General features: G+C 44.5%; 3 protein-coding genes and 1 long non-coding RNA gene across 7 annotated transcripts in view; 3 read left to right on the plus strand and 1 right to left on the minus strand.

Annotated features, from left to right (window-relative positions):
- Positions 1-7,145, plus strand: part of SLC22A4 (solute carrier family 22 member 4) — a 54,733-nt gene extending 47,588 nt beyond the window's left edge. The window contains exon 10 of the mRNA XM_084637420.1: positions 1,827-7,145. Within this exon, the coding sequence (XP_084493546.1) occupies positions 1,827-1,908 (82 nt within the window). The 3' untranslated portion in view covers positions 1,909-7,145. The remainder of the gene's footprint in view (positions 1-1,826) is intronic.
- A 12,514-nt stretch (positions 7,146-19,659) lies between these two features.
- LOC311525347 (organic cation/carnitine transporter 2-like) lies at positions 19,660-64,917 on the plus strand. The gene is made up of 10 exons (XM_084637419.1): positions 19,660-20,116; positions 39,831-39,934; positions 42,980-43,134; positions 44,177-44,348; positions 48,903-49,029; positions 53,157-53,257; positions 55,831-56,045; positions 57,473-57,655; positions 58,402-58,537; positions 59,513-64,917. The coding sequence occupies exons 1-10, from the start codon at positions 19,724-19,726 to the stop codon at positions 59,598-59,600; spliced, it is 1,674 nt and encodes a 557-aa protein (XP_084493545.1). The 5' UTR covers positions 19,660-19,723; the 3' UTR covers positions 59,601-64,917.
- Positions 64,918-74,970: 10,053 nt separating this feature from the next.
- On the plus strand, positions 74,971-139,964 carry LOC311524622. 2 transcript variants are annotated; one of them, XR_014712590.1, is made up of 3 exons: positions 74,971-75,285; positions 135,270-136,941; positions 138,747-139,964. It is a non-coding gene; the product is annotated as an uncharacterized lncRNA (long non-coding RNA). The 2 variants fall into 2 exon arrangements; XR_014712591.1 differs by having other exon boundaries at positions 138,750-139,964.
- A 33,827-nt stretch (positions 139,965-173,791) lies between these two features.
- On the minus strand, positions 173,792-183,290 carry IRF1 (interferon regulatory factor 1). Of its 3 annotated transcripts, none has more exons than XM_084636658.1 (10): positions 183,163-183,290; positions 180,113-180,204; positions 179,047-179,146; positions 178,676-178,852; positions 178,154-178,203; positions 177,897-178,032; positions 177,538-177,660; positions 176,538-176,581; positions 175,601-175,733; positions 173,792-174,997 (listed from the first exon to the last, which is right to left on the minus strand). In XM_084636658.1, the coding sequence occupies exons 2-10, from the start codon at positions 180,197-180,199 to the stop codon at positions 174,891-174,893; spliced, it is 957 nt and encodes a 318-aa protein (XP_084492784.1). In that variant the 5' UTR covers positions 180,200-180,204; positions 183,163-183,290; the 3' UTR covers positions 173,792-174,890. The 3 variants fall into 3 exon arrangements, with proteins under 3 accessions (XP_084492784.1, XP_084492785.1, XP_084492783.1); XM_084636659.1 differs by lacking the exon at positions 183,163-183,290 and adding an exon at positions 182,883-183,127; XM_084636657.1 differs by lacking the exon at positions 183,163-183,290 and adding an exon at positions 182,879-183,127.
- Between the last annotated feature and the right edge of the window lie 46,569 nt (positions 183,291-229,859).

Here is a 229,859-nt window from a genome sequence, read left to right on the forward strand (position 1 = left end):
GAGCTGGATTCATTGAAATCAGGATAGAGTCTCAGGCGTGTTTCAACTGCTACCGCTGAATTGCTTTGCATCATCTAGGGCAAGTCACCACGCCTCTCTAGGTGCCTTTCCCTGCATCTTTAAAATAGGGATAATATTTTCATCCCTCACAAGGGTGCTGTATTAATTAGATCATGTGTATATTAGAGAGACAAGGTGGGTGAGGTAGCACACAATCCTGTGTAGAGAACATTACCAAGTTTTTGTATTTTCCCTTGTAGTATATAGAAAGGCTATTCATTTAATAGGATTGTTCTTGTTTCATTTAAATAGCGCTTTGTTTTTCGAATAGAAAGGGATTGGGCTCTACTATGAAAACAGGATTTCAGCATTTATAGTTCTTTTCTTTTGGTGGATAAAGAGCTGCTGGTATAATCTGAGACAGATTACCCACCACTCCCACCCCCTGAAGCTCCTTCATGTAGTTATTAAGAACATGCAGTGCTCTCTTGTTACACTGGACACTGCTGTTTGGGTCACCCTGTACAAACATGTCCACTGAAATCTTATGCATGCATGCACACGTGTGGAGATTTGGCACATAGTATCTCCAGTTGGTTCTAATGTTTGTTATAACTGTTTTACAGGGACGGTTTGTGATTAAAATAAGGTAGTTACAGAATGCTATTCTGTAACTGTTTCCCATCAGACCATTAAGTACTACCCTAACCTACTGCCCATGTGATTGCAATGCATCTGCAGAGCTGCCCACATACTGGGCAGTCCGTTCTCAGAACTCCTAGCATTCCAATGAGACACCGATACTTAATATAGTGCTCTGCCGCAGCAGGTGCCAATGGGGATGGGGAGAAAGGGCTGTGTGGTGAGGCAACGTACCTATACCTGAAGAGAGATGTAGTACTGTACTTTGTGTATTGTGGCTTGTGCTTTAAGTGACTGTACTTGTGCATCTTGCAATTGTAACATTGTAAGAGGCAAATCCTGTCTTCCTTCCCCAATGGGTGAAGAGAGCCCTGGATGCACGTAACTCTGCTGTGTGGGCTGAAGGTAGGGGAAAACTGATGAGCCTGGACAGATATAAACCTCTTGTGCTCCACCAAAGGGTTTCCAATATGCTGCAGTTGAGGGGACATCTGAGGTGAACCCAACTATGCATATGTGCTGGCCATTTTCTTTCTACCTCCTTCCGCCACCAGGGAAAGAGTGGGCCTTTGCCTTTGGGGCTGTGGTAGCCATGGTGCTACTCCCCTACCACACAGCCATGTTATTCTGGCTCAGCGCTGTGGGCAGATTTGCACTTAAGAGCAATAACTATTTGGAGAAGGCTGGAACTGCCTCTAAAAGCCTACCCATGATGGGCATAAGGGCCTGTAATTCTTGGGGAATGAGGTGCTCCTGAGGAAATGTCTGCTGCTCCTTGTGACTGTTAGGGGTTTCCTCAGTGTCTGATCAGTGATTTGTAAGTTCTTAAATTGATAAAACCTGAACTTCAAATACGGGGCACAGTAGAAATTTTGCCATGAGTCTCATGCACACACTTCCTAAACACATGCTCTTTGTGTGGTGGATGAAATGATCTCCATTGGACCAGTGAGTGTTGACACGCAGTGTCGCAAATGTTGTTCATTTTCTCATCTCTTCAGTCCAGAAGAGGGTCCCTTCTAGAGCATCACATTCCAGTGTAGTCGGCTTTTCTGCAGTTTTATATCGGAAGCCGTTTTCAGTGGTGCAGCTCGGTTATTTTAGCCGTTTCGCTTGGGAGCAGAATGTGTCATGTCTGGTTCCTATAAAATGTTCTGTAGCCATCAAATTTTATTCATTTTCAGATTCAGAAACAGACAACACACCAAACACATAAGGAGTTCAAAGAAGATTGAAGATTCCAAGACTCAGATAACACCGCTATGATAAGGCTCTGCATCTCCTGATGGGCTGGAAAAAGAAGAAGGACTGCTGAATGCATTTCCTACCAGAAAAAAATCCTGGGTCAAAATTACTGGTGCCACATAGTTCCGAACCTACAATCTACAGTACTATTGTACTAAATATAGTGCTGTGAAGATGCCATCTATTTCCATAGGATTCCCCATAATTTATCCTCAGTGACCTGTTTTTCAGCGGTTTTGATAAGCTGTAGCTTCTGTTAAGTAGGGAGCTATGAGCGCTCAGCACCCTTTTGAAAATCAGGCTATAAAAGAGCATTAGGAACAGTCACAGCGCTGACTCAGTGGAATCTTGCACTCAAAAGCTGCTTAAACATGAATTGAAATACCAAAGTAGTTCAAGATTCTAATACCGGTATTTTCAAATGAGAACTATTTCAAAGTCTTAATGCTTAAATGAATATTAAAAAAACCCCAAAACCAATATTAGATGAAGAGTCAAGTGAAGCGCTGCTTACAGTGCAATACACTTTATACTTCTGCTGTTAGTTCCCGCACTACAGGCTTTCGAACAAATACTGTGGTAGAAGAAAACAGTGTTATAATGCTTTCTTAACAAAAACGATATTTTAGTTGCATATGTACTTTGTGGCCAGATTAAATCTGTCTAGCCTGCTGGATTGATAATGGCGAATCATTATTCCGAAGGTCACATTCCCCTACTGTGCAGAGGACCAACAAAAGGAGTATGCGCCATTTAAGTCTCAGTCTGAAAGCTTAAGGGGAATTTGAGTGCTGTATTTGTCTTGTGCTGGCCCTCGGCACAGGAGTGAATTTCACCTTAGTAAGTTTAAACAAAGAGAGAAACTTCATAACTTCTCACCTGTTTAAATTGTGTAACTGGCATGCACTGCCCTCTGGGCTTCATGAATCTTTTTTGCTTTCACGTTGAAGCCAGTTGTGGCTGAGACACAAGTGCAACACAGCACATGGTAATGGCAGAGCAGCAGCCGTTTATGAAACTGAATCTATCGGGCAAAGGTATTCAAACAGAAATTCAGTGTAATTGCAAAAGACTATTTGTTTCAGGCTGAAAGACTCTGGCTTTGAAAATCAAACCTTTCTTTTGCATAAATGGTTTTGCCATATTGATAGTGTAGCACAAGGCAGCCATTGTCCTGGGCCAGGGTTCTGTTCCATTGCTGCTATCTCATCTCTTTTCAAACAGAGTTTTCTTAATAAGGCATTTGCAATATTTAAAGATTTGATATAGCTGATATTTTTTTTTTAATATAGAGGAAATTCCCTTTGGTCTAACATGTAGAATAACTGTTTAGATTACTTCAATTAACATTCTCATCCAACCCTTGATATTAGCATGGCATGGAGCTGTTTACATGAGATATGGGGATTGGGCTTGGTATATCATGGCCATATTTTTATGAAGATACTTTCTATAAAAAAGGCGGTACTTATTCTCCTTTATGTGATCAGAGACTTGGATATTTCTGAAACCAACTGAAATATTTTTATACTCCTGTAACTTCTCAGGATCCCAGAAAACTTAATTTTCCATGTTTTTAATTAAAAAAAACCAAACAAGTTTGTCTGTGTTTTTGACAGCTTGTCTTTATCAGTCCATTTCCTGGGCTTGTAGCACTGCTACATCTCATATAGTTTAAGTGTTAGCAGCCTTATTTTTAATGAGAATGTTTTTGACGTTAGGGGACTGTACTCAGAAGATTGTGAAATTGTTCTAACAAGGACTTTAAATTGTGTCTATACCTAGCAAAAAAGGAGTTACTTCACCCGATGGAGCATTTGCAAGAAGACATTCTGTCTTCTAATAAATCTCTCCCAGGTTTGAACAGTGATGCCTGAAGAAATCCACAGAGTGTGAATCTATGGAGGGATCAAGAGGAGCAAAAACTCCAGTTTCTGGCACTATTATTTTATTTATTTTTTCTTAAATTGTAAAGCCTTCCTAAGAGAATTGCATAGGCTTAAAATGCTGCTGTACAAGTTTTAACAAACACTTGGTTTGGCCTAGCACTGCAGTCTTCATGGTAAGTTGTCTGTCATATACAGTCCTAATTGTAACATTTTTCAAATGAGTTATAAGTTGGGGCTCAATATGGGAGCTGTATATTTATGAGCAGTCAGGGTACCACTTGTAAAGCAGTGCTTTGGGGTTGGGGAAGGAGAGGATTATTCCCATTGACTTTGCTGGGAGCTGTGTTATTCCTCTTGTGCACAGATAATTGCATATACCCTGCTGTCTCTGTATAATCTATCCTCAGCAAGATCTGAAGCTGGCTTATTGGAGCTGCTGAAGTATGGATGAAAGTGTGGCAGTTGCCATTAGCTTGTTTTTCTTTATTATAATAAAAATGTGCACTGACTTATTATATAACCTACTTTCTCTGTGGACTATAACTGAAAAGAGTGACGTCTCCTATGTGTATTAAAACTTTGTGAAAGGAAGTCTTTCTTTAAGACATTGACAAAATTATGTTTTAGTAACTGGCTATTAAGGTGTTTTGAATCTGTTTGAATAGGCTCAGAAGGTGTGGGGAGTGGAGGGGAAATACAAGTGAAATCTAATCTGCAAGCAGGTGGGAAAAGTTTTGATAAAGATAGAAGTTCGTTTCACAGTCTTCTGCACCAGGTTGGGCTTGGTGGAACGTACTTTAACAATAGAGCCCCAAGAGAGAGCCCCTGCTGCAGCCAAAGAAGGCTTGTTCTTGGTATTAAAAGCCTGTGGTATTTGCAGACTTCTTTAAAAGTTTGCAGAACTCTAGTGACTGATGTCTGAGACTAGATCTCCTCATTATAAATTGTTAAATGCTCTCCAAGTCTTAAAAGGACGCTGTCTAGACCAGGGGTTCTCAACCATTTTCTTTCTGAGACCCTTCCCCTCACCCCCCACCCCCCACACACACACGCTATAAGAGCTCCATGGCCCACCTGTTCCACAACAACTTTTTCTGCATTTCCAGTAGATTAAAACCCAGCGTTGGCATTAGGGGTCAGCAAGCAGGGCAATTGCCTGGGGCCCTACACCACAGGGGACCTGCAAAGCTAAGTTGTTCGGGCTTCAGTCCCAGCCCCAGCCCCAGTGAGTCTAACACCGGCCCTACTATCTGGTTTATTTTGGCAGACCCTCTAAAAGCTGCTCGCAGCCCCACAGTGGGTCCCGGACCCCTGGTTGAGAACCACTGGTCTAGACAAAGCCCTTTTTGGAAGGGTGACAGGAGAGTGGCTTTACTTTGTCTTATTCTTCAGACTGCGGTGAGGAGCAGCTTCCTTATTGCTACTGATGGATGCTTAATCAGAATGTTATTAGAGTTTAAGCAGATATGTCTGTCAGGGCTCCTTCCTCACTCTGAATTCTGGGGTACAGATGTGGGGACCCGCATGCAAGACCCCCTAAGCTTATTCTTACCAGTTTAGGTTAAAAACTTTTCCAAGGCACAAATTCTTTGCCCTTGGAGGGTATGCTGCCACCACCAAGTGATTCAGACAAAGAATCAGGGAAAGGATCACTTGGAGTTCCTGTTCCCCCAAAATATCCCCCCAACCCGCTTTCATGGGGAGGCTTGAGAATAATATCCTAACCAATTGGTTACAAAGTGAACACAGACCCAAATCCCTGGATCTTTGGACACTGAAAAAAAAATCAATTAGTTCTTAAAAGAAGAATTTTATTTAAAAAAAAAAAAGAAAAGAAAGGGTAAAAATCCCTTCTGTAAAATCAGGTTGGAAGATGACTTTACAGGATAACAAAAGATGCACAAAACACAGAGGAACCCCGTCTAGCCTTAGCTTCAAAGTTACAACAAAACAGGGATAAACCTCCCTCCAGCAAAGGGAAAATTCACAAGTTGAGAAAACAAAGATAAAATAATACGCCTTGCATGGCTGTGCTTACAATTTCTGTAATATGAGAGACTGGTTCAGAATGGTTTGGACAACATGGATTGATGTCCGGTCTCTTTTAGTCCCAAGAGCGAAAACAAACACAGAAACAAAAAACCCAAAACAAAGCCTCTTTCCCCCAGCCCCACCCAGCCCAGCTTTGAAAGTATCTTTTCTCCCCATTGGTTCCTTTGGTCAGGTGCCAACCAGGTTATTTGAGCTTCTTAACCCCTTACAGGTAAGGAGGAGTTTTAAGCTACCCTTATGGTTATGACAATGTCTAACTCACTTGGGGCCCAACATTTCAACTTTGTAAGACACTTTTACCAAAAATAACCCCTAACCCCAGGTGTTTTAATGTTTGAATTGCAAACATTGCAGAGGGCATATGTTTAAAAAAAATAAACTGTTTTCATAGAGTATGTCTATTGGTCACCTGAAAATGAAACTGACTAAAGAAAAATGTTGCAGACTGACTGCACTGACATTCATTATCCAAAGTGAGACGAATGTAGGAACCAAACAAACAACATAAATAGCGGAAAGTAAATTAGATTTTTTTAAAAATTAGAAGAGTTTTAAAATCCAGAATGGTAAAATAGAAGGAAATATATTTAAAATATAACGTAAGTGGACAGTAACCCTATATGTGTATGACATTCCTTGAAAATGGGGGATGTTCCCCAGCTTATTATTAGACAGGTTGAGAAGTCATTTAACATTTAGTTAGCATGGAATAAGTGGCGGGGGGGGAGGGGAAATGGGAGTACTATGGTAAGCTCTTCCCGAATAGAGAACTATCAAGGTAGGGCAGTCTTTTGGCCTAATAACCTTAAAAGAACACTATCAGTGTAACTGATTCTTAAGGCCCCAATCCTGCCAGCTAATTGGTGTAGGTGCACTCCTGCGTTAACACAGCGCCCCTTGGAAGTCAATGGGGCTCTGACTGGGTGCAAAGCCTCTGCCTACATGGATCTATTTGTAGGGTCAGGTGCATCCTTTCATGAAATTTTAAAATAAACATTCTGAAATACTAATTTTCCATGTCCATTTAATTTCCTTTATGGTGATTAAGTGTAAATAGATGTTCCCCAAGTTGAAAATGTTCTAAAGGGAAAGTTTAATATTCAGTGTAATATTTTTCATGTTTTCATTTTCTTTTTGGGGATGGGGAAGGAGGGTTCTTCTAATTATTAGTTGCCTATGGTGCTTGATGAAACACATGTAAGTTGTATCTAATGTTTGTGGAACTATAGTCTGTTTATATGTGGTGGGGTTTTTTGGGTCTTCTCATGATTTGTATCTGTCATAAAGTCTGGAAAATAAAATCTTATTGGCAACAAGCATCAGTGAATGTGGTTTTTACTATGAATGAACTTGCTTCTAGGGCTAAATACAAGCATCTGGTTACTCAGATTTTTTTTAAAAACTGAACAAATATTCCAAAGTCATATTAACGAATCACTATTGCCTGCTAGCCTTTTCCAGGTCATGTCACAGCTTTACTGGTTCTCTGAGCAGAAGGCACTCACTGAAACTGTGAACCTGATTAAGGAAAATGGGCGGAAAAGCAAGGGCCCAGGGGCCTCAAAAATGAAACAATAAAAAAAATAGACGCAGTAGATGGCTCTAGTGTGAAATTCACATTATTCTGCAGGTTTTGGAATTATGACCTTATTCTGAAGGCAGGTTTGTTTTGTTTTTTTGCTGACATACATGATATATTTTCACTTTCCGTGGAAACAGATCTTGAGGGAAAGCACCTCCAAAAGGGACTATCAATCTTTATCATTTTCCTGTGCCCACAAGACCTGGTGCCTTCAAGGAGGCAAACTGCAAACTGCTGACAAACTGCAGATTTAACCCCATCCAGACTGTTGAGATGTTCCCTTATGCATTTCTAAGCTATTTACTATCCCACATAGCTTTTTCTGAGGATAATTCACCCTCTCTCAGTGCCCAAATTGATTAATCGATGCCAGTGCCATGAAGATTAATCCTTCGAGAAAAGGGCAGCGCAATTCAGATTCCATATCAGAAGAAGGCTCCTTCCTCATGCTACTGAAAAGTCCTCATGCCCCAGCTGCTTATGTTTTCATACCTTACTGATCTAACTGCCTGTACTCAAGTGTTAAATTGCCTCCCAACCCCACGGATATGGAAGCTTGGAACTTGATGGAATAATTAAATCTTGATAGCTAAATTTCCAGCTGGAATGCAATTTGTGCTGTGATAGATGAATGATTTTAATGGAAAACAGCCAAAACAAAGTGGTTTACTCCACAATATTATTTTTAACATTCTATCAAATATAAGCAATTCACTGCTCAATTATTTGACTTAGTGGGATATTTCCCACTGAAGGAAGCATAGGTTAGTTCTTGAAACAGAAGACTGGGAACTAGGCAATTTGGTTTTAGTCCTATATGTGACATGGGCCTGGTCTACAGTAGGGGGGTATCAACCTAAGATATGTAACTTCAGCTCCGAGAATAGCGTAGCTGAAGTCGACGTATCTTAGGTCAACTTACCTCGTGTCCTCACAGCGCGGGGTCAACTGCCGCCACTCCCCCATCGACTCCGCCTCTCACCACGGTGGAGTACAGGAGTTGACGGCAGAGCGATCACTACCCGCCAATCCTGTGGGTAGTGTAGACTACCGATGGCTTGCTGCGTGACTTTGAGCATGTTAGCTAATCTCTCTTCTTCATTTCCCCATCTAAAGTGTGACTATATACTTCACTATTGAATGGGCTGTGTGGCTTAATTTATTTTGAATAATGTTTTTAAACTGCATAGATGTCCTAGGATAGAAGTGCAAAGTCTTACTATTATTGCTCCCAAAGAGGAAGGCTTTTCAATTTTTAGTAGATAGGAGTTTTCTGTAGTTAGGTTTTATAATGGTACTGACCAAAGTTCAGAACTCTTATCACAATAAGCTTAATCACTGTGACATAAATACAGTTGTGAAAGAAGTTGCTGTTGCTTTGAGTACGTGTCAGTATGCCAAGTGCACATGACCAGAAATCTTGGAGTAACAGTGTCTATCAGGCCCCTGTACACACTCTGGCCTCCTTGGACTTCTGTACAAGGGCATAAAGGGCAGAGTGGCTGCGACCTTCCCTCAGTTCCCTCTGATTGCCGGGGCAGTGAGATGGAACCTGGCGAGTGTCCGACCACTAGCTCTTAGCTTCAGCTAAACCTTACCACAAACCTTCTGAATTCTTCAGAACTCCTTGGCTACCTTTATCTTTGACCAATATACTGGCAGGGGGGAGGAGAGGAAGAGGGTCTAGCCATCTTGACCAAATGAGGATGGCTAGACCCCACCCCCTCTCTCCCCTGCACATCCTGGAAAGACCTCCTGTACAGGGTTCCTTAGCATGGTAAACTCAACCTTCATGCTTCAAGCCATGCCAATCCTGTGATCGACTAATACTCTTGTAAGATAGACACAGAAGGTGCCTTTCTACCTAGGGGAATTGCACATACCTAGCAGTTGCTCAGTGTGTCTGTCATTTTTTGCCAGAACATGTAAGTCACAAGACACAAGGCTCAAACGCCACTTTTTGGCACAATCTATGAATGTTTCATCAGACCCTGAGGAGACAAGCTCTCAAATCCTGCTAGTGGACAAGCCAGTGTTATCCAGAAGACATGCTACACCCAAGGCCCGGGCAGAAAAGATGGTACCAAGAAAGGAGCTAGTACTGGCATCAATGCCAGCACTGCGCCTGACACCTACATCATCTGAGATCGTAAGTGTCTGCTTTAACACACAGTCTGGCATCAACAGCACAGAGGCTGAGGCTCCAGGCAGAGCTCAGTGTCTTCTCATAAAGAACAGACAACGCAAAGCCTCTGGAGAGAAGTCCATCAGGTGTGTCACACTTGATCTTCTCACATCCCACAGTATCAAAAGTCTTAACCTCTGTTTGGAGACCCAGCTCCCCTTTGGGACCTCACTGTCAGTCACCTGAAGCTTATGCAGCCTCCCTCAGAACCACTGCCAGAATGTTTGATGCACCACCTTACCATTAAAAATGGTCTTTCTGGGGGTCACCCCCTCAACTCAGAGAGTCAGTGAACTCCAGGCTCTCATGGCTGGAGCATATTTTACAATCTTTCATAGAGACAGGAGGTGCTCAGACCACTCCCCAAGTTCACCCTTAAGGTGGTCTCAGACTTTCACCTAAATCAATTGACTGACAAGGTAATCTTCTTCCCAAAGCTGCTCCCTGAGAAGAAACTGCACACCCTGGATGAATCCAGAGTGTTACTGTATTACCTTACTGGGCCCAAGTCCTTTTGTCTTTCTACCTGTCTCTTTGTGTCTGTATCTGGCCTGTCCAAACACCAAGCTATCTTACCATGGAAAATGTCCAAATGGATCACACACTGCATTCGTACTTGCCATCAGCTGCCAGGTAAGCCTTTCTCTTCTAACATCAAGGCACACTCCACCAGAGCACAGGCTGCATCTAACGCCTGCTTCAGTAATGCTCCAGTCTTTGACATCTGCAATGAGGAGTAATGGAGTGACTTTCCTGAAACATTATGCACTTGACATGGGTGCCAGGGCAGATACCAAGTTTGGGACAGCAGTAACTCCAATCACTATTTGATACAGCTAGAACACCTCACTCCCACCGTCCGAGGAGGTTACTGCTCACCCGTCACCAACAGCAGGATCCACGCTGACACATAGTCGAAGAAGAAAGAATGGTTACTTACCATGGAATAACTGTGGTTCTTCACAGAGTACTTTGGTATGGATCCCACAACCTACTTTCCATCCCTGAGTCCTTAGTTATGACAGGGTTTCAACTGCAAGGGAACTGGGTCACGGTTGCAGCTGCTGTTCCCTTTATACCCTTGCACATGAGGTGGCATAAGGCACATGCCGGGGCCCCAAAGATGCTGCTACTCAAAAAGGTCCCATCTCACAAGCATGAGGCATTTGCACCCCTACATTGGGATCCACACTGACTATAACATCTCAAAGAACCACAGTTACTGTAGCGTAAGTAACTGTTCTAATTGGGACCTTTTAGTCTAGAATTTTAAAAAATATGGTTCAGTTTAGTAGTAGAACGCCATACCCATAATTAAACTTTATTAATGTCTAGCACTCTGTCCCAGAAAGCAGTATGGGAATCAGACATCAATCCTACAGCAGCAAAAGTAAAACTCTAATTGAATAGACTTTTAAACAAAGATCACTGAAAGAGTTAAACAAATTTGCAGCATCAACCCGACATAAAAGTCCAATATACCAGTTAAGCCATGTTTTTTGATGCTATCTGCAATGGGAGTTTGAAATTGGGCATCTTAATGAACGTCAAAGTATGGGGTAGGGCTTATATCACTAAAAACTAGCATTTCCTATTTAAAAGCCTGATGAAATTGTCAGCAGTTGGCAGGAAATGGGTTGGGGAGCAGAGGGGCAACTCGAGTAATTTTTTAAACAATTTCCTTGCATGATGTGAGCCTTGTACTATTTCTTTGAAAGTCTGTGAAGCTGCTTTAGTTGAGTTCCTGTAACTCACTGCTTCATATTCTAAAATTTGCAGTCTATAAGGCTCTTTAAAAACAGAAGAGGACTGTTTATTTTTAAGGTAACCTGCACATTGAGAGATGTACAGTAACGTTTGAGTTACATGCTGGATGTCATCAAACAGGTGAAGTCATTTTGCACCTGCACTCATTTTAAAATGTTGTCTTCCATTCCAAGTCCTCAATCTGCAGTTTTTGTATGGTTGCTGTTTGGTGTAATACACACATATGGACTCTACCAGGGCCCAATTTCCCAAGTCTTTACATGTACATGTTCGCAGAATCAGACGCCTGGTCATGTCCTACTACCCTTGGAGATCACTGGAACATTCAGACTGCCTGTGAATGATTTAGGTATATTCATATGTTCTCCACACTTTGAGTTTTCTATGACTATTCCACAGACTTTACAAATGAGAAAAGTGAAGCACAGTACACTGGGGAAATGTATGCAAAGTTACCTGAAAATTCCCTTTGTGTGATAAGATCTGCTACAATAGATGATTTCAGCCTGCTTACATCTTGGGGGCAGAACAAGACCTGTTAGTTACGGGCAGCGGGGAAATGCACCACCCCTGAAGTTCTGTTCAGTTGAGATTACTGCCACAGCTGGGCTAGTTCTATCTGGCTTTCCTAAATGAGACTCGATTTGTTTTTTGCAAGTATAGTTAGCACAAAGTTTCTCCAACAGTGTGAGCATGGGCACAGTTTCCCCTAATGACATAAACCGGAAGCTTTGGATGTCAATTTTCATCACTGTCCTGACTTGTAATGATTCCTCCATTTTTAAGGTGGGCTGGATTTATGGAACTTACCACTTAAAGTTGTTTTTCAGGTAAAATCTCATAAATTTTCCATTCTTGGTTGTGCTAAGGCTTGCAGATCAATTACAATGTTATTTTTTTACAGCTATATGTCTCCAATGTGGGAAGCAAGGTCATCTTTTTAAATATGAACAGATGTAATAGAATGAGATACAGGAGAGGAGGGGGAAATAACTGGATAAATTGCATATGAACTTTGGTCTGCTCAGTGCCTCAGTTTCCCCATCTGTAAAACTGGGATAATGATACTGACTTTCTTTATAAAGTGCTTTGAGATCTACATGCTATTATTTTTTAAGTACATCATTGCATGAGACAAGTGTTTCCAAAAGGCTCCAATACAGATTGGATTTTTGTTTCTGTAACTGCACTTGTTTTCCTTTTTGGGTGTTTTTTTGTCTTCTGTTTACAATCCTCTGAAATGAGATCTTCTGCCTGATACTCTGTGACTGATTTTCCTGGCACCACATCTATTCATTGTGTCTACTCTGAAACCAAGATAAGCCAGAAGCTGTCTCATTCTGTTTGTTTCTTCTTTCTCTTGTACAGAACTGCCCAGGAAGAGATGAAAGGGAATTTCCTTCATCCTTAAAGCTAATATTAATACTCCTATGATCCTAGAAGGATTTGCCTTATAAAATGTTAATGACCGAAGTTGAGAAAATGGGAAAGCAAAGATAAGCCTCGTTTAAGACTTTTTTCAGATGTTTCAGACAGAGCTATATTCTCATTTATCTCTGATTCTCTGAGACTAAGGATAGGAGAGGGTACAGCCCTTTATGGGGAATGGGTTGTTTCCCTGCTATCTGAAGTAGATGGCTGGTTTCCTCCATATATCAGCATTTCTGTGGGTTGATAAGTAATGGGAATGGGACAAAACCGTGCCTGTGATTCTTGCACATCTCCATTAAATACATCCTGGGAATAATGTCCAGTAAATTCATTTTGATCCAAGCTGTGGGTAATCGTTTGGTCTCAGCATGAAAGAGCCTGGCACCAGTCTGGGGGTCCAACGATAGCCAGGCCTGAGTTACAGTCCTGCAAATTGCCGCAAGGCTGCTGAGGGCAGCTCTTGACCTTGCCTCAGCACCAGCGAGCACTCACAAAGTGATATTCTCTCCCGTTCTACTTCAGGGACTGCTTCAACTTGCCATCTGGTATTCCTTTCTGTGGAGTCGGGCGGGGCCAGGCATGGTTAAATCTCTACTTCTCTGATTAGCCTCAACTTTCTGAAATGTTCCCCACTAGAGTACTAAGAGCCAGGAACTGAGCTGCCTGGGCACCTGTTCTCTGGGAGCACCGTTCCCTATACCGGCATGAAACAGATTTGTGTACCACTATCTTTTCCAGAGAGGGAAGCCCTTTAAACAGTGGGATTTTAAGTTAAGAGGGACCATGCCTGCAAAATCATCCACCCATGAAAGCACTGCTTGTGCAAAGTCTACAGGGGCCTTTAAGGTCTCAGACGACATCTCTTTCCTCGTTGTGCTAAGGTCCACAACTCCACTACAATGAGTACTTCAGCCTGAGGGAATTCCAACCCTTTATTCCAAATGTCAGACTAAAATTCAGCTCAACGATTTGTCTAATTCCAAGCCATGTCCTGGGGTTGCATTTGACTTTTGAGGAGACTCTCCTCTCAGCTCCACTTCCTGCTCTGAGGCACTTACAGCAGATGCTGCAGGCTTCAGGGAGAGAGCCAGACTGAGAAAGCCAAAGGCAAAAGGAAAGGCCCGTGTCTCCTGCTTCCTCCTCCTTGTTGAATAATGTCTCATTGGGGAGCTTAGCCAACACTGGGGTCAGAATGCAGTTTACCCTTGAGAAGGCAAGACCGCAGGAAAAGAGCCTGGCAGGAGTGGAAAATTTTGGCTCCAGGAACAAGGTTCAGACACTATTTCAGCAGCCTATTGTGGGTGGGGTTCCCTCCCCCTGTAGAACCCTCCCTTTCCCCTGCCCTGATCAGGGTTTGGATGTACCAACAGAGCCAGCAGAGAATCTCAGCAAAACTAAGAAAGATTGTGCCTAGATCCTGTGCTGGGTGTGCAGCTCAGCTACCTCCTCTGTCTCCACCTCTACTCAAGTTGCAGTTGGAGGGTGTGCTACAGGGCTGCTGGACTCAGTCCCCTGCTTCCACCTCAGCAACAGGCTCACAAAGATTCGCTACTGATATCCTAGGCTGGACTCTCCAGGGGAAATGCAAACCTATTTTGGTCATATGGCCCCTACACAGAAGAGATGACAAGCCGTGTCCTCTTTCTGACTGCAGGGAGAGTCCTCATCCCCTGCAATATTTTTGGAGCAATCCCTGTGCCAAATCTCACTCCTCCTCTTAAAGCAGAATCATAAGGATAAGTTCCCAAATGGGAAATAAAATTAAAAATAAGCAAATAAAATCTGCACCTAGAACAGCTGCTCACCTTCATAGAGAGCAGCCTTGTAGATAAACTCAGGAAAGACCAAGCCACAAACCTGTGCTGATTTTTTTTTAAGGGAGCCCTGAACAGAACAAAAAGAAAAGGAGTACTTGTGGCACCTTAGAGACTAACCAATTTATTTGAGCATAAGCTTTCGTGAGCTACAGCTCACTTCATTGGATGCAAAGCTTATGCTCAATTAAATTGGTTAGTCTCTAAGGTGCCACTAGTACTCCTTTTCTTTTTGCGAATACAGACTAACACGGCTGCTACTCTGAAACCTGAACAGAACAGAATCCCTGTGCTTGAAGCCCTAGGTGGTGTTTTCTTCTATGTTTTAAGTAATTATTCTAAAAGACTTACAGGCACTTTTTTTTAAATACAGTACTACCATAAAAAGGTCATGCCCAGGGTCTGATTTAAACTTAGAAGCAAGGCAACTCAGCTAAGAGCATGAGCCATTTCTTAGCCCACTCTGTTGAGCCTTACCTACTGAATTAGGGCTCGTCTTCTCTGGCAACGTCAAAGCACTGCTGCGCTTTATGGTGGCTGTGTAGTCACAGCATAGTGCTGGGAGAGAGCTTGCCCAGCACTATAAAAAAAATCACCCCATCCAGGGGAATAGCTACCACCGCTGGGAGCACGGCTCCTAGCACTGGTACACTGGCACTTTACAGTGCTGAAACTTGCAGCACGCGGGGGGTGTTTTGTCACAGCCCTGAGCAAGAAAGTTGCCGCGCTGTAAATTGCCAGTGTAGACAAGCCCAGAGATTTAGAATTGCTGAGGCCAAATGCCCGCACCAACAAAGTGGGGGACAAGCAGATCTAATAAGGGTAGACTCCACAAGGAAAGCCGAGGCTACCACATGGTGCAGCATGCTCTGCTGCTCCTTTTAAAAAAGTAGGAATGTCCTGGGACTTGGGCCGTTTAGTGCTACTGAACGCAGCCAGCTGTGGGGCGATGACTGTACAAACTGCCGGCTGGAAAAACCACACTCTATGGGGCCATGGTGTTTGGGGAAGTTCAGCAGCCTGTCTCCTTTCTTAGCATTTTCTGGAGCCCTAGGGAGAAATTCTGACTCTTGGTCCTTTTGGGGGACAGTGACTGAGTAAAAAATACCCTGTTTTACCTTTAACACACCAACAGAGCAGAGCGGCGGGGCTAGGCCCGGCCTACATTCAAAAGTTAAGTTGACCCAGCTACGTCACTCGGGGCTGTGAAAAAAACACACATACCCGAGCAACATAGTTAAGCAGATCTGTCTCCCGTTTTAGACAGCGGTAGATTGACGAAAGAATTCTCCTATCAACATAGCTACCGTCTCTCAGCGAGATGGATTAACTACGCCATTGGGAGAATCTCTCCGGTGGCTATAGTGACTCTACACTGAAGTGCCTCAGCCACGGCTTTCCTTGTGGAGTCTACCCTTATTAGATCTGCTGGCATAGACCCACTCTGAATCACATACTGGGTGGAATATCTAGTGAGGTGGTAAGTCTGCTTCTGAGTTCTCCTTTCCCTTGACTTTGTGACCTTTCATGTAAATTTACTCTGTGTAAATACAGGTTCTTAAAGTTTAATTGTTTTCTTACCTGATAAAAGTTAAATTTTCATCAGAGAGATGTGTTATTGCTGTCTGAGATAAAATATGGTTATGTTGAGAAGTAGTGACTGCTTACATCACAAACCTCTTTGAGTGTAACACACTCTTCAATTAACATAACTGCCAGGATAAATTAATCACAAGCCCCCAACCTAAAACAAAAGGGAGGTTGTGAACCAACCTGCCCAGAAATTTTTGGACTGAATAGGCAGAAGGGTTTTGCTGAGTATTGTTTTGGATATGTGCATGCATGAGCAGAGACAGCCTAGTCACAAGGAGCAGCCGAAAGCGGGGTATGACCCTGGAAGAAACCTAAGGAGAGATTTCTTGGGTCAGAGGTTCAGGCTGAAAAGTGTGTTCTTGGGGCTCTGAGCAAAAAAACCTGTTTCCTGCTATTTGATACTTTCTGCATTGGGAGTCACAAAGGTTTTTTTAAGCAATATCTATCACTGATTTCTACTCCCAAATGGAACATTTCCAGGGCCCCAACCTTTGATTAGCCACTTGGGTGACAATATTTAACTGCTAAGTGAAGCTGCTTTACCTTTGACTCAGATACTGTAAATGAGAACTGTGGATAAGATTGCAAATAGTTGCGCAACACTTCAAGGTTTATTTGGTTTTGCTCCATGGCAGCTTCTGTCAATTGCCATGAATGGTTTTTGGGGAACTACATTATAGGAAATTAGGCCTGCAGCAGCACAGGAAGGGTCTTCTGCAACACTCCATAAATATCTGAAATTAGTGTTACTATACGCAACCCAGCCCTGTTGAATTACATGTGTGGTCCATGGAATGTGCCATTCATTTCAGGGGAGGGCAGATGCACTGAATCACTCATATCGCACCCAGGGTATTGCCCCTGCATCTATCTCCCACCTCATCTGCCTCTGAACTCCTGGGGGCTGCCGCCATCCCCACTCACTGTTCCTACTCCAGGCTACTGATCCACTGAGTCCTATGCCCCGATCCTATCTGTCCCTGGGGTTCTCCCACCCCATACCGTAAGCCCCCTTCTCTAGCATCCTGCTCCATTCCCCAGCCCATCTGCCCTGTGGTCTGCTCCCTGTCCCATATCCCTAGCCTTCCCCACCCATCTGCCCTTCCCCATGTTCTAGTCCCCCCTCTCTATTTGTCCCCCACTGTGTTCTGAACCCCACTCCATCTTTCCTGTGTCTTCATCTCCTTCTGGGTCCTGGCCTGGACTCTATCTGTGTCCAGGCTTCAGTCCCCCTCTAAGGGTTGTCTACACTACGGAATAAGGTCGAATTTATAGAAGTCGTTTTTTTAGAAATCGGTTTTATATATTCGAGTGTGTGTGTCCCCACAGAAAATGCTCTAAGTGCATTAAGTGCATTAACTCGGCGGAGCGCTTCCACAGTACCGAGGCTAGAGTCGACTTCCGGAGCTTTGCACTGTGGGTAGCTATCCCACAGTTCCCGCAGTCTCCACTGCCCATTGGAATTCTGGGTTGAGATCCCAATGCCTGATGGGGCTAAAACATTGTCGCGGGTGGTTCTGGGTACATATCGTCAGGCCCCCGTTCCCTCCCTCCCTCCGTGAAAGCAAGGGCAGACAATCGTTTCGCGCCTTTTTTCCTGAGTTACCTGTGCAGACGCCATACCACGGCAAGCATGGAGCCCGCTCAGGTAACCGTCACCCTATGTCTCCAGGGTGCTGGCAGTTCCTGGCTGTCGGGAAAACCGGTTTCTCCGCTTGCTTGCTGTGAGCTATCTACAACCTCCTCCTCATCATCATCTTCTTCGTCCCCAAAACCTGCTTCCGTATTGCCTCCATCTCCATTGAAGGAGTCAAACAACACGGCTGGGGTAGTGGTGGCTGAACCCCCTAAAATGGCATGCAGCTCATCATAGAAGCGGCATGTTTGGGGCTCTGACCCAGAGCGGCTGTTCGCCTCTCTGGTTTTCTGGTAGGCTTGCCTCAGCTCCTTCAGTTTCACACAGCACTGCTTCGGGTCCCTGTTATGGCCTCTGTCCTTCATGCCCTGGGAGATTTTCACAAAGGTTTTGGCATTTCGAAAACTGGAACGGAGTTCTGATAGCACGGATTCCTCTCCCCAAACAGCGATCAGATCCCGTACCTCCCGTTCGGTCCATGCTGGAGCTCTTTTGCGATTCTGGGACTCCATCATGGTCACCTGTGCTGATGAGCTCTGCATGGTCACCTGCAGCTTGCCACGCTGGCCAAACAGGAAATGAGATTCAAAAGTTTGCGGTTCTTTTCCTGTCTACCTGGCCAGTGCATCTGAGTTGAGAGCGCTGTCCAGAGCGGTCATAATGGAGCACTCTGGGATAGCTCCCGGAGGCCAATACCATCGAATTGTGTCCACAGTACCCCAAATTCGAGCCGGCAACATCGATTTAAACGCTAATCCACTTGTCAGGGGTGGAGTAAGGAAATCGATTTTAAGAGCCCTTTAAGTCAAAATAAAGGGCTTCATCATGTGGACGGGTGCAGGTTTACATCGATTTAACGCTGCTAAATTCGACCTAAAGTCCTAGTGTAGACCAGGGCTAATATCCCCCCTTGTTCCACCCATGTATTACATGCCCCCCCCTCCAGCCTCATATCAGGGACCCCCCTGTATCCTAGGGTGCCCTCCAGACGGGTTCACTGGGAGGGGAGTCTCCTTTCAGAGAGGACTGGATCACAGCCCATTAAGGAACTGCCAATGCGGGTTAGCACGGTGCACCACGTGGACAGGGTACGGCAGGCTGGGATGTGGCAGATGTATCGTGCATGTTGGGAGGCATTTGACGCTAAATTCATCTCCTGTTAAAGCACATTGCCTTGCGCTGTCTCCGCTCTCCTCATCTTTCCTCCATTATTCTCCCACTCGTTACACTTCGTCTTAAACTCGACTGTAAACGCTGCAGGGGAGAAGTGGCCCCCAGACTGGCTGAACCCGCACAGTGGAGCTAGCCTGGGTCCTTACTTTGCACGGGGGGCAAGCGGCCACACAAGGAGGAAGGAGATTCAGGCCAACTGGGAGCAGGACGCGGGAAAGATGCCAGATCCATTACACAACCCAGGGGCTGCATCTTGTCTCCTACCCAGGGCCAATCCCTGTGGCTGCAGGGCCCGGCTGCTCCCCTTCAGCCCGGCGAAGACAGGCCGTGTCACCGCCCCCGGCTGCGGCTGGAGCCCCTGCCCGGCTGCCACCGGCTTCCGCGCCCATTTGCTGGCCTGGGGCTCCGGAAGCCGGACGTCTCCGCGGCGCGCCGGGCTGGGGGCTGCCCCAGGGACGGGGCCCAGGAGCTGAGCTGGGCTCGGCCGCGGCCCCAGGATGGGCAGCGCCAGGGCTCGGAGCCTGTCGGGGGCGGGACGCCGCCAGCCGGCGCCTGCCAAGCCACGCCCCCGCCTCCCGCAGCTCCTTCTGCGGCGGCCGCTCGCTCTCCGCGCCAGAAGGGGCCGCGTGTAGCCGCCGCCGCCGCCCGTCAGCGCCGGACCCCAGCGCCGCACCCCAGCGCCGCGCGGCCGCCGCTCGCCGGCGGCTCCCCGCCATGCAGGACTACGAGGTGGTCACCGCCTTCCTGGGCGAGTGGGGCCCCTTCCAGCGCCTCATCTTCTTCCTGCTCAGCGCCAGCATCGTCCCCAATGGCTTCACCGGGCTCTCCATCGTCTTCCTGGCCGGCATCCCCGAGCACCGCTGCCGGGTGCCCCCCAGCGCCAACCTGAGCCGCGAGTGGCTCAACGCCAGCATCCCCCGCGAGCTGCAGGGCGGCCGGGAGGGGCCCAGCAGGTGCCGCCGCTACCGCCTGGAGTCGCTGGCCAATTTCTCCGCGCTGGGGCTGCAGCCCGGCCGGGACGTGGACCTGAGTCAGCTGGAGCAGGAGAAGTGCCTGGACGGCTGGGAGTACAGCCGGGAGATCTACCGCTCCACCATCGTCACCGAGGTGCGCCCGGGCGCGGGGGGCCGCCCTGGGGGCCAGGGGCGAGAGGGGTGGGGAGTGAAGGGGTCTTGGGGTGATGGAGATGGGGAGAAGGCTGGGGGGTGGGGCCAAGGCGTGGGATGCTGCTGGGAGGGGTGTTGGGAGGGGGGGGCACCGGGAGTGGGGTGCCCAAGCTGGGAGGTGCTGGCGATTGGGGGTCGGGAAGGGGGGTGCCAACCACGTGGGGCCAGTGTAGGAGTTTGGAGGGCTGGGGTCAGGGGTCTGAGTGTATCGGTAACCGCTGGAGGCACTGGGGACTAGCCTGCCCTGCCATGTTGATGATGTGCTGATTTGGTGCATAAATGGTCAGTAATACCGAGAGATACTGTGCTTTGCTTCCTAGTCCCCGACACATGACATGGGACAGAATTCTACCTGTCAGTCCCTCTGTCACAGGATGTGGGACCTAGTGTCTACTCAATTTATTTGAGCATAAGCTTTTGTGAGCTACAGCTCACGAAAGCTTATGCTCAAATAAATTGGTTAGTCTCTAAGGTGCCACAAGTACTCCTTTTCTTTTTGCGAATACAGACTAACACGGCTGTTACTCTGAAACTAGTGTCTACTGACTCCAGTAGCTACTGTTTCAGTTGAGATGTGGAGTGGATGGGAGCTCTGAAACTTGGTGGAAGGGGAAAAGTGGGCCCATGGTTACCTAGTGTGTAACAATAAGTATGCTTGCAGGAGGGGAGACTGCAGGCCATAAATACACCTGTCCTCTAGGTTGAAGTCCACTACCTACACACTTCTGGGACTGCATATCCAATACTGGGCGCATTACTCTGGGGACCTGTTCATCTTGAGTTGCTTACTGTAGCTACATCAGCCCTACACTTTCCCCTCTTGACTTTTCTCTGACTGTTCAGGTCACTGAATCTATTTCCTTCCTCCCTCCCTCCTTCCGAAAGTTTTAACAGGTTAACTAATCATTGCTATGTAAATATGAGAGACCAAACTAAAATCATTACAACAGTGAGCTTTTGTTTAGAGAAACATTATACAGTAATACAGTCATCAGCTCTCTCCATTTAACAGGGTGCTATCAAATTACAGAGACTTTTTACAAAACCCAGGACATATTGTTTTTGGTGATCTTATTAAATCAAGTGAAACTTCTGATTACACATTTATGAAATCAGATATGCCTACCAAATGTTAATATTAAAATAAATTGGACATTCCCTAGTGAAGCAAGCCACTTTGCACAGAGAAGTTTGTGCTGGGCTTTGCTGATGTCTCTTTCTTAACTGAAGATCTGGGTAGGTGTTTGCAAAGGAACCTATAGTTGGCCTCTGCAGCCTGCCTGTTTTTATATTGTGTCTTAAATGTACATGCTGTTTTTAAAATAATTTGGAATGCCAAAGTGTGTGTACTGGAGAGCATACAGTTTAATGTAGATTATTAAAATATACAGGACAAGAGTTCAGGTTAGTGTTGGAAGCTATTGCTGAAGGAGAGACTTGGAAGAAAAAAAAGTTATGTCATCTCTATTTAAGCTGCTGGAAATGTGGCTATGAGGTAGAACAGTGATATTGTGAAAGTTTCTGTCTTTTTTCCCCCCCGCACATCATATGTAACTTTGTCTGTCAAGCTCTTGTGATATTTTTCCCCTGCTGAAAGCTTCTACAAGAAATGGAAAGAGACCTTTTAAAAATAAATAGCAGGAACAACATGCACCATTGTGCTTCTCTGCAGCAGTGCCTACGAGATTGCTGTAACAAAGGAAGTTTGAGCCTCTTTTGATGTAACCTGCATACTTCAGTGGCTTAGGATTTTGCTGTCCCAGTATTAAAGTTGGCACATGAGATTTTTTTTTTTAAAGAGAAGGCCCATGATGATTTTTCACACCACTGTACCAGCCAGTGTAGACAGGGCAAAACTTTAATTGGTTGTTGGCACCTGTTACTGAGCTTTGGTTAACAAAAAAAAAAAAAAAGAGTACTTGTGGCACCTTAGAGACTAACCAATTTATTTGAGCATAAGCTTTTGTGAGCTACAGCTCACTTCATCGGATGCATACTGTTCATCGGATGAGCTTCGGTAGTGACTGAGGCTTGAATGATTTTCACAGCTGATTTTAGTGAAGTTTTGTCATCTCCACACCAGCTTTCACCATTCAGCACTGATGCATCACCTAAATTGCTTTTTAAGATCTGCTTTAGACACTTAACTGTTCTGAACTTCTTTCTGGACACCGCCCAAAAGCACTATTGCAAAGGCCTAAACTATTATTGTAGAGAACATAAAAAACGGAGTCTTTTTAAAATTATTTCACTTCACATGACATTGTGTTGTTTTTATTTTGAATGCTTCAAAGCTCAATGGCTTGGTGGTTTAGACATGGTTTCAGCTTATAATTTGTCTCCTTGCTGACAAAACCGTGTACTGAGTTTCAGCCCAATTGCAAATTAAACTGGCTGAATTTTAAACTTCAGAAAGCTGGAGAGTCTGGTAACAAACTGTAAGAATAAAGGAAGCTGATACAGTGCGTGACACTAGAATTTCAAGAAAACACACTGTCTGTGCAGTTTGGCTGATGTTTTGTTTGAAACTATATTTTGTTTGCCTGATCCCTGTGTCTGCGGGAGTTAACTTGGCAGTCCCAGACTTCATGCATCATGACTTCTTTTACAAATGTTTATGCTTCTGGGTGAGTTTTGCAAGAGCTGTGGCCTTTCACCCACTTACAGGTTTTCAATGTTAAACTTGTTTAACTCTCTAATCTGTTGGCTCATTCCTGCCCTTTTATGATTCATTAATCTCATGTTTAGCTGTATATCTCTCTCTGACTTGTCAAGATGGCCAAGAGGACCTTTGTCCCAGATTTCAGAGTAACAGCCGTGTTAGTCTGTATTCGCAAAAAGAAAAGGAGTACTTGTGGCACCTTAGAGACTAACCAATTTATTTGAGCATGAGCTTTCGTGAGCTACAGCTCACTTCATCGGATGCATACCATGGAAACTGCAGCAGACATTATATACGCCCAGAGATCATCTCTGTGTGTATATAATGTCTGCTGCAGTTTCCACGGTATGCATCCGATGAAGTGAGCTGTAGCTCACGAAAGCTCATGCTCAAATAAATTGGTTAGTCTCTAAGGTGCCACAAGTACTCCTTTTCTTTTTGTCCCAGATCTGGCTTTAACTGAAATCTAGGAAAAAAAAATGTTGCCTGAAGCATCTTCTGTCTCATGTCACATGACCACAGTAAAGGCCCTCACTTATGTGACAGTCTTTAAGGAGCAGAAGCAGTTTAAAATGCCTTTCCTTTGCTTCTTCCTATCTAAAAGCAAATCCCTTTTTCTCATGTCAGTCTTCCTAGTGTACATTTAATAACAGAAGATTGCAGTTAGAGATGCTGGTATATTTGATCATTTTATACATACTGTAACTGCTTTTTGTATTTGTGAGTCATTTCAAACACTATAAGTGGAGAGGTGAATAAAACTTCATGCCCTCAAGAAAACATCCATGCATGTAATTCTTATTCCTTTTTTATGTAAGTAAGTGGCAGAATGAAATGGTAATAAAAAGTGATATATGGCTCTTAAAACACTTAGAGGTGTGATAATTAAATGAAGGGCTAAATTCCTCTTCCAGTTACATCTGTTAAACCCTGCTATCTTCAGTGGCAGTGAGCAGGTGTAACTGGGAGCAGAATTTGGCACTGAAATAGAATGAGACAAAGGGACTGTAGAGGAGGAACAAAGAGGAAGTAGACTTGTCTTGGATAACGCAATGGTCTTACATATTTTGGCCAATTTAAAATGTGCTCAACTTCTGGTCTGCTATTCTGAAAACCTCTGTTCAGTCACTTTCTAAGTGTTAAGATGGTAGGAGTAATTGCTGCATGCCAGGTGGTAAGTATCATAATTTTATGTCATATGTGTGTTCATCCTTAAATTTTTCAGTTTTTTTTAGAATATCCCGTTGCAAAATTTACACTAGTGGGAATATGAAATCAAGTGGTTAAGGGCAAGATTGTACATTTTTGTTTGTTCCTTTAACAAAATGCAAGCATTATTTGACTTTAAAAAAAGAAACTTTATTCTAAGCCTACCTCTCTCTTTTATTCTTGTTGTTGTTGGAATTACAGTAGTGCCCCACGGCCTTACTCAGTATTGGTACCCTATTGTGCTGGGCACTGTACAAACCTATAGGAAGAGACCGTCCGTGCCCTCCAAAATTCACAATGTAGGGCTCTGATCATGTAATTAGCTCTATGCAGGCAGACCTCTGCACCTTTGTAGAGCTCATATGAAACAAATTAACAGGGGGTGTGTGGGAAAGTGGAGACAATGGTACCAACAGTTGGAATTGCCCACGGAAGCATAGACCAGCAATGTGCCTAAGTTCCAGGTATTCAAGTTTACTTTTTTTAAAGAGTAAACAGGAGAGATTAATGAAACTGCACGGCCTTGTTTATATAACAATGCAACCAGTGGCTGAAGTTCAAATCAAAGCTTTCTCTACCAAGTTAAATATTTACTGACATCGACATGCATATTATAGTGGTGGTTGAGCATAGCAAAAGTCATGTCCGGACTCTCATTAGATTTCCTCCTCTTCACATGTTACCAGCTTTCTTAATACATGTGCTCTCTGTGTGTATTAATTTGTAATTAAGATAAACAGAATTAAGGGTAGAATGAGGGTGTCCACATGGGTTAATGCCATTTAACTAATCCACCTTTTGTTAATTTGGATTAATTTTCCTGAATGTCCCTGTGTAAACAAGACTTTAGTTAAGCTTTCTTTCATAGCTAGGCTACTTCTGCAGGGCAATCAGAAGTGAAAAGCAGTCCGCACTTCTGTCAAAAATGAGCAGATATGATACTGACTATACACGGAGAACAGATGTATTCATTGGGAAAGCTACTAACATATGAAGATGAGGAAGTCTAATGAAAGTCCTGATTTCAGAATCTTTGTTACTGGTCATGTCAGAGCAAGAAAAACATTTATCTTGGCTTTCAAATTACAGGCTGAATATGCTCACAATTTGAAAAGACATCCTGTTTACTTATATCCGGGGACTGCAACCTGTCAGAAGTGGTGTGCCGAGACTTCATTTATTCACTTTAAGGTTTCACGTGCCGGTAATACATTTTAATGTTTTTTAGAAGGTGTCTCTCTCTATAAATCTATATATTATATAACTAAACTATTGTTGTATTGTAAAATAAACAAGGTTTTCAAAATGTTTAAGAAGCTTCATTTAAAATTAAATTAAAATGTTGATCTTACGCCGCTGGCCCACTCAGCCCGCTGCTGGTGTGGAGTTCTGTTCACCTAGGCCGGCAGCGGGCTGAGCGGGGTCTGCAGCCGGGACCCCAGCTGGCAAGGGGCCAGCAGCCAGAACCCCAGACCGGCAGTGGGCTGAGCAGCTCAGCCCGCTGCTGCTCAGGGGTTCCATCCACTGGCTCCTACCAGCCTGAATCCTGGCTGCTGGACCCGCTCAGCCCGCTGCCAGTCTGAGGTCCCGGCCCTACCCACATACAGTGGGTACCTACCTTCTCCTTAGTTCTGGCCATTCTCTTCCTCTCTCTCTGCACTGAGCTGAGGGTGGGAGTGCACTGAGCACAGGGCTGGGGGTGAAGGAGCAGGCTGGGGGTTGGGGTGCAGGGTCTGGCCAGGAGCTAGAATGAGGGAGGGGGCTCAGGGTTGGGGCAGGAGGTTTGGGTATGGAGCGCTTACCTGGGCAGCTCCCATTTGGTGGGAGGGGTACAGGTGGGAATGTGGGGGGGATGCAGGAGCTCCCATTTGGTGCTCAGGGTGGGGGTAGGGATTTGGGGGGTGCATGGGGTGTGGGGGGGCTGGGGATGTGTGGGGGTGCCAGAGTCAGGGCTGGGGTTGTGGGGGGGGTGAAGGAGTCAAGCAGAGGGCTGGGTGTGTGTGAGGGGGGTACAGGGCTCAGGGCAGGGGCCTTGGGGGTGTGCAGGGCAGAGGGCTGGGTGTGTGTGTGGGGGGGTCAGAGATGGGGGCATGAGCTGGGGTTGTGGGGTGCTCACGGCAGGGGGCTGGAAGGGATATGGCCCGCTTCCCCAAGGCCTTGCCCCTGCTTCTTCTCTGCCTTCCCTCTGACTCTGCTCCTCCCTTGCAAGGGCCATCAGCTGATCGGCTGGCAGGGACAGAGAGGAGGAGGAGGGGCAGGGACCCAGCACACTGCAGGAAGAGGCAGGGGAGCTGTTAAGAGGCAGGGGAACCTGCAGGACCAAGCTTCTGTGCCTTGCCCCCTGTTCCCGCGGGAGGGGGCGGGGAGCGGAGAAGAGCAGGCCGGGCTGGATTTTTAATGGCACCCTGCTGCCTGCCGGCACCCCGTGCCATTAAAAATGGGCTTTTAAAAAGGAATTGCACTTGAAGGATCTTTTTGATTCTACAATATTGGATCATAGAAATGTAGGGTTATAAAGCATCACAAGAGGTCATCTAGCCCAGCCTCTTGTCCTGAGGCAGGACCATGTAAACTTCGACCATCCCTGCCAGGTGTTTGTCCAACCTGTTGGCTCTTTTTAAGAGCAGGTTAGACTTCCAGTGATGGGGATTCCACAACCTTCCCTAGAAGCCTATTCCGGTGCTTAACTTTCCTTCTAGTTAGGAAGATTTCTGAATATGTAACCTAAATCGCCCTTGCTGGTCTTGCTCTACATTCAGTGAACATGATGAATGCATTATCACTGTCTTTTTTTTCTAACCGCCCTTAACATATCTGCAAAAAGAAAAGGAGTACTTGTGGCACCTTAGAGACTAACCAATTTATTTGAGCATGAGCTTTCGTGAGCTGCAGCTCACTTCATCGGATGCATACTGTGGAAAATACAGAAGATGTTGTTATGCATACAAACCATGAAAAAATGGGTGTTTACCACTACAAAAGGCTTTCTCTCCTGCTGATAATAGCTTATCTAAAGTGGTCACTCTCCTTACAATGTGTATGGTAATCAAGATGGGCCATTTCCAGCACTATTCCAGGGTTTAACAAGAACATCTGAGGAAGTGGGGGGGGGGGTAGGAAAAAACAAGGGGAAATAGGTTACCTTGCATAATGACTTAGCCACTCCCAGTCTCTATTCAAGCCTAAGATAATTGTATCCAATTTGCAAATGAATTCTAATTCAACAGTTTCTCGCTGGAGTCTGGATTTGAAGTTTTTCTGTTGTAATATCGCAACTTTCATGTCTGTAATCGCGTGACCAGAGAGATTGAAGTGTTCTCCGACTGGTTTATGAATGTTATAATTCTTGACATCTGATTTGTGTCCATTTATTCTTTTACGTAGAGACTGTCCAGTTTGACCAATGTAAATGGCAGAGGGGCATTGCTGGCACATGATGGCATATATCACATTGGTAGATGTGCAGGTGAACGAGCCTCTGATAGTGTGGCTGATGTTATTAGGCCCTGTGATGGTGTACCCTGAATAGATATGTGGGCACAGTTGGCAACGGGCTTTGTTGCAAGGATAGGTTCCTGGGTTAGTGGTTCTGTTGTGTGGTATGTGGTTGCTGGTGAGTATTCGCTTTAGGTTGGGGGGCTGTCTGTAGGCAAGGACTAGCCTGTCTCCCAAGATTTGTGAGAGTGTTGGGTCATCCTTCAGGATAGGTTGTAGATCCTTAATAATGCGTTGGAGGGGTTTTAGTTGGGGGGCTGAAGGTGACGGCTAGTGGCGTCCTGTTATTTTCTTTGTTAGGCCTGTCCTGTAGTAGGTGACTTCTGGGAACTCTTCTGGCTCTGTCAATCTGTTTCTTCACTTCCGCAGGTGGGTACTGTAGTTGTAAGAATGCTTGATAGAGATCTTGTAGGTGTTTGTTTCTGTCTGAGGGGTTGGAGCAAATGCGGTTGTATCGCAGAGCTTGGCAAGGTAACCTATTTCCTCTTGGTCCCCCCTTCCTCAGACGTTCTTGTTAAACCCTGGATTAGTGCTGGAAATGGCCCATCTTGATTATCATACACATTGTAAGGAGAGTGATCACTTTAGATAAGCTATTACCAGCAGGAGAGTGGGGTTGGGGGGGAGAAAACCTTTTGTAGTGGTAAACACCCATTTTTTCATGGTTTGTATGTATAAGAACATCTTCTGTATTTTCCACAGTATGCATCCGATGAAGTGAGCTGTAGCTCACGAAAGCTAATGCTCAAATAAATTGGTTAGTCTCTAAGGTGCCACAAGTACTCCTTTTCTTTTTGCGAATACAGACTAACACGGCTGTTACTCTGAAACTTAACATATCTGAAAGCTTATCAGTTTGCCCTTCAGTCTTCTTTTCTCAAAACTAAACATGCCCAGTTTTTTTTTTTAACAGTTCCTCGTAGGTCAGGTTTTCTAAACCTTATCATGTTTGTTGCTCTCCTTTGGACTGTCTCCAATTTGTCCACTTTTTTCTTAAGTGCGGCATCCAGAACTGGATCCAGTTCTCCAGCTGAGGCCTTACCAGTGGCAATTAGAGCAGGATAGTTCCTTCCTTTCTTACATATGACAATTCTGTTAATTCACCCCAGAATATTAGCTTTTTTCACAACTTTATCACATTGTTGACTCATTCAATTTGTGATCCATTCTAATCTTTTCAGCGGTATTACTGCCTAGCCAGTTCCCCATTTTTGTTGTTCATTTAATTTTTTCCTTCGTAAATTAAGTTCTTTGCACTTCTCTTTATTGCATTTCATCTTGTTGATTTCATACAAGTTCTACAATTTGTCAAGATTATTTTGAATACTAATCCTGTCCTTCAAAGTGTAACTTTGTGTTATCTGCCAATTTTATACGCATAATTTTCACTCCATTATCCAAGTCATTAATGAAAAGATTGAATAGTACTGAAACCAGGGCTGACGCTCTGTGGGACCTCACTAGGTGCATCTGCTCATTTTGACAGCCAACTATTGATAACTCTCTTTGAGTATGGTCTTTCAACCACTTATGCATCCAATTTATGGCAATTTAATTTATACTTAATTTCCCTAGTTTGCTTATGAGACTGTCATGTGGGATTGTGTCAAAAACCAAATCAAGATATGTCCCATCTACTGCTTCTCCCCTATCCACTAGGCTAGTAACCCTGTCAAAGAAGGAAATGCTGTGGGTTTGTTCTTGACAAATACATGCTTGCTATTTTTTATAATCCTATTATCCTCTAGATGCTTACAAATTTAATGTTTAATCATTTGTTCTAGGTACTATATTTGCCCTTCTCCAGTCCTTTGGGACCTTACCTGTTCTCCATGATTTCTCAAAGACAATTGCTAATGGTTCCAAGATTGCTTTAGCTAGTTCTTTAAGTAACCTAGGATGAATTTCATTAGGCCCTGCCAACTTGACTGCATCTAATTTTAGATAAATATTCTTTAACTTCTTGTTTCCCTATTCTGGCTTATGTTCCTTCCCCCTTATTGTTAATATTAGTTGTGTTAAGTATCTGGTTAGAATTTACCCTCTTACTGAAGACTGAAGCCAAATAGGCATTGAACACCACAGCTGTCTTGATGTCACCTGTTCTTAACTCTCCTTCCCGGCTAAGTAGTGGACCTACACTTTCCTTCATCTTTCTATTGCTCCAAATGTATTTATAAAACCTCCTATTACCTTTTATGTCCCTTGATGTCCCTTGCTAGGTGTAACTCATTTTGTGCCTTAGCCTTTCTGATTTTGTTTCTACATGCATGTGCTATTCTTTTGTACTCATCCATAGCAATTTGTTCATGTTTTTGCTTTTTGTGGGATTGCTTTTTGATTTTCAGTTCATTGAAGAGCTCCTGATGGAGCCTTTTACAATTCTTCTTATCTTTCCTTTGCATCAGGATAGTTTGCTGTTGTACTTTTAATATTGTCTCTTTGAGAAACTGCCAAGTTCCCAGCACAGAAAAGTGCTCCTTTTTTGCCTCTCAGTTAATCAATAGCAAAAAGCCAGAGATACTTACCTGAAGTAGCCCATATTTGTATAGCTCAGTAGACAAGCATTTCAGCTCAGTAGACAAGCATTTCAAGTTGTTGCAGTGAAAATGAAGACATCACCACCTTAGACATAACACAGACAATATATTTATAGAGCTAATGTTTCCATGACTCTTTAAAACTAATTTTAGCATTAAAAAAGAAGTTGCTGGCTAGTTCACAATTATATCCATGCTCCTTTCTCCACCACTCCTCCCAAATTCACCACCAGCACCATTGTTTTGGGTTTATTTTATTGTATTGTATTGATTTATAAAGTAATGAAAAAGCTTGAAATTTCCCCATACTTTCTGTACGGATGAGACCCTTGTAAAGGCTTAGCACAACTTCAGGAGAAGCAATTCAAGAAATATACTGTATCCTTTTGTAGATGTGGATCTGGTTTGCATTTTTGGATAGTTTATATAGTGTAATAGCGCACCTTGGGCGTTGGGCACTTGATAAATGTAAATAAATAACACAGAAACGTGTGTGATAATTCTCAGAGGGACAGGTTCTTCCTTCACTTATGCCCATGTTACCCCATTAAGTGTAGTGGTTTGCATGGGTATAGCTAAAGGCAGAATTTGGTTCAAAGTTCATAAGTAGTGAATGGGGAGAATGACAGGTCACTTGAAGGTTCTGCCTTCATTTACAGGGTAGCAGATGGGAGGGAAGCGCAGGGTCGACCAAAATAAAACCGTTACTATCAGCTCAGTTTTAAAAAGGAAATTTTAGCATGTAGAATACTTCCAATTTCTTGTTGTTTTTTATCTTTTATGTTTGCCCGTGCTGGGATCAGAAAACAATAAATGGCATAGCCTGAAACTGCAAGATTCAGAAAAGTCTTCCTTATATAACGGGTGAAACTGAGCAAGCCTCTAGGGGAAGTATTTGATATTTGTAATGGTCTATCTATGTTTGGTGTCTGTAGGAACACTCTTAAGGAAATAGAACCTCATTAATATCGGAGTAGTGCTTCTGTAGTGGAATAGTTCTTTGTAATCTCATAGACGTTAAGGCCAGAAGGGACCATTATGATCATTTAGTTTGACCTCCTGGATATTGCAGGCCACAGGACCTCACCCACCCTCTCTGGCTGAGTTATTGAAGTCCTCAAATCATGATTTAAGTACTTCAAATTAGAGAGAATTCACCATTTACATTAGTTTAAACCTGCAAGTGGCCCATGCTGCAGAAGAAGGCGAAAAACTCCCAGGGTCTCTGCCAGTCTGACCTGGGAGGGAAATTACTTCCTGACTCCAAATATGGTAATCAGTTAGACCCTGAGCATATTGGCAAGACCCAGCAACCAGACATGTGGGAAAGAATTTTCTGAAGTAACTCAGAGCCGTTCCCATGTAGTGTCCTATCACAGGCTTTGGAGATACTTGCTGCTAGCAGTCACAGATCAGTTACATGCCATTGTAGGCAGTTCCATCATACCATCCCCTCCATAAACTTATCAAGCTCAGTCTTGAAGCCAGTTAGGTTTTTTGCCCCTACCGCTCCCCTTGGAAGGCTGTTCTAAATTAATCTGAGAAACATGTCTACTTCGTGGGGAGTAATAAATTACAAACTACTGGCTTGGCAGTTACTTCTGTAACTTTCCAGGCATACACAACAGTGGTGAAGCTTACTGTATGCATAGTGGTACTATATAGTAAGATGTTCTCAACCTCCATGGAAAAACTCCCCTATAATAGAATTGCAATTTACATGTTGTAATGCATTGAAAAATTTGTAGTGAAATCAGATCGGAAGTTTGTTATAAGAAGGTTCTCCTATCACTGTACGTTGGTTGGTTGATTTTGATTTTTTGAAAATGGGATACTGTCATATTATCTTGTAAGTTATGGAACGGCTGCCGTCTGAGGAGAGATTAATAAAACTGGGACTTTTCAGCTTGGAAAAGAGATGACTAAGGGGGATATGATTAAGGTCTATAAAATCATGACTGGTGCAGAGAAAGTAAATAAGGAAGTGTTGTTTACTCCTTCTCATAGCACATAGGGGTCTCCAAATGAAATTAATAGGCCACAGGTTTAAAACAAAAGGAAGTATTTCTTTACACAACGCACAGTCAACCTGTGGAACTCTTTGCCAGAGAATGTTGTGAAGGCCAAGACTATAACAGGGTTCAAAAAAGAACTAGATAAATTCATGGAGGATAGATCCATCAATGGCTATTAGCCAGGAAGGGCAGGGATGGTGACCCTAGCCTGTTTGCCAGAAGCTGGGAATGAGCGACAGGGAAAGGTTCACTTGACAATTCCCTGTTCTGTTCATTCCCTCTGGGGCACCTGGCACTGGCTACTGTCGGAAGGCTAAATGGACCTTTGGTCTGACCCAATATGGCCGTTCTTATGTTTGTATGTTATGTTCTTAGGAGGTCTGACAGAATCACAGCACAAGCTGAGCAGGGTCAAGCCAGGTCATTGTCTGGTTGGGAGTCTTAGGGTTTGTCTACACGGTGCATTAGTCTGCACTAGAGGGATATACATTGTAGCGTGCACCAGCATGTTGACACTAACAGGCTTGCATGAATCCTGCTGGTGCACCCTAACAGTTCCCTACTGCATGCTAATGAAGTCCTGTTTTGTGACTACATTAACAGTATAATTTACATCCCACTAGTGCCGACTAATGCACCATGTAGACAAGCCCTTAGACACTGCAGGATTTGGTCATGTTAATTTACAAAGTGTTGTTCTTCCATCTAAGTTAGGTAGGATTTTACAGGGGTAGTGGATGCATGTAAAAATGTGGTCTTGACCAGTTGAGGTTACTGAAGATCTCACAAAACTTTTCATAAGAGTTATTGTGTTAACCTCAGTAGCCTGGCCAAATTTTCAGTTAAGGTAATTACAGTACATTCTTCTCTACCTAAACTTCCCCTGCATTTCTGATTTGGTATGATAGTCTTCTTCACTTTTTGTCTTGAATGTTATTGTATAGCTTGGCTGTACGTGTTTTAAAAATCGTAGTATTTCATCAGAGTGTTACTTTCATTCCATTTGTGATTGAAGTGCTATTTGTGAGGAGTTTTCAAAGTTCATTCCTTTTATTTAAAAGGTACTATGTAAATTTTCAGATCATTATTTGATTACAGGGCATATGATGAAAGAATAAAGGAAATGCGAGTTTAACAGGTTGAATTCTCTTATTACTGCTGTGATAGTAATCCTATTTAAGTGTAAAATTAAATTTTTTAAATACTTTTCATTGTTGAATTAAAGGATTAGAAATTCATAATGACTAAATTCATTAAAATGCTTTAAGTTTTGGACCTGAGTTTCCTATAATGCTAGGAATTTGGGGGTTTACTTTGGTTCCAAATGCCCAACTTTAAACAAAACAGGTTGTAGAGAATTTTGGAAATATTCTCCAGAGAAAAGCATTAATTACTACTACAAACAAATTAGGGCTTTGTACAGAGAACAAATCAAACATCTGATAGTGTGAGGGATATTAAGTTCTTTCCACACCCATTTTATTATTTGGCATATAAACAGCAAGGGTGGGTTATGGACTACTATCAGATGAAGAGACTGGGAGTCAGATTACATGGAGTCTGATTCACAGCTGTCCCACAGACTTCTGTGACCTTTGTCAAGTCACATGACCTGTTTGTGCCTCTTCACCTATCATTAATGGAGTGTGACACTCACTTGCCAAGTGTGTTTTGAAACAGATCAAATGTGTAAAATTGTTATTGTTTCACCTACTCTCTCGTTATGACCTTTGCTTTTCCAATACATTCTGTGTGACCCACCTGACCGATATCTTGAAGCTGTTTTTGACTCTGCAGTCAATCGGCCTGACAGTCAGCTTCAAATAATGCAATGTTAAGAGTGTCTGGGAGCTGAAGTCTTGTAAAATGGTAACATTTAAATAAAGTATGTTCTCCAACAGCTTTAGATCACTATACAGCAAGAATACTCTGTGCCCGTGGTTTTGAGTGGTAGGATTCATCATGTTCCTAAACACTGGTGTCTAACATATTAGAAAGCAGCATTTCTGGCAGTTGTTTCGCTCACTGCAGCCTCTTAGAATCCTCAGGAGATTTGATTACTCTGTTGCTAACATTTGCATAGAAACGAATGCTGGATTTGAAGACAAAGACCAGGCAGCTTGAAAGATTTATACAAAAGGGGGGTGGGGGTGGAAGGAAGGCTTTTTTTATGAACTTATTTTGCTTTTGATGTAACTGGGCCCATTCTCCTCTGCTACGTGGAGTGGCTCTGAGCTAAGAAAAAAGTGGGCAGCAGCTGCCCAGGATATGCTTGGAACCATTGAGAAGACCTTTTGGGAGCCTGGGATGACTGTCATCCCAAGGGAAGAGAGCAGAACCTCTAAAATAGATTTTTGCATGTTATCGGGACAGAGGAACTGAACAGCAAGAGAAGATGGGAGCATGGAAATAAGAATGCCTGTCCCTCTTCACTCCACTTCTGACATACCTGCTATGCCCGATACATAATTGTAGGCAAATTCCATGAACTCTATTAACCTTGTTGAAAGGATATTGGGGAATGAAAATTACTCATTTCTCTGGTCTCAGACATTCTATATTCAGTCCTGGACCAATGCCAAGCAGCACTTCTAGTGGAAAGTGACAACCCAGGTGACCTTTAAGTATAGTGGTGCAGGCTTTGCGTTAGTTACACCTCAGAGCTTTAGTCCCTGCAAGATATCGGGACTGGCTACACCCAGCAGGAAACATGATTCCTAAAGAATGGCAATACTTCGTTATTGTGACAGCGGTGGCTTTGTAGACCACAGTTTATGAACCATTTCCATATGCCACTAGAAAACTGAAGACTCCAGACTTCATTTATTGTGCTCATTCATGACCAAACAAGTCATGAGATATTGGACCTTAAGATTTCAACATTCTGATTGCTATCTGGCCCACACTTTTATTGACCTACTTAAAATGACTTTTTTTATTTTTAACCACTGATGTTCCACAAACGGAGGGCCTTGGAAAGCTGTGATTCCAAGTTGCTCTCATTGGTTTCTGCTTCTAGCAATTCTCAGCATTACAACTCCTAAACTGCTTTATTAGAGTGGAAGAAAAGCCAAGATGGTAATTGGAGTGGCATTTTAATATTGGATATCTCTCCATCTGCTAGTGTAAGTAACCGTTGGCAGAATAGTATGAAAACTTTTCAGTACTGTGAACATTTCCAAGAAATGGCCCTGGGCCAGTGACCAGAAGAAAATTTTAGTCCCTGGACACACACTGTAAGTGGACAGCATGTTATCCATAAAAGCAGGTAGCTAAACATTACTTCATATAGCTAATTCACAAGTACAATAGGACAAGTTGAGAATAATCACTTATGTTTGGACTGCTTTTGCCAGTGACTCTATAAATGGCTTGACACAATCTTTGGCCAATTGGATCTTTGCCCCATGTTAGTAGTAATGTATTTAAATAGATGCCCATTTCCATTGGTTGCTGTAGTAGGTGGAATGGGTGAAGGGGAGGGTCTTTACTAATGTAGGATTCGAGATTGGTATTTACTATGCAGGGGGTGGTGCTTTATTGGTATATTTAGTAATAGTCAATTGTAGGTGATTTGATGGATTCAATTTGTTTGGCAATGGCCACTTGCTGTATATTTTCAAGGTGTTAAATGTGCTGTGCTATGCTAAGATTTCCCAGTCAGTTTAGGCTCCCTAGTTTTGTTCAGTGACAGGAATGTAATAGACGCTTTTTTTTTTTTAATTGTTTGCCGTGTATGTCTGATAGACTCTGAACTAAAGAAGAATTCAGAGATTAGCAGTGTGCTGTTTCCTTGTCAAGATAGAATGGCCATTTTTTTTCCTGTGACTTCTGTGTTGTATTATGTAGGAGACATCGCATGTTAGGACATGGAGTGAAGCCATGTTCAGTGAATTCTGACTGAGAGAGAACTTTAAAAGAACAATCTGTATTGCAAACTCCAGTTTGTATAAATGGGACTGTTTCAGGCAAGATTGGTGAAATTTACATTCGCATTGGGTGTGAAAATGGTCTAATCCACTGTTTAGTTCAATATGCAGAATTATTAAAGGGAGTCTCACCAACCTGTTCAGGAAAAGGTTTTGTGTCTCATATCAATAATGGAGAATGTCCAATTTTTAATCCAGTATTCCACTGAGCATCTTTTTTGCATTTAATTTGAGATATTTTTGGAGGACATACCAAGGTTAAAGAGTGGGTTCTTCCAGCATCTGCTGTAACACTTAAAGTAATGGTTTGTATGCAATAATAATGATTAACAGTGCAAAAAAGGCAATAAATATTCCTCTTCTATATCTGGAAAGTAGCTGGACAGTGCATTAATATCTCTCTATTGCTACAGTAACTAGAGTGGACATTTAACTTTAGTAGATGCAATTTGAAATTTTAAAATCTGCAGGACCAGATAACTTGCACCTAAGAGTTTCAAAAGAATTGCCTGAAAAAATATGAGGTATTAATGTTGATTTTTTTTAACAAATCTTGGCGCACTGCGGAAGTTCCAGAGGACATAAAAAAACTAATGCTGTATTAGTATTTTAAAAGGGTAAACAGAATAAACCGGTTAGCCTAACATTAATCCAAGACATAATCATGGGTCATCTGATATGGGAGGAGAACAGAAAAGAATTGAAGAATAGTTGCAGAATTGGAAAAGTTCAGCAAAAAGCTACAAGAATGATCCATGGTCTGGTAATTTGCCGTATGGTAAGAGACCAGCTGAATCTATTTAGCTTATCAAAAGGAAGGTTAAGTGGTGACTTGATCACACTCTGTGGGTACGTCCACACAGGGATAAAAAATCTGCAGCTGGCCCAGGTCAGCTGACTTGAGCTTGCAGGGCTCGGATTCTGGGCTGAAAAATTGCTATGTAGATGTCAGGGCTCAGGTGGGAACCTGAGCTCTGGGATCCTATGTGGGTGTAGGGTCCCAGAGCTCAAGTGTCATCCCAAGCCTGAATGTCTACACAGCAGTTTCTAGCCCCACAAACTAGGCCCCAGCCATGGCTGTGCCGCAGGTCTTTTATCTGTGTGTAGACATACCCTATAGGTACCTACGTAGGGAGAGGATTCCTTTTACTAAAGGGCTCTGTAATATGGTGAACAAAAACATGGAATGATCTCGTGCCTGGAAGCTGAAGCTAGCCAAATTTAGACTGGAAAGAAGTTACAGATATTTAACAATGAGTAATTATTGGAACAGCTTACTTAGGGATATTGTGAATTTTCCACCACTCAGAGTTTTAAAATCAAATTGGATATGGTTTAAAAACATGCTCTGGCTCCACCAGAAGTTTATAGATTTGTACATTTTTAAGGCTGGAAGGGACCATTGTGATCATCTAGTCTGACCTGGATTGTTGGTACCAGAGGCTCAGTGGCATGGGGATCTTGGGGAGCCAAAAGGTACCGGAAGGAAGATACTGGACCCCTGAGATTTACCCACACCCCAGAAACAACTTCACTTACAGTCTGAGCCTTTCCCCTCTTTGCCTTCAGACTATTTACCTGTCAGGAGGCAGCGCTTCGTCAGCCCTTAAGGAACTAATAGCGAGTGAAGATGGATCGGGGCTGGATTTTTCCATGGGGGTTCTGGGCCCACTGACAATGCAGTGCTGGGAAGGAGGGACGCTATCTCTCCATTGTGAGCTAGGACTCTAGAGTGGAGCAAATGCTGCGGCCCCTAGATTCCTACTACTCCCTGGTTCCCACTGACCATCCCTATTCCCTGCAAGGAGCCAGTAGTGGGAGGGTAGGCTGCACAGAGAGTAGAGGCAGGGGGGAGCTCATAGCATCTCTGTGCAGGGTTGTGGGACCAGCAGATGAAGAGTGGGCCAGTGTAAGGCTGTTGGCTGGATGATTGTGGGGTGAGTTTCTGCTGATCTGCACTGAGGACAGTTCTTACTTCTTTATGGAAAGGGAGTGGGGTAGGAAGGAGGGCATTTGTGGAGGAGGTTATGGAGGTACTGAAGAGGACACCTTAGTACACAGCAGAGAGGAACAACTGCAGTTCTCTAAAGGCCTGGATGCTGGATGTTGTCAGCTGGTTTCCTTGAGGAGGAAGCATCTCTGACTTGAGGTTGGTACTCTGCTCTGGGCCCCTGGTTTTCTCCCTTCTGTTGTGCAGGCCTGCTAGTCTTTAAGAACTTAGGACTCTGCAAAGGGCAGTTATCAAGAAGAAGGGGAACTACTGGCAGCTCAAGAGACTGCTTCCTTCTCTGCGATGCAAAGCTCTCCCTTGGATTGCTTTGTTCTCTGACTCTCCCTATTAGGCAGCAGGGTCAGGATCCACTCTTTAAACAATCCGTAGCATTTGTATCAGTGGAACTCTATGGATGAGTGAGACAAGCAGGATTTGGCCTTGCCTCACAGGCAGAGGTGGAATTAGAACTCCTGAGTTTCTGGCTTCCAGTCACATGCTTGGCCTACTATTAAGCGCTCCTCTTCCCCAAAGCTCATTGGTCCTCTGTTAAATCTCTTTAACAAGCAAACTTCAGCAGGGAGTGAATGCCACAACTATTCCTGTGGAGGTGATAGAACAGCTAGCAATGGGTGACTTGGCTTCCCTGCTGGCTTCGTTTTGTTTGGCTCTAGTAAACAATTTTTTTAAAAAAAATTCCAGATAATATGAATAAAATTAAGCCTCTTTCATTACTTACTGTTAATATGTCACTGTAAGATTTAAAGTGCTTTATGAAGGCTTTATTAGTGCAATAACATCTGTTCAGCCTTCCCTGAGCTACGTGAACAGTTGTGAACTATTGCATGCCTTTGTTGATTGGATAATTTTTTCACCTTTCCTTTTCCCCACAATATTTGTCAGTAATGAGACTCAAACACTTGATCTTTTTACTGTATGTGTGTGTGTTTGTGTTTGCATTTCTTGGAAGGGAAGTTTATGACCAAAAATTCCCAAGCAGAATTTCTAGAGCACTGTATCTTTTGTTTTCCCTCTTTTTGCATATATCCTTTAAGCCTAGCTGGGGGGTTTACAGGAAGAACAGTATCTGGAAATTCTGCTCCCGAATAACTGCATCATCTGTACTCTTGGATTGCAAAGCAGAGCAAAACCAAAGTGTTTAGGAGCATATCACAAAACCCAGCTTGCATAACTAGCCACAATGGATAGCTTGTTCTCTGCTCAGTAGAGGCCTGTCTCTACTTAATATTGTTTTGAGGAAGACAGTGTTAAGGTAAGAGAAGTTTCCGTTGCAGTTCTCTGCATTTTGCCCCAAGACAGAAATCCAAAGATCTAATGGAAGACTTTTTAAATTATCCTTTTCTTTTCTTTACTTTAATAGGATGTTTCTTTTGTCTTTCGGGGGAGTTAGATAAGGCCCATAAAGAAACACTGTCACACTAGTTGATTTATCTTTGTTTCAAAGAAGAAAAATCCCTTACGTCAACTTTGGGGGTGGAGGAACTACATGTGACGTGAATAATATATTGTTACTGAGGCCCCAAGTTTTCCAAGATGACAAGGAATTCACCCCTGCTGCAGAATTAGGCCCTGGATTCCAATTATGCCATTTAAATGATCTTTCGTGAAGTTATATTTTGGGGCCTAAACAGGTTGACTTTTTTGTTTGTTTGGTGGGGGCTTTTTTCCTTTCAGAGTGTACGCTTTAATCATTTACCATCAAAGTATTTGGATTAACTTTGGTTAATTTAGAAGAAAAATCAAAGTGTTATTGGTAAACGTTTAATGTTAAGGCTCGCTCTTTTTCTCTTGCAGTGGAATCTGGTATGTGACGATGACTGGAAAGCTCCCTTAACTACCTCCTTGTTTTTTGTGGGTGTTCTGGTTGGATCCTTTATATCAGGACAACTCTCAGACAAGTAAAGTATATACACCAAAACTTATAGTTATCTATCTCTGATTTTCTAAAAGCACACTTAAAAAATTAAATGAGCCAGTGGTGAATGCCTGACCTGTTCAAACTGTAGCAAAGTGGATATACTCTTAGGTTGGGCCAACACTGATGAGAAATGGTCACCAAAAACACTATGGTTATAGCGTTGATACTAACAACGAGAGCACTAATGTGGATTGACTGCTGGCATTTTTACCCCAGACGATCTACTCTCATTGTAGACAGAGCCTTAGCCTGGCATAAAGTCAGCTACCTTAATCAAAGCAAAATACTATTATGGGGCTTATTTTTTTTCCCCAAAAGCCTTTTTTCTGTATTTCAAGTCTTTTTGCAGCCACAAATTAAAACAGACAGTAACAATTGTTGGGTAGGTTACATAGAACTCAGACCTCTCACTGCCTGATGTGTTGGAGGAAAATTACGGGCTGCTACTGAAAAAATCAGGCCAATGTTCTACTATTTGATTTAACGTGGACTATCTCTTGTTATGGGTACTTACCGCAAACATGTTTTCCTTTCTCTAGCTCAGTTCAATAACTCCCTTTGTACAAGCTTTCATAGTTTCTGTTGTACCCTATGTGGTCAGATTTAAGGTCTAAGTCCAGTAGTTTGTGTTTGTGGAAGCTAGAAAACACGAATACTGTTCACCAATCTCTAATAAAGTGGCTTATTGACCCAGCTACTAGAACCATGGGCTGTCTTGTTTATCAGCACCAGGGTGAAAACAAAATGGAAGCATTCTTGTATTTGAAAAACCCAGTTTTTTTAGTTTCTTGCATTTCAAAATATCTGAGATCTAATGTGCAATACATTATGTGGCATCTACCTGGTTTCCAGTGAAATCACATGCCACCCTTCTACTTTTCTGATTTAATAGTAGTACTCATACATGTTTAACGTCTGGTCTTTTGGGGCCAAATCCTGAAGTTCTTACTTGGACGAAGCGCCCGCAAGGATTTAATAGTTTGCCTGAGTAAGGTATTTAGAATCCATCCCTCTCTTCTTACAACAGGGAGGGACTCTGTTGTCGGGCTGTTTAGGAGTGTTTCATCATGCACTCTTAGGGTATGTGTATGCTGTGATAAAACCCCACCACACCAAGTCTCAGAGGCTGGGTCAGCTGACGTGGACTCATGGGGCTTGGAGTGCAGGGTTAAAAATAGCAGTTTAGGCCTTTGGATTTGGGCTGGAGCCTAGGCTCAGAGACCCTTTCCCTCTTGCGGTGTCTTAGGGTATGTCTACACTGCAGTTAGACACTCATGGCTGGCCTGGGCAACCTGACTCGGGCTAAGGGGTTGTTTAACTGCAGTGTAGATGTTCTGGATCTGGCTGGAAACAGGCTCTGGAACCTTCCCACGTCAAGGGTCTGAGACATCCACAACATCTACATCACAATTAAATAGCCCTTTAGCCTGAGTCTCCTGAACCTGAGTCAGCTGGCACAGGCCAGGCATGGGTTTTTACCTGCAGTGTAGACATGCCCTTAGATTCCAGGCTCTAGTGCAAGCCTAAACATCTTCGCTGCAATTTTATAGCCCTGCAGATTGAGTCCTGTGAGCCTGAATCCGGGCCATCCACAGCCCTCATCCGGGCCATCCGCAGCCCTGCTGTGTGTCTTTTATTGCAGTGTAGACATACCTTTAGGTTATGACAATCCTGAAGCTAGATTCAGCTCTCTTGCTACCTTAATGATTCCCGAGGAAACATTGCTAAGGAGCCCAGAAACATAACCACTGGTATAGGTACAGAGTGTCTCTTCCAAATGCTAATGTGATTATTGTACCGAAGCAGGCATGATGGACAGCCACACGTTGTCCCAGGAGAGACTAGTTTGGCATAGTTTTGCTCCCAGGGGATTTCTCCTTTATGATATGTTTTACACTCTAGTGCCATCAAGCAGTGTGCCTCAGAAACAGTGTTGCAGACATGTTGGAATCTGCTTTCCTCCTACAGAGCAGGCAGATAGTAATCTGAAAGGCAAGAGTAATGGAGTAAATGGAGAAATAGCAGCTCAGAATGGATTGGTGAGGAAAGGCCTTTTTCTGGTTCATCTGTGCATCTTATCCCTCCAATCTGTCGAAGTCTTATACTGCACTTTGTGGTATCTGGGCACCATTGTTGTCACTCTCTTGACCAAGTTTAATTTTGAAGTAGGGTTACATGAAATCTGTGTTAAGCAGGATTCCCTGCATCAAAGTACATTGTCTGGTACTCTGCTCCTTGAATAGTCCCATTGGAAATCAGTTAGGTTAGTCACAGAGCAAGGTACTCCTCAGTGTAACTGAGTAAGGTTTGCAGAATTGGGGCCCTTAATGACTATAGACTGGCACGGGGCCAGAGTTTTTCCTCTTCAAAAGACTCCACTTCTCTGCCTTGTGTTTACTGTCCCACTCTGGGGCATGGAAGAAAGCACTACTTTTGAGTCACTGACCCCTCATGTTTTGCATTTTAGCGATAATTCACTTTCTAGGTGTTTGCACTTGTCCACACCCATTCCATCATCCCTGAAAAGAGAACCTCCCACCACATTCTCAAAGAAATCTCTTAAGGTACATCTGCACCACAGCTGGTAGCATGCTTCCCAGTGTGGAAAGACAGACAGACACGTGCTAGATCTGCTCAAGCTAGCATGCTAAAAATGGTGGTGTGGGCATGCCAGCAGCTTGGGCTAGCTGCCTCAGTACAATCACATCTGTTGCCAGCGTACTCGCCCAAGACAATGCAACCACGGTTATTTTTAGCAGTGAGCAGAGCTAGCATGTGCCTGTCTACCCAGTCTGAGAAGCGAGCTCCTAGTGTAGACATACCCCGAATTGCAGCGCATAAAATTCTTCCACTTTTGGAGTGGAATTTTTAGCTTGTCTGAAATATTTGTTTACTTGTTCCACTTTCTGAGACATTTTTTTCGTTATAAAGACCCCCTATGTGCAAAACTAATTCACTGATCTTGCTGTTATTTTCATGACTGTTTCTTATGTAACCCTTTCATTTTTGTCTTTGTTCACGAAAGGTTTGGCAGGAAGAAAGTTCTGTTTGTGACCCTGGGGGTGCAAACCTGCTTCAGCTTCCTGCAGGTCTTCTCTAGCAGCTGGGAGATGTTTTCAGTGCTCTTTGTCATCGTCGGCATGGGACAGATCTCTAACTATGTGGCAGCTTTTGTACTTGGTATGGGAGTTTGTTATGCATAGCACATTTTCAGTGTTGTTGTTCCCCTGCTCTCCTCATTTACTAATGGTTTGTTTTTTTATTTTTTCCCAAGCAGCACTGTTAATAAGAATATAACCTGACCAAGCATGGCTAACTCCTAATCCATTTGAAAATTTTCCTTTTCGTAAAATAGCCACACATCAAAATAAAATGCTTTGTTTACCAAATACTTAAATGAGCAAAGGGAGTAAATCAGAACAAGTCTTTATCTGAAGCAAGATCTCTCCAGTGGGAAGATGCAGTTAGATGCACACTCATAGTCATATGTCGGAAGACGTGTAGAATGAGTTGTGCCCAGTTGCTCTGGTGAACTGCTGTTTGGATCCAAACACATGTAAATTGTACATATGATATTGTAATTTTTGATTGTGATCAAACATGTAAGCACAACTTAAGACTTCTTAAAACAATCTGTGATAAAAGTTAAACTGTCACATGGATTCTGTCATTGCATCCATTCTATGATAGCTAAGCAAAGGTGTCTGATTGGAGGACAAGTAAGACTGACTATGAATCTGTTTAAGAGAGATCTCTGAATGCTTTTGTTTTAAAAAGCAACTTCACTGTCTAGAGCACTGAATTCTTTGTGGCCATAACAAAGCCCAGAACAGTTCTGAAAATGGTGTTTAGCTAATTGCTGCAGCAGGCAAAAAACGTGGTTTATTGTTGTTGGTTTTACCAGACTGGTGCCTTTTGGTGTGAGTCCTTTTGGAATCCAGAAGGCTTTTACTCATTGAGTTAGAACAATTTTAGGGTCTAATCACATAGTAATTTTATGAATAAAAACTACCTTTTGGTGCAGAATCAGGCCCTAAGATAGATCTGGCAGCACCTCTTTAAAACAGGAAAAACTGCAACTGATATAGTGCTAACAATTGTAGCATGTGTGAGGAACAGTTTTGCTAAAAGTAGCATCCGTTCTTGTATAGTGGTAAAATATTTGGCTGCTATTATTTCTGATAAGTTAAAATGCTAATCCACATTCTCCTGTTTTGAACAGGCACAGAAATTCTTGGCAAAACAGTTCGTGTTATATTCTGCACACTAGGCATTTGCATATTTTATGCAATGGGCTACATGTTGCTGCCGCTGTTCGCGTACTTCATCAGAGACTGGCGGACGCTGCTTCTGGCTCTTACTTTACCTGGGCTGCTTTGCATTCCACTGTGGTGGTGAGTGTAAATACTTTAAAAGATGTTTGGCTTCAGAAAGGTTCACCTACAGCTGACAGGGTTCAGACTTGAGGTTAACATAACAGAAATGTGGAATCTGATTCAATATTGGCCTTTAGCAAGAGGTTATGACTGAAACAGTATGAGTGTGTCTGACGTTTCTTTGGGGGTGTTTAATAGAATCATAGACAGTAGAAATCTTTAGTTTTCATTTCTTCTGCCAGATTTTGCCATTGTAGTACAGAATCTTAAATTTCTTTTTTAAAAAAAAATCTTTAAAAAAATGTATAAAACTACTTTTAAATTTAGGGCTGTCTGGCTGTGAAATTAAGGTTGATTCTTGTCTCAATAGCTCTGGATTTACACTGATGTAACTATGCTGGCTTCATACCAATAGCTGAGATTGGAAACTGGTCTATAAGGGTCATAGAAACACCCAAGTCCTACCTACACTTAAAGCTTCCACCAGTAGTACCGCATCAGGGGAGAATTACTGCTCTGAAGTTGGTTAACGTGGACCTGTGGTTTTCAACCTGTGGTCCCCGGCTCCCTGGGGTCTGCAGACTATGTCTAAGGGATCCGTGAAAGGTGACTATGAAAATAAAGTTTCAGGTCCCAAAAAAGGCATTCCGTTTTTCTTACCAATCAAAAGTATGTGAATAACCCCACCGACAGGTCAAAACCCAGAAATATTATCATTACCATAGAAACCCACAGTTAGCCCTTCCTCATGTTGTGTCAAATGTCATGCCAAGCAGGTGCAGCATTAAAAGTTGAATTGTATTCAGTCAACTTTCAGCCTGGTGGCTGAACTTTGTGACTTTGTCCTCACCCATAATTACTTCACACTTGGGGACAATGTATACCTTCAGATCAGCGGCGCTGCTATGGGTACCCGCATGGCCCCACAGTATGCCAGCATTTTTACGGCTGATTTAGAACAACGCTTCCTCAGCTCTCGTGCCCTAAAGCCCCTACTCTACTTGCGCTATATTGATGACATCTTCATCATCTGGACCCATGGAAAAGAAGCCCTTGAGGAATTCCACCATGATTTCAACAACTTCCATCCCACCATCAACCTCAGCCTGGTCCAGTCCACACAAGAGATCCACTTCCTGGACACTACAGTGCTAATAAACAATGGTCACATAAACACCACCCTATACCGGAAACCTACTGACCGCTATTCTACCTGTGTGCCTCCAGCTTTCACCCTGACCACACCACACGATCAATCGTCTACAGCCAAGCTCTGCGATACAACCGCATTTGCTCCAACCCCTCAGACAGAGACAAACACCTACAAGATCTCTGTCAAGCTTTCTTACAACTACAATACCCACCTGCGAAAGTGAAGAAACAGATTGATAGAGCCAGAAGAGTTCCCAGAAGTCACCTACTACAGGACAGGCCTAACAAAGAAAATAACAGAACGCCACTAGCCGTCACCTTCAGCCCCCAACTAAAACCCCTCCAACGCATTATTAAGGATCTACAGCCTATCCTGAAGGATGACCCAACACTCTCACAAATCTTGGGAGACAGGCCAGTCCTTGCCTACAGACAGCCCCCCAACCTGAAGCAAATACTCACCAACAACCACATACCACACAACAGAACCACTAACCCAGGAACTTATCCTTGCAACAAAGCCCGTTGCCAACTGTGCCCAAATATCTATTCAGGGGACACCATCACAGGGCCTAATAACATCAGCCACACTATCAGAGGCTCGTTCACCTGCACATCTACCAATGTGATATATGCCATCATGTGCCAGCAATGCCCCTCTGCCATGTACATTGGTCAAACTGGACAGTCTCTACGTAAAAGAATAAATGGACACAAATCAGATGTCAAGAATTATAACATTCATAAACCAGTCGGAGAACACTTCAATCTCTCTGGTCACGCAATCACAGACATGAAGGTCGCTATCTTAAAACAAAAAAACTTCAAATCCAGACTCTAGCGAGAAACTGCTGAATTGGAATTCATTTGCAAATTGGATACTATTAATTTAGGCTTAAATAGAGATGGGGAGTGGCTAAGTCATTATGCAAGGTAGCCTATTTCCCCTTGTTTTTTCCTACCCTCCCCCCCAACGTTCTGGTTAAACTTGGATTTAAACTTGGAGAGTGGTCAGTTTGGATGAGCTATTGCCAGCAGGAGAGTGAGTTTGTGTGTGTGTCTGTGTCCCTGGGAAAAAGAAAAAGGGGGGGGTGTGAGAGAGCCTGGATTTGTGCTGGAAATGGCTCACCTTGATTACCATGCACATTGTAGGGAGAGTGGTCACTTTGGATGAGCTGTTACCCGCAGGAGAGTGAGTTTGTGTGTGTGGTTTTTGGAGGGGGGTGAGGGGGTGAGAGAACCTGGATTTGTGCAGGAAATAGCCCACCTTGATTATCATACACATTGTGAAGAGAGTTGTCACTTTGGATGGGCTATTACCAGCAGGAGAGTGAGTTTGTGGGGGGGGGGGCGGAGGGTGAGAAAACCTGGATTTGTGCTGGAAATGGCCCAACTTGATGATCACTTTAGATAAGCTATTACCAGCAGGACAGTGGGGTGGGAGGAGGTATTGTTTCATGATCTCTGTGTGTATATAATGTCGTCTGCAGTTTCCACGGTATGCATCCGATGAAGTGAGCTGTAGCTCACGAAAGCTCATGCTCAAATAAATTGGTTAGTCTCTAAGGTGCCACAAGTCCTCCTTTTCTTTTTGCGAATACAGACTAACACGGCTGTTACTCTGAAACCTTTCAGGATTCTAACTCTTACCTTCCTGTCTGTATGCGTTGGTGTGTGCTTTTCCCCTTGTGACTCCAGGTTTAACTTGTTTGTCTTTCTTTGCATTTTGTTGTTTGGTTGGGATATTTTACAGATACATTGTTTATGTTTGTCCATGAATGGAGTATACTAAAGTAAATATCGACTTATCAGTTTTAAATCTGTGTATAGTATCATCAGTCAAATAGCTACGTAAAAGGACTTACAGTCCAGATACACCCCCAGCCCTGACCCCTAAACCCCCCCTACACACACTCCAGCCCTCTGCCCTGACCCCTGCACCCCCCTACACACACCCCAGCTCTCTGCCCTGACTCCTGCACCCCCCTACACACACCCCAGCCCTGACTCCAGCACCCCCCCACACCCTATGCCCTGACTCCTGCACCCTTCTCACACACCTCCAGCCCCCTGCCCTGACTCCTGCACCCCCCCCCCCCTTGCCAAACCATGGGCCAAGACTAAATAAAAATGCTATCTGTGTGCAGTCTGTGCAGCTGCAGTTTATGGGACACTGTCAGATCAAATTTTACCCAACATTTGGTTTTATTTTTAAAAAAAATTACTAGAAATGCTTCCATCAAATTGAACAAACAATTCAATACAAACAAGCTTTACGGAATAAATTGTCATTCTCCTCTGCAGCGTTTGCAGCCTGAACAATGCAGCACTGTGCTAGTTTGTGAGAACCGAATATCGAAGTTGACCATGCTGGGTGAAATGCGGTTTGTAGCAGGAACAAAATTAGAACTTTAAAATGTTAACTTTTAATAAACGTAATTATTTGTACCATAGGAAGGGAAATATTTTTCTCAGGACTATTCTGTCATCACTGCTGCTGTCAGGCAAACAAGGAATAAACAAAAAGTCATGTTAGTTCAAGGTCCATTAGAAATAATCAGTCAGATCCTAACCCCTGGCTTCCACCGCCTTTGCACTAGGTGGGCTGATCAGGGGAGGAGAGTAGAAAGGTGGTGTAGAGCTACTTCCTACTCCAAACCTGCTCCAGAATCCTGTGCCTTGCTTTTTGAAAGGCCAGGTCTCGCCTAGCATTTTGGACACAAGGGAATGATTTGCTCCTTTTCCCATTGAAGTCCATGGACTTTATTGAGAGTAGGATCAGGCTAAGAAAGGCAGAACTAGAGACCACTGGTAGCTGGGAGATGAGTTGGGATTGAGGTCTGTGGAACTTTTATTCAGAAAAAGTAGCATTTGGGCATCTATATGATTTCAGAATTTTCCTCCACTGAATACTGTTTTTATGGAATACGATAATCCTTAATAGTCCACAAGGTGGAGCTACTTCTCTTCCTACATAGTAGAAAGTACAATACATAATTGAGTCGACTTTCTCTTGTGAAGGCAGCTTGTGTATAGGTGTCTCATCCCATACTGATATCTACAGTTGTTAACTTATATGTATCACTGTCCAAATGTTACCCACCTACAGCACAATGTCATGCGCACAGTTTCACACTGCCTTCGTTTCTTTTGATAAAACATTTTCTTCCTGTACTTCGCAAGTTTGATTTGTAGCTTAACTTTTTAGTCCCTTTTAAGTCCATGAACAAATTTCAATCTGTTTTTCACAGTATATGCTCATCTGCTTTGCATAAATGTGTGTTGTGTTTTTGTTTTTAATCACTGCAAGGTACAGCACATTTAAAACTATTTATGCCTGTGGCGATAGGTATGTGTGTCTTTGCAGCCGTGGTCAGTGTGGAAATGCAGACGTTGTTGTTGTTCTGAAACTTGTTGCAGGGTCATTCCAGAATCTCCCCGGTGGCTGATCTCTCAAGGAAGGTTACAAGAGGCAGAAATCATCATCCGAAAGGCTGCAAAAACAAATGGTATTACAGCCCCAGATGTAATATTTAATCCTATGGAGGTAAACTTTCATGTGTATTAAAACTGTCTACCTGATCCTCCCTATAACGTCCTAGGCACTTTCCAAACAGATGTTCACCCCATATCCTTCCTCTTCGTAAATCTTCTGAACCTCCTGTGACTTCCATTCCAGGACCACTCCAGCCAGAAAGAAAACACATCTCTGTGTTCTGCATTGTACCTGTTTGTGCCTTTTTGATTGTAGTCTCTGTAGGGCAGGCTCTTTAATTTGCTTCACAGTTTACTTGTTACTCTGTGGCTTGTACATACCCTGCACTAAGTAGACTATCTGAAATGCTGTCTTATCCTCTGTAATGCAGTAAATCTTCTCCCCCTCATGAGAATGGACTCTGCTTCTTTATATGAGACAGCTGACACATGCCTGTGAATTCTCACTTCTCAGAGTGCTGGAGCCTGGCCATATGGTGGGGAGATTCCTGAGATATCATATAAGATGGACTTCGCTTTCAAATTTCCTCCAGCCATTGATTTTTGAATGTAAAGATCGTTGTCCCAGATACAGATGTAAAGGCCCCCTCCAATGGTGAAACAGAATAAGAGAGCAGATAGCAAACAGGCAAAAACCTGGCCTTAAACTAAAGGGATGAATGAAAACCCATGGATCCCTACATGCTATTTAGGACCATTCCTAGAGAAAGAGAGCCCTACTCAAATTATTTGAGGACTTCCCCTCAAAACTAAAGTCTAGCTATTTGTTTTAGTATTATACAGCTCTTATGTGGTCAGGGCTCTATCTTCCCTGAATAGGACCAAACCCAAAAGTCTGCCAATGTCACTGGGGGCTGGTGCTGAATGTTAAAGGGAGAGACTGTAACTCCTCAGATTGTAAGCACTTCATTGCAGGGATTGGGTCTACCTCTGTGCTTGTATAGTGTCCAGTCCAGCACAGTCCTGATCCTGGTCAGGACCTCTGGGTATTACTGTAATATAAATATATCCAAGCTCAGCATTACTCTCAAAACCCTTTAGGGCGGAGTCGTCATTATGCACTGCTTTCCTCTTTCTTCTTCCCTCAGCCCCACCAATATTCTCCCCCCACTCCTGGAAGTTTTCTTTCTGTCTGAGCTGGGCTAAAACAATGTAGGATTTGAGGTGGGAAAAATGTGTTAATATCCAAACTTGTCTCACTTTTGGAGGTCCCACGAGCCCATTTGGGTGCCACTGATTCTGGAGGATGAGGGACTCCTGGACTCTGTTCGGTTAAGGAGCAGTAGGGTTTCAGATTAGAGAGTTACATTCAAAGCATCATTTCTATCTCCTAGCAAATGACCGGCCTTCTCAGCCACTCCCATACCTTCCTTCTGGGACCTGCCCCATTGAGGATTTCATTGTCTGTGTATCCAGCTACTAATGGGCAGAGCCTCTTCTCACAGATAGCAACTGTTAGAACTTACACTATGTTCCTGTTTTTAAGTTTCCTGTTTGTTGATTTCTTGGCAGCTAATGGTGACACAACTGTATAGTTCTTAATAAAGATCATATGATTTACAAGAAAGGGTGGAGAGCTGCACTGCTGCAAGCAGTTGACACGTGACATATATGTCTTTAGGGGGCAGCACATTTTCAGGAAAACAAAAGCTCTAGTTCTTAATGCTACTAAAAATGTCAGGCTTTTTTTAACGGACTATGATTTATAAAAACAACAAAAGGACCCTGCGAGGTGATGAGCTCCACAGCTTGGGCTGCAGCCGAAGCCCAAATGTCTCCACCACAATTAAACAGCCTCTTAGCCCGAACCCCATGAGCCTGAGTCAGCTGTGACGGGCCAGCTGCAGGTGTCTGATTGCTATGTAGACGTACCCTCAGAAATAGTGTACATTCACCCACAGTAGCTTTATCAGCCTTATTGAAAAGCTGCACTCACACTAGATCAGATACAATTTACAGCACATTGGTGAGGGTTTTTTGGTGTTGAGGGGTGAAGTTTAGGGCTGTTGTTCAAATTAGTAATTCTTATTCATGCAAGTAGTTTCTTTGATTTCAGTGGGACACATTCTGTGTACAAGGATTCCTCACATTGGAGGCAGTTCTGCCACTATTTTTCATGTAGAAAGTACTTTACTCCACTATTTTTCCCGTTGAAGTCAATGAAACTTCTTTCGCAGTAAGGTAATATTCTGCGAGTAAGGGTGGCAGATTCAGGCCCAGTAAGATTGCAGGATTAGGCACTATGTAACTTTTGACAGTTTATTAGGGTCAGAAGCTCCAATGCAGTTGGCTTATAGGGACTTGATTTGGTATTAAGTATTTTATACATTCTTACATTGAGAACTAGGGAATGCGGTGTGTGTAGCTACTGTTACAACAGCCTCAAAGATAACACATTCCTTCCATTCTCTGCATGTGCAAACCTCACATTTATTTACATGCATTTCTATGCTTCAGCTGCAATTTAATCTCAGAATGACCTAGCTGAAAAGGATGTGGACAAACCAGGCATTTCCTCTATCTCCAGGAACCAGCTTGTTGTAAAAACAAGAAATGTAGAACTGAGGCTGATCAGGAAATTGGTGTGGTGTATCACAATATAGGGTTGATCAGATGATAAAACCAGTGGTTGGATTGTCCAACATACCTCTTGAGTGTTGATTTGTACGGATTAAAGTAGTGAATGTTGTACCCCTAAAGTAACCTAATGCTCTAGGAGAAAATGCTTCTAAACAAAAACTTCTGAAATTTACAGTAGCAGAGTATGCTATAACATCATCTGTCTAGTGCAAGTTAAAACTAGTGTTTGAAAGGTACTATTGAAGTGCCAAATATTGTTTAGTATTATTACTAACATGGTTAGGGGGTTCAAAGAACCAACATAAATTCTATCTTTAGAATTTGCTGTCCTCGGCCATTTTGAATTTAACTTGAGAGGAGAAAGGAACCTCCTACACAATTGTTTTTGCTTGCCTTCACTCAGTGTTAATCTCCACATATAGCAGTTTATGGAATGAAGCTAACGTGCAAAAAGCTCTTCTTATTGCAGTTGTAGAAATGGAAGTTTTCACCTTAACATAAATTGCCAGGGTGGATAACTATCATGATTAAAAATTAAATCAGATTGTTTCTGTGTTGATAGTTCTTTACTTCTCATTTCATAGTCGTGAATTGCTAAAGTGGATACTTGAACTTATTCCCTTATTTGGTTTCCTAAAAAAAAGACCAGTCCAGCATTATTGTTACTTTGAGAACCACACAAACTCGGACATGAAATTGTGAAGTAAATACCTTGTGCTATATTTCCAACCAACACCATCTTCTGATGTATCAAACGCCCGCAAGTCAAGGATGCTGAAATGCTTCGACCAGGCTATTAAGCTCCATCAGGGTTTGCAGTTTGAAGTCAGTGGGACTTATGCTCCTAAGTCACTTACATGCTTTGGAAAATCCTTCCCTTAGATATTTAAATATAGGTTTAGGAGTCTAAAGTTAGTCAGAAAAAATTAGTTCACAAATAACTTTTCTTTGTTAACACTGAAGCAATTTTGTTTTGAAGTGACAAAATTTGTAGCCAATAAAAGTAGTTTTGAGTAGAAATAGAATTTTACCCTCTGATACTGCAAACACTTGTGCAGATGTTTAACTGTAGTCACGTGAGAAATTCCATTGAAATCAAGGGACCATTAATGTAACTAAAGTTACATACCTGCTTAAGTGTTTGCAGGATCAGAGCCTTAACTTTCAATATTTTGACTCTTGCTAATAGCAGTTTTGTTAAGAGACCCTACCAGTAATGACATTTTAAGAAAGCATTTTATAAATTAATTATAAATTTTAATTTAAAGTTGTAATAGCACAAATTTTCAAATTAGTTTTACAAAGCCTGAACAAGATTTAAATCAATGATTTTTTAAAAATCCTATGATTTAAATAAAGGGATTTAAATCATGTAAAAGACTACCACTTCTCTTAGTAGTTTGTTCCAATGGTTAATTATCCTCACTGTTAAAAATTTGTGCCTTTATTTATAATCACCCTGATTTAAATTTCTCTGCCTGTAAGGTGTCCTAAAGCCTCTCAAGATGTTTACTGCAGTCCATATTGCTCATTCAGAATAAACGTTTTGCAATACAGAATTGGCTGTATTGACAATGTGTCCATGTATTTTTCCCCTAGCTACAGGAAATGACTTCCCAGAAGCAGCAGAGGCACACCATTTTGGACCTAGTGAGGACCCAAAATATCCGATTTGTCACTATTTTGTCAGTGATTCTTTGGTAAGCAAAAGTATGCTCCTAGAACGCACGAATACAAAGGCCGCTGAATGATAAGCACCTGCTGTTAGAAACTGCTGTGAAAAAAAAAAATTAAGAAAAAAGGAGGCACAGACAAAGTTATTAGCATAAAGTTCAAAGGCCAGTAAACTTCTTGCTAATGCTACAAGATTCAGATTAAACAGGTTGGTTTTTCATTTAAGGTTTACAAGAAGTGTCTTTTTTCAGTAACTAATAAAAAAAGACTTGTGAGAAGAGCGAATATTGACCAGTGTCGAATATTGACCTGTGTGTTCTCACTGCTCTTGAACTTCTTGCAGGGATGTCTGCTGCCATTGTAAAAAGTGCATGGCCCACTCTGCCCTCCAACTTCACTTCCAGCAGCCACCATAGAGTATCTCTTAATAACTTGGAAAAACTAGCTGGCATCTCCTGCCCTATAAATAATGTGTTCTGTATGTTTCGGGTATTAGTACTAGGAATAGTATAGTATAGGGTAGCTGCAAATAAAGGGGTGCATAACCCACCACACATCTCAAACTATATGAGATGAGTCTGTTGCCTCTGAACAAGTGAGAGCCCCCTAATCAAATCCCTTTGCCAGGCTCTAGGAGGTAGGGTGGAAGTCTGAGGCCTGGTCATCACATAGTGTGTAAATCCCCCTACAAGAATGTTCTTTGAGCATCCATATCTGAGCATTAAGCTTTTCCAACATGACAGCCTAATGCAAACTGCATTGGCAGAGGGTGGCCGGTCTAGATTTGATGATGCCTTGAGCTCAGTAATAATTTTTGAAAGCACAGATTCGAATATATGGCAGAACAGCTGGGAATTCAGGATTCAAAGGGATAATTTGTGATAAGAACCATTCTTCTATCTCATTAAATTCTGCCAAACAATTATTGTTTGTAAATCATAGCTTAGGTTGCCAGGTCACACCAGAAAATCTGCATGGCTGTAGTGACTTAAATATTTCCTTCATCATGAGGCTTTTCCTGGTACCTTACAGATGGCACGTTTACATCTCCACAGGTGCACTGATAGCTTCTTATTTTGTTTTAAGCAATTGAACCATGAGCATTTTTTTGCTGTGCACGAACCCAGCAAGAAACAGATTGTCTTTTGGATCGCAAACTCGTTGGTTATTTATTACGTGTGCAGTTAGCATTATAGGGCTTGACCTCCTTGAGGCTCTAGGCCAGGGATCGGCAACCTTTGGCACACGGCCAATCAGGGAAATCTGCTGGCGGGCCGGGACGGTTTGTTTCAGCCGATCGCAGCTCCCACTGGCTGCGGTTCGCTGTTCCAGGCCAGTAGGGGCTGCGGGAAGTGGCTTGGGCCAAGGGATGTGTTAGCTGCTGCTTCCCATTGCCCCCATTGGCCTGCAATGGCGAACTGCGCCCAGTGGGAGCTGTGATTGGCCGAACCTGCAGACAGTGCAGATAAACAAACCGTCCCGGCCCGCCAGCGGATTTTCCTGATGGGCCGCGCTCCAAAGGTTGCCAATCCCTGCTCTAGTTCTCGATAAATAATAATGATAAAGGTGAGAGCTCTGTGCCTACGTGATTCATTCAGAGATTTCCCAGTACAATAGCTGTGACCTCCTCATTTCTTTAATGGATGTCTCTTGTTGGTGAAATGTAACCTTCCCTGGTCAATGTGTCTCAAGATATTCTAGTTCCCTAGTTCTTTACATGCTCTCTTGTTGCAGAGCCGCAGTGAAGTCCCAGTTTTCTTTTTCGGAGTACAGTTCTCTCAGCACAGAGCTCCCTCTCCCATTCCTTGTCTCTAGCTAATAATATCTACTGTAGGCCTCATTTTAATTTTGGAAACAGATTGAGTTCAGTTGTCTAGATTGTTACCTTTCATACTAAGACTGCTATTATTTATTAGTAGTAGTATGATTATTGTAATCACTCTATATGGGTGCACTGCTGCCCTTTACTTGGTGCAATTGGAAATGTTCAGCTGTATGTTAGAAACTCTCTGCCAGCAACAATCAGAAGTTCTTCAGACAATGTAGCAGGGATCCAGTCTAAAAGTGACAAATGCATGAATCATTTTTGCTAGATCTGTATTGGAGAGAAATTGACATGGGCATCTCGTCAGTCGAAGGTAGTGGAAGCCATGTGTGGCCACTGTTGCTACAGGGGCAATAGTGAGGGTCCAGTAGATTGTGCTTACATGGACTCATGCATCAGCAGGGCTAACAAACGTCTCTGGAATCATCTAGTCAGATTGGATTCATTTTTAAACTCAATGGGAGTTTTTTGTTTTTGTTTTTGTTTTAAAGTTGCTTTAAATTCAGGAAAAAATGGAAAGATCAATTCAGTATCTGGAAGGCCTTGTCTGAGTCTGTTACACCACTGTGTACAGCAATAAATCTACCTGATACTAGCTTCAAAGCTAAGAAAGCCTGGTAGGCACTGACATTCCCTACATAGACAAATCAATTTTAATATTTTGCAGAGTAATTATGTGAGAGGCACTTGGCAGTCTGTGACCGTAGGAGGCTGAGGGAGAGCAGGAACAAGTCTGTCTGTCTGTCTGATTCTTTCCTATTTTGTGCCTTTCAGGATGATAATCTCTGTAGGCTATTTTGGCCTCTCACTTGACACTCCTAACCTGCATGGTGATGCCTATGTAAACTGCTTCCTCTCAGCGGTTATCGAAATTCCAGCCTATATTATTGCCTGGCTGCTTCTCCGAAATCTCCCCCGACGGTATTCGATGGCTGCTGCATTATTCTTGGGAGGCTGCGTCCTTCTCTTCATTCAGCTGATCCCTCCATGTATGAACTTTTTAGCTGATATCAACCAGATTTTTTTAATGGGTAAATTCCAGTGCCTAGCACTGGACAGCTATGTGAAGTATTGTGGAGGAGAAGAATCTTTCTCCAGAGCTGTAGACCAAAAGCAGATTCTCCTTACCCATCCTTGCCCTTTCCCTCCATATCTGCTTGCTGCTGCACAGGGAGCTCATGTGACACAAGGGGTATGTCTACACTAGAGCTGCAAGTGTAGTTTCCAGCTCGGGTAGACTTACCTGGGCTAGCTCTGATCGAGCTAGCATGCTAAAAATAGAAGCACAGCTGTGGTAGCACAAGCAATGGGGCAGCCTAGAGGGATGGTATGATCATGTCTGAAACCCTAGGTACATACTCGAGGTAACTAGCTCCTCCTCCCACCCATGTTGCCATGGTTCCTCTTCTACTTTTAGCACACTAGCTCAATCAGAGCTAGCACAGGTATGTCTTCCTGGGGTGGAAATTACACCTTCAACTCTAATGTAGACATACCCAGTGTCAGACACATTCCTAAGCCTTTTCTTTCTCTAAAGTAAAGATAGTTTGTTCTCTATGGTCTGTTAAGATTCAGACTCTAGTCTGGTTTTGCCCTAATTTACACCCTGGTGTCCCAATAAATTCGTGGTGTGGGACAAGGTTTAGACCAAATGGAGTAGTCAATTGGGTGGCATGGATGGTACCAGGACCTGGCATAATCCTGCAGAACTTGTCTCCAGAAGAACCAATTGTCAATAATGTTTTTCCTACTTCGGTCTCATTAAGAACTTGAATTTCGGGAGAGCTATTATGTAGCCTTTGTGATAAATAACAATACTAAAAGTAAGCAAGTGTAGATACTTTTTTTTAAAAAGTGAATGTTTGCTAATTAAAAAATATTTGAAGGAAGGTATCTCATACTTAGAATCTGACCATTAAGTAGCCTTCTGCTAGGTACACTAGAGATTATCATACTGATCTGTTGATGGCTTTGACCATGTGCTTAGGGCTTGGTGTATAAGCATGTTATTGCAAATCAAAGAATAAATAAATGAAAGGGAGAACTGTCTTGCTTATTCTCCAAGAGTGACAGTGGGTTATATTATTTGCTACTCCTGATCTTTAAATCACCTGTACATTGGTATGTGTTTTATTACACAGCTAATCCTACTAGCTAGGGTGAACCAGGATCTTAGAAATACATTGCCAATGTGTTTCTCCTTAAGCTGTCTCTCTGTTCTCAAACTTTATAGGTGACAGGACTGGATGACCTTAGGAGGAAGATTGTTTTATTAAGAGTCTTTATGTTAAAATGAATCAACCAAAAAACCCCAACACTGGAATTAAGTTGACAAGAAGCAAAAAATAAAAATGGGGTTAATAGATGCAGTGACTTGTTACAGTTTATTGATGTTCTGATTGGATCTCCCTTTCAGACCTTCATGTCCTGTCCATTATCTTGGTGATGCTGGGTAAATTTGGGATCACATCTTCCTTTTCAATGGTTTATGTTTACACTGCTGAGCTGTACCCAACAGTCGTGAGGAATATGGGAGTTGGAGCTAGTTCCATGGCCTCCAGATTGGGAAGCATCCTCTCACCTTATTTTGTTTACCTCGGTAAGATACCAGCTATTGTGTCTCCTGCTAGTATTGAAAACAAAATCGAACAAATGCAAGGGTAGGCTGATTTCTGTAACTGTGAACCAGTGCTTCAGTTAACCCGTGTTATGTCTGTATAGTCATGCTCTCGTCTTGCCTTGTAAAGTCCAGGCTTTGCCCTATATTTGTCACAGATTAGTCAACAAATATCCTATAACAGAATCACAGCTGCTTCTACTCTTCTCAGTGAGTAACCTTAGCTCACAGAAGGCATTTAGAAATTCTAACATTGCTCAATACTTTGTGGTTTGGAAACACAGAACTCAAAGAAATTATACCCATATAATAGGATCTGTATTTGGCCATTAGTTTCCTAAAGAACATTTGGCCTCAAAAAATCACTGAACAATGATCCTGACAGAGTATCTGTGTTTTAGAGTATCTCTTTGTTAGGCTTCTGAGGTGACATCTTATCAGGATGAATGGGGCAGTTCACTCTTCTCTCTTAGCTTTTTTTTTTTTTCAGGCTGTCTGGAGACTCAGGGAAATGCCACTATGAACGAATTTTTACCATGTGAAACTTATCTTTGCAACCACGGGGACTAGTGACTTAACTTATTTTATAAAGTTTATATCTTGCAGCACAATGGTGCTACAATTTAGACAGCTGTATGTTTGCGTTATACACAGGACTCAAATATTAACCACTAGTTCATCATGGTGGTGATGTAAACCTGATATCAGCATGTCCTATGTTCTTTTAGGTGGCTATGACAGATTCCTACCTTACATCCTTATGGGAAGCCTGACTGTGCTGACGGGAGTCCTTACTCTGTTTCTCCCAGAAAGTTATGGCATGCCTCTCCCAGACACTATAGAGCAGATGCTGCTGGTTAAAGGGTAAGTGTTACCTTCTAATCTTCTCTCTCAAGAAAATTCTACCATCTCTGAGAAAAATATCTACATAAAATACAGTTCCCTCTTAGCTCTTTGGTCCCCAGCGGTCCTTTAGGGATGGTAAGCTAAAAAAAATTAAGATCTCAAATCAGCAATAGAATTGGCCAAATTGAATTCCACTGAGTTACAGCAGAGATGACTACCAGCAATATGCTGTGCCTACCATACATCATGCTGCTTGAAAGTTGTTCAGAAATTGGAGGGAGTTCTTAGAAGAACAAAAAGGAGTTGTAAGGATTAATGTACGAGAGACAACTGAACAAGCAAATTAAATGGAGCATGGGTAGGCATGTATAGTTTGTCTTTGATGGGTTTGCACAGGAGACATTAAAGGAAGAAGTTGGCCCTACTAATGGAATTTAATTGTGATTCTGTTGATGATTCATGAGCCTGAATAGAATCCAAGTCATTCTTTCAGAGTTGTGTGGCTCTGGGCGGCTCTGTGTGCATGAGTACACAGTGCCCACAGAAAATAAACGTGAAAAATGAGCTATTTTATGTAATCTTTTTAAGAGTATAACCACATTTAAGATATTTAACATAAACATCCTTAACATGTAGCAAACATGGTAAAAATGTTGAATTGTTGTTTCATAGTATGAAAGTTCATCATCCAAATAATTTCTCCTGATACGAGTATGGGTAGAAAGTCCCCTGGGTATCAGTTGGAGGTGTTCAGCACTTTCAAATCCCATGGAATTGCAAGGTCATTGAGAGTTTTCAGCACTTCATTTTCTGATTTAGGAAGATGCTTAAGCATGTGAGTCATCCCACTGACGTCAGTGGGCTTTTAAAGTAAAGCACATGCTTAGGTACTTTGCCAAATCAAGGCCCATATGGACAAACTTACATTTAGGATTTTGGAGGGTACTGTTTTAATTAGAAATTGCACTATTCATTGTTTTTCCTTGTTTACAGACTCAAGTACAGACATACATCTAATAGCACAAGGGTTTCAAAGGACGAAGAAGAAAGCCCAGTGATTCTTAAAAGCACAGCTTTTTGATGACACTACACTGTATACTTCACGATGGACCGAAAAGTAAACTGACTTTTCTTTTAATTTTCCTTCCAGAAAGGGCTAGTAGCAACACTTTGTGTCCTGTAATTATAAACTTATTTATTAAATGAAACACTGTTTTCAATACGTTCTTTTTATATGAAAGTAGATACTGTATATCCCTTCATGAGATCTCCATCCACAGTTGTTTAATGTGTCAAAAACACAGAACTCTGTTGGATAAACACAGTTTATAATTTTAAGAATGACTGACACACTTGCTGTAGATCTCAATATCTGAAAGGTGCTTGTTACTGAGTGCTGATGGAGTGACTTCAGGCCTTAAGGAGCTTAAGATAACTCATGTTAACAAGAGTTAAAAATTGCCAGCTCTTTCCAAATTGTAAGAAAAAGTTGCCAGTGACACTGGATTTCTCGACATGCACAAACACACACATCTGCTCCCAGGCAGGGAGCTTGTTATAAAGTAACAAAGGTGGTGAAAATACCTGGCTTGGCAATTTTACATAAATCATACACAGGTGGCTTTGCACATGATTAATTCCTGAACAACTTCAGGGATGAAAAAAGAAAAACTTTGACAAATGAATTTGAAAATTTGACTTTATTTTAGCTGGAAATGTATTGAGAAGATTTTCTTGCACAAATCATTTGCAATATTGAAGCTTTGCTAGCAAAGTGATTCTGATTGTTTCAAATATCGTTTTAATATGACACAGGGTGAAGTTGTTTACATCTGATATTGGGGTGTGTCCTATTCCAGGTGCTTATTTATTTTTAAAACTATAAATAGGTTTCATCTGTGTTTCTTGTATCCTTTTAGGATACAGTATCCAAGCTAATCCTTCTAAGTCTTCTGTACAGTTTGATTGGGGGCAGTATGTCTATTTTCAAAACTTTCTATTTCCTCTTTTGTTCTTTTTTTGTCAGTTTCCTCACAATATGGAGGGCTAAATTCCACTCTCAGGCGTACCCTGTGCACCTACATAGAATTGAATATGAGAGGGTTACATGGGTATAATTAAGATCAATATTTAGCCTCAAGTCCTGGCCATAAGCTCAACTAAGAGCCAAGAATGTCATTTTACATGTTCTGTTTTCTCACAAATATCATGAAATCGGTGAAATTTTTTTTAAAGAGCAAAACAAAGAAATCGTGTTGAAAATCTGCCAAGAGCCAATTCCTTTGATTACAGAAGCTGCCTTGGTAGCATTTGTGTTTCTTTCAGGAAAACTTCTGTTTCGTTCTCATTTGGACAATGCTGAAAGCACATTTCTTCACCCTGGGACAGGTTTAAGAAATGAATTTCATAAAGCATTCTGTGGTACTTTTTAATTTTTTTGGAGCGGTTTAATAAATAGAGTCTTACCTTTCAGTAATCAAAGCTGTTAGAGGCTTTTCTTTCTGGAAAAGCAGCTCTTTACAAACGTTTAACATTTTACGACAGTGTTAAATTTAGCAGCAGCTAATTATCTTGATAGCCAGGGTGCCTTATTCTCTCCCTCCAGACCATGCTGTAGCAACAGGTTTGGTACAGTGCTTCCTGCCTTATAGAAGTATGTTTTAGACCCTTCCTCTCTTCCTTGCCCTTACTGTGTGCATGCACGTTGCATGTGCTGTGTGTGCGTGAGCTGACCCTGATCTGATTCTGTAGTTCTGCCTGCCCACACCTAAAGGTGTGAGATTGTATGTACCTTATCCCTATCCATTAAATCTCTTATCAGATGTGCCATTGATATGTCTTTAATCATCGGATGGAAGTAACTAGAAGTTGGCAAGTGTTACTGTATTTTGGGGTATAGAACTGACAAATTATGCTGTGTAAAAGGGAACTGCAAGTAACATGCAGGGCCCCTATTAACTTTTAAAGGGAGATTTGTTGTTTCATGCTCCACCCTTCTACATTTCCTTGCCCTGTTAGGGCCATTATGAGATCTGGAGTGAGATTTGCAAAATTGACTCAGGTCAACACCATACTCTACACTGGTCTCAAATCATACACCACGGCCTTATAAAATCCACTTGGCAGGGACTTGTCACTCTGTCAAGTCAAATCGGCGACTCTTTTGAGTTTGCTTTCGTTAACTCTGGTTACAGTGTTTTGGCTATATTTGCATTTTCCCCTCCTAAGAATTGCACTTTGCAACATTCCTACCAGAAGGGCACAAACAGTCTCTTAGAGCATATGTCTACACTTCGCACTGGGGTGTAATGCCCAACTCTGGGAGACATGCCTGCGTTAGCAGGCAATAGGCTAGCCTGCTAAAAATAGAGGGTAGCTGCAGCAGTGCCTGTGGCAGAAGGGGCTAATGGCACCAAACACATGGAATTACACCTCGAGGTCAAGTGCAGACATACCGACTTTGTGTCCTATGCATGAGAATCTGTTCAAAAATATAACTTAAAAGTCCACATGCTGTAAGACTTCAACAGATGCCTAATCTAAAACTGGAATTAACTCTTGGCCAAGGTCTGAATTTCCCTTAACACCCTTAACGTTTAGCTGTTACTTTCCTCCGCTGATTTATTCCATTATGTCACTTGACAATGAGATTTTCTTTCTTGAATTTTTAAATGTTCCAGTGTTTACTGAGCAATCTTAAGGACAATGGTTGAGCCAGCTGAACGGGGAATTTCTCAGTTGTGATGCAAGGCGGATATACCATGGCAATAACGAACAATTCTGATATCACAGCCTGTATTTTAATGCATATTAGTCTTCTAAAAATGGAAAATATAACACAAAATATCCTCTGTGCTTCTGCAGAGTGTATGGGTATTAATATATTAATCTGATTCCCATTTGACAGTTTACCCCATGCACTGTTTTCACAACTGGTTTTGTTAACGGGTGGCACTACCCACCTGGGTTATTTTTCTGTATGACTGAGTGGATTCTCTGATTTTGAAAAGAATGCACTAATTTTAGTAAAATAAAAACCAGCTCAGAATCTAACTGAAATATTCCTCCTGTGTTCTTTTGGGGAGGTATGTTAATAAGATCAATGTGCAGGTGAAGAGAGTCACAGATAAAATCTAGACTAGAGGAACACGATTCAGGTCATCACTTTCAAACAGTGACATCAGTAATGGCAATAGAGGGTAAGGTCTGGAGGTGTTTAGCACAGTTATAGATACTTGTAGAACATTTTGGTGGCACCATATTATATCTAAACTTTGGCAGAGTTACTCTGAGTGCTACATGTTCAGACCTTTGTAGCGTCAGGACATAAACTCAGTAATAGTCTTTAAAGATTCTGTTGGCCTGTCACTTCTTTTTCGTGTTTTGTAGGTTGGGGTGGCATTGGGGCCTTCTGATCTGAACACATTTTTTCAAACTCAGGTTTTTGGAAATGCTCCATTCTTTCTAAAAAAGCCAACACGTAAATTTAATCGAAGCCTTCCTCCTTCCATGAATCACCTTCCAAACTAGAAAGACCACTATGAAAGTAACATTAGAACAGGGTCCTTTAGCACCAGGTAGAGTTCCAAGGTGAGGTCATCAAGGTGTTTTGTGTAATTCCATCTGCTATTATGTAAAGGCTTTTTAAATTTTTACAAGTACATTAGTTAACAGCAGATATACTGTACAGAACATAAATATGTGGCTATAAAGAAGGCTTTAACTGTGCTTCAATTAATAACTGAGGGCCCTGTTCTGTCACCCTTACCTTAGTCTGTGAGTAGTCCTATTGTTTTCCAAGGATTAAGGTACTACTCATTGGAAGGGTGGCAGAATCTACCCCTGAATGAGGGGTTGTGCTAAGATGGTAAATTCACTGTAATATTTACACCAGGGCAGCATGCAAAATGGATTCAGGCTGTCTTCAATCTATAAAAGCTGGAAAATTCAGAATGGCTCATGCATTCTTTTCCTCATCCGCTAGGAATCACTGCCTGTATGTACATAAGATTCCTTGCTGATAGAGAACCCCCATCATCGCTATGAGAGACATGGCGTAGTGGTCATGAGCACAGGGCTAGGATCCAGGAATGCCCAAGTTCTAATTCCAGCTCTGAGACTGACTCCCTTCATTGTTTTGGACAAGTCACTTTGGCCTTGGTACCTCAGTTTCCCAGTATCTCCAGTAAAATGAAGATACCACCTCTCAAGGGGGTTGGAATTAATGAATGTTTGTGAAGAGTTATGTAAATGCTCAGGATGATTCTCTGCCATTTCTGAGCACTAGTTAGAATGTTTGGCTTTACTTCTGAATCTGGCTGGTTATTGTTCTGTAGCATCTGCTGCCGGCTGATCTCAGAGCACTTGTGATGTGAGCTTCACCAGTGCTGGTACATCTCTCTCTCCGCCCCCCCCTTCACACCCCTAAATTACAGATTGGGAAAGAGAGGCACAAAGAGGAGGTGGCCAGGGCCCCACAGAAAGTCTGTTACAGAGCCAGGTTTAGAACCTGGGTTTTCTAGTCCCCAATCCTGTGCTTTCAGCCACAAACTCCTTCCTCGGTGCTATGTAAAACTGCACTTTCGAGAGGGCTTCCTTTTGAGTGTAGGGCACATTTAAAATTTACAGGTTTCAGAGTAACAGCCGTGTTAGTCTGTATTCGCAAAAAGAAAAGGAGTACTTGTGGCACCTTAGAGACTAACCAATTTATTTGAGCATGAGAGCTGTAGCTCACGAAAGCTCATGCTCAAATAAATTGGTTAGTCTCTAAGGTGCCACAAGTACTCCTTTTCTTTTTTTTAAAATTTACATTATTCTCCCAAGTGCATGGTGAGATGATCTTCTGTCGCTAGATTTTCATTTGTTCAGAGCATCCATAATAATACCACTGCCATGGTGCAGATGTCTTGGAACCTGCTTGCCATGGGTGCGGTAGACGCCTGGCTTGACACAACAGCTGTGCTCTTTATGTCCTGGTTCCAAGTGGCTCATCCATTATTATAAATTGCTCTTTGAGGCCCTAAGCCTGCAAGCACTTAAGCCCGTGAGTAGCTCCACTCACTGGAGTACTCCTATTGAACTCAGTGAGACTGCTCCTGTGAACAAAGTTGTCTGTGTTACGATTTGTAGGATTGGGCCCTAAACTTGTACAACTGGAAATTATTTGATCACAACGTGAAATCAGCTTAGATAGCATAGTGCCTTGCTTGCAAATGCATCTTGGGGCACTTTATTGTACCACTTATGCCCTGAGCCTTGTGTATATAGAAAGCCAAATATTTTCAAAATCAAAGAGTGGTTTCTTCTGTGAATGTAAATACTCTTTAAATATAATAAGGTTGATTTAAAATAGTTGATTCTTAAAGCATTTTCCTGTAAAAATTGTGATAAGATTATTTGTAATATTCTGAATAAAATCATTCTAAAGAGAATTCCAAATACGAAGTGTTGTCCTGGTGTTCTTTTATGCCTTCATGGTTTTTTACTTTATTCATTAACCAGATGAAATATGGACCGTCCAGTGCCGCCTCCTCCCTTTTTCAAACCTTCCAGGCCTTATCATGCTTCATCTCACATGGTATAGTGCCCTTTCTCGTGGATTTCAAGTCAAGTTTGCTCTAAGCAAATGTCACAAGTAGGTCTTCACCAAGGGGAGCATTGTCAGTTTCCACTGCCAAATGAGTGCAGGCTTGCAAAGAGGTGACTGGGATGCAAAGGAATTATGTAACCCGTGCCTGCTTGGTGGGTCCTCTGTCCTCCTCTAGTGGCACCTTAGACCATCTAGAGACTGAGTAGTTCGCTACAGCCTTAGCTAAGAGCCATGTGGCTTTTAGCTCATGCAATTGAGGCTCATACACTAAGCTTCAGAGGTCTCAAATTTGATCGCTCGCACCCACCCGCCAACAACTGGGGTCTGTCAGTGTTACAAGAGCAAGAAACTGAACTTTGCCAGGTAAATTCTGTACCAGCCGTTCCTCCACAGATGCTAATTAACCGAGGGTATGTCTACGCTTCGAGCCTGGGATATAATTCCCAAGTCAAGGAGACCTACCCATGCTAGCTGTGATGGAGCCTAGTATGCTCAAAATAAAGTAGTCGGGGTGGTGCGAGCAGTGGGAGGGGCTTGTCACTCCAAGTACATGCCTTGTGTCTCAGAAAGGCATGTCCTCCAGGCAGCTAGCCCTTTGTGCCACCAGGGCTGCACTCTGTTTGTAGCATGCTAGGTTGATCTTCTCATGCTGCAAATTATACCCGAGCTTAAAATGCAGACAAACCCTAAAAGAGGAAGGAATTTTCTTAAGCTAGAGCAGGGGTGGCCAACCTATGGCTCTGGAGCCACATGCAGCTCTTCAGAAGTTAATATGCGGCTCCTTGGATAGGCACCGACTCCGGGGCTGGAATTACAGAGGCCAACTTTCCAATGTGCCGGTGGGGTGCTCACTGCTCAACCCCTGACTCTGCCACAGGCCCTGCCTCCACTTCAGCCCTTCCAGCCCTCTCCCCTGAACCTGCCATGCCCTCACTTCTTCCCCCCACCCCAAGCCTCCTGCACGCCACAAAATGGCTGATCAGGAGGAGGGAGGGGAAGGTGCTGGTCGGCGGGGCTGCTGGTGCGTGGGAGGCGCTGGGAGTGGGGGGATGATGGGGGGCTGCTGACATATAACTGTGTCTCTTTGGCAATGTACATGGGTAAATTCTGGCTCCTTCTCAGGCTCAGGTTGGCCACCCTTGAGCTAGAGCATCCGGTCAGGTATGTATACTCTCCACCAACAGATGGCAGCATTTGCTCAGCTCACTGTGTCTATAACAGCAGTTGTTGCTATCTAACTCATCCATTCAGACATTCTAATTATAGCACCCAATAAATCATTAAGAACTTTTCTCAAGGTTCCCATATGCGAGTGTACACGAGTGCATCTGTTGGCCTCATTTCCAGAGGTTCTGAGCAGCCAGAAATCCCATTTAAGTCAATGAGAGGGGCAAGTGGTCAGCACCTTTTGAGAATCAGACCATGTAACTCTATAGTAGGACATAAATGACTCTTTAGAATTGATAAATCTGTATCTCGCATCACCTGTCTCTCTTGCTTTTCTTTCTCTCCTGCACATACCCTTCCCAACCGCCTTTATTTCCCATTCCCACTGCTAGGTTCCTGAACGGATGCTTCCCCATTAGGCCTTTGCTATTGTCATTTCCAGCAAGAGCATCAGTAATTCTAATTTGCTTACAAACTCCACAGATCTCCTGGAAATCTAGCACTGAGATGCACTATACAAAGTCTTTCTGAACTACTGCCATAGCGTATGGCAGTAGTTCTCAACCAGGGGTATGCAGAGGTCTTCCAGGGGGTACATCAACTCATCTAAATATTTGCCTAGTTTTACAACAGGCTACATAAAAAGCATAAGTGAAGTCAGTACAGACTAAAATTTCATACAGATAATGACTTGTTTATATTGCTCTACATACTATACACTGAAATGTAAGTACAATATTTATATTCCAATTGATTTATTTTATAACAATATGGCAAAAATGAGAAAGTCAGCAATTTTTCAGTAATAGTGTGCTGTGACACTTCTGTATTTCTAGATCTGAATTTGTAAGCAAGTAGTTTTTAAGTGAGGTGAAACTTGAGGGTACTCAAGACAAATCAGACTCCTGAAAGGGGTACAGTAGTCTGGAAAGGTTGAGAGCCACTGGCGTACAGGTCAAAACTAGATGGGTTGTTTCTTGCACAGCCTGAAATAGACAAGTCATGCAAGTTGTTCTACTGAATGGCCAAGATCCCCATCATTTGTCTTACTGACTCACGCTGTATTATGTTGTACATTTCTTGAAAAGCAGAAATAATTACCAGAAGCCAGGTTAGCTTTTGTTGTTTTTCATATAGTAGAGGAGACTAGGACAGCGGAGGAAACTGGGAATAGCATTGTAGGTGCTGTCACACCCCAGGGTTTGAAGTGGTTTCTATCATATACAGGGTTTACAGTTTGGTTTAATGGCTCTCAGCACCTGTAAATAGCATAGACTTTCACCTCTATCATCACTTCACATTTGGACCAGCTTGGTATATGACCAGAAGTTGCAATCTGATGGCTGTTAGGTGGCTGCTACCTGGAAAGGTGGTATCAGAGCAATTCCTAGTAGATAAATGGTGTCTTCACCTTTGAGGAAAAGAAAACCACTATCACAATTGACATCTCTGCTGGCAATCTAGTAGGAAGGCCAAAAACTGAAGAGCCATGGAAACTGAACTACCTTTCCCCAGAGAGGAAAAAGACACCAAAATTAGATTTATTCACCATTAGATTCAGTGTTTTAAAAAGATGTCAGATTTGGGTCCTTAAATATTTAAACTAGGGTTGGTTACCTGGTGTGTGTTTAGATGCTGTCCTGTTACAACATAATTACTCGCAAAAAGAAAAGGAGTACTTGTGACACTTTAGACACTAACAAATTTATTTGAGCATAAGCTTTTGTGAGCTACAGCTCACTTCATCGGATGCATTCAGTGGAAAATACAGTGGGGAGATTTATATACACAGAGAACATGAAACAATGGGTGTTACCATACACAATGTAAGGAGAGTGATCACTTAAGAGGAGCTATTACCAGCAGGAGAGTGTGGGTGGGGGGGGGGAAGAAAACCCTTTGTAGTGATAATCAAGGTGGGCCATTTCCAGCAGTTGACAAGAACGTCTGAGGAACAGTGTGGGGTGGGGAAATAAACATGGGGAAATAGTTTTACTTTGTGTAACAACTCAATCACTCCCGGTCTCTATTCAAGCCTGAGTTAATTGTATCCAGTTTGCAAATTAATTCCAATTCAGCAGTCTCTCGTTGGAGTCTGTTTTTGAAGTCTTTTTGTTGTAATATTGCGACTTTTAGGTCTGTAATCGAGTGACCAGAGAGATTGAAGTGTTCTCTGTCTGGTTTTTTAATGTTATAATTCTTGACTTCTGATTTATGTCCATTTATTCTTTTACATAGAGACTGTCCAGTTTGACCAATGTACATGGCAGAGGGGCATTGCTGGTACATGATGGCATATATCACATTGGTAGATGTGCAGGTGAACGAGCCTCTGATAGTGTGGCTGATGTGATTAGGCTCTATGTTGGTGTCTCCTGATTAGATATGTGGACACAGTTGGCAACGGGCTTTGTTGCAAGGATAGGTTCCTGGGTTAGTGGTTCTGTTGTGTGGTGTGTGGTTGCTGGTGAGTATTTGCTTCAGGTTGGGGGGCTGTCTGTAGGCAAGGACTGGCCTGCCTCCCAAGATCTGTGAGAGTGATGGGTCGTCCTTCAGGATATGTTGTAAATCCTTAATAATGTGTTGGAGAGGTTTTAGTTGGGGACTGAAGGTGACAGCTAGTGGCGTTCTGTTATTTTCTTTGTTGGGCCTGTCCTGTAGTAGGTGACTTCTGGGTACTCTTCTGGCTCTGTCAATCTGTTTCTTCACTTCAGCAGGTGGGTATTGTAGTTGTAAGAATGCTTGATAGAGATCTTGTAGGTGTTTGTCTCTGTCTGAGGGGTTGGAGCAAATGCGGTTGTATCGTAGAGCTTGGCTGTAGACAATGGACCGTGTGGTATGGTCTGGATGAAAGCTGGAGGCATACAGGTGGAATAGCGGTCAGTAGGTTTTCGGTATAGGGTGGTAGTTATGGGACCATCGCTTATTAGCACCGTAGTGTTCTGGAAGTGGATCTCTTGTGTGGACTGGTCCAGGCTGAGGTTGATGGTGGGATGGAAATTGTTGAAATCATGGTGGAATTCCTCAAGGACTTCTTTTCCATGGGTCCAGATGATGAAGATGTCATCAATATAGCGCAAGTAGAGTAGGGGCATTAGGGGACGAGAGCTGAGGAAGCGTTGTTCTAAGTCAGCCACAAAAATGTTGGCATACTGTGGGGCTATGCGGGTACCCATAGCAGCACTGCTGATTTGAAGGTATACATTGTCCCCAAATGTGAAATAGTTATGGGTGAGGACAAAGTCACAAAGTTCAGCCATCAGGTTTGCCGTGACATTATCGGGGATAGTGTTCCTGACGGCTTGTAGTCCATCTTTGTATGGAATGTTGGTGTAGAGGGCTTCTACATCCATAGTGGCCAGGATGGTGTTTTCAGGAAGATCACTGATGGATTGTAGTTTCCTTAGGAAGTCAGTGGTGTCTCGAAGATAGCTGGGAGTGCTGGTAGCGTAGGGCCTGAGGAGGGAGTCTACATAGCCAGACAATCCTGTTGTCAGGGTGCCAATGCCTGAGATGATGGGGCATCCAGGATTTCCAGGTTTATGGATCTTGGGTAGCAGATAGAATACCCCAGGTCGGGGTTCCAGGGGTGTGTCTGTGCAGATTTGTTCTTGTGCTTTTTCAGGGAGTTTCTTGAGCAAATGCTGTAGTTTCTTTTGGTAACCCTCAGTGGGATCAGAGGGTAATGGCTTGTAGAAAGTGGTGTTGGAGAGCTGCCTAGCAGTCTCTTGTTCATATTCCGACCTATTCATGATGACGACAGCACCTCCTTTATCAGCCTTTTGATGATGTCAGAGTTGTTTCTGAGGCTGTGGATGGCATTGTGTTCTGCACAGCTGAGGTTATGGGGCAAGTGATGCTGCTTTTCCACAATTTCAGCCCGTGCACGTCGGTGGAAGCACTGTATGTAGAAGTCCAGTCTGTTGTTTTGACCTTCAGGAGGAGTCCACCCAGAATCCTTCTTTTTGTAGTGTTGGTAGGAAGGTCTCTGTGGGTTAGTATGTTGTTCAGAGGTGTGTTGGAAATATTCCTTGAGTCGGAGACGTCGAAAATAGGATTCTAGGTCACCACAGAACTGTATCATGTTCGTGGGGGTGGAGGGGCAGAAGAAGAGGCCCCGAGATAGGACAGATTCTTCTGCTGGGCTAAGGGTATAATTGGATAGATTAACAATATTGCTGGGTGGGTTAAGGGAACCACTGTTGTGGCCCCTTGTGGCATGTAGTAGTTTAGATAGTTTAGTGTCCTTTTTCTTTTGTAGAGAAGCAAAGTGTGTGTTGTAAATAGCTTGTCTAGTTTTTGTAAAGTCCAGCCACGAGGAAGTTTGTGTGGAAGGTTGGTTTTTTATGAGAGTATCCAGTTAATCTTTCCCTGTTTGCTGTAGAGGATGTTGATCAGGTGGTTCCGCAGTTTCTTTGAGAGCGTGTGGCACAAGCTGTCAGCATAGTCTGTGTGGTATGTAGACTGTAATGGATTTTTTACCTTCAGTCCTTTTGGTACGATGTCCATCTGTTTGCATTTGGAAAGGAAGATGATGTCTGTCTGTATCTGTACGAGTTTCTTCATAATTACTGTAGGTTTAAACTAATCTGAGTGAGTTTGGACTAAACAACCATTCATTATTTTGCCCCAAAGAGTGTGCGGTTAATGGATTTATCTTTTTGTTTTCTTTAAATCCCACAGTCTGAATTCTCTGTCTGTTTGCTAGAAAGTTCATACTTTTTTTTTCTTCTGGTTTATCACTGTTTGTGTCTCTGGACCCTACTTCTGTGATCCTACTACAGTCACACCACACTTAAATTTTCTCCTTTCCAAAGTATGGAGTCTGCAGATAATTTTTAAACACCGTTACCATATTTACCTAAGAAATGTATTTGTTCTAGTTAAGTTTGGTAAACTCCTGTTTAAGTTTGAAGTATCATTATTACTTGTGTTACCATCAGTGGGTAGAAGCCCTAGTCATGGGCCAGGAACCCAGTGAACTAGAGCCAGAATCTCCAGGGATTTGTACCCAAATTAAATTCTGGTTAGAGTTCAGTCTGAGGCCAAATCAAGGCCCGTCATGTGGTGTTGTGAGATTTCTGCTATCTTTAAGCAAAATCTCTCAAGAATTTAGTTCATGGAAGCAACTCAGACTATGGGCTCTTTCTTCTGAAAAGGTAGAATATTAATCTAGGCCTTGTTCCATTTTCAAAAGTGACTTAGACTTTTGGAGCCTCACAGAAGTTTCATTCAGATTTTCAGAAGTCTCATTGAGACTTAGGTGTCTGGTGTCTAGTGCCTAAGTCGTTTTTGAAAATAGGCCTTAGGCTCCTAAGTCACTTAAGTGCTTTTGAAAATATTATCCTTTGTCTACTACCTTAACCAAAGACTGTCTTTCCCCCTCGCTCAGCCTGCTAATGATTGACAGTCTTTAAATAGCTCTTTGGATTTATTTTTAAAACGTTTTTCTTCTTGGATTTTATTCCGTGGTTTCAATGTTTATATCCTGACCCTGCTCTGCTCTCTGTATTTGTACTGGATACATCTGTTGGTAGGGCAACTGTATACAGCAAAATAGCAACATTTATTTTAAAAAGGGAGTCTACAGTAGTTACAAACAGCTGCTGTAGGCAAAGTGTGAGAGCTTTGGCCCAGAAGCCATGCTGTTGTAAGAGCTGCCTGAACGAGCCAAAGTTGTGACTTGTAGCATTGTGATGTGGCCCGGAAAAAAAGAGCCATGTTTTGGGAAAGTGATGCAGTTGGTCTCAGTACATCAGTTTACCTGCTGGGAGCTGTCTTATTACTTTGAATTGTGAGTAATTCCTCAATATAAGACCAGTGAGAGGCATTCTCAAAATCCCGGTGAAGATATGACAGCCCAAGAGAGAGAGAGAGAAAACCTGCTCATCTGATTCTAAAAATGAATGTACATGTCTCCAGGGAAACCCCTTTCTTACCTCTGTGACCTCTTGTGCTAACAGTACTTACCCCGGTCACTTATATCTCTTTGCCTGCATATCTAAAAGCTAGTCGCAGTCTCAGTTTGCTAATATTGTCATTGTCTCTAATTCCTCAAGTATCTTTACTTGAGGAAACTAGGTAGATAATATGACTGATTAACAGGAAGTGCCCAGGGACACTGACTGACTGATTAATCTCTCAGACTAAATAAAATGGTTTTAAAGCACTGAGTCATTAAATGAACTCCCCTGGTAATGGCACTGTGCTGCCCAGAGCAGTGCAGGAGAAGTTAAACAAAACACTACTAAGTGTGCAGTTTGCACAGGAGAAGGCTGGGTTATTGCCTAAAGTGCCAGTTTTCTTTTTTCAGACATTCCCAACTTAAGTCAGTGACATCAGCGAGCGAGGGAGATGTTCTCTTCTCTCTGGTCCTGCAGTTTTGAACAGTTTGGTTTCTTAAGAGATCTTAATTGCTTCCATCTGGTAGTACAGAATGGTTCTTGACCCTGGGATGAACTTAATTCATTTCCTTCTGACTTACTCATTAACTGCCTTGAACCATGAACAATCTCAAGGCCCTTAACATTGTTCTCTAAGCCACCAGGATTCAGACAGTAGGTTTCCTTACTCTTACAATTGCAGCTCAGGGTAGAAAAATAAGCCCTGAGACTTATTTAGCACATGATATCTGTGCTACAAGTGTCTTCCAGGAGCACCCAGCAGGGACAAGCCCTGTGTAGATTTATTTTTATTTTTAAATTGTCTCTGTAGCATGGGGTTTGTGCCTCTTTCACAGGAAAGCTGAAAGTAATATGGGAGATTTGGCATTTATATGGCTTGGATAGGAATGAAGTCCTTTTGGCAGCACACTCAGGATCCCAGATATGTTTTACAATATTATCTAAGGGCTTCTGCATCACATCCAGTTACTATCTGAAGCTGTATGACATTGTGCAGATTTCAGCCATGTACAGAGCCTTCTGCTCTTTCTGAAAGATAGTTATTCTTCGGATGGGAACTTGTGTAAATGTGTTAATCAAGTTTGCAGAAAGTTTTGTTTTAGGAAATATAATTGGATAACAAAAAGAAAAGGAGTACTTGTGGCACCTTAGAGACAAGTCCTCCTTTTCTTTTTGCGAATACAGACTAACACGGCTGTTACTCTGAAACCTGTCATAATTGGATAACGTAACTTGTGGGGTGGAACCAGAATATTCAGAGCAATCACCAATAGGTTGCAGCTCCACAGAGCTCATTCATTTCATCAGTGTTGCCAACTAGCTTTGCTTCTAACCAGGCTTCACCCCTTTGTAGGGGTCATTTTCTTGCACACTCTTTCCCCAGGGCTAGAGTGTAGAGGTGTAAACAGACCTCTCAGAGTAAGGTTATTGTGTTATAATTTGAAATACATACAAGAGTCACCCTGTCCTAAAACCACCAACCAAAATTTAGTCTGTCATGGAGGTGATGTAATATTACCTCGCAGGTGAGAGCTGGGGGAAGTGTTACACTGTGATGAAAGAACAGGAGGACTTGTGGCACCTTAGAGACTAACAAATTTATTTGAGCATAAGCTTTTGTGAGCTACAGCTCACTTCATCGGATGCATGCAGTGGAAAATACAGTGGGGAGATTTTATATACACAGAGAACATGAAACAGTGGATGTTGGTCAGCCATTTTACGAGTTCTATCAACCACAGGATCTATGATTTCCCTCCCAATGGTGTAAAATCTCCCCACTGTATTTTCCACTGCATGCATCCAATGAAGTGAGCTGTAGCTCACGAAAGCTTATGCTCAAGTAAATTGGTTAGTCTCTAAGGTGCCACAGGTAGTCCTTTTCTTTTTGCAGATACAGACTAACATGGCTGCGACTCTGAAAACTGTGATAAAAGGTTATTTAATGGTAGCTAAGTGAATACAATTGGTTGTCAAAAAATACGATAAAGGGGACTTTATTTAAACTGGAATAAACAGAATTGGACTCCACCTATCTACAACAACATTAAATAGAAGAATATGTATAAATAAAAAATTAGAACATCAGAAATTTGAATGCCGAAACATTTAATTTTTTGACCCCCCCCCCCAAAAAGTTTTCCAGAGAAAGCAGACATTTGTGAAAAATTTCATTTAGTTGTGAATCCAATTTTCCATGGAAAAAACAGTTGTGAGGGAAAATGTTTGACCAGTCCTGTTTCTCACTGTTGCTGCCAGTGGCGGATGCACTAGGAGAAACAGGGCTCTGGGTAGAGCCAACACGGTGCTTAAAATCTCTCTGCACTTTCTAAATAGAAAGGGAGAAGAGAATCAGTCTGAGTTTCCCAGGCCAGAAACGAGAGCCAGTCATGAGGACAGGAAACCTAGAGATATCAAAGATGCATCAAAACCAGGCCACTGTGCACGGTGATCAATATGGTCAAAGGCTTCATGCAACCCAGCAGGAAAACATTTCTCTGACCTAGTAAAAGGGATTTTCTCCCACTACCAAGCCTGAAACACTCTAATTTACTGTCTTCTACCCCCACAGAATTTGAGTTCCTCATATCCTGTCCCCCTGACATGCTTTTGGGTTATTTTCTCTCTTCCCCTTCCCATTCTGCCTGTCCCCTGTCTCCGAACGCTGTGAAGTATAATAATCCCTGGGAAAATTCTGTGTACCAAACTGGATTAGATCCTAGGCCGTTGCTCCACCTCCCTCCTGTGCACTTTCACTTTCCCCAGCCACAGCTCTCTCTTCCCTCCCCCACCTATATTTTTGGAGGATGCTGCCTAAAGGAAAAGTGAAAGTCACCAGCCTTTGTTTTGACTGCGGAGAAAAACAGCCCTGTTGGGGTTCACAGCCAATGGCCCACACCTCGGGACCACAAGCAACAAGACTCGGCCTCTGAATGGGAGTGTGCTAAGAAATGGGATCCTAAAGACATCTGGAAATAGCAGTGAACCTGTGGGTACAGCCTGGACCAGACTAAGCATCTGCCCCTCTGCCTGCTCTGTCCCACCCCCACCAGATCGCAACAGTGGCTCCCTAAAGACTATGCTGAAAGGAGGAGATGCATGTGCAGGTAAAGGGTTTCTTTGACTTGATTCCAACTGGGGGCAGCCCCGAGGAGATCTCCTGCACCTGAGACTCAGCTCAGAAAGGTTGTATCCTCCATTGATCCGACAGGGGAACTGTGAGAAGGAAGAAGAGGGTGCTGAGGGAAAGGAGGGGGTGGGAGGGGAGGTCGAGGGGGCAGAGGAAAAGGCTGAGGCTGGGTGGGAAGGGTCAGAGAGAAAGGATAGAGGAGTTGGAGAGGGGGCAGAGGGAAGGGATGGGGTGGGAAGAGAAGCTGAGGGGACAAAGGGGCAGAGGGAAAGGAGGGGGAGGCTGAGGGAGCAGAGGGAAAGTATGGGTAGGAAGGGAAGCCTAGGGGGCAGAGAAAAGGGAGGGGGTGGGAGATGGACCAAAGGGGCACCAAAGAGGGCAGAGGGAATGGGAGGGGAGGCCAAAGGGCAGAAGGAAAGGAGAAGGGGTGGGGGGAGGCTGAGGGAGCAGAGGAAATGGAGGGGGGCAGAGGGAAAGGAGAGGGGGAAGGGAGGGGACAGAGGGAAAGGAGAGGGGGAAGGGAGGGGAGGCTGAGGGAGCAGAGGGAAAGGATGGGTAGGAAGGGAGCCGAGGGGGCAGAGGAAAGGAGAGGGGTATGAGAGGGGAGGCTGAGGGAAGCGAGGGGGCAGAGGGAAAGGAGAGGGGGATGAGAGGGGAGCTGAGGGGGCAGAAGGAAAGGAGAGGGGGATGAGAGGGGAGGCTGAGGGGGCAGAAGGAAAGGAGAGGGGGATGAGAGGGGAGGCTGAGGGGGCAGAAGGAAAGGAGAGGGGGATGAGAGGAGAGGCTGAGGGAAGCGAGGGGCAGAGAGAAAGGAGAGGGGGATGAGAGGGGAGGCTGAGGGGGCAGAAGGAAAGGAGAGGGGGATGAGAGGAGAGGCTGAGGGGGCAGAGGGAAAGGAGAAGGGGATGAGAGGGGAGGCTGAGGGAAGCGAGGGGCAGAGGGAAAGGAGAGGGGGATGAGAGGGGAGGCTGAGGGGGCAGAGGGAAAGGAGAAGGGGATGGGAGGGGAGGCTGAGGGAAGGGAGGGGGGCAGAGGGAAAGGAGCGGTGGAGAGGGTGGGGGTAGAGTTTCTATAGGGCAGCAGGTGTAAGATGTTTTTTTGTTGTTGATGTTCCTAGCAAACCGTTCCTGTAGCTAATTTCCATTGTCCATTTGAAGGCTGGGGCTGCTCGTTATTAGCCTGATAGCTTCTGTTTCTCTTCCCATGCCTTGGGCTGATACATCTAGTCCTCTTTGAAATGGGACTAATCAAAGCACACTAATGAACAGTTGATGCATGTCAGCAGAGTCCACGTGGACAATTAATATGCAGCAGGCTAGTGCAGGGTAGAATTACTCCAGTGTTCCACTTCACTGCTGCTTAGCAATTTCTCAAGAAGCAGCAGAAGCAGCATGAAACTCCTATATCTCACCACATCCCTCCCCAGGATTTTGAGAAGTGGCAATGAAATTGATCATTTATATTAGTTACACTCTGCTGTTGCTTGGCAGATCTATGAATATCAGCAAAGGCATGGGAACCAGCTCTTTGCAGACTCAAGAAAACACCCATTTACACTCGTTCACATTAGAATGCCTTTGTAACCATAAGGACCAGTAATGTGCATTTATATTTAAAAAAAAAAAAAGCCCTTAAATTCTGCATAAGTTTGTGGCTTCTCCCCTCCCCCACGTGAGTCAATTTTCACAATTCCTCATTAACAGGTACATTTCGAAAGCCATACTCATTTAAAGTCTCTGGATACGCTTAGTTGCTTTGGCCTGGCAGGTTTGAACAGGCTGGGCAATGTCTCTTTGAAGAAAATAGGAGATCTTCAGTCTCTGGGGAAAGTGGTTGTAAGGCAGCTGGAGGTTCTCTTCCTCCATCACATGATTCTGGAATACTTTTGACATGGTGCAATCTGGTGTTTTCTAAAGGGAAGAGAAAACTTCTGTTCATGAGACAGAGATATGTTATGCTTAGCAGGGTAGATTGAGAACTACACAGAGTTAAGGGAAACCCCAGCAGAGGCAGGGAGATTTCTCCAAAGTCTCCTTCAATTTCAAACTTAATAGAATTATAGAGAGCACTGTCTATTTCTCACCCAGCATTCATACACGGATAATGCTCTGTTTCTGTCGCTTTCATCACGTCGGATGTTGTTTGGATTTTATTTGTAATATTTGACATTCACTTTTTCTAATAATCTTGCAGTGGAATCATATCCCCTCTGCTTCTACTTTTCCTGCTCCTCCTCATCCACTGCACCGCTCGGCTTCTTCTCGAGGGAATCTTTTCAGTCTACCTTTTTTCTTCCCTTTCCCATTCCTCTCCCTATACTGTGTGTGTGCTCTGTCTCTTTCTCCCCCCTTTGTGTTGTTCTACCCCCCGCTTCCAGCCTCTCACTGTGTCACCCCCAACAGTCTTCCCCTCCTTCCCCTGCCTGCCCCTGTGCCCTACTTGCTCCTCCCAAATATTTTCCTAAGTAGCCCCTCACTCACTCTGTTTCCATTTGTTATGGATATTACATACCCCTGGGGGAATTCTGCACCAAAAAATTAAAATTGTACATATTTTATTTGTCAAAATAACACAATATAATCACCCCAGTTTCAATTATTTTGGTAATTTATTTCAAAATACCTGTCAGCAAGTATGTCTGTAACAATAGAGATAACAAAAAGAAGATTCAGGAAATGTTTTTGGACAAATAGACTCCTTACTAGGCATATTAATACAGAACTCTGAGTAACAATTCATTTAAACTACAATACAGAACCGTATTTCCCATACCCCTCAGAAGCAGTGCAAAGGCTTGGCAGAGGCAGGGGTAATGGAGGAGCTGAGAGAAAGGGCAGTAATTGCTGGGACATAGCCTGGGTTTAAACTTGGAAGGTTGTTGGGTATGGGTGGGAAAAGTATGGAACAGATTTTTTTGGGGAGCGGGTATGGGGAGGGATTGTTAAAGAGCTTCCCTCATACAGATGCTGGCTGACCCCTAGTCTCTCCCATTCAGTCAGGCACAACTGCTCGTCCCCATGTGTCCTTGCACCTGCTGTCTATGTATCCCTCCACCCCCACTCAGACAGCCACTCCCCCCTGTTCCCATGTGTCCTTGCACCCCCTCAACCCAGCCCCCTCTCCCCATCCCCATGTGTCTCTGTGCCCCCACTCAGCCATCCCCCATCCCCATGTGGCCCTGCACCTCCACTCCCATTCAGCCCCTGCCCCATGCTGTCTGTCTCCCCTGTCTCCTGACCTGGCCCTACAGGCATTGTGAAGAAGGCACAGTGCCCTTTGGTGGGGAAAAGGCAGAACTGCTGCAACTTTCCAGCAGAAGCTATTTTCTGGAAAAAAAATATGCAGAGCAAATTAATTATGCACACACAGTGGCACAGAATTTCCCCAGGAGTAATTACAGTAGCCCCTACAGAGCTTGGCCATGTTGAGCAGAGTGCTGTACCAACCCAGAGTAACTAAACAAGACAGACGAAGGAAGAATGATTACCCCCACTTTACAGATGGTGACCTGAGACACAGAGAGGTGACATGACTTGTCCTAGGTCAGTGGCAGAAACTGAACTCCGTGCTTCTGAATCCTAGTCTAGTGCCTCCATCACAAGACCATCCTTCACGGACTCTGACATGTCACTCACTCATTTACTCTCTGAAAAGCAAATGAGAGAGTGCCTCAGGAACTGTAGAAGGGCTGTTTACTCCGGGCCTGGGTGCATGTGTGTATCAGAGAAAGGGAGGCTAACCGCACCACCTGCAGAGCAGAGACAAGACAGGTTGGGGTGGGTGGTCTCATGCCAGGTGAGATTGTGCCAAAGGAGGAGCCACTGTCTCTGGAGGCCTCCTTCAACAGCAGAACAGAGAGAGCAGCTCCTAGAGGCTGGGGGAGGCAGCTAACAGGCTAGCTAAGTGCAACAGCATCCTGAAGCAGGAGCACTGATTCAGTACTAAGTCACTACCACTGTTTCCTGCAGCACACCCCAGTTTTTCTTGGCAGCTTCCCAGCCTGGTCTTGGCCTGGCAAACCCTACTTAGCTGGTGAGCTACAACCAGCATAATAGGACTGTCGATGTTGGGGGTGAGGGGAAGGGTGGCGAGGGAAGAGAAACCAGTTAATTCATAGGTTTTCCCAAAAACTAGGACTAAGGTGGTTAAGGCTGCATTGCCAACACTGTACACCTGTTTGTCACCGTCTGTCACTGCATGGTTAGCTGGCTTTGGGATATGAGAGAAGCAATAGGCCAGACGGAACCCAGTAGGCTTTCTCCAGGGGATGGGATGAGCTTGGCTCAATATGTCTCTTAATTCTGTATTGATCAGTGCAGTGGGTTAATGTTAGGTTCAAAATACAAACCATTAGGAGAAAAACAATCTTCCTTGCGGCTTCTGACCCCACAGGAGAATTGTATTAAGCTTTAGGGGACTTTGAGTGTTGAATGGTTTGGCTGAGCATCTGTGAGCTAATACGAATTTGTTATATTCCTGTTGATACAAGGGCTAACTTGGGCCTGTGAGCTCAGCTGCCCCCCAGAGGAATGGATGGTTCAGAGCAGTACCATCCTAGAGGGAGTAGCGGGAGGCGGAATGTCTCCTGGAGCCTCCCTGTGTGTAGGGGGAGCGTGCTCCCTTCTACAGCCTGTTATAGCATGCAGCCTCTCCCACTCTCTGTGGTGTTCCTGTTCTGGGGGCCAGGCTGTGACTGCCTCCTCCCCACCCCCTTTAGGACATTATGTGAGCCATGAGGAGTACACAAAGTGGCTTCTGCACTCGAGCACAAGAGCTGCAATTATGCATGGTCCCTATGGGGGCTGCATGAGGGAGAAGAGTCTTTGTGCTCTCCCTCTCAGTAGACACCTGAGTAAGGGACCTGGCTGACACTCTAAAGGGCTTTTGAAATTGACGTATGTGCTTTCCTGATACGTCTGGATAACAAGCATCCCATCTGAGTTAGGCCGTGTCTCTGCTGGCTAGAGTGAGGGATTGTGAGTCAGAGACCCTGGGTTATCACACAACTTAATTTTTCATGCTGGGCTAACTCCAAAAATGGCTGGATGGATTTTCTTCAAATTTTCCAGGAATAAGAAATTTTCTGTGGGGCTTAGACTAACCATGAGGTGAGTCTGCTCAGGAGAGAATTTCTTAAGGAAAGATATAAGCGACTGAAATAGGGGTTAAGAGAAGACATACCATCTTGCATGATATGGTTACAATAAACTGTAACGTGCTGCTGTGTTGACTCTCCCGGAACTGTAGAGGGCAGTAGCACCTGCAAGAATATCCATATTCAAAGGTGAAGCAGGTTATATGAAAGAAACAAAGGGCAGTCAGGAAATATGCACACATTCTTAACTGGCACCGTGGTTTGTGGTAGGCACATTGGGCTTGCAATGGTCTGAGCTCCAGACAGTAATGTTGGATCTCTTTTACTGACTTTGTATTTATTTTCTGGGTGTCCTTAATACTGAAATTGAGTGGAAATCATTGAGTGTCCTTGTTTGGGCCCTTTTTCTAATGTTAGTTTATCACTTGGTTTTCATTGTCTTGCTTCATCAGAAGTGACTTGCAAGGGAATTTTTTTCGAAAAAACTAGTCATGTTTGTTGTTGCTTGTTTATTCTCGAAGCCTTCCGCAGCGTGCTAGGCACCATCCTGACCTAAAATAGACACAATTCCCTGCCACAAGGAACCTACTGTCTACGTTAGACACCACAGTATTCCAGACTCTGTGTTCCATTGTGGATCCATGATGCTGTTTTGGCAGCATAAAAGGGCTAACAGAATCAAGCCCTGCTGGGGAATACCCTTGTAGCAAGGGAATTCCCTGGTTGGTGTAGAGCTCCACACTGCCTCCCTAGCCACGTCTCATACAGGGTATGTTGGGGGTGGGGGGAAGGGATGGGTGAGAAGGGGTCTGAGTGGAGAGTAGGGTTGTCGATTAATCACAATTAACTCACACAATTAACTCAAAAAAATTAATTGTGATTAAAAAAATTAATTGTGATGAATTACAGTTTTAATTGCACTGTTAAACAGTATAATACCAATTTCAATGTATTAAATATTTTTGGAAGGTTTTCTACATTTTCAAATATATTGATTTCCATTACAACCCAGCAAACAAAGTGTGCAGTGCTCACTTTATATGATTATTTTTGATTGCAAATATTTGCACTGTAAACACGATAAACAAAAGAAATAGTATTTTTCAGTTCAACTCATACCAGTACTGTAGTGCAATCTCTTTGTCATGAAAGTGCAACTTACAAATGTAGAATTTTTTTGTTACATAACTGCACTCAAAAACAAAACAATGTAAAACTTTAGAGTCTACAAGTCCACTCAGTCCTACTTCTTGTTTACGTTTACAGGGGATAATGCTGCCTGCTTCTTATTTACAATGTCATCTGAAAGTGAGAATAGGCATTCTCATGGCACTTTTGTAGCTGGTATTGCAAGGTATTTACATGCCAGATATGCTAAACAAGTGTCATCAGCATGGACGCATGTCCTCTGGGATGGTGGTTGAAGCATGAAGGGACATATGAATCTTTAGAGCATATGGCACATAAATATCTTGCAGCGCTGGCTGCAACAGTGCCATGTGAATGCCTGTTCTCACTTTCAGGTGACATTGTAAACAAGAGCACAGGACCTGCAAGAAGCGGGCAGCATTATCTCCTGCAAATGTAAACAAACTTGTTTGAGTGATTGGCTGAACAAGAAGTAGGACTGAGTGGGCTTGTAGGCTCTAAAGTTTTACATTGTTTTATTTTTGAATGCCGTTATTTTTTGTAGATAATTCTACATTTGTAAGTTCAACTTTCATGATAAAGAGATTGCATTAGACTGCTTGTATTAGGTGAATTGAAAAATACTATTTCTTTTGTTTTTTACAGTGCAAATATTTGTAATAAAAAATAAATACAAAGTGAGCACTGTATACTTTGTATTCTGTGTTGTAATGGAAATCAATATATTTGAAAATGTAGAAAACACCCAAAAATATTTAAATAAATGGTATTCTATTATTATCAGCACGATTAATTGGTTTTAATCTTTTTAATCGCTTAACAGCCCTTGTGGATAGTGCAGTTTAACAGCCACTTAGGGGCTCCACTTAGAGCAGGCACAAGGCTGCTGTAAGTTGTGTTGGAAGTTGCATCAGCCCCGGATGACTCCAGAAGGGAAGGAAAAATGGTGGCTAATGGCCACCATAGCCCCACCACTCCATTCCTACCTGAAGTAAAGCTCAGGTGGGATGGAGATTCTGGAGCAGCATGTCTGCCATACTGTCTAACCAGATCCTGGTCACTTATATCAGCACGAGTATGGAGTGAATCCATTGAGTTCAGTGGCATTACTCCAGGTTTGCCCTCATGTAACTGTAATCAGAATGTGGCCCCAGATGGTGATGTCCTCTGAATCTCATCTCCCCTTTCTTTATCTCTCCTCTCCACTGGGGTGCTGCAGCAGAAGTGCCCCACAGGGGAGTTTTCCCCTGTCTTTACTTTGTACTAACAGCTGTTTTACATAACAGAAACCAGAACAGCAGATTCAGTTGGGGTTGGGCTTGTCTCTGCGTCTACTGTTTGAAGCACTACCAAGTTTGTCCCCACATTAACTCCTTTACTGGGTTGAGCTCTCCCTCCTGCCCTGGGGGCTGAGCATGCTACCTTCACTGGAGCTCGGCACCAGAGAGCCAAACTCGTTCCTGAGATAATGCCTTTGAAGCCACTGGACTTATATCAGAGATGAATTGGGCCCCAGGACTGGAGCCCAACCCCAGTTCTCTGGTATGGCAGCAAAGACCTACCAGCTAGCCATAAGGCTAGCTCCCCGCAACCTCCCACCACATATTTCATTTCTAGGGTCAAAACTCAGTTGAAATGTGCATGTTGTTTTCTGGAAAATACAATAATTGTTGCGTGGTGTGTCATGCCAGGAGGAAACCAGCAAACTGCTTTAGGGCGTATGCCACTGTTAGTTCAGTAACAGCACATTCCAGTGGGTGCTTTGTGGGGCTGCGTCTCATATGCTGCATGGGGAGATCGCGTGCCTTTTCAGTCGCTCTGAGAATTCGGGCATTCGAGTCTCTCATCTCATATAGCTGCAGCTTGTTCTCAAGCTGACACCCCACCCAACCCTTTCCTGCCTCATCACGAGCCTCTGCAGGGGAAAGAAAGCTGCAGCAGCAACACTTATCACTTCACAGCCGCTGTGGATGCTTGCTAGACGCAGGCTCTGTCCCACCGGTCTCTCGTTTTTGGCAGTTTTTCACTGAGCAATAATAGCAATCGAGAAAACATTCAGACGTTTGCTGCTTGGCTGCAAGTAGCTGGGAGAAATCCTCCAGAAAGGGTGCGGTGTGTATGCAGGTCCTGTGCTCTGCTAACACACAGGAGGGCTGCACTCAAAGCAAGGGAGGTTGTCCTAGGACTCCACTAGACTCATTTGAGGGCCCATAGGTCTCTTTCTCACCTGTGTTTTCTAGCACCCTGTTCTCTTTCGACCATGTTTCCCTTGATGGCTTCATCCCGCATCTCGTGGGCCAGCTGTCAGGTACTCTTGGGAAGCCTTTGCACAAAGATGAGCTCAAATGCAGTGGCTGCTGTAGAGTACTATGGTGAAAGGTGTTCAGCCCAGCAGCAGTGTGACACAGTGTAGTTTGAGACCCACTACCCATGGAAAAAGGAATTCCCTGTAGGACAGAGGTGAGGTTGGAGGTTAACTTGCAATGCGGGGGAAGGAAATGGGATGTCACCAGGAAGGCCAGATCATTACCACAACCATCGCAACTCGCACTCTTGCTGGCACCCTCAACATTGAGGCTCTACGGAAATCAGATGACCAGCATGGAGACCAAACTACCCTGGAGGTGCTTCCAACAGAGCGGTGGACTGAGCTGCATTAGTAGGATTGCACTCCTTGTCACAGCCAGAATTTTTCTGACGGGTTTGTATCTTGGCCCGCACACAGGAAGCTCATTGTAGCAGTGGAGATATGTTGGCAGGTTTTGCATCTGGTGCTGTGTCTGGTGCTACTTTGAGCTGGTCGGTCCTGGTCTGTGGGCAGCTTCCTTCTGATTATGAACTTGGCGGGGCTGTTTGAAGGTTTCCTCCAAAGGACAGTTTTTACTCTCTGACGGTTCTTACATAGTCAGGGAGAAATCAGTGCTCATTTGACCTCTGGGAAAGCAAATGGGAATATTTTTGTAATATTTCCTGCCATAGAATCACCTGTTTTGTCTTGGTTTAGCATTAGATTTTGGATGAGGTGTACTATTTAATCCCTAATGCTGTCCTTACTTTATCTGAGTTCTCCTGGATCATTCACCACTGACTTTGTCTATGGCAGTAATGTTGGTGTCCCTCTTCAGATATGAAATGTATAGATGCAATGGGAGACAGGTGTTTTTGCTATCGTGGTGTTCTTGCCATATTGTTTTATGGTCCAGATTCTGCCATCCTTACTCATATTAAGAAATACCTTACCCTTCAGTGGGATTAGTTGCTGAGCATAAGGATCTACTCAGCATTAGAAAGGGTGGTAGAAGTCAGCCTTCTATTATTTATAAAGTAGGGTCAGATTTAATGCCTTGCTTTCCAGATAAATCTCTTATGGTTGCTGTTTGTCCTACTGGTTATGTGTCATTATCACACTGTACATTGTGCACACTAAATACTTGTGATATCTTTATGATAAGGGACAGCCCCAAAATTAGTGAGTTTATTAGTTTAATTACACTGTCAGCTGTCCTCAAGCCACATAGCTGTAACCTAAAGTGCATGTTGTAAATAAAAAAAACCTGCCAGCCAAAGCTGCCAGGATGTTCTTTACCTATTCAAGCAGGTTTCCTGGATATATAATAATGGCCAACTTAACGCTGGTTAGATTGCACTTCTTAGGAGACTCGAAATCAGATAATAAAACTGGTAGTCAGCCTCTTGTCAACTCAGAGAGAAGAGAACAAGAAAAACCTGACAGAATCATAAGGTCAGACTCAGGCTTTAAAGATAGAATTCAATGTTTATAGTTCCACAAGGTAGAGAAAGTATAATAGTCTGCCGTCTAAATCCATCATGGGGGGATGGAGAGAGAGAGAGAGATGCCTGAGGATCTATCGATGAAAAACAAAGAAGGGGAACTTGGGCAAAAGAGAAAATCCTGCAATGATATGAAGGCAAGAGCCCCTTCTCCATTTGGGAAGCTGTCAAAGCCCCATTAAAGTCTTTCAGTTATTTTAATGGGAGTTGGGTCAGTTCCCAACTTTTTGCCACCTTGTACAACCTTTGTATTTATTTAAGTGATGCATTACCCACAATTTCCACTTAAATTGCTGTTCTCATTCCCTAGGATTAGAATCCCAAATAGGGAATCTAATGGGGTCTGCATTCTCAGATGAACACAAGCAACTCAAGGGTATTGATCTTAGTGGGCATGTCCCAAATAGGAGCCTCATATAAGATCACAGCAGTTAGAGAGAGAAAATTCACATTAGGCCATAGAGTTCTTCCTCCTACAGATAAAAGACTTATTAGCTATTTAAAGTGATACTACACTCCCCTGAGCTAAAAGGCCTCGTGGGGGAAAGGGCATGTGTTATTAAGTGAACTCTGCTGGAGGCACCTTGCCATAGTTCTACAACGGTGTTCTTCCTGTATAAAAATTAATCACAATGAGACATATGATTAACCTGAATAAAGATCTCTCCATAGCACAATAGTGCTATAAACACCAGGTTTACTATCCTCCCTGGGCCACCACCAATTAGCACAGGGTAACCTGACCTGAAGTGCTGTAAAACCTGTCCTGCCAGCCTGTTACGGGAAAGGTGACAGTCTCTAATATGTTTCTCATAAGACTGAATTATCGGAATAACAACTGGCCACCCTTGCCTAGATTCCATCCAGCTGCTTTGTTTGTTTCATGGTTTTACATGTCAGACAAGCTTTGCCTTTGCGTCATGTCATGACTGTTAATATGGTTAGAACATGAGAGTATTGGAGCAAAGAACACCTTGAGTCTCTGGTTTCTTTTTTCTGCATTTTTATTACTGTTCAGTAATTTGGGTAATTGTATACTGTCCACCTAAAATTTCCTCTGCAGAGGCAACTGAATGTGGTACTTTTCACTTCCTGTCCAAAACCATTGTTAGCATTGCTGTCAGCTGTTAAAAGCTGCCATGTTTCTCCCCAGAGGGGAGGCTGTATTTCAGCGGTGGGTAAAGTAATTCTTGTGTGCATGTAACTTAGAGATGCTCTGAATCCAGCAGATTCTCTCAGGCCAGTGCCCTAACCACGAGGGCGTGCATGGATATGTGCGCACACGCCGGTTTCGATCCAAAAACAGGCATTTGACAGGCAATTCTGGCTTGGTGAAAACATTCAAAAGGTTAGTTTTTGTTCCAGTGGAAATTTCCGCCAGATGGAATAGTCATTGTCTGGTGAGCTCTAGTTTATAGCCCTTCCAAAACTCTTGGTGATGGCAGTGGAGGGGGGAGAGCGTTGTTTGTTTTGTTTGCTTTTTCATCCTTGCTAGTGTGACTCTACCCATATTAATGTCCAGTCCTGTCTGTCACCAAATTCTGCCCTTGGGTGGATATAGTTCCCATTGAACTCAATGGAAGGTCACATACATCCGAGTCCAGATCACCACAGAACTGCTAATGAAAATCAGCTTTTCTGTGTACAAATGGATATTTAGCCCCCCTGGCATGGACAATGGCAATAACTGAGTAGCCATGCAACTGCATGCGCTCAAACTTACACAGACCTCAGGCTTCAACCTTCTGAGAAGTGAACTCTAAATATGTAAATGTGGGAAAAGTGGGTATTATCTAGCTCCATTGACTACATTCCAACCTGTATGAGGATGAACTTTCAGTTGTAGGGTTAATGATTCCCAGTTAGCGATAAGGATAACAGCTTCCCAGGAGGTTATTCAGTGGAAAGGTTACATTATTGACACTATTATCCCATTGTTTATGGAAGTGCAGTGTGTCTCTCAAATGACTTACAAAGAATTGCCCTCTGCTCTCTCCCTCTTGAACACTGTTTACAATAGATAGTTGATGCCCTGTTGATCTGAACTTCAACGTACTGCTTTATGTCCTAGAAGAAATGCGGCTTCAGATCGACATGTCTGCAGCTTGCCTTGCACGAATAGACCTGCCTGGATTTGAATGTACTGGGGTTTAATAGTGAATCTGTTGCTAGAGGTTCATTAGTATCCATCTTCAATTAATTTTTGAAGGTCCAACTTGGCCATTTGAATTTGCATTTCCCAGTTTCTCTTTATCTCGTAAATTCTTATTACTGATTTAGCGGCATTTTGTGCTTTGATTTAAATCCATTCCCTTGTTGTGGGTTTAGATTTGATTTAGTTGTGCTGCTGCAATTGAAAACGATGGGTTTATGACCATGGAGCAGGCCAGTACCAAGGACTGCCCATGAGCCTGGAACTTACAATCTTGCAAGAGGAGGTTGGCCATTGAAGCTATAAAACATAGAAGGCCAAATGGTCCTTTACATGGGTTATTTCCATGGACTGGACAATTCTGTTCAATCACTTCCTGGGGGGAAGCAGTGTTACCCCCACTCCATGGAATAAGAAAATGGCTCAGTCACTGGTACACAAGGCCGCCCCGCCCCCTGCTGTGTCCCAGGGCAGCACAAGTCCTGCAAGTTCTCCCCAGCTGCTGCTTATCCCAAAGCCCCTTGCAGGGAAAGGATGTTTAACTGAGGAGTGGAGGAACCAGCATTTTTTAGTGCTGATTGGGTCAGAAGTAGCTTACGCCTGAACCCCTGCAGGGAAAGTGCAACAGGGAAGAAATGATGCAGAGGAAAAGGACCCATCCTTTGTTCCTCCCCAGGCTCAGTCCCCAGGGAAGGGCTTGCACGGTGAGGGACCAGGGGAGTATGTGTCAGTGATGGTTCTCCCTCCCTCTGTGGTTCCACCCAGACACACTACTTTTTGATCCCGGATGCTTTTACACCTGAGCAGCTAACGAAAGCCACAGACCAGGGGGTTAGCAAACAGAGCAGCAAACGTCAGATTTCTTTACTCTTTTCAGAAGCAGTAAATAGTGTTGTACAATACAGTTCAACCTTCCCATGTGGCTGTTGCATCACCTTCCTCTAAACAAGCACTGCGGTTAATAAAAGTAATACGTGCACAAATCTGCAATACAGGCATGAATGTGGGAGGCACACCCTGCCCACTCGACAGGATGGGCTGGGTTACTTCTTCCCCAAAAGATCTCCCATCACCCCTTGAGAAGAATCTTTGCTTAGTCCAGAGCTGCAGTGTAGGAATGAATTCTTAGCTGCCTGCCTTTTCTCCATGTTAATAAAAACAGCTTGTGCTGTGTAAAAATGTAACCTATGCAGTCAGTGCCACGCACATGGGATGTGTGGCCAGGAACTGATTTAACTAAATAGCATTAAAAGCTGCTTTAGTGGGAAGCTTCTGTGTATTTACCTGGCCAATAGGGGTGACTGGCAATTGATTTATGCCTGATTTGAAAAGAAAAGCCCAAGGCACTTTTTACACTGCCAGTCTGTGACAGTGCTCTTTGAATCCCTTTTTTAATGTCGGGCTGTGTGAATGGTTGATGTGTTTCGTTTAACCTTTCCCATTTTTCCTTATTCTTTTTAAAATGAATTGTTGATTAAATAACTTGCATTTGCTTTAACTTGTATGTAATGGTCAGTGGGTCAGAGAAGTGCCCAGTGCAGAGAGAGTACCCTGGAGTGGGGACACCCTAGCCCCTGTCCTAGGTGACCACAGCAGGGTTGGGGGTCGAGCCCCCCCGGAATCCTGGGCCCAGCCTTGTTGGGGTTACGAGGACTCTGCCAGACAGGAGAGTGGAAGGGGAGCCCTCAAGGGCAGGGAGGCCACTGGGTAAAGGAAGGGGGAGCGAGGACTCAGATCCTTTTGCTAGCCCACTTCACCGGGGTAGTGCAGAAGCCAGGAAAGTTCCCCACAATAGCGGGACTATTCCCCCACTTACATCTAGAAACCTAGCTTTGGAAATGTTAGAATCTCTGTAGTAGTCTCAGCCCCTATCTCAGTTTTGGCAAGGTCACTTTTCCTTTGTTGGATGAATATGTGTAGTTCAGTGGCACATCTGAAAACAAAACAATGCTGGGGCCTACCACAGCCTGCATCTTAATCCACCCAATAACTTAAAATTACAGCCTCCAAATGCATTCTAGAATGTCACTGGAGAAACTGCTGGGGAAAATTTATTTCCAGGGCACGAGCGGAGGCAAGTTGTCTCAGGTCAGCAACATGTGCTTCAACATCAGCAGGCTCTGCTTCCTTTTTCAATTTCCCCACTGGAGTCTGGACAGTAAGAGCACTCTTATGCAGCACGTCCACAGGACTGGGGCAGGGAGCATTTTAAATCAAGGAGTTCCATCTGCTAATGTGAGGCATTATTGCCACAACTGAGTTTGGTAGCTCAGGAATTTCTCTTTCATGGAAGGGCATTAGAGCAGCCACGTTCTGTCCCTGGCATTTTTATAGCCTCTGGGACACCCCAGTAATAATACTCTGAGATTCCAATTTAGTTTGAGGGCCAACAAATCTGGAGTAAAATTCTGGTCTCATTGGAGTCTATGGGAGTTTTCCATCAATGGAGCCAGGATTTCTCACACTGACTTTCATCTAAGTGTAGCCTTACAAGTTGAACTTCCAGGATTTCTAGGGTTATTTTTGAGAGCAACAGTGTTCTCTTAAGTGCTTTTTGAAATAATTAATAAGTATTTACAGGCTTAACTTCAGTTTAATGGAAGGTTGTTTTTTAATTTGTTTTTGCCTGGGGATAGGATTAACCATTGCTCTTTAGGGAATGCTAGAACCAGTCTCCCTCCTACGCGCCCAGTTTGTGACTGGTACATTAGCTATAATTAGCTCAGCCTTTGCTTGGCATGTTTTGAAAAGAAAGAAGACTGTTGTGACCTAAACAGCTCAACCACAAATTTAATCTGGATACTTTTTCAAAGTGTGTGTGTTTCCATTTGCTGAATTCCTTTCCAGTGTCCTGCTGGCTTTGTCATTGCTACAGTTTGCTATTTGTTCCCGTGTAGGGACCTTTGTGCATGTGGAGCTAGGGCAACATAGAGCCCCTGTGAGTCTTCAAAAGCATGAATTAACTTTGATCTGTGGTTCTCTTACTCAGCAAACTGTAGAGACAGGCGCCGAGCTCTTCCCAAATCAGAAATGATTGCCACTGCAGCCAGATAGGATACAAATAAAATCAGCCTGCTTGATGGCAGTCCAGATGTTCAGAGAGAAGCTGCTGGAGTGGCCTACAGAAAAGAAAAAATATTTTCTTTCTGGGAAAAAGTATTAAGAATTCCCCTTAATAGAGGGCTGGTTTGCATTGGGAAACATATGGGTTGGTGGTAACAAATGGGGCTCAGCCCAGGTCAGGTGGTTGGAGGAGGTATTAACCAGTTACTGAAATGATGGTGAAGTCAGTTTGTCCCCAGCTGTGTTTACTGAGACTGCAAGCTCTTTGGGACAGGCACTGTCTTTCTGCTTTGTGTGTGTACGACACCTAGAACAACAGGGCCCTGATCCCTGCCTCTTGGTGCTGCTGCAATACAAAGCAATACAAAACTCTGGCGTGTTGGAGAATGAATTGTTTGTGCTGCTGCCAGGGCGGTCAGGCCATTTTGAGCCTGGGATTGGTATGAGAGCCAGAACGCCACTGTGTTACGTGTCTGGAGTAGAGGAGGGATTATGGTCCCAGAGAGCACCACTGATTGTTGCTTTGCAACTCTAGAGCTGAGTTCTGTTTGGTTTGGCTTTTGTGTCGTGAAGTCTCTTGGTTTCCTTTACCGGTGACTGTTTCTCGGAGCAGCTTCCATGACAACAGGGAGATGAAGCCATAATAAGTGAATCAACCATAGGAAAGGTTCTGACTGGTGGTTGCTCTCATGCTTGGAATAATAGCTATTAGAGAAACACTTAGTGATTGACACACACTGTGTCCTCCAAATGCAGGCCAAAGTGTGGCTGTTTGGCTACTCTCTGCTGCTGGTGTGGAGACACACATTTCCCTAAAAGGAGCTCCCAGGGCTGCTGCTCCTGACCTGAGCACACTCCCCCAGCTATGATGACCACAGGCCAAAGTAGCCCGTTAGGCCCTTCAAAAATGTGCAGCACCAAGCACATCTGAGCCCTGCCTGTGAGCATGCTCAGTACAAGTTATATGTGGCTGTGGCTCCTCTCTCCCCTCCTGCCTTGAAGAGACTGACCCTACTCTTGGTGGTTGTCCATGAGCAGGCAGCCTGCCCTTGTGCTATTCAAGCCAATGGGAGTTTTGTTGCTAGCTTCAGTGGGGGGAGGATTGGTCCTGGGCAGTTTGAGGACTACAACTGTGACTAGCCCCTGCCAAGGGAGGAAAGCTGCAGAGTACTAATCAAAGCAGCCCTATGGGATTGTTGTGGGGTAGGAGGGAAGAGAGAGAGTGTGTGTATAGACAGACAGATATGTTGGGCCAGACCCTATCCCTTGTAAAGGCAGTAGTGCAGAACAGCTTAAAGCCAGCTTAACTAGCCAGTTGGGGAATTGCCCTGGTGTGGAGGTATGACTTAATGGGATGCAATCCAGATCAGTGAGGAGCTGTGTCAGCCCCTGCCCTGCAATCTTGGGGGTCTCCCAATGCTTTGCTGTTGTAGCTCCCACCTGGGTTGCTCGCAAACAGCCTGCTAGCTGTCCAGTCACACTCTGGCTTCCCAGCCTGGGTGATGACACACAGGGTGACCCCAACACACTCTCCGTCCCGATTCTCCTGAAAAACATGTTTAGCACTGTCCAACTCTCTTAGTCCAGATATATTAAATCTATTGCCCCTCTAAGGGAATCAAGGTACTTCAGCTTGCCACCTCAAATGGAATTACCCAAACAATTCACAAGAGTGGATTAGTTTTGATTAAACAATAGAACAAGTTTATTTAAATTCAAAGAGATTTTAAGTGAGTATAAGGCATTAAAGTCAGAAATGGTTGCAAGAAAATGAACGGAGGTTTATTTAAGCCTAAATTCTTACCACAAGTTTTCAGGATAATCCCGACCAAATTCTCAGGCCAGGATCTGCTCAACAGCTATTTTTTTATTGTTGTCTTAGTAGAAAAGAGCGGGAGAGATAACTTGGGGGGTTTTTTTTGCCCTTACTTTTATCGTTCAATCACTCTTTGAAATGCATTGTCCTGAGAGTGACCTCTAGATAAAGTTCTCTCCCGCTTAGAGCAGGGAGACATGAATGAAGTCTGATGAAGAAGAGGTGTTACACTGTTTCTTTTCACCTGTGTATGCTGAAATGCAGATTTTCTTTGTCTTCTTTCTTCGTGCTCTTGCTGTTTGAGATTCATTACAACTTATTTGCAAATTGAGGTATACACACATCCCTTTGTTTAAGACAGGTTTACCTAATTGACAAGTTCTACCTAATTGGGGCTACATGAGTTTGAACATGCCTTTAACATCAGGCATGGGGGATTTCATAACTTTACACACCATGTTGCTACGTACATTTCACCATATTGACCATTGAGTTGTTAGTTTTCAAATGATAGCTCACAAGGCATATTTTGTACAAATATCATTATAGTAGTGTGTAGGGTGTGAATACAGGGGTGCATTCAGTTACCGGGGGAATCCCTCTGGCCGGATGTGATCACCAGCCAGGTGTACAGCCAGCTATACTAGCTAAAGTATTATGTCTTAATTGGTTAATTTAACAGTGTTATTAGATCTATGAGAGCTAGTAAAAAATTGGAATTTCTATCCCATGGGGAATGATATTTCAAATGTGTTTTCATCCAGAAGTGGGATGAATAGTAGAAATATCAATCATTGTTTTCTTGTGGAATGCAAAATTCAGAAAAACTATAATACAGCAATGTCAAAACATTTCATTTCAACTTGGTTCAGTATTAATCTGTGTCACCTTGAGCTGCTGTGGTGCCTCATGGGAGTTGTAGGTCAGGTGCCACATATCCCCATTCTCCTCTTTGGTCTAGACTGTACATATTCCATGATGCACCATGGTCATGGGACTCCCATGAGGTACCACAGCTGTGCCCTGGAAAATGTTGATTTTGTGGAGATTGCATTTCCCATTGAAAACGCATTTTGATGATGAATTTCCGACCAGCTCTAATATCTATCTATGCATATGGCCCCATCACCATAGACCAGCGGTTCTCAAACTGTGGGTCGCGACCCTGTTTTAATTGGGTTGCTAGAGCTGGTGTTAGACTTACTGATGCCCTGCGAGCCCCACCACCCAGGGCTGAAGCCCGAGCGCAAGCCCCACCGCCCAGAGCTGAAACCTGAGCCCTTGAGCTTTAGTCCTGGGTGGAGGGGCTCAGGTTACAGGCTCCCACCTGGGGCTGAAGGCTTTGGGTCCCACCCCTCTCCTGGGGTCAAGTAGCAATTTTTGTTGTCAGAAGGAGGTCGTGGTGCAATGAAGTTTGGGAACCCCTGCCATAGACTCATGGTGATGAATATCTGAGCCCTGCACAAATATCAATGAATTTATCCCACAACACTTCTCTGAGGAAGGGCAGTATTATCATCCCCACTTTATAGGTAGGGGACTGATGCACAAGAGTAGATGACTTGTCTAAGCCACTCGAGATGCCAATTGCAGACCTAGATTTCCCAAGCCTCCTGCTTTCTCGTCTGTCCAAATGCTGCCATTGCCTATGTCTCAAAATGCATCATCACACTGGACTTCTGCCTGGAAGCAGAAATAGGAGTAATATTTAGGACTTATTTACACACATTTCTCTTTGCAACACCCTAGGTAGGCAGCCAAGAATTATTATCCCCATTTTACAGATGAGTAAGCTGAGGCACATCAGTGGTGACTGGCCCAAGACAACAGAACAAGCTGATGGCAATGCTGGGATTAGAACATTAGTGTTCTTGGTTCCTATTCCCAAGATAAAGCCACTAGCCCACACTATTCCTGAAATAGCTAATAGTACTCCGGAGCTTTCTTTAATTATAACTTTGAAGAAATACAACTGTGACAATGGCCATGTGGAAAAATAAGAATCTTAAAATAATAACTACGAGTGGATGTGTGGCACGCTCTGTGTCATACGAAAGCTCTCCCTCTCTCTCTTCTGAGTTTGGCAGTATCTGGTAGAACCATGCTCCTAGTAGCTCTCTTTTTTATAACCATGACTACGAGAACTTAGATAACATGAATAAAACGGTAACTTGACGCCCTGACAGCAAACCATGTGATGCAAAGAACAAGCTCAACTGTGGTCAGGCAACAAGCAGTGACATGGTTGGCTGCCGTGAAAGGCATTACAGAAGACAAGTGTTTGCTGCTCCTTTAAATGTGTAAGTTAAACATTAAATTATATAGTATTGTGTTATCTTTGGAGTCAGGTAGGCTGGGTCATCTAGCCATAGATCTCCTGTAGATGTTATTTGCTCCATAAATTTTGTATTATCAGGCTGGCAAACATAGTTTATGTTTCCAGGAAATCACAGGAAAACAGAAAATTGGAAGGCAGATCCAAACTACAGACCAGCTGAGGAGTTTGCCTTGGGTAAACAAGGCAAATAATTCCTGGGTTAATGAAGCTGAGCATAAAAGCCCATCCCAAACCCATAAGAGCACTACAATTATCTGAAGTGACTCCGGATGTTCTCCTGGTCTTGGCTTATCGTCCTTGAACAGAGACACATTGGTTTCAGGCTATAGCCCTGACTGATTGGACCACTGTTACACATCAAACTAGTTTTCTGGCCTGTATCAGCAGAATTTCCTGAGCACTCTCTAGCAGCTGAAAAACAGATATTCCCAAGCCAGAATATAACCAGTCTCCCCAGCTGCAGTTGGCTGTGCTCTGGCTCGCTTTCTGCGTGATGCAAATTTGACGGGCATTGAGGAGGAGTTTCAATAGGCTCCCAGTTTCTAATGGGATTGGGCTCTACTATTGTAAAATTTCAGAGCAGTGTGGGATTTTAACTATGTGCTTTCCATTGACTGTGGTGGGCTTCATGTGGCCTAAACCTCTACATGCTGCTTATGGCCAACTAGTCTTCACGCCATTGTTCCAAATGCTTTTTCATCCAAAGGCCAACCACTCTGCTGACACAAATAGGTGCAACTCCAAATTTGACCCCAGAATTCTAGCTTTGTCCTGTGTCCAAGCAATTGCAGCACAGAGCTGGTCAACTTAATTAGAGTTTTATTGTTGAAAAATGGCTTATTAAATAAAAATAAAATTCAGGGTTTGAAATTTTTCTATTCACATTTTTCTCAGAATTTTTCATTTATCATTTTTCAGTGTTTGGTTTTGCCTCCTTTGTTTTTCCTTTTTCATCTTTCCTTTTGGGTTTCCCCCCATCATTTTTGAAAACTGAAATTTTGAGGGGATATTTCCGTTTTCAAAAATTGACTTTAAAAATATTTCACGAGCACTTTTTGAAAATATAAAAAACAAGGCAGAACACACACAAATTTAAACTTCTGAAATTGTTAAATTATTTTTTTATTTTTCAACCAGCCTTATTGCTGGTCTTACAAAAGCTGTGCAAAGGTTTGTATGTCTCCATTATTTTTCTTTCCCATCCCTTTGGAAAAACTACAGATTCTGATATCATTGCTGCACTTACAGTTCTCTGAGTCATCGCTCTGAGCAGGTCTAGACCATACAGTGGAAAAAGCACCTGCACCCAGTCTATTACTAACAATGGAGCTACACCAGTGGTGGGAGAGAATTCACCAAAATTCTCAGTGTAGACACAGTCTAGCTGGGAGGGCTGGCAATGGTTTAACTCTCTCAATGTCAGTGCATTTTGGTCAGTCTGGATTTGCGTTCCATCTTGGATAAATACCCCTAGTGGTCCCAAATTTTGTACAGTTCCATTCACTGATCTGCTATTCTGTACTAAAAGGGACTGGTCAAAAAGAGGCACAAATATGGAACAACTGTAAAGCCATACAGTACATGGTCATTTAGTTATGTTGGTCCCCCAGGTCTAGGTGGTGAAGAACAGAGTGCAACTCAAGATGTGTGCAGCTTTCTACCGGTGATGTAGCTAAGAATGGAAATTTAGGTGAGTCCCAACCTATGGTGGATGGGCGATGACGTCTCAGTAAATCATTTATATTGTAAATGATTAGAAACAATTAAAACTCATTGAATTAAAAATACATTGAATATCACCCCATACATCCCTTTAACAAGTATTTTTTTAAAAAACAGGCTTTTAACAAATTTATGTACTTAAACAGTGGATGTAGCCCAGGCCCCACTCTGGCTACACCCTGCTTTCTACCTGGATGGCTATATAATGTGGATATAGAGAATCCTAAATTGTTACTTTCATGCTTAGCTGTTGCTCCTCTCAAAAACTTCATAGGTGATCACCCATTTAAAAATTGCTTTTGCAGACTCAAGAGGAAGATCAAAGACCATATGAAGTTCAAAGGTTATTGCTGCTTACTATACGATCGCTGAATTTGCAAAGCCTTGTGATAGTTTTTGTTTTCTTTGAACAAGGACTGAAGGTCACATGAAATTCGGTCACTTTAATTCTATCTAAATGTATCAGAGTTTGCACTAGGCAAGCTGAAAGCGGGTAAAGAGGAAAATTCCATATCTCAAATTTTAGGGCCCATTCAGTTTAAACAGGATCCAGCTCCCGGGCAAAAGAAAGCTGTAGTAGTGGATGGGCAATTGCTCATTTTTGTCCCATAGCTCTCGCTCCTCAGAATACCTAGTTGGCAGTGACTTGTCTGCCTTGTGCTGCATTGCAAATTTGTAAACCAGGATTTGTTCCTCTGACCTTTAGTTGAAAAACCTGTTGTTTGGATTACTTGGATAATATTATTGTTTGAACAGCAGTCTCAGGAATTTAACCTATTAAAATATATAGTGTACATTACTGTAAAATGTTTTACATGTCTGAGCAGCTACTATTCTTGGAAGAAAATTAATTCTCAGCATTTGTCAATGTTCAAACATATTAGTGCAGGTAAACAATCAGTGCAATTTTGTAAACTATGAATTAACAACACAGGCTTCTTTGGACTGATGCAGTAGCTTCCATGGGATTAAAAGGTGTCCTGTGTTGTCATTTTGGAAACTGCATACATATACAAAGTACTCACTGGGAATGGCTGGTGTTGAAGACATGTTGCCAGCTCTTATAATTTTATTGCATGTCCCATGATATTTGGTATTTTCCTTAAAGCTCCCACTCCTGGAGTCATGTGAATACATGAGAATTTCTGCTTTTATTTAAAAGTTTCTAGCCCTCAGGTTTACAGAGAATAGCTTGAAAATGTGATCCCCCCCCCCAAAAAAGCTCAAATCCAGAACATGAATAAGAACCCAACATTTATTACTTTTAAAAAAATCTCCTGGTCTGGGGGGTGTTCAGTCATGGCTTTTTAACGGTTGGTGATACTGCACAGTAGATATAACTTGTTGACAGGTCCCTGGGCATGTTACACTCATTAGTTCCGGAAATGAGCAGTTGGAAAAAAACAATAAGGGAAACTGGTGTGACAGAATTGGATATGTCTGCATCAAAGAATGAACTCCATTTTGTATTACATGTTGAAAACCAGCCTGGACATACTCCCAAACAATCTACTCCATGGTATTCAAGACAGCTGCCCTGCCCAGGAAAGGTGTTTGACACCTCATTGAAGGACTGTCCCTGAGAGCCATATGGGACCATCTACTTGGAATCACTCTCAGCTACTTGCCTACCCCACCATGAAACAATGTTTTTTCTACACAAGTGGGGAAAGCCTGGCAAGGGAGGGGGCTGGATCTCCTACAGTAGTGGAGCAGATTGCATAGAGACAGGGGAACTGTTGTATGCAGGGGAGCTGACCATTGCCACATATACAAAGGACTTGACAGAGAAAGGGGGTGGGAGGGACTCTGCGCAGCCGGAAATGCTGACAGACTTAGACTCACAGGAGGTGGGAGCAGTACTGTTGTAGCTGTGTTGGTCCCAGCAGGTGGGAGATCAGACATGGGGAAGGTGGGTCTCAGGACTCTGCTGGTTGTTGTTTTCAAAGATTTCTAACCTTTGAGTGCTTTCGAGGTAGTGTCTGTGGTTAAGAAACTTCTTTGCTAAGCCCGGGTTCCTTGCTCCCCTGCCAGGTTGTCTCGGAGGTCTCAGATGCTATATTTGGGGTTCAGGATGGCTGGGTGGTGGTGCCCAGGCCACAAAGAATGGTGTAAGACAAGAGTTTGGAGCCCTATAGACCCAGAGCTAGAAGCGATACTAGACGCTACCCGGACCCAACAAATGGGTCCACTCACAACAGACTGGTGACTGTTTTTGGAAAGTTTTTGGAAAGTGTAGGGGACAGTTTCCTGGTGCAAGTGCTGGAGGAACCAACTAGGGGCAGAGCTCTTCTTGACCTGCTGCTCACAAACTGGAAAGAATTAGTAAGGGAAGCAAAAGTGGATGGGAACCTGGGAGGCAGTGACCATGAGATGGTCGAGTTCAGGATCCTGACACGGAAGAAAGGAGAGCAGCAGAATATGGACCCTGGACTTCAGAAAAGCAGACTTTGACTCCCTCAGGGAACTGATGGGCAGGATCCCCTGGGAGAATAACATGAGCGGGAAAGGAGTCCAGGAGAGCTGGCTGTATTTTAAAGAATCCTTATTGAGGTTACAGGAACAAACCATCCCAATGTGTAGAAACAATAGTAAACATGGCAGGCGACCAGCTTGGCTTAACAGTGAAATCCTTGCTGATCTTGAACACAAAAAAGAAGCTTTCAAGAAGTGGAAGATTGGACAAATGACCAAGGAAGAGTATAAAAACATTGCTCGGGCATGCAGGAGTGAAATCAGGAAGGCCAAATAACACCTGGAGTTGCAGCTAGCAAGAGATGTTAAGAGTAACAAGAAGGGCTTCTTCAGGTATGTCAGCAATAAGAAGAAAGTCAAGGAAAGTGTGGGCCCCTTACTGAATGAGGGAGGCAACCTAGTGACAGAGGATGTGGAAAAAGCTAATGTACTCAATGCTTTTTTTGCCTCTGTCTTCAAGAACAAGGTCAGCTCCCAGACTGCTGCACTGGGCAGCACAGCATGGGGAGGAGGTGACCAGCCCTCTGTGGAGAAAGAAGTGGTTCGGGACTATTTAGGAAAGCTGGATGAGCACAAGTCCATGGGGCCGGATGCGCTGCATCCGAGAGTGCTAAAGGAGTTGGCGGATGTGATTGCAGAGCCATTGGCCATTATCTTTGAAAACCCATGGCGATCCGGGGAAGTCCCGGACAACTGGAAAAAGGCTAATGTAGTGCCCATCTTTAAAAAAGGGAAGAAGGAGGATCCAGGGAACTACAGGCCAGTCAGCCTCACCTCAGTCCCTGGAAAAATCATTGAGCAGGTCCTCAAGGAATCAATTCTGAAGCACTTAGCGGAGAGGAAAGTGATCAGGAACAGTCAGTATGGATTCACCAAGGGCAAGTCATGCCTGACTAATCTAATTGCCTTCTATGATGAGATAACTGGCTCTGTGGATGAGGGGAAAGCGGTGGACGTGTTGTTCCTTGACTTTAGCAAAGCTTTTGACATGGTCTCCCACAGTATTCTTGCCAGTAAGTTAAAGAAGTATGGGCTGGATGAATGGAGTATAAAGTGGATAGAAAGTTGGCTAGATTGTCGGGCTCAACAGGTAGTGATCAATGGCTCCATGTCTAGTTGGCAGCCGGTATCAAGTGGAGTGCCCCAAGGGTTGGTCCTCGGGCCGGTTTTGTTCAATATCTTCATTCATGATCTGGAGGATGTTGTGGATTGCACCCTCAGCAAGTTTGCAGATGACACTAAACTGGGAGGAGAGGTAGATACGCTGGAGGGTAGGGACAAGTGCAGAGTCCTGCACTTAGGACAGAAGAATCCCATGCACCGCTACAGACTAGGGACTGAATGGCTCGGCAGCAGTTCTGCGGAGAAGGACCTAGGGGTTACAGTAGCCGAGAAGCTGGATATGAGTCAACAGTGTGCCCTTGTTGCCAAGAAGGCCAATGGCATTTTGGGATGTATAGGTAGGGGCATTGCCAGCAGATCGAGGGACGTGATCGTTCCCCTCTATTCAACATTGGTGAGGCCTCATCTGGAGTACTATGTCCAGTTTTGGTCCCCACACTACAAGAAAGATGTGGAAAAATTGGAAGAATCGAGCGGAGGGCAACAAAAGTTATTAGGGGACTGGAACACACGACTTATGAGGAGAGGCTGAGGGAACTGGGATTGTTTAGTCTGCGGAAGAGAAGAATGAGGAGGGATTTGATAGTTGCTTTCAACTACCTGAAAGGGGGTTCCAAAGGGGCTGGATCTAGACTGTTTTCAGTGGTAGCTGATGACAGAACAAGGAGTAATGGTCTCAAGTTGCAGTGGGGGAGGTTTAGGTTGGATATTAGGAAAAACTTTTTCACTAGGAGGGTGGTGAAACACTGGAATGCATTACCTAGGGAGGTGATGGAATCTCCTTCCTTAGATATTTTTAAGGTCAGGCTTGACAAAGGCCTGGCTGGGATGATTTAGCTGGGGATTGGTCCTGCTTTGAGCAGGGGGTTGGACTAGATGACCTCCTGAGGTCCCTTCCAACTCTGATATTCTATGATTCTATGATTCTATGACTGTACAGTGTGGGACAGGGCCAGGATGTAACAACCGGTAACGTGACACAAATCTTCTCTGTACAGTTCAGGGTTCGCTCTAAATTTTGGTTCCTCAACTTCATGGTTAAAATAGGCAAGCTCCATTTAATTTTGAATACACCAATTGCACGTTAAGTTGCTATGCATTACTTCATTAAAATTGTTTCATACATAAATGATTTTCATAGTATTTTAAACACAGTAAAACCTCAGAGTTGTGAACACCTTGGGAATGGAGGTTGTTCAGAACTCTGAACAAAAAGTGATGGTGGTTCTTTCAAAAGTTTACAACTGAACATTGCCTTAATACAGTTTTGAAACTTTACTATGCAGAAGAAAAATGTTGCATTTAATCATCTTAATTTAAATGAAACAAGCACAGAAACAATTTCCTTACCTTGTCAAACCTTTTTTTAAACTTTTCCTTTATATTTTTAGTAGTTTGTTTAGTAGTACTGTTCTGTATTTGCTTTTTTTTTTTAATTTTTTTTTTTTTGTCTCTGCTGCTGCTTAATTGTGTATCTCTGGTTCCAAATAAGGTGTGTGGCTAACCAGTCAGTTTGTAACTCTGAGGTTCTACTGTATGAATTTCTAGCACTGATGATATTGTTCATTTAGTGTGCTGCAGCTTTTGGCTACTTATGAAAATAACATGTGAGGAACTGGTCTGCATATTTCATAGACTTACATACTACAGCTGCTGAGAAAATGTTTTATTTTCCTGAACTTTTTTTGACAAAAACTTTTTTTTTTAAACCTGTCTGTCAATATTTAATTGAAAAAATATTTTGGATGAAAGTGAAAATTTCCTTGGAAAGCAAAAACTTGCCTCAAAAAAAAAAAAAGTGTTTTTTTTAAATTCAAAACTCAGTTTTCCCAGGAAAGGCAGTTTTGATGGAAAGTTTTTGACCAGCCCTAACTCACAGCAAAGAGCAATTTTAACAGCTATAGAGCCCAATAGCTTCCCATTTTTGGGCCCACAAAAAATGGCAGGCCCAGTTAATTGCCTGCTAATAGCACTTAGCTGTTGAATGCTTGGCTTCATCGCTGAAAAGTACTTAGATGTCTATGTGTTATAAAATACACACAAAAAAGGAGTTGAGACCTTTTGTGAACTGGACCATGTTGCTAAATCAAACCCACTTTAAGAAGCATAGAAAGTTAACACTATAGAAGAGGGAAGTGGTTGAATTAGAAGGAGCTATTTGCCACAGCTTTCTTAACTTGGTGCTTTATCCTTCTACTTTTGCTACAGCAGATATTTGCACAACTTTATTTAGTATGATTTAGTTTCATTTCCCCTTTATTTATACTGATCCTGAAATGGCCTTTTTTTGTGCTCAGACTCACTTTGTGCGTATGAGTAACATTAACATGAGTGAATGTGACTTTCAGGCACTGGTGGGAACATTGAGCCCTCCAGTTACATCACTATACAGCACTGTAACACAGCAAACAGCAGTATATGTATTTAGTTGGGAAACCTTAAGAGTGTTTAGCTGCTGCTTCCTTCCTGTTCATGTTAATGGGACACTTGTTTCTTAGGTTGAACACTTTACTCTTCCAGTTCAAGTATCTATTTAAAAGTCAGACACACCACGAACCTTTGAGATGTGCTAAGAACCTGAAAGGTGCATTGCCTACTAGGGAATCCTGCAAATAACCCTTACAGTAGCCCTAGAATTAGAGCTCTGTATGATTCCCTGATGCGTCTTTCTGTTCTAAATTGCTTACAATCTTTATTTTTTATTGTTGCATAGCTGAGGCTGCTTTTGTCTGAGGCGCTCAAAGTATTCTATAAACGGTAATGGTAAGTACAACCCTGTGAAGTAAGCAAGTATTAATATTCCCATTTTACAGAGAAGGAAAGTACAGAACAGAGAGGTTAAGTGAATTGTGACAGATTTCCTATTACCCTGTGCTTTAACCACTGCAGAAAGTTTCCTTTTCCTTCATAATTTTTTAAAATTCTTTTTCCTTTGATGCTTGCTTATTTACCCACAATCGTGCCCCCGGAAGGCAGAAGTCTTGGTCGTATCTGTGGTGGGTACGCAGACTTCACACTGACCAGGGAGGGGTTAATGAGAGGGTGTGGTCCCAATCAGCCCCAACCTGGCCATTACACCTGTGCATGTTGTCAAGCTGGGAGAGAGATAAATGAAGAAAAGCCCAGCTCAGCGGTGGCTGGTAGGAAGAAGGAGTAGGCTTCTTGACCTAGTTCTATGAAGGGAAGTCTGGCCTGGGCTAGAGCCTCACCAGAGGCTGCAGTGCTGACCGGAGCCACCAGGATCCCTTTTTGACTGGATGTTCCAGTCCAAAACTGGACACCTGGTCACCCTAGTGAGAACCTTAACAACTGGGCTAAAAGTTATGAGGGAGGGCCTCCTACTCCTCTATCTCCTTCAGCTGTTTTGTGTAAGTTCCCCTCTTGGGACTAGATCTCGTAGGTGAGCTCTGAGCACACCTATGGGATTGGGCGCTGCAGGTGAATTAGGTGGAGGAACTCCTATCTTTTCCCCCTGTTTGTGCATCACACTGGGGCTTGGGCATCTGGACACCTGGTGTGGAGCCACATAAGCATGCTCAAAGGTAGAAACTTGGGAGCCAAGCAAACTTTACAGCACAAATATAGGCCCTGAGCAAGTTGAGGCACCTACAGTGTTTATGGGCAGCTGAGCTGCATTTTTGTGAATCCTGGGGGTGGGGAGTGGGGTGTGGTTCTGGGATTTAGGCACTGAAAGGGACAGGTGCCTAAGTCCTTTTGGGAATCTAGCCCTAAGTGTTTTGTTTTTTAAATCCTAATGTAATGTATGTCTTCGTACAGCACTACGTGGCTACCTCATTAGCTGGAGAGGGAAACAAAGTCAGGTGAAAGGTACTGCTTTGTCAGATCTGCAACCCTTGGCTCTAGATAAGAACTTCCTCCAAGTTTAGTGACACTTGGGTACAGGGTTTTGTCAGGCCTGTTAAAGAGATTTTACATTTTGTGTTCTCCATTATCTGTGTGAACTCCACTTTGAAAATTGAAATCATGTCCCCCCCCCCCCCCCCGTGTGTGTGTATGTGCAGAATTTGGCCTGTTTCCATTTTATTTCTGTGGTGTCTAGTTCCCTGTGTTTCTGAAGAAGTTTAAGCCAATATAGCTTCTTTTGTTCACTTTCTAATGAATGTGCTAGTAGTGATGACAGGAAGGCTGATGGATGCAAAACCAGCAATGGGAGCACAAGACAATATCAAATCACATTGACTATCAATGGGGGCTGGCTGCCTACCTCCTTCGAAATGCCTACCCCTATTGAACAGATTCTACATACAAAGTAGATTATTTTTATTAATTTCTTGACAATGTAGTTGATTTAGACAAACACTATATGAATATTTAGACTCTAGAGTGCATTTCACACTAGTTTATAATAGCCCAGTTCACTCTTACCTATGGTGCAGCTCCCATCGTCCCATAAAAATTGTATAGAAGGTAAAATCGGGATGTAAATCATTGTCACGTGTTGTTTTTACAACACCCAAAATCGATGTGAAACCTTTACAGAAACAAATAGAAACACATGGTCCCATTTACAGCTGAAGGGCCCCAATTTCAGGCAAGGTTCAATCTGAAACCCACTGAAGTCAATAGGAGTCTTTTTATTTACTTCCGTGGGCTTTGGATCCAGGCCTAGCCACTACAGGGTTGCTCATGTGAGCAGCGTGTGTTGGTGTTTAGACATGAGACAATGCATAACAAACAGCAATGAGGGGATAGAACGAGGAAGGTTTAGGTTTACAGCAACACAATCAAATGGCCACTCAGTTCTAGGCATTCTATACCTTGCTGGTACAACTACTGTGCATGTTTGATACATATCTGTGGTGGTTAGATGTTGCTTGTAATTATTAGAATTGGGAGCACTGGCTGTTGGGAGTCTGAAAGGACAGGAAACAGGAAGGAGGGGAGAGGAGTTGAGAGGCTAGGAGAAAGCTACAGAGGGTGGAGCAGCAGCTTGGTAAAAGGGTTTCCACTTTGAAAATAAAGTCCTGTTGAAGCTTGTTAGTACCTTGCCTGGTTGATACAACGTTTTGGCAACGAGGATGGATCTTCTGCCTCTGAACTCACCTGTGCCCTTTCTGCAAAGCCCAGGTGAGCCTCCAATTGCTTTTGCTACCTGGATCCATATGTTTGAGACTTATCTGCTTGCAATCAGTGCTACAGAGATTTCTGAAGTAAGAAAGCGTGCTCTGCTAAACCACTGCAGAAGGGCAGCGTATATTTTACACTTTTTCCCTTGCAGATGATAAATATGAGACTGCACTCACTGCATTAAAGGGTTCTTTTGTGCCAAAAGTGAATGTAGTAGCTAATGGCTACAGATTTCGCCAGCGTGAGCAGAAACCAGGGGAAACTATAATGCAGTATATTGCTTCCCTGAGGAGTCTGATTGTAATTTGTGACTTTGGGAATATGGTAGATGAGATGATTAGAGACCAGCTCATTGAGAAAACAACCATGCTTCATGTAAGAGAACGCTTACTTCTAGAACCACAACTTACACTAGAAAAAGCAATAACCATTGCTATTCAGATTGAGTCAGCTACAGCTGAAGCCAAAATAATGAGCATGGATACCGGAGGCACAGTCCAGGCTGTGACTCCTTTGCAGAAAAGTTCACTACCACTGCAGACACACAATTGCAAGAGGAAAACTAATGAAAAACCACCAAATCAGCAAATTCAAAATATAGTAAAAGCATGTTTTCACTGTGGATCCCCGTAATACCTTGCAAGCTACACAGGATGTCCAGCAAAAGAAGCTCAGTGCAATCATTGCAAAAAGATTGGACATTTTGCTGAAGTATGTCGCAGTAGCCAGTTCAATCAACAGGTGCATGCAGTTACAATACCAGTTGTCACTGTGCTGAGTGTGGACAAAATCACTACTGCACATATTCCAGAACAGATAAAGTGCACTGTAAACATTTCCGCCATACCCTCAGGCAAACCACACTCTATTCAGCTAATGTTGGACACTGGCTCAGCAGTATCTATACTACCTGATTCCATCTATCTGCATTACTTTAAAGATGTGCCTCTTACTGAACCCAAACTTCACTTGGTGTGTTATTTGAAAAAACGTATTCCAGTACATGGCTGCCTGCCAGTAATAATTACTTTTGGTGATTGCTGTGTAATTGCAGAGTTCTACATTGTCCACAAAGGCACTCCTATCCTTGGCAGAGATTTATTGGCTGCTTTAAATCTCAGGGTAATTAATGGATGAATTGATCTTCCTCAGCAAAGCACTCTTGCAGTACACACACCAGTTTCTGCCGGGACCCAACACCAGGTTGAGGAGAAACTCGGCTGTGCTTATGGGTTTCTGCATAAAGTTAAAATGCGGAATAATGTGATGCCTGTATGACAGAAGTTGCAGCGCTTACTATTTTCAGTCAGGGAAGCTGTTTCAGAGGAACTTAGAAAACTTGTTCAAAAGGACATTATTGAAGAGAGAGACTCCTCGGAATGGGTTTCACCTATAGTAGTGACGCAGAAGAAGGATGGAGGCATTCACCTTTGTGTGGACTTAAGGGAGCCAAATAAATCTATTGTGATTGACAGCCATCCTCTTCCTCACATAGAAGAAGTATTTGCAGAACTCCGTGGAGCAAATATGTTTTCTACTCTTGATTTGCGGAGCACATACCACCAGGTTATGTTGCATGAAGATAGCAGAGACCTCACAACATTTACACATTATTACACATGAGGGACTATTTCGTTTTAAACACGTTCCATAACGTCTCGCATCTGCTCCAAGTGCCTTTCAAAAAATGATGTAATTGATTCTGAAGAATCAACATGGAGTTCAGTGCTATCTGGATGATATTATCGTGTTTGGAAATACTTTCTGAGGAGCATGACAATAACCTGCAGTCTGTATTAAACTGCATCAGCGCAGCAGGCCTCCAGCTCAATAGGTCCAAATGCAAATTTAGACAAACTGAACTCTTCTTTCTGGGGCATACAATTTCACAGGCTGGACTAAAACCTAATCCAGATCCTATCCTGGTAATTTCAAATGCTCCTCCTCGAACAGATTTGCAAAGCTTACGTTACTTCTTGGGTCTTACCTCCTGGTATGCAAAATTCATTCCCAATTATGCTTCTGTCATTGAACCGTTATGGGAATTACTACGGAGAAGTTCAACCTTAGTGTGGACAACGGATGCACAAGCTAGTTTCAAAACGGTGAAAGACTTGATTGTACTTAGTCCAGTACTTGCACTATTCAGTCCTGCATTGCCCACAATTGTAACTACTGATGCTTCTGGTTATAGACTTGGGGCTGTTCTCACACAACTGCATGAGGACAACACAGAGAGGACTGTTGCATTTTCTTCAAGGACACTAAGTAATGCTGAGAGAAAATATTCTACAGTCGAAAAAGAAGCACTTGCTTGTGTCTGGGCTACTGAAAAATGGAGAACTTACCTGTGGGGCCGCACGTTCAAGTTGCGCGCAGACCACAGCCCTTTGACGACGTTGCTCACCACAAAAGGACTGGGAAGAGCAGGATACTGTATTGCTCAATGGTCTGCAAGACTACTCTCTTTCAATTATGAACTGGAATATAAGCCTGGAAACCAAAATGTGGTCGCTGATTGCCTGTCTCGCCTGTCTTTGCCTTCACCAGATGGTCCATCGGAGGATGAGGGTGTAGTGGTTGCGCTTATTACAAGCACTTTCACTGCAGTTACAAGGGAACAATTTCAAGCTGCTTGTTCAGCGTGTCCAATTCAACAAAAACTACGGGAATTTCTGACAAAGAGATGGCCCAGTCACCCTAAAAACCTTGACCCAGTTTTGCTGCCTTATTTTAGAGTTTGGGATGAACTTTCTTTGTTTGATGGCTGTGTGCTACGAGGTACACACTGGCTCCTTGTGCCAGAAGAATTACAGTCAAAACTCATACACCTGGCACACGATACTCATCAAGGAATTGTCCGAACCAAACAACAACTATGCGATCTGTATTGGTGGCCAGGAATGGACTCTCAAACTGAAGGACTCATACAATTCTGTGTCACTTGCCAAATGCATGATAAGACAGCAGTGATATGTACCCCTCCATTACAACCTGTTCCTGTTCCTGAATCTGCATGAGAAAAAGTGGAGATTGACATTGTAGGACCCTTTGATACTGCTCCAATTGACTACCATTATGACATCACTTTAATAGACTATTTCAGTAAATGGCCTGAGTTAACGTTTACCTCGCAAATCTCTTCTGCTACAGTAATTAAGTTCCTCTCTTCAGTTTTTAACAGGGAAGGTAACCCCAAAGAACTGGTTGCAGATAATGGTAGTCAATTTACTTCCTTGGAGTTTGAAACTTTTCTAGCACAGAGGAACATTTTACACAGAAGGTCATCCCTATATTACCCTCAAGCCAATGGGGAAATCGAATGGTTTAACAGAAGTTTGAAAGAGAGTTTGCAAACTGCTAAACTAGAAGGGTGATTGTGGATACCCTTCACTACTTATTTCTTGCAAGCATACTGGGCTATACAACATGACACAACGCAAAGATCACCCGCAGATTTACTGCATGGGAAACAGATGAATACTAAACTGAACATTGCTGGATTGTTTAAGGCACGACCCGATGCCCCAAACAAGGATGATGTGAGAAAAACAGTTGAACAGAACCAAGCAAAGTCTAAGGCTTTCACAGACAAGCGGCGGGGTGCTAAGGAACCAAAGTCTGAGTGTGGTTCCTTCATTAGAATACGAAAACCTGGAATTTTACACAAAGGGGACCATAAATTCACAGCTTCTCTTAAAATCATAGAGAAGAAGGGACCTTACACGTATCGACCTTCTGATGGGCCGGTATGGAATGCTTCTTATCTTGCACCTGCCTGTGTACCAAGAGGAGATTATGCCAACACCCAGTCTGCACTGGATAACTTCACCGTAGTACTAACACAACAAGACATTGCACTGGAACCGGGGCTTGAGAGACGGTCTGTCAGACCCAGACAACCACCTGTCTGGACTAGAGACTGTTATGTAGTATCTACAGTGTTTTCAGTGTAATATTTCTGCCAACAGTATAGTGTCTAGTTTCATATTTGTTCCTGTGGTTAGAACAATAATGTTTATTTTAATTGAGAGAGTTTCTTAAGAGAGGAGGAAATGTGGTGTTTAGACGTTACTTGTAATTATTAGAATTGGGAGCACTGGCTGTTGGGAGTCTGAAAGGACAGGAAGGAGGGGGAGGAGTTGAGAGGCCAGGAGAAAGCTACAGAGGGTGCAGCAGCAGCTTGGTAGAGGGGTTTCCACTTTGAAAATAAAGCCCTGTTGAAGCTGGTTAGTACCTTGCCTGGTTGATACAACAATATCTAATATAATGTAATTGTGACTATTGACTTGCTTCATGTGGGGTAGATGCTGTTTCCCCTAACCGTTACTAGGATAGTTTCTCTGTCCTTTCAGACGCCCAGAGCTGAGATATGCCTATATATGATGGTAGTGCCTGTTTTGTGACAGTCCTGTTAGCTAGGATGATTCCCTATAATAACCACAGCAAAATGTGTTCTTGTACCATTGCTATGAGAAACATCTTTAGTTCTTCACAAGAAGAATCTCTCTCTCGGATGGGTGTAACTGTTGCTAGGTTATCAGTAAAACTGGCTGTGTGTGAAAACATGTGGAACTAGTGTCATGAACTTGCACTTGTTCATGGGAAGTGCTGATGCAATGCTTTGCACAGATGTGCCAGGCAGGTGGCCAGATTTCACTTCGACTGTTGCAAAAGCCTACAAGTGGGATTTCCTAGGTGAGAAGTTGGCCGCTGAAGTGGCCAGTGTGCTGTGGCACGACTCCCGCAGTCTGTTTCCGTATTTGAAGTGGTCCTGCCGTATTCATGAAGTGGACTCTGTCCCAGGAATATGTTTATCTAAGAATGCTGCCAGCACTGTAAAAACGCCTGAGTGTTCATAAATCTCAAATATGTTTTCAACAGAATCTGGGGATTTGAAAACTTTCACGCTACTTGGTTTGCAATCAGTCCTGCTTTGATCCAAATATAAGAAACTACAAATATTAGAGTCAACAATGTATGCTCTATCATAGCTGAGTGGCTCATCATTATCTCCACACTAATATGCATTCACTATATTCAAGGGAATCTTGCAGGGTGACTAACGTTAGGCACCTATGTCTGAATATTTTAGCCTTAAGGTAAGTGTGTGAGTGGACTCCCACAGCACTCACGTGCCCACCCTTTTTGGGAGACAAACCCAAAATAATACGGTCTTGCACTGTATAGAAAAATCTGCACAGCGCAAGCTCATAAAAATCTGCTTTCTTCCTCAATGTGAACAGAGATGTGCATGACTCCTCCCCCCCCACCGTTAGAAATTACATAAACTGGGGTGAATAATAAAATAAATTTATTAACAACAAAAGATAGATTTTAAGTGGTTAAAGGAATAGCAAACAAAGCAGATTACCTTAGTAAATAAACAAAAGCCGCAAACTGAGCTTGACACATTAGATAGGTTGGATACAAGTTAGCAAATTCTCACCCTGAGTGATAAACAGGCTGGCAGATTCTTAAGGCACAAGTTGCCTTGGCTTTTCCACGTTTTCTTGAACAGGCTAAAAATCCTTCCAGCCTGGGACCATCACTTCCCATAGTTCAGTCTTTGTTCCTCAGGTGATTTCAGGTGTGTTGCTGTAGGGAGAGTGACGCCCCCTCTTTGTTGTTGTTGTTGTCCCTCTTTTATATCTTCCCCCCACTTGCTGGAAAGCTTTTTTGCTGTGACTTGGGTCAAACAGTTCCCATTGTGTAGAGCTATCTCTGAGAGGTGTCTATTGCACATAGTTCCTGGGATAATCCTTAAGCTTGTGTGCATTTCTTCAATAAGCCACTAACATTGTTTGGCCTCATCTAACGTAGCACATTTGAAATACAGAGACATGGTCAATATTGCTAGCTTTAGATACAAAACAAAAAATACAAATTGGGTAAACACATTCAGTAAATTATAACCTTTCCAATGATACCTTACAAGACCCATCTTGCGTAAAGTATATCTTCATTATACCATATTCATATCAGAACCGTATTTCCATGAAGAATATGGGGTGTAACATCACAGCTATGTCAATATAATTTTTAAATGTAGACCAGGCCTAAGCATTTAAATATGGGTCCCCAAAATCTAAGGCAATTTTTAAAACTTTGCCCAAGGTCACACAAGATGTCTATGGCAACACTAGAAATGAAAGTTAAGTCTCCTGATTTCAGTGGGTTATCCTCAAGACCATCAGTCCCCAGCAAGAGCATGTTCTGCTGGCTGAGCCATGGAACAATATTGGAATCCACACTCTAAGGGCTGGATGTTGTGGGGGGCTGGATGCCAGCCAGATGAGAGAGGTTTGGAGAACAATCACACTAAAAGTTAAGGAAAGTGTGAGTTTCTAATGTGCTCTGTGAAATGACAGGCAAGGAGAGGAAAGTGTGCCAGGAATGCTTAGAATTATTGCCTCCACTGGAAATTCTAACAAAGGCAAACATTGCTTGCCCTTAACATTACATTTGGAGAGCATCTCCTCCAGAACATGGGTTTGTGGGTTCTTTGCAAAATTTATTATGATTGTTGGTTTTTGTGCTTTTCCTGATCCTGCATCTGGAGATACTTATCTTTGTATTGTAAACTGCTGAATCACTCTAAAAAAACTACTTCTGAAAACAGGAACTTGGGGTGTTTTTCAAATTAATTGCTAAAATGCTTATATTCTCCATCTGCTTCCACAGCTCAACTCCCTCCAGCCAAAAAAAAACTTGCTAGCTACCTTGAGTTTATAAAATGGATATGTACATGAAGGAAGCAAAGCAATTTTGACAGAACGTGGCTCAAGTATTTGGATTATTTAAGGTCTGGGGACTAAGGATAAAATTTCCAAAAATGCCTAATTGACTTAGAAGCCTACATCTCATTTTCAGAAGTGACTTCGACATTTAGGCACCTAAGTGCCATCGACTTTTTATGAGACTTTATTCCTAAGGCCCAGTCCTTAAAGTAGTTTCAGCTTCTAACTTTTATTGAAATCAATAGAAGTTAGGTGTCTTTATGTCTTTTGATGATCTGGGCCTTGATTTCAATGGGTGTTAGGTGCCTGGATGCTTTTGAAAATTGCACTAGGTGCCTATATACTTCTAAAAACCTGGCCCCTAATACCTTCATCACTTTTGAAAATGGGACTAAGGCCTGGTCTATACTTAAGTTAGGTATTCATAGCTACAGCCCCTTCACTGTCATAGCTATGCTGACCTAACCCATAGTGTAGATGTAGCTATGTCAATGGAAGAATGCTTCTGTCAACCAACCTACTGTTGTTCAGGAAGGTGATGGTCCAATGGCTGTGTCAACTGTACAGGGTTTTGCTGGCATAGCTGTGGCAATGTACTTATGCAGGCATAGTCTCCATAGAGGACACATACCCTTAGGCCTGGTCTACATCTAAACATTAGATTGACCAAGCTACATTGCTCAGGGATTTGGAAAATGTTGTGCCCTTATGTTGTTGTTAGGTCAACCTAATCCTCACTGCAGATGCAGCTAGGTCGACAGAAGAGGTGAATTGACTAGTTTGACAAGAAAAACCCCTTCCATTGATGTAGGAAGCATCAGCACTACAGTGGCACAGCTGTAGATGCCTCTGTAACCGCTGTAGCATAGACGTCCCCTTCGGCTTGTAAGTAACTTAAACACTTTTGAAAATCTTACCCTTGAACTCATTAGCACCTTGAAGACCGTGAAGGAATCGGTTTAAAAAAATCCTTCCCCATTGTTTTATGCTGCACTTCAGAATTCTTCCTCTCCGCCCAAATACAATTTCCATCCTGAAAAATCTGTTTGATCTCTCATTACTCACGAGAGCTTGTTGGAATTCTGCACTTTTCATTTTCAATTTTGATTTTAGATGTGGGGGGTGGGGAGGAGGGACGCAAAAGGAATTCAATTAAATTGTCATAGAGATTTCTTTTCTAAAACGTTTTTGACCAGCTACAGAGCTGGTTGGAACATTTCAATTTTCAAAAATAATTGATACAATTTTTGAAAAACTACTAATGAATTGCAAAAAGCTTGCCATGTTTTCGACTATAAGAAATACTATAGGAGCAGCCCACTTTTAAATTCATTTCTAGCAGGCTAGTTAGTTCAGACAATTCCTGACCATAGGATTAGCATTAAACTAAACTTTTTTTAAAATTGCAGATCTTCAGTGGGGAAAATGTCCTTTTTAGTATTAGCACTGAATAATGTCAGTTATATTTGGTATTGAAGGAAATACTTCTTCACACAATGCACAGTCAATCCGTGGAAGTCAGTGCCTTCGGATGTTGTGAAGGCCAAAAGTATAACTGTGTTCATGGAGCATAGGTGCATCAAACAAGATGGTCAGGGACGCAACCTTGTGCTATCTAAAACTCCAACTGTCAGAAGCTGGGAGTGGACAACAGGAGATGGATCACTTGAAATTGCCGTTTTGTTCATTCACTCTAAGGCCTCTGGCATTGGCCGCTGTCTGAAGACAGGATACTGGGCTAGATGGACCATTGTTCTTATGTTATTTTCTTTTGACTTATTGATATAGCCTATCTAATAAACTGTTCTCCGTCTACACAATATTTATCTGTGTTTTGATAGCAAACCCCTTGAATTTGCCTTGAAAGGCTCCAGCTGGCTGTAGGCCAGAGGAGAGAAGAGGAAAAGGGAGAGATGCTAAATAATACTTTCCTTGGTTTACAAGAAGCGGGGGGTGGGGAGGAGTATTTTAAAGCAGATTTAACCTTCTGTGTCACTCTGGAAGGGGTCTGTTGTGTTTACTCTGTAGACAATGTATTAAAATCCCACTTTTTTTTTTTTTAAAGTGTGTCAGTACAAAGGAGTTGGAATTTGGCCAAAGCTGGGAATTGCCCCAGTGCATACTGGTCCGACATCAACAACCCTCTTCCCACACACACAGACACACCCCTTGGAATAGGGGGCTTGTCAGGGGATGAAGAGGGGGTCCACCAATTTTCAGCTGGTGTAATCATCCCTTAGGCTGACATAATTATGTCATCCCTTAAGCTGACATAAGTGACAGCTGCTGGAGCTGCAGCCAGGGGAGGTCAGTCCGTAGAAACAGGAAGCTATAACCAATTGTCCAATGGCCCCTTTCTCCCTTCTCTTCTCTCCCCCCACATTGAGATCCTGCACTCTTATGCTGTGTGGACCTTGGTACAGGAAGGATCTGACCCAAAGTTTATTAAGACGAGCACTAGTTGCTGGAGCAGCATATACTGCACTATGTATTGATCACTGTTAAAAGGTAAACAGTTACCAATGGCTGTCACTGAGAGACTGCAGCGAATTCCCTATTCCATGGGTGGTAATATGCATAGTATCAAGTTGATAACTGGTGGTAAAGGTGTTGATGAGCAATGCTGGCTTCACTTCACCCACCACTGAAATGTAGCCGCTTCTGGGGTGAAACACAATGGCTATTAACACACAGCAGCCGTTGTCATGTGCTTAAGCTAGTAAAATCACACATTGAAACTGCAAGGGAATGCAGGCGGCAGGCCAGAATATAATTACTCAAGATGGAATTTAGCCTTGGCAGTGAAGCCTTGTCTATGCTAGGGAACATTATGAAAAATCCCTGTAGCTGCTAACATCAGTTGAATTAAATTGATATTAGCAATGCTAACAATGAGAGCCCAGTGCAGACAGAGTTGTAACGCTGTGTTATCAAGGCTGTGTCAGCTAACACTTTTGGAGGTAATCTAATCCACGTGATGCAGAAAACCTATCATCAGCTGAAACTCCATTTACACTAGGGAAGGGATCATAATGTTGCTAATCCTGGAAGTTTGGGCCAAAGGCTGCAATGTAAAACAGAGGCTCAGGCTCCTGCTTTTTTCGGGGGGGAGAGGGAGGAAGGGGAGGGCTATATGGATCTGTAGTGACCAACGGAGGTGAAACCCTCAGTTCTGTGCCTCATTCAAAAATCCCACTTCCAGCAGCACTGTGTCGCCTAATGCCGCTTTTATGTGATTCTTCCATTTAGCCCCAAAGAAGGTCAGTGTCATCACCCCCCTTTTACAGACGGGGAAACTGAGCCACAGAAAGATGAAGTGACTTGCCCAGGGTTACCCAGCAGGCCAGTGGCAGAGCCAGGGATAGAACCCAGGTCCTTTGGATCCTGGTTCAGGGCTCTAACAAGTAGGTTACACTTAGGAAGACTCCTGATGTTTTCACTGCTAGAGGGAGTCTTTCTGTGTTGACATGTCCTTGAATCTCAAAGACTCCACTGATTAGTAACATTTTTCTTGTTGCTGAACAGAGGAATTTAGCATGAACAGGAAAGTCTGGGGCTTCCCTGCCTCAACCACAGTGTAGTGTGTCTTGGGGTTTCCAGTCATGCTGCTACACAGTTGCCTGGTAAGTATCGTTACAAAGCCACATTGGAAATGGGTGTGTGTGTGTGACTTGACCCCATCGTCAGCGGGGGAGTGTGCTGTCTAACAAACACGGGATCTGAGGGAGATGTTTGTACAGTGGCAGTACAAATACTGAGCAGTTGGATGAGTCTTGTGTTGTAGCAATACAAATAGCAATAATATGGCTTGCACATTCTGGTCTCAATTCAGCTTAAAGGAGAGTGTAAGCAGCTGTTTATGGGTGCAAATTAGTGAAGTGCACATGCTGAAGGATGTGAGAGTGAGGATGTGGCAGAAGAGACATTTTCCTGTTGATTGTTAAGATAAAGTATGAGGGTTCTGGTTTATCTCACACCTTCTTACTCTCATTTGTTGTTTTTCCAGTTATAATCCCTACCCTTCCTTTCCTGGGGCATATAATTTAAACATGGACACACACCAGGCATATAATTTACTTCCACACCCCTTAATGTTAGGTATTTTACATCAGCTCTGAGTTTGGCTCTTTGAGGCCAGCTTGACTGTAAGTCCATGCGTTATGTGGCCTGCCAGCATCCAGGGTTGTTTTATGGGTTTTATTGTTTTATGAGCTGTGTTTGGTTGCGTAATAATGTAGTAAGGTTATGCACATATTTGCATATTTATGCACATATTTGCACATATTTGTGGCTCCAGTGTTGAAAGTGTGGAGGGAGAGGTGAAAGAGACAGAAAGTCAAGCCTGACCTTAAAAACTTCTAAGGAAGGGGATTCCACCACCTCTCTAGGTAACGCATTCCAGTGTTTCACCACCCTCCTAGTGAAAAAGTTTTTCCTAATATCTAACCTAAATCTCCCCCACTGCAACTGAGACCATTACTCCTTGTCCTGTCATCTGCTATCACTGAGAATAGTCTAGATCTATCCTCTTTGGATCCACCTTTCAGGTAGTTGAAAGCAGCTATCAAATCCCCCCTCATTCTTCTCTTCCGCAGACTAAACAATCCCAGTTCCCTCAGCCTCTCCTCATAAGTCATATGTTCCAGACCCCTAATCATTTTTGTTGCCCTTCGCTGGACTCTTTCCAATTTCTCCACATCCTTCTTGTAGTGTGGGGCCCAAAACTGGACACAGTACTCCAGATGAGGCCTCACCAGTGTCAAATAGAGGGGAATGATCACGTCGCTCAATCTGCTGGCAATGCCCCTACTTATACATCCCGAAATGCCATTGGCCTTCTTGGCAACAAGGGCACACTGTTGACTCATATCCAGCTTCTCATCCACTGTCACCCCTAGGTCCTTCTCCGCAGAACTGCTGCCGAGCCATTCAGTCCCTAGTCTGTAGCGGTGCATTGGATTCTTCCGTCCTAAGTGCAGGACTCTGCACTTGTCCTTGTTGAACCTCATCAGATTTCTTTTGGCCCAATCCTCCAATTTGTCTAGGTCCCTCTGTATCCTATCCCTACCCTCCAACGTATCTACCACTCCTCCCAGTTTAGTGTCATCCGCAAACTTGCTGAGGGTGCAATCTACACCATCCTCCAGATCATGAATGAAGATATTGAACAAAACCAGCCCGAGGACCGACCCTTGAGGCACTCCGCTAGATACCGGCTGCCAACTAGACATGGAGCCATTGATCACTACCCTTTGAGCCCGACAATCTAGCCAACTTTCTACCCACCTTGTAATGCATCCTTCCTGCCCATACTTCTTTAACTTGCTGACAAGAATACTGTGGGAGACTGTGTCAAAAGCTTTGCTAAAGTCAAGGAATAACACGTCCACTGCTTTCCCTTCATCCACAGACCCAGTTATCTCATCATAGAAGGCAATTAGATTAGTCAGGCATGACTTTCCCTTGGTGAATCCATGCTGACTGTTCCTGATCACTTTCCTCTCCGCTAAGTGCTTCAGAATTGATTCCTTGAGGACATGCTCCATATAAGACAAAGCCCCAAATATCAGGACTGTCCCTATAAAATCGGGACATCTAGTCCCCTACATGGGTTCCTACACTTCCCTCAGGATGGAATTCTGTGGTCCAACCACTCTTGAACTGGATCTCTGGGTGGCAGCATTCCCTGTTTCCCAACCAGGTTAACCCAAGAGGCCCAACTGAGTTTGGCCCCTGAAGGCCTTTACAGCCAGAGACTTGTGACAGCACCTGTGTAGAGTGACTCAGAAACAGCTTCTTCATAGCAAGGCAGGATGTATTCTTTCATCCAAAGGTACGTCTTATGCAGAGCAAAGGGGTAAAATAATAAAGTTCTATATAAACTTCCCCTTACCTCAGAGGTGAAAGTAAGCCAATATGGTACGGTCCGGCTTACCAGCAAGAGCCAGTACACCGTGCAGGACCGGACCAGCTTTCCCAGGCTGGCGCTTTAAAGGGCCTTGGGCTCCCCGCAGCAGCTGGAGCCCTGGGCCCTTTAAAGCGCCGCCCAAGCCCCGCTGCCAGAGCCCCTGGGGTAGCGGCGGCAGGGCTCCGGCAGTGATTTAAAGGGCCAGGGGCTCTGGCCGCTGCGGGGAACCCCAGGCCCTTTAAAGCGTCCCCCAAGCCCTGCTGCCGGAGCCCCTGGGGCTCCCCGCAGTGGCCGGAGTCCCCGGGGCTCCCCCCAGCGGCTGGAGTCCCCGGGCCCTTTAAAGCACCACCTGAGCCCCACTGCTGGTGTAGTGTATTAAATTTCTCCCTGTAGGAATGTGCTCCTTATGGAGCACCAGGACCCGCAGCCGTAAGTAGTACACCGTAAGTAGCACACTCCTACGGGGAGCAATTTAATACACTACACTGTGTGCGGCCCACGGGCTGTAGTTTGCCCACCTCTGGTCTGCACTAAAACGTCACTCCCACCGACGTAAGTCATCCACTACGTCGACTTAATAACGCCACCTCTGCAAGAAGCGTAGCACTTAGGTCGATGTAGTTAGGCCAAGGCAGTATCAGTGCAGACACTGCATTGCTTACCTCGACCGTTGCTGCCTTTCAGAAGCCATCCCACCATGCCTCACAATGACAGTTAAATCCGTGCGAGCGCTCCTGGTGAGGACACACATGCTGTCACAAGGAACACAGTGTGCACAAGCAAAAGCGATTTAATTGCTGTGGTGGCTGCACGTTGCTGTAACTTAGGTCAACTTAATTTTGTACTGTAGACTTGCCCCAAGTCTTTTCTTGAATTTGGTTGTAAGTTTCCCCTCATCCCAGCTCACCCTCATCTCTGAGCAGACTGGCCTGCTTGCAGCATGACCTCTTTGTGTGCCTCCTTGCCAGCCTGGCTGCTCTTGCTGATGCTCCCTGGGCACCTCCACCCCTCCTTCCTGAGACCAGCTGCTTTAAGGCTTAGGTTCCCCTTTGATCCTAGGCTTTCAGAGGCTTTAGGGAAGAGTAAACCATGCCAGCCTAGTGGGAGTCAAGTGCAGGATCTCCCCATTGCTCCTTGAAGGAGCCTTATCTTTGCCATTTTGTCTTTTCCTGTTTGCTTCCTCCTTTAACAGCCTCTTGATTTAACCTGCCTGACTGCCAGCCAAATGAAACCTGAGGGATATATGGTATTTATTAAAAAATACTACACTTAACTCCCTCATTCTCCACCCCCAGGGATCTAGGTTCTGTTAGCCTTAGCTCACCTGGCAGAAAGGAGAAGTGAGGGGAGAGAGAGGGAGAGACATGGAGAAATTATTTTTGAAAAGAGATACATTCATAGCAGGCCAGGAATGTACTCTTAGTGTGCTGGGAGTTGTGCAGCATTGCTTGCCAGTTTCTCACACCCACTGGCCATTGTTGGAAGGGACGCCAGAGAGTGCTGCTTGGCATTGTAGCAGATGTAGTTTTATTCTTCGCTCCTCTCGGTTTATTCTGGTTTATTGCTGGGGAGTCCCCTTCACGTCTCCCATGGTTTGAATCCATGTTGCTTTGTTTTCCCTTGCACTTGATAGTGATTGTATGACCAGTGGCCATACAGAAGGGTGTCATCTTCATTCCCCACAAGTGGCTCCTCCTTAAGCTTCTAGTCATAATTTTGCAATGACTGTGCTTAGCATTAGTCTGATCACTACAGAATCTGCTGTAGTGGTCAGGCCCTGAACAGGGGATGGGAAACAGGAACCACAGAGTTCTAACAGGCCTTAACAATGACTCCTGCCCTTGCACTGGACAAGTCACTTAACACTCCTGCCTCAGTTTCCCCATCTGTAAAATGGAGATAATAATACTTCCCTACCCTCACAGTGGTGTTGGTTGATTACAAAAATAGGGGGTAAAGAGTAATAGCAGTATCTTGGGTGCCCTGAAGATTGTCAGTGGTGTTAAAGCTGGGCCAGATGTTTGCAATCAACAAGCACTGGTAGTGTGATATGAGGAAAGAGAATCCAATCATCTGCACATGTCTCTCCTCAGTGCTCGCTTCCTATTTCTTATTCCCCACCCAGAGTATCTTATAAAGGCACCAAACCCTCCAGCATTTGAAGGTGTAAATCTTTGACAAATAGGGGAGGGAGAAGGGCAAATAAGGGAATTAAAAACCATCTGCATTGGAAGAACCAAGAGGTGAGAGTGGGCGTGCTGTAAAGCAATGAAGGTTTATGAGAACTGTGGCCAAGGGCAAGACTGTGTGAATGAGCCAGTCTCTGCACTGCTGAGCTGGAAAGTGTGTGTGTGTTTGGTTTTGTGTGTGTGCTGGGTAGCCCTTTGGGGAATAACTGTTAGATATTTTAGTCAAGTAAGGACACATTACTTGCAGCTGGCAAACTGATTAATGAGCATGTGAAGCAGGCAGCGCTGTTAACTGAACTGAGAGCTCTGGACACTCTCACCACCTAGCTCAAAAACAAGAAACCACATCCGGCTCTATGAGGCCTGTGGATGTTCTGCAATGGGGGAAGAAGCAGAGCAGGCCCAAGGGTTGGCCAGGTTAGTGGATTTCCAGGGCATACTTTCTTGTGCTTGAATGTAATTAGTAGCAGATGATAAAGGATACAGCATCTAGAGAGTGTGGGTGGATTTGTATCCAGTACTTATCTTTGAAAAGTGGTTTCTTACCTTCAGGGTCATCAGCCCTGCAGTGGAGGAGTGAGCTGCTGTCCAGCATCTACCTGTTGAGCGGCGGTTGGGACAGTTTAAAAGCTTAGATAATTTTGCTGTGGGACGGCTCATTGCACTCCTCTGACCTAGAAACAGGAATGTATTAAGCTAACATTTAAATGTAAAAGAAATGGGAAGAGTCAGGGAATTCACACAGTGTTCAAAAAAGAAAAGAAGCTGGCAGAGTTTTAAAAAAGTAAAATGCTTAATAGTGTTTGAGCATTCAGGATATGCCCCCTGTAGTCTGATTTAACTGCATGCTTTCATGATTCTTCCCTCACTTCTCCTGTTTGTTATATTAATTACCACTTACCCACTTAAACTAGGCAGCAAGGTGTTCAGGGCAAGGATCCAAAACTAACAAATAAGCACATCAATTCTACGTTTCCCCTAAACTGATCAGCTGTGAAATAATGTGGCCATTTGAATTGTTCATCTCTGGGCTTCAGAGAAAGACCCGATAGAGATGAACCAGAACATTTGACTGCAAACAGACCTTACTATGTGTGTGGATACATTTGGTTCCTATTTTGAAGGTTTTTTTCACAATCTTAGGGCTAGAGAATTAAGAGGTCAGATTGTTCTCTGGTGTAAGTTATCAGATAGTAGCTGCACTCAAGTGAAGAAAGCCACCTTAATTTGCAGCTGAAGATCTGTGCAAAGTTATGTGATAGTTTAAAAATAATCCAGTTACATGACCATTTGTGCAGCTGCATAAGCTCATAATACACAGAGCCCTGAGGAAGTTCTCTGCTGGTTGTGGTACTTCAGTAGTGGCAGTATTTTCCAGGGAATCCTGAAGTAACCTCTCTAGATTGCAGTGTCTACTTTTCTAACAGTCTTTAAGCATGACCACTGCAAAGCAAGGCAAACCGGGGAGGCATTGCTCAATGCCAGCTCGTATGTAAGGAGCCTCAACAACCTCCTCATTAGAGGAGGTCTAAACAATTCAGGGAGCGCTTTAGCCTCCATCCCTCTCATTCCAGCTTCTCCTGATGCAGAGCTGGGTAACTCCAAAGAGAGTGCTACCCACCAGACCATTACTAGGGTGGGTGTATGAGAAATTGAAGGAGTGCTGGCATCTTATGGCATGACAGAGGTGCTGGTTGGCAGCTAGTCATTGATCACAGGCATTACTCAGGCATGTCAAATTTCAGGAAGTACTATGTTAAGTGAATGTAATGCTCTTTCAAAGTGTATTTATACAACTCTAGAGACCCCTTCTGAGAGCGCAGGTGGCAGCCAGCTTCCTTCATGCTGCCACCACAAAGCTGTCCTGGAAGCACCATGTCAGGGTAAGAGGCTACTTCAATCTCCATGGCCCATTTAGTTCTTGGCCTATCTGATGAACTGTTGGTGACAAGTGTATTCTATTTACCTACAATAATTTTTAGGCTTACAGCATATCTACACTTACCGGGGATTGACACTGTGGCGATCGATGCACCGAAGGTTGATTTAGCGGGTCTAGTGAAGGCCCACGAAATCGACCACAGATCGATCTCCTGTTGACTTTGGTACTCCACCGAAATGAGATGAGTCAGGGAAGTCAACGGGAGAGCATTTCCCGTTGACCCAGTGCAGTATAGAAACTGCAGTAAGTCAACCTAAGCTACGTCAACTCCAGCTACATTATTCATGTAGCTGAAGTTGCGTAACTTAGGTCGACTTACCCCCGTAGTGTAGACAAGGCCTTACTCTATAAAGGTATTTATGTGATAGCCTCCATCACCATTGAATCTAAACACCTCACAAGCATTACTGAATTTTTCCTCACAGTACCCCTGTGAGGTATGGAATAATTATCTCCATTGTACAGACTGGGAAACCCAGGCACAGAGCAATCAAGTGACTTGCCCAAGGTCACATAGGAAGTCCTGTTGCAGAGGTGGGAACTGACCCAGAGTCCGATACCAATATCTTAGCAACACAAACTTTCTATGTTCAAATATTACATTACTACCTGCATTGTTCTTTAAAGATCTTTTATTATTCTTATTTTATTATGGTACAATGATAAATGAAGAATGGGTTTAATTCCCAGAGTTTACATAAACATTTTTGCCTCTCCAATGATACCCATCATTGGAGAGGCAGAAAAAACCCTGCCCATTTAGCTGCTAAAGGATCTGAATCTGATGTAAAGAGAACTTTTGACAGTCTCTAAGCAAGTAATTCAGAAAAAAATTCCCTAACACTTTATGTGGGATGGTGCCTTTTCTAGAAACCTTCTGCAACTGGGCTGGACAGATAGGCTTGGTGCCAGAAATAAGATGCCTAGTCACTGATCTAGGAACTCCAGAACTGCTGGGCCTGGTGCAGAACAAAAACTACTTGAAAGTGTTAAACCATAAACATTTCTCAGAACATGACTCGCACACAGAGGCGGTGCTGAAAATAGTTGAGAAACTGAGCAGCCATTGTCTCCTCTGTAGGAAGCATGTCTTATCAGGGGTCACTGCAACTTTTTCCTCAGTGTAGGAAGCAGTAAATAAAGAAACTGGCAGGTTTTGCCACACTTCAGTTTAAAAAAAAGATATGGTTTAATAGCTGAGGTATCTTAGAAGTCTGATTTCAGTACCTTGCAGGTTCAGACTTCAATGTGGCGGTCAGCATGCTACCGGCTTCTTGAAGCCAGTGGGAGATAAAGATGCTCAGTACTTTACATGATCTAGCTGCAGCATTTCCAATGCTTAATGTATGGGCTAAGCAAATAATCGGCCCAGGAGGTGAGTATGTTATTCCAATCTGCCGTCTCTGACAACTGCCCAAAATGATTGACTGTAGCATATTCAGTACTCCACTTTAGAGATTCAATGATCAGGTTGTTAGTGTATGCAGTTGTTCATCAACATTTTGAAAACAAAAAGACCCACATAAAAAGTTTTGACAAAATTGTTGTTGTTTTCAGCCTCCTCTACTGGTTAATATTGGGCCCTAGTTAGACAACTGTGGGCCCCAACTTTTTTTTTTTTAACCTGCCTTATAAACACGTTAAATTTACATGGGAACAAAGAAATTCATGTCGATAAAGGGGGACTGGTGAATGTTGCAGAACAGAGAAAGGGAACATTAAAAGCACAGTTCACAGTAGATGTAGTTGACTGATCAGTCAGAAAATATTGCATATGGCCCTCTCCAGCGTATAATGCACTCCTAGCTGGCTGTGATCTGTTGTGGAACTCCTTTGGTAGCTTGACACTTTGTCCTGTTTAGAGCTCAACATGAACTGGAATTTCCATCCGATGGGAAATTCCACTACTTTTGACATTTTTCATCCCAAATCAGGACTAAAAGTAGAGAAAACAAAAGTTTTTGTGGAACAAAAAGTTGTAAAAAGAAATTTTTCAGAAACATCAGAATGTTTTGCTCCAACACCTTTTTTACTGAAATGAAAATTTGTTACATTCCCAAATCAAAACATCGCAGTTTGGCTCAGTTGGACATTGACCTGCATCTGCCTGAGCTGCCGCATTGCTTCATGGGAGTTGAGTTCAGGTGCTGCATGCCCATATTCTCCTCCGTGAGTGAGGCTCCCTGGCCAGACTCCATGCACCACAGGCCCCGGACTCCTGTGGTGGCTCAGCCAGAAGTGAGACAGGAGTGCATTATGAAAGATGTCGTCTTGTCAGGAAACCTGGCCAACAGACGAACAGGGTCCCCAGACACTTGAATTACAACTCCCATGAGGCAATAGGGCAACTCAGGGGGACCCAGATTAATGTCTCACTGACCTGACACAAACATTTAAATACAGTTCAACCGACCAAACTCTTTCAACTTGGGAAGCAAAATATTTCCTTTTGATTTTTCCCAGTGGAAAAATCAAAATTTCAGCAAAATCAAAAATTACCCCCAGAAAATGTTAATTTTGTGGAAACCACGTAAAAAAAGAGTGAGAGAGAGTTCCCAATCATTTCTAAGCCAAGCATTTGTTCTAGACATTCGGGGGTACGGGGCTGGTAATGCAAATGATACTTTGAATGCACAGGCATTGGTTTTGGTCTTAACTGTACCTGAATAACCCTGTGGTATTTGCATACATTTGGTGGTGTGAGTTGCCTTAGCTGGAGCATGAAGGCCTGGTTTACTGTTGGTCCCTTCAATTTAGTCCCTCTAAATTGCCCCAGGTGTCCCCTGTGTTCTGTCTGTGTCAGCGGATGGAAGAAATCAGAGCTGTGACAGTTTATATGACTCTCCATTAGCTGTATAAACAAGCAGAAACCCACCAGCTGTTAGTACTGTGTATGATAACTCAGCCCAAACATAATCTGATACCCAATAAATAACCAATATAAATATAACGGTCTTCCCCACAGGCTTCATGATTCAATCCCAGTCAAATACAAGTGGTTTGAATTGAGATCAAGCTTCTAAAAGCTCCTGTACTGCAGTATATAAGTTGGTACTACCTTACAGTGAGGGTAACTGTGTCTTTGGTTTCTGGCAAAGGCATTCAACAGTCAAGTACCACTAATGAGAAGCATCAATTTCATCATCATTTTAAGCTCTCTATTAACAACCTCTCTTCTCCTGCACAGATAATCCATTCCCAACACACAGAGGGAGCAACTACTTGAACAAAAATGAGCCAAGAAACAAAATTAATATAAACTTTGCTTTGATAACTGTTTTCCCTGACCTTGAGGGAGATTATTATTTGCAGTAACGTTAATCTTATCTTCTATTCCGTCTCAAAGTACTAACCCACGAAGTACAGCCAGCATGGGGATTGAAGGTGGCAGCCTTCACAATAGTAGATGGGAAGAGAAATCTTGGCAAAGGGAGAACACAGGCTTTATGGGATCTTCTGTTCCCCAGCCTCCCACCCCAGCAGCAGATATGTATGATACTGTGATGAAAGTGCACCCAGAGCTTTGGACTTTAACATTTTGCCCATCATATGTTCCTGCAAAGAATGAAAGTCTGATTCATCATTGCAGCTGTTTGAATCTGCTGAATTGGGATAAAGCAGCCTCCATGGAGCAGCTAGCTCTACTGGTCTGGGTCCTCAGGAGGTGGCTACACCCTTGGAAACACCCAGTGAACTGCATGGGTTCTTGGACTTGGCTCATGGTCTAACTCCTGCTGTTACTATCTTGGATGTCTTCTCACAGTCCCTTCCAGTCCTATCCTCCATTTCTGGGGTGAAACCAACCACACTTAGTGTTGGGAAATGCTTCCACAATGTAGAAGACATAAGATAACAGTGGTGCAGCAGTAAGGGGACCACCCCTTTCCCCAGTTTACCGGTGAGAGGTAGAGCTTGTCAGAAAATAGCAATTATTTTTCATAGGATTTTTGTGGGGGGAGGAGAATTATTTTCTTTCCTTTTCCACATGAAAATATTTTAGTTTTTTTGAAAACTAAAAATGTTTTGATTTTCAAAAAACTGTTTTTTGGAAAATAAACCTTGGGTTTCAGTAAAAATTTTCAATTTTTGAAAAGTGTTTTTGGTCAAAAATGTTTCTCTTAGGAAAATGTCAAAAAGCAATTTCTCCACATTTTTTGTTTTGTTTTTCACAATAAGCCATTTTTCATCTAAATTAGTTTTGGATTAAAACATTTCCACCAAGATCTAGTTAGAGGAGTCCTGCCCCCAGCATGAGGATAAAGTATTTCTCCCATTAGACTGAATTGGCACAGCACTGAATTTCTTTTAGGTGATCTCTAATGGCAGACATGGCCAGTGCAAAGTTTCAGCTCCCAATGTGCCACTATCAGCAAAACAGAATGAATGAAATTGTTTCCATGCTGTTTTGCCTGCAGTAACCTGGGACTGAGTCCAAGAAACTGAGTCCTGGCTGTGAGATTTGATGCAGAGCAGGATTTACCCTTCTGTGCCACACACCTCTCAGATTGTCCCAACATCACTGCCTGCGGGTTTTGCGGGAAGTTGTTCTTTCTTTACCTACAAGGTTTTTATGGTGGTTGTCACTTTTTAATGTTGTTGAATGAATTTTCCTTCAGTTGAAGGGCGTGTTGTGTGTTAGAGTAACTGGGTCAGTGTGACCATTGCCAGGATAGCTTCAGGTTTTGCCTTGTTAACTGAAACAGAGCACGTTCATCCAAAGAGTGAGGCTGGGCTGGATAAAACAAACCCCCAAAACTGGTGCCAAACCCAAGAGTTGTGGAGGCTTACAGTAGGTTTATTCCCTCCCCCACGAACCTATTATTTGTCATTGTCATGTCCCTCTCCATATCTTGGTTCTGGTGAGGATAGAGAATGGAAATGCCAGAATACCCCGAGAGAGGTGGTTCTTGTGAGATTTCAGCTCAGTTTGTCAGCCTCAAGTTAAAAATTCAGCTAACCCTAGAAATTGGAGATGGTAAAGGTCTTGTGACATCTAGTACATCCTCTAGGCCAGTGCTGGATTGTTTCTTGCAGTGCATTTTACTGTGCAGTGTCTGGCTCAGTTTTAAATGTAAACTTCAGAGCTTTGCTTACCCAAGCTCAAATTTTGACCCTCTGGCATTTTGCCTGTTCTTATACAAAAAGATGGGGGAACTCTGAGTCTCAGAGGAAGCTCGGTATCCCACTGGTATGTCTCCTGAGTTGGCTCATGCCTTTGACAACCAGCAAGTCATAAGCTAACATTGGTGCAGCTGTAAGGGGACCAAGCCATCTTCCAAGTTGCTGGTGAGAGGTAGAGCTAGGTGTGCTGCTGGATTGCCATAAAGTCATGCCAGTACTTTACCTGTGCACCTTCTCTGCACAAGATGTTTTAACCTTAGATGTCCATTTGTCAATTCAACTCTCATGATAGCTAGAGATGGGCCAAAACTGGAACATTTTCTTGAAAAGCCTTCACACTCTGGTGGCTCAGAACCCCAAAAATGCCTGTTGTGGGATTTTGTTTTGTGAAACCAAACCTTGACCAGTGAGGTTTTGCAAAATCAAATCACAGCTCCGGAACTGAGTCTAAGAGTGAGCAGTTTGGGGTTTAGTGAAAGTGAGCAAAGTGCTTCTTCTCATTCACCTAGCCTTTGTTATGCCAAAAGACCCCCTATTCAGGAGACTGCATACACATAAGACTTCCACACCAGTAAGTATTTTAAACTTCTGCACTGACTACAGTATGAACTGTAGGACACATTTTATTACTTCCACAAAGTGCCTGGGCATGTGGTTTGGCTGACTGTTGATGAGCACTTAATGTTGAACTGTTTTTACAACCTTAATTTTAGAGACCCATTGGCCATACCTTTCATATTTCTTTGGAATCACAGGCAGTTCTGTTTTCCCAATGACTCAGTTAATTTTGTCTTTGTAAAAGATTGGGAGCATGGTCACACCCAAAATTTGCTTTCCCCACACAAATATGTAAATAATACGGTCGTCTGTTCAAATTCCATTTTCCTTTTAGGGTCAAATTGTGCCCTCAGTCCCACTCATGAGATTCACACTGCAGGTAATATGAATCTCTTAATGTAATGTCCCATTGCCCACAGCCAGTTTGGTTTTCAGTACTATTCACATGTAGTAGCCCTCCCATTACTTCTGTATATGCTTTCTAAGCCTTTCTAATTTTGCAAGATTTGTCCCATCAAACACGCCTCCTTCCACCCCAGCATGTGTCCTAATATTAAAAGCACCAAAAAGACACCTTGCTTTACTGAATAGATAAAAAAAGACACAGGACTTTCTTTTCCTCAGTTGCTTGATACCAAACCCTCATGAGAACAAGGTTAGCATCAAATCCTATAGGAAAGGCTTTGTTGCAGGAGGTTTACGCTTCTTTAACAGATGTCTGTGCAGTTGGCCCAGCAGCTGTTACAAAGCTGTTTAACCATTCTGAGGGGATAGTTAAGACATGTTTTGTCAGTCCTGTCTGTGGGTCTGTACTGTAGCTTCCTGGATTTACAGCAGAGTACTAGAGCTAATGCTAGGATTTTGGAACAAGCTGAAAGCATCTCTCTGGATATCTCCCAACTTGTTCTCCCACCACGGAACTCTTGTCCTATGCTATTGGGTTCTCATTGGTGAAGAAAAAATGTTTTAGTTTCCTAAAAGCACCAGACATCTCAAACAGAGCACATAGAGTTTAGGCAACTCAGCTAAGAATAAGGTGAGAGAAGCATCACTATTGTATACTGCTTTCCCCCTGATTTTTAATTCTTTTTTGTTTAGTTACAGCTCTTCATATCTGAGTAGTTCTCTTGCTATATTTCACACACCAGTTCTTTGAAGTATGAGACTTTTCTTATGCAACAGAAGAGCTCCATGGCTTGGCTTTCTTCAGCAGAATTTAGAACTTTTGCTTCAAGAAAATGTGCTTCCATTGGTCAGCAGTCATCACAGGAGTGGATATGAAATGCTGAGTGACAAGGGAACTCTGACCTGTTCTGATTTCAATTCCACTGGGCTTACACCAGTGGAACTCTGTTGACATCAATGGAATTATTCCTGATTTGCACCCGAGTAAATGAGGACAGTAGGCCCATTGCATTTTTCTGCAGCCTGAAATTATTCTTTACTTGCTTAGTTTGGTCAATTAGGAATGCTCAGAACAGCATCAATCCACTTTAATATGCTGGTACTGAGATCTGAAAGGATCTGATTTGCTGGCCTGAATGTGGTTGGTGAATGTGTTTGTGAGACAGCAATGGCTGCTCAACACCTGGAGTTTCCTTTGAACTGGTCTCAAAGTAGCATCAGAATCTTGATATCTTTCCGAGAGCAGACTGCTCCCAGCTGCAGCAAAAAGAACAATGACCTCTGTTGGAGGTGCAGTGCTTGAAAGATGGTGTTAGGCCCTACAAATGTTAGGTGTAGTGCACACCTCATTAATATTGTATTATATAGAGCATTTGGGCAGTTATGCGAACCAAGTTGTATTATGTCTTTCCCACAATGCTGTTCACTTCCACTCAGGCTCAGATAACACCCGTAACACTTTGTAACGCTGAAGTCAGCTTTGGCTCCAGCAGATTCAAAGGCAAGATGCATGAAAGGTGTGTCCTGTTACAGATTGGAATGCACCTCAATGGTCCAACTGGTACTTGGAATGCAGTATCCAAAACAAAAAATACGCTTGATACAAGAAAAGCAAGACCAAAAGTTGATTGGTCGATTTTAATCTTGGCTGACATGTAGTATGCTCTCTAACCATACTATAAATAGTTTAAGTGCATATTTTCAGCACACAACTGTGTAAGGTGAACTGGGATGCTGCCAGAATTGCTTCTCAGAAGGACTGGTGAAGTATGAACTCTTTACTTTCTGTATTATGCTCCTTTGTCTTTGACAAATAAAAGTTGGCTAAGCTTGGTTAACTGGTCTCTCAAACATTCTTCATAACATCCCACAAATGTAGCCAAGCAATTGGCTATATCTTTAAGGAATAGGGGTGAAGTAATGTGGAACCCCATAGAGCTCTGTGTGAACTAGGTTGGGTTAGATCAGAGGCAGAGCACCTGTAAAAGAAAACTCACTGTGGGGGTGTGATGGGATGGACTAGGCCCAAAGGCCCCCTGCTGGAGGCCTCAGGGTTCTGCCACACCCATCCCAGGGAAGGAGCAGTGGAGAGGTCCTCCAAGCAGGCTAGAGTGGCTATAGGGGAAGCAGCCAATCAGGGCCCAGGAGGCCATATAAAAGGAGCTGCAGAGGAGTGCAATACTTAGTTGCCTGGAGCAGGAGAGGAAAGGGCTGTAGGGCTGGCTGCCTGCCTGCCTGAAAGAGCACCAGGGCTACAGATGGTTTGCTAACAGGGAGTGGGGGAGCATGGAGGGAGCTCTGGGCTGATTGCTGAGACTGAGCCTGGGGAGGGCTGTAGCCTGTATGAGGGCTGGATTACTAAAGACCAAAGCTCAGGGAGGGCTAGAGAGACACACCACCAAAGGGGTACTGAGATATGCCCCGGTGAACCATATACCCCAGAAGGGGTTTGTGTTGGTTAACATACAGATACGGTGACTTGGCCGGAGCACTGTGTCGCTGACAAAACTGCCTGAAAATCACTGAAAAGGGTCACTAGAACTAAAGAACGCAGGCATGCCCAACCAGAATGGGGCACTTATGAGAGTTGGGTGCCAACCCCATTACAGGGTGGGGGAAAATCTAGGGGCCTGCTCTGTAAGAAGTGTTGGCTATTCCAAAGTGGGTGAGGAGGCCTTTGTCCATTCGCCTCTGGTAGTGCAGTGTTCCCAGCACATCCAGATTAGTCTCAATGTTTTTTCCATGCAGGAGTCACAATGAAGGAGTGGTAACAGTGGCACTGTGTACCACATGTCAACAAACCACAGAAACATTTCAAAATTAACATGGCCCATGATCTGTGGAATAATTTTTAACATCTTCATATCTGAGTTGCAAAGACTTGAGCTCTGCAATGAGCATAAAGGATGAAGTGCAGGTTAGTGTTTTACATAGAAAAGGCTTCCGATTGTTTGAGCAGTAGTGAGATCAGGATAGTGTACGAAATATTTATCCTCGGAGATAGATGGCCAGATCAACCTGACGTGGAAGCTGTTTGAAATCTGAACCCAGAGTTGGGTGTTGAATGTTGCATCTTAAGCCCATTTCTTCTCTTAAATGGTCACTTTTAGGGCATAAGCAAACCTTGAATGGTTTGGAGGCGTGGAATGGATATAGACATTAAAGATCAGAGGTTTATCTGCGCCCTCTCAGCATCTCTGGTCTGTAAAACAAGGCTTGACGTTTTGGGTATTTACTGACTATTTAGGCTGGAACTGGGACTAATGGGGGGTGGGGATAGTATTTCTTAATGGCTTTTCTGGTCAGGACCTGGAGATCAGCGGTGTGTCTCCAATGCACAGTTGCCAACTTTCATGTGGTAAATAAGCAGCCCGACTTTCACAATAAGCCAAAAATCAAGCTCAGCCCATTTCAAAACAAGGCCAAAGCAAGCCAATCCCTAAGAACCCCACACTATGTGACTAGATCCCCCGGCATGCAGTCTGGGACTGTGGTTGGCCTGCTGTGCACCCCTGACACTCTCCCCCTCCCTTGCCCCTGTTTGCCAGGAGCCAATAAAAAAAAAAGAGCAACAAGCTGCAAGCCAAAAACTAGCCAACAAGCAACTCACAAGCCAATTAAGCAAAAAACAAACCCAATTTCTGCATTTTTTCTGTGGGTTTGGCATGTCTGCTCTAATGTTTCTCATTTTTGTGTCTCCATATAGGTTCAACGAAAGGTTAGTTGAGGTCTGGGGAAGGTTTGGATCAGTTTTATCCAAATCATTTCACCCATCCTTTGTGGAATATTTTGGGAAGCATTGTGTACGGAAGACCTAATTATTGTGGTTAAGATCAAAGTTATAGTATCAATTGAGTTTCTGGTACAGTCTGTCATGGACTACATCCTGCTCTTGGTGTGAAAGGATTCAATGATCTAACAGGCCATTTGCATTTGTAACGGATGCTAATTTTTCTTTGGAAGATTCAGCAACATCAAGAAGAAGTGTGGCTTGTTTTTAAAAAACTTTTTGTTTCAAAATTTAGCTTCAATAGGTAATTCCCAGTTTGAGAGAGTTATGGTCTAGTGGTTGGAGCAGGAATGAGGAATGCCCAAGTTTTAATGTGTGACATTCCAGTTTTAGGACCAGACACTGTAACATAAATGTTTAAAATAATAACATGCATGTTGGCCAGTTGATCGCCTTTATTTAACACAAGGACTCTCAGGGAAAGTACAGACTTGAACTTCAGCTACTAGTATTTCACTCTGGGCTCCACAATCATTCTAGTGGCCCAAGGATCAGCAAGCCTAGAGGTAGTGGGTAGTTCAGGAAGGATGGATTTAGCTTCTAGCAGGCAGAGATGAGAGGACATCATTAGTTTTCACTGCTTACTTGAACCACCTATTCTCTTGCTGTAGCAGCTGTACCATCTCCGAGGAGGGGTGAGTGTGTTGATTGTTGGGTTATGGTTAGTCAATTGATAATTAGTTGCACGTCAGTCTTTTCTAATTATATTTGGGATGGAGCATGGCTCAGACATCAAACATTGCTCCAGTCTTTGATGTAGGATTTTCCAAATGGGTCATTGTCTTGGTTGGTTTATTTTTTTTGGCCTATTAGCCCTGATAAAGTATCCTGTATCTCCACATCATTTTTGCATTTTGTGTGGTTCATCGTGGACTGATCAGAGTTAAAACTATTCAGACTGTAAGCACCTCGGAGCCGTGACTTGATCTATGTTTCCCAAAAAGTACTTTGCAGTAGGGCTGGCTGGAAAAAAAATTCTAATGGAGAAGTGAGTTTTAAAGTAAACGATTTTTTTTTTCGTGTGGAAACTTTTACTTTCCACTATTTTTTTTTAATTTTGTTGTTGGATTTTCTTCATTTTTTTTTCCGTTTTCAGCAAAGGAAAATTTTTTTTGTTAAAATTTTACACTGAAAATTGACAACAAACAAATTGATTTTGTTGAGGTTCCCCCCCCCCCCCCCCCCGCAGCCAGCTCTGCCTGGCAAGCTTGCAAGTAACATAAACAGATAAGTAATAACAACAATGTAGAACTGTTTGCTTCTGGTGGATTCAAAGTTACTACTCTTCGGGGACGTACTATTTTTGTCCTTTTTGCTCCGACAACAGATTTGTAAGTGTGCTCTGGGCTCCTGAAGATGCACTTTTTTCTTAATTTGGGATGTTTATTCAAGCTTAGTGTTCTCTTCTGGCTGTGTGTACCGTTATCAGATTGGTAATGACCTGTAGAGACCAGAAATGTGAGCTAATGAGTCAGGCGATCTTGGTTGTGTTCCCAGTTCTACCACAGACTGACATGCTGTGTGACTTCGGCCAAGTTGCGGAACCCATCTGCACTTCAGTACCCATCCCGTCAGTATTAACTGGGACAATAATAGATACCTAATTCATGGTGTGTGGTGAAGGGAATGTGATAGTTCTGTGGTGGGTTGAAAGCAGAAGCTGAACTCTGCGCAGGCTGCCAATTGAAGGGCTCCCCGAGAGGCTTGTGGGAAAGGTGTGAGAAGCTAGAGAACCGCTCTGGTTGCTGAAGAGCTGCAGCAGCCTCAGTAGAAGGTTAGAGGTGGGAGTTCCTGCGATGTACAACTGCAAGAAACCGCCAGAGGTATTGAGAGGAAGGCTTCAGACAGCCCGATAGCGTGTTGCTTTCCTGCCAAATGAGGCTTCCTGTGAGGGAGTCGGGACCTAGGATATACCTTCCTCTCATAATGTGACATCCTGTCACACAGGCGCCTTCTGTTTGAAATGTGCTTTTGTACTGGTACTGTCTAGTAAAGAATTTGGGCAATTGCATCTGAGCAAGTCAGATGCAGTCAGAGGCCTGAATTTATCCCTGCACCAGGGCAGAGCTTGATTTAGGGTGGCACTTGCCTCCCCTAGCCTGGATCTGGTTCAGCCCTTGGCATTGGTTAAAGTAGCTCTCAGAGCGACTCTGACTTGTGCTTCGGCTGTGGCAGGTCATTAGGGCTGAGATATAGGCTCAGTCCCTCTGGCCCCTAGAATGGCTCCTACAACAGGGCCCCTACGGGCAGGGAGGGAGGGGTTGAAAAGCTGTCAGAGGCCCCTTATGTCAGCGGGACTGCCCCAGCTGGGATGGGGGTGCCAGTGTAGCTGCTCTCTGGCTCAGATTGTAAGAAAGTGAAGAATTCCCCCTAGTGGGTTCATGTTCCCCTTGACGCAGAAATGCATGGGCTTCGTGGCCTACATGGCTGTAGATGGAAGCGGTACTTGTAAAGCCAGGCTCTGGTGCTTCAGACCCCTTCCCCGCTCCATTTCTACCACACAACAAACTCTCCATTAATCACCTCATGACACTCCAAGCTGTTAGCCGGGACAAGCTTGGTGGGAAGCGGAGGAGATAGAGTCTGACGCCGCTGGCTGGTTTTTATTTACAAGCTGGACAGTGTGTGAAACACCTCCATTTCTTTTCTGTATTTGAAACCTTATCACAGGGAAAGCCCATCTGCTTTGACAGCAAAACCCACACTGGGATGGCGGGGGAGGGTGATGTCCCTAAATCCTGAGACACATAGGAAATGATATGCCTTGCTGGTTAACTAAATAAGTAAGGGTGGGATGGACAGGTTCTCAGGACATGGGGAGCTGTAGAAAGCTCTGGGAGCTGCTATCTGAATACTCATGATCCTGCCCTATTGCTGGGAGTCATCGGCAGTTCAGACCACAGAGCTGCTCTCCCACAGACTTCAGCCTCCAGCTGGGGTTGGGAGAGGGAAGACTGTGTTGCTTTAGAAAACCTGTTCTCTGTAGTGCCATTAGCAAAGTGCTAGCCCCCACCTGAGTTGCCTGCCATCCAAAGCTATTCAGAACCAATCTGCAACATGCTCCTTGCTGTATATACTATACCATGGGATTTCTGATTTTTGGGGACAATAGTACTTGCTTCCCTCGGGGGGCTGGTTTCAGAATGAATTTATTAATCTTGGGGAGGCACTCAGCCCAGATCCTCAAAGGTATTTAGGTGCCTAACGTCCACTGATTTCACAGTTGTTGTAGGAATTGGAGAGATATAGAAGTACCTAGGCAGAAACATGAAACCTACCAAAGATGATTAATAAACCCAAAGCTCTCATCTACAGTACAGAAAACAAATGGGGCTGCCTCTGTACTGTACAGGGAGAACAGAAACCAGCATGTGAAGAAGTGAATGCATCATAACAGAGAGAGGAATAGCAAGAGTACTGTTTTCACTGGAGGAGCTGGAAACAATACAATATCCTGGGTGGCATTAGACATTAATTTTGTCTCATTTTCTTACAGTGCTCAGTACAAAATTCAAGTATCTCCAGAAGAGTAAACGGGAGGAGATGGAGGCCTGAGAATTTGCCCTCGTGGGACCAAGGATGCAGAGCACATTTGCAATGGAGCTGAATAATTCACAGTTTGGGGGCTGTAAGGGAAAATGTGACCCCCTTCTGCTCCTGTATTTCTAAACTCCCACATGTCAATCCTCTAGAACAACTCTTATGCCAGAAACTAGATGAACCAGTTTGGCTCAGGCTATCACTTGGATAACTACAATTAAAAAACAGATACAGAGGGCAAACAAACATCTGTTGGGGGCCTTATCTACAGAGGGCCCTCGACTTTGTCTTGGCAATTAGCACTCTGTGGTGAATTATAATCCCCACTAATTTATTGCTTCAGACCTGGTAAAGATCCCATGTGTTTATTGTTGCCAGGACTTTGTGCCTTCTCCAGCCAAAGAATAACTAGGCTTCCATACTGTGCTTTGAACAAAAGATTTGACTGGAAACTGACATGCCAGAGTGTCATGTGTTTGTTTAGGTTGCATGATGTTGATTTCTGAACAACCTGGTATAGACCTCTGTAAGCAGCTAAATTACAACAGAGGTGAAAAAGTTTCTTCACTTTGGACCTTCTGACATCACTGGTTTTAACTCTGCTGGCATGCTTGTTCCTATGACTTTATTAACAGCCAAATCCTGATACATCAAAACCAACGTAAGAACTTCTTGTGACTTCAGGGTAATGCTGAATTTGGTTCTCTGGCACTGAGTGCTTAGGCCTGGTGTACACTACAAAGTCAGGTCAATGTAAGTCATCTTGCATCAGCCTCTTTGAGTATGTGTCTACACTCAAATTTGTCTCTGGCTGATGTAAGTGCCCCACTACAGCGACACAGTAAAAACACCTGCCCAAACTGTGGAGAGCCATGGTTGACCTCCTGAGGTCAATGCAGAGTGAGCGTAGCCACTGTATGACCTGTGTCGATTCCAACAACCTCCACCAGCTGTCCCAATGGACAGTGACCATCCTGGTTATATTTTTAATCTCCACTACCTATGGGTCACAGAGACCGGAAACCACACACCCCCATTTAACTCCCCCTGTGTGCTTTTGAAATGCCTCTTCCTAATTGCCCAGCTTGGCAAGCACACACAGCAGCTCACCTTTGTTACATGCAGTTGCCTTGCCTAGCTCCCTATGCCAGCTCCACGCGCACAGAGGTACAAGATACAGTCCTGCCTGGAGTAGACAAAAAGTATTGGATTTCCTGGGCACAGCTATGGACCAGCTGTAGAAACATGGACATCTACGAGCAGACTGCATAGGGGGTGCAGAGAAAGGGGTATGACAGGGATCAGCAGCAGTGCTGTGTGAACGTGAAGGAACTTTAACAGGGATATCACAAGGCCAGGGAGGCCTATGATGGATCTGGTGCTGCGCCACAGACCTACCGCTTCTACAGGGAACTGCATGCCATCTGTGGTGGAGACCTCACCAGCAACCCACAGACCACTGTGGATACCTCATGGGATCCCGAGACCGCAGCTGTGAATGGCGAGGAGGAGGATGGGATGGGGGAAACAGGATGCTGTGAGCCAGGATCTGTTTGCAGCTCCACCAAAGTCTGGCAAGTCCTACCAAGCAAGCACAGATGAGCCTAATGAAGGGGAAGAGAACTCAGGTAAGTGTATACGTACATTTTTTCCTTACAATGTTTAATTTTAAAGATGGTGCCGGGCCTGGCCCCAAGTTAACAAGACAAAGGTATCGACTTTTCATTGTTTTACTCATATAAGAAGAGGAGGAGGTAGAGTTGGCATCTGCTTTTCATTTCCTTGTTGGGTTAGGTGGAGGCATGGGACATGCAGAGCACTTTGTATATGCACGTAGGGATGTCCCTTTTATCCTCCTGAGAGATACTCTACAATCCTCTTCTGTAAGTTTCTGATGATGGCAGCCTTATTTCTTCTGCCATGTGTGATGAGTTTAGCTGGCGGTAAACAGACTCGCATCATATGGGCCCAGGCAGCTTTGAATGCCAGCAGCAGCTGTGTTCTCTGTCCTTTTGTGACTCTCGGGAGTTGGATCTCGGCTAGAATCCCCACAGCCTGTGGAAAACTGCCAGTCAATACCCACTGCACTGCTGGGTGCCAAGGACAGGCTGTGCTCAGGCATAGGAGATGAGTGTCAGGGCCTGGCTCCACTTCCAGATATAGAGTGCTTTGAGTTAAACCAGCCTTCGGAGAGCGCAGTAGGGAAAGCGCTGCAGTTTGTCCACACTGACAGCTTCAAGCACACTGACGTGGCCACATTTGTGGCACTTGTAGCGGCATTGGGAGCGATGCATTGTGGGCAGCTATCCCAGCAAGCAAGTGACTGCAACGTGCTTTTCAAGTGAGGTGGAGTGTGACAGGGAGTGTGTTGTGTATATGTGGGCGGAGAGAGAGTGGGGTTTTGGGGGCTGAGAGCATGTCGGCATGCTGTCTTGTAAGTTCAGACAGCAGCAGACCCCCTTCTCTCCCCCCCCCGGTCTCTCTCTCTCTCACACAACATTCCACACTCATGGTTTGCTTTGTCTCAGAGCAGATAAGCAGCCGGCTGTCAGAAACGGAGCTTTCAAAGGGCATATCCACATTCCTGCATTGATTCAAAAACAATGACGAGAGTGGCCACTTGACTTAAGGGGATTATGGGATGTTTCCAGAGGCTGATCAGAGTGCAGTAATGCAACACCTCATCCACACTGGTGCGGTGGCACTCCAGTGGGGGCACAGCAAACGTTACTCCACTGCGCTGTAGCCGCAGAGTCAGAGCGCTCTATGTGCCTTGCCAGTGTGGACGGGTAGTGAGCTAGTGCGCCCGGGGCTCCTTTATTGCGCTGTAACTCGCAAGTGTAGCCAAGCCCCCAGTCATGACAGCAAAGCACAGCGGCAAGAGGGTTAGAAGAAAGACAGTTTTCCAGAACTGGTGTTCTTCGAGATGTGTTGCTCACGTCCATTCCATGACTCGCCCTCCTTCCCCACTGTTGGAGTGTCCGGCAAGCAGGAACTGAGGGTGGGGAGAGCCGGTGGCACCCCTTATCCTGTGCCATGTGGCCACCACTCCAGAGGGCGCCAGAGCCAGTCCCCTACGGATACTGCTGAGGGAAAAACTTCTGGCACTGATGCACGTGGCAAGCACACACACCTAATATGGAATGGACATGAACAACACATCTTGAAGGACACCAGTTACGGAAAAGGTAACTGTCTTTTTGTATAGCTTAAGGCCACATAAAATCCTTCCTCTCCTCCACCCCCCTGCCTCCCTGACAGGCTGTACTCACCAAGGATGGGACTGGAGAGCAGTGCTACGCAGAGGCACTCCAAAGCTGAAGTGTCGATAAGCATGGCTTATTAAAAGTGTGTATGGGAAGAGTTTTGAAACTTATCTTTGCCTTTCTCTTGTGACTGTAAATCCAGTGGCACATCTGTCTGTTTTTATCAGCAGCTTTTGGCAGGGTAGCCTTGAGAGGTGCCCCCTCCTTGCCAGCAGAACACCTGACCCTGAAGAGGAGGAGAAAGAAGAGAATGTGGGAGGACATGATTTGTGAGATCCTGCATGCCAGTGCTTCATCAGACCATGAACAAAGGGCTTGGAGAGCCACCGTGACCAACAGCATGGAAAAGGAAAGAGAGAGTACAAGAAAGAGGCCTCAGGAGTTGCAGCGGGAAATGTAGCTAATGTAATAGGTCTTCTCAGGTAGCAAACTCAAGTGCTGCAGGCCCTGATTGACCTACCAGTCCAAAAATCCCAGACCTGCCCACCCTTTGCAGTCCTTGGAGAATTCCATGGTCACTGCTCCCTGCACCTCCTAATATACCACGTGGCTTTACAGGGCACATCCTTACCCCTTCCACTCCATGCCAGGGACAGTAAGGAAAACCACAGCTTTACATACACTGACCTGTGAGAACCATGGCAGGTGTGTGTGTGTAGCCACACTGGACTATGCTTGTTTCCTCAACTGGACACACATGTTTACTTCCTTTTATAATTTTAAACTTTCACCCCATTAAGTTAAAAACTTGTGTAATAGGGGCTATGTGATTTTTGGCTTTTGCACATTGATTTTCTGCAGCGTTGTTTCTTTTTTCCCCACTCAACAAGGGTTTTTTGGAGAATTAAATTAACTCTATTAGAGCAGGTCTTCACTACCCGCTGGATCAGCGGGTAGTGATCAATCTATCAGGGATTGATTTATCGATAAAGATAAATCGATCCCCGAATGCGCTCCCCTTTGACTCCGGAACTCCAGCTCGCGAGAAGCGGAAGCGGAGTCAATGGGGGAGCAGCAGGTAAGTTGACCTAAGATATGCCAACTTCAGCTACACTATTCGAAGTTGCGTATCTTAGGTCGACCCCCCCCCCCAGCCTCCCCACCTGTGTAGACTAGGGCAAAGTTCACAACAAACATTGCAGAATGCAGAGTTTGCAAAAAATGCAAAGCAGACAGTATTTGTAAATGCATGCCGAGCATCATAGAATTCATAACTACTGCAAAACACCCAGTCATATTCATAAATGTAAAGTAAGCACTACAAGCAGCATGTAAAGCTCTAGGCCGGGGATGGGTAAACTTTTTGGCCCGAGGGCCACACCTGGATATGGAAATTGTATGGCGGGCCATGAATGCTCACAAAATTGGGGTTGGGGGGGGAGAGAGTGAGGGCTCTGGCTGGGGGTGTGGGCTCTGGGATGGGGCCAGAAATGAGTTCAGGGTACAGGAGGGGGCCCTGCGCTGGGGCAGGAGGGGTGGGGCATGGGGGGGGTGAGGGCTCCAGTGGGGGTGTGGCTCTGGGGTGGGTCTGGGGATGAGAGGTTTGGGGTGCAGGAGGGTGCTCCGGGCTGGGACTGAGGGGTTTGGAGGCGGAGAGGGGGATCAGGGCTGGGGTAGGGGGTTGGGACATGGGGGAGGGGGTGAGGGCTCCGGCTGGGGTGCAGGCTCTGGGGTGAGGCTGGGGATGAGAGGTCTGGGGTGCAGGAGGGGTTCGGAAGGCAGGAGCGGGATCAGGGCTGGGTCAGGGGGTTGGGGCATGGTGAGAGGCTCAGGGGTGCAGGCTCCAGGCAGCACTTACCTCAAGCGGGTCCCAGAAGTAGTGGCATGTTTCCCTCCAGCTCCTACACGGAGGCGCAACCAGGCATCTCTGCTGCATGCTGCCCTGTCCACAGGCACCGCCCCTGCAGCTCCCATTGGCTGCAGTTTCTGGCCAGTGGGAGCTGTGGGGGCGGTGCTTGGGACAGGGGCAGCATGTGAAGCAGAGCTCTCTGGTTGCCCCTATGCATAGGAGCTGGAGGGGGGGACATGCTGCTGCTTCCGAGAGCCGCACAGATTGGCCTCTGATTCTGCTTCCCAGCTGGAGCACCAGAGCAGGGCAAGCCCCAGATCCTGCTCCCCAGTGGGAACTTGAGGGCCAGATTAAAATGGCTGGTGGGCCGGATGCGGACCCTGGGCCATAGTTTGCCCACCCCTGCTCTAGGCCCACAGACCACTGCTATGGCTGACATTTAAAGTGTTGTTTCAAAGCTTCCTTCAACTTCATGTTTCCATTGTGGGGTCTTGTAATGAACCAGGAGTCTGGCTGTTCAAAGTCAGTCAACGGCTGCTTTGCATCTGCCCTCCACCCTGGTGGCAGCTTTTCCCCCTTGGCCTCATAGATATTATGCAGGACACAAGAGGCAACGATAACCATTGGGATATTTTTCTGACTGAGCTCCGAACTAGTGAGTAGACACTGCCAACATCCCTTCAATCTACCAGAAGCACATTCAACTCTCATTCTGCACCTGCTGAGCTGGTAATTGAATCTTTCCTTGGTGCTGTCCAGGTAGCCAGTGTGTAGCTTCATGAGCAAGGGGTAGGCTGGATCCTCTAGCATCTTTATTGGCATTTCAATATCACCAGTGGTAATTCACTGGCCAGGAAAGAATGTGCCTACTTTCAGATTTCTGAACAGCCATGTATTCTTAAAGATTTGGGTGTCATGCATCTTCCCTGCCCAACCAACACTGATGTTGATGAAGGATCCCCAGTGATTCACCTACACATGCAAAACCATAGAAAGGTTCCTTTTCTGTTGTACTCTGTAGGCTGGTGCCAAAATAGAGAGCTGCATGCTGTCTGTCACCCCACCACTGTTCAGGAACGCCCATTGCTGCAAATCCACCCACTATGTCCTGCCCGTTGCCAAGTGTCACAGGCCTGCATAGCAGGACATAATTAATGTTTCTACGCACTTGTACAACAATGGCCCTACTGTGTATTTTCCAACTCTAAAATGATTTCTCATTGACCAGTAGCAATCTGGTATTGCAAGCTTCCAGCGTGTGATCGTCACTGGCTTCTCCATTGTTGATGCAGCTCTCATTCTGCTGTCCACGCACTGAAGGGCTCGGGTGAACTTCGTGCACAGATCCAGTCATATGGCCTTGCGCATCCCAAAGTTCTGCAGCCACTGTGCATTGTCCCAAACCTGCATTATGATATGATTCTGCCAGTCAGTACTTTTTTCTCAGGTCGAGAAGCAGCACTCTATCATCTGTAGCTGCTCTGTGAATGCCACCAACGATCTTGAATTGTTCTTCACTGTGTCCCTCAGCAAACTGTCCTCAAAGAAATTCTTGTGTTCCTGGTTATTGTACTTCCTGAAGGTCTTCAAATGCAGGGGATGTGTGTGTTCTGTATTTGCAACATTCACGAGAACAGCATAGAGCTCTGCGGACTCTGTGCTTCAGCCAGAGATGGCAGAGACTGAGAAGTGTCATGCAAGTTTGCAGGGGGAGGTGTTTGAAAATTATGGGCTCTGGATGGCGTGATGGGATGGAGAACGTTACCTGCTGGGAACTTGACCCCTAGCTCCCAGAGATCTCTGGGTGATTCATTACTATCCCACAACACATTGCAAAAATGGCCCATATGGCATTGCTCCAGATGGCAGAGCGTGGCACATTGGAATACGTTCCCATAGTGCATTGCACTTTGCATTGACACAAGCGTGCCTGGTGAGTAGTCGCAGTGCTAACCCAAGCAGCCAGGTAACCGAGTGACATGCAGACTTTGGCGGCTGTATGCTGACGTAACTTTGTAGATATGTAGATACGACCTTCGGTAAGCGCTGGCAAAAGCAGTGGCACTTAGCAAGGCCTTTCCCTGCTCCAAACAAAGTAAAGATCTGTGCTAAATTAAATGTTCCCACGTTCGTTCTTCTAGGGAGTGGCGTTTGCCTTCCGTGATCCACCCTGTTAACGAGACACCTGGCTATTGAGTGAATGCAAACCATAGAAAGAAGAGCTCCCCATAGTGACCTTAGGTAATTAGTATAGATGTAAATATAACTGGCCAGATCCTCATAACATGCAAATTGCTGCAGCTCCTTTAACTGTAGTGGAGCTATGTTAATATACGCCATCTGAGGATCTAGCTCAGCGGTCGGCAACCTATGGCACACATGCCAAAGACAGCACATGAGCCCATTTTTAATGGCACAGGGTGCCGGCAGGCAGTAGGGTGCCATTAACAATCCAGCCCTGCCCTGCCTGCTTTTCTCTGCTCCCCGCCCCCTCCCGCAGGGGCAGAGGGCAAGGCGCAGAAGCTTGGTCCTGCCGGCTCCCCTGCCTCTTCCTGCAGTGTGCTGGGTCCCTGCCCCTCCTCCTCCTCCTCTCCCTCCCTGTCCCTGCCCCTGCCGGCTGATCAGCTGATGGCCCCTGGGAGAGAGGAGCAGAGTCAGCCTGCTCGCTGCTCCTAGCGGAGGCAGAAAAGAAGCGGGGGCTGGGCCTTGGGGAAGCGGGGCATATCCCCTCCAGCCCCTTGCCGTGAGCACCCCACGACCCCAGCCCACACCCCCAGCCCTCTGCCCTGACCCCCCCCACATACACCCAGCCCTTTGCCCTGAGCCCTGCAGCCCCGCACACCCCAAGGCCCCTGCCCTGAGCCCTGTACCCCCCTCACATACACCCAGCCCTCTGCTTGACTCCTTCACCCCCCCCCCATGACCCCAGCCCTGACTCGGCACCCCCACACATACCCAGGCCCTCCACCCCCCACATCCCCATCCCCACCCTGAGCACCAAATGGGAGCTCGTGCACCTGCCCCCCACATTCCCACCTGCACCCCTCCCACCAAATGGGAGCTGCCCAGGTAAGCGCTCCACACCCAAACCTCCTGCCCCAACCCTGAGCCCCCTCCCTCATTCTAGCTCCTGGCCAGACCCTACACCCCAACCCCCAGCCTGCTCCTTCACCCCGAGTCCTGTGCTCAGTGCACTCCCACCCTCAGCTCAGTGCAGAGAGAGAGGAAGAGAATGGCCAGAACTAGGGAGAAGGTAAGTAGGGCTGGGACCTCAGACCAGCAGCGGGTTGAGCGGGTCCGGCAGCCGGGACCCCGGCTGGCAGGAGCCGGCGGACAGAACCCCTGAGCAGCAGTGGGCTGAGCCGCTCAGCCCGCTGCCGGTCTGGGGTTCTGGCTGCCAGCCCCTTGCCAGCCAGGATCCCGGCCCTAGGCCCCGCTCAGCCCGCTGCCGGCCTAGGTGAACAGAACCCCAGGCTGGCAGTGGGCTGGCGGCGTAAGATCAACATTTTAATTTAATTTTTAAACGAAGCTTCTTAAACATTTTGAAAACCTGTTTATTTTACAATACAACAATAGTTTAGTTATATAATATATAGATTTATAGAGAGAGACACCTTCTAAAAAACATTAAAATGTATTACCGGCACGTGAAACCTTAAATTAAAGTGAATAAATGAAGACTCAGCACACCACTTCTGAAAGGTTGCCGACCCCTGATCTAGCTCATAATGGTAACAGTAGCCATAGTGGCCCCGACCTGTTTGGTATGACTAGGCCTAGGAAATAAAGATAATTCTCATACAAGCACTCCTTTGTCAGTGTGTGCTCATCTCTGTGTATGTCTTTCACTATCACTAGATTATGAGATCACTACAATCCCAGGTATAGACCACACAGGGGTAAAACCTTGGGGGATCATCACTCCCACAAGACCTTAACCACTGAGAGAAATGTTAGGGGACACAGAACAACTTGAGAGACTTCCAACACCTCACTGCTGCCATCAAAGCTTAATGAAGCCTTTTAGCGCTTCCATTGAGGGCCAGGTCTTCAGGTGGTGTCAATCACCTCCAGTTTATACCAGCTAAGGCTACAGCCCAGACGGAGCTTAGCAGGGATATGGAAAAGCCCTAAAACGCCCTGGCAATAATATGTTTGCAAAGCTCCATACAGACTCCTGCTCCTTTTCTGAGTTTCCTTTCCTGAGTTTCCTTTCCTAGTGATCACTTGTGTATTTTTGTGTAACAAGGTGAAAGGCTGGTTGAAAGGATGCCTTTTTATCCCATTTGGGTGACAGACTGTTAAAGTGGGTCCCTAGCTCACCCAGGTTCTGTTCAGTTGTTTCCCTTGCGAGAGTTCTGGAGCAGAACAGATTGAAGCATGAACAATTGAAGTGGATTTGGGAATATGGGGATTTGTAAAACATTGATTCTCATCTTTTTGTTTTTAACGTGAAATGTGTTCTGGAAAACCATGCAAGCTGTTTTAGATCCTAAACTGTTAATAGAATGAGTATGAAATTCCTTACTAATATTCTCATCCTTTGAATTTATATAACGCTTACCCACTGGATCCCAAGGTTATTACAAACAATGATGATTTACTCCTCACAAACATCTAGTGATTTAAGGAAGTATGATCCCCAATTGACAATGGGGGACGCTGCGATCACATAGGAACTCTGCGCCAGGACTGGTGATGAAATCCAAATCTGAAGCTTAGGCTGTACCAGAGCGCTTACAGATGCACCTGATGATGCAGCTGCACTGATGTAAATTCTCCGGTGGAGCCATTCTAAACCGACGGGCGAGAGCTTTCCTGTCAACAATTAATCCACCCCCCAACGAGTGATGGCAGCTATGTCAGTAGGAGAAGCCTAGGTCAGTGTAACTTATGTCTCTCAGGGTGACTTATTCACACCCCTGAGCGACATACGTTATACCGACATAAGTGGTAGTGTAGACATAGCCCTAATTCTGAGCTTTAACCAATAAGACTATGCTTCCTCATAATTAGCTAATGTTCGCGAAGCACTTGGTAGATGAAAACTGCTATATGAGTGTATAAAAATATGACAGTTCCATTTTAAAGGTGAAACTAGACATGCTAATTAGAATTGGACAACAAATTCCACAATTTTTTTCCGCATGTTTTCATTGAAGTTTTGAACTCTTCAAATACTTTCTGACCATCTGTCATGTTAAAACTGCTGGGGATGGATTTATTCATCCCTTGCACATTAGATTCATTCACATTATCTGAGAGCTCCCCTGGATTTAAATAATACATAGCAAGGAATGAAAGGCCTAACTAACAAGCTGTGAACCTGGTGGGAGATTATATTTCAATCTGCATTAAAGTGCACCTTTGAGCCTTTCACTACTTCTTTTCTGTAATGTAATAAGCTCAAATAAAATGACACGACTGATGATGAGAGAGGTTGTGGCTTTGGAGATGTATGCTTCACGTTTGTGGTTAGCATTTCCCAGGCTGCTCAAAGGTGAACGTAAGTTCAGTGATGTTGTCACTTCTTTGGTAGATTTTGCTAACGCCTTTAAATGGCTGGTAAACGGGTGTAAGAAAGGGGCCTGCAGTGGTTGGAGGATCTGTGTAATGGAAGACTGTAGGGATAGGAGGGCACAAAAAGTTGGCCAAGCCAGTGTTTTCCAAACAGTGGGTTGCTGGAAGGTTCTAAAAGGAACCCGGTCCCAGTGCAGAGGGGAGGCCACGGGACGCTGGATCTAGGGTGAGCCACCCCTTCCTCATGACAGAGAGGCAGCTGGGCCAAATTCCAATGAATAGCATTGCAATCTGGTGCATGGGGGTCACAGCACCACTCCAGTTTGGCCACTCACTCAATTGGGCACAGGGGACAGCTAGGCCAAACCTGTGAGGCACTGTGACCCTGTGCAGCAGGTCAGAACACCCGAGGCAGGGAATCAGGCCCAGCACTGCAGAACAGTAGCCACTGATGTGAGGTGAGTGTGGGGCGGGTTTGCTCTCCAGCCCACCCACCGCTGGGACTCCCCTCCACACCAGGCTGGGATCAGAGTTGTCATGCCAAGGCCGAGGGTACTGCTGCAGGGACCAGTGGAGGGCAAATGAAGGATGCTGGCCTATGATTTTGCTCCTCCCACAAATTTGAACCTTAGATGGGTTGCAGAAAAAGACAAAATGCAGTTGGTGGGTGATTTTAGGCCACTGAGTCTCAAATTTTTTACTAAGTTTTAACCTGCCTTAGAGCCTGTCTCTGTATTGGTGGTGGATTTAGTTCTAAACGATTGCAGTAGACATCCAAAATCCCTGGACATTCTGACTGTTGCTGTTGCAGTAGACTGAAAATAATTGCTATGGATTAGTTGTGCAGCAGTGACATTTCCAGTCACTTAGGTTTTTCCCTTTATCTTGGGGCTGACTAGAGGATGTCAGTGTGACCAGGTCTAGTCAGCCCCAGGATACTACTAATGCCGGTTTCTTCACCCCGATGTGCATCTCCCGTGGAGACTCGTAGGTAGGTCAGTCTCTGTGCCCATTTGGACCTCTCACCTTTCTTCTGAGGCAAACAGCAAGGGTGCTAACCAAGGCTATTTGTGATGGCAGCTTCTGTGCTGTGAACAGACTGAACTGCAGTGAACAAATCATTTCATGCAGTCAGAGCTATTGGACGGTAATTATTTTCTTTCTCTGCTGACTTGAGGTGGAGTTGAATCAGTAAAGTAGAGATCAACATCTCTGTCTCTCATTTCCAATCCTCTGACCCATGCAGCCCTCTCTGTTATTTTAACTATTGCTTTTAAAAATACAAAGTGTATTTCCTTCCTCCCCTCTCTCCCCCGCATGCCTCTCAGAACTGGCCAAACCATTTTACTCAAGTTTCACAAACATACACACAAAATCACCATTGGGCTGATTGAACCCATTTAAAATTACCATGAAAGGAATGTTTAGGATGAAATGGCCTTCTCCACATTCACTAGTACATTTAAGAATATTATTCTCCTTGACCTTGGACAGGAAGGATAGAAAGAGAAGTTTCCCAGAGATCATGATAGGACAGGGGTGGGCAAATGTTTTGGCCTGAGGGCAACATCGGGGTTCTGAAACTGTATGGAGGGCCGGGTAGGGAAGGCTGTGCCCCCCCAAACAGCCTGGCCCTGCCCCCTATCTGCCCCGTCCCACTTCCCTGCCCCCTGACTGCCCCCCTCAGAACTCCCGACCCATTCAACACCCCCTACTTTTTGTCCCCTGACTGCCCCCTCCCAGGACCCCACACGGTTAACCACCCCCCAGGACCTCAGCCCCTATCCAGCCCCCCCTGCTCCCTGTTCCTTGACTGCTCTGACCCCATCCATACCCCCGCCCCATGACAGGTCCCCTGGGACTCCCACGCCTATCCAACCCCCCCTCCTCATTGTCCCCTGACCGCCCCCTCCCGGGACCCTCCGCCCCTAACCACCCCCCTGGGACTCCACCCCATATCCAACCGCCCCCTGTCCACTGACTGCCCCGACCCCTATCTAGTATCCACACCCCTGCCCCCTGACAGACCTCCCGGGACTCCCACGCCTATCCAACCGCCCCCTGCTCCCTGTCCCCTGAGAAGATGTTGCCTGAGAAGAGGAATAATGGCTTAAAAATATAACACCACCATGTCCATCACCACACAGTGCTGTGGGCTCCCCAGTGCTGTTGGGCTGCTCCCTGGCTTTGGCAGGACCTGACTCCAATTTTACACCAGTAGGAATCAGGCAATAGCTGTTCTGAAGTCAGCAGAGCTACACTGATGACAAATTTGGCTAAGAAACATCAGAATCAGGCCCAGGGACTTCTCCTTTCCCAAGAATGGTGGTCGCTTCAGTTCTCTTTTCCTGGCACTGGGTGTTTCAGCTCATCCCCTCTCTCTCACTTGCTTGCTTGTCACTTGCCTCCTGATCACTGGACTGAAGTGCATTTCAGTATTTTTAACTGCAGTCCTTCCATTCTTAGTTAAGCTCCATCACAGCTTCAGGTGGGCAGTTTATTTTTGATAAGGGCTATAGCCGCTGTACAAACGTTAGACCAAGGGAGATAGTTACACCAGGATATTGGCAGTTGTGTCTCTCCAGCAAGGCAAATAAAATCCCACCTTGCTCCCTATGCAGCCAGGCTCCACTCCCCCACGTTTGTGCTCTGTCTCTGCTGTCAGTACCCTCTCTCTGCTCTTTCTGTTCTGCCTCTGAGGCTCTTGTGTCTCTCCTCCCACCCTCCATTTAAAGTTAGGCAGTGATGGCTCCTCCCACCCCAAACAGCCACTACAAACTGTAAGTCCCAGAGCATTAGAAAACTGTTCAGAGACTGGCAATAAAGTTAATTGGGAGCTATGCCTTTGATTATACTATTGCAGCATCACCTTCTCTGCCTCTTCTTGCTCAAGCACATGGGTTGTCAGATGGTTTCAGTTATACTGGTCTACAGTACACAATTGTCAGCTTGATTTTCCATACATGAAGGTGCCAAATAATTCAGCTAAAAAGGTCTCTAAGGTGCCACAGTACTCCTTGTTGTTGTTTTTTGCTGATACAGACTAACACGGCTACCAATCTGAAACCTGTCACCAAATAATTCAGGAATACAGTGCTGCTGAACACAAGGAAAATGTGTGTCTTGACTTGGACTCATTGCATTTGCTAGTTCTGAGTATCCTTTCACTGCGAACACTTCCACTGACTGGTAAGAGACTGAGAGGTTGGACTGAAAGCTGTTTGGGATACAGACCACATCTAACCTTGTGTTTGTCCAGCACCTAACACAATGGGGCCTTAATTCTGGTCAGGGCCTTTGGGCACTACCTTAATATAAATATTAAAAAATAATTAGAAGAAAGAGTTTGTCTGGTTGTTCCCAAGCAGTCCCTTTCTGGGCACTACCATAGATGAACCCATGTCAATATAAGGGGACTGTTGCCCCCTTACTAACAATCAGTGGGGGTGTTTTAGTTGCTAGCTCCCCGTACTAAAAGGGGGGTCGATGGGAAATCAGGACCCTGAGACTGACAGTCCCCAGGAACAATGGGGAGAGGCCAATGCTCCAGGTCAGCCTGAATGACAGGGCAGGCAGGCTAATCAGGGAGTCAGGAGGCCACGGAGGTCCATGTGAGCTGGACTTGCCTGGGTCAGACAGAGGGGGGCCGAGCTAAGGAGAAAGCAGGGGCCCAAGCTGAGCTGGGGAGCAGAGCTGGGCCAGATCCAGAGGGACCAGAAAAGCAGCCCAGAGAGAGCAGACCCTGTCCTGGGAGCAGAGCTGCAGCCCCAAAGCCAGAGGCACAGCCCAGGGAGAGCAGACTTGCCCTGGGAGCAGAGCTGCAGCAACCAGAGGCAGAGGGGCCAGAGAAGCAGCCCAGGGAGCTGGAGGCAGCAGCAGCAGCAGCAGTGCAGAGACAGAGCAGTGGAGCTGGGGCTGGAGCAGTCCGGAGCCGGGTGTCGTGAGCAGCTGGGGAGACCGAGGGGGACCCTGGGCAGCAGGCCCAGCACAGGGAGACGCCTCAGCCAAGAGGCTCTGCAGGCCAGGCTTGGATCGTACCCCCGACAGGGCGGGGGCGACACTGGGAAGAAGGGTCCTACCCCTTAGAGCCTGAGAGCGTGTGGCCCCACCAGAGCAAGTATCCAACCCACAGCATCCCTGCAGCACAGCCAGGGCCTGAGCAGAGGCCTGGGACTTACAAGGAGCAGACTGTGAACTGCCCTGACATTCCAGAGACGCTGTTTGTGATGTTCCCTGCCACAGAGCGGGTTGATGTGTTCCCTTTAACCTTTCCCATTTTTCCTTATTCTTTTTAAAATGAATTGTTGATTTAATAACTTGTATTTGCTTTAAATTATATGTTATGGTCAGTGGGTCAGAGAAGTGCCCAGTGCAGAGAGACTACCCCGGAGTGGGGACACCCTAGCCCCTGTCCTAGGTGACCACAACAGGGTTGGGGGTCGAGCCCCCCAGGAATCCTGGGCCCTGCCTTGTTGGGGTTACGAGGATTCTGCCAGACAGGAGAGTGGAAGGCGAGCCCTCAAGGGCAGGGGGGCCACTGGGTAAAGGAAGTGGAAGCGAGGACTCAAATCCTTTCGCTAGCCCACTTCACCGGGATAGTGCAGAAGCCAGGAAAGTTCTCCACAATAGCGGGACTATTCCCCTGCTTACATCAACACTCAAGCATGACTGAAGGTCATGTTTCTTTTTCTTCTTAAAGTTGCAAGGAAGTGGAAGCTGTCACTAGAGGGAGAGTGCTATGAGAAAGTCTTACCTGGGGCCAGAGCACTGTGTGTTAAAATATGTTGTTGTTTATGCTAGAGTTTTCCTTCTCTCCTATTCCTATATGAATGATGGAAGCAGTGGATGCATGAGTCTCTTTACCTTCAGTGTTAATCCAGCACACTCTCACTATCTATATATTCTGTAAAAAGAAAAGGAGTACTTGTGGCACCTTAGAGACTGACCAATTTATTTGAGCATAAGCTTTCGTGAGCTACACCTCACTTCATCGGATGCATAAATGCACTCCTTTTCTTGTTGCGAATACAGACTAACACAGCTGCTACTCTGAAACCTATATATTCTGTGTGTTTTGTTTAGAGGCTTTTGGTAATTGAGAGTCCCCAGGAGCTTTTGTTTCTTATCAATAGGGGCTTCCGTTTGATGCTACATAGCACTAGGCACGGATAGGCATGAACCAGCAGTTTGATTTATCCTAATGCAGGGGATTCTGGGATAGCTCAGCCAGCTGTATAAGGCCACAGCAATAAAGCTATTCAGTTTGGTGAGAGCTTCTCCTTGCTGTGTATGGCAAAAAACAACAGTTTACCCTCTTGGACTTTTGTATTTCCTTTAGTAATCTATGTACTACTCCCTTGAGGGATTACTGAGAAACTCTCTCTTGGGATTTTGATGGCTGCTTCTACAAAGACAGACCTGAAGGGCCTGTGTGCTCCACTTCACTGCAGGTACTCTGACATCACTTCTGTGTTGAATGTGTTATATAATTACTGGCTCACCGAGGCTACAAATTGCCAGGAACCACTAGAAATGTAACCTTGGTGTACTGAATGCACTGTAGGAGCATTTCCCATGCTTGGGGTGGTGGGTGAGAGGGGCACAGAGGAGGAAAGGAGCAGTAAGCAGGTAGGGAAAATTGCAGGACCCTGGGTCAGAAATGTTTCTTCCAGCAAGCTGCTACTTCAAGATTTTTCCCATGGTTTTCAATCACCTACAGGCACAAAAACACTAACCCGGTCATGTCTCAGCCCTGGTTTCAGTGACAGTTGAGTCTGTTTTATTTGTTAATTGGCTATGTTGGTGTTTTTATAGCAGGGTGTGTAGTAAATGATCATACTTTTAACTATAATTGTCTGTAGTTTAAATTAGCAATAACATTGCAAAGTGTGTTTAATTCTGTTTTCCCTAGTAGGAGTTACGGATAACTAGTAAATCCCAGATGTATGGGCTTGGTGGGAAACAGATAGCTGTCTGGTAGAATAGTGGCTGACCTTAGGGCACTGACTGATAATACTGTGCTGTTAACCATTCTGAGAGGAGAGCTTTATGGATCACCTTGAGCAAGAGAGAGGGGTAAAAAACGCGTAAGGTAGCCGTACCCTGTGGTGTGTCTTTCCCATGTAAAACATTGCATTATAACATCGTAAGGGGAAGAAGCTGCCTTTTCCCTCCTCCCAGTGCTATGTGAGGCCTTGCACAGAGGGGCCAAACACTCGCCAGATCTGGTGTTTGCTCTGCTTGTTTCTCTGCAGGCAACCTTTTCAGGCCTGGGCCTTGGTTTTCCACCCCTGGCGCTGCACTTAGCTCCCATCCCCCTACAAGCCCTTATTCAGCCTATTTCTCTTATGCGTGTTGGGCCCCTTGTTGCCTTGCCCTGAATGGTGGCAGAGCAATAGAGGCTGGTGAGATCTGGCAGACAAGGCAAAAAAAACCCCAAAACCTATATTAACTTTTTAATTTTTTAAAATATATATACAGAAAAAACCAACAGAAACTATATGTAAACTTCTCAAAATACATAAACTTTCCCTATATTAACCATTTGCTACCTAAACGCAGCTATACTTGAAATGTAATATGAATGGTTAAAATACAAAGAATTTATTTATATGAAACAATTTACAGACAAAATTTGTTTATAAAAATCCAATTGTTTAAAAGTATTAAGATAAAGAATAGAAGCAAAATTCAGAGGAGGGGAATAGAGAAAGGGAGGGAAGGAATTGCGTAAAGAGGAGAGGAAGGTAAAGGGACGCCCATGCATTCAATAAGATAATTCAGATACTTTCAGGAAGGCATCGCATATTTCTGAGAGCTTTTCTTGGGTATTTCTGTTATGGTGGACAGCTTCTTTCCACGGTGGCCAAGCTAACAATGTCTGTGCTCCAGTCTTCAATTTTTGGTTGCTTTTTGGATTTCTCTATTTGTAGTACTAGTCTTTTGGCAATTCTTAGTGCTCTGCCGAGCCACAGAGTTTCAGATTTATTCAGCTTTTAATTAACCTCCATTAGGTTTAAAATTACATGTTTAGCTTGGAACATAATTTGATCTCATAGGAAAAAATGAACTCTGCAATTAAATTCTGCTGCGGATAGGCAAAGCCAATGTATGCAAATGGACAAAGAGTATGCTGGCCCTGAATGTCTCCCCATCTCTCCACTCACACGTGTTGATTGTCTTCAACTCCCATGGATTTCAATGGGTACTGAAGACACTGAGAACCTTGGAGGAGTAGGCCCCTATATCTGGCTCAGAATAGGCAAGATAGATCTGTACATGAGACCCACCTTCAGTACCCTCCAGCTGCAGACAGCACATTTTCTTCTGAACTTCAATTTTCCGGTATATGGATCATTTGAGTGTTAGGGTTTCTGCTTCAGTGAGCAGGTGAACTGCAAGTACAACCCAAATGCATTAGATGTATTAATAAACAGAGGCTGCAACTTGGCAAAATCTCTAGCTGTACCTTCCCCAAACACACATGCGGATAACAGGGAAATTTCAATTTCAGTTGACAGTCTTATCCCTCTACGGTCTCTGAGCAGTGTTGGAGAAGGTTAACCCATAACCGAGACATTGCTTGCAATTTACGGGGAACTACCACCTTGGAATGTCCTAACTGGAGGGAAGATATGGACTCCTGTTAATGCTGCTGCGTCTTTCATTGACTTTTTGGATGATGGATTTGGGGTTTTCTTTTGCATGATACTTGATAACAACAACAAGTGACACATTTAAAATAGTGTCTCTGTTTCACAAACGCCTTAGCTAAGCATGAAAGCTTTTGCTAGAAAAGGTGTTTGTCTGAAAACCAGCAATGACTCACATCAGCTATTATAACTTATATAGGTACTTTTGTATGGGCCCCAGAGGCTCCCTCAAAAACCAAACTCACTCCTCAGTGTACTATTTCTTGTTCTATTTCAAAATAGGTACTGTTCTGCGCTTTGCAACAGCGATGCTTTGCTTCTGGCTTCTACATCCCACAGAGGACAAGTTCCTGTTGATAAATATAGCCATCGGATATTAAAATGTGAGGAGACAGGAGAGGCCTTGCCCAGCTTTTGCCCAAAATAAAGTCAAGGTTTTACAAGGAAATTGCTCCCTCTTTAAGACCATCTTTGATGTAGAAGCCAACCTCAAAAGATAACACTGTAACCAAGAAGAGAAAGCAGGATAGTTTCTCATGAACCACATCACCTGTGATAATTTCCCCACTGTAACTGGAAGAATGCGGTAGAATGTCTTCTACAAGCCTTCATGCTGGGTTCTGAAGAGATTAGTCCTGTTCTCTTTAGTTCACTCTCATTAATGAGTTCTGCTGGAAGATGTTCTGAGCACAGGACTGGAATACAGGAAGTTTTGAATCCTAGGGTAAAATCTTGGACCCACTGAAGTCAATTGCAAAACTCCCATTGACTTCAACAGGGCCAGGATTTGACCCCTAATCCCTATTCTGACACTGACTCCCTCTGAGGTGTTGAGCAGTTGACTCAATTATGCTTTCTGCCACACTTCCTGTAAAGTACCAAAGCCCTATCTCACAAAGCTGTAGTGAGAATTAATCAATGAATAGCTGTGAAATGTTTTGGAGGATGACAAGGGATCTACAAATATTATTGCTGTGTTGTGGTATTATCAGGAAGTCTGTAGAAAAAAGTGTTATTCATCCCTGGGCATTGCCAGATGATTTAAAAAAATAAAAATAAAAGTTCTTGCTCTTTCATAAAGTCTAAACACATTCTTATCAATTTAACATCTATTTTAACAATGCTAACATACAGGTGAGCCAGACTGGTTTCCATCTATGCATTTGTCAGTGTTCGTTGAGGCCTAGAGGCATAGGTGCCGACTCCATGGGTGCTCCAGGGCAGGAGCACCCACAGGAAAAAATTTGTGGGTGCTCAGCACCCACTGGCAGCCAGCTCCCTCCTTCCCCCAGCACTTGCTGCCTGCCTGCTGCCCCGCCAATCAGTGCCTCCCCTCCCTCCCAGCGCCTACTGCCTGCTGCGATCAGCTGTTCCACGGCGTGCAAGAGGCTCTGGGAAGGAGCGGGAGGAGTGGGGATTGGGCACGCTGGGGGGAGTGGGCGGGGATGGGAAGAGGCGGGGTGGGGACTTGGGGGAAGGGATAGGGTGGAGGCCTGGGATGGAGTGGGGGGTTGAGCACCCCCGGGGCCCAGAGGAAGCCGGCACCTATGCCTAGGGGCCCTGGCATGAGCTGGCACCTAAGCACCAGTGTCACAGCCTCATAAGAGGTAGGGAAGAGGAGGATGCCACTGCAGACGGTTTGTTAGGTGATTCTTAATTCTGTGTTCAGGGTCTAATCCAATGCCCACTGGCGTCACAGGAAAGAGTCCCGCTGGCTTCAGCAGCCATTAGTTCAGGCCCCTTGAGCCTAGATACCATGGTAATGGACACACTAGAAATTCCTAGGTAGGAAATAGGTTAAAAAGGGATTAGACAAATCCATACTGGAGTAAAACTCCTTGAACATCCCTCCTTAAGTGGAACAAGGATCACGCACTGGCAAACAGATACATCGGTGCTCCCTGATTTATACATTAAAGACCAGGAAATGATCACTGTTCTGTTTGTTACCAGTGACGGTTGGTCTGCTAGGCCTATGTCAAGTATTTTGTGCTTCACACCTCAGTTCAGGAAACACTGTGGTTTGCTCAGCAGAGGTACAGAAGGCAGCAAGTGTTCTCAAAAGTCACACTGGCTCTTCTCATTACTCCTCCACCATTTGCTAGTCTGTCTCCTCCAAAACAAAAAGCTGTGCTGGGAGCTGGGGGAGACACTGAGGGGAACACAATCCTTGTGACTAGGAAACTTCAGGTTCGCGAAAGTCTGATATTAGAGGAAATGCTAAGAAATCTGAATGGAATCCCATCTGCCACATACTTTACTCAGTGCTAGAAAGGTCTATAAGGAGGTGAACTTATAGTTAAAGTTTCTTCTATTTTTATTGTTATGGAGGTGGATAAACTGAGTACTACAAACAGCCTAGCTTAGGCACTCATTAATTAAAACCTGGTGAATAAAGTCACCCGTGGGTTCTTATTCCTCTGTATGAAACATGAGGTGCCCGTAATGTGAGAGTGGAAAACCACAACTAGTTCATTATGAAACAGTGGTGAGAACCTAACTCCAGCTGACTGACTAGCTGCAGGCTGAAGTAAGCTTCCTTTCAGACAGTTACTGGGAAATCAGATGAAGCAGGTGAGTGCAGCACTATGGGTAGTGGAGAGACCTAGTTAAGGCTTGGGCCCACGTGTTTCTTGGCCAGGTATTGTGATTTGTTAGCTGATATAATAGTTTGGTTTCTCGGCTGCTAACATTAAAGTTGCAGGTGTCTTACCTGGTTACGTCATTGCTGGGAAAACTGAGAAACAGCTTGTCAGAACCTGAATTTGGGGCTGTGTGGTGTATGTCTATCCTGCCAAAAAAGACACATGGCACCAAGTCTCAGAGCCTGGGTCAACTGACTTGGGATTGCAGGGCTAAGCATAGCTGTGTAGATGTTCGGGCTTGGGCTGGAGCCTGGGCTCTGAGACCCTCCACCCTCATGGGGTTTCAGAGCCCAGGCTCTGGCCCAAGCCTGAACATCTAAACTGTTCTTTTTATCCCTGCTGCCCAAGCCCCACACATGTCCGGGTGGGTTGACTCAGGTGCTGAGACTTGGTGCCTCAGGTCTTTTATGGCAGTGTAGACATGCCCAAAGTCTCTTTCTGCGCTGCTTCCCCGCTTCACAAAAGAAAAAGTCTCCTTCCTCCTCCACCTGCTTTGTTAAGGGTCCCATGAGACTGAGGACATCTGATCATACAGCAGATGCAGGGCCAGCTTCCCACATGTGCTGCTCCCACTCTCATCAGTGCATAGGGTGACCAGATGTCCCAATTTTATAGGGACAGTCCCGATTTTGGGGTCTTTTTCCTATATAGGCTCTTATTACCCCCCACCCCCTGTCCCGCTTTGTCACATTTGCAGTCTGGTCACCCTATCAGTGCACCCCTGCTGTTTAAAAACTACCTCTTGTTCAAGTCAGGCCTTATTCTCTCTGCTGAGACTGCCCAATGGGGCCAATGATTTATGCACTTGCTCGTTTCTACGACTGCACGTATGGGTTTGGTGAATGTTTTGAGATTTATCTGGTATTTGGTGTGTGCGTTGTGCTGGCCAGTTTCTTTCTTTGAGCCCTCAATCTAGATGGGGTGGGACTTCATCTGACAATTCTTGTCTTCGTGTGACAATTACCTGGCGTGTAACATCCTGCGCTATGTGGGGAGAGAACATCACAACTAGAAACTTTAGTGTAGCCCACAAATTCATCTGACATGGGCTACAGCTGAGCTATTTGTGGCAGCATGGTCCAGAAGAAAGAGCACAGAGAGGAGACTCAGTAGTTCAAGAGTTCTAATCCAGGCCCAGCCGCTGCCTTGCTGGGTGCCCTTGAGTAAGTTACTTCACCTGTTTGTGCCGTGCTTTTCCTATCTATGGAACATGCCTCCTTCATAGGGAGTCACAAGAGTTAAGTGCCCAGTGTCTCTACAGTGCATAAAAATGTAAAGCACTTTATAAAAGAAGGCGATACACATTTACACTCCGTGTGTTACAGATGTTGAAAGCTAGTGGTTACTTTCCCTGAGCTATCACCTGTTCTCAGTTGTTACCTCTTCACTAACCATCCAGGATTCCCTCATTGTTTCCTTTGCCAAGAAGGTATTACTTCATGTACTGCTCCAACCCATGGGAAATCTTGATAGGACAGAGGGGAAGTTAGTTTTTCTCCTGCTGGGAAATTCAGAGGCAGTTTCCTCAAAAAGTGGACTGGCTCTCCTTAAATGAACACTTCCTTCAAGGGCAGTGTGCTCTAGAGCAGAGGTTCTCAAACTATGGCCTGTTGGGAGCTGACTGGTCCCATAGCATGAGTTCTCTTCCTTGTTTCCAGCTGCTAAATCACAGTAAGAGAAACTAAAAACGCATTACTTTCCTAGCACTATTTTTCCATGTAAACAGTTGGCTCAAGGGTATTATGCCATCGCGAATGGCTGGGGATGTGTCCACAAGACATGATCCAGTTGGTAAAAGAACAAGAGCCTCTGAACTAGAGAAGTGAGGTGGGAACTGTAATTTCGCCCTGTTAATTTCAGTGTGCCACCTTAAATGTCTGATGAAGTGAGCTGTAGCTCATGAAAGCTTATGCTCAAATAAATTTGTTAGTATCTAAGGTGCCACAAGTCTTCCTTTCCACCTTAAACAAGTCACTTTAAAAGTGATCTCTGATTTTTAGGTGTCTCAGTTCTTAAGAACTAAACTTGGGGCCTGATTTTCAGAGGTGCTGATCACTTGCAACTCCCACTGACTTCAGCTGGGGCTATGGATGCACTTCTGAATACCAGGCCCAAAGTGTCTCTAGCTGCCTACTCAAAGCCTCAGGGCACTTATCCTGCTTCCACTGAAATCAATGGGAATTTTGCCTTTGACTTGACTTGGCTCAGACTCTAAAAACCTATCACGCAGAATGCTATTAATAAAGATCAGCATGGCGAGACTACCTGTAAAAGATGATGATTGGGGGTGGAGGGTGGGAATAAAAAACACAAACAACCAAAAAACTCTGAGTCATTGCTTACTCCAGGGTGAGTTGCATTCAGACTAATTGGTTGCTCCACATCTGGTTTTACTCAGACAGAATGCAGAGGGAATCACTGCAAAAAATATGTTCTAGTTCGAAACCACGTTCACACCTGGCTTCCAGGACCAGCAAATGCACTTCTCCAGCTCCAGTACAGAACTCCATCTGATTGGAATGGTGACCAAGAGGACATCTTCCCAGCATGCAGCCGGCTGGCCAGAGCTGACACCAAAGTTCTGGTGTATCTCCAATGTGAAGTCTGCAAAGAATGTGATGTTTGGACCAAGAACAGAATTTAAAGTTATTCCTGCAGATGAAGATGAAGATGCCCCCTGAAGGGAGTGGGAGCAGGTTCTAGTGGCCTGATCCAAAGTCTCTGAGGCCAATGAAAAGATTCCCATTGACTTCAGTGGACTCTCGTTCAGATCACAGGTGAAGATAACACTAAATCAGCTAAGAAGGGATGTTACAGTGACCAGCAGTGGCCTCTAAATAAAGGGACACCATCAATTTGAAATCTTTTCAATTGCAAGAACTTAGTTAAAAAGTAGTGTCAAGTACTGTACGTAATATTTCATCATGGTTTCATCATCATCGCCCTGTGCTTCAACGTTATTTTTCTTACCTCTGTTATAGAGTGAAAGATGCCCACACACAGAGCAAGGGAAACAGACTGACTATATAAGGGAAAACACTGAAACTGATTATACGCAGTATGCTGTGGAATGCCAAAGTAAACAAACCAAATTAAAAATAATGTGGTGTATTGAAACTGTAGGCTGTCACTTTAAATGCTTAGAGGAGTTTCCTGGTCCTGCTTGCAGACTAGGGAGCTCTGCCGGGAAGCATGGTGCGATCTGGGTCTGCCAGCAGTCAGTCTGCACACAGCCAGTCTAGAGTAAGGTGGTGGAGTGAGATGTGCCTCTCTGTTTTAGGAAGCAGTCTGCTTTCTTTCTTTCTCTCTCTGTTTTGGGGTTCTTGTGTGTTATTCTTCTGAACTGAAGAAATAGAGTAGAGTTATGTTGCAACCTTCCAACAAGAGTATTTTGTTTTATTTAACTTCTCTGTCTGTATGCTGTGAAACATAACACAGAGACTCTTTTCCCCCCTTAATTTTTTTCATTTATAGTAATTCTTCTGTGTTACATGCAAACAATAGTTCATTTAAAAAAAGCAAGTCAGATAAATTGGGCCTTTTCTGCTGACAACATCCCTTTAAGGTTTGTGTCCTGCAAAGATGCCCTGTGATGTGCGCATTGCAAGCAACTCCAGTATGCTTCCCTGGGTAGCTATTGCTGTCAGAAGGTGGTGAGCAGCTGGGGAGAGATGCTGAGTACGTTCAGCTCCCAAGGAAGCCAGTTGGGCCAGATTCTCACGGCTGTACCCTGGCACAGCTCTGCTGAAGCCAGCAGAGCTACACTGACTGACAGGAAGTAAGGACCTGGTGCAGCTGATGTCAGTAGCAGTAGGGAGCTTTCAGCACACTGCAGGATCAAGCCCATAAGAGCCATTGTCACTATGTGGCAGGGATGGTCCCTAGATATTTTTAAAACATAGAATTTCTTTTTTTTTCCTCTCTCTCTCTCTCTGTCCCTCCCAAGTCTCTTGGAGTATGTCTACACAGCAAAGACAACCTGGGGCTCAGGCTGTGGGAGCTGTTTCATTGCTGTGTAGACTCCTGGGCTCAGGTACCCTGTGGGGTGGGATGGACTCAGAGCCTGGGATGCAACTCAGAGCCTGGAAGTCTACACAGCAATGAAAGCTCCACAGCCGAGCCCTGTGAGCCCCAGTCAGCTGGTACAGGCCAGCCAACAGTGCAGACATACCGTGGGTCAATGGAGTGGAATAATGGCAAGTACAATATGATACTACAAAGTAAGCGTAGTCCAGGGCAGTGACCTTGCTCACTCATTGTTTTAACTCAATGATTTTGAGAACCCATATTTCTGATCTGAACAACTCACATGTGGACACATGGAGGGGATCTTACCACACTTGCAAAACACCCGTACAAGCTGTAGTGGTTTGGACCACTGCTGCCAAATAACGTGGGACCGTTTTGTAAGGGGTCTGGCATTAGTAGCTGTCATGAAGCATGAACACTCCCCATTTTATAAGTAACATTCTGTAGGCAACATTTAAGATGCTTTTTCCTTGATCTGAACACAGTTTTGTAGAGCTGTCTGGTCCCATCTGAGCCCTTTCTCTCCCTCCCTCTCTTCTAGAGGGCTCACTTTGAGTGGGTTTTGAAGGGGACTTTCTCTGAAAAGGCTAAGCGTGCTGGAAATAAAAACACTGAGAGGAAATTCCTTTTCCTTCACACAGTCTACACGAGCTGGAGCAGCAAGTTACAGTGCACAATCTGAGACCTGCTGCCATGCTCTGCGCTTTGTAATGAGAGCTGGGTGAGTCACTATGTCATGGCAAATAACTTTGTTTAGGTCATTTGGCGGATAGTAATTACAGTCTGCGATGCTCTAGATGAGCAAAGTATCCTCCGGGAATGGGAAGGGTTTGTAGAGAAGATACTCCATAGATTCATGATGAGTAAACCAAGAATTATGATAACCTGGTGGAGAAAGTGGTTGGGTCAATTATTACATTGGGTCAAATCCAACCCTCGTGTAAAACTATTGAAGCAAATGGACTTACGCTAGGGAGGGATGAATGAGACCCAAAATTCTGCTAGTTCTTAAGTGTTAACCTAATTGCTCACAACAGAGCAGTAAAGTCAATTTATAGTAACGTGCCTATGGTCTACAGAAGGTTAACATTTGTGCAGAACTTTGAAGAGGAAAAGAACAGTGCAGTGTAAATGCTACATAGTCTAATGGCACTAAAATAATTTTTAAAAAATGGTCTAAATGAACATTTAGATGGGGCTGAGCTTCTTGATTCCAGGGGGACTATGATGTGTAGATTTGCAAATATGGTTTGTTTGTCAGTCTCAATATCTGCCATTTACAAATTGATATGGATATGTAAATCCCTTCCCTCTCCCCCGCCCCCCTGGATAATGTATATTTACATAACTTCAATTTGTTTTTTATTTGAAAAAAATCTGTTTTAAAAAAACAGCGGTTCTGAGATTTACAGCAGCTGTCTGTGAGACTAAGATTGGGAGCAGGCCTCTGTATAGCTATTCTGTTGTAGGTCCATCCCTGTCTGTTCCCTAGTGCTGTTTTTGGACAGTTGTCCTGCCCATAGTATAAAAAACATCTTGGAACACAGATGCCCGCTAACTGGGCTTGGCAACTGAGCTGACGCATAGCCCCCTACACACTGTGCTATTAAAGAGATTAAGGACTCTGTGGACAGGACCTTGATAGTCAGAGGTGAAAGTAAGCCTGTATGGGCTGGTACGGTGTACCGGTAAGAAAGTGGCCGCTGATATGGGCCGGCACACAGACAACATTAAAGGGCTGCCACGGCAGCGCTTTAAGGACCGTACCGGCAAGGCTGCTGACATGGTGTGGGGAAGGGGCAGCTTTCCTGGGGCTCTGTGATTTAAAAGGGCCTGGGGTTCCCGGCAGCGGCCGGAGCCCTGGTCCCTTTAAATCGCCGCTGGAGCTCTGGGCGACACAGGCTGGGCAGCACAGATGGGCTGGTGGGGGGAGTCTGGCCCTGGCCCCGCCCCTTCCAGGGGCCCAGAGCCACCCGTCCCACCCCCCACCTTGCCCAGGAGCCCAGCCACCCTGCATACTGGTAAGTCCTTTAAGTTACTTTCACCCCTGTTGATGGTATCTATTAGTGGTTGACAGAATGAACAGAGTGAAACAGACCTTTGTCATTATCTGCATGGTAGAACACTGGAAGTTCAAATGCTCAGGTTTCTGTAAAACAATGGGACTCCTGCTGAACACACAGGCTTGCAAGTTGAACTTTGAATGATGGCCGGACTCATCCTGCTCTTTGCCCAGTCTTGTCTCCCACACTGTGTCCTTTGGAGAAATATAATTTGATTTGAGATGAGCAACACCTTTATGTCCTCTCCTGTTGCTCAAATTCAAAGCTATACAGCCAATTACAGCTTTTTTTTTTTTTTTAGCACTGAAACTCACACTCTGACCACTGACTTGTGTTCTCTCATCGGATAAGTTGCAGTAAAGGAAGCAAAGGTTGTCATCATCATCAGTAGTAGAAGAAGCAGCAGCCTCTGATCAAGCGGTTATATGAACACATCTGGATTTCCCCTAAAATCCCTTAGGGGAGGTGCATAATTCATGGCTTAGAATCATAGAATCTCAGGGTTGGAAGGGACCTCAGGAGGTCATCTAGTCCAACCCCCTGCTAAAAGCAGGACCAATCCCCAATTTTTGCCCCAGATCCCTAAATGGCCCCCTCAAGGATTGAACTCACAATCCTGGGTTTAGCAGGCCAATGCTCAAACCACTGAGCTATCCCTCTCCCCTGGTTACCAAGGTTCTGTGTATATGGCAAAGTATGGCCTGTCACTTATGACAAATTAATGATTTCTTGAATGAACAAACATTGAACAAAATGCATTGGAGACAGACAGTAGGGATGTTGGATTTGCCATACCAGAGCAGGTTGTTGGTCTGTATGATCCAATATGCTGCCTGCAGAGGTTAATAACTGATGCTTTATACTGTATCAATATCGGCAGAGATTCTTTGATTGCTTTTTGGTAATTTTTGTTGGTGGGGAAGCCCTTTTGAAACTCATTCCATCCCACTGGTGAAGAATCCAGAAACTATGGTATTGATGGTTGAGACACAACTACCTGCACATCAGGTGCATGTGAAAAGTGACCTGCCCATAATTTCTTCGAACAAGTGTTCCTATTACTCAAAGACAGCTAGTGGAGACTCTGGACTTCTGAGGCCAAATTCTTTGCTGGTGTAACTCCATGCTGCAATGTCCAGCTGTTTAACTCCACTCAGGATCTGCTCAGTCCTTGTGAAAATCTGGAGGTTTCCTCAAAGGATGGGCACACAGGTTAGCTAAGCTGGGATGCGCGGATTCCATGCCTGCCCTCACTTTGTGCCAGGGTGCTGATTTTATGTGGGTTTCCTTAAGTTTCATAAAGAAGTTTCTCTATGAATCATGAGTGAAATGAATAGCGTGTATCAGCATATTTCACCCTTCTTCTGGGAGGAGACTGCCTAGAGCAAGCCTGGCTGTCAGGGTGAAGATCAGCCCATCATTTTCAGTTACTTTTCTTTGCTCTCAGATATGTCTACCACTGCAATTAAACACCTGCAGCTGGCCCATGCCAGCTGACTCAGTCTTGTGGGGCTTGGGCTAAGGAGCTGTTTACTGAGGTGTAGACATTTGGATTTGGGCTGCAGCCTGAGCTCTGGGACCTTCCCAACTTACGGGGTCCTAGAGCCAGGGCTCCAGCCTGAGCCCAAATGTCTACGCTGCAGTTAAACAGCCCATTAACCTGAGCCCCACAATCCTGAGTCAACTGGCATGGACCAGCCCTGGGTGTTTAATTGCCGTGTAGACATACCCAGGACTCTGAAAGAAAAATCTCTCCCAAGGCAGTTAATGTTGTTTTCTGTCTTTGCTTTAAGCACATTTCACCCTCATTCCTGCGGAATGGGAGGAGGCGAGAAGGGCAGCTTGTGCCAGCAGAACTTCTCATTTTTCCAGAGAAACTCCTTTTCATCACTCCACTGCAAGTGAGCAGCATAAAAGTGATTTCATCCTGGGTATTTCTCTGGCACTTATGCAGCAAAAGGCTGGGTAAGGCATCATTATGAGTTCACTTCGTAATCATTGGTCTCTGTGATTCAGACCCAACCAAGATCATGACCTCATTGTGCTAGACCCTGTATACACTTAGGGTATGTCTACACTACAAAATTAGGTCAAATTTATAGAAGTCGGTTTTGTAGAAAGCGTTTTTATACAGTTGATTGTGTGTCCCCCCACACAAATGCTCTAAGTGCATGTAGTCGGCAGAGTGTGTCCACAGTACCGAGGCAACCGTAGACTTCCGGAGCATTGCACTGTGGGTGGCTATCCCACAGTTCCCGCAGTCTCCGCTGCCCATTTGAATTCTGGGTAGAAATCCCAGTGCCTGATGGGGCTAAAGCATTGTCGCGGGTGGTTCTGGGTACATATCGTCAGGCCCCCGTTCCCTCCCTCCCTCCGTGAAAGCAAGGGCAGACAATCGTTTTGCGCCTCTTTTCTTGAGTTACCTGTGCAGACGCCATACCACGGCAAGCATTGAGCCCGCTCAGCTATCTGTCACCGTATGTCTCCTGAGTGCTGGCAGACGTGGTACTGCATTGCTACACAGCAGCAGTTAATTGCCTTTTGGCAGCAGACAGTGCAGTATGACTGGTAGCCGTCATCAACGTAGTCCTGGGTGCTCTTTTAACCGGACACCTGGGCAAACATGGGAGTGACTCAGCCAGGTCATTTCCCTTGTTTCGTCTCGTGGCGATTCCGTCCTACCGGTAGTGCACTGTCTTTTAATCTCCAGCCAGCAGAAGATGATGGCTAGTTGTCATACTGCACCGTCTTCTGCCGAGCACCCAGGAAATGATGATGGCTAGCGGTCGTACTGCACAGTCTGCTGCCAGCAAAATGTATAAAGATAGATGAAGTGTCTCAAAATAAGAAATAGACCAGATTTGTTTTGTATTCATTTTCTCCTCCCTCCTTCCTTCCCTCTGTGAAATCAACGGCCTGCTAAACCCAGTTTTGAGTTCTATCCTGAGGTTTTGAGTTCTATCCCTGACGGGGTCATTCAGTTTCTCACAAAACCACCCCCTTTGTTGATTTTAATTCCCTGTAAGCCAACCCTGTAAACCATTTCGTCAGTCGCCCCTCCCTCCATCAGGGCAATGGCAGACAATTGTTCCGCGCCTTTTTTCTGTGCAGACACCACACCACAGCAAGCATGGAGCCCGCTCAGATCACTTTGGCAATTAGGAGCACATTAAACACCACGCACATTATCCAGCAGTATATGCAGCACCAGAACCTGGCAAAGCGATACCGGGTGAGGAGGCGACGTCAGCGCGGTGACATGAGTGATGAGGACATGGACACAGACTTCTCTCAAAGCACAGGCCCTGGCAATGTGGGCATCATGGTGCTAATGGGGCAGGTTCGTGCTGTGGAACGCTGATTCTGGGCTCGGGAAACAAGCACAGACTGGTGGGACCGCATAGTGTTGTAGGTCTGAGACGATTCCCAGTGGCTGCGAAACTTTCGCATGCGTAAGGGCACTTTCATGGAACTTTGTCACTTGCTTTCCCCTGCCCTGAAGCGCAAGAATACCAAGATGAGAGCAGCCCTCACAGTTGAGAAGCGAGTGGCAATAGCCCTCTGGAAGCTTGCAACGCGAGACAGCTACCGGTCAGTCGGGAATCAATTTGGAGTGGGCAAATCTACTGTGGGGGCTGCTGTGATGCAAGTAGCCAACACAATCAAAGATCTGCTGATATCAAGGGTAGTGACCCTGGGAAATGTGCAGGTCATAGTGGATGGCTTTGCTGCAATGGGATTCCCTAACTGTGGTGGGGCCATAGACAGAACCCATATCCCTATCTTGGCACCGGAGCACCAAGCCGGCGAGTACATAAACCGCAAGGGGTACTTTTCAATAGTGCTGCAAGCACTGGTGGATCACAAGGAACGTTTCACTAACATCAACGTGGGATGGCTGGGAAAGGTACATGACGATCGCATCTTCAGGAACTCTGGTCTGTTTCAAAAGCTGCAAGAAGGGACTTTATTCCCAGACCAGAAAATAACCATTGGGGATGTTGAAATGCCTATAGTTATCCTTGGGGACCCAGCCTACCCCTTAATGCCATGGCTCATGAAGCCGTACACAGGCAGCCTGGACAGTAGTCAGGAGCTGTTCAACTACAGGCTGAGCAAGTGCAGAATGGTGGTAGAATGTGCATTTGGACGTTTAAAGGCGCGCTGGCGCAGTTTACTGACTCGCTTAGACCTCAGCGAAACCAATATTCCCACTGTTATTACTGCTTGCTGTGTGCTACACAATATCTGTGAGAGTAAGGGGGAGATGTTTATGGTGGGGTGGGAGGTTGAGGCAAATCGCCTGGCTGCTGGTTTCGCACAGCCAGACACCAGGGCGGTTAGAAGAGCACAGGAGGGCGCGGTGTGCATCAGAGAAGCTTTGAAAACCAGTGTCATAACTGGCCAGGCTACGGTGTGAAAGTTCTGTTTTTCTCCTTGATGAAACCCCCCGCCCCTTGGTTCACTCTACTTCCCTGTAAGCTAACCACCCTCCCCTCCTCCCTTCGATCACCATTTGCAGAGGCAATAAAGTCATTGTTGCTTCACATTCATGCATTCTTTATTCATTCATCACACAAATAGGGGGATAACTACCAAGGTAGCCCAGGAGGGGTGGTGGAGGAGAGAAGCACCACGAGGGGTGGTGGTAGACCAGGGCTTAGAGCCCACATGAGCTTGCCAGCAAAATAGAAAAGACAAAGGTCACAAAAGGGATCTAACATACAAGCAGAGTGAACAGTGTGATGATCGCAAATATCAGGCTTGCTCCACTATCTTTTGTTCTTGTTGGCTTGTTTCTTTTCTGTTTTTTTGGGTGAAGTCCTGTCAGGGAGGAATTAGCAAAGCTGACAAAGGAAAAGAGCGAGACGTTGAAGGGAAGAAAGGAATGAAAAAGGGAGAAGGAACTGGAGGGTGGAAGGCAGGTGTGCAGTCAGGCTGAGGTGAAGGGACTGTGAAGAAGGGGGTGGGAGAGAGGTGGAGCAAACAGCCAGTCAGCAGAGAAGGGAGGCATCTATTTTGTGTATATGCCCATATTTTCACTGCCCAATCCCGTGTTTGTGTGCACAGGCTGAGTACGCACATGGATGGGCTTTCTCAGCAAAGAGGCACAGAAAACATCAGCCTTCTAAGTACATAATGGTGAAGCTGTGAAGTTGGGACTCAGTCATTTTGGCGGAAGTCACAACTTGCTCAGCTCTGTAACCTGAAAGCTTGTTAAGAGGTGCTTCACCTCCCCACACTTGGAATAAAGCATGAAGAATCATTTCTAAAATGAAATTGTTTTTATTCTGTTTTTATCTGAACTCACCTCAAATGGTAGGATTTATAGCTATAGTGTATTCCTCTGGCATGAATATACAAACGCCATGAACCTGTCCTGGAATGTAACTAAAAATGAGCCCTAAAGCAAAATCCTTGGAATTTAGGAAAAGTTTGAATCCAGATCCTGATCCAAACTTTGCAGTTTGGATTCCTCTCTGTCATGTCCTGTGGGACTTTGTCTTGTATTGTGGGTCTGTCTCTTGGAGACAGGATCCCAGGCAGATATTAGGGCGCTATGGGAGCCTTATTCCTCAGCTTCTTTGCTTGCTTGAATGTAACCATTATGGTGACATGAATGGTCAGATCCTTAACTGGTATAAATGGCAAAGCTATACCAATTAAAGCTGGTCAGAAATTTTCCACCAGACTGTTTTTCTGGTCAAAAATGGTGAGTCGTCAAACTCGAAATGTTTTGTGGAAACACCAATTTTGATGAAATTCCACTGTGGAAAAAAATCAGACCAAAACATTCCCATCAAATCAAAACATTCCATTTTGACCTTTTTCCAAATGGAATGTTTTGTTTGTTCCGAAGCAACTTTTTGTTTTAATTTTTTTAATTTTGATAAAATATTTATACTATATAAGTCAAAATTGGAATGAAATGTTTTGACTTTTCAGAACAAAACTTTTCAATTGATCCAAAATATTTTTTTCAGAATGTTGTTAGATGGGAAATTTCAAAACTTTTAGATTTTGTTCAATTTTGGAGTGGGGAAAAAGTTCAAAATGGTGGTATTTTCCACAAAACAGAAAATCCAGTTCCTGCTCAGCTTCAATGCCGACTTACACAAGCTGGGGATCTTGCCTGCAATATGAATGTGATTTAACATAGCTTATCACAGTTGAATAGCTTTTTCCAGGGCTTGCAGTTACAATGAATTTGTCCTGTACAGTTCATTTCATCAGGGTAGCTATGACATGGTGCTTATGGGAACCTGCCCCTGCACTTTGAAATTATTTGTAATGGTAAAAAATACCCTATTACTTCTATAGCACTTTAGAAACAACTAATTAGCATTTTTAGACTATTAATTTTATAGCCCCGCACAACACCCCTGTGAAGGGAGTTAATATCCCCATTTTGCGGGTGGATAAACTGAGGCAGAATGAGTCAAAGGCAGCACTTTGATTGTAATCCAGGAGTTCTGGTGCCTCCCTATCCTCACTCTGTTCTTCCCATCGCTTTCTTCTGCGAAATTAATGATTAATATCCAGACAATTGATGCACTTAAAAATCAAACCATAGGGAATCTGATCAAACGGAGACTCTGCTTTCCCTTTGCATTGGTAAGGAGATGTTGAATGAGACTTCTGTATACAGTGCCTTTATTTAAAATAAATCTCTGTAATCCACTTTGCAGAATTCTATTTTACAGATTATGTATTTACTTTTGTTATGATGCCTTTGGTTTGGACCAGGACCCGATTGTGTTAGGTGCTGTACAAAAACAGAACCAAAAACTGGTCGCTGCCCCAAAGAGCTTACCATCTAAGTAACTAAGGCATAAAGACATTTAAGTTGGTTTCCCTGGTGAAAGCAATAACACCTAGGAACATAAGGTATCATTCTGGAGAAGGAGCAAAAGGCAGTGAAAACATTGATTCAATATAGAGCACTACAAAATTATCAGATTACATCAGCTGGTGGGAAGGTCCACCAATGTAAAGAAGATCAGCGTTTGCACTCTGATTCAACACGTTGCTATTTAAACAGCTTGTCTTGCAGCTCCAAGTTAAAATATGCCCCTTTTGTTTTCCCCATTGTACATTTACACCTTTAGTCTGAAGAATCATAAGCCATTATAGGATCTGATATGGCAAGTCACGTGAGTAACTGGAAAACTAGTCGGGCTTCAGGATTCAGGATGCTGCAAACAGAGTTATTTACAGGCTCTGAGTCTCCACTGCCTGGTGCAGTTACTCCTATGCAAAGTGGGTGGTAATGCTTTCCACGCCCTTTGCATGGGAGTGGAGCTTAGGGGCCAGATAGGGGAGGATCAATCCCACCCATAGGCTGTACAATTCTCACCAAACCCTTTTGATTAACAAGGCTTTACATAGGGTGAAGGGAGGGAAATGCACATGCCATTTTTTAAATCATGACAGGTGCAGTTGTGTGAGCAGCTTGGGGTTAAAACACAGGGAAAATCAGCACCCGCTCACTGCATTATTTCACAGGTATCTCTAGAAAATGCAATAATATCCAAAGGCAGATCTCTCCAATCTTTGCATGGCAGTGTATCCGCAGCAACGAAAACCTTTGGATTTAAAGCCCCAGAAATTCTGCCTTTAAAGTCACAAAGTGTCCATAGTCGCTGCAACAAGGTGTGTGTGTGTGTGTGTGTTTTGATGTTACGTCATGAAGTGTCATGTTGTGGGGCTGGCTATGGGAGTCCATCGGAATTTGTTTCTGGTAGGTTTTGTCGTTCCTTCTCCAGCAAATGAACTGATTTGGGGGAGGAGGGGAACTACAGTAAACACCTGAATAAAAACAACTGCAGATGAAAATGAACGTAACTGGAAAGGGAGGGCCTGATTCTGTTCCCATAGAAGGCAGTGGCAAAACTCCCATTGATTACATTGGGGCAGTTGGCACCGAACACTTTAGACACTGATTTATCCTTTGGGGACCAGGGGGAGGGGAAGGGTTCTGTTTATTTTAAACGGTGACGTTATTGGGGAACAAAGAGAACAAACTCCACCTCTGCGAACTATGCAAAATGAGAGGGAGATATTCTCATGTCATCCAAAGATGCCCATCTAGCTACTTTGGCTGAGATCAGAGCAGAATTGGATTCACTGCAATGATGTGCTCCCCTTGTTATGTGGGAATTTCCCCATGCCAGATGTATGCACAGTGCAAACTCCTATGACAACTTCACAGCCACAATGGCTCTCATTTAGTTAGGGAAATTCACATGGAGGCTTATTAGATTGCAAACTCCTTGGGGCAGGGACCATCTTTTTGTTCTGTGTTTATACATCTCCTAGCACAGTGGGGCTGGTCCATGTCTGAACCTCTTAGGCTCTACTGCAATACAAATAATATTAAATATTTAATGCACACTTTGTATAGATCTAATGTTCAGGTGGGGCAAGTTCTGCATTTATCTTTCAGGAGTGCAGCTTCTTAGCCTTTCCAGCTGCTCCAAGGGTCAAGCTTCTTGAATGAATGTCATTTTATGTTAGTGGCATGAAGTTTGTCCAAAGCTAAGCGCTCAGGATGTTTCTCAAGGCCCAAGTGGCACGGCATCTTTCCTAAAAATATACTGAAAGAAACCGGTGCCATTAAAGAAAATCTTTTTCAGGAAAGATCTACTAAAGACACCAGAAGGACAGTGAAATACTGGAAATGATGGCCTCGCTAAACAAGCTGCATAGCAGTGCGAGGCACCCTCCAGAGTGTTCAGTTTATGCTGCACTGTTCCAGGGTTCTATTTTAATACTACTCCAGCCAGCGCTGTACTCCTGACATAGCCTCCTCTGAGGTCGGAGCTCAGTTTATTTCCATCCGAGGTTATTGCCCGAAAATATTCCCAGTTTCATAGTCACCACTTCCAATTCCAGCTCTTTTACATACAAGCTAATTTGACTGGCAAAACAGAACATAGAAAAGCTGCACTGAACTATATACCCTAATTTAGGAAGTCACTAAGGAAGGTGGGGCTGGTTAGAGACAATCCCAGGGTATTTTAGGAGGTCTTTTTTGTGACTCTCAGCTGCAAGGTAGTGTCCTCCTTTCAGCCTTGCCCACTTTTGTCCCCAAATCTATGTCTCTAGCCTGTAATCTCCAAAAAAAATTCCCAAACACCCATCCTCCTATATCACGGTGTAACCTGTAGACACGTTCTCTCCTTTCATGTGTAGATGAATTTACCCAACTGAATAAACTATTATGGGCTGAAGAAAATCTTCATTAATATAGTTCATTTTCCCTGCTACATAGGAAATTTTAATGCTTTTTAAATTAAATTAAATTAAAAATTTTAGCTTTTTAAACAAAGTTGATTTCCTTCCACTGCTACGTGCTAAGCCTAATCCCACTCTAGGTTTATATCGATGCTGCGTTACACTTAGCAAAATTGTTTTCCCCGCTTCCAGTCCTACTTATGATCTAAGCCAGAGGGCAGCCAGCATGTTCTCTAGGTGGCTTTCATGAAGATTTTGCAGGGCGCATTGTGGGAGTGCTTCATTACCATGCAAGTGGGAATAGCCCCTCTTGTGGGGAACATCGGAGAACACAATGTCTTCGTCACCAATATCTATTTAGTAGATACAGTTCACATCAGGCAGGTGAGATGCTATCTGCTCTGAGCAGTAACTGCATGTAAGACCATGTAAATGAACCCAGTGCTTAAATGACATGTACTCTCCAGCTGAGTAAAACCCACCACATGGATCAACTGATTCCACCTAACTACTGAACATCCATCTTGACACCATTCAAATTCTTACCTTTACTACTGGGCACCAGCAAGCACAGAGGCTGATATCAGTAATGGGTTAACCACAATATTCCCTTCTGCAGCGACACCACAAGCACCGCCAGTATGATGGGGAAAGACTTTTGTGACATTTTTGATACCTAGCTGAGGGAAAGGTGCTTTTCTCCCCTGCCCACAGTTGTCTGCCACTTTGAGTTGCATCAAAGTTAATGTATGAGTTGGTGATAGTGACAGATAATGAAATAATCTTTCTTCACCACTTCATTCCCTGTGCTTCCAGAGGCCATCAATCTTGCACAAATATGCTAGTTTTCAGTAACCCCTAATTTTTATGGCCTCGCTTTTATTTCTCTATTTTCCTCTGTATCTCCATTAGTGGTGAGTTACATGACCCACTTTTGACTATTGGGGAATACTTCCCCATGTTTCTTTACACTCTATTTCATGCCCAATAAGGGCCTGAGTCAAAACCCACTGAAGTCAATAGGAATCTTTCCATTGACCACGGTGGGCTTTGGATCAGGCCCCCAGTGTTTAGATCTTGGTCTTAACTTCCTATCCTGGTGTTTCTTTAAGGGCTTGATGCTGCAGTAGTTTTTTTTTTTCAAGCAAAACTTCCCATTTGAGTCCATAAGAATCTTGTCTGAGTAAGCAAGGAATGAAGCATCAAGCCTTAGCAAGAGCGTAAGTTCTCTAAATGTTCTGATATTTGTTCAGCATTAGTCACGCTGCACATCAAGGCCAGCTGACAGGGGATAGAAGCATTATTTACTGGTTGTGTCTGTGTGTGCATCCTTGCCAGCTGTCTTCTGACTTCTCCAATCTCTTTTCTCACTTCAGACTAAGGGTGTTATTCCTCAAACATGTCACTGACCCCAGAGACTGATCTGACCCAGCTTCTTCCTCAGCTAGAGCTTGAATTAGCATTGTCCCAAACTCAGCTGCATGCAAGAGTTCCACACACCATGTTGTAAGCAGTATCGGATTTCAGGGTCTCTAACTCAGGCCACGTGTGCTGCCCTATCTGCCCCTTCTCTCCGCTTGCCGGAGAAGGAGTGTTTTCTAATGCAGCGTAGTGCTTACTGCAATCCAGCATGTGGAAAAACAAAACCAAGTAAAAAGTTAAGCTTCTTTTTTGCAGCTAAATGTCTATTTGCTTTTCTACTTCAAGTGGTCTAGCCTGTCCGGCTATATCTACACTCAGGACGCTTCTAAAAACGTCTCATCTTCACTGATACCAGCTTGACTCCACTGGTATTAGCAATATTGGGAGCCAGAGCACAGACAGGCCACTCGTGCTTTTTTCTTTTAAGTACCAAGTCCTCTATTGCTGCTCAGAGCAGGGCTAACTGGCACAGTACTTAAAGTATCAGTGACAGAAAGTGGCCCACCTAAACTAGGGTTTCTCAATGTTTCTAACACTGGTAAAAATAAGCCACTGGTTCCAATGGTGGAAATTTTTTAAAATGTCTCCAATGCAGACCAGGCCTATGGCTCCCAGTTGACTCTCGTTGAAAGTGATGGAAGGAATCCCATTTGAGTCAATGAGTGTTCTGTTGGGTACTAGTCAGGATCACAACAGATCCCATATTTAAACATGGTGACACTAGGAGTATTTCCTCCAGCAATCTGACCCTCAGGAAATGCCCAAACAACCCAGAATACATTTTCTCATTAGCTTTCAAGTAAGTCAAATACATTTCATATATAAAACATTTTTATTAAAACAAATGTACAACACTTTTTATATACACAACTATGTACAGGAAAATGTTCAGTTACAATTAGTGATTTGATGTGTTTCCAGATATTTAAGCATAAATCAAAATGACCTCCCTCCTTTTTGTACTTTGTACTGCTCTGCATAGGCTTATAGCTTTTGGTTCTCTAATGATCTTCTCTACACAATTCATTGGGTATATACTGTACATGGTAGTCTATGTACTCTATTGCAATGAAGAGCATTAAGTTGGCTTGAAAGAGCATGAAAGGCACTGTATAAATAAAGTGTTATGCCCATCAGTGCAAAAATGTATGGGTCCCAAAGTGTGGCTGCTCTTTCATAATTATTAAATGAAAAATTGGTAGACGTCCTGCATAATGACAACAGAATAGAATGTCCTAGGAGCAGATCTTCTGAACAACTGTAATACGTAGAAGCAAAGCCTGTAGCTGATTTTCACATTTTCTTGGACTAAACATATTTACAAAAGTGAGGAATTTGATTTGTCGATCAAACGTGTGCTGGAGTGATCAAAGGAAAGAGGGTCAATTAGTGCAATTTTTGTTGAATCCAAAAATCTGTAATGATTGTCATCAAGCTCAAAAGTACTTCACCAGGTATGTAGCAACCAGAGCTAACATGAATAGGCACATTTGCCCTGTGCCCCCTAAGCACTGGCTTGGTAAAGGAGAGTAAATGAAACTGTAGATGATCTCCTCCAAAAGCAGCGCTTTTAAGTTTTATAATATGAAACACAGAGAGAGAAATGGGGATCCTAGCCCAGCTTCTGCTGACCCACAGCACCTTTCACTTGTATCCCAACAAAAAGGTCAGAACCCCATTTGACATTAATGTAGGAACTGCTTCACATCAGAAGCAATTTTAAGTTTTATAGGACAATGGCTTAGTCAACCAACGTCAATGCACACAGTTCTGCTAAGGTTTTTTTAATAATGGAGTTTTGATGGCTCGATCTGTTCAGTCCCAGAAGCTAAACGGAAAGTAGAGGTTCTTTTTTTTCACTCAGTCAGTAACAAACAAATGCCTTCCACTCTGCTCACTTTCATGAGGAACAGGAGAAGTAAAGCAGTTCACAGTCTGAGGAAGCAAAAGAGGATTACAAGCTACATGGAATGGCTTGTATACCAGTGGATCGAACTGTGTCCAGCCAAGAGAATTCTAGACTGCTTTTCAGATCAGTACAAAATCTGAACTCTATTTCCCCTAAAAAAAAAAAAAAAAAAAGAAATGAGAAGAAATTTACTATGTGCAGCAGCAAAATATTGAATGTATATTAATAATACTATAGTGAAATTTAAACACTGTTCAAATGATCTCTGACTAAAATTGAATATATCAGCAAGATTTTTATCTTAAAAATGCTTTAAATTTTCTGAAATCCTTATTACAACTTTTTTTTTTTTAAACATTCTCACTGGCCATATGGCTAGGTAACTTTAACACTGGAAACTGACACATATTCAAAGTAATCTGTAAGGCTAAAATGGAAATTGAGTTAAGCACGTATTTCTGTGAATTCCCACTAATTGAGCCAAGCCTGCATATAAACGTAACTTTTAAACACAAATCTGTGGTACATTTTCGAGTAAAAATTGTCTTTTAAAAAATCCCCAGCAAACTCCTTCAATTTGAAATTAACATGCTGGTCAGAAATCTCAAATAAAACAGAGTAATGCATGAACTGCTCTATTCTTTTTGGTTTTCCACCCAACTTAAGTCATCTTGCCTAAAGAGCTTAATCTGCTTCTCCCTCTGCCTCTGGTTGCATTCTCAGTAACTCTGCTTCAGAAATTAAGGTATTTGTACCTGAGGTTGTATCTATTTCAGAATCTTGCTCCTTGTAGCTGAAGTTGCTGCAAATGTTTTGTGTGCCGGGCTCATTGGTGAGATACCCTTTCCCACCGACACTGGTTGCATGCCAGTCTTGTTGTTCAAACAGCTGTAAGAGACGAAGGGGAAGGTTTGAAATGTGCAGGCCTTACAATGTTCAAGAAAACAAACCAAACCTGATTGGACAAACAGATCAGCATCAACAATATTTCCTACAAAGGGCTGATGATGCCAGCTGGCATTGCAGTTAAACTTAAGGGCAGATTTCATCATGATGTAGATAACTATGAATACACATCATAAAACGACCTCACAATTTGCTGGGATTGTTAATTTTCACGCAAGAGAGCTAACACTGGACTAGCATAAGTACTGCAGATCAGTACTGAGGACCCCTGTAGGGAAGCTCGCACAAAACCTACCCACACTATGGTTACTGCTAATAGCCCCTCACTTTCATAAATGCTAAACCTTGCTCATACATGTAAAATTCCTATTAATTTAAGTAGGGATCACAGAACACATGCCTAGAGAACACCCCAAGAAAGAAGGTGCTTATAAATAATAGTGATTAATGTGTTACATGCCTAGATGTATAGCTAAATTGATTTAAATGCACCACGTTAGCTGGGGGTATAGAAGAGATTCCTTCTAGAGTGTAAATGTCTTCTCAGTCTCTGATCCATCACTAGGCTTTTCAATGTTTGTCTCTCAAATGGTACATGTGCTCTCAAAGTGGCAGAAGAATATAAAGTATTTCCACCTGTGTGTGTTCTCCATATTCTGGCTGTACACAGGATTTTTATTTACAAGTACACCTAACTCTGTTTATATGTTTTGTTTTCTCCTCCTCCCTTGATACAAATAGCAACTTATTCAATATTATTCTGAAAAGAAGAAATAATCTTTTTACCTTGTAAAGTTGCTCTCTCATTTCTTCTGCATCATCATCTGTTACTGTTAGGTTTTATGAAGACATGGGGAAAAGATGAAAACATGTTTCCATTAACTCGGTGTCTTCACTGGCAAAAATCACAGATCAGCTTCCCAGCTTTTCCATTCAGTTATCACCAGAGGCTACTTCACGTTTTCTATTGACATAATAGCACTAAAACATCTTATAAGCCAGGAGATTCAGGGTCACTTCTGCCACCTCTATGGGTAACAGGAAGCCCTACGAATTTCTGCAGGCTATAGACATCACCACTCTAGGAAACTCTGAGCCCCTTGTGTACCCCTCCTCCTGCAGTGATGTGACATGGTTTTGGGGATAGATCACATCAGAGGAGTGGACAGCTGATCCACAACTGGAGGCTTCCATCACTCTCAAACTTCCCCTGTCCTCTTATAAACCCAGTTTCTGTTAGAGGTCATGGACTTCAGTGACAGTTGTAGGCTGGCTATGCATCTGCTCTACACCCTCCCAGCAGGTTGGGGGAAGAAATCTTTCCCCCTGGAGCTCTCCAGTACAAAGCACTGTGCAACAATGAATCCTGATCAGAGATCTCTTCCTTACCCCTGATGGTGACACCTTTATACCTGGAAGTGAGTAGTCTGAGACATGTTATATCCCAGCACAGTTCAGGCAGCTAATGAAAATATTTTTCATCCAAACCTTCAGTCCCTGTGCCCTCAAAACTGCCAATGACTTCAGCAAGAGTTTTGCACGTATAAGAGATGCAACATGAGGCCCTTCAACTTTAACTTTAACTGTTTTTGTAATAAATTTCACTACAGATGAGTAGATCCCATTAACCCTGGAACGCATCCTAGATCTTGCCACTTGTACAAAGGGCCTATTGTTTTTTCTGGCACCCCATGCAGCTTCATGTCTTGCTTCTGCCCCTGAAACCATCAGTGGTAGGATTATTTCTATCTGGTTGACCTGAAGTTTCAACCAATAAAATACCAACCTTCAGAAGATGAAGCCAAAGGTGACACTTGAAGGTGGTAAAGGTCATTGGTGCTGTCAGCCATTGCTATTTCCATTGGATTTCTCCAATCTGTCAGTGCATTCATATCACACGGTGAGAGATCTGTGGAATGCACAAAAAGGAAGAGTTAGAATTTTTAGGAAATGCAAAGGCTTTCTGATTCGGAATAGCCTCCAGTCCCTCATGGCCCATGCTACAGCACATTGCATATATCCCATTATATAGCTGTCAAGGAAAAGCCACCGTTACCGCTGATTATGAGGCTGAGATCTCCTATACTGGGGTTTGGTAAGTGCAGCACATTCTGCTAAGTTAGAAGAACTAAAATTGAATCTCACCTAGGGTGATGGAAGCGTTCTCAATCTCCACTTCTTGTTCTGCATAGCTGTGAACTGTATAACCACTGTGGTCATCTGGTAGACTGCTGCTGTTCAGTGCTTCTATTGCCTCATCCATCCTTGGGTCTTCGTATGTCTATAAAGACACGTGCATTGAATGAAAGATCTACTAGACCAAGATGTGATCTATTTGTTCCCGTCTGTCAAAACTTCAAAGCAAACCTCTGACTTCTTTAACTGCCAGAGTCAATACATACCTTTCTCTTACTCCTGTTTTTTGACTCTCTAGATGACTTTGACTTCCTTTCTGTGAAAGCAAAAACAAGGTGACCATGAGAAAAAGCCTGCAGCCACTTCAGATGGCTCCAATCATACACAACCGCAATTGCTCTGTGTAGTAATGCTTTGCGCTGCAAAGGCATGATCGTGCTCTGGGAGTTTCACCATTGATTTCAGTGACAGCAGTGACTGCTGTATTCTTCCCACCCCTGAGAGGAGCGCACTTCTGTGCCTGATGAAGTGATCCCATTAGGGGTATTGTGAGAATGAATTAATTTTCAAAAAAGTGCCATGAGATCTTGGGATGAAAGGAGCTCTACATCCAAAGTAATATTTAGCAACAGTAATAAGACTGCCTATTCACAGCAATACTTTACTTCTATCAAGGAATTTATACTGTACCTATTCACAAGCAGAACAGGAAACGTAAACAGACTATAAACTGCAGTAATGGTCCCCTTAAGGCAAAGTATTTTGAGGATAGGCTGTAATACACATACCTTTTTTCTGAAGCTTTGTTAAGGGTGGTAGCATCCTGTAAACTCGGACTGCGCTGCAGCCTTTGTTGACACTTTTGTCCTTCACTTCCTCAATATCAGGCAGTGAATTCATGGCACAGCGGAAATTTGCCTTCCAAGTTTTGGGGTCTGGCGCTTTCTCGCCTATCTTGTATCTCCCTATAAATAAGGGATGGTGCGTAAATATTCAGAATTTTCAGACTACTCTGCAGTGATCGTTCCCAAAAGAATTAGTTTGTGTTCCATTCTTCAGTCATATAAGGCAGTCAATATAGTTACATGGGATGTAGATTAGCGTAGAATTAGGCTCTACCTGTTTATGTGATAGACAGAATTTAAAAACAAGCACGTACCAGTATGAATGGCCCAGCTCCGGAAAAGGCAGGCATCTTTATCTATATCCCAGCCATGTTTAGCTGCATGTTTCCATGGGATTTGGAACATCATCTTATCCTGTAGTTAAACAATGCAGTTTTGAATACAGGGAATATAACATACACCCACTCGTGACTAAATATGGACTTAATCCAAGATAACTCAGTCACGCCAAGGGAACTCTGCATTAAGTCTGCCACCAGATTCCTAAAGTAGGATTCACTTAGTACCATATTATGTGCTACATCCCATATAACGTTCCCCAAGGGTTCTGAGTTTCAAAGAGCTGTATAACAAGATATAATAGATATGAGGGACACTGTCAGCCTCATGTCAGAACTACCTTGGTCTGTTGGTTTGTCTCTGATCCTTATGTTTATCATAAAATTGTGTCTTTCTCTGTCTGCACAGAATCTTTTTAAAAATTAACAATAAGGACCTATGGACACCATAAGAAAAATATTTCCTACAGTGCAACACAATAATTTAGCTCAGATAGCTCCTTTCATATGCGCTTCAAGACACTTTACAGTTCAAAATATTCAACGAGCAAAAAGTCCTGAATCAATGAGGATAAACCTAAACAATCTTATTGTGGGTGCGTGTCATATGGCTGTAATTCTCAATGAAGTGGTGGGCATACAGTATTGAAGTCAATGGTTCAGGTGCTCAGTATCTCTCAAGATTTGGTGAGACTAGTCAATCATTCAGTGGTTGAGACTGTAACACTGATTCCTTAACTGAGATAAATGACTTGACAGAGGCAGATCTCAGATGTTCTTGGCTCCCAATGTTATGGCCTGACTGCTCTCATTTTTTTTCCTTCCTAGTACTTCCCCTATAAAAGTCTGGTCTACTCCATTCATCATTGATCAATTACAGCTACTGTTTTCTGAAAACAAAAATGCTGTTTTATATAGTGTGTGTAAACTCTTTCCATTTTCTTTTAATCTATTTATGTGACCTTGATTTTTATATAACATCAGCTAAGAATACCAGGATGAGGATGATTAAAGATACAAAAGTAATGACAAAGAGACCCACCTTGTTGATCCACACCAATCCTGGTATTTGATTGGAATTAATCTGCAACTCCAGCCAAGGCCTCATGCGCATTCTTGTTACTGGCATGTTGTCTGTGAAAGGAAAATAATAAATACAGGTAAGCAAAAGAGTAAATATTCTGGTATGCTGGTCATTTTGTAATGACATCCCTCACTCCTTACTCTTAACACTCGTAGTAATGGGCAGTATGCATTCAACAAAACCAAAACTTGGCCCAGAATCAATAAACAATTTCTCTTCCGACATCTTGGCAGTTTCTGAATGGCAATTTTTGTTCTAATCTGGCTACATGATCCCTTAAGTAGATAAGTAAAATTACTGAATTTGGGAAACTGGATGGCTCCAGAGGTTGGTACTGGGATGCAGAGCACTTCCCATCTAGGGTCCCATTCAGAACTCAGCCCTGCAGCGAGAGAGAAGTATTACTCTAGGTGCTGTTTGGTGGCTTACCTGAAAAGAGTTTGGTCTGAAACCTTCACCCAGTGAGCAAATTGCCACATCTCACAAGCCTCTCACACCTCTGGTTCTTGGCCTCCCAGGCTCGGTGCAGAAGGCAAGGAGTCAGAGATTCATGGACTCTGAACTCTCTCTTTGCAACCACAGTGTTAGTCACTCCAAGCTGTGGCCAAGGCATGCTGGCAGGGCAGTGTGAGTTGCTAAGTCCTGTGCTGCACTTGTCCTGTGCCATACCAAAGGATGGATGTCAGTCTCCAGGGCTATCACACCTGCACATCTCCTGAACAAAAAATTCTTAAGTCTTTGTACCCGGGAGAGGGGGCGTGTGCATGTGAAGCGTGAGTGTTAGGCTCCAGAGGAAGTATAGTCTAGCAAAAAAATTCTTTCTGAGGGAGTGTCTTTGTTACTTGTCTTTTCCTTGCCACTTATTTCAGTGCTAAGTTTCCCCTGTTCTTAATGTTTACCTTTTCAAAAAAACCAACAACATTGCAGTAGATTAGTCTATAAACATTACACTCTGCTACAAATTTCTCCTTACATTAAGACCTACCAGCATAAATATTATTTCTTGTCTTGTTTTTTTAGGAAAATATCAGCATTTCCAAAACAACAGAATTCAGCATTTTACAAATCCTAGACCTTCCTCGACAGCTTCAGGGGGCTGGCAGTGGGGTTAAGCTTACATAACCCAACTCCCCTTTATAATAGGAGAGGAGATCAAATAAATACTTTCTCCAAGTTAACATGCAGCTTTTCCACTGGGCTTCTCTTTTCCTAGAACACATTCCTGCCTGTATGGCCTCCATGTGGACATTAGCAGTTAGCTTTGGTGCTAGGATAGGCTTAAAGAAGGGCTGCAAAATTGAACTCAAGGAATGATGCTTGGAGCCCTATTGTAAAACACAGTTAATTAGATAATTTCAAGCCAGGAGCGGTTCTTGACTTTGACTAAAAAAGCCTCAGTTGACATTACTTTCAGCTTTATGCAGCTCCTTCATACTTAATGACAAGTATATAAACTGAAACAGGAATGCAATGTTTGTGACTGAAAATAGCATTACTAAACCCTGGCAAGCAATCCTGAACAGCAAATTATATTTATGATGTAATGTGTCTGATAATAGCCTGAGGCCCCAATCGCAATCAGGTCCTCCGTACACATATACAGAAAGGCATGGGGCCCTGTCACTGTATGCTTACTGTTCCTCATGGATGTATTGACACAATAGATTATGCTAACATGAAGAAATGTTATGCAATATTTTCATTCCTAAGCAGCCAATAACTAAGGTTTCTGACTTCCACTCTCACTACCTACCCCGTTGGGCAAATTATAATACAGAATGTTGTACTTTTCTCCATGACCCTTGTGTTACTCAGATTCAGATGGGTTTATTAAGCATGCTTGCATTCAGCATTTCCTTGCACTGGGGAGGTGTAAAGTTAGAGCTTTGCCATTAATTTCACACAGTTTGTGAGTGTTCATTTTACTTATCATTGGTTTTGTGAGATTAAAACAATGCCATCAACTGTGCTAGCTCCAAAATTCTTGCGGTGATTTTTTGTTTAAACTTGTATTTATATGCGTATTTATACAATATATATTTCCAAAATACATTTCAAAATACATCCCGCGATCTTATATTTCTCTAGCTAATAATTATTCACCTGAATTTCACACACTTAAATGTTAATTTGCAACATGGCTCATTGAACAAACAATCCTCAAATTCACTAAATCATAAAATACAGCAGTCACCTCTTTTGTGGCCAGTTCTGCAAATGCCTGAAGATTTGACTCTTTATTTGTTGGTCCCACAGATCTTTCCCCATAAACCTTGACTATTTTTAGCTTTTCCCAACCTCATCTGCACTCAAATGCTTTAATTCTCTCTGCTGCCGATGAACGCTGCTCTCCGGTGTTGAAGCCAAAAGCATGATTTTATTTTCAGCCTTTACTTCCTGTGTATCAGAGAGCAGCAACAGCACCCTTTGTTGTCACACAGTTGCTCGTATTTGTCTCAATCTCTTCCCCCACCCTCACCTCAGAAAGCAGTCTGATGCACAAGCACAGAATTAGAGGTGCTTCGTACTTTGTCTTTGCATAACTGTACATACAAGTAAAAGCAACAACAAACCCTTTCCTCCCTAACAAGATAAATTCTGTCGCCAGAAAGTGACTGAACCTCTTACGTGCACAGCCGCTAAACTCCTCGCAAATTCGCTAAACTCCTCGTTTACCAGTTCAGAAGTTGATTTGCAGGGCTAAAGCCATTTATTGCATCTTACTTGCCATGCAAACTTCCTGCGACTGATCTCTGCTCTCTGTCCCCTGGCTCACACGACTAAATACTCATTGCATCCCTTGTCTTGCCAAGCCTCCGTAGACCAGCTGCTTTCCTGCTATTTCCTTGTTGGCCTCCCTGATTACAGGACCGAATGCAAAGTCCTGCAAAGTCCCGCAACTCTAGTTCCCAAGTTGTCCTGCACCGAGTGCTCTTGGCAGGAGCGGAGAGCAGGAGACTCTTGGCAGGAGACTCGACGGCTGTTAGCTGCACCAGGCGTGGACCCACCTTGTTCGCCGGTCTCCAGTGCACAGCCTTGCAAAGGTGCCCGGTGAGCCGGTAGATCCGCCTCCCGTGAACGACCCGCGGCTTCTGCAGGCTGCGAAGCGGAGTGGTCTCAGTATATCCTTACACTACCCGGGATTCCCCACCACCTTGGCCAGAACGTCTCCTGCCGACCAATCAGCATTCGCCCAAGAGCTTGACTGGGCTCCGCCCGCCGCTCATTGGCTGGCTGGCGAGCATCATTTCGGGGAAATCAGGCTGTTGTAGCGCTAGAGCTGAAGGGGAAGTACGGCTCCCCCCTCCCCCGCCCGTCTCCCTGCTGCTCCCTGGGTGTGGGAGCGGAGGGATGGGGGTGAGAAGTGAGAGGCTGCTTAGGAGCCCTCTGAAGCTGCCTCCCCACCCACCGTGCACCCATCAGTGTCACAGGAGCAGGTGGATTCCCATCCCACCCCCGTCCCTATCCCTGGGGGTGGGGGGGAGACAGGGCCTGGGTCCCACTGTCCCAGTTTCTCTAACTGGTCACATCCATCCCTGTACTTCTGAGGGGCTGGAATCCAAATAGGGATCTGGGTGCTGTGTCCCGCTTTCAGCTCTGGGCCCCTTTTGCGTGGTCTTTGGAGCACGGATCTTGCCTCTTGCGCACCTTTATGCAGTGCAAGGTGTGTTGGCATTACTGGTGAGACCCTGTGCTCTGGGTGCCTTCCATCTGAGGGTCTCCAAGCACTACACGGACACTGGTGAACTAAGCCTCGTAACCCCCGCGTGTGGCAGGTGTTATGTCCATTTTACAGAGAGAGAACTCAAGGCATAAAAGGTTAAATGACTTGTGCAAGCTCCGAGAGGCACAGCTGGAAATCAAGAGAACTTGGCGCCTAGTCCCATGCTCAGCCCACTAGATCAGCATCCTCTGCATAAAATCTTGCATGCTAATATTACCTTTCATTCTAAAGGCTCCTAAAGCACTTAACAGACCGACTAGGATGCTACACACAAGGATTGTTGAATCCACCCCTGAAATGTGGCAGTGGAGGTGTCAGGGGAGAGCAACAGCTTGTCTGAAAGCACATAACACTAACAATTTAGAACAGGAAATGAATGAAAATACTGCATACAGCTGAAATTGCAAAAAACCCTGTTTAGCCAGGACTTAAGGGTTAACATTCCAAACTCTTGCAAAAAGGGTAGTGGGACTGTAACCAACTGGCAAGGATCGATGCTGTTTTAATGTCTCATTGAAGAGACTGCCCCTTAACACCATTCTAGGGCATCAGTTTAGTACAAACCAGAAAGAAAGACTCACTGATAACACAGTTCATGACTCCTAAGGTGGACCTTGTAACCATGTATATAGTTAGTCAATATTAGAGTTACATAAGAAAGTATGTAGCAGCACCTGAAATAAAAAGCAGCTATGATGACCAGTGGAAACCAATCAAGAAGAAGATATCAGGAAAAATGAATGTGTGGGGAATGTTCCTGATTTCCTTTTTTCTTTTTAAAGTTTTGTACCATGTAGTGATAGCTAAAAGCCTGTTTGCTCAGTTTCTTGAGTCAAGGTAACGTGAAGTTACTGGTGTGTCTTTAAAATGGCATAAGCAGATACAATCAATCCATCTTAGTAAGGGTCTGATCCTGCATTAACTCAAAACTCAAACCCTAGCAGTGTTGAATGTTCAGGGAATGCACATTTGGGTCTAAAAGAAGCAGGTAGGGGCCTCTGTGAATGCAGGCACCAAACAAGTCTCTGTGTACACTATAAAAATAATTAAGTCAGGGGAGCTGCTTATAATATAGTCCCCACCTGGTGTCACTGGCAAAAAGTGGTAGTGTAGACAAAACTTGACCGTGCCCTGTGACTAGGTTAAAAACCTGGACAATCTTAATTGGGTCCTTTAATTAGGTTATAGTTGAAACATAGATGGGGTCTTACTTTGTTGTCTCTGTTCATAAAACTCTTAGTTGAAATCTGGTCTCAGTCTTTCACTCCCATAGGGTTATAGAACATTGCTTAGTTCTCCCATGAGTCCCAAGACACTCTTTACTTCCACAGCACCCATCTGCCAGGTGATATATACAGTTGCTTGTAGCAAAAATTTTAAAATTCATCCTATGTATCCGCCCTCCTAAGCTATCACTATGGAGGAGGAGGAGGGACTGGAAAACAAGGACACTTTGCAAACACTGGGAAAGAAAGCACCCGGGGACGGTCTCTCCAGCTTTGGCAGTGTGTCAGGGATGTGTTGCTTTGAAATAACTATCCTAAGGAAAGAAGGGTGACCATTTTTTGTCCTCTTGTATGCCTCTGGGCAGGTACAGGAGTAGGTGAGGACTTGATTCACACCACTGAAGTCAAGGAAAGACTCCCGTTTATTTTGAGAGAGTTGGATTGGGCCCTGAGAGCAGCACTGGGTATGCTGTTTTGATAGGTGACTTGATTCGAGCAAAGAGTGAGGTAATTTTGAAATGTCATTAGTCATTTCATGCTAGCATTTTAATGGTCCCCAAGTAAGGTATGAAGTTCACATCTAAGAGGAAGGTAGGTTTGGGTTGTTTTTTTGTTTTTTTTTTCAAATCTAGGTTAACAGCATCTGCCTGTTGTTTTCATGATGAAAAACATAAGCATACTCTTTAAAAAAAGTAAAGCTTAGATTCTAAAGAAAGAAGCAAAAATCAGAAATATCTTAATTTTTTAGCTTATAATTTTATTATTATATATTGTTTAACATTTATGCTATGGTAGGACCTTCATGCCAGCCAGGTCAGAGCCTGTTTTGCAAGGTGCTGTACAAACACACAGAAAATGACAGTCTCTGCTCCAACGAGCTTACAGTCTAAAAGACCAGGCCTAACAGGTAGATGAGACAAATGAGCAGGTCAGTACGGAGACAGGGAGACAAGGCCGCAAAAATGAGATGGTGTGTGCAATTCTTCCCCAATCGGGGGCAACAAACACATTCTCCACTTCCAGACAATGAGCTACAATTGATCTGAAATGCTGTAACATTCAATTCTAAAGGTGACCTGCAAAGAAGGAGAAAGTTTATTTACCTTTTTTCACTGACTTGTGTTGTGTAAAGCTGGCCTGAAAGATTTGTTTGTTTTATCTTAAAGTCCTGTTTTCCGCTCACTTGAAAACTTTAGAAGTACGAGAATGACCTTCTCTGGCTTTGCTGGAGGTGTGGAGGTCTTTAGAGAGAGAGAGAGATGATGTGTTTTAGATATATAGGAATTGACATTCTGGATTAGGATAGTATCCTATCACCACCGATAGTGGCTAGTACCATCTGCTTCTGAGGCGGTTACAAGAAACCTACAGACGGCAGTTATGCAATTATCTGCCCACAGGGAAAATTTCTTCCTAAAGGTTCCATTAGAGCAGTAGTTCTCAACATTTTTCTCATTTGCAGACCCCTAAAAAATTTTGAATGGAAGTGCAGACCCCTCTGGAAAATTTAGACTTAGTCTGCAGACTCCCAGTGGTCCACAGACCACAGGTTGAGAACCACTGCATTAGAGGTTTGGTTTTTGCTTTGAAGCTTGAATGCTTATATTGCTTCCAAAAACTATTTTTTAAAAATTCTTACTATTGTATCATTTTTCTCATCTCTGAACAGAGGGGCTGGAGATGTTGAACTTTGAACGAAAACATCTTTTTTCCGAGTTGTTTCTCAGGCATTTGAATTTAACAGATGCTAACAAAAGCAGGCATGCAAAACAAGAGCTGTAAAGAGGGTAAATATAAATCACTTATTATCTGAACTAATTAGGGTTCATTTACATAGTGGGTTTTATGTCATCCTATGTATGTCCAGTCATCCAATAGTCTTTTGGGGGGGGAAAGTAATAGTATTAGGAAAACATTACAAGCTTCTTTATACATAATAAAGATTGGGAAAAAAGGGCACAAATCTCTCCCCCTCCCCCCCCTTTTTGCAGGTCAATTTAAGAACGGCTATTCTGGGCCTTTCAGATGTGGTGGGCCAGTATTCTTCAGTACTACATGTGACTGTGTTTTGAGCAGCTGCGCTGTTTGGTATGTGGGGTGCAGAATGTAATCTTCTTTGCTACGTATTTTAAATCTATAAACTCATCTAGAGCTGTGAGTAGGCACTTACAGAAGGAATCAAAATAAATGCAGAGTAGGAATGCACAAAGGGAGAGTAACACCTTGATCCCAACTCTGCTCTTGCTTACAAAGAGTTAAATCAGCAGTAACTTCTCTCAGTGCAATGCAATTTAAGTGAGAGTAGAATTTGGCCCATAGATCCCACTCAGAGTGACTGCAAAGGATTTTACCCAAATCAGGGTGGTGCTTGTTTTGTTTCATTTGTTTGCTTCTTTCCGGTTCCTGGGACCAAGAAATAAAAAATCAGATAAAAAACCCTTTGTATGTTATGCTGTAATTAGACTCAGAGAGAACTAAACTCCTATTTTCCATTCCTATTTATATACTAAAACACTAACAACCCTACTCAATACAAAAAACAAAACAAACAAAAGTGCTTAGGGTAATTACTGAACAATATAGTTAACACAGTAAAAATTACAAACATGGGGACACTGTGCATATTTACACAAACCAGCAAACACTGTGTGATCAACACACTTCGAGAAACAGATGGATCATTCATAAAAAAGTATTCTGCTCCACATCGTGGAGAAGCGCATGTTGTGTACAGTAAGAAGATCTAACAATTCACACATTGCATAATGTACCCAGAAACTACATTCCTTTGTCCTACTTTATTTGATATTGAATTAGCTTAGGCACCTGTATGGCCCCATTACTGTAGTATCTGAGCACCTCCTAATATTTAATGTATTTATCTGCATGCACCACTGTGAGGTAGCGTAGACCTATTATCATCACTTTACAGATGCAGAATTGAGGCCCAGAAAGACTAAAGGCCAAATTTTTAAAAACCGGCACAAAATACCTTTAAAAGTCTAGCCCTAAATGACTCACCCAAGGTCACACGAGCAGTCTGTAGCAGAGAAGGGAATTGACCTCAGCAGTTCTAAGTTGCAGGCTATTGCCTTAACCACGGGGCCATCCTCTTGAGTAAATAATCAGCAGCGTACTTCAGTCCTTGTCCTCAGAGGATGCCTGCACACCACCTTCAAAAGATGAGCATGGGAACTTAAATTCCTAACAGAGACACTGGTTTTATGGCTCACTGCAACAACTTGTAACACGCCCGACTGGCTGCTAATCCTTTGCTGCCCACTTCATTGTAAGTGGTCTTCTACAGCGCCCCACGTGAACCTCTTGTGCTTAACAATCTGACCCATCTTGTCTTTCATTCAGACACTCTGGTTACCTTCTCCAGACCTGAGGAAGAGCTCTGCGAAGCTGGAGAGCTTGTCCCGGCTACCAATAGACGTTGGTCCAATAAGATACTGCCTCATACCTTCTATATGTATCTACATAGGGAACAAATATTTAATAATGAGCTCTTCAGTCGAGCAGTGACAGGTATAACACGATCCAAGGCTGGAAGTTGAAGCCAGACAAATTCAGACTGGAAATAAGTTGTAAATTTTTGATAGCGAGGGTAATTAACCGATGGAACAATTTACCGAGGGTTGTGATGGATTCTCTATTGCTTCTAATTTTAAAATCCAGATTTGGTGTTTTTCTAAAAAATATACTCTAGGAATTATTTTGGGGGAAGTCTATGGCCTGTGTTATACAGGAGGTCAGACCAGATGATCACATTGGTCCCTTCTGACCTTGGAATCTAGGAATCTACCTTGTCTCTAGCATAACTCAATGACAGAACAAAACAAGGAAGTAATGCTAAGGCTGAAGGGGCAGCATGAGTCAGGTGATATGATCATGAGTAATGGAGGATTACATGATTCTGGCAAGCTAACAGGATCCCTTATCAGTGCACGTCCTGGTGTGCTAATATTATTTTTAATGAAGGTGTTGATTTTTTTTAAAAGGAAAGGATTCTTTTGGCAGGCAGAGTGTCAGCTGCCATCACTGAAACACATTGTTAATTTCAACCCTATATGATGAAGTTTTTTGCTTGTGACTTCCCTTTTTCTTTAATGGCACCAACAGTTTGAGTCTTGTTGGCATAGAAGGTCTGCAGAGGGGACACTTGCTCTGACCAGTTGAATGAGGCCTGCCAGTTCAGGGCTTCCCTCCTGCAAGCGTGAGCAAGTCCATAGAAGGGACCTGTGTGTGTGTGATTTTGGTGGGGATAATAAGTTACTGGGGTGGGACATGGGGTTAGAGGATAGTGTTAGGGACAGAGGCTTTATCCACATGGAAAATTTCCATGCCACTCACCAGACTGCTGTGAGGGGACCTAGCAGCTGCATCCTGAATGTTTTAAGCCTCCAGAATCTGAACAGGCACTGTCCCTGTCTTTGCACTGGAATCTACAGCATTATTGTTCTTTACTTAATCAGAGGAGAAATACATAGATCTATACACAAATAATAAACCCTACACACCTCTCCCTGCTTCAACTTCCTCACCACTCTGAAGCACTCGTTGGGCTGGGGTCAGAGTCCTTTGGGATCCAGAGTTCTCTCCACCAGTGCATAGTTTGTGTTCTGAAACATCATGCCTTCTCCTCCCAGCTCTTCTTCTCTGACCTTGGCCTGTCTGTCCCATGCCCTCTCCTGCATGTCTCCCTGAGTTGTTTTATAGCCTCCTGCTTTGGTCACCTCTCTCTGTTCTGCTTGGAGAATTTCCACTCTCCAAAGCCCCACCACTGCAGATCACTTGGACAAACTTGTTTCCCTACTCAGACACTTTTTAAAGTAACTGTTGTATGGTCAGAGCACTCACCATTGTCATAAGGTTGACCACTCACCATTGTCCGTGGTCATAAGGTTGACCACTCACCATTGTCCGTGGTCTGGAGAAGACATGATACAGCCTTTTCAGCAATGGGGGAACCCACAGATACAGAGGGGCATTCGTGATGATAAAGCAGTTTTCACGCTAACAACTTCCTAATAACCAGAATTCATAAAGTATACATAGCTTCCCCAAATCATCAAACATCCTGTCTCCTTCCCCCCCAAATCCTCCATCACCTGACCCTTTCTATGCCCACCAACACCCAGTTTTCCATTCCCCTCACCCTCCTTTTAAGCACCTGTCTGACTTCCCCAGTCCACCCACCTGTCACCCTTCTCCATGCTCCTCACAGGTTCCGTGCAGTTTCCGAGTCCCTTTAACATATATCTTTTTTCCCTGCACCTTTTTCATGCCCTCCTTCTGCCTGCCCCCATGACACTGGTGTGCCTTGAACCACCTTTAATTCTCTCCATGCTCAACAAGTCTCCTACAACCGCCCTGTGCACCGCTCTTCTTGCTTCCCCAAGAGTCCTCCATCCTGAGTCCAGGGAACATAGTGTCCATCCCCAGTTCCTACCCCACTTGGGGGTTCTTTGTCCCCCTCTTCTATTGTCCCTTCACCCTCCATCCTCCTGCTCTCCTGCATTTCTCCTTCTCTCCCTCCCTTCACCCTCACCCGAATTTAGGGGCACTTGTTACTTTTTAGAGGAGTTAGGCTGGGAATATATAAGTGGGAAGCTACCTTCAATCTCAGCTATGGAACAGCTCCCACCACTCCCTAATACTGAGCATCCCATAGTTGTTCCCAGATTTAGGACCCAATGTTACCCACAGCGATGTATGTGTCCAACCCATGGTGCTAACACAGCTGTGTGGGGTTAAATCCATGCAAAATTTATCCACAGACTTCTATATGAGACAAAGAACAAAGGGGTGTCATTTCCCACCAGTCGTCCAGATGGTGAATTGCAGCAAGGTAGCTTTAAACTGTTTCCATTTCTTATAAATGCTTCTTGTACAAGGAAGAAGCTTGGTTGCTGTACATGTAGGAAAATAGCTCCAAGAATGTTGAAGTGCTGCCCAGTTGGCATTAGGTGATATCCCTGCTGGCTGAGATATTCAGAATATAGTAAATATGTTCTGAGAGGGTGGTGACAATTTCCCAGAATCCAAATAACTTATTTTAGGGCCTGATCCATAGTCTATTAAAATCTACCAGCATCTCTCCTTTGACATCAGTAGACTTTGGATCAGGCTCCTACTTTAATAATAAATAATAATTATTATTATTAATTTAAAAATTAGCTGTTTTGCCTGTATGGGGAAAAATTAGAGAATTTTACCAGTTCCATCAAAACGTCACCACTATTGAATTGTAATGTTGTTCCACAGGAAGGGCTGGATCCCTTATCAAATGTGTACATCAGGAAGGGAAATTTGCCAAGGGGTCTGATCCTGGGAAGTGCTGAGCACCCCGTGCCAGCATTTTCCACATGTGGTTTGAGGGCTCTCGGCAATGTCAGTACTCAGGGTCCAGGTCTGAATTTGAATCCTTCCCACTCTGCTTGAGCTCACTTAGGGCATGAACAAGGCTCTGCCATCACTGTCTGTCATGCTGTTTGCAAAATAGCTGCCTTGTTACATCTCTAACATTTTTTACAAGGCTAGGTCACTGGCCTGTTGCTTATATCTGCACCACCCTAAAAGCCACATCCGTACTCAGCAGCTGATTGAGGATAATGGGCGGAGGGAGACTGTGGTTTTCCCTGCATGAGAGCAGAAGGGGGTAGTGAAGGAGACAGTGCACCAAAGGTCACCTCTCCCCAGAGTTTCTGCACGAGTTTCAGTTCTAACTTCATTGTGGGGGACACAGTCCCTCCTCACTGGTTCTTGGAGCTAGGCTGCCTGAGTGAGGAGTGTCACTGGTCCCGTGCTCCTGGAGTCTTTGCACCTGGTTCAGGCATAGTGGGCTCTCCTCTTTAACTCCTTTTGCAAGAGTGTAACCCTCTTGACTTCGGAGAGGTTACTCCATTGCTCTAAGCAAGGGGAAAATCAGGCCCACGCAGTGTGTCCAGGACTTTCTGCTAGGTCAGTGCCTCCCATACCACCAGCAGCGATTCATATGTCATGATCTCACCCTCAATCTCTGAATATCTCAAGATATAACAACCCACGCGACTGACATAAGTTTCACCGACAAAAGTGCCGGCATGGACAGCGCTATGTCGGGGGGAGAAGCTCTCCTGCTGACATAATTACCACCGCTCGTTGGGGGTGGTTTAATTATGCCAGCAGGAGAGCTATTTCCCATTGGCATAGAGCGGCTTATGGTTGCACAACTGCAGGGGTACAGCTGTGCCGCTGTAGGGTCTGTAGTGTAGACATAGCCCAAGTCTGAGAGTGCTTGCTTTTGCTAGCCGTAAGAACCGCTGGCCCAAATGAGAAAGCAGATGATAGGATGCTAGGGTAGAGCATAGAAAGCGTTCAGCAACTTGGAGCTCATGGTTTTGTGGGTCCAAAAGGCAGATATGCTCAAATCAAGAGATTATTGTATTGCATCCCCTTGACTGTCTGATTTGAAAGAAGCACAGTACCAAGCTTTGGCGAGCTGGGGTGGGCTGGAAATTACAAGGAGTATAATTTAATCACGACCAGAGCCGTGAACAGTCTCTTAGAAAGGCTGTGTCTGGAGTGCACTCGTTGTAGTCACATATAAATGAGCTTTATGTGCAAGGATCTCAAAATGCTTTGTGCAGTACTGGCCCATAGGGGATTTTGCTATTAACCTTCCTGGGAGAAGAATCTGTATGTTACTGTTGCTGTTACATAATGGAGTTTACCGCTGTGTTAGGTAAACAGTCTGACCGATGTATTTACCGCCTTGCAAAATTCTACTCACCCACTCGCTGCACACAGAGTGAATCTTTTTGATGGGTAGGTACAGTGTCATTTATATTGTCAAGGGCAGATGAGTAGCTGTGGTATCTAGGCTGGTTACATTTTCACAACAGTTTTGTTCATCTGCATTAGGGGAATGTATGGTGTCAAGGGCATGACATGACTGCCAGCTAGTGCAAATTTGCAACCAGAGTTTTAAGGTAATTCCGTAATGCAGCTGGTTGCCAAGGAACAAGAAAGTTTATGCCTGCGACTCTGATAATGTGGGTGCAGTAAAGAGATTGGCCTACAAATGACAGAGCCCTTGACTACATGTTACAAAAACTGGAGTGTGTACCAGCTCTCCCACTAACTTGCTGTTTGATGCTGACCCCAAACAGCTGTGCTCAGAACACATGCTTCAACGTGGATCAAGCCTGGAGCAGAACCAGTTGATGATGCTGTGTGACTGGCTTAGTGGGGACTGTGTTAATTCAATATTTTCAAATCTGTTGAGTAGTTTCTGCACTGGGATGAATGTAGTTTGGTCTCTGTGCACAAAGACTGCCCACAATATGTTACAAACCCAGTTCTGCCACACTGTCTGCAGACGTGTCTGCTAAACAAACACCATTCTTCCGTTAGGTCAGTGAGGGGACTGCTGTCCAGAGCGGGGAAACCTCTTGGGAGGGATAACCTAAGCAACTGAACACCAGAGAGCTTGCAAACAACTGTCTGAATGATTGCTTGCTGCTCAAGCAAAACATGGGGCTGATACCAGTTGGTATAGCTGGTGCCAGCAGCCATTCATTGCCATTGTAGTCCCAGTCAGTTTACATTGGAACAAGAGATGCAACCCAACAGGACTTGGCTTTGGTATAAATTGCCTGTGGCAAACTTACCAATATTGATTTAACAATCCTGCCAGATTCTTGTGCAGTGCCTAGCACACTTTGGGCATTCGGACCAGCCATTTGAGAAGGGTTCAGCCCCCTCAGCCAGGCCCAGATTTTCAAATGAACTCAGCTCCCATTTAGGCACCACAATGAGAGGCCAGATTTTCAACAGCTCACCAGGTTGGATGCACATTGGGTGTTTAGCTCTTTTGGAAAATCTGGCCATAGGAACTGCTGGGCGTTGAATACTTATGAAAATCTGCCCCTTATCCAGGTGCTTAAATGGCAGCTGAGCTCTTAGGAAAATCTGACCCTCGTTGTAGCTGCCGAGCACTGGGAAATCTGGGCCTGAGATCTTTTGAAAATCTGACCCTAAGGGTTTGATCGAAGGCCCATTGAAGTTATTGCCAAGACTCCTATGCTCTTCAGTGGGCATTGGCTCAGGCCGTATACAATGAATGCTTTTCTATGGGGTTGTGAGGGTTAATTATGTTTGTGCTGGGCTTTGAAGAGGTGAAATGCTGTTTAGTGCTACAAACCTGTACCAAAGCTCTCTGATGCCAATGAGAGTCTTTTCACTGACTCTGGATTTGTCTCTAAATGTCCTGTATCTATTCAGCCTCCATTACGGCCAGACCCTAACTTCCTTTGTGGAATCTCACCTACTCCAGTGAGATGTGTCATATGAGAAAGGCAAACGAGAAATCGAGTTCCTGCAGCTGCCTCTCTGACTCAGACCCTGTCCCTTTCATAAAAAAAATGCCAGGGCAAAATAAATAAAAATCCCTTGGATATCCCCTTCCAATAAGGAAAGGGATTCTGATGATGATTCACTTCCACTCTGCTGAAGCTGGCAGGGGTCCCAATTCTTTTGGACTCAGACATGCGGCATGTGAGGGTACTGAAACAACTGCTACATTCTTTGGTATAAGTGCATCAAATAAGTGACAGAAGAGAAACCTAAGCATTGTTCCTCCAAGGGAATGTGCAGAACTATCTCCTCACTTCAAACTAAACCAAAACATACCCAAAAGGGGTTGTCTCTCAAAAGACAACACATTTGCCATCCAGTGAATGGCTGCTAATGTACTAAGGAATCAGTACTCTAGTGAATTCCTCTAATTAAATATTTTTCCATACACAAAAATACTTTTTGTGAGAATAACCTTTGATTTGAGATTTAAGAAAAAAACAAAAGGAAACAGTAAATTCTTGAGGAGGGATCACATGACATTGTACCCTTGGTAACAACCTGCCATGAAATGAATGCAAAATGGTAGCCTGCTCCTGCAGATGATAGTCCTTGAAGATTCAAAGGAGGCAGAGAGAGAAAAGGCACCTCTCTAAGGCTCTCTGCTGTCTCCAGGGGCTGAGCAGTCATCATAAACAAATAGACAAACTTATTAGGTCCCAAAGCCCTCCTACTCCACCAAAATAAACTTCTTTCCTTCCCTTCGCTTCAGTCACATTTGGTCCCCTAGCTGGAAAATGATGGAAAAACAAAGGAGGCTTGCGGAACACTCTGAAGATCACCACATTTCTGGATTGTGTCAGACCCAGAGAAGGAGGTGAATTCTAGCATAGGGACTCTATCATGAAGAATGTCCTAAAGAATGGTGACCCCACCATACTTTCATTTACTACCCCTAAACACTCCCATCCCAAAAAGTCTCCCCTGCTCATAACGTGGTCTAAGCTTTATACTCAGTCAAATATGGTAAGCATTTTTTTAAAAAGTCCTCTGGTGCACATTCTGAGAGTAGTTGTTGGCTTCCCCTTGCCCTGCACTACGATCTCAGGCAAGTGCTTCTCGGCCATGGCAGAGAGGCAGCGTCACTTCTCCTGAGTCCTTTGGCTAAGCTCAAGCCTGGCTGATACCTTGAGAGAAGGGGGATGCTCTACTGCCATTCACATGCTGATCATCGGAGCACTGGGAGCCTGGGGCCCCAAGAACGAGACTCTGCTCCGGGACTGTATTGTGCCCAGACACTACACCAAGCTGATGAGGCAGTTGAGGTTTCCGATACCATCCGTTGATCAAGGGACATCTATATTGAACATGTGACTGAACACCACCGATATGAGGATAACATGATCCAGATCACTAACTGAGAAGCGACAAGACCGAAGGATCTTTGAACTGATTTAACTAACTAGTGCACTTTTTTTCTTCTGTTATATGCTTAACCACTAACCCTTTTGTCTGTATTTTCTACTGTGGGCAATTGTCAGCTCACACAACTTTTTTCTCTCTCTCTTCATTTGCAATTCATGGTTATAACCTTGTTTTTGACAAACATGAACTGATATAATTGGCGTATTTATAATGTGTGTTCAATAACTTGTGCTCTAGAATATTCTCTGATAAAAGTTTTATCAGTTTAATATTGGAGGCGTGTGCTGTCTGAGTGACTATAACTACATTCTGAATTTGTCATGGGATGGTCTTGATTACTCAACATTTTTCCATCTCGAATTGCTGACTTATTTGCGTTGAATGGAGAAGTTGTCATTTAGCAGGGGACTGTTGATGAATGATATGGCACTTAGCTGAAGGAACCTGATTGGTCACTATTGCTCACTGTTGAGTCAGCAATTTTTGGTCTCTGTCATTCATCTTCCCTGTGGATGGAAAATTCCTTTGAATGGCATGAGGTTGCCAATGCCACATCTTGTAATGGGACTCAAACTACTCACTGAAACCATTTAGAACATAGTTTTAAAGACATTCAAGCTAAAATGGTTTAAATGTGGTTTAGCTGACAAATTTAGCCCTGTTCACAATGGGCAGTCTCAGTAGAGTTCAGTCAACTTAGTGTAAACCAGCTTTATGAATGTGGCTACCAGCACAATTTAGAAGGGGCCTCAGATAGTAAATTCTTCAGGGCAGCAACACCAGGCCAAATTCCCCAGGAGTGAATTTGCCCACTGTCTTTTACTCTAGGAGGTGGTGTTTGGATTTGGATCAGATTAATGTTAGGCTGGAGCTTGGGATCTGGATTCAAGGCTGAACCATGACTGGGGTTTGGGTTCAGATTCACAGGTATCAAAATTTTGCAAGCAGCTCTCATGAAATTTCCACCCCAAATGGTGGAAAACTTGTCAGATCAGCTGTTCTTGCATGAAGTTGGCTGTGTCGAACCTGAAAATAGGCACATACTGTTTTTTGGTATCACTGTAAACCAAAACCCTCTTGGCTGGTTCAGATTGGTGGGGTAAATTGTGACTCCCTTAGCCCCCAGCTTGAACCCAACAAAGGGGGGTGGATTTGAGGTTCCAAGCTTTGGCCCAGCTCTCTTTGTGTGCTCTGCAAAGCACAGTGAGCATGAGTGCTGCTGTATCAGCAGAAGATGATAAAAGCGCTCATGTCACTTTTGGTCACTCTGTGACGTTACACTCCATATGTTTTATGGAAATATGTTAATGAGTGTGAATATAATGTAACTGGAATATGCTTCATGCAAGAGGTCTCTTGTAAGGTATCATTACAAAGCTTATAATCTACTGAGTGTGTTCATCCTGTTTGTATGTATATATCATTCTTGTATCTAAAACTAGAAATATGAAGTATAACTCAAGTCCTATCGTAATTATGCAAAGAGTGGGCCATTAATGGTGGTTTAGAAACTTGATGGCTCCCATTGACTAGGACAGTTTGTTGTAAATGGCTCTGTTTACTTGCAAGCCTTCCTGCATTTGTGTGAGTCAGTGTGAGTCAGGCCGGGAAGAATGGAGGCTTGGGGTCTCACAGGACATGTGACCATGTCACCTGCTACTGGAATCCATCTTAAACCTGGTGCTTTTCCATTTAGAAGGAGGTGGGGGGGACCCAGAGAGACAAAAGATTGCCACCTTGTGCCAAAGACTATAAAAGGGGGTGGAACAGAACGAAGAGGGTTGCCAGTCATGAGAAATCCCCTAGTTACCACCTGAGCTGGAACTAACAAGGACTGTACCAGGGAAAAGGATTAGGCCCAGACTAGGAAGGAGTCTAGTCTGTGAAAGAAGCTTATTGGAACATCTCTGAGGGTGAGATTTACCTGTATTCAGTTTCTTAATGTATTAGGCTTAGACTTGCATGTTTTGTTTTATTTTGCTTGGTAACTTACTTTGTTCTGTCTGTTATTACTTGAAACTACTTAAATCCTACTTTTTATATTTAATAAAATCACTTGTGTTTATTAATTAATCCAAAGTATAGAATCATAGAATCATAGAATATCAAGGTTGGAAGGGACCCCAGAAGGTCATCTAGTCCAACCCCCTGCTCAAAGCAGGACCAATTCCCAGTTAAATCATCCCAGCCAGGGCTTTGTCAAGCCTGACCTTAAAAACCTCTAAGGAAGGAGATTCTACCACCTCCCTAGGTAACGCATTCCAGTGTTTCACCACCCTCCTAGTGAAAAAGTTTTTCCTAATATCCAATCTAAACCTCCCCCACTGCAACTTGAGACCATTACTCCTCGTTCTGTCATCTGCTACCATTGAGAACAGTCTAGAGACATCCTCTTTGGAACCCCCTTTCAGGTAGTTGAAAGCAGCTATCAAATCCCCCCTCATTCTTCTCTTCTGCAGGCTAAACAATCCCAGCTCCCTCAGCCTCTCCTCATAACTCATGTGTTCCAGTCCCCTAATCATTTTTGTTGCCCTTCGCTGGACTCTCTCCAATTTATCCACATCCTTCTTGAAGTGCGGGGCCCAAAACTGGACACAGTACTCCAGATGAGGCCTCACCAATGTCGAATAGAGGGGAACGATCACGTCCCTCGATCTGCTCGCTATGCCCCTACTTATACATCCCAAAATGCCATTGGCCTTCTTGGCAACAAGGGCACACTGCTGACTCATATCCAGCTTCTCGTCCACTGTCACCCCTAGGTCCTTTTCCGCAGAACTGCTGCCTAGCCATTCGGTCCCTAGTCTGTAGCTGTGCATTGGGTTCTTCCGTCCTAAGTGCAGGACCCTGCACTTATCCTTATTGAACCTCATCAGATTCCTTTTGGCCCAATCCTCCAATTTGTCTAGGTCCTTCTGTATCCTATCCCTCCCCTCCAGCGTATCTACCACTCCTCCCAGTTTAGTATCATCCGCAAATTTGCTGAGAGTGCAATCCACACCATCCTCCAGATCATTTATGAAGATATTGAACAAAACCGGCCCCAGGACCGACCCTTGGGGCACTCCACTTGATACCGGCTGCCAACTAGACATGGAGCCATTGATCACTACCCGCTGAGCCCGACAATCTAGCCAGCTTTCTACCCACCTTATAGTGCATTCATCCAGCCCATACTTCCTTAACTTGCTGACAAGAATACTGTGGGAGACCGTGTCAAAAGCTTTGCTAAAGTCAAGAAACAATACATCCACTGCTTTCCCTTCATCCACAGAACCAGTAATCTCATCATAAAAGGCGATTAGATTAGTCAGGTATGACCTTCCCTTGGTGAATCCATGCTGGCTGTTCCTGATCACTTTCCTCTCATGCAAGTGCATCAGGATTGATTCTTTGAGGACCTGCTCCATGATTTTTCCAGGGACTGAGGTGAGGCTGACTGGCCTGTAGTTCCCAGGATCCTCCTTCTTCCCTTTTTTAAAGATTGGCACTACATTAGCCTTTTTCCAGTCATCCGGGACTTCCCCGGTTCGCCACGAGTTTTCAAAGATAATGGCCAACGGCTCTGCAATCACAGCCGCCAATTCCTTCAGCACTCTCGGATGCAACTCGTCCGGCCCCATGGACTTGTGCACGTCCAGCTTTTCTAAATAGTCCCTAACCACCTCTATCTCCACAGAGGGCTGGCCATCTCTTCCCCATTTTGTGATGCCCAGCGCAGCAGTCTGGGAGCTGACCTTGTTAGTGAAAACAGAGGCAAAAAAAGCATTGAGTACATTAGCTTTTTCCACATCCTCTGTCACTAGGTTGCCTCCCTCATTCAGTAAGGGGCCCACACATTCCTTGGCTTTCTTCTTGTTGCCAACATACCTGAAGAAACCCTTCTTGTTACTCTTGACATCTCTGGCTAGCTGCAGCTCCAGGTGCTATTTGGCCCTCCTGATATCATTCCTACATGCCCGAGCAATATTTTTATACTCTTCCCTGGTCATATGTCCAACCTTCCACTTCTTGTAAGCTTCTTTTTTATGTTTAAGATCCGCTAGGATTTCACCATTAAGCCAAGCTGGTCGCCTGCCATATTTACTATTCTTTCGACTCATCGGGATGGTTTGTCCCTGTAACCTCAACAGGGATTCCTTGAAATACAGCCAGCTCTCCTGGACTCCTTTCCCCTTCAAGTTAGTCCCCCAGGGGATCCTGGCCATCCGTTCCCTGAGGGAGTTGAAGTCTGCTTTCCTGAAGTCCAGGGTCCGTATCCTGCTGCTTACCTTTCTTCCCTGCGTCAGGATCCTGAACTCAACCAACTCATGGTCACTGCCTCCCAGATTCCCATCCACTTTTGCTTCCCCCACTAATTCTACCCGGTTTGTGAGCAGTAGGTCAAGAAAAGCGCCCCCCCTAGTTGGCTCCTCTAGCACTTGCGCCAGGAAATTGTCCCCCACGCTTTCCAAAAACTTCCTGGATTGTCTATGCACCGCTGTATTGCTCTCCCAGCAGATATCAGGAAAATTAAAGTCACCCATGAGAATCAGGGCATGTGATCTAGTAGCTTCCGCGAGCTGCCGAAAGAAAGCCTCATCTACCTCATCCCCCTGGTCCGGTGGTCTATAGCAGACTCCTACCACTACATCACTCTTGTTGCACACACTTCTAAACTTAATCCAGAGACACTCAGGTTTTTCTGCAGTTTCGTACCGGAGCTCTGAGCAGCACTTGAGATAACCTGTAAGTAAGTGATTAATACCTGGGGGATCAAACAGCTGTGCATATATCAGTGTTATAGAGGGCAGACAATTTATGAGTTTACGCTGTATACGCTTTATACACAGTAGAATGGATTTATTTGGGGTTTGGATCCCATTGGGAGCTGGGTGTCCGGGTGCTGGAGACAGGAGTACTTGCTGAGCTGTTTTCAGTTAAGTCTGCAGCATTGAGTGCGTGGTTCACACCCTGGGTCTGTGTTGCAGGAGGCTAGCATGTCTGGCTCAACAAGGCAGGGTTCTGGAGTCCCAAGCTGGCAAAGAAAATGGGCTCAGAGGTAGTTTCTGCACATCAGGTGACAGTCCCAAGGGGGTCTCTGTGACTGAACCTGTCACACGCTCCTAGTGGTCATCGGGCTTTGTCCACATGCCTTGCTGCCCCAGCTATCCCTTGGGGATGGGTAACGTTTTGCCCTTTGCCATTTTACCCAGTTTCCCAGCCCTATCTCTCCCCCATCCTTTTGCTCCCCCCGGCAACCCCTGCAAAGTCAGAAATGTTTTCTTTCCTCCAGGAATAGACAGCCACATGAAATCACCCATATATCTTAAAGAAAACCAAGTTTAGTAGAGAAGGTGGGAGAAAATCATATCATATCCAAAGCAAATGGTGTGAAACCAATCTGCTTTAATGCTGGACAGCAATTCAGGGCTTGTCAACACAGAAAAGTGTTACCAGTTATACCATTAAAATGATACAGGTATAGTTAAAATGCCATAGTTATACAAGTATAACTCCCCACCTAGGGCTTATCTACACTTAAAACGCTGCAACAGCACAGCTGAGCCACTGTAGCACTGCAGTGAAGATGCTATCTATGCTGATAGAATGGGCTCTTCTGTCGGTGTAGGTAATCCACCTCCCTGAGAGGCAGCAGCTAGGTCAATGGGAGACTTCTCCCTACAACCTAGGGTTGTCTACTCCAGGGAGTTAGGTTGGTTTAACTGTCATTCAGGGATGTGGATTTTTCACACCTCTCAGCGACGTAGTTATACTGACCTAACGTCCTAGTGAAGACCAGGCCTTAGGGCATGTCTATACTGGAAACGCCATAGCAGCACAGTTGTGTCACTGTAGCGTGTAAGTGTAGATGCTCCCTATGCCAATGGGAGGGGTTCTCCGTTCGGTGTGGGTAATCCACCCCCTCCTAAAGATGGTAGCCAGATCAATGGAAGAATTTTTAGCACTGTCTACAGTGGGATTTGGGTCAATTGAACTATGCTGCTCAGGGGTGTGGATTTTTCACACCCCTGAGCAATGTAGTTAAGCCGACCTAATTTTCTAGTGTACACCAGACCTCATTCTGAAATAAGAGTGGCTTTTTTCAGGTCTAGCGTAAACCGCTTCCAAAGTGACATAAGCTAAGGCCTGGTCTGCGCTAGAAAATCCACACCCCTGAGCAGTGTAGTTAAACTGGACCTAAATCCTCTTGAGGAGATGGATTACTTAGGCTGCCGGGAGAACCCTCCCCATTGGCATAGGAGATGTGTACACTGAGGCCTAATCTAACCTACAGGGTTAGGTCGGCGTAAGCTGCCTTGCATCGACCTAGCTGTGGAAGTGTCTTCACTTAAACTTGGCTCCCGCTGACCTAAGTGCTTCTCTACTCTAAGTTAGTGACACCACCTTCCCGAGAGCGACGTAGTGTCACGATTGATGTAATTAGGTGACGCAATGTCAGTGCAGACTCTACATTGCTTACGTCAACTGTTCGTGGCTTTCAGGAGCCATCCTACAATGCCCCACACTGACAGTGCAATCGATACAAGTGCTCCTGGTGAGGACACGCACCACTGATACAAGCAGCCAAGCATGCACGCTCATAGGCAGTTTAATAACTGTGGTGGCCAACTGCTGATGTAAATTAGTTCAACATAATTTTGTAATGTAGATGTGGCCTGAAGTGCTACAGAATGTGGACCAAGGAGATCCAGCGTACTTAGATTTTCAGAAAGCCTTTGACAAGGTCCCTCACCAAAGGCTCTTATGCAAAGTAAGATGCCATGCAAAAAGAGGGAAGGTGCTCTCATGGATTGGTAACTGGTTAAAAGGTAGGAAACAAAGGGTAGGTATAAATGGTCAGTTTTCAGAATGGAGAGAGGTAAATAGTGGTGTCCCCCAGGGATCTGTTCTGGGACCAGTGCTATTCAACATATTCATAAATGATCTGGAAAAAAGGGTAAACAGTGAGGTGGCAAAATTTGCAGATGATATAAAATTAGTTAAGACCCAGGCAGACTGCGAAGAGCTACAAAAAGATCTCTCAAAACTGAGTGACTGGGCAACAAAATGGCAGATGAAATTCAATGTTGAAAATGCGAAGTAAACCACACTGGAAAACATAATCCCAACTATACAACTAAAATGATGGGGTCTAAATTAGCTGTTACCACTCAAGAAAGAGATCTTGGAGTCATTGTGGATAGTTCTCTGAAAACATCCACTCAATGTGCAGCGGCAGTCAAAGAAGCAAACAGAATGCTGGGAATAATTAAGAAAGGGATAGATAATAGGACAGAAAATATCATGTTGCCTCTATATAAATCCATGTAATGCCCACATCTTGAATACTGCGTGCAGATGTGGTCACCCCATCTCAAAAAAGATATATTGGAATTGGAAAAGGGTCAGAAAAGGGCAACAAAAAATGATTAGGGGTATAGAACGGCTTCTGTATGAGGAGAGATTAATAAGACTGGGACTTTTCAGCTTGGAAAAGAGGCGACTAAGGGGAGATATGATTGAGATCCATAAAATCATGACTGGTATAGAGAAAGTAGATAAGGAAGTGTTGTTTATTGCTTCTCATAACACAAGAACTAGGGGGTCACCAAATGAAATGAATAGGCAGCAGGTTTAAAAACAAATAAAAGGATTTCTTCACACAACGCACCGTCAACCTGTGGAACTCCTTACCAGAGGATGTTGTGAAGGCCAAGACCATAACAGGGTTCAAATAAGAACTAAATATATTCATGGAGGATAAGTCCATCAATGGCTATTAGCCAGGATGGGCAGGGATGGTGTCCCTAGCCTCTGTTTGCCAGAAGTTGGGAATGGGCGACAGGGGATGGATCACTTGGTGATTCCCTCTGGGGCACCTGGCATTGGCCATTGTCAGAAGACAGGATACTGGGCTGGATGGACCTTTGGTCTGACCCAGTAGGGCCATTCTTGTGTTATGTTCTTATGTACAGTGTGCTGCTATCCTGCTGTAGTGTTTGAAGAGTAGACAAGCCCATGCTGCTATAAATAAATTCAGACTCTACCTAGGCTCACATATCTATTCAGGGGACACCATCACAGGGCCTAATAACATCAGCCACACTATCAGAGGCTCATTCACCTACACATCCACCAATGTGATATATGCCATCATGTGCCAGCAATGCCCCTCTGCCATTTACATTGGTCAAACTGGACAGTCTCTACGTAAAAGAATAAATGGACACAAATCAGATGTCAAGAATTATAACATTCATAAACCAGCCGGAGAACACTTCAATCTCTCTGGTCACGCAATCACAGACATGAAGGTCGCTATCTTAAAACAAAAAAACTTCAAATCCAGACTCCAGTGAGAAACTGCTGAATTGGAATTCATTTGCAAATTGGATACTATTAATTTAGGCTTAAATAGAGACTGGGAGTGGCTAAGTCATTATGCAAGGTAGCCTATTTCCCCTTGTTTTTTCCTCTCCCCCCCCCCCCAGACGTTCTGGTTAAACTTGGATTTAAACTTGGAGAGTGGTCAGTTTGGATGAGCTATTGCCAGCAGGAGAGTGAGTTTGTGTGTGTGTGTGTGTGTGTGTGTGTCCGGGAAAAGGGGAGGGGGGGTGAGAAAGCCTGGATTTGTGCTGGACATGGCTCACCTTGATTACCATGCACATTGTAGGGAGAGTGGTCACTTTGGATGAGCTATTACCAGCAGGAGAGTGAGTTTGTGTGTGTGTTTTTTGGAAGGGCGTGAGGGGGTGAGAGAACCTGGATTTGTGCAGGAAATGGCCCACCTTGATTATCATGCACATTGTATAGAGAGTGATCACTTTGGATGGGCTATTACCAGCAGGAGAGTGAGTTTGTGTGTGCGGGGGTGGAGAGTGAGAAAACCTGGATTTGTGCTGGAAATGGCCCAACTTGATTATCATACACATTGTAAGGAGAGTGATCACTTTAGATAAGCTATTACCAGCAGGAGAGTGGGGTGGGAGGAGGTATTGTTTCATGGTCTCTGTGTGTATATAATGTCTGCTGCAGTTTCCACGGTATGCATCCGATGAAGTGAGCTGTAGCTCATGAAAGCTTATGCTCAAATAAATGGGTTAGTCTCTAAGGTGCCACAAGTCCTCCTTTTCTTTTTGCGAATACAGACTAACACGGCTGTTACTCTGAAACCTTTCTCCAAGCTTCTTTGTCAGCTTTGTTCGGCGGGGGACCTGCTACTAAAGGAGTCTCAGGGCAGGTCTTTAGCTCTGGGGGTCCTGACTTTGGCTGCCCTACAAGGGGCCAGTTCTCCGTTCCTCTTTCTTTGCTGGTTTCTTAGAAACTCTGGCGATTTATTAAACCTCGCAGAGGTCACGAGCTGTGGGTTCACTCTTCGGGTAAAGATACAACCGGAGCAAGGTACAACCGGCCCCCGCCGGCGGAGCGTCTTCCCCGCTCCCTTCCTTCCTTGGCGGGGCTCCCGCTCCCGCTCCCCGGCAGGCTGGAGTTTCGGTTTCTTGCAAAAGGCGCGCTGTGAATGAAACGGAGACTCTTCCGGGAATTGGCAATAGCCGCAGGAGGCCAGCAGGGGGCGGCCGGGCTGAGCCACGGAGGAGTGACACGCCTGCACGAGCCGCCGGCACCGGCAGCTGCGAGGAAGCAGAGGTCAGGGAGGGGATTTTGCAGCTTGCAAGCAGCTTGCAGCGCCAGGGCAGAGGTCGGTGCCTGGCGAGCAGGCGAGGGGAAAGCAGGCCCCTCCCCACCACGCAGTGGGGCTGGCGGGTCCCCGGGCTAGCCGCGGGGTGCAGAGAACCTGCTCTGCTTTGGAAGGTGGTGAGGGGGTGGATCTCTCTGGGTGGGAGCCTGTGTGGTCCCCATTTTCCTACCAGCTCCAGTTTATGGGGACGAGACCCTGGGCGAGCGTCTCTGGGCAGCCGATTACACGCTGGTCAGCTTGCAGCTGGCCCGCGGGCAGTGGATTAGATTTGATGGTACCAGTGAGTGAGGAAGGTCTCAGTGAAACCCCCCGGCAACCCGCTCCTGCCCTCAGCGGCAGCCGCCCCCGGCGTGGCTCAGCGCCCGGGCCGGTGCGCAGCTGGTGCCTCTGCCAGGCGCATTATAGCAGAGAGCCCGGAGGCTGGGGAATCCCTGGGCGAGCGGTGAGTCAGGGGTGGGCAGGGGTCCGGTGCCGGAGCCAGCGCCGGGGCTGGGAAAATCCGTGCCGTGGGGAAAAGCCCGGCGAGAAGGCACCTGGCTTTCCGCGCTCCCCCCCCTTTCCAGAGGGTTGTTTACTCTCGTCCTAGCTGCCGAAACGGGGCAGGCTGTTTTACAGCCAGGCTCACAGCTGGGGGGGGAGCTTCGCTGTCCAACAGCCCCAGCTGTGTCCGGCCAGGGGCGCTGACAGCCCCGGGGAGAGGGGTTTGCTGCATGGCTGCAGCCAGGCTGTTCCAGCGCCCTGCTCTGCCTGTGCAAATAATGCTGCTCTGACTTGCACACGCACCGCCTGAAAAGGGCTGAGCCAGCCTTCTTCATATGAATTAGCCCCTCTGCTCAGGTTTCAGAGTAGCAGCCGTGTTAGTCTGTATTTGCAAAAAGAAAAGGAGGACTTGTGGCACCTTAGAGACTAACCAGTTTATTCGAGAATAAGCTTTCATGAGCTACAGCCTGTAGCTCAGGAAAGCTTATGCTCGAATAAATTGGCTAGTCTCTAAGGTGCCACAAGTCCTCCTTTCCCCTCTGCTCAGTTGTCTGTCTATGGTGCTGATGCATCTGCAGTGTCTACCTGTAACAGTTAGGTGTTCTCATTGTAGGGTCGCAGAGAGCTTCACCAACAATAATTAAGCCTCACAACATCCCTGCGAGGTAGCTACCAAGAGGGGCAGTGAGGCACAGAGGATCTGCTCTGTTTATATTCTGATACTGCAGCCCTCTGTAAAGGTTTTGTGAGTCATGATCCAGATCACTCCCAGCCTCCCGCTCGAACCAGGAGAGGCTCCCTTGCAGTCTGGATGAGCAGGCGGTGTGAAATGAGTCAGGGTGAAATGCAGGCTCAGCCTATGAAAATAACCTGGTTAGTGGTGGAATTCATTCGTAGAACAGGGGTGGTTTTATTTACAGGGCTGTAAAGGGTTCTGCTTCAAAAGGTATTTACAGCATGTATCAATATTATTAATAAACAGAGGTTCCTTTTAAATGACACTTCGCTTTACAAACATAAATAAGAGAGGGTCCTTGTGTCAAGCAGTTAAAGCTTAAATAGCACACAAATACTTGGGTACCCATTTTGCATGTGCAAAGGTGAGGTGTACAACCACATTGTCTCTCTGTGCAAATGTTAATTACAAAATTAGACAATTAAAAAAATTAACCCCATGTGAGTTACCTACCTGCTATCCTGCAGCCCTATACACTCATCCTTAGATTCTCTAGTCACTGTGATGCTTTTGTCTCTTGAGCGTTCCCCGGGATGTACCTGTTCACTCAGAGACACCTCCTGGTCAGATTGAGACTAGCTGTGCTCATTGGCCACCGTAAAATGACACCCCTCTACCCCTCATGTATAGGCTAGTGCAGGATCATTCACGTAACCACAATATCCACAGTAGATGTCCCAGAGCTATAATCTCTATCAAACAGTTCCACAGTATCTGCGACCAACATAATTAAACTTCTTTCTGCTAAATATTAGCTGGCCTCTAAATGATGCCTGCCCCATTGCAGCTGAACTGTATTTGAGGTTATTTCTAAGCCCCCTGCCTCTGAACTAATCCTGCATTGGCAGGGAGATGACCTAATACATCTTTCCCATCTCTGATTTCTATAATTTAATAGTGCTCTGCAGCTATTCTGTCTTGGGCTGTGGATTTACTAAATCTCATTAGCGAGGCATCTTCAGGCTGAGTCAGTGCTTAGCTAGAAGACCTTGGGGGGAAAAGCCCAGGTGTTCAAGAAGAGGAGCTGGAGTTTCAGTAGTTAATACTGTTCTCTCTGAATGCTGTTCTCCCTGGGATACTGTTGAACCAATGCCCTAGCTGGGTTCCCAAGCTCCCGGTGAACATTTCTGAAGTAGATTTAAAACGTGCCTTACTCATTTGGGATTGCGAAAGATGGGACTTTCGGCTCATGTCAGAGTATTGTTGGTGCCAGGGCCCTGGCCGGATTCCAGCTTTGGGCCTATGCTGCATGTCAGTAGCCCAAGGTATTTTTCAGTACTTGTGGTGCTTTACAAACACGGCAGGAATCACTTCGTGGATTCCTATGGCCTGTGCCAGGCAGGGTGCTCAGACTAGATCAGAGGTCTCCAACCTTTTTACGCCCAAGATCACTTTTTGAATTTAAGGGTAACTCAGGATCTACCCCACCTCTTCCCTGAGGCCCTGCCCCTTCCCCAAAGCCCTGTCCCACCCACTCCATCCCCCCCTCCCTCCATCACTCGCTCTCCCCCACCTTCACTCACTTTCACCGGGCAGGGGGTTGGGGTTGGGGTTCGGAATGGGGTAAGGGCAGCACTTACCTCCAGTGGCTCCCAGTTGGCGGCAGGCGCAGTGAGGCTAAGGCAGGGTCCCTGCCTACCCCGGCCCCACACTGCTACCAGAAGGGGCCAACGCACCCCTGAGGCCCCTGGGGTGGGGAGGGCAGGGGGCACATGGCTCCGTGCACTGCCCCTCTCTGCAAGCACCGCCCCCACAGCTCTCCCAGCCAATGGGAGCTGCGGGGGCGGTGCTTGCAGGCAGGAGCATTGCGCAGGGGGAGACTCCTGCCCCCCGTCCCTGGGGCTGCAGGGCTGCAGTGGCTGCTTCCAGGAGCAGTGTGGGGCCAGGGTAGGCAGGGAGTCTGCCTTAGTGGCAACCACACTGTGCGGCCACTGGAGATCGTGATCAACTTGGAGATCCTCTAGGATCGACCAGTCGATCGCGGTCGACTGGTTGGTGACCACTGGACTAGATGATCACAGTGGACTCTACTGGCCTGAAAATCCATGGGCCTGATTCTCAATAATGCTGAGGCTCCCTGAACCATTCTGGTAGTGTAAAAACAAGGCACCTTGTCTCAGCAGTGTCAAGAACCCTCAATGTAACAGCATGGGCCCAATAGCCTATGAATTAAAGCTGAGGGTTTGGTCCTATTTGTGACCTGAGATGCTATAGTTGGGCCTTTTATTTTCCTTTCACGACTCTTCCCTTCCCAGCGTCTACCAACTGCAAAGCCTCAAGATCCTGTGAGGCCCATTGGGTAGCTTTGGCCACACATCTCCCAGAGATGTACAGAAGAGGAAGGAGGTTCAGGGCATGGATTGTGATTGCGGCTGAGGTGCATAAGAGGCGCATAAGAGGCTCCTCCTCCTCTCGCTCCCTGCGGCTCCTGCTGCTTTCTGCTATTCCCTCTCACCTTTTCTCCTGCCTGCCTGTTCTGTCTCTTGTGCCCTCCTTCCTCCAGCAAAGCACTCCACCATCTCTGTGCATCTCGAGCAGAGAGAATACATATGCCCCAGCAGCAGACACAATTTTCTGCACTCTGGGTCCTAGTGGCCCCCCCTCCCAGTCTGGCACCTGAGGTGGCCGCCTCCCTTCTCCTCATGGCAAGGCCAGCCCATTGTCGAGCTGACACATGTTTTTTGTTAGAAACAATTTTTCGTTGGAAAATCCTGTTTCAGTTAAACTAAATATTTTGGCAAAATTGTAGCTAGTTGACACAAATTCCCACAAAAACAAAATTTCCCCAAACTAAAAATGAAGGGCAGCTGCTGCTTAGTACAGATGGAAACATTTTATCTTACTCTCTCTAGATCAAAGTGTGTCCTGTTTGTGTTGTTATATGAGACAGTTTGATGGAGTCCAAAAAAATCTGCCATTGATTTCCTCTATGATTTTGGGCAAGTCACTTTTCCTCTCTGTGCTATGGTTTCTCCATCTGTAAGGTGGGAATGCTAGTGCTGGCCAACCTCATAGGAGTGTTGTGAACCTTACTTAATTGTTGGAAGGCCCCTAAGAGCCTCGTATGAGAGAGTGTTTTAGAAATACCAAGTTTTATTATAATTGAAGTTTGTCTTGGATGGCCGTGGACTCCTCAAGAGAAGACCCTGAGACTACAACTACACCTAATTATGAGCTGCACCCTGTGTGTAACGGCACAGATTGCTGCATAACTCTGGATATTTCAGGATTGCCTAATTGCGTTCTGGAATCTAATCCTTAAATTTAAGCCTCTTGCCCTTCTGATTGCGAAGACAAACTTTGCAATGTGAGCTGAGGATATGTCTACACATAAACTACTACAGCGGCACAATTGCACCCTGTGTCACTGGAGCACTTCAGTGAAGACACCACCTATGCCGTGCAGGGGGTTCTCCCATTGGCCTAGGTAATCTATCTCTCCAAAAGGTAGTAGCTTAGGTTGGCAGAGCTGACTGGACTCTGGGTATGGATCCCGCCGCCGGAGGCGAGAAGCCCCCAGCGGCTGCCCCCCTGCTCCCGGCTGGGAGGGGAAAGATGAGAAGCCCTGGGGGGAAGCTGGACTTCCGGATGGGAGCTGCATAGAGCTGAGAGCCCTGGCTCTCAGTCCCCCACACTGCCCCTCTTGAGTGGGTGGATGCACACCACCAACGGAAGGAGGGTAGTGTGGACACCAGCCACCACAGTAATTAATGGTGTGGCTGTAAGTCGAACTAACGTAGGTCGAGTTATCGTTGTACAGGAACTCCTCATTTAAAGTTGTCCCGGTTAACGTTGTTTCGTTGTTACATTGCTGATCAATTAGGGAACATGCTCATTTAAAGTTGTGCAATGCTCCCTTATAATGTCGTTTGGCAGCCCCTTGCTTTGTCCACTGCTTGCAGGAAGAGCAGCCCGTTGGAGCAAGCTGGTGGGAGCTTGGAACCAGGGTGGACCAACAGCCCCCACATCAGCTCCCTGCTCCCCTAAATTCTCTGTGTAGCAGCCACCCAGCAGGCTACCAATTGCTGGCAGTTCAGCTGTCCCTCCCCCCACTGCTGTGTGCTGCTCCTGCCCTCTGCCTTGGAGCTGCTCCTGGGAGCTTCCTGCTTGCTGTGCGTGGGGAGGGGGGGAAGAGGGGGGCTAATGTCAGGGTGTCCCCCTCCCCCCTGCCCCTGCACCACGCTTACCCCATTTCCATGGGTGGGGGCGGGGGGGGTACACGACAGGGCTCAGGACAGAATGAGCTTCCTGGCAGCAGCTTCTGTCTCAACTTTCTGATCTACTTAAAAAGGCAGTGTACTTAGAGTGGGGTCAGCATACTTAAAAGGGCAATGCACATCTCTCTCTCTCTCTCTCTCTCTCTCCCACACACAGGGTGTGTGTCTCTGTCTGCCATGCTGTCTCCCCTCCCTCCATTTGTGCTGCCTTGTAGAGTGTGAGGCTACATTAACAACAGTGGGTTAACCCTAGAGGGCTCAGCTGGTTGCTAGTTCATCATGTAGCAGTAAGGAGCTAAAAACAGTTGGGGGCAGATCAGCCAGGTTGTAACCGCTGCAGAGAGAGGTACTCTCTTCTGGGGAGGCTGGCATATACTAGTTCAAACTAGATGCTGCAGAGACCAACAGACAAAGAAAAGATGTTTGGATAAATAGCCTGAATTTAAAGGGAGTCAGGGGGCTTCTTTTTGATCCAGCAAACCCACAGGACCTTCTATCCGAGAGGGGCCCCAATCCTTGCAGTAGGGTTGGAAGGACTTGACCTTCTAGGGCCCTATCAGATGAATGCAGGGGTCGCCAACCTTTCAGAAGTGGTGTGTTGAGTCTTCATTTATGCACTTTAATTTAAGGTTTCGCACGCCAGTAATACATTTTAACATTTTTTAGGAAGGTCTCTCTCTATAAGTCTATATATTATATCACTAAACTATTGTCGTATGTAAACAAGGTTTTCAAAATGTTTAAGAAGCTTCATTTAAAATTAAATTAAAATGTTGATCTTACGCCGCGGGCCCGCCCAGCCCTCTGCCAGCCTGGGGTTCCGTTCACTTAGGCTGGCAGCAGGCTGAGCCGGGCCTGTGGCAGGGACCCCAGCTGGCAAGGGGCCGGCAGCCAGAACCCCAGACTGCCAGTCTGGGGTTCCGTCCGCTGGCTCCTGCCAGCCACGGTCCTGGCTGCTGGCCCCGCTCAGCCCGCTGCTGGTCTGGAATCCCAGCCCTGCCCACATAGAGTGGATACCTACCTTCTCCCTGGTTCTAGCCCATTCTCTTCCTGTCTCTCTGCGCTGAGCTGAGGATGGGAGTGCACTGAGCACAGGAGTGCACTGAGCACAGGGCTGGGGGTGAAGGAGCAGGCTGGGGGTTAGGGTGCAGGGTCTGACCAGGAGCTAGAATGAGGGAGGGGGCTCAGGGTTGGGGCAGGAGGTTTGGGTATGGAGTGCTTCTCTGGGCAGCTCCCATTTGGTGCGAGGGGTGCAGGTGGAAATGTGGGGGTCTGTGCAGGAGCTCCCGTTTGGTGCTCAGGGTGGGGGTGGGAATGTGGGGGGTGCAAGAGTCAGGGCATGAGGTGTTGGGGGTGCAGGAGTCAGGGCAGAGGGCTGCGGACATGTGAGGGGGGTGCGGGTGTCAGGGAATGGGGGTGCTGGGTATGTGTGGGGGGTGCTGGAGTCAGGGCTTGGGTTGGGGGGTGCAGGGGTCAGGGCAGAGGGCTGGGAGTGTGTGGGGGGGTGCAGGGGTCAGGGCAGGGGGCTGGAGGGGTGTGGGGGGGTGTAGGGGTCAGGGCAGAGGGCTCGGGGTGTGGGCTAGGGTCGTGGGGGCACTCCCATCCTCCTTCCCAGGGCGGTTCACGGCAGGGGGCTGGAGGAGATATGCCCTGATTCCACCCCCCTTCCCCAAGACCCCGTCCCCATGTCTTCTCCGCATCCTCCCTGGAGCAGCGAGCGCACTGCAGCTCCACTTCTCCCCCTCCCTCGCAAGGGCCATCAGCTGATGGGTGGCAGGGAGGGAGAGGAGGAGGGGCAGGAACAGCGCATGCTGGGGGAAGAGGCGGGGGAGGGGGGAGCTCACCTGCCCTGCAGCAGCAGCCGGCAAGACCAAGCTTCTTCACCCTGCCCCGCTTGGGGGGGGGGTGCGTGGAGAAGAGCGGGCCAGGGTGGGCCGGAGTTTTAATGGCACGCTGCTGCCTGCCGGGGTCCCGGCCTGGGTTCAGCTGCGGTCTGAGCGGGGTGGGCGGCTGGGACCCAGCAGGCTGCAGCGTGCCATTAAAAATCGGCTTGCGTGCCGTCTTTGGCGCACGTGCCATAGATTGCCGACCCCTGGACTAATGGATGACATCCGGTAAGCAGGAACTTTTATTGATTTTACATGTTTTTTTTTCCGTAATGGTTTTACCTTAAAAATAAATGTGCTTGCTTGGAAGGAGCTGTGTGGTAACTGATAACTGCAGGCAATACACTGCTCAGAGCCCTTGGAAAGAAAGCAAAGCACAGGCGCTGACCTGTTTAGGCAGTATGGCTTGCTGGGGATATCACACTATAGATTAGGGAGCTGTGCTGCCTTAAAACCCTGCTCAGAAGGGAGTGAGACACAAGTCTCCACCTAGAAGAGGTGAGAGCTGGGAGCTGGAATCCTAGAGTTTGTTCCTGCAAAGGAACACAGGTACAGCTGGCCTGAAGCTGTGACATTTGTCTTTAATTTAAAGGGTATCTCAATTCTTCTGGGACTTACCAGAGGTCAGCAGAGACAGTTGTTATGAGCTTTCCCTATTGAGAAAGAGTTATTCTGTATAATATAGCAGTGATCATTTACACTGTGCATTGTAGATTATCGTGTGAGGTGAGAGTCTAGGAAAAAAATTGGCCAGAATTCTGTTCTCTGTTAAATCCAGACCAATCTGAGAGCTCTTATAAGGTTGTATGAAGTTTTGCTTTTCAAAGATAAATGACCTGCCTTGTTTGATTTATGTGACTAATGTGGATGGATGGATTTCAGTTAGAATCTGTGAATGCATAATACTAATTTCACCACAGCTCTTTTCCATTCAGGTATTTCATTCTGCATTCATTTATTGTTGCTCACTCCTGGTTTTCGTGAGTCTTGTAATATGGGAATGCTCTTGTTTAAGGCTATTTCTTTACATGCCAGCTATCACTGGAACGGGAGCACACTGAACCTGTTGATGCCTGAAGTGTTGCCTTTTACCTTAAGTACTTTTGTCTGTGTAGCTTATACCATGTTTTATGAGATGACTGGGTATTTGCATTTGTCTGACGTGTTAGTGCACACCTGTTTTCCCGTCAGTTACCTGCCATTTTAAGCTGACCCATACAGCCTACTATAAATAAATATGTGGGAACAGGTTCACACCAAATAATCTAACCTAGTTCAAATATTAACGAGAATTGTGCTCTCTGCACACACTCAAAAGTTTCAATTAGAAACACTGATCTTGATAAAGGCGTCTATCTCTGAAACTGAAACATTGATACCTGTGCAGGGAGATAGCACACGGATGTTAATACAGCAATGTGGTGTTTTAGACAGTCCCAAGAGTGCAGGATGAGATTGCACTCAGTGGAACTTTCTCATCTGCAGTACACCAGAGAATTACTAGGAGGTCACCCACTTCATCGCTTCTGTTGGCCAAGATCATTGCATGCACCAGGGGCTCCTGACGTCCCTCCGTTCCACCCCACCAGCCCTCAGTGTGCCATCCTCCCAAACTCTGTCTATTTCAGGGACTCCCTGCAACTTCCCCAGCCACCCTTTGCCGGGGGTATGCCCTCCCATTCCAAGGTCCCCCATTCTCCCCTTCATGGCAGGGGCTCTGTGTGTGCCCCCGTTCCCACCACTCTCCACCACCTGCGTTCCTTCTTCCCCATGTCAGGTTTCCCCTTTCCTTCCCCCAAGCCAGGGGCTCTGTCTATCCCCCCCCACCTGTCTTCCCTATTGCGGAGGGTCTGTGTGCACCCTCATTCCTCTCTTTCCTCTGTGCCCCCATTCTTTCCTTCCCTCCACACAAAGATCCCCCAATTTATCCCCCTGCCAAAGGTTCTGTGTGGCCCCCATCCTGCCTTGCCAGGGACTGAGTTCATGCCCTTTGAGCATCTCTTAGCCTAAATGTACTTTAGTGGGTTTCTTAGCCTGCATGATGTGGTCTTAAAGCCAAAGTGTAAGAAAAGATCTTTGCACTTCAGAGCAAGTACGATCAGGTGATTAGAACAGGACAGAAGAGGTCAGGAGATCTGAATTCTATTCCCAATTTGGCTCTAAAATCCCTGTGTAACATTCAGCTTTAATACTTCCATTTGTAGATGTGAGTCTTGCCAGCAGAGATGTTTGAAGCAATGATATTTTGTAATGTTCTGTGAGATCTCAAGAAGTAAGATGAAAATAGAATTATTATTACATGTAAAAAAAATTGCCTTAAGATAGAGTTAACCCACAGAGTTCCATTGCCCCTCGAGAAATTTACCTACACGTTCTGAGCCTGTTTTTTTAAATCTGTAGCATCTTTATGAGACAATAATACTAACCAGCCTGGATGTAACGGTGGGTAACATAACTCCTGCATGTAGCAAATTTTACCTGTGGAAAATAAAAGCAACCCTTTTTTTTTTTTTAACCAGTTGTGAGATTGAGACTCAGAGGTTCAATTACTTGCTTTTTGGAGCACTATGGTAGTTGTTTAGACCAGGATTGTAACCTTTCCTTGACACTGATTTGCTGTATGATCTTGGGCAAGTGACTCAACCTTGAGTCACTTCTGATCCTCAGTTTTGCCAGCTATGAAATGGGGACAATAATAATTAACTAAACTTTGTAAAGGATTAAGGCCAATCACTGGGACTAGAACATGGGGCCTCGTTGGTTTCTGCCCTGTCTTTAATTCAGTAGTTCACATGGCTTTTGTGGGATGGGAGAGAAGAGACCATTCCTCCTCACTGAAATTTTTGCAGGCCTCAACTTTGAAAATTCCCGCTATGCTTCCTGGTGAAACTGTCATGATTTCATAAGCACTTTGCATTTGTGTCATTATTCAACCCCCAATATTTTCAGTCTCCTGAAATTTCACTAATTCTACGTTTCAGAGGACACAAAATCATACAGAAAAATCTTGGGAAAAGTCTTGTGACTTTTGTCACCAGTTTTATCCATTCCTCCGTGAGACCTGAAGCAAAGAGCCAGTGTAATTAACAAGACATTTTGCCAGCAGAATCCTGTGTTGTTCCATTTTGACATCCTTTCTGAGGTAACTCTTGGAAATACCATCTGCTTTTCATAGTTGCAACAGCATTGTTACCTTCCCACCCATTGGTTTGTTGCTCTTTGGTTCAGTTTGGCTCCTCAGAAATGGCTTTGTGGTATTAAAATGAGGCTCTGCCTCGCTTCAATGTTTCCGTTTCAGCTTTCAGTGCTCCCCTGTTGTTTGTGCTGGCTTGTGTGTGCAACCAGAAATCTTTAATTTCACATTTCACAGCCTATTGCCATTCTCACAGCTGATACATATGGTACCTGAGGTACACTAGCATGGCCTTGCCTGTGAAACTGACAAAGTGGGACAGGGGGGAGGGTCTGGCTGATAAATAAAGCCATTAAATGCTGATGAGCACAGAACCTGTGAGAGAATTCCCCCTGAATTGCAGAATGTCTCCTGTACTGAAAGATCATGCAGCTCTATTTAGGGTCATACCCTTCATATCTCTGAGATTCTGGGCCCTGCTGGACTCCTGCCTGGCACAACTTAGAGTGGCCCTTCTAAATTATATGCAGAGTAGTTGTAGCTGTGTCCATCCTACTCTCCCTTGAATGATGGTCCCTTAGAAGATGTGCTAATTACTTATGCTAAACAATCTGTCTCACCTTGTATTTAGCTGTGACGCTCGGAGTACCTTTCCCATACCTGAAGAAGAGCCCTGTGTAAGCTCTAGAGCTGGTTTCTCCCACCAACAAAAGTTGGTCCAATGAAAGATATTACCGCACCCATCTTGTCTCCCTTCTGAATTATGGCAGTATTGAATGGCTACCTATGGGCTTTCCTGATGGCCTACAGCTAAATGAGCTCTGGCTACGCCCTTTCCTTTACTGCCACACCTTCGACATGCACATGACAGGTGCTTTATTTAACTGTGGGTGACTGGTGCCTTCTCTATTCTTGTGGTGGCCAAAGTAATAAAATTCAACCACATTTTGAAATTATAACGACACTAGATTTTATAGCCAGATATACCGGTTAAGGCACATAGTTAGTATTGGTTACACAGCCCTTACTCATGTGGGGTGCTGAGCACTGACCCCTGTTGACTTCAGTGGGACTGAGAGCACCTAGCTGCTTGCAGGATAGGGCCCTTTCTGGGAACTCCTATTCTTTTAGGCTGTGTGAGGCACTGGCAAAGTTTCAGGCAAGTTAATGGTATGTTGGCTATAGTACAATGAGACAATGACGTGGAAGGAGGGCCCAGGTCAGAGTTGCCAGCCACGTACACCCAGGAAGAGCCATATGTCCTGTATTTGGAAACATGTAGAAGTCCAAGATTCTGGCTCTTAACGCGCTTTTAAAAAGCCAAGTAAGAAAAATGAGTTAAACATGACACAATGGCTGTGAATGCGCTAGCATTTTTCTTCACGTTTCCCGCCATTGCACCGACAGGTGCAGCCCACCAGGGACAGCTAATGCAGGCTGGCCACAATGTCACCTAAACCTGCTCAGCATTACGGTTGATCTACACTGAAAAGTTACATTGGCATCGCTATATCTCACAGGGATGTGAAAAATCCACACCCCTGAGAGATTAGTTAAATTGACCTACCCCTAGGGTGGACAGCGCTAGGTCAGTGGGAGAATTCTTCCGTCAACCTAGCTACTGCCTCTCAGGGAGGTGGATTATCTATGCTGCAGCTGTGCCGCTGTAGCATTTTAAGTGTAGACATAGCCCGTCAGCAGCCTGTCTGCATTAGCACTCCTACTATCGCTCGCTTGGTTGGAAATGCATCTGTAATACTGTGATTGTCTGAAATCTGAAGAAAATTCTAGACCACTGGGTTAAATTAATGCTTGGTGCAACTCCACTGAAGTCAATCAGCTACACCTGGGGGGAAGTTTAACCATGGTATCTAGTTTAACTTGATCTTTTAAGGTGGATTATAGGCAGGCTGCGTGTGCCACGCCCCTGGTGGCTGACTGAGTTACACCTGTCAGTGCACACAGTGCTGTGTTGTATATTTACAAAATGGACACTGACTTTTTTAAAACTGAAAATCCACTAAAACTAACTAACTTTAGGATAACTGGATTTCATGGATTTTTCACAAACACAAAAAAAAGTTTCTCCATGCATGAAAAGGGGGATTTTGTTTTTAACCCAAGAAAACACATTGTGCAGTTGTTCTGATGCCGGAAATCTTCTTAATTTTTATATGCAGTGTTGTAGGTGTGCTTGTCCCAGGGTATTACAGAGACAAGGTGGTTGAGGTAATATCTTTTATTGGCCCAACTTCTGTTGGTGAGAGAGACCAGCTTTCGACCTTTCGGGTCTATGTAAGCTCAAAAGCTTCTATCTCTCACCAACAGAAGCTGGTCTAATAAAATGTATTACCTCACCCACCTTGTCCTTCTCAATTTCTAGTCTAATGCTGCCATCTGCTGTCTGAAAGTTGTACTCTCATTGGGCTTGAATGATTATCCTCTGCTGTAGTTATGTTTCAGAGTAGCAGCCGTGTTAGTCTGTATCCACAAAAAGAAAAGGAGGACTTGTGGCACCTTAGAGACTAACCAATTTATTTGAGCATAAGCTTTCGTGAGCTACAGCTCACTTCATCGGATGCATTCACTGTACAATAAATTTGTTAGTCTCTAAGGTGCCACAAGTCCTCCTTTTTCTTTTTTTGTAGTTATGTATTCCTCCATAGTTACCCTTAGGAACATAAGAGGGTGTTCCAGAACTCAGCAATTCAAAGACTGGATTTAGGTGCATGAAGTGATAGGTTACCATTATACATAGCAAACCAGTCATCATGAATAATTTAGCTGATTAATTTTGCCTCTTTCTCTCACACATATTGTCCTCAAACAGAGAAGTGAAATGTTGAGGAAGAATGGTTTAATGGTTAGCCTGGGACTTGGGAGAACTGGGGAAATCAATCCCCTGCTCTACTGACTATCTGTGTGACCTTGAATAACTTACTTGGTCTCTCTGTGCCTCAGTTCCCCATCAGTAAAAGGAGGGTACTAGCACTTCCCTACTTCATATGGATGTTATGAAGAGAAATACATTAAAGATTCTGAGGTGCCAAGATACAGTGATGGGTATGAGAAAGAGATTTTGCTTCTACTGTATAAAGAGACAACAGGTTTGTTTTAATTTTTTTTTTACAGTTTTACTTTCTTACCTAAAAATTAAGAATGTCAAGACCAGTCTTCCTAGGTTTTGTAGGAAGACTTCTTGACATTGGGGAAAACTCAGAGCATGTGTATTGTGAGCCTGGCATCTTTACTGAAGGGATGAGGAATCTTTAACAAAGACAATATTTGTCCAAACTGTGTATTTTTCATTGTAGTTAAATAAGTGCTAACAAGAACACCCAGATAGGAATAGTTTTAAACCATCTAATTAAAAATCTCTTCCTCTTTCAATTGCACAACTTCAGTCTCTTGTGATCTCATAATTTCAGTAGTTTTCTAGTCATCTTAGAGAGTCTTCTAAGATCTGAAATCCTTTTTTCTCATAAAAACAAGAGGAACCCTTTTCCCCTACTATCCTCATCACCTTTCTTTTTTTAATAAGCAACCTTCCAGGCTGCTTGTATACATTGTAGAGACAAAAAGAGAGCACAGACCCATTTTTCCCTCTTCGCTGCTCACATTTTAAATTCACTTTTCATGAGCATTTGTGCCAGCAAGTCCTATTTGTAGAAAGGGAACACAAACAGGACATGAAGACAGTGAAGGCAAATTCATTAGCGCCACCAAATTAATATTCCTGGGGAACTCTTTTTTCACTCACCAGCTGAAGTCAGAGCTGCAGTAAGTAATGGAAGAGGGTCAGGTTCCAGGAGTTGCCCCTCTCTGTTGTGAGCTGTATTTGAGTCTGTAGTACAGGTTACGAGCACAGGTTTTATACACATAAATACATAGGTATACAGACTGCGGTTATAAATCCATCTCACAATGACTGTCAAGTTCAGAATGCTACAAGCTTCCATAAAAGACCTTACTCAGCATATTTTTATACCCAATAACCTTATCTACAAAAGGTTGATTCAGTTGCTTACTCTTTGGGGTTCAGACCCCCTATTCTCCCACTGAGGTGTCTGGACCCTGATTGTCACACCACAGTTGGTTCAACACCTGGAGCTCAGGAGTGCAACCTAGTGGTGAGGTTGCTACTGGATAAATATAGACTGATCCGCACGTAAGACTGGCCTCTGTGCAAACTCAGGAAAGATCTCTTTCCTACAACTCTGCCTGCTGCATGGCCAATGTAGTAAGCTCTATCAATGACAGGTAGTTTTTAAAACAAAGCTTTAATTGCCATCATATCTGATTTCCCTGTGACCCCATAGTAGCAACTCTCTGCCATTCCCCATGTGTTTATACCAGACTTATTGCTGTTGTATTTGAGTGCCTGACCTGTTTTAAAGTTAAAATCTGCCTCTGTTTCTCACCTTTTCTCCCACTGATTGCACGTTGGGTGTGTCAATTATAGCACTGGCGCTTTTAGTAGTAGAATATCCTGGCCTACACAGACAATCTGGTCCTGATTGCAGACAACCCTGAGAGTCTCCAACAAATGCTTGAAATCACCAGCCAGGCTGCCAACTGGATGAGACTCCACTTCAATGCCAGGAAGTGCGCATCCCTGCATATTGATGGCCGTGGAAGGGACTCGGTTCAGGCGACGCCGTTTCGGATCCAGGGCGAACCCATGACCTTCCTCGAGGATGGGCAAGCGTACCACCATCTTGGCACGCCCACGGGTTTCTGCATCCAGCAGACACCTGGGGATGCCATCACGGGGATCCTATGAGATGTGGCCAGGATTAACTCCTCCCTACTGGCACCATGGCAGAAGATCAACACCTTCCTGATTCCCCATATTTTATTCGTCCTGAGGGGGGTCTGCCATGGTGAAGGTAGCTCTTAACGAGGCAGACAACACCATCAGGCAGCTGGTGAAGAAGTGGATGTTTCTTCCCCAGAGGGTCAGCAACGAATTGGTGTACATCTTGGCGGCGCCATTGTCCCTCGAATGGGTGATCTGTGTGACGTTGTGGCAATCACTCACGGCCTCTGACGTGCCCGGACTCCATGGTGAGGAACATCGCGGAAAGTGCTATGCAGAAAGCCATCAAGAAACGAATCGCAAGGACCCCTCCAACGAAGATGTCGCCATCTACCTGAGTGGCTCCCTGGAAGGAGAATTTGGAAGAGAGGGGGAGACTGCTTCGCTCTGGACTCGTGCCCGGAACGCTACGCGATGACTGGAGAAGTGTATCGGCTGCCGTTGGATGTGGTGTGTGAGGAATGCCAAGAGATGGGAGTCCTGATGTCACAGATGAAGAATATGGATCGTACTATCATCACTCTGAGAGCTAGAACTATGCTGGAGAGGACCCTGAAGGATGCCATCTGCTGCCAACACGTGGAAAACCTGAAACAGAAGCCAGACCAGGGCAAGGTGTTCGAAGTGACATGCAAGTGGGACGCCAACAACCACTTCCTCCCCGGGGGCAACTTCTCCTGAATTGCCAACTAGAGGTTCATCCACAGGGCCCAGCTCAACTGCGTCCCACTGAACAGAGCCGTCCGCCACAGGAATTGGGACAAGTGATACAGGAAGTGTGGCTATGCCAATGAGATGCTACCCCGTGTCCTGTGTAGCTGCAAGCCCCATTCCAGAGCCTGGCAGCTGCGCCACAATGCCATCCAAGATTGCCTGGCCAGGGCCATCCACCGCTCGTGGAAAAGGTTGCCGTGAACTCTGCCATCCCTGGAACTGACAGCCCAACCAGACATCATCATCATCAACGAGGACTGAAAGAAGATCATCATGGTGGACGTCACAGTTCCCTTTGAAAACAGGACCCTGGCCTTCCACGATGCCTGATCTCGAAAGCTGGAGAAATACGCCCATCTAGCCGACACTTTGAGAGCTAAGGGTTACCAGGTCCAGACACACGCGCTGATCATCAGAGCCCTGGGCGCATGGGACCCCAGTAACAAGTGAGTGTTGAGAGAATGTAGAATTGGTCGATGCTACGCAACTCATGGTGTAGGACGCCATCAGGTGGTTGAGGGACATCTACATAGAACACGTCAGCAATACGGGGAGGGATGAGCTGGAGTGCCGATGAGAAGTGCAGTCGGGAAAGTAACTGAAATACTTTCTCCATGGATTGTATTTTCTAAATGGACAACTGTGACATTCCCCTATGGTTTATCTGGACCAGTGATCTGCTCGGCCTTTCCAGTCCTTGACTCTGGGAGCCAGCCTTACCCAGCTCTGCTGTGAGAACCCCCACTCCTGGGCTGTTCATGCACAGCCTCTGGCATGTAAGCTGCTCCCAGGTACTTGTGAGCGAATGACACTAGCAAATATCTCTGGTCCCAGACACAACCCTAGGAACCTCCATCTTGCAGTGTCCAGTTATGCCCTCTGGAAGCTGCAAGCTTATATGAGTTCATCAATTTAACAAAGCAATTAATATGTACCAGGGTTGTTATCCCAAGGGGAGCCTCTGACACACTTCAAACCAAACACACTGCTTCAGGTAGAATAAACAAATTTATTAACTATAAAGGTATATTTTAAGAGATTATAAGTCAAAGCATAACAAGTCAGATTTGGTCAGATAAAATAAAAGCAAAACACATTCTAAGTTGATCTTAACACTCTCAATGTCCTTAAAAACTTAGATGCTTCTCACCACAGGCTGGCTGGTTACTTTTCAGTCAGGCTCTCCCCTTTGATCAGCATTTCAGTCACTTGGTGGTGGTGGTGTCTGTAAATGGAGGTGGAAGAGAGAGAGCATGGCAAAATGGCTTTGCTCCCATCCCCACTTTTGAGTCAGGTAGGCATTACCTCATCGCAGTTCCAAACTGCCCAAAGGAAGGAGGTGACTCCCTCAAGGGTCTAACAGATTCTTTTGTTGCTGCCTAAGCCAACATCCATTGTTCCTGTGAGGCTGGACTGGTTTTGTCCCATCCATGCCCTGACGAGGTGTGAACTGCCTCTCTGCTCTTGGAGAGTTTTTGCATGGGCTTGCTTTAAGTCATGAGGATGCATTTTCAACCTCATAACTATATACATGAAATTATAACCTATAACCTTACTATAACATTACTGTAACAATGACTATAACAACCATGCTCAGTGCATTATGAGCCTTCCGAAGATACCCAACATGATAAACTTTGCACTGGATACCACACAATCATTTTATAAAGATGAACATGGGGGTGCTGGGTGTTCCCCTGAGGTACAGAGTGTTCACAACAACCTACCCTAAATTCTCAATTACTGAGGGACAATCTTCACTCATTACTATATTTGCTTTCCACATCCAACTCTCTGTATAACTTTTCATGAGTGATGTACCTGAATACTTGGATGCTAATATCTAAATCTTATGACTTTAAAAACAAACTTTGTATTTGTGAATAATCCAAGCACTAAACCCAGACACTCTTTTCTTAACCTGTATACTATACAATTTTTTTAACATTAGCATTAATACATTTTTAACTATTGTGGAAAGTAAAATCAAAGAGGCGAACTTTGCCCTTTTATTGGAAAGGTGCTGATGTTTGCTGTCATTCTAATCTTGTAGGGAAATGAAGTCTGCATTATGAGAGCTGTCTCCTGTGCTCATGAGACTCTCATGCTTGTCATTTACACAGCTGTTTCTCCTGAGGAACGTAGCTATCACAGGGTGTCATGGCTTCAGAGGGAGAGGTGATCTCTCACAGGCAGCTTGGACCAGTCCCATGAAAGGCTTTGAATATCAGGTCCAAAACTTTGGATGTGACTTGGCATTCAAGAGGGCCCAGGTGCAGAGAACTGAACACTATGGTGATGTGCTTTTAGGCCTTGTTTATGTTGACAGCAGCATATAGGACATGTGTAGGTACGTGCTGCAGTGAAAAGCAGGCTGCATCCACACTAGTGAGTAGCTACACATGGTAATGAAAGGCTGCCGGAGACTTTTTCTGTTGCCTCCCCCACCAGAGCCTTTCCCGGCTGCCAGATCCTTTCCCTGCAGCAGGGAAAGCTCCAGTAGCAGGGAGGCAGTGGGACACTACACTGCTAAAAACTGCAGCGGAGTGGCATGGCTCGGGCATATGGAGAGCCATGTATGGTACAGACCCTACGTTTCTGGCGTGTCTGTTCTGTACTCACCTTAACAGGGCCTCACCATCTACACCACTGTCTCTATGTGCTAGGGGGGCATGCAGTGTGTGTACTCTACCTACTGCCATAAGTGCAGGCATAGGCCGAGTCCTGTGAGATGATGCTCCCTGTACCAATGGGACCTTTCTCAGAGAGAGCAACTTCAATCCTAGGTGTCAGAGTAACAGCCGTGTTAGTCTGTATTCGCAAAAAGAAAAGGAGTACTTGTGGCACCTTAGAGACTAACCAATTTATTAGAGCATAAGCTTTCGTGAGCTACAGCTCACTTCATCAGATGCATATCGTGGAAACTGCAGCAGACTTTATATATACACAGAGAATATGAACCAATACCTCCTCCCACCCCACTGTCCTGCTGGTAATAGCTTATCTAAAGTGATCATCAGGTGGGCCATTTCCAGCACAAATCCAGGTTTTCTCACCCTCCACCCCCCCACACAAATTCACTCTCCTGCTGGTGATAGCCCATCCAAAGTGACAACTCTTTACACAATGTGCATGACAATCAAGTTGGGCTATTTCCTGCACAAATCCAGGTTTTCTCACATCTCCCCCACCCCCATACACACACAAACTCACTCTCCTGCTGGTAATAGCTCATCCAAACTGACCACTCTTCAAGTTTAAATCCAAGTTAAACCAGAACATCTGGGGGGGGGGGGTAGGAAAAAACAAGAGGAAACAGGCTACCTTGCATAATGACTTAGCCACTCCAAGTCTCTATTTAAGCCTAAATTAATAGTATCCAATTTGCAAATGAATTCCAATTCAGCAGTTTCTCGCTGGAGTCTGGATTTGAAGTTTTTTTGTTGTAAGATAGCGACCTTCATGTCTGTGATTGCGTGACCAGAGAGATTGAAGTGTTCTCCGACTGGTTTATGAATGTTATAATTCTTGACATCTGATTTGTGTCCATTTATTCTTTTACGTAGAGACTGTCCAGTTTGGCCAATGTACATGGCAGAGGGGCATTGCTGGCACATGATGGCATATATCACATTGGTGGATGTGCAGGTGAACGAGCCTCTGATAGTGTGGCTGATGTTATTAGGCCCTGTGATGGTGTCCCCTGAATAGATATGTGGGCACAATTGGCAACGGGCTTTGTTGCAAGGATAAGTTCCTGGGTTAGTGGTTCTGTTGTGTGGTATGTGGTTGTTGGTGAGTATTTGCTTCAGGTTGCGGGGCTGTCTGTAGGCAAGGACTGGCCTGTCTCCCAAGATTTGTGAGAGTGTTGGGTCATCCTTTAGGATAGGTTGTAGATCCTTAATAATGCGTTGGAGGGGTTTTAGTTGGGGGCTGAAGGTGACGGCTAGTGGCGTTCTGTTATTTTCTTTGTTAGGCCTGTCCTGTAGTAGGTAACTTCTGGGAACTCTTCTGGCTCTGTCAATCTGTTTCTTCACTTCCGCAGGTGGGTACTGTAGTTGTAAGAAAGCTTGACAGAGATCTTGTAGGTGTTTGTCTCTGTCTGAGGGGTTGGAGCAAATGCGGTTGTATCGCAGAGCTTGGCTGTAGACGATGGATCGTGTGGTGTGGTCAGGGTGAAAGCTGGAGGCATGCAGGTAGGAATAGCGGTCAGCAGGTTTCCGGTATAGGGTGGTGTTTATGTGACCATTGTTTATTAGCACTGTAGTGTCCAGGAAGTAATCAAAGCTGGAAGTCACAAGTGCATAGATTGTTATAGCCAAGCCTGAGTCTGATGGCCTGGGGGGCAGTCTTCTGGCCAGCTGTTGATGGAACAGGGCATTTTACACTGTTATGTTGTGGTTACTTGAACATTCTATTGAGTGAGGAGTGCTACGGCCTGATTTAATAATCAGAGAGCAGATGACTTTGATGGAGGGGGATAGTAGGGAATGCTCTTCAGAACAGTTTCTTCTTCCCACCAGAGTTGCCTGGGTTCAATTTCAGCCAGCTGTTCTTTTTCCAGGGCTTCATGTCTCCAAGGCAACGAGCTGGAAGATAATGCTGTTTCCATGAAGAGGTAGGGTTAGGTATTGTCTTTGTGTTACTGACATTTGAGTATGTGTTGAGCTGGAAAGAGTGAGAGTGACTTAATAGTGTCAGTGGTCGCTGGCTGACATTTTCTGACGAGATTGTTCTCCTCCTTCAAGGGCCTGATCCAAAACCCAGTAAAGTCACTGGAAGTGTTTCCACTGACTTCAGTGGTGCTTGGACCCTAAACTGCAATCACCTGCTCACACTCTTTCATTAGGTTCAATACAAATTTGGTACAGGTTAAATCACCAGGCACTGTTTTTATTAGAGGTGGCCACAAATGAGAACACTGGTCATAATTCTCCTGAACTTTGGCGAGATTTGGATCTAGATCTGAATTTCAAAGCTTCAGGCCTCTTTGTATACAAAATCAGAATACCAATTATTTATTTAAAATCGGTTTGGATAGCAACTCTGTGTCTTCTCCTCATTTCTAGTCCTTATGTCTAGTGTTTGTGCATTTTCCTGTCCTTGGGCTCAGAAGGGGGACTGCATAGCTTGTAAACTCTTCAGCATAGGGGACCAGTCTTATGTATAAGAAAATCAGAGGAGATAGGGAAAGAATATAAGCAAGTTATACCTGTTACTTCAGCTTTTCTTTAGAAGTCTTTTTCAAGTTTCAGAGTTTGTACAACTACCACAAGACAAAATAGACTAACAAGTCTAATGTAAACATTGCAAATGTTTGTTTCACTTGTTCGTCCATATTTCAGAGCAAATTGTTAAATGCATTTGACAGTGGATGTAATGTCCTGTTCCTATAACTCTTTCCGTTTAAACATCAGGTTCCATTTGTGGAATATGAAACAATTCATAGCTCTAACTAATTAAAAATGGGTACATGTTACTCCATACTATTTAGTTGTGCATCAGAGGCCAAGATAGACATTTCTTTCTTGTTGTTAGCCATTAACTCAGGATTAATGAAACACATACTTAGAATTGACTAATATAAAAACTATCAATGAAAGGGGACCACTTTGTTTCAGATACTTCTCCAATGATCCAATAGGGTATGTCTTCATGCAAAGTTAACTCAGGTGACTGGCACCTGGATCTGAGCCCCTGGGTTAGCCTACCCCAGGTGTAAGCAGCCACATGGCAATGTCTGACTATATCCTCACTGGTGATGCGCTTTCCCATGTGCATTTCTAGAACTTCTGGGGGCTTCCATGAACTTCCATGGTTCTTTGTTTTGCAGTAACCTGAGCCACTCTGATTCTCTCCCATTGAATCATGAGAGAACTTGTCTGTCCTTGTGGGGGCATGGGGAATTGTGGGAAGGCTTTGGAGGACTATAAATACTCAGGATTTTGCCTACATCCTCACCGCAAAAGGAGCATGTTACTAGCCTAAGTGAAAGCAGTACACAGGTTTTAAGCCATAACCCAAGCAAGGCTAGCTAGCCTGAGCTGAAAATATTACTAGTTTCAGGTGAGTGGGTTTTGTGTGTGGGCTGGAGGGGGGATAGAGGTAACTCCGAGTCAGAGCCTGAGTTAACTCTTCAGTAAAGTAATTTGAAAGAAATCCTTTGTAGGCATTTTTCTTGATTGCTGTTTAAATTGTTTGATGGAAAAAATGACCTAACCTGAACATATGTGGGTTTTCTTAGTGAAATCCCCAGGACCACATATACCATCTCCATGGCCTGCCAGAATAGTTTTGCTGTCTCACACCTCTGCCATGCGTGAAAGAAAGTCCCTGTTTCTCACCTCTCAGCAGGATTTGGTCTGTGACCCAGCTGATGCCATTTCACTAGGGGCTCCAGGAAGCCCTATTGTATGTATTGATTTAAATGTAGCCTCTTACCTTCTGTGAATCACTTGACATTTGGAAAATACTTTAATCCTCTTGTGCCTGTCAAGAATCAACACTCCACTGGTTCTGAGGCTGTTAGATTTTTGAATCTGTGTATTCATGTTGGACTGCTGAGTAGTGAGCATCCACATTCAGTCAAAAAAATTGCACAAAGAACTAAAAGGGACCTCGAAAAGTCATCTAGTCCAGTCCCCTGCACTCATGGCAGAACTAAGTATTTTCTAGACCATTCCTAATAGGGGTTTTTCTAACCTGCTTTTAAAAATCTCCAAATGATGGAGATTCCACAACCATCATGGATGAAGGTGGCAGTCAGCATTGAGCAGCAAAGGGGAAATACAAACCCCATGTTAAAATTCTGTACATTTCTAATCTGGTGGAGTTACAGACTATTCTCTCTGTTCAGGTTCTAGATCCCACTCACCACCATGGCATCAAAGTGTCCCTGAAGACATTGTGTAACAACAGTGACTAATGTCTCTCAAGCAAAGTTCTTCTCCATTCCTTCTTGACATGGAGACCCCAATTACTTGAGACTCTCCTTTAACCAGCCAAGAAGGACAGGGATCTGCATCACAGCTAGTGGATCACATCTTTTTAGAGTATCTGCTTTTTGTAACTCCCATGGAGTACCTCATTTCTATACTGTCCAAAAACATGGCATAGTTGATATAACTGCTGCAAAGCAGCTGCAAAACCTGCTTGGATCAGAAACTGTTCTGAGGAACTGTAAAGTGTGGCAGGGATCCTTAGAAACTCTGTTAAAATTCTGCCAACAAAATGAAGGGAAGTTTGGGCTGAAACTCCTAAGCTGGATGGAGAGAGGACCTAACCCATCAGAATAGCTGTCTACCTGACTGCATCAAACTGCAGGTATTTTCAAAACCCTTCCTGAAATAGGATCTGTCCCTCTGGTCTCCCCAAAGGTGTCTCATCTTCCATACACTGACCCAACCAGTCACTCAGCAGCTCATTCAGATTGCTAATGATAATATGAGGTAATGGATGTTCAGTGGCTGTGCATTGTCAATTTGTAAACTCTGCTGTGTAATCTAGCGCTGTCCCCACACAGCTTAAGCGCACACATGCTCTCTTAACAAAATTCCAAAATGAAACGCTCCACTGGGAGGAGGAGGAGGAGAGAACAAACATGTAACCCTTCTGCCCGTCAGAGTTGGCAGCAACAAGGGCCGGGTTCAATATCTAGGGGATCCATTCCAATAACACAATGAAAACCGGCTCGAGCCCCCACCCAGTGACCTGGGACAAATATATACCACCCCCGCTGGGCGCCTCCAAGAGGCAATACTTCCCCTCTCGCAAGCACATAGTCTGAGTGTAGCAAAAAGCCTTTTATTAACAGAGAGAAACAATGTGGCATTATGTTGGGGAAACACCACCAACAGGATTCATAACACAACCCATGAGCAAAAAAAAAACCCACCCCAAGCAAATTGGGGCATGCCCCTTTCCCTTTGGTTCTTGAGTCCAGCAACCCCAAATTACCCAAAGTCCCAAAAGTCCAATGACCCAAAAGTCTCTGTCCCTGGTCAGGGCAGCCCCAGAGTTCGAAAGTTTATCTGCGGAGCTTTACCTCCCAACCTGGGTGGAGATGGGACGGGGGTAAGAGGCACCTTACATGATCTGAAGCTGACCGCCCCACAGCTCCATAGGCCTTCGCTCCGCCAGCTGCCCCACGAACTCCTTCGCTCAGCTCCGCGGCCCACAAATAGCTCCCGCCGTCCCATGAACTGCTCCACCAGCCTGTCCACAAGGCACTCCAGCCGTCCTGCAAACTGCTCCACACTATATCTTCAGGCTCCCCCACTACTAAACACAACGCTCAGTGATTTCAGCTCTTAGTCAGTTCA

Source organism: Lepidochelys olivacea, assembly GCF_965140295.1.
Source record: "Lepidochelys olivacea isolate rLepOli2 genome assembly, chromosome: 8".
Classification (NCBI taxonomy): Eukaryota; Metazoa; Chordata; order Testudines; family Cheloniidae; genus Lepidochelys; species Lepidochelys olivacea.

Coding starts and splice junctions, on each gene's coding strand:
- LOC311525347 (XM_084637419.1), top strand. CDS start 19,724: ATGCAGGACTACGAGGTGGTCACCGCCTTCCTGGGCGAGTGGGGCCCC. Junction 39,935..42,979: donor TCAGGACAACTCTCAGACAA/GTAAAGTATATA, acceptor TGTTCACGAAAG/GTTTGGCAGGAAGAAAGTTC. Junction 49,030..53,156: donor TAATATTTAATCCTATGGAG/GTAAACTTTCAT, acceptor TTTTTCCCCTAG/CTACAGGAAATGACTTCCCA.
- IRF1 (XM_084636657.1), bottom strand. Junction 178,853..179,046: donor GAGCTGGGCCATTCATACTG/GTACGTGCTTGT, acceptor CCTTATTTATAG/GGAGATACAAGATAGGCGAG. Junction 177,661..177,896: donor GAACGCTTCCATCACCCTAG/GTGAGATTCAAT, acceptor TGCATTCCACAG/ATCTCTCACCGTGTGATATG.